Source organism: Dermochelys coriacea, chromosome 19, assembly GCF_009764565.3.
Source record: "Dermochelys coriacea isolate rDerCor1 chromosome 19, rDerCor1.pri.v4, whole genome shotgun sequence".
Lineage (NCBI taxonomy): Eukaryota > Metazoa > Chordata > Testudines > Dermochelyidae > Dermochelys > Dermochelys coriacea.
This window is the reverse complement of record NC_050086.2, coordinates 3,104,270-3,386,599: the sequence shown is the minus strand read 5'-3', so window position 1 is coordinate 3,386,599 and position 282,330 is coordinate 3,104,270. Positions and strand designations below refer to the sequence as shown.

Genomic DNA, 282,330 nt, shown 5'->3' with positions numbered 1-282,330 from the left:
ACAAAGTTTTGGTAGAGGGGAGACCTCCAATTTAAGTATGCAGCCAAGGCACAAATTAGCTGCACTGCATTCTATACTCTAGATTTTTTTTTTTTTTTTTTTATCCCACATCACTGGCTTCAAGATGCATTAACAACTGATTTCAGGCTTCCTTTGGGTTTGTATGTGTAATCTCATTCACTAGATTTGTGCCATTTCATAATATTTAGCACTTTCCATCTTCAGAATTCTTTATGAACTACTTAATGCTGTCTTAGTGCGTGGGGTCTGTGAAAGTAGGTAGTTTATCTCTTAATGAGGTACTTGGCGCTGGTTGTGGTTTGCCCTGTCTATTGACATAACTTTTAAAACTGAATTTAGTGGGTGAGCTGTAATTGTGACTTGAATAACATAAGGCCCTTTCTAAAATAAGGTGTTTGATTGCTAATAACCATAAAGCAATTACTTGCTGTCAAGCCATAGCATAGGGAACAGTTGCTTTACAGTGTATTTTTGAGTGGATGCCTCTGAAGTACTCGTACAAATCTTTGTCCTGCTACTTCCATGTGCTATATCTATTTTACTAAACCATAATCCAAAGTAGGTGTTTACCTTGCAATTTTGAAAGGACAGGGGTGGGTCCTGTTTAGATGAATGGGTCTAAAGTACTGAAAAATAGACTGGATGCATGCCAGTTTCCAAGTGGTAGTTAGCATCTGCTATTTTTAATCCTTGAGACCCTAGTTTGCCTTCTGAACTAACCAGCAGTGAGATTAAAGGCCTGGGCTACATATTAAAAAATTAAATCAGGTTCCAGAAACACACCATGACCTTGAACTGCTGACAGAGAGAAGGGGCACGGGGCCATTGTCTGAAACTTGAGATATTCCAAGATTGAGTGTGGAGTGAATTTTCAGGAGTTGGGAGCTTCTGACTTATGGGTTGATAGTGAAGATGCTGGTAAGCCACCTTGGTGCTAATACACACTGCTCTTAGCAAGCATTTATCAAGTGGGATGTCTGTGGTCAGCTGAATTAAATATATTAGAATGTGAAACTATATTAGGTTTTAATGGAATCCTCAAGCTCAACAGACATGTTTAATTGTTACTTATTACAAAGGGAATCTGTAAAATACTGTTGTTAAATGTAAACAGTTTTTTGACCATTAGTACTTTCCCTTTCATAAAGGAACAAAATGTACTTTAGTCAGGATGATCCTAACTATTAAAATCTCTAGACTCTGTTCTGAATTGGGCATACTTGGTTTACCCTGCTGCAGGAACATTATGTCCGGCTTTGATACTGAGCTGCCTCTGTCAGAAAATGTTTTTGGTTGTTTTTAAGTAGAGGGAGGATTTAGTTCAGATGTTTGAAGTTCCCCCCCTTACTGGTTTCATTTGTGGGCCTATTTGCATGATAATGGAGGTTTAACCACCACCTCTCATCCTATTCATAGCCACAAGGCCTTTATCCATGTTATGCTTTTTTTTTGTGTGTGATCCAGTTCTTTCATCCTAACAGCTTCTGTACAAATATAAAAATTATCAATGTAAAATCAGGGTATTTATTTCCCTGTCAACCTGCTGTTTAATGTACAGGGCCCTGGCTATAGCTTTCAATTTGTTTAGCATGGCAGAAAGCATATTTTCCCCTCTCCCAGATACACACGTCTCCCAGCTTTGGCAGTGCAATAAGCACCAGCTTTACTTCCAAGAACAGCACCTGGCTTTTGTGCATATAAACGAATTTTCAGAAACTTGCCATGTAGCTTTTCCCAGCTCTTGGGAGGAAATCATCCTGTCCTAAATCATTGAAGAAACTGGGCAGCTAGGGCCAAGCACAGCACTATTATCAGCTGGGGCTGGCAGCCAGCATTGGGCATAGTTAATTATAGCAGGAAGAGATAGCAACTCAATGCAGAAACACAGAAGTGGCTACTGCCTTTTTTTCTGCAGCATGCACTGTAACTGAGAGTCTCAGTTGAACCCTCTTCTGCTTCTACCCCTACTTCCTTTCCCAAGAGTTTTATTCCACAAGCATTATTTTTCCACTGTTCAAGTGTGATCCTTAAAAGTAATTCATGCTGGTTGTTTGGGAGGAAGTGGGGGGTTAAGCCATAGCTATGCAAATACTGATGGGTGTATGCATTTTCCATTGTGGATTGGTTTGTTTTTAAAAGAAAAGAGGAAAAAATACTGTTACTCCTGAGGATTTATTGCAGGAACACTCTACACGTTTAGTAAGGGAACAACATGTCTTAGTACATTTCATCCTGCCATCTTCCAACATTAATAATTTGGACAATACACTGCATATAGGCATCACTTCATCCACGCTTAAAAGCCAGATGCATTTTATGTATATTCTGGAAAATTTCAGGTTACTTTCTCTTGTTTTTGCCAGTGATTTAAAAGCACACGGTCCACTTTACGCCAAAATTTAAATACGGTAAAAATAAAGACTGTAGAAAACTTAAGACCAATATAAATGTGTCCACAGTTTATGAGATAAGACAGCTATTTTAAAAACAGAGAAGCACTGCATCTCAAATGGTTCAGCACTGAAAATCTGAGCAGGAGCCCATGCATAAGCAAAAGTGAAACTGACTTTAATTTTCATAGATTAAGCTGAGACAAATGGAAAAAGGTGAAGGTGTTTTTAAAATTCCTTCATTTAAACAGGACCAGCAGTAGAAGGACAAAATAAAGGGGCAGAATAAATTCACTGAGCCTAAAAGTTCTCTCTTGGGGGTTAGTACAGTCCTACTTTCCTTAACCATTTAATTGAGCTCCACATCACTCTTTTCCCCCCTCTATTGTTATTTTCTACTTAAACTCTCTCCTTTCTGGCTGAGTCATCATGTTCTGTTTACAAGCAGTGGCGCAACTGCACTGGTGCTAGCTATCGGATCCTAGCAAGTACCTCTTCCTACTAAGACTGAGGTGAAGAGAGAGAATCTAAGGCTATGGCTACAGTACACAGCTTTTAGTAACACAGCTGTGTTGCTACAGCCATGCCACCACTAAAAGGCACACAGTGTAGCCACTGTTTGTCAGCAGGAGAGAGCGTCAACCCCCAAGAAGCTGCATTTCCTTTGTTGAGGCTCCAGCCCAAAAAGCATGCTCATGCTTTTTTTTGGGGGGGAGGGGGGTTATTGTCAGCATAACTTTTCTTTTGAAGTGTGTGGGTTTTTTTTTTTTAACACCTCTGAAAGACAAAAGCTTTATTGTTCAGTTGCCAGTGTAGACAAAGCCTATGCCTCTGTGCTATGGATCCCCAGGGTGTTTCAAGCTCCTGGAATCTGAATGGAGTCCAGCTGCTACCCCAGTGGCAGGGACCATAGACACACATGCAGGGTGCAGATCTATCTGGCACCCAGCTACCTAGACTCTCTGGGCCCAACCTGACCCTTCTCACTCCCCTGTATTTAAACACAACTCCTCTGCCAAAACTCCATCCAACAGGCGTGAAGCTTCTGGTTACCGTTTAACTTGCTCAGGGGTATGCAATAGTTGTGAATCAGTCACACACTTTGTTCAATCTACTTTATATTTAATCACAAAGCACAGGAGAGTACAGATCATACAAAACAACTGGACAGCCTAAACAATGTTGCTCAGTAGCTTCCCCTTCCCCTGGGAGATCATGTGTTCTGTGGATAGGCAAGATTCTCTGCACCCCCACACAAGTTGCCTCCCTCATCTTAATCTGGGGCAAAACAGCTCATTTCTCCAGCACAGCTCTCCCACCTCCCTCCTCTCAGAGCCTTTACAGCTGGGGTCTCCTGCTTTTGTTCTACCTTTTAGTAATTTGCCATTACTCCCCAACCCCCCCGCTTTCCTTCACACAGCCGGAGGAAGCATTTTTTGAGATGCATCAGGAGAGGCATTTCCAGTAGGGATAAGGAGGTTTTAGTACCGTTATACAAGGCACTGGTGAGACCTCACCTAGAATACTGTGTGCAGTTCTGGTCTCCCATGTTTAAAAAAGGATGAATTCAAACTGGAGCAGGTACAGAGAAGGGCTACTAGGATGATCTGAGGAATGGAAAACTTGTCTTATGAAAGGAGACTTAAGGAGCTTGGCTTGTTTAGCCTAACTAAAAGAAGGTTGAGGGGAGATATGATTGCTCTCTATAAATATATCAGAGGGATAAATACAGGAGAGGGAGAGGAATTATTTCAGCTCAGCACCAATGTGGACACAAGAACAAATGGGTATAAACTGGCCACCAGGAAGTTTAGACTTGAAATTAGACGAAGGTTTCTAACCATCAGAGGAGTGAAGTTTTGGAATAGCCTTCCAAGGGAAGCAGTGGGGGCAAAAGATCTATCTGGTTTTAAGATTCTACTCGATAAGTTTATGGAGGAGATGGTATGAGGGGATAATGGGATTTTGGTAAGTAATTGATCTTTAAATATTCAGGGTAAATAGGCCAAATCCCCTGAGATGGGATATTAGATGGATGGGATCTGAGTTACTATAGAAAATTCTTCCCTGGGTATCTGGCTGGTGAATCTTGCCCATACGCTCAGGGTTTAGCTGATTGCCATATTTGGGGTCGGGAAGGAATTTTCCTCCAGGGCAGATTGGAGAGGCCCTGGAGGTTTTTCGCCTTCCTCTGTAGCATGGGGCATGGTTGACTTGAGGGAGGCTTCTCTGCTCCTTGAAGTCTTTGAACCATGATTTAAGGACTTCAATAGCTCAGACATGGGTGAGGTTTTTCGTAGGAGTGGGTGGGAGAGATTCAGTGGCCTGCGCTGTGCAGGAGGTCAGACTAGATGATCAGAGTGGTCCCTTCTGACCTTGGTATCTATGAATCGTCTTCTCCCACCCAGAGCAAATCTACCATCCTCAAGCATTTTACTGACAGCAGACGCTCACTGAGTGCTGATCATTCAGCACAGTCTCTGGCCTGCCATGACAACTCTGCTAACTCATGGGACACCCTTGCCACGACACGGTCATTTCAAAATCCATGCGGTAAAGTTATCCACGCTTCAGAAACGACCCAGACCGAACCGAAGCCCCCATTTGTCACACTAGCCACCGAGAGCAAGCAAAAGCGGGCTCAGGCCTTTGGACCATCAGGCGAGGCAGGTCTCAGAGCAGCAGCCCTGCTCGTCTGCATTCGCAAAAAGAAAAGGAGGACTTGGGGCACCTTGGAGACCAACACATTTACTCTCAAATAAATGTGGACGTCTCGGAGGTGCCCCAAGTCCTCCTTTGCTTTCCACGCGAAGCAGGTTTTCTTGCCTCAGGGGTAAGGAGCCCCCCCATGGGAGCGGGGACAACAAACGGGTGCCAAACCCCGTCAGCGGAAATGACTCCGGCGGGTGCCCCAAAGCAAACCTGGGACTTTAACTGAGCTGGTTTTAAAACTGCTTAGAAACCTCCCCGCCGCCGCCGCCTTAGTCGTCCCGCTGGTGCCGCTCCGAGCCCCCGGGGCTCCCCGCCCCCCGTTACAGCTCCGCAGGCGGCGTGACTGAGCCACTGCCAAGAGCAGAGCCCAGGCGTCCGACTGGCCAGAGCCGGGGACGCCATGCAGGGAACCCAGGCGTCCGAGGCACCGGGCTCTCCCCCCACCCTGGCCCCCGCCCCGCCGCCTCCTTCTCCGTTCTTACCACTTCCGGCCACACCCTTTGGCCGCGTCACGGATGACGAGCCGGGGGGCGGAGCCGGACGCGGTTCGCCGGAAGTGAGCGCGACCGGCGTGGGTGGGTGGGTGGATGGGGGGGGGGGAGTGGAGCTTCCGGCGCGCGCTCGGCCAGAGACGCACAGCGCGAGCGCGCGCCGGGGCTGCTGGCGGCCACGCCACTTCCGCTCCTGAGCTCCCGCTCCCAGCGCGCGCCGCCCGCGAGCGATCGGCCGGCGCCGGCTGAGGGGAGGGAGGCCGCCCCGCTGCCGTCTGCCTCACAGCCCCGCTCCCCGGGCCGGCCGGCCGGACCCGGCGCCGCGGGGGGAGAGGCGGCAGCGCCCGGCCCTGTGGGGAGAGGCAGGACCCTGAGCCCGCAGCCTGAGAACGGCCGCCCCCAGCTCCATGAATGGAAATCGGCAGCGCAGGTGCGGGCCGGGGCGCCGTGGTGGGAGCAGCCGAGGCAGTAGGGCGGAGGGGAGCCGAGCTACGAGCCCTGGTGGCCGGGGTGCTGCCCAGGGAGGTGGGAGCTTGGGGGCCCGGCTGCGGCGTCCTAGGGGGCGGGGGTGAGTCGGGGTGGAGGAGGCCAGGTCGGAGGCTACGCGCTGCTGGGGTGTCTCGGGGGGGGGTCGGTGTATCGGGGCTATGGGGGGGGGGGCTGGCGTGAATCCAAGGCAGGGACCCAGCCCGAAAAGGGTTGGCTAGGTGCGGGGAGTATTAGGGGTACGCGGGGGCCGGGGTGAGGAAGGGGATGCCTGGCTGGGGCCTTGTGAAATTACCCCGGAGTGTGTCTCACTGAGCTGGGGACCCCTTGAAGCCACCCTGGAGTACAGACCAAAGCGGGGACTGACTCGAGTCGAGCTAAAGCTAGATTGCTCTGCTCTGACCCCCAGGAGCGGCTTCGCCTTGGTAACAAGCCCCATTGTTATGGACAGTTTCCAGAAGTTGTTTCAGGCAGCCACTGAGACAGTAATACCATGAACCTGCCTGTCAAACACTTGCTGAAGTTCTTGCGGGAGTAAGACACCTCTCCTCTGGGATATCAGTGGCCTTTGCTTTTAACCTGTACTGCCTGATAGACCCTTATCCGGTTAAAAAGAAGCTGGTCTTATAGCAGCCCTGCCGAATTTACCAGTCTGGGCTCAGAATTAATTTGCCCTCTATCATGATGATTTTTGGGTTGGGGAAAAGATATTTTACTGAAACAGCTTAATATGCATTCTGGGTGAGAGAAATTTTGCAAAGTTTTGCTTACACAATGTTGTGTATGTTGGTTAAGAAATTGTATGATTTCCCATTTCTTTGCTTATTAATCTTAATATGTGTGAATTTGAATAGGACAAGTTTTGTCTGACATTATTTCTGTTTAGTGATGGCTAGTTTCAAACTAAAATAATTGGGCAGGTACTACTGATAGAACCTTAATCACAGGAAATATAGCAGCATATTATATTTTGTTCTCTAGAGCTGTCGACACATCGTAAAAGAATGGTATATCTCATAACTGAAATTTTCCAGACCAAATAGTGTTTGCTATATTATGCAAACTGGCATATGAGGAGTCCTTTGAGATGTTGTTGCCATGAAAATTGAAGCTGTCCCATGAAATTTATAATCATTGAGGAAGGGCTCTGTGTAGCTTAAAAGCTTGTCTCTTTTACCAACTTCTGTTGATGCAATAAAATATTACCTTGGCTCAGTCATTGATAAAATGAGCACTTGCTAACATCTATTATATAAAACAAATGAGACACATTTTTAACAGTTGTGTAACTGATGGACTTTAGAACCTTTTTTAAAACTTTGTCTAATTGTAGCCTGGTCTGTTCATTGTGTAACCGTGCTCACCATGAAAAGTATTTAATGTTTTCATTTTATTGTGTGATCTTATTACAAATAATAACTAGTATATAGTTCTTCAGCATTTATGCACCATGTATTTCATATAGTCTTTGGCTCCCTCCATGTTGTTAATGTGTATTTTTGATAAGAACAGATTTAAAATTTGTATTAAAGCTTATGTTAAAATTATATAATACACAGGTTGAGAAAAGAGTGTCTGTACATCTGGATGTAGTGCTTGGATTATCCACAAATACAAAATTTGCTTTTAAAAATCATATGGTACATATAATACATAATCAGCAGTAACCCAAGTTTAGGTGAATAAATTTAAAAAATATAGTTTTGATATTAGCATCCAAGTATTCGGGTATATTACCCATGAAAACTTGTACAGAGAGTTGGTTGTGGAAAGCAAAATATATAAATGAGTGAAGATTGTCCCTCGGTAGTTGAGAATTAGGGTAGCTTGTCCATATAGCAATACAATCCATCAGGGAAGTATTTCAGTTACTTTCCTTACTGCACTTCTCATCGGCACTCCAGCTCATTCCTCCTGGTATTGCCAATGTCCGGTGATGTGTTCGATGTAGATGTCCCTCAACCATCTGATGGTGTCCTACATCATGAGTCGCCACATCAGACAAGCTGTTGACGGATTCTGCATACCCCCAACACTTGCTCCTTACTGGGGCCCATTGGCCAGGGCTCCGATGATCAGCGTGTGTGTCTGAACCTAGTAACCCTTAGCTCTCAAGGTATCGGCCAGAGGGGCGTATTTCTCCAGCTTTCGAGCTCAGACATTGCAGAAGGCTGGGGTCCTGTTCTCAAAGGGTGCTGTGACATCCACCATGATGACCTTCTTCTGCTCCTTGTTGATGATGACACTGTCTTGTTGCAGTTGTCTGTCCGTTCTGGGGATGGTGGAGTTCACGGCAACCTTCCCTGCGGGTGTCTCTGACCAGGCAATCTTGGATGGTGTTGTGTCCCAGCTTCCAGCCTCTGGAATGGGGCTTGCAGCTACACAGGACTTTGGGTAGCATCTTGTTGGCATTGCTGCACTTCCTACATCAGTTGTCCTGATTCCCGTGGCAGACGGCTCCATTCAGGGGAATGCATTTGAGCCAGGCCCTGTAGATGAACCTCCAGTCAGCAAATCTGGGGAAGCTGCCCCTGGGAGGAAGTGGTTGCTAGTGTCCCGCTTGCACGTCACCTTGAACACCTTGTCCTAGGCCGGCTTCCGCTTCAGGTTTTCCACATACTGGCAGCGGATGGCATCCTTCAGGGTCCTCTCCAAGAGGGTTCTGGCTCATGGAGTGATGATTGCGTGGTCCATGTTCTTCATCTGAGGCACCAGCACTCCCAGCTTCTGGCGTTCCTCACATCATGTCCAGCGGCAGATGATACACTTCTCCAGTCATCGTGTAGCATTGCGGGCACGAGTCCAGAGCGAAAATACTGTCCATTACTGCAGGGTGGATTTGGGTTAAATTAGCAGTCTGATCAAAAGTCTTTGCTGCCCCACTTAAAAGCTAGCTTTTATGATTTAGTAGTATGTAGATATAGGATATGACACTCACTGCTGTCTGAGACTCTCTTGACAATGGAAATTTAGTTTTCAGTGTATTAAAGGATATTACCTCCAAGTGGTTCCCTGCATGAACACTGGCAGGGAAAGCCAAGAGGAAAGTTTTGTCTTAGGCTGTACTTATTCAGCGCATATCAGGTAGCTGGATAACAAATGGAGCTTCAGGAATTTGTTAGGATTGTAATTCTTTTACTTCTAAAAGACTGGAAAACCCACAACTGAAAAACATGAAAATGGGTTTGAACTCTCCTATGTGAAGAAGCATCTTCATCTCTTTTGCTGTACAGACACTTACATTTGTGACTGATGCAAGGAGTTAAATTCATGGTGGATTTGGTCCTGGAAAAATTAGTCTGGATGATATTAATTGTAGCCCTGTTTAGTAATGGATACGACTGATCCAGAGCCATTTTAGATGGCTGTGGATTGTATTGATCTGGTGGCATATTATTAATCCTGAATTTCAACAATCTGAATATACTTTAAAAAAAAACAAAAAAAACTCCTAACTAGTTTTGCTGACTACCCTTACCCTCCCATGTTGAGTACATTATATCATGAGGATATGGAGAATGGGTCCATCCATGGATAGTAGCCAGGATGGCAAGGGGATGCAACACCATGCTCTGAGTATCCCTAGCCTCTGTTTGCCAGAAGTTGGGAGAGGACGATGATTGCCTCTTCTGTTCATTTCCTCTGAAGAACCTGGCATTGGCCACTGTTGGAAAACAGAATACTGGGCTAGATGGATCATTGGTCTGACCCAGTATGGCCTCTTGTATGTTCTTATGATGTAGTTCCCATTTCTTCATAATAAGATTTAGTTTTGGTAAAAGAGGAAATAAAAAATACCCATTTTGTACAAGAGTTTGAATATAAACTCCTTAAACTGTACCAATATCCAAAATAATTTGAGTCTTGTTTCACATCATGTTGTTTTCAGAAGAGGTTTTGCTATGTAAATGTCTTGGAAATTGATTTATTCATTTACCTTAAGGTCAATACAAACTTCGTAATAACACTTTAATGTAACCTTTGTTTAGCTTCTGCTTTTCAGTCCTATCCCGTTATCTGTTACAAGGCTACAGTATATTTGCTTGTAGCAAAGTGCAACATTACGGTAAATGCTCATAATCTAACTAGAACATCACAGTTATAAAATAACTAAAATAGATGAAAACTTTGAGGTAGGTGTACTGGAATGCATGTGATAGAAGAATCAAGTGAACTGGGGAATGGGAATATGAGATCCAGATTAGAAAAGCTGAAACATGTGGCACCAAGCTGTTGCTTGTGAGTAGTAGATTAATGTTAAATTTAACACGTTTCTGGGTGATGATGGTGAGGCACTTGTGAACTTCTAAGTTAAATATGTTAAAATGCTGTTGTCATGGAGCTTATTGTAGGGACTTGGGTATAAATGAGTCAATCAGCTAACTAATCATTTATGTCAGTGGTTCATATCCAGGGGTCTGGGGTCCCCTAGGGGGCCTCGAGCAGGTTTCAGAGGGGCCTCCAAGAAGGGCCAGCATTAGAGTCGCTGGGGCCCAGGGCAGAAAGCTGAAGCTCAGGTCTCTGAGCCTGGCCACCTGGGGCTGAAACCTGAGTAATGTAGCTTCATGGGGGCCCCTGTGGCATGGGGCCCCGGGCAATTGCCTGCTTGCTACCCACTAATGCCGGCCCTGGCTTTTATATGCAGATATATATATAAATTGGGGATTGGCCCTGCTTTGAACAGGGGTTGAACTAGATGACCTCCTGAGGTCCCTTCCGACCCTGATATTCTATGAAAACCAGTTACTGTGGCATAGGTGGGCCGTGGAGTTTTTATAGCATGTTGGGGGTGGGCTCAGAAAGAAAAAGGTTGTCAACTTCTCATTTATATGATTTCAAAAACAGCGTTTTGCCAATTTAAAAAAAAGTTGTGGACTTAATTTGATTAAAAGGGTCAAAAATTGTTTGGCTCTACTGTGGTGAAAAAACATTAATTATTAGTAATATTGATATTTTAATTAAACAGTAAAAATACGTTTCTAAAATCTTACTGTTTCAGAAAATTTTGTATAGCAGGTTTAAAATGTCATTTAAATTACACAAGAATTTGATTTTTCTCTTCCTCACACTTCCTGTATTAATGACCAGTAATCTGTTAAAACCACAATAAAAAACAAGCTATATGTTGGGGAGAGGGGGAACACAGTGTCTTAAAAGTTAAACTTTATTCAAGGGCACTTTGTTACTATGTGAGTTACAATGGAGCTTTCATCTGTTGGAGTGTTAAAACTGGAGCTGTCTGAATCAGAAGTGATATGATTTTTACAAAAAGAAAAGGCCATATTTAATCTTGATTTAAAAACTCTTCCCTCTAGTTGTGGGGTGGGTGGCAAGTAGGTTATCTCTGGAGTTGATCCCAATTATTTTTATTTATTATTTGGATTGATAAGAGCAAGGACATAACTCTGGGTGCCCTTAATATTTTGTATAAAAACACAAGTAACAGAGAAATCTAGCACAATATACTCACTAATGAATAACAGAGCTGAAAGAATTAGTTCACTCCCTTAGATGGCACCCTAATTCCCAAAAGCTCTAGTATAAAGATTAGCTTTGCAGCCTGTGTGGAATGTCAGGAAACTCTACCTGTTTTCTTGCCAAGGAGAGTAGAAAGAGTGAGTTCCAAAGTTGAGGGGCCTCTGCCAATATTTTTCTCTCTTACCCAATGAAGTTCTAGCAGAGTGGCAGGGGGAGAGATGTGCTATCTCCAGTAGGTAAGTCCATGGCCATGTAGTGTTTTATAGGTCAAAACTAGTATCTTAAACTTTAGCTGAAACCCTGGAGGCAATCAGTGCAGATAGCCAAGAACTGATGTAATATATTTGCAGTGAGAGATGAATTCTCCACCAGCATTAGCTTCTGAGTGAATTTAAGATGATGATTTAAGATCCTTCTGAGAACACTATTCATTGGGTGGGTTGTGCTTTTGCTAATCACTTCTTAAACTCTGCATGACCACCATTTAAGCAACTACCATTTACTGTTCTCTGGGTAATGTTATCTGGGAGCTAGGCTAAACTATGGCTGTCTTCTTCAGGGTAGCCATATTGATATCAAATCGTAGTGGAGACAGCACACAGGTAGTTTTTACTTGGATGTAGTTGGTCAAGGTCAATACTATACCCCCACGTGGAGTTATCTTGACTAGCTACATCCAGTTAAAAACTACAGAGGCCCCCTCGCTCCCCAGACTTTATGAGTTAGCTATCTCGGTATCAACAGACCTTTTTTTGCAATGAAGCTTTAGTCTGTGGGAAAACATTTATCACCTAAGGATCACCTGCATGGTCACCATTAGATGGTTAGTTCCAAGTGTTTCACATATCATGCTGAATGCAACAGTTTTCTGTGAACTGTGCTCACAATTACTTTAAATTCAAATCAGATTTTTTAAAAAAAAATATCAAGTTCTAATAATTCAGTAACACAAAGTTATAGCTTAAGGAATCAATGATAAAATAATATAGCCTAGTGTTAAAATCAAATTAAAATTTAATGCACAGGTTATTGCGCATTTTATGGTGTATAGATTAGATATTACAATTATTTTTAAAATAGCAGTATAATTTGATCACCTTTGAGAAAACTTTGCAATTTAACATGGCAAAGTCCAATAGGGTTCCATATATCCATGATCATAGATCAAATGCTTTTTTTTCTGCTGCAGACTGCCAATTACAAAACTATAACCTAATTTGTCTAGGAAGATTTAGTCCTAGTTAAAAAAAAAATTGTGCTAGAATCTTGTGTAAAAAAATAAAAAGTACTTCAGCGTTATTAATTAATTCTTCTTTAATTTGACCTAATTAACTGATTTGTGTTAATTCTATTTGGACAGCTTTCAGTGTTTTAGCATACGTCATTGGATGGTCTGAGTATTCAAGTAGTAGATCTAAGATTTATCTTGAAATGTGGAGTGAAAAATGCCAGAACACAGTGGTGAATTGTTAGGTCGTCAGGAATGTATCAGTAGTCTATTTTCTCTCAGACTATTTCCATACTCAGCTGGAATAGACTATATGATTGAATTACGATGCAAAGAATTCACCTTTTACTTTAGGAAAGGAAAGGTTATATATTGACTCACACACTTAGTTTTGTTTTTGAGAAATAGTTGAGTGGTAGTTCTTCAGCTCTTACTCTGTGTGCTATGAAGCATTTTTCTGAAACCAGGAGGAACTAGTCATTCATTTGCTGCTTCATTTGTTTCATTCATGTGCAAAGCCTGTTGTGAAGTGTGAGTAAATCAAGACATTTAATATATTTTAAAAAAATAAGACTCCAATGACATTTTTGAAGGTTTGAGTTCAGACCCAGTTTATCAAATGGAATTTTTGGCATAATGTTCAGTTTAACTTTTAAGTGTCTTTATTTGAATTTTTTCTTAGCTAGTGATGGGCTGTCTGATAGTCAGTTATATTGTCACCATGTTACTACATTAAGAGATTATCTAAGTGTCTAGATCACTCTTGCAATACAGGACCTTTAGCCACTAAAGTGGAACAAATTAGGTTTAGTAGCGATAAGGGGCAATTGCAAGCTACTTATACTTGACTCATAAATAGTGGTTAAGTGGGAAAAGTACAATTCAGTTTGAATCCTTGCAATTATCAAAGTTAACTTGAACTGCTTTTATTGGGGAACTTGTCAGTTTTGAAAACAGTGAATTTGAGACTTAGTAAACGCAAGTGAATAAATCGAGAACTAAATATTTTTCTTCAAATTAGCGGGTAGTTAAAGTATATGCAAGTTGTTAGTGAAAATTTCTGTTAAGTGCAAAATGTAATATAATTCACAAAATTAGAAGAGAGATTAGTTCAGTTTACTTTCTTGCAGTTAATGGGTGGAAACGCTTCAAGAACAAATTAGCTGTGTTGTGTTATGTATGGGCTTGCCATATAGACTATTTTCTCATAGTGTAGACAGATACAAAAGGTTTCAGAGTAGCAGTCATGTTAGTCTGTGTACACAAAAAGAACAGGTGTACTTGTGGCACCTTAGAGACTAACAAATTTATTAGAGCATAAGCTTTTGTGGGCTACAGCCCACTTCATCGGATGCATAAAATGGAACATATAGTAAGGTAACAAATGTATTGGAGCATAAGCTTTCGTGGGCTATAGCTTATGGTTTGTATGGTAACTTCCAGCTTATCAGTATGTGTGTGTGTAGGTATATATATAGATATATATATCTACCTTACTATATGTTCCATTCTATGCATCCGATGAAGTGGGCTGTAGCCCACGAAAGCTTATGCTCTAACAAATTTGTTAGTCTCTAAGGTGCCACAAGTACTCCTGTTCTTTTTACAGATACAAAACTTTATCAAGTAAAGGTAAACTGCTTGTCTTTAAGAGTTTCTCATACTTTTTTCTTTTAAAAACGTAGTTTTTACAAGTAACTATTCTATTGTAAATACTGTGGAGAATTTGAAAGATCCTCTTAAATTTAGCTGGTGATAACACAAACTTGTGCACTGCAGTGTTCACTCTAGCTTATAGACTCCTATCCGGCACCAATGAGAATAGCATCAATATGTTTATCTGACCAGAACTTGAACCAACACTGCTTTATCTGGATACTTTTTAAATAAAAGCAAACTTTATTTTGAGGAGTGTTCAGGAAATAGGGATTGTGCTACTTTAGAAATAGTCTAATGTCATCCCAAAGGGTGGCTTTCAGGGAAGGAGGCAAGACACAATTTGTTTTATTGCTTAAGATTTCCAATGTTGGTAAGGAATTAGAAATCTGAAAATAACTTCTAAAACTATATTCCCTGTTTCACTTTCACATTTTATTTTAAATTTTCTGTAACCTAGAATGAAGTCATGTTTTTCAGTAGAGATGGCATTTTCTTTCAGTTCTACAGACTGCGCCTCTGAGCCCAAACAGAGGCCAGGGGCCCTGTGAAAGGGAATCTTTTTCCTTTGGAGAGTTCTCTCCAGTGTGCATGGAACAAGCCCCAGTCTGAGGAGAGTATCGGCTAGACAAATCTGTCTTGTATTATTGAGCTGCAGTTGAATAATATTTTACCTCTTTAAAAACCCTTTGTCTTTAAAGCTGTTTGAATATCTAGTCAGGGATTTAAGGCTGTGCTTTACAGGAAGACTAAAAGAAACCAAACCTCTTCATTATTTTTTTGCTGTACACTTTTTTTATTCTCATTTTATAATTTTGAAACGTGTGGCAAATGGATAGTCTTTTGCTGGAAAACAGCTGTTACACTCCCTTTGTGCATATTCAGGTAAGAAAAGTCCTAGTAGGAACCAATATCTTGCCTCTTGGAAGTGTACAAATTTAATCAAATAAGATTTGGCCTGTAGTTATTTCTGATCTGTGTGCCAAACTCTTCAGTCTTCCCTAGAAGTATTTGTAGTAAGTGCCCTTAGGCTGCTGTTTCTGTACCATTCTCACCCATGCTTTTACTCCTGCCATCTCTTCATTTGGTTACCTGATAGATTTCAGTTTGTTGCTCCAAAGCACAGCAGAAGAGTTTGGTGCAGTTTTAATTATATTTCAGTGCAAAGCAGCTACCTGATGGGGGAAACATAATTTGTTACACAATCATGTTTGTGATTTTTTTCATTGGTGAATCTTTAGGAGAGTATCTGTGGGGATACAGGCCTTATCCCCAAGCTATTATAGCAAACGGGAGTCATTCCATTGACTTCAGTGGGCTTTGGATCAGGTTCTATAAGAACTAAAATTTCTTACCCTCAATAACAAATGTCCATAGTTTGCAAGTTTGGTTAGAGTAATGTTAGTATAGCCATAAATGCCAGTTCAGTTATAGTTGGTTGGAATTTGTTTTTATTATTCAAACCAAAAGCCATGTCTTTAATTCGTTAGTCCAACTTTTTAACTCTTTAAAATCAGAAATCATAGAAATCATAGAATATCAGGGTTGGAAGGGACCTCAGGAGATCATCTAGTCCAACCCCCTGCTCAAAGCAGGACCAATCCCCAATTTTTGCCCCAGATTCCTAAATGGCCCCCTCAAGGATTGAACTCACAACCCTGGGTTTCGCAGGCCAATGCTCAAACCACTGAATTTTGGTATAAGTATTGTCCTGTAACAAAAGAATAATTTTAGAAGGTATTAATATTTAGTATTATCAATTTTAATTCATTTTTGAAGTATTTTGTTTTGTGACTCAAACCTTCTGAAGACCAATTTTATCTGTATCTCTTGGAAATGAGTGACCTCACTTAAATACTTACCAAACTTGGACAAATACAAATTAGCATATTTTTCCATAACTCTGCATTGGATTTACACAGGCAAGTCCTATAAACAGTACTGGGAATTACCAGTATACATCCGTATCAGGTGGAGTGTGGACTCAAGATGCATTATCTACTTATTTCTAAATGTGGCAGTAGTGATTTACAGTAGGTCTTGGACTTTTCACATAAATGTATACTTGACTTGCCAAGAGCTGATTTGATATTTATTTTGAAAGATTATTAGCCAAGATTTGTGTTGCTTGCCATGACTATTTAGTAGTTTTAAGAAAAAATGAATTATTCCAAAATTCTTAATGAGTATTTCAGTAATCATTTACTTTGCCAGAGTGTTGTGAGGCTTAATTTGTTAATATTTGAAATGTACTTTGAGACACTAAAGTAGAGGAAAACAAAACTTTATTTGAAAAGTGATTTATTGTTTATCAAAACATTTAAATCAATGGGAACATAAAAAAGAATGAGTTTATACTTCCTCAACAGTTGCCTCTTACTGGCTACGGGCTCGGAAGCAACAAGTTCTCATATTGCTGGTCTTAAATCTTTTTATGTTTATAGTTTCATTTACTTCCTTTGGAAGTCATTCTGTGCGTGTGCGCAGGTATGTGTGGGGTAGTGGGCAGACGGAACTCCTTCCAGTATTCTGTCAGTCATAACTTTCTCTCAGAATCTTAAATTTTACTATTCTCTGTTCCAGCGGTTCCCAAACTTTTTTTTTCTGAGCCCCTCTGGAGATTCCTGTCCCGTGCCACACCCCTTTTTTCTAAGAATTGAGGTGGGGGGGAGGTGGTGTCTGGTACTCATGGGAGCCAGCAACTGAGACCACACAGACAGACCCTCCTCTTGACCCCAGTCCTTCAGAGGGCCCAGTCAGGTCCTCACACTTCGAAAACCTCTCCTTTGAACCAATTGATTCTCAATGTCTGGTCCTTTGATGTCTTCCTGAATATTTGACAGGTTTCAGAGTAGCAGTGTTAGTCTGTATCCACAAAAAGAAAAGGAGTACTTGTGGCACCTTAGAGACTAACAAATTTAAGGTGCCACAAGTACTCCTTTTCTTTTTTCTAAATATTGTCACCTGTCAAGCACTGTGCACCCCCTGCTCCCTCCTCCAAGCTAGCCACATTGACTTAAGTTTTTAATGGGATTTTCAAGTACATGTTATGTAATGTATAAACATTGCATAAGGCATTTTTTCAGTGTCTGAAAAATGGAATAGTGCTTATACACCAAAGTCTGTTTTTCTTTCATTTCTTTTACAAGATTTTTAACAAGTGACTGCTTTGCCCTTGTGTAGTTTCTTTGGTTTTTTTCCTTGTTATATGACCTTGAGTGAATTCTGCTTTGTACTTGTGGCAGTGCTGAAATATTTTTAGAAAGAGGTTTTTAAAAACTTCAACTTGTTTACGATTTTTGGTGAGGGAGAGTTAACATTAACTAGCCCCGCAAATCATACTCCTAACTTCATAGTAGTAGCAGTAAGTAACTCGTATACTCTAATACTTTTGGTTCTCGTATTTATTTCCACCGGCCTTACAAAATCCTAAGGCATGAGGGTAAGTGACTCATTGATGTGATATAGGAATGTTAGCTGTCATCCAAACACTTTGTTCATTTGTTGTTTTACTGGGATTTGAGTCACAAGTTATAAGTCAGTGACACAGATTTTATAATACACAAACAAGTGTCCAAATATTTTTAAAAGCAAGCCATTCTCAGCAAGTGTAAATTTATTGGGACAGTGGTGAATGGGAATTAACTGACAGCATACACAAGGTTATATTTTTTAAGTGACTTGTCTGATAACCTAGGTCTCAAACACAAAAAGAAGGTAAACACAATTGGAATTTGGCTACAATTGTTAAAAATTGTTACACTAAATTAAGCTTGTAATTGTGCAGACCTGTTTATAATCCGTTATCAGTCATGATTCTTCATTCCTCAGTTTGTGTCAATTCCAAAGAATGTCACATATATGCTGTACTGCTGTTCAGGAAGAATGCATAGTTGGCATGCACAATTTTCTGAAGTGCAATATGGGATGCAACTGAAAGAGTGGATCTAGGGAATGAATTTGGCAAAGTAGTGGTATTTGTTTCTTCTGCTGCTCAATACTGTTTTGTAGGGGAGCTGAGGCTGGAAACCTATTTTTATAACCAGCTCTGGTTTGGGTGTGCCATTTACAGCACTCCAGATTTCAAAGTGCAGGCCAGCAGCTTGCCTAATGAAAAGTAGCTGAATCCTATTAATTTGTTTCTAGTTTTTTGTTGTCTCGTGCAGCTAAGCATTAGGATTTTGCTAACCTGAACAAAATAAGTAAATGGATGGGGTACCATCATTTCCTTCAGCCATGGCCACATATGTTAGGATATAAGTCTTATAATGTATTGCTTGGTGGCAACAGGAGAGGGAGTATTTGGTTTAACAAAACACTTTCCAGAGAGTGTGGTTGCAAGAAAACCCACCATACCGTATTTTCTTGCTCTTTCTGCCTCCTTTCCCTCTCTTTCTCAGTGCTTGACTGTAGTTAAGGAATTGCATCTTCAGGTTGGCCATTTGAGGTGCGCTAACTGTGTTTTGGTAAATGCTCTTACCATTTATATTTAATTTTAATCTTGCAAGATTAGCTAATCATTAAGAAGGTGCTATACTCTGATTCTGACAGCTGCAATAGTACTTCATATGTATGTGAGCCTTTCATAAACTATGGAAAGCATGCTGTTTGTAACCATATTTTTGTAAGATATTGGGTCATTTGTATGGAAGATTTTTTTATAGAATAGTGTGATCTGGATGTTTTCTAATAGGTATCTTTTGCTCTTGTTTATGTCTGTGTTGCTAAAATGAATCTGGAGCAGTTAATTCCAGAGCTGCCCTTTCTTATTGGTAAGGCCCTACCAAATTCATGGTCCACCTTGGTCAATTTCATGGTAATAGGATTTTAAAAATCGTAAATTTTATGATTTCAGTTCTTTAAATCTGAAATTTCACAGTTTTGTAATTGTAGGGATCCTGACCCAAAAAGGAAGTGTGTGTAGTGGGGGGGGGGGAGTCGCAAGGCTATTGTAGGTAGTGTTACGGTACTGGTAACCTTACTTCTGCACTGCTTCTGGAGGCGGTGCTGCCTTCAGAGCAGGGCAGCTGGAAAGTGGTGGCTGCTGGCCTGGAGCCCAGCTCTGAAGGCAGAGCTGCTGCCAGCAGCACCGCAGAAGTAAACCACCCAATCTCTGCATTGGGAGCAGTAATTGCCAAAACATAGTTTGTGTGAACATTTAATGTGGTGCTTGATGTTTCTTGCTTTTTTTCAGTCTTGTGTTGAGATTTCTGATTTTATTGGTTTTGGATATATCTTTCTGTGTAGAACTAGGTACCTTTACAATACAAACTCTGCTTTGTAACTCTTGTTCTCCTCTGTTCCCCAGCACACAATTCCACTCATAGTAAAGGGAAATGACCATTCCTGGAAGTTTATATGAGATAAATCAAAGGCAAATAAGACAGTTTTCCCCAGCACTTGACATTTTAACTCTTGTAAGAAAAGCAAGTGGGCAGGAACTGTACAATCTGCGTCACTGAGTAGGAGTAGAGGGGAGAGTTTTTAACTGACTTAATTGAATGCTGCAAATCATGACATTTGTAGGATATATGATGAGTAATTTTAAAAACTCCAAAGCAACTCAAAATAAGATTGGGTTTATAGTCCATTTCTTGACAGGAAAGAATAATCTGTAAGCAAAGATTTCCTAGAATTTTGTAATTTTTGGAGACTGTCCGTTCTTAATATTAGCTGTGTGCTTGGTTCTGGGCAAGGCATATGTAAGCCAGTTCCTGTGCTGAGCCTCTTATCTGCGTCCATTTTTCAGACTAAGATGCTTCGAGACCCCGAAGAAGCACTAACTTAGAATGCTAAATAAATTAGCCAGAGACATATATTTTTACAGGTTTAGAAAGCAACTTTCTTCTCCTATTTCAGATTTTGTTGGTTTTATAAAATAATACCTACAGCTGCTTAAGTAATTTAATTTGTTTGTTTAGTAACAAAGCACACTGACATTGCTTGAAACTCTTCAGCTACACATCTCTTCTGGGTCACTGAGTTTTGGCAAACACAACTATCTTGCAGCTGGTGCTTTTACTGTTATTCATTCCGCTCTGCTGGCTGAAAATGGATAATCTTTGCCAGGATCATGCCCATCATATCATTGGTGCCTGCATATTTTACTGTGTAAACAAAGAAAGTACATGAGCCTTGACCAGTATAGACCATCCTGTGATTTCTGTTTAACCTCTGTCCATTACCATTAGGATGGTCTGTAAACAAGCTTTTAAAATTTTCCATTTTAATAGTGGCTAAAATGGACTTTCCACAATAATGAATGGTCAAAAGAAAGTGCACACATTTGGTCACAGCAATCATAGAAGGTAATGTTCCTCACTTCATTTTCTTCGTGGGAAGGTTAGAGGAGAGCTAGGTCTGCTTGCTATCACTAGTTTGAGAGCTGATGACTTAAACAGAATGAGAGCTTTTGAGTGCCATCCCATGTTGTATGTTACTTGAGGGTAGACCTATGCTGCTTCCTGAAACCCTTTGGCTTTGTCCAGGAAGCTGATGGGACAGTTGAATGGCCCATTTTTCACTGGTCTGGGTCTTGTGATGCTGTCTTACATTAAACTTTGGCCTTTTCCTGCATTATATTTCTTATCTTTTTATTCTCTTACAATCGCTTTACCTCTTCCCCACTAAGTATGAGATGATATGGTTAAGGTCCTGAGAAGGCTCTTTGTGCTTCGGGTATTATTGCATCACCTTCTTTGTTGTTCTACCCCGTGTATATATACAAATGTAAAGAGCATATGCATTTTAACTGTGCTGTAATAGCACCAAGTAGTAACTTCACCACATAGTTTAACCATTGTGTTCAGTTTCTAAAACTGTATTGTTTCTTTTACAGGACCCGTCGGGGCACAGCCCCTTCTCATGGTGCCCAGACGTCCCGGCTATGGCACCATGGGCAAACCTATTAAATTGCTGGCCAACTGCTTCCAAGTTGAAATCCCAAAGATTGATGTCTACCTCTATGAGGTGGATATTAAACCAGATAAGTGTCCTCGCAGGGTGAACAGGTAAGTCGATCACAGAAGTTGTAATTTAATCTAAACTATATTGAAATCTTTAAGCAACATAAGATCCTAGTGAAGTAATTAAAACTATAAAGTAATTTCACAGTATCTTATTTTAAAAGATGTCAGAGACTTCTAATCAAGACATCTTCCACTGTATGCTCTCTCAAGTTTAGCGAATAGGAATTTGTTCCCAAATGTGTCTGTTTGAGTTATTTATAATATGTCTCCCAGTGGTATTGGGATGGGATGGTATCTTGCAGAATCAAAGTAAATAAAGTAGTTGGAATATATTTAGCTGGCTAATAATATCAAAGGCAAATGGTATTTTTTTTCCAGAAATCATTGAGTTTTAAATGAAATAGGCAAGATTTCTCACACATTTCTCAGTGCATAATTAACCAGGAGTAAAGGATGAAAAATTCGATCCTACATGCATATCTTAAGCCTAATTTATTTTAAATGCAGCATTAGAGATTTACAGTAAAAGATAATGCTATGATGCCATCTCTTTCAATAGTATGAGCAATGGTGCAAATCCAGCTTCTTTTTTCATGTCTAAATTGCTGTTCTTGTTCACCCAATTTAGTGTACCTGAGTTATGTAGAATTCGGTCTGAACTACAGACCAATCAGCTTAACTTCAATACCCGGAAAGATAATGGAGCAAATAATTAAACAATCAGTTTGCACACATCTAGAAGATAAGGTGTTAAGTAATAGTCAGCAGGGATCTGTCAAGAACAAATTGTGTCAAATCAACCTAATAGCTTTTTTTGACAGGGTAACAAGCCTTGTGGATGGGGCGGGGGGAGGGAGAAGCGGTAAATGTGGTATATATTGACTTTTAGTAAGGCTTTTGATACTGTCTCGCATGACCTTATCATAAACAAACTAGGGAAACGCAACCTAGATCAGGGATTCCCACGACAAATTTTTTTGGTGGCCTCAGAGTGCAGTCACCAACTTTTGCTGGTGGCTCCATTCACAATTTTTCCTACAATACTTAATTGCCTTTAGGAAAAGCAAATAAATATGCACATATACATGTCCAAATCATTGTAATGTATTTATGTAGGATATTGCAGACTCAATAATAAAAATGTGTCTATTCTTTACTGGACCTAAACAGAATAGAAACAAATAAAGTACTTTGCATGTTCTTGTCTTTTTTGTTTACTTTTTTTCGACTAGCTAGTCTGTTTCTGTGACAAATGATATTTCTATGTTTGTTAATATCACTTTTCACAGCAGCAGACTAGCTAGCTGGGAGGCAGTGAAAAGTGATATTAACAAACATACAAATATTACTTTTCCCAGAAACAGACTTACTCAGCCCTGGCAAGATGGGGGACAAATTTAAGTCCTGGGTGGGGAGGAAGACAGCTGGGGGCCAAAGAGGATGAGGAACTTGGCAAGGCAGTGGGTGTCTGGGGGGTTGGATGGGGAACTAGGGGAGGCAGGGAGTGCCTGGGGGGATGGGAGTTTGAGCCTGTGGCCAGCACCTGCTGCCACATGGCTGGAGCCCAAAGACCATCAGCAAGAGCATCTGGCAAGGTCACAGAGCATGCGGCTGGCACCCACCACTGTGGGGCTGGATCCTGTGGCCAGAGCCCAAAACCCTGTGGCTCAGGATGGAGCTCATCACCACGTGGCCCACGCCCAGGGCCAGAGGAGGCAGTGGGGGCCAGGGCAATGGGGAAGTGGTGGTGGTGAGTGCGGGGCCAGAGCCAGCGCCCCTGAGAAGGTGGGAAACTCACACTGGCTGCCTGCTCCTCTGGCATTTGTGGCTGTAGAGGGGGCAGGGCACAACCCCTGCTGGTGATCCTGGGAGAGGGGCCCAGGATCATCTTCTTTGCCCTCCTTCCTCAGTCACTGGCCAGGAAGCTATGGTCGCACAAGAATCACCTGGTGGTTGCATTTGAGAAACACTGACCCAGATGGAGCTAATATGAGGTGGGGTGCTGAATTGGTTGGAAGACTGTTTCCAAAGAGTAGTTTTCAGTGGTTCACAGTCAATCTGGAAGGGCATAATGAGTGGGGTCCCTCAGGGATCAGTTCTGGGTCCTGTTCTCTTCAATATCTGCATCAGTGATTTAGATCAGTGGTTCCCAAACTGGGGGTTTGCAGAATGTTACAGGGGGTTTGCCAGAAAAATTTCACTAATAGCGTCCAGAGAACCCTGGGCATTGGAGGCAGCAGGTGGGACCCGGTTGCAGGACAGACAGCCCGAGCCCCAGGGAGAGAGGGGCAGGGCAGTTCAGCCCGAGTCCTTCCCCCATGAGCGGGGGAGCTGGCCTTCTGAACCCCAGCTTTCCGCGCGGGTCTGGCAGCCTAAGCCCAAGGCAGAGCAGGGCCGGGCAGTTGGAGCTGGCAGCCCAAGCCCTGCCCCCATCAGTGGGGGAGCTGGCCACCCGAACCCCAGCCCTCTGCCTGGGACTGGCAGCCTGAGCCCCAGGAAGAGTGGGGCTGGGCAGTTGAGACTGGCATCCCGAGCCCCAGCGGTCAGTGGGCCCTGCAGCCCAAGCTCAGTGGAGCTCAGTTGACTGGGACCAGCAGCAGGAGCCCCATGGAGTGCGGAGAAAATTTAAACTTAAATCCCTGGAAATATTCATTTTTAGGAGGGGGTTCATGAGATTTCACAATTTAGTGAAAGAGTTCGCGGGCTGTTAAAGTTTGGGAACCACTGATTTAACTAATGGCATAGAGCATACGCTTATAAAGTTTGTGAATAATACCAAGCTGGGAGGGATTGCAAGTGCTTTGGAGGATTGGATTAAAATTCAAAATCATCTGGAGAAATCGTCTGAAGTGAATAATCATAATGGATCACAAGCTAAATTTGGGTCAACAGTATAACAGTGTTGCAAAAAAAGCAAACATCATTCTGGGATGTATAAGCAGTAGTGTTGTAAACAAGACACGAAGTAATTCTGCTGCTGTACTCTGCTGATTAGGCCTCAACTAGAGTCTTGTGTCCAGTGGCACCACATTTCAGGGAAAGACGTGGCAAAAGTCCAGAGAAGAGCAACAGAAAATGGTTAAAGGTCTAGAAAACGTGACTTATGAGGGAAGATTGGAAAAAAAAACTGGGTTTGTTTTTCTGGAGAAGAGAAGACCTATGGGAGGAGAGCTGTGGGGGGAATAACATAGAAGTTTTCAAGTAAATAAAAGGTTGTTACAAGGAGGAGGGAGAAACATTTTTCTCATTAACCTCTGAGGATAGGACAAGAAGCAATGGGATTAAATTACAGCAAGGTCAGTTTAGGTTGGACATAAGGAAAAACTTCTTAACTGTCAGGGTAGTTAAGTACTCGAATAAATTGCATAGGGATGTTAGAGATTTTTAAGAGCACTTAGACAAACACCTGTCAGGGATGGTCTAGATAAGTGGTTCTCAAACTGTGGATCAGGACCCCAAAGTGGGTCGTGACTCCATTTTAATGGGGTCGCCGAGGCTGGCTTAGACTTGCTGGGGCCCGGGGCTGAAGCTGAAGCCCGAGTCCCACTGACTGGGGCTGAAGATGAAGCCTAAAGGCTTCAGCCATGGGCATTGGGGCTCAAGGTATAGGCCCCCTGCCTTGCGCTGAAGGCCTGGGGCTTGGGCTTCAAGTGCAGGGGACAGGACTAGAAGATCTATTGAGGTCCCTTTAATAGGCAGCAGGTTTAAAACAAACAAACAAACAAAAGGAAGTATTTCTTCACACAACGCACAGTCAACCTGTGGAACTCCTTGCCAGAGAATGTTGTGAAGTCGAAGACTATAACAGGGTTCAAAAAAGAACTAGATAAATTCATGGAGGATAGGTCCATCAATGGTTATTAGCTAAGATGGGCAGGGATGGTGTCCCTAGCCTCTGTTTGCCAGAAGCTGGGAATGTGTGATGGGATGGATCACTTGATGATTCCCTGTTCTGATCATTCCCTCTGAAGCACCTAATATTAGCCACTGTCAAAAGACAGGATACTGGGCTAGATGGATCTTTGGTCTGACCCAGTATGGCCATTTTTATGTTCTTACATTATGGTCTTCCAGTCCTACAATTCTATTATTCTTCCCTGGTGTGTCTCAGGTCCTTTCTCTTTCTCTCCCCCCTCCCCATCAAAACACCAGTAGCCCTTTGTTTTCCTAATATTTACAGCATGACTGGGTCAATTAAATCCCTTGGTGGTCTGCTTACTTTTCTAGGTTTGTGGTTAAATAGGAAAACTTTCATGTCTGCTGCTATTCTAGAACAAGAATTCATCTGTCAGCTGTGATTTTTGTCTTCGTTTTTGCCAGGGCCATTCTGAACTGAACCCAAGGGTGAACTATAATCAAACTGTACTTGATGTTCAGCATGATCTTGAATCAGCCATAGCTCACTTTTTCTTTATGTAGAAACTGAAAGACCCATAAGCTGGGTATAGTTAGGTTTTGTCTTGGTTCAGAAAGGTCAAACTGTACTGACTCTTGTTACATAAATTTGGTATACATCACAAGCCGAATTTGTTCATCTGATATAATAGGGCTATCCTAAAATACTGAATTATAAATATAAAATTCTATCCCATTCCACAGTTGTAATCTATAGATAAAGATGAGTCTTGTTTCTTGGTCACTGCTGACTTAATTTCAGATTTTACAGAGTCAAATTTGAAACAAGGAATGTGCTATTAAATTATTCCATGTAATCTGCATGTCAAGCATACAGTTTAATATTACACTGCATCCTTCCGAAAACTCATTTGTGTGCTTTGTGCAGGTTGTGTGTGTTACAGGTGAAGCTGGCAGCAACATCTATAGTTAAGATAGTCTAACTCTCCATTTATAAGACCCATTTTCAGTTACTTTTAACTTTGCCAAACTCTAGAGCTGAAAATTTCCATGCCAAATGTCTGCCCCAGCTGAATAATTTTTAAATTTTCAACTCTTCCTAAAATGAGATTTGGCCAAAAAAAATCCTTGTGTTAAATTCTTACCTTTGAGATACTGATACCTACATACTCTTTGAAAAGGGTACTTGATGTTTGACAAGGAGAGTGCTCTGGGCTCAGAGGAGTTGACTTTTGCTGTGCATATAAAAATCTACCCTATTAGGCTGTTACAGGTCTCCCAGAAATTGACACTTGAACATGCTCTGAGGTTTGTTAAAATCTAGCATCTAAATTATCTGAAGAGTCCTTATGCCTTGAACATAGAGTAGGCAAGGATTGCAGAGCCTGAGCAGATCTTCTAGGTGCTGGGGGTCGTTGTGGTGCCAGGGGTAAAAAACGGTGAGAGGCCAGGGCAAGCTGCAGGAGAACATGTTAGGGGATATTGGTAGAAGGGTCTAACCACTCTCCTTTAGAGCCTGGAATTGAATCCAGGATTTCTGAGCATCTGTTCATACTCTGTCGAGCAAATAGCTGTGGACCCATATGGTGGTCAATATGGGTCCACATGATGGAATTTTTTCACTTGTGATTTTGTAAAGTAGGAAACAGATTTTTTTTTTTTTTAAAAAAAAGTTAAATATGTCAAGGCTACGGAGGAAAGCAGGCTGTAGTTCAGTGCCAGAACCAAGGTTGCCTGTACAGCCTAACACATCCCAATTGAGTGCTTGACTCTTGTAGCCTGGAAGTACTTTTAATGTAATTTGTTGTAAGAAATATTTAATTTGTATCTTGTCCTTAATATCATGAGTTTTAGAGCAAAATGCATCTCTATAGTTCAGAAGGAATTAGATTGGTCCAAAATGTGCCGATAGAAAAGATGAATCATTTTATAATAACTTGTAAGGAAGATGAATAACTTCATATTTCTGTCTGCTTCCTCTGAATTGAATAGTTCTGATGGAAAGAGAGTGAGATACTTTTTTCTTGGTGTCTCATGCAGTGCATTTTGCCAGTTGGCAAGATGGGTGGTTTCCACAATAATGAAGTACCAATTTCTGTAGCCATGACATAATTTTAAAAAAAGAAGAGAGAAAAGTTTCTTCCCTCATGACTTCCTTGAGATTCAGTGCTGTTTTTCATGTATCTACTCTAGTTGTTGATTTTGTTTTGTTTGTTAACTTGTTGATTTTGCAGTTCTACCCCTCTTCCTGCTTCTGGTCTGAGGTTCTGATAATCCTGATTATCAGTATGTTTCAGATGAATATTTTTCAGCTTTGCAGTGTTGTTGTAGCCATCTTGGTTCCAGGATCTGAGTGTGACAAGGTGGGTGTGATAATATAGTATATTAATCCAACTTCTGCTTTTAAGAGCGCTCTGTGGAGCACAAAAACTTCTTTCACCAACAGAAGTTGGTCCATTAGACTATGTTATGTCACCCATCTTGTCTCTCCAATATTTTTCAGCTGACAGCTAAGTGCTGCAGTTATGGCACCCTATAAATACAAAAGCTAGTATATCACCAAACGGGTTTATAATGGAAGCACCAACTCTTGGCAATTGGTTTGATGTGTAAGTTTACTCTTGTGATTTGCTGGTTATTAGCATATAGCTTCATCAAATGAACAGTGTGATAAAATGATCATCAAGATGCAGGAGAAATGTAAACTACTCTGGGCTGACTTTCTCTTAGGTTGATTGCAGATGGCTTCATAGGATTCTGTTAGTGTGTTGTAACTGCCACTTTGCTAAAAGCTGTAAATGAGGGCTTCTGCAGTGCAAACGAACAGAGTGCCTTCATCATTTATTGCACTGATCTGATCTGGAGGAAAGTACCCAACAAAACACTAACTGTTGGGAAGCTTTTCTTTCAGTTGCCGCAGTACATGTGCTGAAGACTCTTGAGAGAACCACATCAAAGAGAGTACAACAGCTAACAGTGTGTCTAGTTAATTATCTCACTTAAAAGGTGGGAAATTTTACAAAACTCTGAGTATCACACATGACTTGAAATAAACGATTGGGGAGTAATATCAAAGCAGAGCACTTCCAAAAACCAGGAGCCCACTACCTTTCATATTCCCATTTGATTTTTTATTGTGGTCTCATTAAAGTATGGTTACAATGCTGTAGATAAGGGTTTGTGAGAACTTCAATTAATCTTTCATTGATTATGCACTATAATGAGGTGCTATGAATTTTTAAAGTAGTCTCAGGCTATGATAGTTTGTCAGAATATTTGGTTTGGCTAAGCTGATAGACACTTCCAATAAGAAGACCTTGTTTTCAGTTGCTTGTAACTTTGTCAAACTTTGGCAAATTCAGTCTGAAATCTTCCATGCTGGGTGCCTCCCTTGAGTAAATTTTAGGAAAATTTTGGCCAAAATGTTTTATTCAATTGTGTATGTTAAAAAAAAATGTTGCAGCCTTTTCTTTGAAATGCTCTAGCTTTGGAGCCGGGATTTGAAATTTGCCAAGGGGGGATAGCTTTTGTGTCAGGAATGTGCCTTTTGCTGTCTTCGTAAAAATCCACTCAAATTTGACCTTTGAAAATTGCAGTTCGCACATTCTCAGTAGAGACATCCTAGAGCTTAACAGCTAAAATCTTCAAAGGTTATCCTCTCTGAGCATACTCAAGCCTCTCACAGCTTCTAGTGTTGACAAGACTCCACCTGCCATCCCCACATGGCTACATCAGCACATGGCTATGGGGGCTCAGAAGGACTTCACCTGTAATAGCTACTCCCAGCAGTTTTGGGCCAGGCACCAGAATTGAGAGCATAGAACCGTGTAACAGTCCCCTCTGCTTCCACTGACTCCCCCACTGCTGGCACCAAGGCAGCATGGAGGAGGAAGCCATTAGATTAGAACGCAGAGGGAACAAAAGCTGAGTGGGGGTGAGAGAGAGAGAGAAGTAGATTGGGACAGTGTCTGGAGAACTGGAATTTGGGGGCGGGAGGAGAAACTGAGAATTGGAGGAGGGAGAGTGTGTCCAGTTGGGCAAGGGGCTGTGTGGAAAATATAGTATAGGATCATGTTGTTAAAGACTGCCATGCATATCCACAAGGGGGCTGAATTAAGGTTGCACAGACAATCTTAATTCTGGCATTTTCTAATGTTTGTGTTTGCAACCTTAATGCTCTTTTAATGCCGTTTTTTGTGTATAATAGTAAATCAGAGTTTGGGGGAGGATTATAAATAGTTGATAATATGGACTAATTTTTTGTGTTTATATTTTTGGTCTCTGATATTTATAGACTCTGTTCTTGGTGAAGTTGGAATAATTCAGATGTTTGTCACCCATGATTTCTTAATTATCGCTAAAACTAAGCAGCAACTGGTTAGTCAACATTTTGTAAACTTTTAAGTACCAATATAAGTGTTTGCTACTTTACATATTAAAATACAGTCCCCCTGTTCCAGGCAATTTTCTTGGTACATTTAATGACATCTAGCATTTTATGAAGGTCTCAGTCACTATGTATGGATTGAGCTGTGATAAATTTTAGTGTTTGCAAAATGTTTTGAGGAGCGATTTGAAGACAGAGGCTGCTTGGCTAACAAGAAGGGCATACTTTTCCACGTGTAAAAGTCACTGTAGTAAAAGTTGCAAACACAGGTAGAGAAATAGTAATGCCGTGTATTGAGTTCAGCTCCACAAATCTGTATTTATTTGATATCCACTTTGTTTGATATCCATGTTTTCTTATGGCTTAAATAATAAAATACCAGTTTAATTTTTATTAAGATCTTAATTTACAGTAGCACTGTAAAGTTCATGTCCCTAAAATATTTTTATCTGGTCACATCATTTAAACATTTCCTTGAAATGCTCTTGTACTCTGAAATATTATTTTTAAGTGGGTACTGAATGGATTTCTTTTTTATCTATAAAAAGAAAAGGAGTACTTGTGGCACCTTAGAGACTAATAAATTTATTAGAGCATAAGCTTTCGTGAGCTACAGCTCACTTCATCGGATGAGCTGTAGCTCACGAAAGCTTATGCTCTAATAAATTTGTTAGTCTCTAAGGTGCCACAAGTACTCCTTTTCTTTTTGCGAATACAGACTAACACGGCTGCTACTCTGAAACTTTTTTATCTATGATTTCCATCTATCTGCAAATAGATGCTTTTGGCTGGTCCTTCAAACCCTCCTTGTTATCTGAATATCAAGTTCATCCATTAGCCATAACTTGGCTTAACTAGTGCATTAAAGGTGTAATTAAGGTGTAGTTAGGGGTCCATCTCTGTATATCTGCATGAAGTTTCTCCATTTGGAATCTAGTTAAAAATTCTGCTGGTGTGTGAACCTGTTTTTAAAAAAAATAAAAAAAATCTCACTTTCCTTCAGCTGCATAGGCTCTTTATTACTTTCTGTATGAATACTGCACTGATTTTGTCTCTAAAGTGAGCATATGTGACTCCAGTATATACAAGCAGCAATTCTGACTATAAAGATAGTTTTTATAGTCAAATTAGACTATTTTAAATTGCATGATCAAATTAAATACTAACAGTTACTGTGATTCCTACTGCAAGTGACAGCGTGAAATTTGGTATCTTTGTTGAAATCCTGCATGTGCTTAGTAGATCTGTTTATAATAGGTTACACTAAACTTGCTGTCTGTTTAAAAACGTCACCAGCTGTGTGGGTGTATAAATATAAATATATAAATGTGGCAGGTATTAATTAAAAAACACAATTGTTGAAATCTTTAATATACAGTAAGTGCTACAGATTGCAGTAATGAGCCCAATAAAGGGGGCATTGTGTCTGCAGAACAAATGAGTGGTCAGAGAATGTTCTGGTGACTGGGTAGGCAGACAGGCAGCTATGACTTGCACTACATGAGAGTTAATACAACACCAAAATGCCTTTTCCTTTGAAGAACTGTTTGGAAATAGACTTCCTGGTCTCTTGCAGGCTGTCTCTAGTATTTTGAATGAGAGTATACAAACTGTAGTGTAGTGTTCCTCTTCTGTTTTCCTTCTCACTTCTCTTTGCTGTATTCGTCCATAAATCTTCCCTGTTGAGTTAACCAGTGCTGGTCTTTGAAGACCACAGTACAGATAAGTTCAATGGAGCAAAGCTGCAGTTAGAAACTGTTAGATTAGTCATAGCTCTGTTGGTAAATGGGTATAGAAGCTGTCTCCCTCTTTTCCCGCTCCTTCCCACCTTCTTTATCTTTCTCGTTCAGCTCTTGTCACAGGTTGCAAATTGGAATCTATTGAAACATTGGCATTGCGTAGCTTATAGTCTGTGATGTATGTTGGACATAGTGTAGGGAGAGTGGCTGTGCACCAAAGTGTAGGGAGGGGTTTTCAGACATGAGGGACTTGATTGTGGTCTGCAAGAAGAATCATTAGTAATAGGACACTAAAAAGGTCTTGTTACAGTGCAAGAGTGTGCACATTTCTAGTTTTTTTTGTTTGTTTGTTTAAAATTTGAGTCTGTTACAAAATCCTCAAAATGGAGAGAAAAGTTGCAGATTGGATAACATTTTAATTTTATTTCTTGGCCTTGGAAACAGTATTGTTTTGGGAAATTTAACTGCTGCTGTTTAAAAATGGAAGCAAAATTTTTCAGTCATTTTATGGAAATACTTTGGGTTAACATTATGCATTCAGGAAGGGTCATATAAGTAAACTTCTGTTTGGGAACAAAAAATGCAAATTAAGTATTTTCTCCCACTCTCTATTGTAATTTAAGAATGGGAACGATTAGTATGCTATAGCTAACAAAAATCCTGATTCTTAGCAGAGTAAGAAGCAGCTGCAAGGCCATTGAGAAGATAAGTTGGTTTTTGTTTCTTGCAGTTTTTCTGGGTTTTTTGGTAACATTTGATGCCAGCTCTAGTCAGAGGGATTGCATAAGAGGGAAAGTCCCTGGACTCCTTATGTACCTACCTGAATCTATTACAACTTGTGTGAGGGGTTAAAAGAATGTGGAAATTCCGTGGTGGTGGCTTTCTTATAGTATTCAGTGGCTGTATTAGGTGGTTGTATTTTTTTTATTTATTAATCTTAACCGCTGTTAAGAAAGTCACAATAAACCATAATCCTACTCAATTTTTGTTACTTGTAATCTTGGCTTTGGGTGGGATTAAAATGTAGGGATTTAAAAACATTTAAGAATTTTTAAAAGACCAACATTCTTGGATATTTTTAATACTGAAGCAGCCTGGAGAAGACAGTAACCAACTCCTTTTTTCAGATTGATGTATAGATTAACAAATTTTTTGGATGAACTAAAACATTCAAAATTGTATGGTTTTCAAGAGTGAGCATAACCACCAGTTGTAAGGTTAAGCATGTACATTTTCCATAGTTCCAGTTTGAATGCTTGAAGGTAAGCTGCTTCTAATGTGTTTGTAGCATAGTGGGGCATCAGTCCTGTTTGAGGCTTTGGGGTACTATGGCAATACAAATAAATGATTTGTAAGCAACTATATTGCTGGTGATATTGCATATCCTTCAGCATTTCATTATTCAGTATTTTGTCTGAATTTCTTGAACTACTTTATGGAATATTAGTCAGGTGTGAATCAATTAATTTTCTCTAAATAAGCTTACTGAAAACTGCTTGAAGAAAGTGTGAAAAATACGAAGGCAGTTCGCAGTGATACAATCTTTCATGACTATTTAATTGTAGATATTTCTGTTCTCTTACAACTGTGCCTTTTTTAGGGAGGTGGTGGACTCCATGGTGCAGCATTTTAAAGTGACAATATTTGGGGACCGGAGACCAGTTTATGATGGGAAGAGAAGCCTTTATACAGCCAATCCACTCCCTGTAGCAACCACTGGGGTAAGACATATTGGTACTTTTCCGTTGTTACGCACAGCTTGTCAGAAAAGCAAGAATATCTTTCTAAAAATGTTAGCTTCAGAAATAATTGAAAATACACTAGGGTATCTGAAATGCAATAAGAACCTCCCTAATATACCCCTTGATGATCCATAAACCCCATAATATACAGAAAATAATAGTCTTTACCATCTTCTCAGTAAATATTTAATAGTAGTCGATATATTTCTGCACTGAGATCTCATATTAAATACTCAGTTTTACAACATATACTATATAGTATACTTGTTCTCAAACTTTAGCAACCCAAGGACCCCCATTTGGATTTTAAATTTTTCTTGGCCCCTCAAACCCCCTGTTCAGCCCCAGGCCCTGCCCCCACTCCACCCCTTCCTCCAAGACCCCACCCCCACCGCATCTCTTCTCGCCCTGGTCCATCTCTCCTCCTCCTCTTCCCTGCCAGTATACCCAGATGTACAGACATTCTTTTTCCAACCTATGTATTATATAATTTTTTAACATTAGCTTTAATAAAATTTTTAAGTTTATTAGTAGCAGTATTATTAAACAGTCACAAGTAGGCTTTCAAGCTAAAATTCTCTTAAGATAATGAGTTCACACTTTGTGGCTAGACTGATAATACATGAACATATGGATCACGTATTTAAGGCGACGTATGCAGCTTGTTGCATCCAGTTTCCTGGGTTTATCCTTTCTCAGCCCAATCCAAAACCTTGGCTTGTAATCATTTTTGAATCTGTGTTTAATCAGTGTGTTTCACCAGACATGATCACAAACCATGTTCAGAAATATTGATATAAGCTGCCAGGGGCAAAGAGGAACAAGGGTAATCTACAACATGTTTATAGCTGCAGTAGCCTAAAAGTTTAAAATAAAAACATTTATCTTCTCTTTCCCCTCCCTTCTGCGGGGCAGGGAAATAGTGCTGCAGAGTGTGATAGCTATGCTGGCAGACTGAGAGACCATTCTTTTTGAGCAGTTGCTTACACAACTCAAAACATTAAGTGTTGACAGGATCTTGATCTCTGCTGTAAGTTATTTTATAGGCTAAATCCAAGAGCTGCTGCAAAGTGTCATCATCACTTTAAACTTCCTTCCACCCACTTTATATGATTCTTCCTCCTTATCTCAGATCTCCCCTTCTACTTTCCCATAGCTGCCAAATAAAAGCAAAAATGTTCCTTTCCCCAGTTTTGACTTCAGATTGTGGATAGGTAGGACAAACATGGGCTAACTGTCTGAAAGAGAAAACGGCACCATTTGTAGTCAAGAGCTCTATTTGTATCTCATTTGCCTTTTAAATAGCTCTTGTGTTCTGCTTCCCCATTCCCTTCAACAGGTAGATTTGGATGTAACATTACCAGGAGAAGGTGGAAAAGATCGTCCCTTCAAGGTGTCAATAAAGTTTGTTTCTCGGGTGAGCTGGCACTTGCTGCATGAAGTTTTGACAGGAAGAACCTTGCCTGAGCCTCTGGAACTAGACAAACCAATCAGCACTAACCCTGTTCATGCTGTCGATGTGGTGCTACGACACCTACCCTCCATGAAGTAGGTTCTCTCATCTTCGTTCCCTCTCTCCCGTTAGCTTTTTTTAAACTTTGGGGTGAAGTCCATTCATATTTCTGCACAAACATAGCAGGAGGAAATCAATTAAGCCATTCCCTACACACAATACATCTTACTGATGGGTCTGGGGAGATTGCTGGTCTGAGTCAATTGAAGCTAATATTATCTGAGTGTGAATATTTGTAGGAAGGTCAGACCCAGAACAGGTAATATCAAATACTTTCCACAGTGGATTATTCAAGACAGTATCTTCCCCCAAAAAACTGTTAAGGACCATGAGACACTTATTCTGGATCTTCAAGTCAAGTTTAAGAAATCTGAAACACAGTAATAAGGATTAACAATATACTGTAGCACTGCATCTTTTGTGTACTCCAGCTTAGCAGTGGCTCCACATAACTTGTGATGTGCCTTATCTAAAAGCATGAGCCTTTTTAATTCATTGACATTTCACAAAACTGCAGCTTCATGTTTTGGATAAACAGTTGAGATAAGTTTTCTTTAACAGTATCTGTTTTCCTCGTTTCAGAATTCTGAAATTTTAAAGGAGGCTAGTGTAACTTTGATATACATTGTGCTTTATTCATGTACTGGAGGTTACTTTTATCTTTTAAAGTTTGAGTACTGGCTTGAGGCACAAGGGCAGTTTTCTCTTATAGCGGTTGAAATGAAATACATTGGTGAAATGTATCTGTAACTTGCCAAAATGATCTTGTCTCTTTTTGGAACTAAAATCCTTCAACTGTCCTAAATTGTAAAGAAACATGAAAGCTAACGGCCTTTACACTAATATGATCCATCCAAATGGTTGTATTCTGGGAGGTTGTTGCACAACTATTATTCATCTTAAATGCCAACATAACTTTCCAAATTCTTTGCTTACACCAAGCTTTGGACGATAGAAAGTTAATTAGTGAGCTGGACTAAAAACACATCGGTTTGGTAAAACATACCCACTTTCATGCTAGTGCAAAAGGATATCTGAAAGACTGGAGCCAATATACACCAGACACTATTCTGTAGAAGCACCTTGCCAGTCAGCATTTGTGCTGCAGTCAAAATCATGCTTTACTGAAAGGATGATTTAATTTCAGATCTTTAACATTTAGTTTTTAATTTGCTCTAAATATCATAAATAGCGAAACAGCAACATATAGAATAATGTTAATTTAGTCTCAAAATCATAGCTATATTTTGCAAAATGTGACTTTTTGGTACTGATATACATAAATATCCATACAATAATTTGAGGTGGAATAATAATCCTTGTTATGTAAGGCTTTTAAAATACTCTTATGGAAGGCAGTAGTATATACAGATGGCTACTCTTTTTTTTAAATAGGTATACCCCTGTGGGCCGCTCCTTTTTCTCAGCTCCAGAGGGCTATGATCACCCTTTGGGAGGGGGCAGGGAAGTATGGTTTGGATTCCATCAGTCTGTTCGGCCTGCCATGTGGAAAATGATGCTTAATATTGATGGTAAGTAAATGATTTGTGTATAATAGAGGTATGGAATGGAGAAGGTTACCTTTTAAGAATAAAAATGTCTGTGCTGTTCAACTAGTTGACTTATGAAACTCAGATATGCACTACAGAATAGTACATTTTGTTTGTGGGAATAGTTTTCAGAACTTGTAGAACAAAAGCATTTCCCACAACTAAATCATCAGCTCCCAAATTTAACTTTTTTCTCTCTGCTATAAATTAAGAAATTAAGCTTAAAGTAAATAGCTAATTTCAAGTATTCTTGCATATATGCTAGAAAAATACAAAAATTAATCTCTTGTCTATTTAGTTGCTTTATTTAAATTTAGAGATGCTACAAGATACATAACCAGATTTGTCTGTCACATGAAAAGCTATTTCTAAAAGTAAATGGCTCAGTTTGAAGATTCTGAAACTTTTTATAGTAAAATCGTTACATAGAGTACAAATTATTTACCTGATTGAAGACTATATTTTCAGTATTGTGACTTGGCAATAAGACTTCCTTTATAGTTGTGTATTTATCATTATAAATATAAAAACTTACTACCACGCTTAGTTCCTTTGCATTGGGCTTAATTCAGTCTTCTGGCTTTTTCTTGCAAAGGATTTAGAAGTCCTAGTATTTGTACTTCTGGATTTGCCATCAAAGTGTAAACACTTGGTCAAAAGCTAGTTTGTCCTAATCAAGAAACAAAAAGTGTGTTAATTAAGATGTATGACATGTTTCCTCTGTGTAAAGGAGACTATCACCGGTACACGGGGAATGAGTTTGTGGAAAAGAATTGTCAGTACCTAGACAAAACACTTAAAGTATGTTACCTTACAAACTTCAGTACAAATACATGATTCAATAGTTGCTGTCAGGTTTGATGTATTCTATCTAATTAGATGAAGAGATCACAGTTGTTTGTTTATATTGAACTAGTTGAGATTGGCAGTTCTGCCACACAGACTAAAGACCTAACAGAAGGCTCCTGAGAACAGTGGTGTACTTTTCAGACAGAATATTCTACAGACTACAAGGATATAAGCATTCATCTCAGACACATGAATTTAAAGTGTTCTAATGGAACATGCTCTTTCTTTTTGAAGGATCTGGCTGAAAATGGCTTGTGCTGCTTAATCTGTTTGAAATGGCTCCATGTCTAGTTGGCAGCCGGTGTCAAGTGGAGTGCCCCAGGGGTCGATCCTGGGGCCCGTTTTGTTCAATATCTTCATAAATGATCTGGAGGATGGTGTGGATTGCACTCTCAGCAAATTTGCGGATGATACTAAACTGGGAGGAGTGGTAGATACGCTGGAGGGGAGGGATAGGATACAGAAGGACCTAGACAAATTGGAAGATTGGGCCAAAAGAAATCTAATGAGGTTCAATAAGGATAAGTGCAGGGTCCTGCACTTAGGATGGAAGAATCCAATGCACCGCTACAGACTAGGGACCGAATGGCTCGGCAGCAGTTCTGCGGAAAAGGACCTAGGGGTGACAGTGGACGAGAAGCTGGATATGAGTCAGCAGTGTGCCCTTGTTGCCAAGAAGGCCAATGGCATTTTGGGATGTATAAGTAGGGGCATAGCGAGCAGATCGAGGGACGTGATCGTTCCCCTCTATTCGACACTGGTGAGGCCTCATCTGGAGTACTGTGTCCAGTTTTGGGCCCCACACTACAAGAAGGATGTGGATAAATTGGAAAGAGTACAGCGAAGGGCAACAAAAATGATTAGGGGTCTAGAGCACATGACTTATGAGGAGAGGCTGAGGGAGCTGGGATTGTTTAGTCTGCAGAAGAGAAGAATGAGGGGGGATTTGATAGCTGCTTTCAACTACCTGAAAGGGGGTTTCAAAGAGGATGGCTCTAGACTGTTCTCAATGGTAGCAGATGACAGAACGAGGAGTAATGGTCTCAAGTTGCAATGGGGGAGGTTTAGATTGGATATTAGGAAAAACTTTTTCACTAAGAGGGTGGTGAAACACTGGAATGCGTTACCTAGGGAGGTGGTAGATTCTCCTTCCTTAGAGGTTTTTAAGGTCAGGCTTGACAAAGCCCTGGCTAGGATGATTTAACTGGGACTTGGTCCTGCTTTGAGCAGGGGGTTTGGACTAGATGACCTTCTGGGGTCCCTTCCAACCCTGATATTCTATGATTCTATGAAATATTCTACCAACCTCTTGTGGCCATTGATCAGCATCTCATACAAACATTTTAGTGTAGTCTTCCGTGCTAAATATTTGCCCTGATAATATCCCCCACACACTCTGAATTGCAGGTTTGACTATTGCAACTTAATTTTATATAGGGATGAAGCGACAGGCCTGAAAATGCTCTAAATAGTATAAAATTCATCAGCCCATCTACTAAGCAATGGATGTCTCTGTACTGCAGATTCCCACTAGTTAGTGCAGTTCAGGGTCTGTCTCCTGATATTTAAAGCCTTCTGGGACTCTTACCTCTTAGGACAGCTACATTCAATTGGAACTATAACATTGTGACCAATAGGGAAAGATTCACGAGTGCGGGAGACAAAACTGTAATACGATCTGGACTGAGATTGTGGAACTGTTTGTCTTAGAGAGTACTCTGTACTCCAAGACTAGTGCTCAGAGTAGCAGCCGTGTTAGTCTGTATTCGCAAAAAGAAAAGGAGTACCGGTGGCACCTTAGAGACTAACAAATTTATTAGAGCATAAGCTTTCGTGAGCATCCGATGAAGTGAGCTGTAGCTCACGAAAGCTTATGCTCTAATAAATTTGTTAGTCTCTAAGGTGCCACCGGTACTCCTTTTCTTTTTAAGACTAGTGCTGTTAGTTTTCTAATAGTTTTAAGTTTTTCCCTTCTTAATAGCCACACATAATGTAAACTTTTGTCTCCGTTAGCTAGGTCCCGCAGTAATTTAAAACAGCAGCTTTATTTCTTACACTTTAATTATGATGATATTGCTTTCATGAAAGCAATATTCATATGATAATGATAGTGTTAAGTAGGCTTTATCAAAAGATTGCAACAAAGTTAAATTTAAGTTTCGCAATTATGCAAACACAAATTAAAAATCAGAGAAAAGATACTCTATTATAGCCAGGTGTGGATTGTTGGAGTTGTGAGCTGAGACTGAAGCTGGTACCATTTTTTGGGCAGTCAGGAGTGCCACAGGTGTTCCATTAGGTTGGAGGCCTGGTCACTTTGATCAATGGTGTTTTTCTTTCCGATTAGCAAAGGATGCAATAAATGAATGGGCAGAAACCATATTTAGAGTAGGTAGGGTGCAGTGTTAAAATCCAAGAGATCCTGAGGCTAGGTAGACTTGAAAGCCACTAGATGTGCAATGTAAAGCAGAAAATAGCAAAAGAGGGGCAGACACCAAGAAACAAGTTGACAAAAGCCACATCTTCATGGTGCGCCTTTTGAGTTTTATATATTTTTCAACATATTATGACATTGAAATAGGGGACAGCTTGCTCCATACTTTTGTAACCATTATGTCTTGCTCATGTGCTTCAGAGAGAGAAATGAAATACATAATTGTTGCAGCTGAGGATATATAGATGCACTTTATTTCTGCAGGTTTAGGGAACATGTGACAACTTTCATATCTAGTCATGCTTACTGCACAATTATTTTCTCATGGACAGTAAAAGTAAACAAGACAAACGGATCCATTTCTGTAATTTCCATTTAATTTAGAGAGTTTTGCATTTTGTAAGGAGTGCAGGATCAAAAATCTACCAATCAGCAAATCATACCCAGGTTTTTCAGTTAAATGGCCCACTTGTAACACAAGAATATTTCTGACTGTAAAGGTCATTAATGATTGGTCCAAGCCAGTTGTTTTCAACCTTATTTCATTTGTGGACCCCTAAAAAATTTCAAATGCAACTGCGGACCCCTTTGGAAATCTTAGACACAGTTTGAAACTCCCAGGTGTCCACAGACCACAGGTTGAGAACCACTGATCCAAGCAAAGTTATTGCATTGTTCACGTTAGCTGAGATCTTTCTGAATTTCTAGCTATTGAATAACTAAGACTTACTACCAAAAATGCAAGTATTTCAAAAGAGAAATGCAGTGACTCAATGCTTAGAGTCTAAAGCACATCATAATTCTCTCCTACAGTTATTGACCTATAGGAGCAGCTGATATTCTTTAATACCAAGCCAAGTACTGTTTAAGTCAAGCTATGTGCAATGCCTGCCTTAGTGTAGTAATTAAAATAGGGCAGGGAATTCTGAGGTTTCATAGTAGAAATACTGATGTCTATGCTCTTGCATACTGAACTTCTTGGAAAATGAGCAATAAAAAATTGATCCTTTTCTTTTCTCATGTATACTAGTAGCTACAGAAGTAAAAAGAGGGGTAGTTCTTTGTAAATCCAGTGTACCCAACCAAAACTGTACCTTTTAAAGCAGTTAATTCTGATGTTGCTATTGGTTGAAAAGCAAAGTTAAATTAAAATTATTTGAGTTTTATGCTATTACAAGTAAATCCTCAACAGTATGTATGCTGCATATTGAGGAGAGACTAGTTTTGTTTTTTGTGTTTTGCTGTTAAAAAAAAAAAAAAAAAGTCTTAACCCACACTGACACTGAGTCTTGCCTTTTGTTGCTTTTTGTAAAGTAAGCTTTCCCCATCACTGCCGAATAAGGTCTTGCTAACCAGAAGGTTTGTTGTGTTTACTTCTTGGTAGAAGTTATTCAATTCTAGAGAAGATTTACAGTGGATGTGCAACAGACTATCACATTAAAGTGAAATTCCTAAATAGAAATAATTTTGATGTTTAACAGATTATGGGAAAATGACTTTGCTAATTTGGTTTGAGACAAGATTAAATCTACAATCAAATTATTGGAGTTTGTTTTGATCATTTACTGCATACAAGGTGCTCTGCAAAATATCTGTTCCTATCAGTTTCACAAATTTTGTTACCATGGAGATGAACCACAGATCCCCAGTTGCTGGGGGTGTAAGCTATTTGTGTTCATTCAATAATCGACATCTGTAGGTGTCTGCTAGAGTGCGTCATACAAAGTTGGTGGCTTACTGGAGTGACGCATATCTGAAGAATTTTTATTATTTGTATGGGATATTTTGGTGTCTTAGTATAAGAGACCTAGGAACTTCATAAACTGCTAATTAACTATTTCATTGTCTAATATTTTTTGCTATTTAAAGACTTAAGTGTATTGCTCAGCCTTTTTATATTTGGCCTCAATTGAATGAAGGTATGGACTGAGCTAATAGCACCACCTAAAGTTAAGATTGCCTGATTCTTCCCACTATCAGTCCCTGTTTTCAGTTGTTTATAACTTTGCCAAACTTCAACCATTTTGGGGTGAAATTTTCCACACACTGAATGAGGCAAGGGTACTGGGGAAAAAAATACTACACCAAAATATATAACGTATTTGGTCAGAGAAACATGAGGGCATTATTTAAAATCTAAGTGAAAAATAACTTTCTAGACTGTCTCAGAGGAGAAATAAGCACATCCAGAAACCACAAAGTAATTTTATTGGCAAGTTTGTCAGTGGCTCCTTTAACTTTAAGGAGATTTTGAATTTCCTTTGCATTCGGAGATTTGAGCTAGATGACAGTAGCGAACATATGAAGAAAGTGATGGACATGTAAATAGTTCCAAACTAAGCCATCCAAAAAGAAAAAGGAAAATCTTGAAACAAACACCATTTGCTACTGTCACATAGTTCTCTCTGCTTATGTATTCTACCTCTTCCCCCACCCTGTGTCTTTCTAGTCTGTTTAGGGGCAGAGACCATCTACTATTCAGTGTTTGTACAATGCCTAGTACTATGGGGGCCCATTCTTGGTTGGCCCTTGGGCACTACCACAGTGAACATGATTAATAACTTCAGCTGCATAATGTCACTGTTGGCAGCTAGAACAAGATTTGTCCTTTGGCTTGCTGATCTGTGGGTAACGTTTTTAGTTTTAGTTATATGTCTACTTTAAAAGCAGCTTGCCTTGCCTCTTTAGTAGAGAACCGAGTGTAGCATTAGGACATTGCTAGTCTCCTGTTCCTTTGTAGTACTGAACCAACTTTGCATAAAAAGTCTCTGGACAGATTTTTGTTTGTTTATAGGCCATTTCAGGTTATCTAAGGGCTAGTCTACACTGGCAACGCTAAAGCCTTGTGTGTTTATGGCACAGCTCTTAAAAAAACACCTTCACCAGGGGCATAGCTTCCAGCACTGTGAGTGCAGCTCCCAGCGCTGGTGCACTGTCTACACTGGTGCTTTACAGCTCTGAAACTTGCTGCACTCAGGAGAGTGTTTATTCACACCTCTGAGCCAGAAAGTTGCAGCGCTGTAAATTGCCAGTGTAGACAAGCCCTTACTTAGGCTAGCACGGGTGTCCATTACAGGTCTCCATAGATGGTAATCTTATAGGCTGTCTTAGCAGGGTAGTCAAAGACTGAATGGCTAGTAGAAACTGAACTACTGTCACATACTTAGAGGTGGTCTTGTCAGGTCAGAATTCAGGCACGTTGGTTGGGCAGCATGGGAGAAGCGTTCGTAGCCGCTGCATGTGCAGTGCTCTCATTGGCACTTCACTAATTTGAGGGATAAATATAGAATTTCCGCCTCCAGGTTTTGTCAGTTGAAGACCTTTCACCAGAACTAAAACTTACGTTGGAAAAATACTTGAGAATGTGGAAATACAAATACTCTTATTCCAGAAGGATTGCACATAATCTCTTAATACAGAATTGTAATCACCTATTAAAAGCTCTTGATATTGCCTTTTTTGGTAATTAAAACAATTCATTTGCATTTCTAATCTGCTTCTCTTTAGAAAAGCAGTAAATTTGGAGAGTACATTAATCCTTTGGCTTCTGTACACCTGGCCTTGATTCTCTGCAAAGTCTTAGTATCTCTATTCATACTGTACGTGGTATGTCTTGTGACACTGGGTTGCATTTCTTTGGTGAGAGTGCCTCTTCACAGCAGCAGTTCCCCACCTTTTTGGCAATTCCAATGGACTTGTTTGTGCCAGCAACCTGTTGAAATTCTTTGCAAACACATATGGACAAACACAAGTGCCTGTGGCATCAGAGTTTATTAACTCAGAAATGAGCTATTTATGTAGTGGTAGATGGAGAATGAGGAAAAGTGGGGCAGGGAGGACCTCCATTTCTGAAATTCCACCATCCCAAAACCAAGATATCTGCTAGCTGCTTCTTCTGGCTACTTGGATACTCTATTAGATAAGAACCTAGAGAGAGAGAGAAACATTTACTTGGTTTAAATACAGTTTAGGAGTCTTCTGCCTGGTGGGGAGAGACTACAGTAATGATGTAATTGCCTGGACTGCCATGTGGTCTCATTTTCTAAGCCTTATATCAGATAGACTCATTTTCCTATTGCTTCATGGACTTGAAAAGTACCTCTTGTTATATACACAAGCTGAATACCACAAGTTAGGTCAAGAAATGTAGGAAAAACGTTTACAGTCTAAACAGTGTTTAAGAACATAGAATCCATTTATCCTAACTGCAATTTGACTAGGTCACAACACTCTAACTATCAGAGTGCTTTTGGACCTTTAATGAGCCATTGATTGGTCATGATCTTGCTTTTACATTTTACCAAAAAGACGGCATCTTCAGCAGAGTGGTGTCCTTACACACCATCTTTTGATTTTGGTTTCAAACTGTATCCAAAGGAAGGATGTCATAATCTGAACACAACCACTTACTCAAGCACCCTGTATATATGGGACATCCTTTCAAATCCTGTTGAGACTCAAGATAATCTTCTCAAAAACTAAGCTAGTATACAGCATGGTGATGTATGGTTGCAGATCTTGATTGCTCAATACTGAGCTGTCACAAAACTTTCTAATATGCTTTGAAGAAAACTTGAGTGCTGCAAAACATACACTTGGAGCTCACGTTGAATAAAAATCAGATGATTTGTTTGATTCTTTGGCTTTCCAAGATGGCTGTTTTCTTCCTTCATGTTTTTTTCCTCTCCCCTTAGTTTCTGCCACTGCCTTCTACAAAGCACAACCTGTAATTCAGTTCATGTGTGAAGTTCTCGACATTCATAACATTGATGAACAACCAAGACCTCTGACTGATTCTCATCGGGTAAAATTCACCAAAGAGATAAAGGGTGAGTAGAAAGTTGTCTCTAATCAGTATGGAACAGATTGTGTTTAATGTGCTCAGAAGGTTAGTTATGACAGACATATTAACTGAAAGCTTCAGAATTAATATAACCTGGATCAAAAGTGAGTGTGTCCAAAATAATTGCAATATTTACTATCTTTAGATCTAAAATTAATACATGAGCTTCATGGCTCTTTAAACTGTCTGCAAAACCCAACAAAGATGAAATACTAGATAACCTCTGACACTTTAAAGATCAAATAGTAAGACTGCTTATTATAATGAATGTACCAAAGCAATCTCATTGCTGGATGGCTGACTCTTATTTAGGAGATAATGTCAGTAGTACACACGCTCCTGCTGCTATTTAAATGCTGAGGCAAAGCAAATATATTGGTTTTCAAAGCTGGAGTCATTGATTGTCTGCCAATATTTTATTAATATGACTTTATATCAATTGTGATATAACAGAGATAGCTCAGTGATATTTGCCAACCTTAGGCGGGGGGACAAATTCCATCTTGAAGAATTGATTTAGTTGGTGGAAGTTTGGGTAGTTTCATTACATACACGACTTTGGTGTCTGCTTTCACCCTTCTTTGCACTCCAGTGTACAGAGTAATTTGCAGGGGTAAGACCTTGTTAGGAGGGTTTGAGCAGAGTCCTTCCTGACATTTTTTTTCTGTCACTTGCTGCAAGAGTACATTCCATTTAAGAACCAATCAGGTTTAAAAGGTAAGGTACAGCTAGTCAGACCCCTGTATTTGTAAAATCAAGAATTTTTTTTAAAAACCGTACCTTTAATGGATACATTATTTTGTAACTGGCTCAAACACAAATCTTTCTGTTTTTAAATCAGTCAGAATGCAGCATGTCTAACTGTACAGTGAGCAGCTGTCACTCTACTTCACCAACACATCTCAGTCATTGTAATAGAAATAGCCACTGTAAGAAAACACTGCAAGGTAAATTAACCTTGGTTGTTAATATTTATTTGTATTATAGTAGTACTTAAGGGCCCCAAATAAGATCAGAGCACCATTGTGCTAAGCACTGTGCATATATATAGAGAGAGAGAGTAAGACAGTCCCTGCCCTGAAGAGATTTCAATCTAAATAGACAACAAAAAGTCAGAGGGAAAACAGTCTGAGAGGTGAAGAGATTTTCCCAGTGTCGGAGTACATCACTGTGAATAGAACCCAGGTCTCTTGAATCCTAGTCCAGTATCTTGTCTATTGGATCATATTGCTGCCTCATCCATTTTTCATGTCCCTGAAGGCAGAGAGAGTGCCTATCCTATGACACTGCCATCACGGTATCATTTTAATGTAAATATCAACTTTGCATTGTTATGAGGAATTAATAGAGTAGAGTTAACTTGGATTACCATATACTTACTAGAATTCCAATGGGATTTCTGTGAATTTACCAGCTGGATACCATGGAATAACATGAATTAATTCATGCTAACTGTGCAATCAACTCCTATAGCTATGGTGCAAAAGAAGATAGAAAGCATATAGAGTCAGGATTCTGCTCATGCTTAAAGAGCATGAACTAGATCTTAACTTCAGCTACTCAAGATTGAACAGAAAACTAATGACAAATCTCTAGAATTTAGAAATATTGATTTTGCAATGAAAATAAAGCAAGTTAGTCAAAATGCGGATTAAAGCTAATGGATATAAGTGAGGGAAATCACCTAGTTTAAAAATTACTTTCCTATCTTACTTATCCCCTTGGTACAGATATGATTCCTCAGTCCTAGGGTGCATTGGAATTGGTCACCAGGGACAAAAAGGGCATTGCTGTCCTTTGAGAACCTGAACAGAAAACTATATTTTGAATCTAGACTTCAGTCTCCATGAGGCTAGTTTCACTTATCTTAAAATTAATATAACAGCTTCAACTGGAATTATAAATTACTTTGAATTGCATGTATTGTAGCTAGGATTTATTTTTAAAAGAAACTCATGGTTCTCCACTATTAGAAATATTTAAAAATAACTACCTCTTAAATGAAAGTCAGAAATCAAATAATGCATTAAATGCAGAACATGAGTTTCTAACATTGCCATAAGATCATTGTATCTATTTGTCACTCAGAGTTCTTGACTCTATTATGTGTGTACTCTTATAAGAAACATATGCAAACACTTAACATGTGTATGTTGCATGACATTGGTTTTTCTTGTTGCTTTCATACAGGTCTGAAGGTTGAAGTGACTCACTGTGGAACAATGAGACGGAAATACCGTGTTTGTAATGTAACAAGGAGACCTGCCAGTCATCAAACGTAAGCAGACATTTGTCAGAGTGGAGAACGTGTAGCAGCTTGCTTTCCCTAACACCAAATACTTGGAGGGACTGAGAGTTTATTAAAATCATTTTGGAGAACTCTGGTAGCTGGTAGTTAAACTTTCAATGCTATTTTGACTAAAACTCTTGTGTTGTCTTTCCAGCTTCCCTTTACAGTTAGAAAATGGCCAGACAGTTGAGAGAACAGTAGCACAGTACTTCAGAGAGAAGTATAACCTCCAGCTGAAATATCCTCATCTTCCTTGTCTACAAGTGGGACAGGAGCAGAAACATACCTACCTGCCTCTAGAAGTAATGGTTCTGAGAAATCGGTGTTAGTCCAGTAGCATCTTTTTGCAGAGTGTTATTTCTCATGCAATATAAGCAGTTTAGCATATTTGTAAATTTGTTGTCATTCTTTTATTGTTACTGCTTTGGTTTTACTACAGATGGAGGTAAATTTTAAGCCAGACAAACTTTTCCTTTTATTAGTATGGATACCAATCTAGTCACTACATGAAAAATAGATTTAAGTATTAGCTACATGTATATAGAAGATTTGCCTGTACAGACGCCCCCCAGACTTGCACAATTGTTCATTCCGGAAAGCCTTGCGTAACTTGAACATTTTGCATAAGTCAGAAAAGTAGACCCGTACGTTATGCAAAAATTTCCATAACTCGAAAATTCTCTTTCTGACTTATGGAACTTTTTCCGTAAGTGCGAATTTGCGTAAATCAGGTCTTACATAACCCGGGGAGCATCTGTAGTCACTGCATAATTCCCTGTGTAATATTAGGAGTGCTGCATCTGTAAAGACTGCAATTGTATCTGCCAATTTTTTTTTTTTAATTTTTTTTTAAAGGTATGTAACATTGTGGCAGGCCAGCGATGTATCAAGAAGCTAACAGACAATCAGACATCAACCATGATCAAAGCAACAGCAAGATCTGCCCCAGATAGACAAGAGGAAATTAGCAGATTGGTTAGTTCATAACTTCTGTATCAGAGGATGAACATGTTCATCTTCACTAAAATGCCTTGCGCTTGTGAAGACAATTACATTTCTCTATACACTGACCCTGTCTCTGTCTTTTGCTACTAAAACCTCTTACTTTGTTCTCAGATAAATATCCTAACGGCACCTGCTCCCATGACTCCTCTGATTCCTCCCATTAAATAGAATATCTAGGTCAAGCATTCAGGCCAACCTCCCTGTTCCATAATCTTCACATATCACATGGCCACCAAAACTTGTTTGGTACCTCCCTTCCAGCATTTGGAACCCTCCTTGATTTTATTAACAAAAGTTTTTAAATTAGACATCTCTAATTAAAGGATTAGAGGTATGGTCTGAGCCCAGGACTGAAATGTTAGGGACTCCTTCTAATCATGGACCTTACACTGGCTATTTTGTACCTGATTCAGCAAAGCACTGAATTGTATGTTTAACATTAAGCAGCTGACGTCTCCCATTGGAGTCAATGGAACTTCAGGTGCTTACAGTTAAGCATGTGCTGGTGTTTTGCTGGAACGAGACCTTAAATTTTTGATGTTATCAACAAACTGAGAAATGAACAGAGTTCTTAACTGCTTTACAGGGATGTTCTGACAATTAATGTATGTAAATTGCCTACCTACCTCTGGTGCTTATCTGCCCCCTCCCATTCCCATATTATCTGAACATCTCTCAATCTTTAACCTTTTGATATACTCTGAACACTGCTGTGAGGTAGAGAAGTATTATTATATCCCTATTTTACAGATGGAGGGAGCTAATGTACAGAGACTGAGTAACTTGCCTAAGGTTCTACAGGAAGCCTGTGGCAAACAGGAAGTTGAAACTGTTTCCCATGTCCCAGGCAAGCAGTCTAACCAATGGGCAATATTCGTCCTCAATATATGCTAAATAGCACCACTTGACAGTCCTGTGGTTTTTTTTCCCTCTTCCTGCCTGACAGAACCAGCCTTTCTAAAAGACGTTAATCTTTTCCTGACTTGGAACTGTTAGAAATATCTCGTTTTATTTGACTAACATCACAAAAAATTAAAGGATAACTTCTGTTTGAAAAAGGTGCTTTTGAGCTGACAACTGAGAATTTGTGTTTGATAGGAATAAGTCTCTTCTGAAAGATGCTGAAAAGGCTAATTCATGATACTCTCTTGACTGCTAATATTCAAAGAGAACTGAAAACAGTTGGGTTTTCATAACTTAGTTTGTCCTTTGCTATCCACTGAGGGCAGCAAAAAATTTGCTTTGATGAATGCTGTGAATATGCATGTTGTGGAGTGACTAAACATCAAGTGACCATTTTCACACTGACTTAGTAATATAATAGTAAAACTGAATTTTAGGTAGCTTTTTCAAATAGTAGTAAAATTTCATGTTATACCTGCAAGCAATATACAGAATAGAGATGAAATTTATAATTAATTTATACTTTTATACTTTAGCAAGATAACTAGATTTACCTAAAATATTTGAAGCATCATTGTCATGCATGCTAGATACTTTTCAATACGATACACTTTTTATCCAAGATATTTACAACAGCAAAAATTGAATAAATTGGTGTTTGGGTAACTGAAGGGAACGAGTAAGATCTCATGTAATGGGGCAAGTGGTTTGAATGAAAGTTTTGGTTAATCAATGGCTGGGTGAATGAGGTTGGACAGTTTTATATGACCCTTAGTTTTTGTTGTTAGTGAAAAGGAGGACACTTACCAGAACGCTTATGCAGCTCTGTTATTGGTGATCTTATTTGTAGATGCAGATTAAAAATTGAAGAGTTTTTGTAACATGGAAACTTCTCCTTTCCCCAGGTAAGAAGTGCAAACTATGATGCAGATCCATTTGTTCAGGAGTTTCAGTTTAAAGTTCGGGATGAGATGGCCCATGTGACGGGGCGCGTGCTTCCAGCTCCAATGTTGCAGTATGGAGGACGGGTGAGAATTCTGTTGCTTTTCCTTTTTTTATATCTTGCTATACAACCACAGATGATTCTCCATGTAAAACTGAAAACTTTGGGAGAGCTCAGTTCCCTTGTAATATTGCAGCAGCTCAGAATTTGATTGTGATTGCGAGGGCTGTTTTCCTAAAATAGAAAATAGTGGGTTTTTTCTCTCACTGTTTCAATCAGTTGACTATCAGCATATTTCTTCTATCTCCGTAGAATCGAACAGTGGCAACCCCAAGCCATGGCGTATGGGATATGCGAGGGAAACAGTTTCACACTGGTGTTGAGATCAAAATGTGGGCCATAGCTTGTTTTGCAACGCAGAGACAATGCAGAGAAGAAATACTGAAGTAAGGCATGTCATAGTTCAGGCATTGTACCATTCTTTCAGTGAACCCATCAGCTTCAAAATTCTAAGATGAAAAGGAGGACTTGTGCCACCTTAGAGACTAACAAATTTATTTGAGCATAAGATTTCGTGAGCTACAGCTCACTTCATCGGATGCATTCACGAAAGCTTAAGTTCAAATAAATTTGTTAGTCTCTAAGGTGCCACAAGTCGTCCTTTTCTTTTTGTGAATACAGACTAACACGGCTGCTACTCTGAAAATTCTAAGATGGCACTTGCTACATATCCAGTGCCCATTCTAGCCTAGTGTTCAGGCTGGGGTAGGCATTTGATTTGGAACACAAAACTACTTCTTTACTTCTGTGTTGGAGTTTGGAAAATCTACCATCTTTGCAGCTGAAATGTACTTCGATGTGGTGCATTAAGTGTTTCTCCTTCTGTGGTGTTGCTACAATGGGACATGCTACTTAGTGCTTTTGTCCTAAAGCATACCTTGTGGAGTCCTAAAGCCCTATAAAGTCTCTCTAACCTTTCATAATGGTATTTTAAGACTGTCACCATCCTTCTAATCAGAGTACACTGCTCCCATAAGAGCCCATCAGCACTCTTAGTTTCCCTTGAGCAGCACACATTTTTTCTCTCCCCTTCCACTTTGTCTGCTAGATGTGGATGCTGTTGTTGAAGTTCAGTAAACTCCGTTCTGTTTCACTAGGGGTTTTACAGATCAGCTGCGCAAGATTTCAAAGGATGCAGGGATGCCAATCCAAGGCCAGCCATGTTTTTGCAAATATGCACAGGGTGCGGACAGCGTGGAGCCCATGTTCCGACACCTTAAAAACACCTACTCCGGGCTCCAGCTCATCATTGTCATCCTGCCAGGGAAAACACCTGTGTATGGTAAGGGAATAACATAAGGGGAGAGTATATGTTTTTGCTCAAGTGTGCTAGTTGGTGTACTTGCTCCTCAGCTTTTAAGATGCTAAATTCTAGATGACTGTCCTTTAGTCATCCGAAACCAGATGCTTTATCATAAGCTATAATGAACTGGAAGACAGGTTATGGCATGCATTTGAATTGGAAGTTGATGGGGCAGAATGTAAATTTGACTAATAGTGGCTTTGGCTGCATTCTGTTCTCTGCCTGAATTTCAAACAGGCTTAAAAATCTTAATACATTTTAAAAAATGTAAATTAATGCTTCCTTCTCAGCGGAGGTGAAACGTGTGGGAGATACGCTGTTGGGGATGGCCACGCAGTGCGTTCAAGTCAAGAATGTCATTAAAACATCTCCTCAGACTCTCTCAAACCTGTGCCTAAAGATTAATGTTAAATTAGGAGGAATCAACAACATTCTTGTACCTCATCAACGGTAAGAATCTCTAATGGGGGCCACTTTGCGATTTATTCTTGTGTCTATTTTCAGTTTGGTATTTAACATCCAAAATTAACCTTTGGAAAGGGGGTTAAGTGCAAAATGGTATGTTGTTTGTGAAACCAAAGATGCTGCTTTTGGCATTACAACATTGCATCTCACAGCACATCCTGGTTCAGCAGTGACTTCCAGGATTCATAAAATCCTAGAATATCAGGGTTGGAAGGAACCTCGGGAGGTCATCTAGTCCAACCCCCTGCTCAAAGCAGGACCAATCCCCAACTAAATCATCCCAGCCAGGGCTTTGTCAAGCCTGACCTTAAAAACTTCTAAGGAAGGAGATTCCACTACCTCTTCCTACCTGATCTGGTAAGTGGAGACTTGGGTCATAGTGAAGCTCTCCCCAGTAGGTGTCAAAATGGCTGTTTAGTCTCTGAATCAGTAGGTTGTAAATCAAATCCCTATTTGAGATGTTGGGCCACTACCCAGTACTTGAGGAGAAATCAATGAGAGGAGATCCTGGTGTTCTAGAGGTATTGTTTTTTGAATGGAAGTATTAAGTTAAGATTCCATCTGGAGAGGCTGTCTGGGTAGAAGTGTAGGATACCACAGCATTCTTCAGAGAAGATCACAGTGCTCAGCCAACAGACAAATCCTGCTGTCCTGTGTGCTGTTAACAGTGGCAGAGGGTGTATTATGGGTCTTTCACCTCTGCTGCTGCATAATAAGTCCTCTAGATCATCCTCTTGCTAGTGCCTGATGGTTCGGTATACTGTATTCAAATGCTTTGTCCCAGTCAATTTTAAATATTTCAAGTGACAAGGCTGCTTCTACCTTGCTTATGAGTCCTTTGTTCTAATAGATCTCACTGATTAGAAGCTTCTCCTGATAATGGCTCACTGGCCAGGGTCACTGTACTACTAGTCTAGTCTATATGCATTTCCACTATCTTAGAACAAACAGTCCACTGAGACCAGAGACCTTAGTATCCACTCTGGAGACTGGGCATTTGGCCACCTTAGCTCCCAGTGTCTCAAGAACAGATTTATTCTTGGAAAAAGTGGAGTATGCAGAAGGTAATGTGATAGCCCAGAATAACCTCTTGCAAGTTCTCTCTGGAGACTGTTTCTGAAAGCTCTGTGCCCAGGTATCAATAGCCAAAGTGACACATGAAGCACGTAGTCCATTCTCTAGTCCCATGAGAATGGATTGCAAGCGTTAACATACCTCATTGCTACTCATGCCACATCACCTAGAACAGTGTGTACGCTAGCTGTTTTTTGCCATTGTACAGTGTACATTGTACAGTGCCTTAGCACTATGGAGCTCCATTCTTGGTTGGCCTCTAGGTACTACCCTAATCAACATGATTGATAACAATCATGATATGTCTTTGTAGGGAATTATTTTTAATATTGTGTTGTGGTTTTTAAACTAATTTCTGTAATAGCATTGTATTAGCAGTAAACAGGGATGTATTTTGGAATGACTCTTAGAGTGTTTAGGAAAAGTTCACAACAATATGCCTGACGCTGATTGCATTGTCTAAACATAATCTTCTGAATGTCTGGTAGAAATGTCATCTCCTTCACTTCTCATACTCAAGAAACAAAATTCAGGATTTAGAAGTTTAATTGTAGGTGAATGGTTGGTACTAGGTTGACTTGTTACTTTTTTTTTGTTTTTAAAGACCTTCTGTGTTCCAACAACCAGTGATCTTCTTGGGAGCAGATGTCACTCATCCGCCTGCTGGGGATGGAAAGAAGCCTTCCATTGCTGCTGTAAGTCCTATGAAATTGTCTTAGTTCTCATATGTTATGAAAAGGTGAGAATAGAAAATGCAGCTACATTTATGAGAGGATTGAAACTTCATAAATTAATTAATTGACTTTTGATGTGGCTTTCATTTTCCCCTGTATATTCCAGTTCTCCACATATAGAAATCAGATATCTTCTTGAAGACAAAAGTACTGCTTAAAATTTCCGATTAATGCTTTTTAGTGTTCTAATATACTTAGTGAAGATGACATTATGTCAGTGGTGCTATTAAATAATAGTTCTATGAGAGAACATAACTGAATTGTAAGTGCTCTAAATTCTGAAAAAAAACATGCATCTCTAATAGATAAACAGCAGCATTTTGTTAGTTTAAATTTAAACAAAGATGACTTTATGAGACTGGTGTTGGCAGGAAGTTCTTCAGTAATTTTCTCCTTTTCAGTCTGAGAAGGACAAGTGGGCTGTAAGGTGAGATCTTTAGGCACTTGGGTACCCATGCTGCGCTTTGCTACATTATCTGCTATATTTCCCAGAATGGAAGGGGAACTATTCAGAGTTCCTAATGAAGAGGCAATGAACCAGGAGTAGTTTTTTTTCTTGAATTACTAAAGTGGGGGTAGAAGAGGAAATATTGCACTGCCAACAAAAGAGGAAGAATAATTCCAAGACAGATAGGTTTTTGTGTGGAGGGCTGGTAAAAGGCAAGTTTCAAACATGTTCCTGTAAGAGGTTTAAGATTTCTAAACCCATGTCTTACAATAAATTCTGTGCCATTTGGTTAAACGATCTGACTATTCTCTACTCTCTTCTTAAAACAAACCTTTAAATTTAAAACCTCTTCCCTTTTCCCTGGTAAAATACTTTCTATCAATTCCACATGGATCTTTCATGTTCTCATTTCCCCCTCTCTCCCCCCCCCACACATATAGGTTGTAGGTAGTATGGATGCTCATCCAAGCAGATATTGTGCCACAGTGAGAGTTCAAAGACCTCGGCAGGAGATTATCCAAGATTTGGCCTCCATGGTAAGAGAACTTCTCATCCAGTTCTACAAGTCAACGCGATTCAAACCCACACGTATCATCTTCTACAGGGATGGGGTTTCTGAAGGACAGTTTCGACAGGTTCGTTACACTTGAATTTTTTACTGTGGCAAGATTTGAATTGAGCAATGTTAGTTTCATTTTTCACACTCAGAGTTAAGATGTACCACCACAAAGTATTGGCTACACTTCTTATGGAAATGTGAAATCCCAACTAGGGAATCCCATTAGGTGGAAACTGCTTGGAATTCTTAAGATTGGGGGCTGAGGAAAGTAATGATATATTTTATCAAATGGATGAAAAATGTGTTTCCTGGTTGAGAAGCTGACCATTTAGAGCCATAGATGAGTATAGACTTCCTACAAATTACTAATATTGCATAACAGACATGAGACAAGTGTTAACTACAGAGTGCTATTTACTAGACACACAATGTGCAGAGTACAATGTAAGAGTAAATTAATCTATTGTTTCTGTACTGTAGGTGTTGTATTATGAGCTGCTAGCAATTAGAGAGGCCTGCATCAGTCTGGAGAAAGATTACCAGCCAGGAATAACCTACATCGTAGTACAGAAACGACACCACACGCGGTTGTTCTGTGCAGACAGAACTGAAAGGGTAATCTTTAGCCCATTCCAGTGTATGTGAAAAGGTTAATAAAGAGAAGATTGTGCTAGTATTTTTGCTAACTGTACAAATGTACAAACTGTACAAAATCCACTTAATGTATTCCTCACATTCAAAGGAGATGCTCAAGACTGACAGGTGCAAAAAATGATCCCCAACTTATTTTGTCTTTGAAGATCTTATTTTATTTTATTCTATATTCAGTTGTAAAACTTCAGCTGATGACCCTGGGCAGTTCTTGTAGAATTACAGGCGTTCATGTGTCATTTAGAAGAAAGCTAAATATCTTGAAATACTATTTGATACAGGCTCTACAAAAATGTTAAATACAAGAGATTGTGAAACCATAAAGGACTTTATTTCAGTCAAGTTTACTTGTTTTCTGAGTGATCTAATGCAGACTGGATGGGTACACAAACCACAATATACATAGTTAAATCTTTTGGTACTTCCCCCTTCTGAAGGTAGGTGGAGCTGAAAGTGCTGTGGATGCAGCATGCTTAACTTTAGAGAGGAGTGCTTTGTCCAGAGCAAACATCCCAGATCATTACATTTGATCATTACATTACATTACATTATTTGAAAGGAAGGGGTTAAGGTGGGGGCTCCATTTACTGAATGCTGTATACTCTAAATGGAATGTTGTATGTTAGTTACGATTGGATGACATAAGAACGTCATTTTTTATTGCTTTATTTTCTAAAAAATTGACCAGCTAATATTGTTTTCATCAAAACACCTCTGTAGGTTGGAAGAAGTGGCAACATTCCAGCTGGAACAACTGTAGATACAGATATTACACACCCATACGAGTTTGATTTTTACCTCTGTAGCCATGCTGGAATACAGGTAAGATTCCTTCCTTTATAAATGAATACATATGGCTACAGCAAGTATTCTTTACCTTTTTTGAACACACACACACACCCCTCCCTGTGTGTTAGACAAACATCTTCTCATTCTGTTTCCTTAAGACCCGTGAAACCTGTCTCTGGGACCAGCACTACCAGTGACTTACTTAACTGAGCTGTTAGGTACCTTTTATTTTCATAATCTGTTGGTGTGAGGTTGGTTTATTTGTAGAGAAGTAATGATCCCTCCTCATATACATTAGGAAAATAGAACACTATGTTAAACATCTATTTAGTTGTAATAAAATGAACACTGTTTGCGTTTGAGAACTTGATTCAATTTGAGGATTGAAAACAGCCTTGAAAATTAGTTGACTTAAGCCTAGACTAATGGTAAACTATAGAATAACTAAATTGAATCTAGCAGTTGGGTGTTGCCAGCAGTGCAATGGGGATCCAACTTAATGAGGAAAATTGCATCAAAATACTGAGTTCAGAAGAATGGAAGAAGTTAAACTCTTCAAAGTTTTAAGTTCTGTTCTTTATGAAATCTTTGACCAAACTGCAGGGAATTTTGGTGGAGTGCAGCAAGTATATTCTGAGTTTTTTTTGTTTGAATAACTGATTGCTCTAAACAAAGATAGGTACTATGTTTGCCCTTCTCCCATCCTCTGGGATTTTTACTCATCTTCCATGAGTTCTCAAAAATAACTGCTAATGGTTTCTGAGATTAATTCTACTAGTTCCTTAAGTATCCTCAGATGAACTTCATCAGACCCTGCCTGATGGATTTAGTTTACTCAAAGGAAGGGTAGGAGGGTGAGTTAATCATGGTTTAGAAGTACCAACATGAGGAGGAGATTTCTGGTAGTGGTGGGGGAACTGATAAATTTAGCAGTGACATAATAAGCTCAAATGGCTTGGAGCTGAAGCTAAACAAATTCAGTCTAGAAATAAGGTGCAAATTTTTAAGTGGTAGTAATTAACAATTGGAACAATTTACCTAATGTGGTATGCGTTCTGTCACTTGAAGTATTTGAGATACTGTTGTTCAACCAGAAGTTATGGGCTAGATGTAGGAATTGCTGGGTGAAATTCTCTGGCTTGTGTTGTGCAGGAGGTTAGACTGGATGATCATAATAATTTCTCCTGGCCTTAAAGTCTGACTTGATACATATGAGAGAGCGAGAAAAGTGAACTGATATTCCCTTCTCCATAGGGTACCAGCCGTCCCTCACACTATCATGTTTTGTGGGATGATAACTGTTTTACTGCAGATGAACTTCAGCTGCTGACTTACCAGCTCTGCCACACATATGTGCGTTGCACACGATCTGTTTCTATACCTGCACCAGCATATTATGCTCACCTGGTAGCATTCAGAGCAAGATACCATCTTGTGGACAAAGAACATGACAGGTAAATGAAAACACAAGTGCTTATATTTATATCCTCTTTCAGCCCTCAGCCCAAAACCCTTTCCATATTGTCAGGCTTTAGACTATCTGACTAGATCAGCAGTTCCCAAACATTTTCACTGCATGACCTCATTTTCACAGGTACTGCTTCCTGCAATCCCAGACAGTCTGGAGGATGCTGATTAAAAAAGGCATCCTCCATGCAGTGTGGCCTCCCACACACCATTTGTGCAAGGTCATGCTGCATGGAGGACACCATTTTGCTTTACAAAATAGCATTCTCTGCACAGTCTGACCTTGCACACATATGGTGTAAGATCACACTGCATGGAAAGGGGGAGGGAGAGGGGGACGGGGACTGTTTTTGTAGAGCAAAATAGCATCCTCCATGCAGCATGACATCACATGTACAATGCATGTGAGGTCATGTGTGAAAGATGTCATTTTGCAAAATGGCATTCTCCGCACGCTCAGGATTGCCACAACCCCATCTGCTCACGGTGGAGTGACCCCACTTGGGGTCGCGACCCACAGTTTGGGAACCACTGCTGTAGATGATGCATGCTGAGCAGTAGGTTAATTTATCACCTGTGGGACTGGCCTTCAAACACATTTCCTTACTACTACCACTATACATAAGTGTATAGTGTGGTGTTCAGTTTCTGTTATATAAAGTGTTTAAAGTTTGAGTTTAAAAAAAGGTTTTTGTTTAATGAACATTGTTGCCTGGAGATGGGACAAAAGACTCATGTGCATTAAATTCTAATCCTGAAACCAGAAATACTGCCATGAATGAGGTGAGTGGTAATAATGCTTTGCACTTGTCAAATTCCTTCCATTTTAAGGTTTCAAAGTGCTTTATAAACATTAAGCCTCAAAAGCACCAGGCAGGGTAAGAAGTAGTATACCTATTTTTTGGATGGGCTAGCCAAGCTACAGAGGTGAAGGGACTTGCAGAAGCCATGAAGTCGCTGACAAAGCTGAGTAGAACCCAGGAGTTCTCACTGTACTCTGCTCTAAAAAATTGTCACGTTTCCTCGCTGAGTGTTGAAATAATGCAGTGCTGGTAAATAATGATAGCCATTCAAATTGAAAGGGTTTCTGCTAGTTTTAATATTTCTCACTTTGTTTTGCAGTGCTGAAGGAAGCCATGTTTCAGGACAAAGCAATGGGAGAGACCCACAGGCCCTTGCTAAGGCTGTACAGATTCACCAAGACACCTTACGCACCATGTACTTCGCTTAAATAAATCAATAAAATCGGAGCATACTCACCGAAAGGAAGAACTGAAAAATTAAGCCACATACAATGTATGTTTCCGGTGGGGTCAGTTTATGGGGTGCGCCTCCGATCATGCTGAAGCCGACACTGTGCAGGGGCAAGGGGCTAATCCTTAAATTGACACGAGGAGGATTGTTTACTTCATCGAGGAACACAGCACTATTATGCAATATGAAACCAGCCAACTGCTTTTTTGGGACGGTCTTCTCTAGGAAGTGCCGTTGTCATCAGTTTTTTTTTATTTCTTGTAGTCTAACCCTTTTATGCCTTTACCTCAAGTTGCTCGGCAGCACAACTATCTTTGCAAAAAAAAGTTAATGATGTAGTTTAAAAAAAAAAAACACAAACGACCTATAGAACAATCACAATGATTGTTGAGGGGGGAAGTGTGCAAAAAATAGCCTTTTGTCTTTACCCAAATACATTGAGGAGGCTTTCTCTCATTTTTGCCATCAGCATTTGAATGGGAACATATCCAAGTACATTTCAATGTACAGCACTAACTAGAAAAAATTAGGGGAAGGGTTTTGCACACATTAGGCCATTAATCTGAACATAATTTAGCCAACTGCTGCCTTTGTGTCTTTCTTCACAGTTTGGAGTCCTCAACTCCAATAGCTCCCTTTAAAAAAAAAAAAAAAAAAAAAAAAAAAAAAAAAAAAAAGCTAGTGGTGTCTGTGCAGCAGTAGTGATCCAAACTCTTCTTGCTCCCTGGTGAGTTTACAAAAGCTGCTGTTTTACCTTGTCCAGAAGTTTTAACTAATTCTCTATCTGGCAAGTCGTAAATATATTTTGAGCTTCGTGCAAGATCAGATGTTCCTTGTTTTATGGGTTACACACAGTAAACACCAGAAACAAAACTTTAGAGTTGAGGTCTTTATTTGCTAGTTTACTTGCTGCCTCTTACACCTTAATGTGATTTCATACATATGTGTGGTTTTGAAGTTTAGCTTTTTTCTTTTATATTTATTAGAATAATAATAATGCTTTAATTTAATTATTACAGAACATATGGGCAACATCAATTTTTTATTTTTAGAAATGTAACCATGTTTATTTTAAAAAAACAACTGACAACTTGTTTTTGCTATCTTTTAGTGCAATAAGCCGTTCTAAAGGAAAAATGTGTCCGTTTAGCTGTATTAAAGCGGCATTTGTACCACTAACTGTGGGAGAATGGACACCTCCACAATTTTAAAAGGACAAAGTAAAAGCCTTAATTTCAAAAGGAAAGTTTTATAGTCATCAGGAGTCATGCATGTTCCTTTTCTAAATCAAACCAGCTAAGAACAGCAAAACTTTTGCTTCTAGGATTCTGCAAGCTTTAATATTGGCAATCAATGCAGTATTTTGATTTAACAAAGGAATTGGGTACATTTTTGGGTTTAAGAGACTGCAGTTATTTGAACTCAAGTGAAGACTTTTCATTGAAGATCCAGGTTTTCAGATGCTTTCTTTAATGTAATTGACATTAATCATAAAAAAGTCTTAAGAAGTTAATGAAGTTCTTAAGCAATTTTTGCTTATTTCATATTCAGTGGCTTTCCTTTTAAAATTAAGGTGTTGGTGGCTTCATTTCACTTTACAAATAAATTAAGAGGGCTGGGATAATTTTAACAAGTTAAATCACTGAAGTGTGAAACAAAACATTAATGGGACTTTTGTTCATTCCACTTTAAAGTTAAAACAAGTATTTTAAAGATGATAGAGATGAGCATGTATTCAGTACATCTGGGCATCGGGGAGTTTTGCACTTTGTAACCTCGTGAACTGCATTTTTGACTGTTTTATTTGCACTGGTTCATAGTATATATGCATATATACTGCAGATTGTTTATATGGGCATTGCTGTTATCCCAGCCCTTCTAAACTCCGCCTGCTCTTCACACGAAAACCAATGGGTTTGTTTAAGTATCTCATTTGTCTCTTGTCGTTCTTATGTAATCCACTATATTTGCCAATTTACTGTATTTTGAGCCTAAAATCTGAGCCCATTTTGCTTTAACAGGCATGCATTTCCCCCATTTCTGCCAGAAAACTAAGTACTGTATTTTGTGCATTTGTACATTGTATTGAAATGTATGTAGTGCTGTTCACAACACTGTCTCAAAGCGCTTTACTAAATAGTTGGTGTATATACATATATATTTTTCTCCCATTATCAAGAAACATAATGCAAAGATACTAATTTTTTGCAGAGTTTAAAATTGCACTGGAAATGGTCATGCTGATGGGCAGTGTACCTAGCGGCTTGGCAGAAAAGGGGACTATTATAACAGATCTCTGTGTAGCCAACAAGCTCTTAGGAGTCTCTCTCATTGATAGTGGGATTATATTCATTCATCAGTGGGATTGCAGATTCCTAACTGAAGTGTCCCAGTGTTCTCTGTCTGCTTCATGCACTTATCTTTCAGCTCCTTTGAATAAAACTGCTGCAGGGAGGTCAATATAATGAAATGATTGGAGCAAGATGGTTTCCAAACAAATCTCTCTCTCTTTTTTATTCTGTAACTTGTCAGAAGTAACTCTTAGAAGAGCTCTAGCTAGTAGACCCATTTATAAAAGGCCCAGGTTCGGCTTTTTATACAAGATTAATTTTTTTAAAATTGAAGGGGCTTTTTTAGAAAAACCTGCTTTACAAGGACTTTTTGTGAACTGGCATTTTGATGAAAAGCCCTTTTTTAAAAAATATGGCCTTTAACTCTTCTTTTAAAGACACTATACAGTTTCTAGTCTGTCTACACTCAGTGACTATGATTTGAAAGTTTTACATTACTTTGCTTGCTGCTTTCACCAAAAATTTAAATATTTGTAAAAATCCATTGGGGAAATGTCTTTAAAATGTTTGCTCAGCAGGCCAGTGTAACTGGTTTTCATGTGAAGAGAAGTTGGGAGTTTTAATCTCTATATTCTTAGTTTTGCAAATGTCTACATAAAGTGCCGATACGTATATTTGTATTACAATATCAAGTTACTGGCGTTGTGAGGGCCACACGTTTATGATACTGTAGCTGCTATATTTATTTAAATGGAGACGGACAATTACTGCACTAGGAAATGAGGAGATGAGCAGGAACCAAGGCTTAGAGTTAGATGTGGTATCTCGTTTTTCAAAAGAAAATTAACAGTGTGAAATACCAAGTGTAACAAAGGGTGCTGTCATTTTAATTGAGATTAAATAGCCAGATATTCTTCCTTTGTCTAAAGACTTATATATATTTTGATGTTTGCAGTTTAGGGGGTGGGGGGATAAATGGTACCTCATCTGTGATGGCAGTTTCCAGTATATTTTCATGGGAGTATATGGATTTTTTATTTTTGTACCTGCTCTCCTTTAAAGAAAAGTTTTCTCAAGTTTTATGTGCTTTTTAGAGAAATCTCAAGTGCAACACACATGATCCCTTTATCTTTCCAGGAGCACTCTGTATATAGCCCAAACAGGGATGTGGGCAAAGGCCGACAGTTCCATTTTGCGGAAACATTGGCTTCATTTGTGCATACATCTGTCTAAAACAGTGGTTCCCACTCTTCTCAGACAGTGTACCAGTTTACCAGACTAAGACTTTACCTTGTACTAACAAGTGCCACTAACCTCCCAAACAATGGGGGCATACACTTGGACACCCAGCACAAAATTTGGGGTGGGCAACCAAGGATGCTAGCCACACGCACCTGAAATAATAATACTGGTACATGTACCAATTTGTAGGAACCACCATCCTAGAAATGGCAGTGCTTCTCCTAAGGTTAACAGAAGGGTTTTTGGTAATGGCAGTTACTTTAAATATGTGATCTAGTGATTAGTGGATGCAACTTTGGAAATAATTTTTAGTAGTTTAAATTGTTAAACTCTTGCTACATCTGCTAACAGCACGACTGACAACTCCACTCAAACAAAGCAGCTTTGATTTGTGGGGCACTTCCACTGTGGCCATTTTACTCAGGATTGTTAGAAGGCTGTCAAATGTTAAACCATTTAGTTGAAATTATGCAAAGGTTATTTCCCTAGGATTCATTTGGGATGCTTTTAGACGGTAGTTTAGCCCTTGTAACAGCTTTTAAGTTAAAATGGATTCCTGAAGCTTGTCGGTCAAATTCTTTCAAGATGCCATTGGTCCTAAATTATTTCCATTTCTTCTTTTTGTGCAGATACTTGTTGGATCAATGTTTAGGTACAGGACATTAGATGAATAATCACCCTCTGTACACATCTTAGCTGCTTTTGTTGGTTTTTTTTACTAGTGCTCAAGTGCACAATAGTGTGAAATTTCCAAGCTTCAATTTCAAAAGGATGAGGCCTTTCTGGATTTACATTACATCGTACCTTGAAACTTGTCAGCCTTTGATGTGTTCTCAGTTTTGTGAACTGATGGGATGTAACCTTTCTCAAAGCACTTTTCATAACAGAGAAATCAAAGAGGCGCTGATTATATACATTGAAACTATAACTTTTCATTTCCAAACAGTCGTCTTGAAGTTTCTTTTCATGCCAGACAAATGCTCCGTCAGCTGCAGTGTTGTGGAGTAAATGTGGCTGCCACTGGCCAGTTAATTTTATCAAATAGAAAATCCATGTAGATGTCAAAGGGACAAGTATTCCTGGCTTACTTTCCTACCCAAAGATGGTACTTGAATTTGACATTGTGTATGGGATACCATTTGTGTTTTGGCACATCTTTTAATTATAAAAACTTCACTTAGCCTTTTCACTCAAATGTATATTATTTTTGTAAAAATGAAAAAAATTAGGTTAAGGTTAAGGCGAGTGCAAATCTCAGTGTTTTCTGCTAGTAGAAAATCTTTGTAACTTTACAATAGTTGTGAGGTGTGAATCTGATATGTACAGGACCCTATGTTTTACCTGTCTAGCCGAGTGTCAAGAATACAATCACTAAAACACTGAGGTTTAAAATTAGTTTGTGGCCTGAGAAGCCTATGGGAAGCAGTGGGGGTGGAGGGTGGTGAAGATTTGCAAAGAAGCAAACCAACGAAGCATCACTGTTACAGAAATTAGGGAGTTGGTGAGAAACTCCATACCAATCACCTTTCCAGCCATGTGCCCCTGACTGTGTTAGAATTCTGTCTGAGATTGCCTCATTCTAACATAGGTAAAAAGAAAAGGAGTACTTGTGGCACCTTGGAGACTAACAAATTTATTTGAGCATAAGCTTCCGTGAGCTACAGCATGAAGTGAGCTGTAGCTCATGAAAGCTTTTGCTCAAATAAATTTGTCTCGAAGGTGCCACAAGTACTCCTTTTCTTTTTGCGGATACAGACTAACTCTGAAACCTAACATGGGTCGTTATTGTAGTGTCCTGTTAAAGCAAAGAAGTTCCACTGTTAAAACTTGGAGCAATTTTTAATTTTTTTTTTAAAGTAAGATAGTCCTCAGAAAGTGCCTTTTCAGAAGATGGTGCTGTAGATTTTTATGTTCAAATTGTACATGGCTGAAAATTTGAGAAAAATTGTTGAAAATGCCAAGTGTTTGGTATCATTTTATATATCTTCAAGCAGCAGTTTCTGAGTCAGGACCAAGAATAACCAAGGAAGGGTGTATTCAGAAGGAGGGAAAGGTATTGAGGAGCGATCACCAAATTCAACTTTTAGGCTTGAAATAGTTTGGATTTTATTTAATGTAACTAACCACTTCCTATTTTAGGAGGATGCATTGGAGGAGGAAAGGGGGAGAAATAGCGCAGGACACTTCAGGCAGTGGTGTAGTTAATATTTAAATGGGATCATAGATGATCAAAGGACATGTCCTCATTTTTGGAGATGAAGTAAAATTCTCTGGAGGCTTATAATGAGATAGTAAGTCCTACTTTGAGTAGACTTCACCCAACCTGTATTTTAAGAGAGTAATGTTTACATGCTAATGGAACTTCTAATGACTTAATAGGGACTTTTGATAATATAAGTGGTAAATGTGTTTGGATGATTATTGGTGCCCTGTTTTCACTGTGCTAAAAGATGTTGTGGAACCCCTGATGACTTTGGTGAGCATTCCTCCAGTCAGGAAGAGTTGTAGACTAGACTAATAAACACTGCACCTCAGTAACCTTGTAATGCTGCATAAAGTAGTAATAATGGCAAAGTTCTGCCTTGATTTCACTGTAATGTGCTTGCACATGCCTGCAAAAATACACACACAACTTTCATTTTTGTAATGCCTTAACAGTTAAAAGATTTTTTTTTAAAGATGGTTTGTCCTTTTATTGTGGTGTTTCCTTATATTTATTGGTAATTTGTGTGCAGCTTGTAGTTTCATGCGTTTGTCCTGAATGTTGCTTTTTAACATTTTTTTTTTTAAGGAGGGAGTTGTTTCTAGGTGTCTTTTTCTTTGTGAAATCATAACTTTACTAACGATTGAGAAGAAACTGAATGAAATGATGTGATCAGGACATAAAACAGCTGGATTTGATTTAGAATTCTGATGTGTCCTTTCCTGTGTTCAGTTTATTACTGTAAATGCAGTACTGGTCTTTAACATGTATAAAACAGTTTTAGATCATCTGAGAATACTGGTTTCTCTCTATATTAAGCAAGATGTTTTCAAGAGTCAGAAACATTAATCTGAGACTCCCACTTCTACTGATAAATGGCATATTTGCTGGAATTGGTTTATTCAGTAAATGTATCAATTTTTCTAGTATGATTAAGCAGTGTCAGCACCTTTATTTTACATATTAATTTGGAATTGCTCACTTAAGTTCAAGTAATTAATCTATTCAAATTGTAAAGTGGGCATAGTGATCCTTGCTTGAACTTTTAGATCTTTAGGGAAAAAGAGCACTGTCAAGTTAATCCATAATTTAAAATACTTATTACTTAATCTAGGTTATAAAAATGAATTTTAAAGATCTAATTTATTTTTCTCTGTTTTTGCTGTCTTTTGCTTCTAGTTCAATTTAGACAAAGACAACATTAGTTAGTTTATAGTAACTTTATAGTCAGAGCAATATTGGCATTTAAACCTTCCTCTACAGTGATTTCACCTAAACTGTTTTTTCTTTTAAGTTGTAAATTCCTGAAAGCATTTCTTGTTTAGGTTTTATTACAGTTTATTCCACAAAACCTAAATTCAAGGCCAAAACTACCTTACTTTTGTCCCGTTAGTAACAGCCATACCATTATTTTACAGATTGAAAAGGACCAAAAATTCCTGTTCCATCATTTTTTCATGCAAAGGTAGACCCTGCATCTTTTTTCCATTGCTCATAGCCAATTTCATATGACTTTTAACCAATTCAGAAGTTGCTGAGATCCAGTAAGATTTCAGTTCTTGTTCTCTTTGCTTTCCATTCTTTGTAGATATGGCTACAAAAGTCTAAAGAGACATAATAATTTAAATTTGGTGATATTGTTTTTATTGGGCATAAGCCCTTACTAATCAGTCATACCTGGATTAAGACGTACTGTGGCATATGTATGTAATTACAGTAGATCTGTATTACTCAGCGGCAAGTGTGTGATGTTTTAAAACATCCAGTTTAAGCTTAAACTAAAAAATTGCTGATGGTGCAGACACACTCTCATGAAATATTTTCAGTAGGAAAAATAATCTAGTGCATATGTCTAGATTTAATTCATCCTCCTTGCTGATAGAGACTTGGTGAGTGAACATTTTCTGGAATAAATTGTATTGTTGGTAACAGGTTGTGCTGGGGTGAATGATTAAACCAAACTGAATTATATGTCAGGAGTCTTGTCACTTTTCTTTCCTATATTACTGAAGTAGAGAACAGATGGCAGTGATAACAGTCATATCAAACCAACAATAGAGAGCTGTCAAAAGCAGTGCAAGGGGGAAATTAGTGTTTATATTTAAAACAGCGTAAGCAATGGAAAGCTAAGGTTTCAGCAAGAACCATGTGCGGCTCAGAACCTTGTGAACCTGTATTTTCATGTTTAGTTCACCAAAAGGAAAAGCCTCTTGCATTTGACCACTTTAAAGACAACCACAGGAGGGGAAAAAGCTTTTTTCAGATGAGTGCGTGTGTTCCTTCTACCACATAAGCATGCAGAGAAGCAGCTAGTAATGCCCTTGGGCGCTGTACATTTGAATGTAAAATTATAAAGAACAACATTTTTATTTTGCTTTTACCTAAACGCTGCTACTTTAAATACTTAGTTAAAATCTGATACGTTGGTGCAATTTGAAACACTACGGCCAAAAGATTTCATGGGTAAGACCATAACATTTAATTACTGTTGAAGGTTGTTGGCCACAGTCTTCAGCAGCTGATGCTGCAGTGTACATAGCCATCCAGAGACAGGGCAGTCAGCTGCAGTGTTCTTCTTCCATGGCATTGCAATTGGTGCTACTCATGTTCAGCTTTTAACCTACCTTCCCTTTTCCTCTAAACAAACTCACTCACCATACTGTGCCCACATGGAATATCCACTTCTATCTGCAACAATTTTGTTATACTTTTGAAAACAAGGGTTTAGTTATTGGACTATTGAATGTTAAGGCAATGAGTGACCGTTTGTGGTGAAGCAACTGCTAATAGAGAAACCCAGGAATGATTTAAACAGAATTTTGTAGGGTAAGCTGCATTCTGCTCTGGTTCTTCAGGGAATTGGTAGGAATCTCAAAAGGTGATTTGAGCACTTTTGAAACATTTGTCTTGCAGGAATTATTTGAGCTGATACTGAGAACCCAGCAGGCGTTTTGCCTTTTTCTGATCAAGAACAGAAGCTAGAAGACAATTTAAACTTGCAACATTACCAAATAGATATGCTATGGTTAAGATTTTAATGCGCTAAACTTAAAACTGAGATCCTTCTTTCATTTTCCTTAGCCCACTGTTACAATGGTAATATTTTAAAATGTTCATGTCACTTTTGTTAAGGAATGTGCACTCTGAATGGGATTACACATGAATTTATAGAGTTTGTTACCCTTTCAGGTACTTTTTGAGCTAAAACAACAAGGAGTCCTTGTGGCACCTTAGAGACTAACTAACAAATTTATTTTGGCATAAGTTTTATGTGGGCTAGAACCTACTTCATCAGATGCATGGAGTGGAAAATAGAGTAGCAGGGGTGTGTGTGTGTGTGTGTGTGTGTGTGTGTGTATTACACACACCACCACACACACACACACACACACACACACTTTATATATATATATATATATAAACATGAAAAGATGAGAGTTGCCTTACCAAGTTGGGCGGGGGGGCAGTTTAACGAAACAATTCAATTAACAGCAGAATACCAAGGGAGGAGAAATCACTTTTGTAGTGGTAATGAGGGTGGCCCATTTCAAACAGTTGACAAGGTGTGAGTAACAGTAGGGAGAAATTAGTATGGTAAAATTAGATTTTGTTATGACCCATCCACTCCCAGTCTTTATTCAGGCCTAATTTGATGGTGTCCAGTTTGCAAATTAATTCCAGTTTTGCAGTTTCATATTGGAGTCTGCTTTTGAAGTTTTTTTGTTGAAGAATTGCCACTTTTAAGTCTGTTGTTGAGTGACCAGGGAGGTTCAAGTGTTCTCCTACCGGTTTTTGAATGTTGTAATTCCTGATGTCAGATTTGTGTCAATTAGTTCGTTTGCATAGAGACTGTCCAGACACAAATCTGCATCTGACCATTCACACACTTTGCTTGATTTTTTTGGAGTCTGGCTGTTTTTTTTTCCTGGCAACTATGAGGGACATTTAAGAATGTGGTATAACGAATGTAGGAGAGCAACAAACTGGCCTGATTTAAGTGGAAGCCTTGTGGTGAAAATTTTATGCCACAATTACCTCTGTAAAAATTATTTTGCCAGCAGCTAAAGTGGGGTTGGTCTATATAAAGAATTTTCTAATGTCTTGGGTGTGAAAGGTTTGAGAAGAAAAGTACCTTCTCTTCTATACCAAGGTACTAATATAGAGCAGATCTTTGTATACTACATGCTGTGCAAAAGCACTTACTTGTACCTGTTTCACCATTGAGTTCTGGATGCTAGTTTTTAGAGTTGAAGCTGCTGTGAAGGTGGATTTTCAGAATGTGGAGGGAAAGTTTCAGATGGACCATACTGAAACAATTTTGAGACCAAAAAGAAAGAGAAGTACTTGTGGCATCTTAGAGACTAACAAATTTATTAGGGCATAAGCTTTCGTGGTTGTTAGTCTCTAAGGTGCCACAAGTACTCCTCTTTTTGCTGATATAAACGAACACGGCTACCACTCTGAATTTTGAGACCGTGGCGTGGTCTGTAGCCAGGCACTCCAGAAATCAAATTCTTGCTGTGACATAAACGCCCTCTGTGTCTCTGGGTTAGGCACTCTGCCTCAGTTGCACCATCTGTAAAATGTGGATAATACTGCACACTGTTTTGTAAGGACTAAGTATTACACGTTTTGAAGATGAGTAATGCTATAGAAGTACTAAATTATTAATACCTCTACATTGAGGTATCTTTTGTAAATTTTCATCTCCATTTATCAGTCCTGTATTTTGTTTAATGTTTCTCCCATCTGCTTGCTCTAGGGGTGGTGCCATGGACCCAAGGTGTGGTCTTCGTGCACACATCTTATCTGCTCTGGGAGTTACCTGTTGGGAAAGCCAGCAGTATTGGGTCTATAATACTGACTTCGTACCTATCATTTTACTGACAACAGGATTGTTTTTTTGTTGCAACGTGTTCGGTAAAATGGAGAAGTCTATGTAAACACAGATTTGCAAGAATAGCAATTAAAATATAGAATTATTGGCCAGTAAATTTGCTTTTGTCTAAAGTTGCCCAACTGTGGAAGGCTCTTTTAAAAAATAAAATAATCTGTTCAAACACCCAGTTCTTTACAATAGAAAATACAGGTTGTGCAAGGTTCTGTTCATTTTGGCATATCAGCCTGTCAGTTTTCCATTGGAGGGGTGGATAGTGCCAGATTTGAAGAAGGTTTTTGAAATTCTGTTGTCACGTGGTAAATTAACAACATGGAAAGATTAGTGCTGCTGTGCCAGGCAAATAAAGTGACATATTGCAAGATTTCATTAAGTGATAGGAAGGCTATTAGAAGGAAGATAGTTTAGCCTTTTGATGTCAGGTAACTTCGCTGAATGTTGGCTTCATTGGGCTGTTCTGTTTTGTGGACCCTAATATAACCCTTTCCACCTTGGTTGTAGGTTTTACTGTGTTTTGGACACAGTTTGTGTTAGAGGAAAGTGTACTTATTTCTCCAATTGAAGCTTTGCAGCGTTGATTCTGGCTCTGTTAAATGTTTACCTGAAGATAAGTGCTGCTCCTTAAAATATTACATTTCAGCTCAGTTTTGCAGACGGTAACAATTTTAAATGTATAGCCTCTGGGTACAGTAACTGTACTGATAAAAACCAGTCTTCTGTTGCTGGCATTCACTTAGCAGGGTTCTCCCATATGATTAGCAGTACTGATGTACAGTCATTTGTTTCACATGTCAGGTGATAAAATGAGTATTGGGCTCACAGGGTATAGATTCATTTGACAGAGAGATTCTTATTTCCCTTGGTGTGAACAGTTAGGCGTTCCAGCATGGACTGCTCATGGATAAATAGCATTGGCATTCTGTGTGGGAAAGTGTTGACTGCTCAATACCACAGGGCTGTGGGGTTGGTTGGCATAGCTATGGGTGTTGTCTATCAGGCATTACTTTAAAGGTTTCACTGTAATATGTACTCATTGGCTGTGTCTATACATGGAGCTGGGGGCGTGATTCTCAGTTTGAGGTGACATACTTGTTCTAGCTCTCATCAAGCTAGTGCGCTAAAAATAGTAGTGTAGCATTGATTGTATGAGTAGCAGCATGGGCTAGTTGCCCAGAGTACAAACTTTTTGGGCCCTACGGGTGCGTACTATTTTTCACATGCTAGCTCAATGACCATGAGCATGAGTGTGCCTACTTGAGCTGGGAATCCACCTCTCCCCCTCTCCCTTGCCTCCCATCTCCATGTGTAGAGATGGTCTTAATGTGTCTCTCTTCAGTTATGGGCCAATATGGCTGTTAACATGTCTTCAGATAATGGTAAATCATGTGGCATAGTGTGCACCTTGAAGATGATTACTAATCAACACATGTTTAGGTATAAGGCTACTGGAAGCAGTGGTGTGTATATATAAATGTTACATGTGTATAATATTGTGTACTTAAATAAAGAGAATATTTGTGCTACTTGGAATTCCTTTTTGGAATAAAGGGTTGTTGTTTTTTAACAGACCATTCCAATGGTTTGGAATTCTCTTATACATTTATGTCTCGCACACACACTCTTCCTCTTTGATATGCTGTTAACTGTTCCCTTCTGTTTTGGTGCTACCATTGCTTTATGCAAGAAATAGAATGTGTTCTAACTATGAAGACAATACCTGTTTTTAAAAGAAAAGGGGGGTTTATCTCAAGAATGAAACAGAGTTGCGATTTGAAACATTGCACAAAATGGATTGTTGGCGGATGACAAATGCGTTGGTAAAAGCTTTTTTATTTTTACTTTTTAACCATCTTGACCGTGTGTGCCTATTTGTATTGCGGATGTGGGCTGCAACTGTTTGGGGTGAGAGGGAGTTGATATGTGTTAGTATGGTTTGAAATGTAATGCTAACCAGAAGCAGTGTCCCCTCCCCCTCTCCTTTTTCCAAACAAACTGTTCTTGCCAAAATTTTCTACCTATCACAACTTTTGCTTTTTTTCCAGCACAGTAAAATATCATGACATAACTTCTGTCCCACAGTTACTTCCCTCTGCTAGCCACCTGTAATCTCTCTAGAATGGTATAGAATATACATAAAATCATCAGATCTTTCCTTTGGCTTTAAAAAATAAATAAGATCAAGTTGGGTATATTGTAAACCTACCTTAATTATTTGAAGACTAAATTTTGTTTTGAAATGCATGTAATGTACTATTTAATCTTTTTTTAAATACTTGCATTATTTTAGTTTTTTTCCAAAACGTCTGTGAAAATGAATGGAGGTTGCAGTGCAGGTCTGAATCTGAAAGGACATAGGACCAGATGATATCTTGATGGAATACTAAACATGACTGCCAAACCTTTGTCAGAGAGAATGTGATTTTACTTTCAGACTTCTCTAACTTTTTATTTAGTGCTATTCAATGACAAATAGCTGGAATTATAAGACAGTTCATATAAAATTGAAATGTGCATAAATTGGCAATTTAAATCATTTCTCCACAGACTAATAAAATGTTATGGGGGTATGGTGATGGTATCAGAGGTTTTTGGCACTATTTATGCACGTGCTGAGTACCCAGTTATGTATTAGGGTGTCAGCTGAAGGCTCAGAATAAGAAGAGGTGAACAGAAAGCAAACAAGGTTCTGAAAGTAAAATGCTTGTGTGCAGATTTTCAGTGGTGAATGTTGTACCTTCAGTTAAATCATTTTCTTTTGCAAAAATGTATTACGTCTGTGGTTGAGATTAAAAGGACAAGTTTTTGATTTTGTTTAAAATTCTGTCGCTCACAATACTTGCGTTGTGAAATTCAGTCATGGAACTCTTTCTGAGCCAAAACTGTCACCAGTTTTCTGTGACAGATTCCACTCCTCTCTTTCTGCCATTCTCTATACTGGAAGGACTCTATGTTGTGTTTGTTTTTACCTTTTTAAAAAAATTTTATTGGTTTTAGTGTCGCTTTGCTTCAGTTTGAAGTGTAACTTTCACTAATAACTGCAATAAAAAAAAAAGCTTTGCTCCAAACTTCATTGTTGTATCCATAACTCAGTTTATTTTGTCAAATCTTCCAACATGTTCGGAAGTATGTAGAATGAATACAGAATGAGAGAGCAGATTTTACACAACCAGTATCATGGCGGGGGGAGGGAAGGGAAGGAGTAGTAGAAGTAGGGGCAGAAGGTTGGGAGGAATCCTAGTATTGAATAAATGACCCATGTTATCATTTTTAAGAGTACTCAAAATCGTAATAGATAAAGAATTGGAATATGTCTTCAGTTTTTCAGGGCTGTCACTTTTTTTAAATCAGATTAGCACTTTTTATTGCAAGGAGGTCCTTGCAACAAGGACCATGTCTTTTGTACAGTATCTAGTACAATGGATCCCTGATCCTGATTTCTAGTCTTATCCCCACACACTATACAAAATCCCTTCTGTGTAGAACCTAAAGGCATGAAATGACTGTTAGTGTTATCATTGGTACCTTTTAGGACAGGTCTTTCTAGAAAGGTTCAGGAAGGGGACAGGGTGTGGTGGTATGGAAGGTGGCGCAGTGTCTGAAGTGGGTGCAGGCAAAGGGAGTGAAGTGAGAAGAGAAATGGGGGGAGCATCTAGAGTTGGAGGGAGGTTTAGTTGTTTGTGAGGGAAGAGGTTGGCAGGAGCAGAGCTGGGAAGAACTTTGAAGGGGAGGGGACTCTGGGTGCAGAGATTCAGGGAAGGAATGTGGTCAGAACAAGGGGAGGGGAAGATGCTATCAGTAGCACCCTGGATAGGCTGAACACAGAAAGATGAAGTAGATGCTGCTTTTCTTTTTCATCTTACACCAGCTACACGTCAGCTTTCTGATGTGCAGTGACTTAGGCAGATCATGCAGCAATGGCCTTCCTCATAGCTCTCCAGCGACACCATGAAAACATTCGTGCTGCAGGAGGGCTTGAGGAGAGGAGTTGTTCATTTGTATTGCTGTAGCACCTAGGAGCCCCGGTAATGGAGCAGGACCCCATTGTGCTAGGTGCTGTACAAATACAGAACAAAAAGATGGTTCCTGCCTCAAAGAACCTGGTTGCTCCACCATTCACTGATGCTCAGAACCCAGCAGACTTACGTCTACACAGAGAAGAGATGAAGGCCTAGCCTACACCTAAGACTTCAGTATAGGCAGCCGCAGTGTCGGCTACACCCACACACAAGTACGGTGTAGGGACAGTTTTCAAAAGTAAGACCTTGAGGTTCTTAAACTTCTTTTAAGGCAAAGTTACAATAAAATGTTAACATACTACATTACTACGTATCCTACATTACTTATTCAGGATCTGGTGAATATTCAAAGAGCTAGGCTAAAGATTTTGGCTTGCTGCCTGGGGAGCCGTCATTCTTCTGAGTACACTAAAAAGGGTCACCAAATTTCTAAATACCTAGCCTCATTTGGCGCAACTCTTGTGTACATTCTTGTTATGAAAGTTTTTTCCATTAGAAGGACTGTACATATTTTACTATACCGTAGTTCCATAGGAGAAGTCACATTTTTCCAGTAATGTGCAATACAATAAAGAAATTAACATGTCATTCTGTTTTAAAATGTAAATCCTTCACTGGAACATTAAGTAAACAGGTCAGGGGATTGCTAGGAAGCTGGCATTTTGTCATGAAATTAATGTTCTTTAATAGCTTCCTCTCCAAAGCATCTAATTCCTGGACAGAACTACCACATGTGTAAGTACGTTCCCCTTTCTCTGCAACCCCTCCAGCATAGCACCTCTTCAGTAGCAAAAATATGATGAATATTAACTGGAGTCAGATGCCATCTGTACAGTAATATATAATTTTGTTTTGAGCTACACAACTTGAAGATGTATATCCCCTTTCTGATACAGAGATCCACTCATCCAGATCAGTTTTTGTCCAAATCCCTATCCCAGCTTTTCATCTGAGATGTTAAGAAAACAACCTTTTCAATCAAAATTGTATATATCTTAGAAATTAAACCTTTTTGTTCCAGCTTGCTCCTGGGTCAACTCCTCAATGTGGTTAAAGGTCTAGATGTCTTGTATCCAGATTTCATAAAACGTTGGATAAAGGTTGAAAATATGGGATCTTTATATTATTACATATCTCGTGGGATTTAAAATCAGGACCCAGGAACAGCTGTCCACACTGAGTAATCTCCGTTCTTCCCCACAACAAATAGTCACTCTGGAATTTCCTAAGGCTTTTCTGTAAGTGAGCTTTTCCTGGTGCACCTGCGTGTCTGAGTTCTCTACCTTCTCAGATGATGCTCCCTTCCCCAGACTCCTCAGTATCCTCTCTCCAACCCCACCCAGAACCTCTGAATTGCACCAGATCCTACCTCCCCCTTTCTCCTGCAATCCCAGATCCCAAATAGCATTGGGCCTCAAGCACTGAGGCCCTTCTCTCCTTCCATCCCCTTGTTGCTATGGCTCTCATTCCCTGTAAACAAAGAGAAAAAGCCTCTGATTGGCTCCTGGTGAGGATGGTTGCCTGGCAACCCTCCAGAGCATACTTAGTAACCACTAATACAAAAAAAAAAAAAACACCCCACACAGCCAACCACTTGGCAGTGGGAGGCAGAAATTCCAGAAGGAAGGTGGTAAGTTGCTCTGACTTGATGCAGTGCAAGGAGCCAAGTGCCGTGGCCTTGCTGGGGACTGGGATTCAGGAGTTGGGCTTTGTGCAGTGTGTCTGAGACTTCTCGGGCCTTGTACTTTCACTATACAGGTTTGTGCCGTGGTTAACAACCCGGGGGGGGTGGGTGTGTGAGAAAGAGTGTCTCCCTCCCTTCTGTGTTCCTTGGCTGTAGCACTAACCTCTCAGCCCAGAAAGTGTGAAGCTTCCTCCTGCCTTTCTCTGGGGTTTTCACTGTAATATGCTTCATATAATTTGACCCCCTCCAACCTGTCCTGCAGCTTCGAGGCCTCTGTGTGGCTTCTTCCTTCCCTTGCTAAAGAGTAGCACAAATCCCCTGCCCCCAGTGTGCTTGCTTTTCATACTTGCGCAATCAGCCCCACTGGTTTTAGATGAGCAAGCTGTTTGGCATAGACCAGGTTTCGGCTGTGGTCTCTAAACCATGTGGTCAATGGCAGAGAGCAGAGCCAAAGCCGGCCCTCAGTGGCACATGTCCCCATAATCTTTAATGAGTTACTGCCTCCAGAGACTACAGTCCTCAGCCTGTAATGCTCCATTAACAATTGGAGTGGGTGCCCTCTGTGCTTTGGGACCTAGAGTCTCTGCAGGCAAGCACTGCTTCCATCCAGGCTGAACATCCTGTGCGAAGAGCTGTCGTTTTTGCAGGGCTGCACGTCTGCATTGACTACAATCCTGCTCTGCTTTTGCAAAGTAGGTGTAGCCTGAGGTATCCCGGCCGTGCAGCCCTTGGCTTGGTGAAGCGTGAGTGGAACAGACTTTATTAAACCGCCTTCTGAGGGAGAATCACAGACACATCCTGTCACCCGAAGCATATTAAATATCACCGGGAAGGTCACTGCTGGGGCTGACCATGTCCCAAGATCAGCTGCTGGGGGAGGTTGGCTGATGAGCCAAGGACAGATTGATCCCAAGAAGGCACGTTGTCAAGAGGGGATGGTTGTGGTCAGAAAGCTTGTACTGTCCTTTTCTATGCTTTCCAACCTGTAGGAGCATTCGGATGCCTGCAGTGGACAGGGCAGCCAGTCTGCTGTTTGTTTCTCCATATCTCCGCTTTAGCAAGCCGCTGACCTTGCTGATATGGCCACACTGAGTGTGAAGCCAGGACAGAGATTTACAGTCCCAGACTGGCACATCAATGCTAACCTCATCTCTACGAATGCTGAGCGTCAGTGTTCTGCTTCCCATCAGATCAGGCAGGAAGCCAGGACTCTCCGTAATGAAACTAACAACCAGGTGGGCTTCCCAGCTGCTTCACTGCCCTTTTTGTTTGTTAAAACAGGTTTTGGGCAGGGGGAGGTAGGTAGGGGGTAAAGATTTGGCTGGCTGAATGGATTGAGATGGGAAAGTTTGTCCCTTTTCAACCTTCAGATCACTGATGCGGGCCTACGCCAGTAGTGATGGAGGGTTGTTGGGAAGTGCTTATTTAGTGAGAAATTAGCAAAGCCGGGTGAAAATTAATCTTCCAATAAAATTAGTTGTAACTTATAAACTAATTTGATTTGGTCATGTTCTCACCCATTTTGTGTTCACCTTCTGCAAACGTATTGTCAGATCGAGATTTACCAGCAAAACTGGATTGAATATCCTGGAAAGTTCTTAAATTCACTTCTGTGAACTTTCATACCAGAAATCTGATTAGAACAGCTACTTTCATCCAGTCATGGGATAGAAGCAGTGCCATCTGACCTGTGACTAATCACAGCTGAGCAACAGAGCTTAAGTTTTGGCATCTGAATAGCAAGGCACAGGGTGAACAAAACTTGTGTGAAATTGTCAAACTTTGAATGAATAAATCTGAGAAAATCCCAGTCTTGCTTTGTTGAGTAAGGCCACATCTACACTAGCACTTATGTTGGCAAAATATATGTCGCTCAGGAATGTGGAAAAAAAAACACCCCTGAGTGACCTAAGTTTTGCCGGTATAAGTGGTAGTGTGCACTGCACCATGTTGGCAGGAGAGCTTCTCCTGCTGAGAGAGCTACTGCCGCTCATGGAGGTTTTATGATGTCGTCGGAAGAGCTCTCTTCTATCGACATAGAGTGGCTACACAAGTCCAGCTGTGCTACTGTAAGCTCGTTAGTGTAGACATGGCCTAAGTTATTTGCTGTGATTTATCTGCTCATATCTCTTACCTCATTTATTCAGTTTTTAAAGCCAAAAGGGACCATCCCAATCATTTAGTCTGAGCTCCTTCACTAGTGACTGGAACAATTTACCTAGGGAGCTGGGGGATTCTCCATCACTTTGAGTCTTTAAATTTGTTCCTGGGCAACAAATATTTGCCAATGGACTCTTCAGACTGGAAGGATCCAACAGCTGGAAGTTGAAGCTAGACAAATCCAGACCTGAAATAAGGTGCACGTTTTGAACAGTGAGCGTAATTAACCCCTAGAAGGATTAACCAAGGGATGTGGTTGATTCTCCATCACTGTCAATTTTTAAATCAAGTGGATTTTTAAAAAATATATGATCTAGTTCAAAAGAAATTATTTTGGGGACTTTCTCTGGCCTGTGTTGTATAGGATATCAAACTGGATGATCACAGTGGTCCCTTCTGGCCTTGGAATCTGACTCTAAGTCTGGGTGTCTTTCTAAAAGATCTCCTATGGATCAAACAGAAGTTATAGGCTTGATGCAGAAGTGGTTGGGGGAAGTTCTTTGCTTTGTGTGGGGCAGGAGATCGGACTGAATGATCACAATGGGACCTTCAGGCCTTATTCTGTGAATCTTCGCATTGCTGGTGGGTCTTCCATGGCATTTGGACTGGAGACCCACTGGCATCATAGGTAAGAATCATATTGCTAGGCCAGGTTTCAGAGAAGCAGCAATGTTAGTCTGTATCCACAAAAAGAAAAGGAGTACTTGTGGCACCTTAGAGATTAACAAATTTATTTGAGCATAAGCTTTCGTGAGCTACAGCTCACTTCATCGGATGCATTCACCTCCCCACTGTAAGTGAGCTGTAGCTCACGAAAGCTTATGCTCAAATAAATTTGTTAGTCTCTAAGGTGCCACAAGTCCTCCTTTTCTTATTGTTAGGCCAGTGACCCATGTTATGGCTTAGTCCCCTTCCCAGTTGGGTAGGAACCTACATAATGCAAACCACCAAACTAATTGACAATGATTGGCACACCGGTTAGAAGGTGGAAGCTCACAGCCTGAATTTAAGGCACAATAGGTTAAGGCAAAGTAACTGACATTGGGGGTTATTTATAGAGAGTAGTAAATGTGTAAAAGGCAAGAGGAGTTCTGTGATAATATGATAACTGATACTCTCCTTTTCCTGCTCCTCTCTCTGCTGAAGCACAAGTCACAGTTCCTCTCCCCCGCTCCCCATAAAGGTATTAACACTTGGTTAAACCTCAGAGCTATAATATACATATCCCTGAATGCAGGTGTTAACAGTTCCCAGTCAGCTGCAAAGAGACCATTTCTTAGTAAACAAACATTTAATACACACACAACCCCGCATTTAAATAGCGTGTGTGGAATAATTTAGAAATAACTTTTAGACAAACGCCCTTCACCAGTAAACCTGTAGAGGTTCTTTGTACAGATTTCTCCATTTTGCTGCTGTTACATATATTTCAGAGTGAGGTTTGATGTGCTCTTTTATAGGAGAGCTGGAGACAGCTCTGTGGACTCAGCAGCAATTACAGTTCCCAAGCCAGTGGTCAGCTGTCTCCTCAGTTTCCAGCTGGATTGCGAATCTGCAGCCTGTATCCCAAGTGATACAGTTACTGGGATGCAGCCTTCACAACAGATACATCTCTTTATTTAGGTTAACCATTAGGAAAAACTTCCTAACTGTCAGGGTAGTTAAGCACTGGAATAAATTGCCTAGGATGGTTGTAGAATCTCTGTCATTGGAGATTAAGAACAGGTTGGACAAACACCTGTCAGGGATGGTCAAGATCAGTGCTACTCAAAGTAGTGGTCCACGGACCAGTGCTGGTCCACGAGCCATCGGCTGCCGGTCTGCGTGCATATTGGGGAAAAAAAATTGCCAGTCCCCCACATCAGATAGCTTGAGAAGCACTGTTCTAGGTAATACTTAGTCCTGCCTTTAGTGCAGGGGACTGGACTAGATGACCTCACAAGGTCCCTTCCAGATCTATAGTTCTATGATTGGTCCTGCACTGATCAGCTGCTGAGTACACAGATCTATCTCCAACTCCCGTATTTGTAACCTTTTCCCTCTGCGCTCTGATTAGCCGAGCTGGGTGAATATGTGGAACCTGCAAGATTGCTTGCTCTCAGTGGAAACCCTTGCTCTGCAATGCTTCAGAAGCAGCTACTGTGCATGTCTAATAATGGCCACACCCTGTTCTCTTCTAAGTTGCCCTGCTTTCTGTATGCTTGTGTCCTCTCCACTGCCCCCTCCCTATCTTTGGATTTATTTAAAAAAAAAAACAGGAAAAAAAAAAACCCACACAGGCTGCAGTATAAACATGTGGGTTATAAGTGCGAATGGCAGTTGATTTGCAATGTCCCCTGACATGCCATTTACCTTCATCTAATGCTTCAAGGTCTTTGTGTGAGGTTTTTGCAACACCCTAGGAACTCTGTGAATACATCTATCTTGGATCCCCCGTTGGAATTGTTGCTTCTGGAAGACCAGCATAGTCTTGCTTCCAGAGAAGTCCTTGGTGCAATTAATAAACCACAGCTTACAGGAGGTGAAATCATACATATGCACTGATTTTTAGGTGTGCAAATATAATAATGGGGACGCCGGGTTTGATGATCTTGTGTAATTATTTACATTAGTGCATTAGGTGTAATATACTGTGCTACCAAAACAAATGGTAGTACTTTGCCCTGGTAAAAAATGCAGACTCTTGTCAGCATGGTGAAATGCACTTCACAATTTCAACTAAAAAAAATTGAAATGGTGTTTCTCCTAATTCCAGACACAATGGGACGAACATGACAACAGAACACGGCTCGCTGAACGTATCGACAGTGTGAACAGATGGAAGGAGACGTTGGACAAATGCCTCACAGACACAGACACTGAAATTGATGCCTTAGCCAAAGTAAGTTGGGAAGACAGATGGCTTAAACTCAATATATGCTCTTAACATGTGACTTTAAACAACTAAGGCCCTGATTCTACAATGAGCTGTGCATGGACCGATTCCAATGTGGGGCTTAGCACCAGCGTTCTGAGCTCAGTGCAGGATCAGGGCCTTAAATTGCTTTCAGGAAAACAAACCCACTAGCTTCAGTTCCCATCTGAATTGAGGCAGTGCATAGTGCTGTGTGTTTCAGATAGTCTGTCCTCTCTTTTTCTAAAGATCTGGAGGGGTGGGAGGACATAGCAATATTTGAAACACTAAAATAAAAAAAAATAGGGAATAATAAGTGGTTTTAAATCATATTTATGTAGGAGTTCAACAATTTTAGGCAAGAATAATTAAAGTTGTCTTTATTTGAGACCTCTTTTAAATTAAGAAGCTTGCATCTTTTTTACAGTTAGAATCAGGAGTTTATGCCTCTATATTAAGCACAGTTTTAATAAAGGCTACATCTATTTTGTGTGTTTTTCCTGTGCATTGCCAGTGGCTCGCTGCGGAACCACAGGGAAGCCGCACATTCTCTTGTTGCCTGTGTTTTCCCATTTGTAAAATGGGGATCGAGCTCTCACAGCGGGGGGCCAGACTATTTGCAAAGTGCTCGGAGGTCCTTAATGAAAGGCTTAATGCCAGGGGTGTGATTAACTGGAAATGGAAAAGCATTTCTGGTCCCATAGGACTTGGTGGTCGCCAATGGGAAGAAGCCTCTCTGATCCTTTTGCTCCAAAAATCATGTGAGATACTTGAGTGTGACGTTAGCTGCTAGCTGCATTGAGCTTAGCCTCTGAACTGTGGGCCCTATAGACAAAGGCAGTCAGCTGGAGCACCTTGCACCCAGTAGACTTCAGCAGTGAGCCACTCACTACGAGGTTTAAAAGCAGCTTCCAGAGGCGGCTAGAAGGAGGCCACCATGACGGGAACAGCCGCAAGCATTCCCCCCAAAGGCGGGACTGCATCCCTAACCTGAGCTGGCTTTTCTCCCACCAGATGAAGGAGGCAGTGGAACGTGTGCTGCAGGCCAAGAACTTGCCCTTGGATGTGGCGATTGAGTGCTTGACGCTTCGGGAGAGCCGCCGAGCCATTGACATGGTGAAGGACCCCGTGGAGGACGAGCTGCACAAGGAGGTGGAGGTGATCGATGGAGCCAAGAGAGATCTGCAGCAGAAAGTGAGCGAGGCCTTTGAGCAGCTCTGGTGAGTCAAGCAGCAGAGCTCGGGGAGGTTCTCCCCCACACCGGTGACTCCAAATCATCTCTCTCTGTAGGGGGCTTTGGGCTAGCAGGGTGCACCCCTGCCTCTGGGCTGGCCAGCATCCGAGCAGAGAGCATGCTCTGTGGCCATGTGGTGACGTAGGCAGTGTTACACATTGTGTCAGCATCTCATGGCGATGCCCGATAATGTCCCTTGCCAGGATGAACCCATTAAGAGTGAATGTTGGAAGTGCTGCTGGAATCATGACATTTTTTAAACCAGGGGAAGGGAGGGAGGGAGTAAGTGTGGCAGATAAAAGGTAGGCCTGAGCTTTTGCTTAGTGGTTTTGGGGTCCCAACTTGAGACACGTGGCAGGTATCTGTTCTCAAAAGGAGGGGGCTCTGCGCTTCCTGAAGATCCAGGCATCTCATGCCCCAAAGCACAAGCCTCTTTCAAAACATTACCCTACAGTGCCCAGCCTGCTGGGCGCTGCGTCCTTCTGGGTCACTGCCTTACAAGTCACTACACTTCAGTCACACGCAGACAGTTGGTTCAAGGAGCAGCTATCGAAGTAAGGGTGGTTCCCACGGAGGGTCCAACGGGCCAGACTGGTGCTATAGAATCTCATTATTTATTTATTTATTTATTTATTTACTTTGTTTTTAAAAAGCCAAATCAAGTCTTTAGCCCCCCTGGTTACCAAGAAAGCTCTGAAAAAGTGTACTGGTTTTAGGCCAGTTGGACGACTGGTCTGACTCACTGTCTCTGTACCTTCGGATGGACAAGGAGCTGTGTCCTCTCTGAGTGAATCTGTCTGCAGCCCATATCTGAGTCAAGTTTACGCTATCTGCTCAGTCTGCCAAGGAGAGAGATTTTCACTGGCTGTTCCACTAACACCTTTTTCAGCCTGCTGACAGTGACAAATGTAGCTTATCCTGCCCCTTCTTTGGCAGCCTCTTGCAGGAAGCACGCCAGCAGCTCAACTTTGATCACCGGGGGAAAATGGAAGCACTGGAGATAGATCGGGTCTGTTCCTCTCTCAATGTCAACTCTCCCAACATCTCGTTCAAGGTCAATCCAACCCGGGTCCCAATTGGGTAAGGGAAAAAACAGCCTCCCTGTGGCCAAACCCAGGCTGTTTTTAACCTTTGTGCTGATGCTGGAAAGACTTGGGACTCTTGCCACCTTTAGTCGAGTTTCTGGTGCCTCGTGGAAATGACTGTCTCAGTTAGCAGACAGCCTGGCCCACAGTTTAAAACACCGAGAGCTGGATTCAGGGCTGTCTTACTGGCTCTGCTGCTAGTCGTGAGTGATATCAGATACAGTAGTCAGGGAAGCAAGCCCTCCCTTTCTCCATACTCCCAGTGATTGTTGTTACCAATAACCTTTGGTCTTTCCCGAGTACCCTCCCTCCGCCTGAGTGTTTCAAAGCTCTTTGTGGGCACACACGAGCCTCATGACATCCTTGTGATGTAACTTGATAGCATCCCCATTTTATAGAAGTGGAAACTGAGGCACAGAGGGGGAAGTGAATTGCCCAGCAAGTCAATGGCAGACTTGTGGTGAGAACCCAGGAGACCTGCCTCCCTGTCCCCTGTTTAACCACTAGACTATGCTGGTTTCACAGTGAAGGTAACGATCAGATTACCCAAGGGATCGGGTAAATTCTCCATCTCTTGGATCAATGTTTGGATATCTCAAAAGATGTTGGGCTCAATGCAGGAATCCCCAGGTGGGATTCCTTGGTCTGTGTTATGCAGCAGGTCAGATGTGGTGATCACAGTGGTCCCATCTGGCCTTGTAATCTGAGTCTCTTTGCAATTGTAGAAGACTTTTCCACCTTGGCATGGAGAGGTTTCTTCCAAGCTCTCTCTTGCAGTCACTCCGCTTATTGCCCAAGGCATGAGTTTAAACAGTCTGTCCTTTGGGCGCACTTACCATTCTAGATCAACAACACCTCAGCAGTGGGACCAGTACAGCCAGTACAACACAGACCGAGCGGAAGCAGAAATGAAAGCCTCCACTGAGCTGCGGGAAGCAATAGCGCTCACCATTGCCCAGGTAAATAAATCACTCATCACCAATGCAGAAGCCATTGGTGCAGTTAATAGACGTTAAGCCTGGTGATGTTAAGTCATGTGGTCCCCAGCGGGGATAGCTGGGTGAAAGCAGCCAGCTTCGCGGGGGTTACACTGTACCTTTTGGGGAAGGAAGGCCTGAAAAATCCAAATCAAAATTAACCCTACAGCACCCATCTGAACAGTTCAGCCAAACTAGGCTTGGACCTGCCATGTGGTGCTACTGGTTCGTGGGAAGGGAAGTTTCCTTTGCCTGTCAGATGACTGCTCTTTTCCTGAAGAGTGATTTTTAAACAGGCAAACGTGCCTCACTATTATTCCTTGGCATCATGAGGGTTTCGCAGCTCTCTACTGATCTCACAAGGCATGTGCCTTGCCCCAAAGAGCAGAACACGCACTCAAAACACATCTGGCATGGAGAGTGCTGTAGGAAGGATATGGGCAGAAGTGATTTCGGAAGAGAAGAGTGAGATCTGTTGACATATTGGGGGATGTGCCAGGAGGCTGTTCCAGGTATTGGGCCCTTCTCAATTGCACCCCATCACTGAGTTATTGTTTCCTTACACTCCCCCGTCTGCCTGTCTGTGCATCCGTCTCTTGTCTTTATATTTACGCTACAAGTTCTCTGGGGGCAACTGGGACTGTCTGTTGGTTCTGTGTCTGTACAGCGCCTAGCGCAGTGGGGTCCTGGCCCTGACTGGGCTCCTGGGTGTTCTGACCAGACAAATAATAACAAGTGTTGGGGTGATGAAGGGCACAGGGAGACTGTGGAGGAGCATGGGAATGGGCAAACGAAAGGTGAGGTCATGCAGGGCCCTGAAAGCGAGGGTTGTGTGTTATGGAGGGAGCAGGGTAATTGCTTTAACAGTGCAGGGGAGACACTTCCTAGAGGCACACACATGACCTTTAACCTGTTTTCCCTCTAGACAAACAACGAGCTGGAAGCTCAGCGGGTGGCCACAGAGTTCGCCTTGCGGAAGAGGATCTGGGAGTTTGAAAAAGCCTACGATGAGCTGAAATGGCAAGAGAAGAATGTAAATTTCTGGCTTGTTTCCTTCACTGTCAAGTGCCCTTGAGTGAGATTCTATCTTCAGAGCGTATCTCTTGCATGCGACACTGATGGCATGAAATGCTTCCTTGCTGCCGTTCAGCACACCCAGTGCAAGAGGCATTTCTGATGGAAACCTCTTGGTACATCCACACCCTGGCACATACCAACCTCCCATGGTTCTCCCAGTGCAATGTGAGACTGTTATGGCATCTATCCCACAGTGTCCAGAATTGTTACCAGGTGCAGCTTTTGGATGACTTCCAATTGAGAGAAGACTGCACTTTGGGGGGGTGTCAGCATGACTAGCTGATCTGGTACGGCTGCATCACATGTGGCCACCTGTTCATCCTGGGGAGAAATCGTAGCCCACATGAGGTCAGTGGGACCCAAGCTAAAGCCCTTGTCTCAGATGTTGATTGCCTGTACAACCAACACTTATCAGGCAGCTGTTGTATGTGGATGCGAAGCATCAGCTGTGTGAGCTCAAGGCATCCCAGCCACAGCTGCTGGGGCCACATTGTTGACGAGAAACAGCTAGTATGACACTGCAGACAAATCTAAGCCACTTAGCCCTCTTCTTGGGTTTTATCCTTGCTATTGAAATGCAAAGGAAAATTTCCCTTTTCCCGACCTATCCTGTGAAGGCAGAGAAATGGAATTAGAGGGATCACAGATGACGCTCTGCAAACTGCTTCAAATCCAACCCTGCTCAACACTGACTGAAAAATGTTCCTATCTGAAGCACATTCAGTAGTGTGAGTGAAATAATTCAGTGGCTCTTGGTTCACAACACAATTGATGGTCGGTGGCATCACCCAGGCTGAGAAGCCAGTTTGGGACCTTATATCTCACCCTGTTAACCCATCCACAGCAGCCCTGAGACAGCCACAGCATGCCTTGCCTGATTGGGTGGAAATTGGATTTTTAAGCAGTGATGACTGGTCCACACAAACTGATCAAGCTGCATTTAACCTTATTTGAGCAGAAGCCCTTTAGTCCTTGTTTAAAAACCATTTCCAGCCTGGTAAAACCGCAGAAAGGCTGGTTCCTATCTAGAACTCATGGGGATTTCTGGAGTACCCACAAGCCAGTCTTTGAGTGCACCCTTACTAAACTGGACAGCTGCAAGTGCATGATGATAACAATCCCTTGTGCTGTGTGTGTTAATCCTCAGACCTTGGAGGAAATTGCTGAGCTGGAAGAAGACATCCGACACCTCGAGGAAGATCTCAGGAAGAAAATGTGGGATCTGAAACTCGCGCACACTCGCCTGGAGACCCGGACTTACCGCCCCAACATGGAGCTATGTCGGGATCAGGTACAGATGAGCCTGTAGGCTGGGGGTGGGGTGGGATGGATACTAACCTGGCATTCCCGTTGTCCATAAGGGATTTGAGGTTGAGGGTGGAACCCTAGATAGAGATTCTGTGGCTCCGAAATAATCAGACACGTTTAGATGCGGACTGAATGGAGACTAAAAGATGAATAAAAAGGAATCCATCATACTGTGTGAGTTAAAGCATAGAAAGAAAGGGGGGAGGTGGGCTAAGGGAAGGGGAACTTAGGGGAACCAGAGCAACTAACAAAAACCAGTACCAGCTCTACTAACCCTTATGGCCTGTCCCTGACTTGTAGGTGCAGTATGGGTTAACTGATGAGGTCCATCAGCTGGAAGGCACCATCGCCACCCTGAAGCAGAAGCTTGCACAGTCACAGTATGTTCCTATGTGGTTTGGGAGTTATGCACCCAAGGAAGAATAATGACATTAACAGGCACCAGAAGGCTTTGTAATGTTCCTAGCAGGGGGCGCTGCAGGTCAGAAATAGGGTGCCTCGTCAGAGATGTGTGGGGAGCTCCAGTCCGGACAGCAGGGGGCACTGCAGGTCAGGATTGGCAGAGCTGGTATGGGGTGGTGTGACTACACCTAGAAAATTATCGAAGGGTGGGGGGAAATTGGAGAAATAGAAATGCTGCCTTGGGTTTGTGTTGGATTCCCATCACCACGTCTCTTGGATGCTGCATTCCAGCAGCAGCATGTGGGCTTGCTATTAAAGAGACCTGAGCAATAAAGTACAATGTGTCAGGAACTTCCCCTGTATCTCTGGTGTGTGTTAAGCTTGAAGGCAAAGGCAAAAGCTGTGCTGGTTTTTGTTATGGTGAGAGAGCAGAGACTGATTATTTGTCATCAATGCCAGGAGGCAAGTTCAGTGGCACAGATGCACCCCTGACTCCATAACTTTTTTGCTTTTCCCAGGGATGCCCTAGACACTCTCTATAAACACCTGTATCGCATCCAAACTGATATGGGCTACAAAGCTAACTCCCTGATGCTGGACAACAAGTGCATGGACAGCAGGAGAAAACTCACAGTCCCCGCTGAGAAATTTGTGCCAGAGGTTGACACCTTCAATAGAACCACTAACCGTACCCTCTCACCTCTGAAGAGCAGACAGCTGGAGCTGGCTTAATCCACTGGGAACAGCATTGGGCAATGGAGCCACTCTGAAGATAAAACTCCTAGCTACTCGGTTCCATGCCAAGGAAAGCTGACATCTGTGTCGTGTTAGAACAATGTTATTCTCCTGCCCCCAAAGTTGTTTTATAACTGTCTGTCCCCTGCATGATTTGTATAGCTTCTTGCACTCCAAGGAGCATTATAAAGAATAAAGTCTGTCCCCAAGAGCACTTGTCATCTGACAGCATTGGAAGCATTTTACGATGATTGAATCCATGTGGGCTGTTTTAAATCCTTTAAAGTGCAGGGCTGTGCTCTGAAAAGAAACTGTGTAACAGTGGCACCTCTCCAGATCTTCTTCCTGTGCTGATAGATTCAGGTCTGCCCGCCTTAATGTTTAAAATAACATTGTGGGGTTTTTGTCTCCTTCTTTTAGCCCTGCAGAGCCAACACTGCTACGAACGAGGGAGTTGGAGTCCACTCTGGCTCTTGTGGCAACAAACTTGTTAACCTAAGAGCGAGTTGCTATGGGCCCTCAGCTGTTGTGTGCGTCCCAGTAGTGCTCACTCACCATGTGCTAGGGCCTGTCTACACACCCCAAAATACAAAGTTGCTGTGCCAGAGAGCTTGCAATCTAAACTTGTTATGCATGTGAAATTGGGATCAGCATTTGGCCTGCTGCCTTTTCTGTCTCTGGCTGACTCTTTATCACCAGTATTAAATGTGTTTATGGTGCGCAGATGTTACAGCTGTGGGCCCTGTAGAAAGGAACCCAGCTTGATTTCCAGATGTCAAGGTGAGTTTGCAGGTCTGGAATTCAGGGGAAATCCAACATCTTCATACCTGTCAACTAGGGATCAAGTTGAGCAGGTTCATGGCATGTCTACCAGCCTGGGCTTTTTCATAGTGGCTGCTGTCTTCCGCTCTAGAATCTAAGCATTCACTTTATTAAAAAGTCCTGTCTACTCTGGGGTTTCTAGCCACAGTCAGGGGGTTATTCAAATCCCTCGTGTAACAGTGTAGGTATAGGTTTCAGAGTAGCAGCCGTGTTAGTCTGTATCCACAAAAAGAAAAGGAGGACTTGTGGCACCTTAGAGACTAACAAATTTATTTGAGCATAAGCTTTCGTGAGCTACAGCTCACGTCATCGGATGCATTCAGGTATAGTATTGTAACAGGCACTTGTACTATGCCTTGGTTAGGCATTTGCACTACAGTAGCTATACTGGTGGCTAAAAACCCGGGCTGGACACAGCCTCAGTCGAGTCCTTGGGATAGCATAGGAAACCTTCTATCAGGGACTCAGCTATAAACTAATGTAATGTTTCGGAGTGGTAGCCGTGTTAGTCTGTATCAGCAAAAATAACTAGGAGTCCTTGTTGTGCCTTAGGGACTAACACATTTATTTGGGCATAAGCTTTCAGAGGTTAGAACCCACTTAGTCAGATGCATGGAATGAAAATACAAGAGCAGGTATAAATATGTGAAAGGATGGGGGTCAAGTGGAAATGGAGAAAGTGAGGTCAGTCTAACAAGATAAATCAATTAACAGCAGGATACCAAGGGAGGAAAAATAACTTTTGAAGTAACAGTAGGGAAAAATTAGTTTTGGGGAACTTAGGTTTTGTAATAACTTTTGAAGTGGTTGGGTCATTACAAAACCTAAACTTAACTTCCCCAAAACTAATTTTTCCCTATTGTTACTTCAAAAGTTATTTTTCCTCCCTTGGTATCCTGCTGTTAATTGATTTATCTCAGTAGACTGATCTCACACTTGGTAAAGAAACCCCCATTCTTTTGTGTATTTATACCTGCTCCTGTATTTTCACTCCATGTATCTCATGAAGTGGGTTCTACCCTATGAAAGTTTATGCCTAAATAAATTTGTTAGGCTCTAAGGTGAGAGAAAGATTCCTCATTTTTAATGTAAAGTTGGTGGTGGTAGGCTGTAGCCAGCCTGAAACAACTGCTCTGAGGGGTATGAACTGCTCCAGTTGGCAGCGGGTGTTACCTCAAGCCTAATGAGATTAGGGGGACCAGCTGTCCTGATTTTATAGGGACAGTCCCCATATTTGCAGCTTTTTCTTAGATGGGTGCCTATTACCCTCTAATCCCTGTCCTGATTTATCACACTTGGTGTCTGGTCACCCTAAATGAGATTTAAATATCACTAGTGCTAACTCCTGCACTGGGGATCCAAGTATGGAGGAAAAAGGAAGGGCAGTAATTTAGGAGCAATCCGGGATCAGTGCTGCTTGGCCACCTCCTCTCCCCCCAGCCCCCTGCACATGGCACAGACCCCAACCTCCCTTGGGGGCCAGCCTGAGGTTCCTCTACTCCCGCCCTGCCCTGGCCTCCACCTTCAGGCTGCCCTTGGGGCCCAGCCCCCCAGATCCTAGCCCCACCTGACCCCAAGGTGCCACGCCCAGCCCCTGCTCTAGCCCCGCCTTCCCGTGGGGCTCCGCCCCCTTCCTCCCAGATCACCACCCCCGGGTCTTGGCCCCGCCCCCTGCTCTAGCCCCGCCCACCCCGGTTCCTCCCGGGTCGTCGCTCCATGCCTGAGCCCCGCCCCCTCCCCTAGTTCCGCCCTCCCCTGGGACCACGCCCCCTTCCTCCCAGATCACTGCCCCTTGCTCTAGCCCCGCCCTCCCCTGGGGCTCCGCCCCCTTCCTTCCAGTTCACCACTCCTGGGCCTTAGCCCCGCCCCCTCGTCCCCGCCCCCTACTCTAGCCCCGCCCACCCCGGTTCCTCCCAGGTCGTCGCTCCACTCCTGAGCCCCTCCCCCGGCCCTAGTCCCGCCCTCCCCTGGGGTTCCGCCCCCTTCCTCCCAGATCGCCACTCCCGGGCCTTGGCCCCGCCCCCTGCTCTAGCCCCGCCCACCCCGGTTCCTCCCGGGTCGTCGCTCCACGCCTGAGCCCCGCCCCCGCCCCTAGTCCCGCCCTCCCCTGGGACCACGCCCCCTTCCTCTCAGGTTGCCGCTCCCGGGCCCTAGCCCCGCCCCCGGCGCTCGGCCGGAGGAAGATGGCGGCGGCGGCGGCGGCGCTGGCGGGCGGGTCGCCGGCCCGGGGCCGGTTCCGGGGCTGCCTGGCCGGGGCGCTGCTCGGGGACTGCCTGGGCGCCGCCTTCGAGGGCAGGGACGTGGTGGTGCTGCCCGAGCTGCTGCGCTACCTCCGCGGCCTGGAGCCGCCGGGCCGGGCCGGGGGCGGCGCCCAGGAGGCGGAGAGCAGAGGTGGGGGCCGGGCCGGGGTGGGGCTCAGGCCGCCGGGGCCCCGCAATCTCCGTCCCGTTCCCCCCCCCGGGGCCTGAATTCCCCCTGTCCCCCATGTGTCCGCCCCCCTCCCCCGCGGGGCCTGAATCCCCCCTCCCCCCCGTGTGTCCCTCCCGTGTCCCCCCCCCGCGTGTCCGTTCCCCCTCCCCCGCGTGTCCGTCCCGTCCCCTCCCCCGTGGGGCCTGAATCCCCCCTCCCCCCCTGTGTCCGTCCCGTGTCCCCCCCGCGCATGTCTGTCTCTCCCCCCCCCGCGGGGCCTGAATCCCCCCGGCCCCCCTGTGTGTCCGTCCTCCCCCCGCGGGGCCTGAATCTGTCCGTCCCCCTGCAGGGCCCAAATCCCCCCGCACACTCTGTGCCCCCCCCGCACACCCTGTGGTCCCCCCCCGCACATCCTTCTCTCTCCCTTCCCCCCCGGCACACTCTGTGCCCCCTCCGCACACCCTGTGGTCCCCCCCCCCGCACATCCTTCTCTCTCCCTTCCCCCCCGGCACACTCTGTGCCCCCCCCGCACACCCTGTGGTCCCCCCCCGCACATCCTTCTCTCTCCCTTCCCCCCCGGCACACTCTGTGCCCCCCCCGCACACCCTGTGGTCCCCCCCCCGCACATCCTTCTCTCTCCCTTCCCCCCCGGCACACTCTGTGCCCCCTCCGCACACCCTGTGGTCCCCCCCCCGCACATCCTTCTCTCTCCCTTCCCCCCCGGCACACTCTGTGCCCCCTCCGCACACCCTGTGGTCCCCCCCCCCGCACATCCTTCTCTCTCCCTTCCCCCCCGGCACACTCTGTTCTACACCGGGGGTGTGACTCACCCAGCCCAAACTGCCTAAGGCTAGTGGCTTTCATGCAGGAGTAGTGGGGGGACGGGGACCTTTTTTTAGAAAAAGAATCTGGCTTGAAAACTGCCCCCCAGTTGGTGCTGGCAGGGAGGGGGGCCTCAGGTGCAGGGGTGGTACCTGGAGCCACTTTGAATTCATTCTTTTGAAATAATTAGATTCCACATTGACTCTGTTTCTTTCATATTAATCCCAGATCACGGGTGGTGTTGCTCTTACTAACAACACCACCTAAGGCAGGGGTGGGCAAATGTTTTGGCCCGAAGGCCACATCGGGGTTTCCAAACTGTATGGAGGGCTGGGTAGGGAAGGCTGTGACCCCCCCAACAGCCTGACCCCCGTCCCCTATCCGCCTCCTCCCACTTCTCTCAGAACCCCCGACCCATCCAACCCCCATTCTCCTTGTCCCCTAACCGCCCCCTGGGACCCCAGCCCCATCCAACCCCCTGTCTCCTGACTGCCCCGAACCTCCACCCCATCCAACCCCCCTGCTCCCCGCCCCCTTACCATGCTGCTCTGAGCAGCAGGAGCTCGCAGCCCCACCGCTTGCCTGGAGCCAGCTGCGCCGCTCGACAGGAGCAGCAGGCCAGAGCGTTGGCAGTGCAGCGCGCTGAGACTGTGGAGGAGGGGGCACAGCGGGGGAGGGGCCGGGGGCTGGCTGGCCTCCGTAGCCGGGAGCTCAGGGGCTGGGCAGGATGGTTCCAGAGGCCGGATGTGGCCTGCAGGCCGTAGTTTGCCCACCTCTGACCTAATGTATTACTGCTGAAAGCGTGTTTCTCCACTGCTGTAGTTCATGAAGTTGCTCCTCTGCAGTCAGTGATGACTTTTAACCCCCCACAAGGCCTGTTAAGAGATCTGAGTGTCTGGAAATATAGCCAAGTCTTTTACACTCCAGATTCAGAGAGAATTCCCCTGGCAGTGGAGAAATGGGATTGGGATTCTAGAGGGGCAATGGGACCTCTTGGTGTTTGGATGATCTGGTATTTTTGCCTTCTTTTTCAGAAACGCTCTGCTACACGGATGACACAGCCATGGCCAGGTGTGTGGTGCGGTCTCTGTTAGCCAAGGGAGAGTTTGATGAAGTTGATATGGCCAGGAGGTAAGGAGCTGCAGTCAGCACAACAGGGAGATCTGTGTTGCTTTTGCAAGTGATAGAGAGTGAAAGCTAAGCAGCCACTTTGAGCTGTTCCCATTCAGTCCAGGAAAGTGCAGAGGAATTCAGTCTGAAGTGGCCGCCTAGTTGTGTGGGGAGACTAATGCCCCAATGCTGCAATTTGGCTTGTGCCTGCTGGGTTTGTACCATCCTAGATTCTCATTGACTTCAGTGTCATTAAAATGGCATCTCATATTTGATGTTGAAACTAAACAGGGTGGAAACTGTCAACGTAACACTTGTTTGTAAGCAAACAAGTTTGTATACTTTTGTTATTAAAAGCAGTTCAGTTTTTCAAAATTATTTCCTTTCTAGTGTACTTATTGGTTTGTATACTGTTTCCTTTTTGCACTTCCCTGAGCTTTGAAGTCAATGAAAATCCATGAAGTCAGTTTGTTTTATAGTCTGTTTCCCTTTCAGATATTTGGTGCTGAAGTGTTTGGGTTTCAAATGCTGAAAGTCAAAGGTTTAATTGTTTAAAAACTGTCTCCCTTTGACGTGAACAAACAATATTTCTGCCTACATGTGACTAGTAAAAATGTTTCCAATTATTTTTAAAGTATATCTTAAAACAATCAAAAAGTCAAGAGCTGAAACCAGTGATTTCCACAAATAGATGTAGTTAGTACAACCACAGGGTCCAACCTCTGTTGTTCTCATCCACCCAGGTCTTTGGGGCAGGGATTTTTCTTTCTACAGTACATATTTGTGCAGCACCTAGTCAGTGGGGCCATGATACTTGCTGAGATCTCTGGATGTTACTCTGATGCAAATAATATAAAAGCTTCTTTCAAAAAAAGATTTTAGTAGCAGACCAAATGTAAGTTGACACTGTCCTTTTCCAGTGTGGTTTTTCTAATTCCTATGTAATTGCTGCTGTTTTACTTTTGGCAGATTTGCTGAGGAGCATAAGAAGGAGCCGGATCGGGGCTATGGAATGGCAGTCGTCAAAGTGTTCAAGAAACTTCTGAGCCCCAAGTGCAGTGATGTGTTTGAACCAGCCCGAGTGCAGTTTAATGGGAAAGGCTCCTACGGGAACGGTGGTGCTATGAGGGTAGCAGGCATTTCGCTGATTTACCCTGATGTTCAGGATGTGAAGAAGGTGCATTGCAGGGGGTTGTTCAGGCACTGGGGCTCCCGGATCTCTGCTGATGGGATGGGGTTTGGTGATTATCTTTCACTCTGGTTTCCTAATGATTTTTTTTAATCCACAGTTTGCGAAGCTCAGTGCTGAGTTGACCCATGCCAACTCACTTGGCTATAATGGAGCCATCCTGCAGGCTCTGGCAGTGCACTTGGCCTTGCAGGGAGAGCTCAGTTGGGAGAGCTTCCTGGAGCAGCTGATCGGTCACATGGAGGATGTGGAGGCAGATGATAAATCTTTGGCTGATGCGCGAGCGTAAGTAGGGCTGAGTAAGCCCCTCTACTAGTTGCAATTTGTCCCCCATATGGAATTTGATCTAGTTCACAGCAGTGTCTTTCTCTTGACTCTGTACAGATATCTACGTAATGCCTCATAGATTGCATTCTGTCCTGTCTCGATGATATTCTGTGTATGGGAAGTGAGATTTTCCTTCATATCATTAGGCTGTGTTTTGATTTTAGCTGCATGGCTTTTCCTGTGAAACTCATACGTTTGAAAAATACAGACTCATTGCCTCTCTCTAGAAGCAGCTTGCAGAGCCTTTCTTGCCACACACTCAGCTGCCATGAGCACATCTCCCAGTCTGTCCCAGTGAGAATGTCCTTGGAGGGAGGAATGAGAAATTCCTCCAGGTTCCATTTCCCTCTGCCTCTCCCACTCAGTCCAAACCAGTCCCTTTATGGAGTGGAAGAGTGTGGCTGTGATTCATAAAAGCCATCCAGTCAGCTGGGCTATTGCTCTGATGGCTGCATGCTGCTAGGTCTAGCTTCTCCTCCCTGTTCCGTAAGCAATTTGTGAGACTTCAGTTCGTCCTCTTCCCATATCTGGCCTTTCCAAGAGAGTTGACTTGCTGCAGATTGGTAAGATGGGTCCTTTTTCTCTCCTCCTCTGAAGCCCTCATTCATTCGTTTCAGTTTGACATGCTCTCAGAACAGCTTTGCTTTGAGGTTCTTGCTCGTTCTCCGCATTTGTACAAGAGGTCTCAATAGACAAGGCCATGGTTCAAACACCTGGAAATGAGGGAAGATTCACTCTTACAGCCACATATATATAGCCGCTAACATTTCTTTTTCTGGAAAGTCTGCCTCCTGGGAGCCCTCTGGACACCTCTTCACATGCTGGATTGTATTAGATCAAATCATGCAGATTGCTCCCTGGTGGCAGGAAGGGAGAAGTCACTGGAGCAGAGCATTTGTTACATTCCTGTCTCTTGTCTCCAGGATGGGCTTTGGGGAATTACCATTTTCAAGGCGGCTTAAGAAGATCAAGGAATTTTTGGAGCTTAGCACTGTTCCTAAGTCAGATGTATTGCTTGAGTTAGGTAAGCACTTTTCTTCCTACAGGGATTCAGGAAAAGCCATGGGGCAGGGCCAGCTTAGGGAGCCTGTGCTTAGTGTTTTCCTGGATTTCTGCCTCTTGCTCGCCAGACCAGCGGGGGTTGAATGTGTTGCAAAGACTGCTTTCAGAGTAGCAGCCGTGTTAGTCTGTATTCGCAAAAAGAAAAGGAGTACCGGTGGCACCTTAGAGACTAACAAATTTATTAGAGCATAAGCTTTCGTGAGCTACAGCTCACTTCATCGGATAAATCTCTAAGGTGCCACGGGTACTCCTTTTCTTTTTGCGAAAGACTGCTTGTTCATTTCATGTGGAAAGAGTAAGTGTGTGACTCACTCTGCAATGACTCCCTCCCCGAGGGCAGCCTTGGTGGATGAAAGGCTATCTTTCCAAGAGAATAATAATGCCTTATTTTCCAAGATCTCCTCTTAATGACAGTCCATCAGTCAGATCTTTCTTCTGGACACCTGGCAACCCAGGGATGTTACAGGTTAGGGCTGTGCATGGCCTAGTTGGGTGCATGTTCCCTGACTGGAATAGTAGTGGTGTGCTGATCAGGAATGAGACCAGCGGAGAGCATGGGATGGAAAGAAACTTGCATAGCATCTACTCACACTTCAGCTAGCTTGAACCAGTCATATTAAAGTTTGAATTTGGCAATAAGACATGCTCATGAACTAAAGGGAAGGGATTCTGTTGTGGAAGGTTAGAGATGTAACTGTCCTGCTTTGTTGCTGAATGTGGTTGGTTTCATTAACAGGCAATGGCATTGCTGCTCTGGAGTCTGTCCCCACTGCGATTTATTCCTTCTTGCGCTCCATGAAATCCGACCCAGATATTCCTCATCACTACAACAACCTACAGAGGGTCATCATCTACTGTATCTCGCTGGGTGGAGACACAGATACCATAGCTACCATGGCTGGAGCCATTGCAGGAGCTTATTATGGGGAGGAGCAGGTACCCCCGTGCTGGGAGCAGAGCTGCGAAGCTTTTCAAGAGACAGAGATGCTGGCAAATAGCTTGCACAAACTCTACAGCCAACGACTTTGAGCCACAGAAGTGGTGTCCTGTGCCAAGGTTAAAGCAAGTGGCTACCTCTGCCTCACTGATCAGATCCATAGCAAATGGGTCCACCTTGTCTTTAATGATCTGTATCCTGGCAAACTCCAGAATGGCACTTGTTGTCATGTGTCGTATGGTAGAAGTGAGACTTGGACCTTGTTTGTGTTACAAGTGATCTGGAGGGTGCTTGCACAGAGAGCTTTGGACGATGGAATTTATTGTCCCACCAAAGCACAGAGGCAATATCTGGTTTCTGATGAGATTTCTGCTTCTTACTAAGGCCGGCTCTCCTGTCAGTGTCTCATTCTGTTATATGACTTGTCCAAGCTTCAAGTGGGGTCTAAATCCAGGAACCAGCTTCCTGTCATCTGTTTCCAGATTCCACAGACTTCTATTCAGATGTTCACAGTCTAACCTTCAGGAAGCACTTGGGTTGCACTGTACCCATCTTGCAATTCTTTTGTTGTCTTTACTCTCTGCATTACACCTGTGCCTGACTCCCTAAAATTTGGATTGCTTTATGCACCAGATTGCAACCTTCCAGAATGCTCCTCTTGCTCTGCTCTCCTCCCAGTGCCTAATCAGTAGTGTGCTATGCTTGCATCCCATTCTGCACATCTGGTGTCAGTTTCAGTTGAGAATTCACTTCTGTTAAGAAAGGGCTCATGTACTAGGTGACCCTACAAATGGTAGAGGATGTATTAGAAAACAGTGTTCTGCAGCAGGGTGTTTAAAAATGTGCCCAGTCAAGCAGACAGAGAGGAAATAATCTGACTCTGTATACAAGCTGAATTGTGTAAATAATGTGTTTTGAAATGTCTATAGTAATTACAGAAAATAAAGAAATAAAAACCCATCCTGTTTGCAGGCAGCTATCATATGGAAATGGGTATAAATCCAAATGTTCCAAAGTAATTTTACATATATATATTTTACTAAAACTGGGAAGTGAACACATTACTAATAGGGGGCTTATTTCTTGCGGATGTCAGCAGAAAGTTACTGTGTGTACATATGAACAATCTGGTTGTAATTGGGTTATTCCTCACCTTTCCTGTACTTTGCTTCCTAGAGTACCAGTCTATTGCATGAAGCTTTAATGGATTTTCCGTGTACACACATGAGTATTTGTCCTATAAATGTGGAATTATGGGCCCACTATATTTATAGACTATGCTGCAGATCTGAGAAGTAAAACATGTCTTCAAGAGATTCTGCAAGAGACTACAGATTTTTCAAGGAAGACATTTAAAAACAAATTTTCTGTTTAAACTGATCTTGTTTTTCTTTTGAATGGAAAGAAATTGTGGCGCTTGCACAAGTTAGCTGTTTATAAAGTCTAGCTTTTCCTAAGTTAGGATTGAAATGTGCACTATAAAACATGCAGGGGCTGTTTTTCTTAAAAGTAATCAAATCACTTAGGATCATTGAAGGAAAATACAGGAATGGTGGCGAATTATCAAAGTAAAGGAGTTGTATTGCATAAGTCAGTCATTAGCCTGGAGACTTACCTGACCTCAGCCTCTTTAGATAGCAAACTAAAGTTTGGACGACTTGGACAAAGAGATGTTCTTTATACATACTTTGCCTGTGGAGCCTTTCCTAGCTGGGGTAGAAATTCCTGGCCATTCAACTGTAGCTGAACTTGGAACCCAGTAGGGAAAATCTGTATGCACATTTGCGCAGACTGATTGGACTGGAGCCTGTTCTCCAGCGGTGGTGTGTAGAGATGGGATTTTCCTGTGTGGAAACCTTGTGAGTCAGTGGCAGGCTCTTGAAGTGTTGCAGTGAAAGTGACAGCTCAGCTGCAGAAGGCCTTGGTCATCTTCTGTGTCCTCTTTCAGAGCTCTGCCAACCAGGTCCTGGTCTTTTCCTGGGTCCTTTGACATTCATGCAGAGCACAATTCATCTACTGGTAAAAAGCTCAGTGCACTTCAGCCAGAGCAGTTGTTAGTCCTCTGCAGCATTTCCCATATGTCCAAACATCAGTAACCAGACAGGCTCCCAGCAAAGAAATTGCACTCAGACTTGTGTAGTGCATGTGACAATGAGTCATTAACATCACTGGAGCTATAGTTGATGGGCTGAGTAAGGGACTTGGAGCCAGATTTATAAATGATGCCTTAACACAACAGGAAAACCATTATTTTCCCATCACCTTCCTGTCTGGGCTCCCCACATTCTTACTGTAGCTTTCTAGGCTTCCTCAGTATCAAATTTCCTCGGCAGTCACCTCCTGTAAGCTGCGGTATAATTGGCTGGAAAGTGCCCTGTGGGTGTCACCTGTAGTTGTAATTTGCCATGCCCTACTCCACCTGTGAAGCTGGGACACTGCATGTGACAATTGGGTGTGTTGGCAGGAGCAGAGAGATCTGTCCCCTTTCCTTGGGTTTCTTTGTTATAATATTGCAGACAGCTTTGAATTTTAGCGTGACTAGTTATTCCAGTGCAGAGGGCATTTAGCCTTTACCCTGTGTTAAGTGCAAAGGTGTTTGTGCTGATGCCATCACAGTGTGGGATTTTGGAATAATCCTGTTTGTGTTTTCCCAGATTTTGCCTCGCCGATTATAACAGTTCTGAAATTAGCACTGCTCCCATCTCCCTTAACATGACTGATTTTGGCCTTTACTGAGCAGCATTGGTGGGGGAGGCTGCACTGGGTCCAAAAATAGTCCTAAGTGCACTATTGTGATAAGTTTACAGTAATTTTACTAGATCATAACTGCACTTTAAATGCCACTTTTGGGCTTTATTGTACGTCGTTCTATTTATAGTTTTACCCTCTGCCTATATATTTCCATGTATGGGGGCAGCCAGCCCCTTGCAAGGCTAAATTACAAGGAGAATCATAGGAAAAGCTTTAGGCTATCCCCCTGCCCCCCCCCCCCCCCCCATACATACACACACACACTTCTCTTCTTTCAACACTCAGCCTGAAACTGCTTTGTTATGGTTTCTTAAAAATGTTTCTCCGGAAAGCAGGCTGAAGGCATTTCCAGGCCAATTAGTGGCATCTTGTGAGGAGCCAGGCCTCCTGCTTCATTTGTAGTAAGTTTCATTCCTGAAATCTTCTGTAAAAACTGTTCTCACAATGGCTGCTTTTGTTTACAAGCAGTGAATGGTGTGAGTGTCATGGTAAAAGTGCAGAATGCCTGTTAACGATAGAGGCAGTTTAGTGCATCAGTCATACCGTGCCCTGAGTGGCAATTGCATGCCCCCAAAGTATTTCAATGCTGGAGTTTTCGCTCCAGAGTCTTGTTTGTAGAAAATATTTGCAATAAGGAGCAGTGGGTGGAAAGGAATCAACTGCTGGAGCCTGGCTGCTAGAATTAGTTCAGATTAGTTATTGTGTATAGCGCACCAAAAGTGTCTTAGATCCCTAAATGTAACAGGGTTGAAAGGGACATGTCAACTTTAAAATTCACATTTCTGCCTGGAAGTGTTTCACTGGTTATAGTTAACAACATTCCCAATTAGGAGACCTGAAAGAGATCACTTAATAAATATTTTCCCCCTCTTTGTTTCCTTTGTGCCTCTGGCAGCACTTCATGTAATAGTCAGTTTCAACATTTCCCCTGCATAGTTAGCCAGTCTCTTTTGTCTGTGGGGGGAGAGAGAGTTTTTAAAATAAGGGAATGTGATTATAAAAGCACAAGAAAAGACCAGTGAGGGGACTCGGAGGCAGGTTGGGATCTAAAATTACTTTGTGATTTTTTTAAAATTTACTAGCTTTTAAAATATTGCTTAAAACAAAACTTCTTCTCTCGCCCCTGCCCCCCCCCCCCAAAAAAAAAAGAGAGAAGAAAACAAATTGATGGAATCAATGATGCTTGAAGCTCAAAGAACTGAGCTGCATTCTCACTGGCTTCTTTTAATGGGGAAGAAGGTAAATGGGTAGCATGGTCCATATACATAGTGGAATTTGTTATGGTGGCAAGGGTGGTCATAACCAATTAGCACAATTTGGTACTCTTCATAGTTTTTGGAAGCTTGAATAGAAACTCTGCATTGTTATTTCGAATTCCTGCCTCCTTCCCCAGTGTAGAAGGCACATGCTGCTCTTTCCTTGAGAAGTAGCTTGGGAGTGATGGGTGAGCTCCTGGCATTGGGTTCATTTTTAATTTCTAGCAAAACCCCATTTTTCCAGGAAAGAGAACTCCAGCACTGACTCCTGTGCCTTAAATTCCTCAACCTAATAACTGCCAGGTAGAAGAGGAAAAAATCTTTCTTTAAGGAACTTCTGGACTGTGGCAGTGCTGTAGTGGCAACGTGGAATAAGTTTTTCCTATGTTGATCAGGGAGCAGGATAGATGCCATCTCCTATTATCATTCTCTCAAGCTAATTCTGAATTGAGTGGGCAGCCTGGAGGTGACAGGCTTTGAATGAAAGCTGATACCCTGAGCCTATGCCAGTTCTGCGATCTCATTCCAGTTCCTAGGGGGTCAGTTACGTTACCAGAATCAACCCTCACCTTTGTCACCAATTGGTGCACGCAGTGGCAGTCTTAGCAGATAAACCATGGACTGAATGGGCTATGAAGGCTTAAGTACCCCTTCCTTTGGGTGCACATTGGGGGGTGTTGCGGGGAAACGTGTTTCACTGCCAGTGACCGGGATGTGTTCCTGTTGTATGAAGAGAAGAGAGGACTTCCGTATCTGAGGCTGTGCATATTACAAAGGAGAGCTCATAGGGCAGGCAGGATACTATGAGCTGAGACCTTCGATTATGGCCAGACTTATACAAGGGTATTTCGGAAGTAGTACTTTGAATACAGAAGCTTTGTCTTGTGGTTTGGGTGCTGGCCGGTGCTAAAGAAGGTGTGGGTTCAAATCTGAGCTCTGACATAGGCTCCCTGGGTGAGGGGAGGACTATCCCTATGCCTCATGTCCCCAGGACAATGGATATATTAATCTTTCCTTCACCTGTTCAGACTGTAAGCAGGAGCAGGGGTTGTCTCTTACTATGTGTAGGTGCTCCTGCAATACAAATAAATCATAATAGGACTAAGGCACAGCTGAGATGATCTTTTATACAATAAGTTTTATTGATGTTGTATCAATACAATCAAGTACTGTAGTTTTAGTTCTGAAGAGGCCAGTTTCCGATCACAATCAAAGAGAAGGCATTTTAAACCAATTTTACTATGACAGACAGTGCATGTAATAGGTATTTTTACAAAACTAAAATCCTCTATATACTAGGTTAGAAAAGATATTCGAGGCAAACTTTAAAAAAAAGTAAGAACTTGTATATAAAAAATGCACACTGTAATGTAGTTTTCATAGTTAAAAACTGACAAACTTCATCCATCTCAACCGTTTTTTGTGTGTGAGACTGCTACCAAAATCCCAAATGCTCACACCCATGACAGAAAATAAACCTTCCTGCTGGCAAATATTACATACTAAATACTTCAAAAGAAATCTTCCTGACAATATCTGGTTTATTGAACACCTTCCCTCCTTCACCCTGTGCATCGTTTCCTAGCCTCCCTGTGTGTGTAATATCATTGTCATTCAATTACTGTGTAAACGTAACAGGTTATAGAGCTGCAGAAGATTGATTATGGTTTCTGCTCTGCACATGAAGGGAAAGTGAAATTGCAAAATATTTTCTACAAAACTGAATGAGTTAATATTTGCATTTGGTTATAATGTGCATTTCTTTCACTGTTTTTGCCAGCCAGAACCAGAGGATTGAATTAATAACAAAACCAAACCAGGACTGAACACAGTATAAATAAGTTGCTTTGTCGAGTAACAGGCTTAAACTTCCACCCTTGAATGAATTTTCAACTGTGTGGAAGTTCCTTATCCTACTGCAGGTAGCATATGTAAGTTACCATCTCTGCCTCTGGCAGTGTTACGTGGTACAAGGAGTGAGACCTCTTTGCTCTGAAATGAAGGGGTCTGCTCTATTATCAGCTTGAGTTCATTGTGGTTCTCTGCAGGAAAATGCATTTAAACCAAGGAGACGGAAGCCCCACGATGGCACTGTCCTTTCAAGTGTAGATTTGAAGAGAGGAATTGAGCTCCTCCTCTTCAAATATTAGGTCTTTACTTTATGGTTTCTATTTCGAATGGGAAATCAAAGAACTGATTACCAACAGAATCTGGGCTGTGAATGGCTCTGACATTCTTCTGCCTTCAGGAATTAAAAACATCTGACAGAATTCAAAATACCAGGCTGTATTTGTCTTTGTTAGAAGTTCTATCGCTTCACAACCTGCTCTTGTAAATCAGAATAAAAACTAAAAGGGGAGGGGAGACCCAATTCTAGAAAGATTCTATCTGAAATGTTAGGCTATGGTATTTTTTCTTTAGCTTCCTTCTGGTTGTTTCCTATTTTGTAATTCAGGGAGGGTGTGTTTTTATAAATGGAAGCCCTGGATGGCAAGACACACAAACACAGTGTAGTTTAAGAAAAAAAAATCTATGTTTAAATAGTTATCTACAATAAATCTGGAGAATAATATTAAGTCACATTCTTACTCTTTTTCTCTCCTTTGGCCATAGTACAGGCATCATTGACATTTGAGAGTAATGAACACTGAGCTATTGACTGAATTTCAGCTGTTTTCTTAGGAACACATCTTTGTAGGAAGGAATTCATTATATTATATGTGGCTTAACTTCAACAGCATTCTATCTACCCAGGATGAGAAGAATCTCTTTAGTAACTTTTAAATGCAATGGTCTGTAGCCATTTTACCTTACCACAAGCTGCAAAGCAACAGGGTTCAATTGTTCCAGTTAGCAAAGGCCAGAGCAGCCATGTGATCAATAGCTGTGCATACCAAAAGCTGTAATAAACCTTGTAACCCATATTAATATCAATGACATTTCAGGCATTATTGAGGCAAAGTGGTGGTAACAGGACAAATGTGAAATGATTTTTTTTCCCAAGTCACAGAAACCTGCACTCAGAATAGTGCACCTTTCAAAAAGACTTATTGCACTATACTTGTAAATAACATTAAGTACATAATAGCACCGTTGTAAAATGAATGCATGAAAAGTTAGAATGAATGCTTTTTTTTAATAGGTTCCCAAAGGGGAAGGGAAAAAAGTGTATACATCCTGAAAGGTAGACATTAAAAGTAAGATGTCCATAAATGGCACCTTAAAGAAAGCATAGCTAAACCTTCCATGAAATCAGCTAGTAGCAATGTAAGCCAGGCTTGCAGTGCCATCCTTGGATTCTCAGATAATAAAATGTTCATAAGTCCAAACAAGTCTGTGGGCTACAGAAATATACGTGATAGAACTGGCCCTTTGACTTGCCAATGCAGGAATTAATACAAGGCCAAGGAACATTGTTCATCACAGGGGTCCCAAATTCCTGGAATGGCTTTGGAGTCTATTTGGCACCCATCCTATTGTCAGTTGCTACTGATGACATTTTTTGTTCCTAAAGATTTTTTTTCTTAAATATTTACTTATAAAAAGGTGCTTCTGGAAAGTGTTCCCCTTTTGATGACTAAATCCACCCACCCTGATTGAATCTGAGAGACTGACTTCAAGTGTCAATGAGATTGAAATGTGGGGAAATGATGGATTGGGAAGGTGATAGTCAGTCCACTAGGAATTTCCACTGCTCTAGAGATTTGACATTGCTTAGGACCCCTGGATTGGCTAACAAATTCGCAAAATGGCTTTATTTATTTAACTAGTACTCAACAGCGAGAACAAGGACACTTGATTATAAACCAAGAAGGGTCTAGATTCTTCAGCTTTCCTCCTCTTACAATTTAGTTGCATAGCTAGATCCTAGCCAGCCTGAGCTGGTTTCTGTGTTTGATGTGCAGTCACAGAGGTAAAATTTATTCCAAATACACCTCCCCCACTTGCCCCTCTCCCAAAGAAACAACAAAGGCTCCTTTCCCCTTATCCTCTCGACTCCTTGAGTGAACAGTGTGAAGCGAGATCCTGCACCAATGACTTGTGCATTCTTCCCAGTGATTTTTCTTTTTTTGTATTTCTTTTATTTTTTAAAAAAAATTATTAAAAAAACAAGACAGTTTATGGCTAAAGTGGGTAAAAAGGAAACGCACCCAACAGCTGTTATGTGGGGCAAAGCAGGAAGCCGGAGAAGGAGGAGTGGATGTATTCTGTGGAGTACAGCCCATTGGCTTGGTCCGAGGGCATTTGGACCCAGACTTGGTCATTCTCTTTGAGTTCGAGCACTGCACTGCCTGCGGCTTGATCCAGGAAGCCTTTTTTGTACTCGTCGTAGGTGTATGTGGCGGGCACATTGTTCTTATAAAGCGCCACCCAGACATTAGTCCCTTTGATGTGCACGTGGTAGGCAAAGTAATAGATGCCGGAGATGGGGCAGGTGAATATCCCAGTGGCTGGATTGTAGCCGTTGTGCCCGTTGTACAAAGTCCTATCAAATCTGACTGGCATGCCAGAGGCTGGGAATGGGGAGGTCAGGATGGCTGTGAAAGCGGGTGCTATCCGGGCAGAGAGCTCCCCTCTGCCATACTGTGGCTTCCCAGGCTTGCCATTCCCCAACACCGCTCCTTCCACGCCTCCGTCTGGCAAATGCAGCCCAGCAATGCCTGTCTCGTCGAACACCCCTGGTGCCCCGGGGGGACCAGGCGGCCCTGGTGGTCCTGGGGGGCCGTTTAATCCACGTGTCCCTGGTATTCCGGGTGGGCCAATGGGTCCTGTAATGCCAGGCTCCCCTACCTTCCCCACACCTGGAGGGCCTGGGAGGCCAGGTTCCCCTTTCAGCCCTGGTAAGCCCTGTGGCCCCATGGGACCAGAATGGCCTTGTAGGCCTGGAATACCAGATGGGCCCCTCAGGCCTGGCTGGCCTGGAATTCCTGCATCCCCCTTTGGTCCCAGGCTACCTGTTAATCCTGGCACTCCAGGAATCCCTGTGAACCCTGGTTCTCCTTTTGGGCCCGTGGGGCCAGGTGGTCCCTGTGACCCAGGCAAACCTCTCTCTCCAGGCACCCCTGGTTTCCCTGCAAAACCGTTTGGTCCTTGGTCTCCACGCATCCCTGGTATTCCTGGGGGCCCAGGCAGCCCAACCTCACCTTTGAGGCCTGGCAGCCCGTGTTTGCCTGGCAAGCCCATGGAGCCTGGCACCCCTGGGGCTCCAATGACACCCTGTGGGCCCTGCTCACCTGCTTCCCCATCTATGCCTGGTTCCCCTTTGTCACCAATGGCTCCTGCGACCCCAGGTTGCCCACGATCTCCTTTTAAGCCTGGCAAACCTGGTTTCCCATAGCCTGCATGCCCAGGTAAACCGGGAAGGCCACGGATACCGGGTTCTCCCTTTGGCCCCACAGGGCCTTGCATACCTGGAACCCCTCCGACCCCTGGGATGCCTATTCCATCAATGCCTGGTGGACCCCGTGGACCCATCGGCCCAGGTTCCCCATTGATCCCAGGGGCTCCAAATGGACCCATCTCACCTTTCACCCCTGGAGCACCTGGTAAGCCATCAAACCCTGGTTTCCCAAGGCCGTTTGGCCCTGGAGGCCCAGCGGGGCCGGGTGGCCCTCCATTTCCTCTGGGACCCGGAAACCCTGGCTTCCCAACACCATTTTCACCCTTTAAGCCTCGCTCCCCCCGAGGCCCTGGCTCCCCTTTTGGCCCAGGCTCACCCCTAAATCCTGGTAGGCCTGGAGTGCCCTGCATGCCTGGTTTCCCATTGATTGAGATGCCTGCTGGCCCAGGCAATCCTGGCGGGCCAGGTAATCCTCTCTGGCCTTGCTCACCTCTTATGCCGGGTTCACCTTTGAGGCCGGGCATCCCTTTCATTCCTGCCTTTCCTGGAAGCCCTGGGATACCTGGTTTGCCAACACCAGAAAATCCAGGGGGCCCAGCAGGGCCTGGCTGGCCATGAAGTCCGGGTTTCCCAGTGCCTGGTTTTCCTGGATAGCCTTGGGGGCCTGGAGGTCCTCTTGGTCCTGGCTTTCCTGGGGGGCCTGGCTCCCCTTTGAAATCCATCGGCAGGAGCGGTGGCATGTCTGTTAAGAGCAAGAGATACCAAACCCTTAGTGGATAAGTGAGGAAAGGCCACCCACTACCAGGAGAAGCAGCACCTCAGCGTCATGAGAGGAGAAGCCATTGTGGCTAGTGCTGATTGTTAGTGAAGTCACAGCCCAGAGCCTCAAAAGGATTTAGGAGGCTAACTCCCACTGATTTCAATAGGATTTAGCTCCTAAATACCTTTTGAGGCTCTGAGCCGTACCGCCTTGTTAAGTGGAGATTATTGCTATAAACCCTCCCGTGATGACGGAAACTAATATTTGTAAAGCACTTTGAGAGTCTGAGATGAAAGGTGCTTTGAAAGCCTGGGGATGGGGTCTCATTAACCAGAAATAAGTTACACACCCATGGGCTCCTTTTGCTTTAATGGTGGGTTGTAGGAATGTAAGTTAGCACTAGATGAAAAGAACCCTGTTCAGACACATGATCATTTATGGCTGATTTAGAAGTAGCTAAAACAAGTCCCACCAGGTACTTGAACATTCAATGGAGAGTCAGACCAATTTGCTCAACCAACTATGTGAAAAAAAAACTGAATAGAGATGAACAATTCAGACTCCCTGTGCTCAAGGTAAATGCAAAAGAAAAAGAGTGAACCTGTAGCTTTTACCGAGACTAAAGATGGTGGCTTCGCAGATGCCCTGCTGTCTGTGTAAAAGGCAGATATCAGTGTGGTGGCAAGGCTAATAGTATCAGCCATGATATTTTTTGGACTGCGGGCTAACTCTTAGACATTTTTGATCGTTTCAGAGGCCCCTGTGCTTCCCCACTGATGCTTCTAACAGCATCTAGAGTTATCATTCTGGCATCTTCAATGAGCATTATAGTCATTTACAAATAATAACAATGCTCACCAAATTCACAGATAATCAGTGTTTGGGTTGGAAAAAAAAAATCTATGACATAGAGTCATTATTACGGTTGATACTATAGTAGCACCTAGAATCCCCAACAAGACTGGGCCCCTCACTGTGCTCGACACCATCCAAACAGCTAGTAAGCGAGTCCGTGCTCAAAAACAGCTTACCTTTTAAAAATGTAAAATAGTCAAAAAGGGAGGAGTGTAATTAGCAGGGTGCATTTGATTTAAATGATTGATTTAAATCACTAGTCAGGAAGACTCAATTTAATCATGGTTTTCTACATAAAAGTGCATTCTTGTTGGTTGTTATAACCTTAATACATATTCTTCAGAACTCAGAGATAGATGTAGGTTTCATTTTTAGAAGGTACACACTATAGGTTTTTAAACAGTGATTTCTTTTGAAAACTTTTCAGATTAGTTTTACAGCTATATCAGAAAATGAATGATTGTTGGTTATTTCATTTACCGAAGGTAATTGAAGCAGATATTTATGAAGTCATTGGGAGGTGAACTATCTCCAGCTCAACAGGTTAATCATTAATATTTGGAGGATTTTCTTGCCATGCTGTATTAGGAGGAGAACATCACCACACAGACATTTAAATTGTTTTATTTAACTAAGACAACAATGTTAAGTATTTTTTAAGGATTTTCTTCTTCAACAGCAAATATATAATATTTTAACAAAAAAGCATATGTCCCTTGCTTCTCACATTTAGTTCCAGACTTCTTCTTTTCCAGATCTATTCCGCCCCCAACAGTCTTCCATTCATTGAACTTTTTGAAACTTTGCACTTTTAGAGAGAGGTAAAAGATTGACTCTGTGTACACAAATTTGCAGAGGGACAATAGAGTTGAGGTCTGTTATTTATCACCTCTATATATTATTTATTTATTTAAAAACATTTTTGCTGTTAACAAGCATGTTACCTCTGGAGACACAAATCCACAGTTTGAGAACTGCAAAACTAAGCATCTGATGGTATCTTCTAGACTGAGCACTGAGTCTCATTGGGTAGATAGAAAGATTAACCTAAATAATCTGTACAGAAGCCCCTGGAACCCCATCAGATTGGGTCCCTAATCCATGAACTATAAGAACTCATTTACAAAACTTTTCTTAAACATTATGTGACTATATTGTCTCATACTATAGAATTAGAATTTATAATCCCTATTCCATGATGAGATATCTTTGAGCTATAATGTATCTTAATTAAAATTATCTTAAGATAGGTTTTTTTCCCTCAAAAAGCATTTTATCAAAAAGATCTGATTTTTTTTAAAATCATTGATTTTTATCCACCTTGGTAATTAGGCCCATCAACAAATGAGCAACTGAGGCATAAAGAGCTTAAGGCCCAGCGCCTTAAAGGTATTCAGGCTCGTAAGGCCCATTGAAATCAATGGGCATTAGGTCTGAGGACTCCTATATATCCTAAATAGCTCTGAGGATCAGGACCGAAGTGACTTGGTTACACAGGAGGTTTTGGCAAATGTGGGGACTGAATCCACATCTCTTTAGTCCCAGCACCTTATTCACAAGCCTGACGTTTCTCTAGAAATGTGATAGAGGAGGCGTCACACACTGCCCCACCAATGAGCTTAAGGCCTGTTGTTGCAGAACTATCACTAGAAACAAGCATTGACTAGCCTCCAGGATCCCTGCCAACCCTTAATTTCTCCACTGCCGGTATTACCAAGCATGCCAATTAGCCTCAGCTGTGAGGGTGATTTTTAGGGGGCTGTTTTTACATGTTCCCTAGGACCTGAGGACTGCCCCCCACCCCCCATCATTCATACTGGCTACAAGAGAGCCATCAGAGGGTAATGGCTTTCAGTCACTACTACTCTGGGCTGGACTCAAAAGAGTGTTGGCGTTGAAAGGCACAGCCAAGATTAAAGGTACCCTGTCACCAATCCACTGAATGATTGAGCTGCCCTTAAAATCTTGGGCTTCTCTAGTCCTATAATGGTTTTCTCTTACTAAGCTGACTACTATACTTTAGGACATTTTCTTGGGAGAGCAGCTAGTTAATTGGTTTGTCATTTGTGCATTCATGTAAGATGGGTCTGTGATCCTTGGCAGAGTCCCGCTTGCCTTTGGAGGGTCGCATCGGGGAGGAAACTTGAAACACACTGAGAATGTAGGCAAAGCCAGTTGCTGCAAAGGAAATGCAACAGCAGAACCGTCCTTGACTGAGTCAGCACCGCTGGGAGTAGGTCCTGAGCACTTGCCGTTAAGAAAATTATAGCGGTTTTGCAAAGGGCCATAAGAAAGAAAGAAAAAGGCAAATGCATCCGAAACGGATGCAGAGATGGAAGTGTAGGCGATCCAGAATGTGTCATAATTGCTGCTCGCTACAGCGCAGTACTGTTGGTGCAGGCGCACCATGAGTCCCCGGACCGACTAGCCTAGGCATGGCATCACTTCCCATCTGAGAAGTGGGTGAAACATTTGACTGGCTCTTGTCCCAGGTGGGTTTGAAAGACAAGAGGCATTTGATGGTTACTTATACACGTTTCTAAAAATGAGGACTCTGGCTGGCAAAGACTTCTCATTGCTCTGTCTATGACTTTATAGCCAAATGTGATCAAAATGTAGCAAACTGGCTACATCAGCCAACCTTTATAAAAATGACCACAGAAGCATCAGGTGCCAGGGCAGCATCTGGCCCTTTGTGTCTCAGTTTATGTAACAAGGTATTCTTAGCGGCTAGATGGACCTCAAATGGATCTCAAACCGTTGGATGCCGTTTACATGGGAGGTTTGTTTCCTACTCCAATTCTGGTATCTGTATACAGCATGTGTCTCTATGATCACTGTTCACAAATGGAAGAGGCTGCACCTGGAGGCATTTGGATCACATTTGCCTTTAGCAAGAGAGGTTTCTGTCCATTCAGTTGTCCTTCTAACTCTGTGCAGTCAAAGGTTTTACTCTTTGATTGCATTGATTTACCCACTTATTAGGAGTTAAGATTACTTTATTGGGCCATTTCTAGCTTGCCTCACAAACTACGGGCTCTAATGTGAGAGGGCCAAATTTATAATGCACTTCACGCAGCATGCCATATTTGCCTGGTAGCAGAATAGATCCCAAACTCATTTCACAAGGAAGAACCATCTAATGAGTTATATGACAATAACACCTAGTAGCTCCAGCTGAGATCAGGGGCCTATTGTGCTGAGCATTGTTTGTACACACAGCAGGAAACAATGCTAACATGAAGAGCTTGCAGTCTAGATGGAGAAAGGGTGGGAGTGGAGAACTGACTTGCCCAAAGTCACACAGCAGAGCTGGGAAAAGAACCAAGGACTTCTGTCCCTATCCAGGGCACTGTCCTCTGAATCACGCTGTCCCTCAGCCAAGGTTGGCTTTGGGTCATGGCTCCTGCCATGAGCCAGGTTTAAACCAATGACTTGCATTTGCAGAGTACAGCCCAGCACAAAATTCTCCCATGGTCAATCGTATAAACCACCCAACTGTTTGCTCCTAGTTTATGGAATTGTACATAGGCTACAACCCCGGGATGACACTATGGGGAGGAAGGAGAAGCGTGCAAACTGTGTTTGGTGATCGTAAGCTGCTGGATGGGAAAGTTGATGCAGCGGCACACTACTGAGTCACACGGCACTGAGGACAGACACGGCACAAACAGAAAATGAAAGAAAGAGGCTGTCATCTGGCTGCTTTTCATACTCCACAAGGGGAGAGTTTTAACAAAAAATTCTAGCTGATCATGGATTTTCTAGGCCTGCAGCCCCACAAGCAAACATAGGGAGAGGAGGAAGCTGTCTATCTACATTCCACCCATCCATCCACCATCTGAGAGAAAAGCTTCAAGCTACACCCGCTGCCTTGCTAGAGCCCACTAGCCATGGACAGACAGATGCTCTGAATGCCAGACGCTGGACACACAGGCCTAGCTGTTGGTTCTGGCTTTAGAAGGAGTTGTGAATGGTAAAAGCTAAGGGAAGGTCTGGGGCTGCTTGGTTCAATGCTCTGGGCAAAGGACGTTCAAAAGTTCCAGGAGGGGAGGGTAAAAAAGAAGTGGGTGCTGGAGAGAAACAGAATCTGTGTTGGGAATAGAGCCAGGTCCATCCCCTGGAGACTGGGGAGTCACTGTGCTGAGCTGAGGACATAAAAGCAAGGAAACTGTGGGGCTGGATGGATCTGCCAAAACTAGAAGATTTTGCTCAGTCAATGGGGAAAGATTACATGAGATTTAAGGCACAGGTGGTAAAAATAATAAAGGCAGCAGACAAGGCCCAAGTAGCAAAGGGGGCTTTTCCTTTAAGCACAAAAACTAGCACTGGTCATTTCAACCAAGTCTGGAAATGTGGTTATTTTTCTTTCGTTAATGGAAACCTTTTCAGGGCTTAGGCTTTCCTGAGCTTATCTGCATATCAAAGATTTGCCCACATCCTCTGCTCTAATAGAGGTCACATGGTTATCTTGATTAAGGAAATACTTGTCTATCAAGACATCACCACTGGATTTCTGCAGCCGAGAAAAAAGAAAGATTTAAACTGTGTGCTGAAGCAGATTTCTGGAAAATATCTTCCCAGGAAAATTATTTCAATATGTGGGTTTTTTTTTTCTTCTTGTGCTGGATGCTATGGTTTGTAAAGAATTAGTTTTCTAGTTCATTTTGCATGGAATCAGAACATGGAGATACAGCTGAGCCCATGCAGGAGGGGGGCAGGGAAAAAAAAACCTCACCAAAAGAAAAAGCCAGATGTGAGTTACCAGCTTGCAGGCAGCCAAGAAAGCAGACAGGAAAACCAAACCGGGGACGTTAGCACAGAGAAATTGGGACATTACAGCCCCAACGGTATCCAATTTCAAGAGACTGTGTCTTACCACAGACGCATGTCTCGGAGAGCCTGCGTTTCTCAGCAATAGCAAGGGGTTATGCGCTCCCCTCTGTGTATGAGCAAAACTACCATGAAGGCTAATGGAAACAGCCACCTGGGTTGTCTAGGAGTAAAAACAATAGACATAGCCTGCACAGAAGGTCTCACCTCAGGTCCAGAGGGAAGATTTCAACCTGATTCCAGAACAAAGGACTTTTCAGCTCAGTGGTCCACCTAGCTTGGTCTCTGACAGTGGCCAACATCAGCTGCTTCAGAGGAAGGTGCAAGAAATTTCATAATGGCCTGTGATGGAATAATGTGCCAATGAAAAGAAGTTTCTTCCTCACCTCAAGCAGCCAGTGGTTGGTCTATGCCCTGAACCATGAGGGTTGATACATCCCTGATGAATTATCATCCTAGTTACTATGCTTGTGGGAGGTTTTGTTAATCATAACAATGACTAATCCTTTTTTTTTCACGTTGCTGAGCTGTTGGCCTCAGTAATGCCGTGTGACAGTGAATTCCACAGGCTAATTATATACATGGTGAAGATTGGGCCAATGGTTATCTAGTCCACCATCCTGTCTGCAGCTGTGGTCAGCACCTGATAAGGTGTGTGTGTGTGGGGGGGAAGACACCTTTAATGCTCACTGCCTTTCCTCTCCAGTGGAAATACAGTTAACTCTTATGGCCAAACAACGGCTGTCATTTCTGGAGACCTTTTACAAGACAGCAACTATCTTCCCACCCTGAACACACCATCACCTGTTCTCTCTGAACTCACTCTTCTCTGTCTTCACACCATGGAACTACTCAACCCTTCCTCATTCTTTGGGGGCAGCCCAAAGAGTTTACCCTACAAAGCAGCTCCTTTCCCTTGTCCTACCAGCCCCCACATAGGGCAGTTTACAATGAAGACACTCAGCTTCAGCTGGGGTTGCCAGGGAATATGAACAGGAAACCACACCACAAATCCCAGTGGCTACCGTAGAGGTTGGCAACATTACATTCTAAATCGATAGCACCCATCCAAACATTCAGTGTGTTGAGTAACCCAGAAAATGGGGATCAATCCAGAGAAGATTCCAAGACATATGAAACAGGTTTCTTACATTTAGATCACCTCGTCTTCAAAATCCTTAATGAGCTCTACCATGTGTCATACATTAGGACTTTGGTCTTGTACATGTGGTGGTTCTAAGACCTTCTCTTGGGTATGTGGCTTGTGGAGACTCTTCTTGGCAGTTTATTGTGGAGATTTTCTTGCTTGGCCAGGTTTTTTTTTTTGCCTATGGCTGGATAAACATCTACCTGGTTCCCTTTCATTTCTGCTGACCTTGAAGTTCTCTCCAGGCTTTTCATTTTCTTCCAGAGGCCAGAGCTCAGCAGATCACAGGGAGGAATAGAGTGGCACGAGGATCCTTGCAGGCTTAGGAGGGGAAGAACGAATGGACGGAGCTTAATGGGATTAAAGTTGGAAGGGAATGTATTGTAAAAAGAATCATTGTCTTGGCAAGGGAAGTTGCACATTTAGCAGGACATGAGGGAGCTGCTGAGATGTTAACTGGAGGCCTTTTGGCTTCATAGGAGCAGCCACTCTACAAGGTGTGCGGGGCTTAGTTATTCACTTTATTTTCTGTAAACATTTTAATATAGGTGAAAGTTGCTGGATTGGCAGCTTCTGAAGACCTCATGGTAGGTCCTGCTCCATGCAGCAGTAGCCTGCGTGTCCCCTCCCCACTGCCCTACTGTTAATATGTCTCTGGAGGAGCCACCTTTAAAGGAAATGGGGGAGCTCAGTCTCTTTGGACCATTCCCACACCTTGGCCTCTTTGCCCAGCCTCAGATGGGAAAAAAATTATAGGGGTTGTTTCTGTGGTTTAGACACCTGCCCTCGGACCTGGGCAAAGAACCTACAAACTCATTTCATAGAAAGGCCACTGAACAACTGCCAGATGGTAGCAATTGTTTGGTCGCTGCTGTGGGAGGGGTGATGACTGAACACTCCCAGTGGCAAAGGCAGGACCATGGTCAGTAGCTGAACGAAGGAGCTCACTGGCTCTCTGACTCCGTGAGGGGCTAGGGGAAGATGTGGGGGTGCTCCAAGAAGGCAGAGCTCCCTAAGGGGGATCAAAGACACATCCCTCCTTTCTCCCCACCACAGGTACTGCCTCAGTGACTCCATGAAGGCAGCAGCCTCGAGTTCAGTTTCTGCCTCTGCCATTAACTTTGGGCAAGTCACCAGCCCCTTCTCTGCTCTCCTCTCTCCAGCTTTGCCTCTCTCGTCTGGCTAGGCAATAAGCCATGTGGGAACATGTCTGTCCACAACTGTGGACAGCGCCTGGTGTGCTGGGGCATCGAGGTGCTACTCCAGGGTAACCATCTTCCATGGTGGTAGGCCCATGCTTGTTTGACTGTCCCCATGTCATTGGCCTGGAGCTTCGCCGGACAATGCTTCTCACTTGCTGCTGCTGTAAAGGGAGGAGCTCTGCTGTCCAGCCTCCATGCCAAATGTCCGAGTCTGCATGAAGCCCAGGAAACATTTCTGGTTTAGTTCTTCAGGGACAGGTGGGCTGGGGTGGGCTGGCTGCTGGTGAGCAGCTGAGCCGTGGCTGCTCACGGAGACACTGGGAGCTTTTAGCAATTTTCTGTTTCAATTCCAGCCATCTGCTGCAAGCTCCACTGAGAAGGTTCCACAGCCACAGACACTGACTTTGTGGGTGCTCAGGGGCTCAAACACCCACAGAGGAAAAAACAGGGGGTGCTCGGCACCCCTGGGGCTGGCCAGGGATGCTGCTCTGTGGGTCCCAGGGCTGGCCACCAATCAGCTGTTCAGCCGCTGGCCCTGTGCCCGCATCAGCTGTGCCGCTGATCAACTGTTGAGCTAGGCTGTGCCACCGATGAGCCATTGAGTGGGGCTGCCCCTCCACTCGCTCCTCTTTGTCTCCTCTCCCCCTCACTGCCCTTAAGGCAGGAGGCACTCAGGGGAGAGGGTCTCGGGAATGTGGGCACCCACCCGCAAAAGCAAAAGTCAGCACCTATGCCCACAGAACTGCTGCCTTTCTGTACAGCGTGGAGGAGGTGTTAGTGAGGGCCCCAGATGGAGCTTAGCACCAGCTCCTGGGACGGGGGGTTCCCATCCCAGGATGGGAAACAGGCGCTCCTGGCTTAGTCTGATAAATACATTTGTAAGCCAGGAGGCTGCGGTGTGTAATCTGCCATGGTGAGCCAGCAAAAGGCTCTGACTTAACTAATGCCTTATTCCATGTACATCAAGGATCTCTGCTCCACAGTGCAAGGCGTTGCACATGCACACACACACCTAGTGAAACAATAGTGCCCTGCCCCAAAGCCCTTACACTCCCGTGCCTCCACCTCTGCTTAGAGACGAAGTTCAGTCGTAGTTTTGGCTCCTGCCCGCGAAACTGCACATAAATCCAGGAACAGGACCCTATCACTCAGCTCTGTTACCTCTGGGCTGAAGTGGGACTAAGTGATGCCTAAGCCACCCTCTGCCCAGGCAGTAATTGTACCTTAAACACTTTTCTAGGTCATGGCATCCCAAAAACACAGGCCCTTCCTGAACACTGTGTTCCTGCGTGTGGGACAGACAGCGACACGGAGCCCAAATTGACGCCAGTGTGCAGGTGCAAACTGTTCCAATTTGTGTGACCCTTGTAGGCAGAGATGCTGCGGAGAAAGCAGTTTCCTCTGCTTCTTGAAAAGACCAGGCAGGGTCTGGGGAGCAGCTGCCCTCGGCGGGTAGGACAGAGTGTCGCTCACACACCTGCTAAGCTGCCCAGCACGTGAGAGGCGGTAATAACTACCCCCTTCTGCAGCCTTGGCCAAGGTCACGCACCAGGTCAGAGGCAGATGCAGGAGTAGAACCCTTAATGGCTGTGCTGTAACCACTAGACCCCATGCCCCCACATTTGGCTAGGGGGAATCGAGCCCCCAGCACACTCAGAGCAAAGTACAGCACATAAGTGCTTTGTGGGCTCAAAAATGGGTAGAATTAATTGTTCTTACGCATCCACAAGAAAGGACCCTGGTTCACTGATTAATCATTCATTAATCATTCATGTTCATCACCTGTGTTTATGGATTAGTTTTAAACACTGAAAACACACTTGGCTAGGTCTGTGTGTTAAGATGGGAAAGGTCCTTTGACCCACCCCAACACAATAACTCTTCCCCCTTGGTTTGCACATATTCACAGAGTGCACTGGCATCACTTAGCCAAACACTGCCCAGGGAGGACCAGCTTTTTAAAGGTATTTAGAGGCCTAACTCCTAGTGACTCCAATGGGAGTTAGGTGCATAGGTGCTTTTGAAAATACTACTAGCTACAGCTACTTTTAAAGATCGGGCTGCTAGCTCTGTTAAAGTCCATTCCTCAGACAGCAGCCCCTTCAACCCCTGCTAATCATGTCTGAATGCTGACCTCCACCTTCCAAGGACCATGAGTTGCTTAGCAAATGCTGATTTAGCTAAGTCTCGTAACCCTCTGTGTCACGTGGGTAAGTATCACTACCCCATTTGACAGATGGGGAAACTGAGGCAGAGACAGATTTAAGTACCCAAAGATGTGCATGTGCCCAGGATCATAAAGTGAGTTGGAGTCAGAGCCTGGAATGAAAACAAGGCAGGCAGTTCCCCTACTCTAACCACTGGACTGGTGCATGGTTTGTCAACCATTGCCAACAGGTTGCAAGGGGTCATGATCATCCTCCCCGTATTTATGGCTCTTTGGGGAGCAGGGAGCAACACTTGTCTGTTGTAACATGCGGCCAAGACACAGGAGAGGTGGAGAAATCACTGCACCAGCTAACGTGTAATTCTTGTCCCCCGTCACGCATGTGATGATCTCTCTTTCCCAAGCACAGTGTGCTGCCTGATGCAGTATACACTGAGCTCAGCATCTCTTCTAGATGCCATCTGGCTTAAGGCACAGATTTCTATGGTAAACATGATCCCCAAAGAAAATAAAAAGGAAGGTGATACGCTCCTAGCCAAGCTTGGGGCGGCCTTTTCCTGATGTGAAAGGATGGTGAGTCTTTTTGGGGGTTAAGCAGTTTGGTTTTAAAACTGCTCACTTCCCATTGGTGCAAGAGCACCAAAGAGAGTCTGGGCATTTAGGGACCCTGCAGCAGCTGGGGAACTTAACTGTATGGGGAAGAACCAGCCCAAAATGAAAACGATAGGTCTGACTGGTATTTTGTCATTTGCACAACAAAAATGATATGAAGAAATCCTGCAGGGATAGCTGGGTTCCAGATAACCCTGCTTACGAGCTATACACAAATGTGCACCGTCTAGCTGAATAATACATCCTGCTGCTCTGGCCAATGGCTTTTAAAACACAGCCCACAGTGAGCACCACTAGAGGTCTCACAAACTATTTAAATAGGTACTACCCTATTCTGCTACAATACAAGGTCCCAGGGAAATTCTCTTTTCTCCTGCACTCTAGGTAACCTCCAAATGCACAGCTACCTACAATACCAGGCTGTGAAGCCATTAATACTGGGCCCTTGTGTGTATTTAATACCCATGGCTGTTGCTCACTCCTGCCCTATAATAACAGGAAGGGTTTGGAGCAGACCCAAAGGAACAGAAGGCAAAGTCCAGACTGGAGCCTCATAAGTAAATCCTGCACCTCAATAAAGAGACCACCGCAATCTGTCCTGACACATAGCTGTGTTTTTAAAGTTCCCCTTTTCTGTTTTTAAAATAATTATTTTTAAAAATCGCACCAGTAGTTAACATTTGAGTGTTTTAAAGGTTTTTAGTGCTACCCACCCTGCTCAGAACAATGTAAGGTCTTGCAGACAACACCGCATCTCTGAAGAGCGAATCTGATACTAGTGCAGGATGGCACAGTGCTAAGCAGGTTATAAAAAACCTCGCTAGAGCTACATCTGGGGATAGACAGACAGACAGGCCCAGATCCTCACAAGGCTTTAGGTGCCCAAATACCTTTGAGGATCTGGCCTTAGTTGTGAGAACTACGTCCTCCAGTGCTATGGCTCGCTGTGCTTGCATGGTAACATGCTCCTCGGGATGGCTCGAACTAGGAGGAAGCTGAACAACCTGAACAGAATCAAGTTTCCTGTGCCGGGGGAAGGTGCTGGGCAATAGCTAGAATCACCATAAAGACTCCTAAAGTATAATGATCCATTCAGCTAGATTTTAGGGGGCGGGGGTGAACATTCAAGCCTCATCCTTGGGGAGCCAGGCTTTCACTTCCACCATCTCCCCAGGAAAGAGGCCTCACTTCCCCTCGGGATATTAACTAACATTCAGGGAGTGAATTTTCAGGTTTTTTTCCCCTTTGCAATTTAGAAAAGCAACTTGGCTTTTTAGAAAGGTGACTCCTGACATTTACACTAGGTGGCACCAGCAAGCTAGGAATCCGGCCTGCAACAGCTCAGTCTCCCAGTTTCAGGGCTAAGCAAAGACCTGTGAGCTTCATTTTTAACCTCTCTCTCCTGAAAGCCCTTCAGGGTCAATTGCGTACAAGGATGGTCTGGAGCTGCCGCAGGATCCTCCCCTGGCTACGCCTCAAGAGCTTTAATTGGGGGGGCGTTCCAGCCCCTGCCACCGCATTGCTTTTCTACAGGTGGGGGAAACTGAGGCTCTGAGTGGGACAGTGACTTGCCCATGGCACAGCCAGCGATAGGACTCAGGAATCCTGACTCCTTCTTTATCCCAAACCATCCTTCCTCCCCAACACAGCCTCCCATGCAGCAGTGCAACTGCAGGGAGAGGGGACGATGAACCTTGGGAGAAGGGGTGCCAATGCGACACACCCAGCCGGGACATCGCCGCCAGTCAAACCAGGCAGATGCAACAGTCCGAAGGGGCCAGAAGCACAGTGCTGGAACCAGCCGGCTCTCCCTAATGACTAGTGCCAGAGTTGGAGCTCTGCGCGGCATGGTTCCCTGCCACACCCTTTGGGTGCCCCCAGAGGGGAAAGTGACTCATGAAACCGGAAAAAAAGTCATTTTTGCTTTCAATTTGTAAAATGCTGGAAATGAAATAAAACGCTTCATTTGACCCAAACCCATTTTTTCCCTTTTGTTTGGAGCTGCGAGAGAACCAAAACCTCCATCATTCTCTCAGCCTCAGCTCTATGGAGGAGCCAGAGGGCCTGGCCTATCGGCATGACTAACACTGTGTTCAAAGAGAACGCATAGCCACATCCCAGCTGACAATGACTAATTAGTCTGGCAGAGCCAAGACTACCCAAGCTCAGGGCCCCATTGGGCTAGGTGCCTTACGGACACATGGTCAGAGACAGTGTCTGCCTTGGAGAGCTTACAATCTAAGCAGAGGAAATGGTGGTCCCTTGGCAGGCGTCACCAGTGGGCAGGTGGCACCCATAGGTAGGGTCATTTCAGGCCCTTTCTGAGCCACTGGTTGGAGGCTTGAAGTGCCCATTGCACCGACTTCCCTCAGCATCCGCGTGCGTCGCCAAGGCCAGTCAGCACGTATGGCTCCTAGAGCAAGTGCCGTCTCCTGCTGTAATACACCGGGGTGCTGGAGCTGGGAGGACAGGGGGAGTAGCCTCCCTTTTGAGCCCTGGTCTGGATCCCGCTGTCTGTACCTGCCTGCAGAGGCCAGTGTGCTCCAGGTGTGTACTTGCGCTCTAGTGGAGCGGGCACTGGACTAAGACTCAGGCAACCTGGCTTCTGGCCCCATTTGTGGCAAGTCACTTCCCCTCTGGTTCCTTTCTTGACTGTGCCTGTCAGCTCTCCAACGGAGGACTTGTCTCCTGCTATGTGACCACGCAGCTGAACCAAGTCCTCCAGGTGCGCCCATAATGCACATACTAATACAACTTCCTTCAAAGCAAAACGGGGGCAGCATCCCCCAGGCATGACAAGGTAAAACCACAGGATGCATTTTGCCATGTCCCAAAGCCTCAAGCCAAGCACGAGCCCTGTGGCAGGCGCCGCAGACCCAGGGGCAAGCTGCCAGTTCAATGTGTGGGTTTGGCACACACTTGGCTGACTCGGCAGCCTTTGAACCAGGAGGCTGCACTGGCATGTGATTTATGCTGCAGCTCTGACAGTCAGTTTCCAGCAGGAAAGTAGCTGCCATGCAGAAGCCTCAAAAGCTACCAGCACCCACCGGGGATAAAAGGTGGGGCAAGAGGAGATGATGGGGACTAGCCAGCCTCTTCTGGCTCCTTCTGCCAGCTCCCTCCACAAGCAGTTAGAGTTGCCATCAGATCCCAGTGGGAAAGGTCCCTGCCGGCAGCTTTCCCGAGGACAGAAAAGGATGGAAGCGCCTTCCCTTTTTACACTGGTGTCATAAAAAGAGGGACTTCATTGGTCCAGGGCTGTGCAAACTCCTACTCCGACCCCGCCCAGCTATGCAAACTCCTCCCCTTTCATAAGAACGGCCAAACTGGGTCAGACCAATGGTCCAGCTAGCCCAGTGTCCTGTCTTGGACAGTGGCCAGTGCCAGGTGCCCCAGAGGGAACGAACAGGCAATTACTGAGTGATCCATTCCCTGCCGTCCAGTCCCAGCATCTGTCAGTCAGAGATTTAGGGACACCCAGAGCATGCGGTTGCATCCCTGACCACCTTGGCTAATAGCCATTGATGGGCCTATCCTCTGTGAATGTATCTAATTTTTTTTTAAACCCAGTTATACTTTTGGCCTTCACATCACCCTCCGGCAATTAGTTCCACAGGTTAACTGTGTGTTGTGTGAAGAAATATTTCTTTTTGTTTGTTTTAAACCTGCTCCTTGTTAATTTCATTGGGTGACCCCTGGTTCTTGTGTTATGTGATGGGGTAGGCAACTTTCCCCTACCCCCTCCCAACTATGCAAATTCCTGACCTCTCTCAGCTCTGCGAGCTCTTCCCCCAGCTGTCCAACGCATCCCCCCCCCCGCAGCCAGCTCCCCTCTCCGGTGTTGGGGATTTATCAAAGCAATCCCCGAGTTTTTAATAAATATTCTCAAATGTGGCCTGGCTGAAAGAAGTGATGCTTCTTTGTGCCCGTTTCCTGCCCCATCCTGGGTGGAAATAGCCACACAAAGCTTGGACCACTTTGAAAACAGCTGTTGTGAGAGTTTCGTAAAGCTACAGGCAGCAGTGAAGTGGATAACTGCCAGGGCGTGTACTGGGGAGACAGGGGTCATGAGATCTCCTGCTCCCTGGCTTGGCTGGGTCCTCTGGGGCTAGCCACCCCCCCCCCCCATTCTCACCGCAAGGCTGCTGCCACTACAACACTCTGTGGATAACAGGGACGTGTGGTCTGCAATGCCAAGCAGAGCAAAATGGCCTCCTCAGACCCCGGAGTCCGGTGACACCAGAGAAGGCGAGGCAGAGGCCAGGGCAGGCATGCCCAGTCTGACAAACCCAGACGCAGCTTTCGCTGCCACCACCGGATTAATGAGGAAGGCAGCCAGGTCCCGCCTTTCACTCCTCCTGCCGTTCTGCTTCGGGGCTAGGAGGTACTTCATCGCCTTTTAGTTAGTCTTTGCGTTGCCATAGCCGCCAGCAGCCCCAGCCACGGCCCGCTGTGCAAGCAGAACAGACAGTCCCCGCCTGAAGAGCTCTCAGGTCTGCGGAGTCTCTCGCAGCCTCGTTTTCTGGTCCCTCGCACACTGCCCCCTTGTCTTGTTCTCACAAGTCCCATGTACTGCCCCTGCACCCACCCACCGCAGAGCCCGGCTATGATCTCCAAGCACTGGATTACTGAAAGCCCAGAACCCTCCCCCTGTGAGGTACCACTGTGTTATTGTCCCCCTTTTTAAGAAATGGGGAAATCGGGGCATGGTGCGGCCGAGTGACTTGTTCTCAGCAACACACAGGGGCAGTGTCAGGAATGGGAACAGGACCCAGGCATCCTGACTCCCAGTGCCAAGCTCTGACCGCTAGATTGTCATCTTGGTTTTATTAAATAAGTGGACTATTGGCTGGATTTGGGGCAGTGGTGTCTATAAATAATCCTCTGCCAGGAGCCGGAGGAGTATTTTTCCTCTTTGGGGGTGTAATATAATGCAGGAATTACCAGAGCACCAACAAATCCTGTATGTGTTACTTATGCTGTTGGGTAAGACAGACAGATGTAGGGGAACGTGCCCATTACCGGGGCATCTGCCTTCATTACAGTGACCCTGCAGCCATACACCGCACTCCTTGACAGAGTCAGACGTTCTCTCCACAGCCACTAGGACTGAGGCCAGCTCTGGCCTCTCCTGGATGGCTCAGATTGGCCTTCACTGCAGTTCTTGCTTGCCCTAAGCAGCTCTCTCTCTCTTACGACGCTCACGCTAGGATGGCCAGTTAGGTGAGCTCAGAGGACTGTCTGGCACCTGATCCCTCAGAGCAGCAGTGTCATCCAGTGGATAGCGCCTTGGGCTGAGTTGCAGGAGATGTAGGTTCTATCCTCTTCTCTGCTACTGGCTTGATCTGTGACCTTGGGCAAGTCATTTACTGTCCGTGCCTCAGTTTCCCCAGCCACCCTTGGTCTACCTACATTCATGCAGCACCTAGCACTGTAGGTACTACTACTAATGACAATTCTGTCTCCTAGGTGGCTAGAGTATGTAGGAAAAAAACCAGCAAAGAGATATTTGACTCCAGGCCCATCGGCAGCTAAAACGTTCCTTTTTGGTGAGGCTGCATGTGGAGTTTCTGTCTCTGGCTGGGATTCAGAGAACAGACTCCCAGCAGCTGGCAGGGCGGAGATCTTCACTCACTTCAACTCCAGCTTTTGCTGGGTTTTTTCCCCTGCTGCATGTGCTGATCTAAGGTCTTGTTAGCCATTCAGATTCCTCGTAAATCAGGCACTAGCAAGCTGGCCTTCTGCAGCCGCCTGCAAACACCCCTCTCCCCCCCCAAAGAAGTTATTCCTTCTGGAGCCAACACTCCCGCCAGGCTGGAGGGTCCAGCCCTGAGCTAACTGAGTGGAGCAGGCTCCAGAGGTTTTCCCCAGCTGGAATGAGCTTGCAATCCAGCTTTCATCAGGTAGCTAATGTTTCAGCACTGGGCCGCTGCACTGTGTTGTCTGCGGCCATATTTATGAGCTCAGGTACTTCTGTTATCCTCTGCCGACACTGCGCAGATAAAGAGTTCCTGGCAAGGGCCCTGCACCAAGGATGGCTTGAATCATGATTTGTACTTAGGGCTGCCCATCCGATCACACCCACTTCAGCAGTGTCCAGCAGTCCGCCCCCGCCAAAGCCTGCGGCACGCTTCAGTTTCCTGGGCCACTCCATTGCATGTTTATTTCCAGCACATGGGTCAGGACTCTGCTCCCAGTTACACAGGCGTCAAATCTGGAGTCACTTCACCGACGTCAGTGAAATCATTCCGGATTTATATGGCTGCAAATGAGAACAGAGGCAGTCCCCCAGCATGCGCTGGTCAATGGAGGAGTCTGCTCCAGCCAGGATACCTTAGAGAAGCCAATCCAGCCCCAGGTCAAGGCAACTATCATGACAAACCCAACAACTCACCATGAAGAGCAGCCGCTCCAAATCCAGATCAGGTTAGAAAAATGACTCTGTGTAAACGGCCCCTTCTTAGTCACTGCGTCTGCTCCATGCGAGGGTCAGTGAACATGGCTGGGGTGCAGGGACCAGTAGAGATTCGTTCTTTTCTCATGCTCCCCCATCTGTTTGCTGCTTCTGGTTGTGGTCTCTTGTTCGAGATTTAGACCAAAGGCTCTTGGTGTGGGGACCATCTCTGTTACGTGTCTGTACAGTGCCCAGCACCCTGCAGCTGCTACCACCAATGTTCCCTCTAATTTTTGACACGCAAGGTGTGCAAAAAAATCCTTCTGTGCAAATCGTTATGAGTGCAGTGTTTCGGATCTGTGTGTGCGCGCACATGCGCACAGCTTAGAGGGAACAGTGGCTACCACAATACTAATTAACGAGCAGGAATCAAACCATGCAGTGCAGGCGGGGGAGCTGTCACTGCTCTGCCTCTCCCATCCCCAGGAGGAAGCTCCACTCTCTGCCCACTTCTTGCCCAGCCAGGAGGGACGAGGTGCAAAGGGCTGAGCTGGACTCTTCGATCCCAGGGCCGGGTGGTGGCGCCAGCAGACAGAGCACAGCTGGATTTGGAAATTGCACATGTTTGGCCTCCAGCCCTGCAAGGGAAAGGAAGGTCTCTGCTGCCATTAGCTCCAAGAAGAGGCTTTTGGTGTCCTGGCCCGTCCTGAGCAGTCACTGCTCGACGTGACTCCGGACTGTCCTGCTGCTGCCTGGACTTGGGAAGACTTGTTAGAGAGTCTGCCCCCACTGCTCCCCTGGCACCCCAGTTCCTCTCATAAACTGGCCCCCGCTACTCTCCTCCAGCAGGGCTCCCTGGCTATCCTGGAATCAAGGAGCCAGTGGAGCTGGGAGGGGCAGTTCGTTTCCGGGGGGATCCAAGTAACAGCCAGGAAGGGCAATGGCCTTTGCCTCTTTGCTTGAAGGAAACTGCCCCATCTCCCATGCGTGTCAGATGCTGCCTTTTTGCCACCGTGGCTCATCGGTCCCATGCATCGCGGAGGGGTTGGGCATGGAGATGGGTGACGGTCACAATGTGCACAGCGAGGACTGGCTACAGGACAGAGTGCAGCGCGCCAGCTCACGGTGCGTGGCCCCAGCAGCGCTGTGTGTAAAGAACCTGCACCCCTGCTGTCACAGCGGGGACCTTGGGAACAGGCTGTTTGAAACCACAGTGTTTGGGGGTAGGAAGAGAAGAGGGGAGCAATTATTTGGCTGCTCTTGGAGCCTCAGTGCTGGGCCTGTTCCTCCCGACCCACCAAGGCATTTCATGGGAGGTGCTCTGACGACCGACACCTCCCTGGGTGCAAGAGTCTCTAGGGCAGTTGCTTATGGTTGGAATATTGGGAGCAAGGTTTGAAGGCTGCCTGGACCAAATCTAGAGACTGTGGCCAGATCTCCAGCAGATGGAGTGCGGGATCGGGGCCTAGATTGGTAATGCTCCACATGGCACTGCTACGTACTGCAGCGCTGTGTGTTTCCGTCATCCATGGCTAACAAACCAGGCACTGCATTATAAGGCAGCAACTCGGGCTGTCCCCCGTGCCCTCCAGAGGAGACATGCTCCAGGAGTCTGAGCCAAACCAGGGTTATTGCTAAAACTCAACCCTCCTGCACAACGGCAGGCTCCAGGCCACGGCACCTGTGCCAGGAGAGAGACCAGCGTCGTTCCTCAGGAACTTTGCAATGAAGGGCATGGGGTTGCCACAATGTGGTAATATAAACCGGGGTAGATCCTCAGGTGGTGTAAATCAGCACTGAAGTAAATGAAGACAATTTACACCACTTGAGGATCTGGTCCAAGGATTCCTGCCACCCAAGTGCTCTGGTTAGTCACCTGTGATCTCCTCTAGTGGCTGGTGTGCCCAGGTGAGGGATTTACCAGGAACTTCCACCCTTTAGAGAGAGGATAGTTACCCTGGGACTGGGGAGTGGTGAGCCCAATGCCCAGCTCTGCCACAGACTGATTCTGCGACCTTGGGCGAGCCACTTAGTCTCTTTGTGCCTCAGCTCCCCATTTGTACCATGGTGGTCACAGCCCTGCCCTGCCTCCCAGAGGCTGGGGGCGGCAAGGATGAACCCAGGAAAGCTGCCAAGGTGCTCAGATGCTGTGGAAAGGGCAGCCAGAGAAGTACCTAACATGATAGGCAGACTGAGGAAACTAAGCTGGAGAACGTTCATAGGCCGCGTTCCCGCAACCTAATTCCAAGGAGACCCGGCCCAGAGAGCACCGGCCTGTTGGGCATTCTCCGGATCGCTGTGCTCTCTGCCAGTCGGGTTACACAGCACCACTGGCGACGTCTCTCGTGGCGCAGGCAAGTCATTGCGTGAGCTCAGCGAGGCTTCCTTGCCCCTTCCTCTCCAGCTGCTGGAGAGTGTCTGCTGTTAACTGACAGCACAGCCTGGAAATCCCTGCTCTCCCCTGGGATTGGTGCTGCTGTGGCATTTCACCAGTGGTGAGTTCAGGGTGGTAGAAGCAATTCTTAGTCACCCACCTCAAGACCACTAAATCATCTGAACTTTCTCTCACTGGTTGGTGAGAGAAATTGGTGTTTGTAACAAGCAGCTGCATTTGTCAAAGGCTGTAATTTTAATCTACTGCAGCAACTGGGCTGGTAAAATAATAATAACAACAATTAATTTCCACTTCGCTAGTAACTTTCATTGAATGATCTCACAATGGGCCAAATCTGGAGGTCCTAATCAGTAATAATAATGCTACGTATTTAACACTTTTCATCAGTAAATCTCACAGCACTTTACAATGGAGACAGTATCATCATTACCATTTTACGATGACAGGCAGCTGGATGTAATTAAGCTTGTGAATGTTCCCGCACCATGTTCCCCCCACCTGACACATTACAACTTAGTCCCCTCTGAGCAAGGCAGAGGTAGTGGAAAGTAGGGATTTCTCCCATGAGACTTGATGCGCAGTGTAAAGGAAACACACTAGCAAAGCGTGGCATGTCCCTCCTGATGGCTGGTCCACAAGAGGACAACAGCCCTAATACTGCTGCCAGCTAATGGAATTACTCTTTGGCTCAAGTGGTAGAGGACAGCTTTGTAGCAAAGTTTATTACATCAGTGGCGCAGCGAGCCAAGTAACGCGTTCGTCCTTGTTTGGTATCCAACACGGAGTGTAGAAAAACTGCCTTTTACCAAAAACAATCACTGTTTATAGAGACAAAAATCCGGGCAAAGCCATTCCTCTAAGGACATTTAATTAGCACACCCCAAACACACTGACAGTCAGGTTTCTGTCCCCTAGTGCTTCTGGTTTAAGAATCCCATGCACCTGTGTTTGGGATCGAGCAGACGGGAGGGTGGCTAGAAATGGAGGTGAGCTAGAGGAAGGGGAATACTTGGAGCAGATCAGACAGGTATGAAAAAGCGGCAGGTTGGCGGGTAGTTTTCCGAACGGCCGATCACACTGCAATGAGCTCAGCTCTGCCCGCATCCCCGCCCCACTGATCGGCACATGTCACTTTGCAGAGACGGATTTAACGTGTGTGGGGCTTCTCGCCTCCTGCTCTTGGGGGGAGGAGAAAGCTTCTCCTGCTTGCCGCGTTTTGGTTAGCTAGACCTCGCAGGGCTAGCACCGGTCGGCTTCTTCCCTCCCGGCTGGTGGGAAATGCAGCTGGGGAAACCGAAATAGGCGAAGGATCGGAAACCTGGCCGGGGATGTTTAGCTTGAACAGCTGAGCATGAAAGCGCATCCTGGGGATGGAGAGCTTGGGGTGGGGTGGGGGAAAGGATTCTGATCTGTTTCTCTGGTATGAACCCAGATTGTCTCAGGCTTACTCTGGGTCTGAACCAGCTCCTGAGATCAGAGCCTGGCCAGGGTGCGGCTGGGCTGCTTTCTGGCCACACTGGCCCAGGCAGGTGTCAGATTCCATCTCCAAAGCCCCTGATGAGTACAGTGTCGGGAGGGATCCAAAGGAGAAGGAAAGACCAGCAGCTGGGAGCTGTCGAGCTTAGCACCATCCACATGGCGCTTCCATTCAGCAACAAGCTGCCAGCTTGGGGACTAGTGGGAGACCAGCAGACAATACGTATTAATATTCTTTATAGCCCCCAATAATGCCTCACCTGAGGCCGGGGCCCCATCATGCTAGGTGCTGGACGTACATTCAGTGCGCGAGAGTCCCTGGCCTGAACAGCTTACAGCAAATACACCAGAGAGGGGGAAACATGAGGCAAAGTAACTTGTTCCAGGCCACCCAGCAGGACAGTGGCAGAGCTGGGACTGGAACTTATGTCTCCTGAGTCCCGGTCCTACCCCTTGGCCCACCCTGCCTCTGTGGTATGGTTCCCTCTCCCCATTCCTACCGACACGGGTAGTTTTCTCAAGAACATTCCCACAATTCCAGCAGCCCTTGCTGCTGAGAAAGCCGCTGTGCCCCCCCCACTGCCCAGTCAAGCCATTTACTGTTTACCCACGTCGCCTCCATCTATGTGAATTGACTCCCACAGGAACATGGGCAGGAGAGGGTTAATGCGCTGGGCAGTGGTACTGCATAACCCATGCTGGGACACCACCTGCCCCTTCCCGCCAAAGGCCATCTGGGTGTCTGTGTTGATCTTGGCGTGTCTCCTGGCTTCTTCCTTCTCCAGACCCACACTGGAAAGAGACAGCGCAGCTGGGAAAGGGGCTGCAGACAGCTACAGGCATCCACAGGCTGCGGGGAGGGAATTCAGAAAGGCCCTTGTAAAGGTCAGGTGGGGGGGACACACAAAGAAACAGGTAACTGGGGAATCCTTCCCCAGTTCAGCTATATGCAACTCCCCAGCCCCAGCCGCAGGGGCACTGCACATGAGCAGAGCAGGTGAGAGAAGCGAGAGACGAGTGTGACCTGTGTGTGAAGATGTTCTGTATCCATCACAAATCCCGCTCCAGGCTGCAGCATCTGCTAGAGATTTGGACTTGGTTTATGGGCACTGAGACGCTTCGAGAACAGGAACATCTTCACGTAAACAACCACATGCGAAAAGGGGGAGAATGGAAAGGTGGAATAGGACATTGGGTGGGAGGGATGACAGGTCTGGGGGACCTACTCCGTACTGGGGGATGCGGTTAGCACTGCAGAGACTACGAGCTCTGTGTAAATGGCCCAAAAGCCAGGAAAAAGCTGGGAAAAGGAACCAAACTCACCTTCTTTGGGCATGAGTCAAATTCTAATCAATGGAGGCCAGGAGGAAACGTCCCCTGGGGGCAAGTTAACCCATATCTGCAGGGTTTCAGTTTCTTGCACTTCCCTCTGAAGTAGCAGGTGCTGACCATGCTTGGAGATGGGAGAGTGGGCTAGATAGACCACGGAGCCTGGTCCATTCTGGCAGCTCGTATGTGCCTGTGGAAATGCTCTGTTCTGACACCATCACTGAATGGGGGACAAACCAAAAGGGGAATTCGCAGGAAGCTGGGAAGCTGCTGGCAAGAGTAAATACCCACTGGTGAAGATCATGGTGAAAAATGGGTCCCATGCAGCTCTGCTCCTGGGGGAGATTCCCCAGGCTCCGGCAGCCAGTGGAACGCCTGGCTGCGAGCCACAGAACTCGCTGCTGGCGGATGCACTCTGGTTATGGGGGCAGAAGGGCAGATGTGGAAACAGAGACAGAAAGGGAAGGGGCAAGGGAGCACAGAATGAGCTGGGGTGATCTTCGATGGACCGAGCCCCAAGAAAGTGCTTCACAGCACTTAATGCAAAGCAGAGGCCGAGTGCTGTGGATCCAATCACACAAAGAACCTGCAGCTCTCCGCAGCGATGTCATTTGGCATCATAGTGTGGACGGGTGCAGAGCTAAACCGATCTAATGCTGCTACATACGACCTAAACTTGTAGTGTAGACCAGGGCTAAAAGTCAAGATGGGCTGTCTCTCTAACGGAGCTCCCAGGCTCCACCATGAGAGATGGGCCGGAGGCAGGAATCCCAGTGGAGGGGGTCTGATCTGTGTTACACAGGAGCTCAGAGTGGATGAGCAGCAAAGTCCCTTCTGGCCACAACATCTATGAAAGTCTTCTCTCCTAGCCGAGCTTCGCACCCCAGTGCCCGTGTCTGCCCCATATGCAATGCTGTTACTGCCCATGCATGCAGCAGCCCCCTCCAGGCAAACAGCGAATCAGGGTCTGTCATGGAGCTGGCATTTCAGGTGGCTCTGCCAGCTCAGTGGGGATGGGGAGTAGAGCAAGACTGAAGGGTCTTTGGGGCGGGGACTGTCTATTACTCTGTGTTTGTACTGCACCTTGCACAGTGGAGCCCTGATCTCGGTCAGTCCCAGGCACTACCATCATATAAATAAATATAATCTTAAGGGAGAAGTGATGGCTGTGTAAGGGGTAATGACTCAGGGAGCAAAGCATCCACTCTAAAGATGCTTTATGCTCAAATAAATTTGTTAGTCTCTAAGGTGCCACAAGTATTCCTTTTCTTTTTGCGAATATAGATTAACACGGCTGTTACTCTGAAACCACTCAAAAGATGATTGACAGAAGATCCTAGGGATCCGGTCTTAACATTGTGGATGGGCAGGGTAGGGGATGGGTTAGACTGTGGCTGAAGAGCCAGTTTTTGCAGGGTGGACTGGACTGGCTGCGTGGGGGTCTGGTTTATACTGAGTGAAGAGGCTGAAACCTATGCAGGGGTACTCCACCTTAATGGGGCACAGATGGATTTGGTCCACATGTTACCTTAATCCACCCCCGGCACCTCTTTAGTCCATGTTATTTGCCAGACACCTTGGTCTCCCCAGGCTGGTGGGTATGCCCATGTCCCCCATGTTACTATTAAGTCTCCCTGGTTATGGCACGTCCCTTCCTTCCCAAAAGGCCACTAAGCCTGTTCTTACCACCGGGCCCCATTCTGCCACGTCACTACAATTCTGCATCATGCAGAATCACGTAACTGTGATTTCCAAATGCAACTGCTCTGACAGTGCAGTGGCTTGGCTAGATTTTGAGCCCAGGCCCAGAGATTAGCAGAGGGCAAAGCTCTCCCACGGCTCCTGAGCCTAAGGACCAGATAGAACAGATGCCAAAGAGCAGGGAAGAGGCTGGTGGGCTGAGGGGGGCATTTGCCTTATTTCGGTAACAAAACAAAGTTACAAACCATTGCCCCTGAGAAGCCTGGTCTGGTCCCTGCTCCTGCCCGACTCCATCCCTGCTCACAAGATGGACTGAACTGAAATGCATAAAGCTAGTGAGTCCTTCCTGGCCCCACCACCCAGCCCCCCAGCAGGTACTGCCCACTCTGCCTTCCGGAGGGCCTCCCCAGATTCATTCCATGAAGAAGGCCCCCTATAAAGCCGGCCCTACTTTGAGTGATGTCATGGCGGCAGTGACGTCATCAGCACTGGCTGATGCTGTCATGTCGCCTCCTGGGAACAGGGCTACACTCTTGGGCGTGACATTAATGCTCTGTCGGGCTGCCACTTAGGTCAGAAGGCAGCTGGGGAGTCAGACTAGCTGTGAGCCTGCCAACAAAAATGCCTCTTTGCGGGGAGACACCCAGACTGGGTCAGACCCCTTTCCAGGTATGTTCTGTCAGCTCCTGGTAGGCATGAATCACATGAGAAACTCTCTCCTGGCTTCGACTAGACAGCGGCTGCCTTAGTCCAGCCATCGGAACCATGGCCATTTATGGCCCAAGTCGGCAAAGCATCTAAGCACATGCTTAACTTTAAGCACATGCTTAAGTCTCATTGACGACCATTGGGACTTAAGTGCTTGCTTAAATGCTTTGCTGAATTGGGCCCCATTCTTTGGCCTGCATGTGTTTATGCAGAGAGGGGCATGGTGAGAGACCCACTGGCACATCCATGGGTGCAGCAGATGCTATAAAATGCTGAATTGCTGAATTACTGACACGTTGCACTTCCATCTGCAGGTCTTCACGGACCAACAACAAACCTTAAACGAGCAATAACTGGGAGCATTACACAGGGAATGAGTTTTCACCCCATTCGAGCAGCTGCAAAGGTCTCCAGATCCTCCAGGCTTCCAGGACCATGTTACCATTTCTGCCATTCGTCACAGCCCCAAATCAAGCCCTCCATCCCAGGCTCCCTTTAAAAAAGGCCAAGCACCTTGTGCATAAAAGAGCCCCTTACCGAGATATTGCCCTTTGCCTTCCCGGAATGGGGGTCCCAGGGGCCCTTTCACCATGGGCTGCATGTATTTCACTTGAGCGTATCCTCCGCCTCCAGCACCTCCTCCGGACACCAAGCGGATGCCAGCCACAAGCAGCAGCAATGAGACAGCTTCGGAAAGCATCCTGGCTTCACTGTGAGACTTTCTGGGGAGAAAAGGGAAAAGGGTTAGGGAGACAAGGAAGCCATGGGTTTTGCCGCCGAGTCCCTTACAGGCCACAAACAAAAGGGACTCAAGCTGTTGTGGCAAGTACTCCATTTGGAGTAGGTAGGTCTGAAGGTTCCCAGTTTGCCAGGATATAAACCGTTCCCGCACTCAGGGTCCATGGGGATTGGCACGCGCTAAGAGCCTGGACAGAAGACACTGCTCACCTGTGCAAACTCGGGGCTGGACCTATGCTGTGTGCAGTGACTTACATCAGTGCAGGATGGGTGGATTCTGCTCTGCTAGCAACTTACACCCACTTTGCACTGGTGCACTCAGAGGACGTGACCTTGGTATTTGCAGCATCCCAGGTGTTCCTGATCGCCTGTGTAGCGTCACTTCAGCTTCCTGACACAGGTTAAGGCAACTTTATCTACGTATCCATGGGAAGATTTTAAGGCTGAGCATGTCCTTAAAATGACTGTTGTCACGTGACAGCACATTACAGCACCCTCTCCCCTCCGCTGCATCTCCCTCATGCAAGTCAGAACCAGACTGAGAGCCAAAGTCATTTCACACTCGGGTCTTCAAACTGCTCTTAGAGCATCACAGCCGAAGGGACCTGGGCCAGTTTGGAGCCAGGGTACCAGAGCAGAGACGCCACGTGTCAGATCCTACAATACCAATAGCTAACTACACATTTGATGGTGAAGGAGCCATTACCATCTGTGGGTTAAGTTACAAAACAATTGACTCCATCTAGCACTAGATTGGGATGTTCTGGAAAATGCCTGTTAAAAATGCAGTAATACAGATTTAACTGGAAAAGCTAATGAGTATCGAGAGGAAGGCTGTTCTTGTGGGGAGCACACTTGACTGGGTCTCAGATGATCTAGATTAAATTCCTGGGTCTGCCACAGAGCCACTGTGTGACCTTGAATAAATCCTTCAATTATTGTGGGCCTCAGTTCTGCAGCCTGTCAAATGGGTATACTAATTTTAAGCCCTTTGTGACTTTTGCTCAGGGAATGTGACCACATGAAAATTAATCTGGATTAAGGTAAAGGGTGGATTTAAAATGGACTAACTATTCCTAGTTATCTCCATGGGTGAATGGTCTTATTCCAGAATAAAAGTGCCTTATTCTGAATTAGTGTATTCTAATTCTCACTTCCATAATGGAACAAGAGCATCCACACATGGAATTAATCGGTAATAGTTACTGTGGTTGCAGAATAACTCCTCATTGTAGATAAACCCTGAAATGCTCACTGCCTTGGACAATGGGGCCTTGAGCTTGGCTGGGACATCTGGCTGTTATGGTAATGTAACTAATAAATACTAATAAAGTACCTAATATATAGTTTCAAAAGTTACCCAAGTGAATGTTCATTCCAGGTTAAATTATACCCATGCTATGAACTACCACGAAGGAGGGTTTTTTTTAAATTAAAAAAAAATCCCTCTGAGCTGAGAGTTGTTGTCACATCTCTTTGCTGAACAGGATTTCCTCTAACAAAAAACGTGTGTGCTTAGGATTTGGCTCTCAAAAAGATTTCAGGTTCCAAGTCCGGGCCTCACTCTGTGATTGAAACCTTAGAGGCCCAGAGCTCTGGTTGCTCTCAGACTGGGCAGTGGGTTCACAAACGCCTGTAGCTTTTGGCGGCCAGCGGCCTGAAAAATTAAATGTCAGAAACAAATTCCCATTCCAAGGTCTGCCAGCACTAGTAGCTTTCCGCTGTGGTGCTTTTTAAACAACAGGAGTTTGTTTGGTCAAGTACTTATGAGAACGTTGGATTGTAAAAGCATCGAGGGTTACGATGCTCTGGAACATCAGACTCCAACTTGAGTGCCTGTTTATATAAAATAAATACCCTCCATGAATATATCTTTCCTTTAGCAACACTTTCCATGCCAGCTCCAAGCAGAGAGCTGCAAACAGACTGATGTGCACGAATGAACATTTATTTTCAGAAGCTTAAATAACACACTACGCCAAAGAGCTGGGTATTTTTGATCCTCATAATAACTGAACCAAGGTTGCTATTAATAAGAATTAAGTGCTTGGCCTTTCTGTTCCTAAGAAAAAATGAGCAGAACAGCTCCTTAGCTGGATTTGATCGGCATTTCCTGAATCATTTCCAATGAAACGGCAGCAGAAAGCTGCGGCATGAAAAAACAAAACCAAATAAAACAAAATTAAAAGAAAGAAAAAAGAGAAAAGAAAAGGACAAAACTCCAGGACAGGGCAGTTTCTGATGCTGCAAACTCTAGGCAAAGCCATCAAAGGTCTTTAATGAAGACCCCGAGCCTTGCCCCAGGGAATGTTTGTGAAGTCTCGTTTTATTAGCTTGACCTGGAGAACAGTGCTCCTGCGATTCCACATGATTGGCGGCTAGGTGGTGAGCTGAGCCCGGCGTGCCGATGGGCTGAGGTAAAGCTCTGGCTGCCATCTTCATGCTTCCATGTTTCCACACAGCCTTCTCCTGTCCCGAGGGGAGGAAATGGCTCCTCGCAAAACGAGGGCGAGACCCGAGTGAGACTTTTTGGGGCTGTGAAGCTCACAAGTGCAGCAGGTGGTTCAACTTACCGGGGACCACAAGGGAGAGGATTTGCTCTTCCTTACTCTACAGACAATGAGCAAGGTGAAAATTTGAGTCCTGGCTCATTCTGCATGGGGCTAATGCCGAAGTCCGATGGGCTGCTTTGTTTGCAGCTAGTGGGGTCTAGTGCTTAACGGACAAACTTTGCAGGCAGGAGACCTGGGTTTTATTTCTGATCCTGCTGCTAACTCCCTGTGTGACTTGGGGTAAGTCACTTCCCTTCTCCGTGCCTCTGTTTCCCCTGGGCCAGTGAGGCTGACCTACTTCGCTGGGGGGCTGTGAGGGTTAATTAACTCACACACCTGGGGATCTTACTATGAAAGAGCCTCGCGATGCAGACAGCATTGTTCCCAGGCAGCAGAAAGAGCTAAGCTCAGAGGCCATGCTGCTAATCGGACATGAAAAGCATCACTGGACCCAAGTCCCCATGGGAATCTGTGCCCAAACTTTGCAATTCAGGTTTTTTTAAGAATAGCCCAGGACTATGGCCCTCAGAACTGTGGGTAGATCTGAGCAGCTCAGAACCTGGCAGGCACACCCCGGCTGAGGTGTCTCCTTGGAGTCAGGTCATGAAAATAAGCATCAGTGTACGTAGACCTGGGCAGTTTAACAGAGTCTCTTTCTTAAGGCCTGATCCGTGTCCTGTATGTCCTGGGGGTGGGGCATTTCTGGCACTCCAGGAGGGGGTGGAGTGAGGAATTTGTCACCCCAGAATAGCGCCGGGGTGGAGCATGCTGAGCAAAGGGAATTGCATAGGCATTGTCTCTTGCTCCCACCTCACCCAGACTGGCCTCCTCTGGGTTGCTAAGCCCAGCAGTGGTGCTAACTGGTCCCTATTGCTTGCCCTTATGAGTGCACCCAGCCAAGCTATGGATCTTTCCTTCCCAGCACCTTCTCTCCCATCTAGGGCGCCTCTGCTCAGGGTGCTGCCTGAATCATTTGAAGCCTGACCCTGTGAGAACACCAAATGCTTCCTGCCAATCAGTGGGAGTGGAGCGAGCTCAGCATGTGACCTTGGTTAAAAGAGAAACGGAGAGGCAGACAGAACAGACACATCAGCTGAGCACTGGGACTGGCTGCTCACTCCCACAAGCCGATTTGGGAAGAGGAGTTTGCAAAGCAAGTTCAAAGATTTCCTCCCAGGAAAGCAAATGAAAAATGGAGGCTGTGTCTACACTACAAAATGAAGTCGACCTGACTTATGTCTGCATACAGCTGCTGCAGTAATTACATCACTTGTGCATGGTTACCCTTGGCTCCTTGTGTGGGCTCGTGCACGTCCCGACCAGGAGCGCTCGCACCGATTGTACTGTCAGTGCGGGACATTGTGGGATGGCTTCTGAAGGCAGCAACAATCGATGTAAGCAACACCGTGTCTACACTGACACTGCGTCGACCTAACTACATCGACGTTGACTCTACGCCTCTTATGGAGGTGAAGTTATTAAGTCAGCGTAGTGGGCAAGTTATGTTGGCAGGAGCAAAATTTTAGTGTAGACATGTCCATGGTTAGATCAATGTAAGCTGCCCTGCATCGACCTAACTCTGTAGTATAGACCAGGCCAAAGATAAGTCATGAATGTTAGAGACTAGAGCTGGGAAATCAGACTTCTGTCTGCAGGCCGGTAACAAGCATCCCACACGCTTAACAAAAGGTTTCCAGAGAACGTGAGCTAGGCGTCTCCACCCTCAACCATCCAAGGACAGAGCCATGAAAGGGAAACCTAGCCAGGATCTAAATGTCCCTTCTGAGTGGAGAACTAGGGAGAAAGGCAGATCTCCAGGGTTATTTCAGTCTCTTGAGCTCTTATGGAAGTGCCTAAGTGCAAATAAGAGGCAGCATGAACAAGGTGACCTATGTCATGAGGCTGTCATCTAGGAAACTATTAAACAACACTGGAGAGAGATTTCCTGGAAAAGCACCAAGGCTGGGCTCAAAAGGAGAAAATAATTTTGTGGCCTCTAACCCTGAGGTTAGAAGTTTCAAAGGAGAGCTCAGAAGCTGGCCAATCCTCAAAGAGCTGCTCATGTCCCATGGGAAACATTTGTTTAGGAAATCCTCTGCTTGCAGGTCATAGATTTTCAGCATCTTTCACTCCCTCCTTTTTTATTATCAATGCTACTGCTGTGAAAATAGGATCTTTCTCACAGAGTTGTTCAATGAAGGGAAGAAATGAGGAACAGTGGCCAGGGTAAAAGGTCTGGGAATCTCTTTGTGAGACTGTAGGTGAGTCATTTCCTCGTTCTCAGAGTAGCAGCCGTGTTAGTCTGTATTCGCAAAAAGAAAAGGAGGACTTGTGGCACCTTAGAGACTAACAAATTTATTTGAGCATAAGCTTTCGTGAGCTACAGCTCCGATGAAGTGAGCTGTAGTTCACGAAAGCTTATGCTCAAATAAATTTGTTAGTCTCTAAGGTGCCACAAGTACTCCTTTTCTATTTCCTCATTCTGTGCCTCAGTTTCCCCATCTGTAAAACGAGGGAAACTATTGAAGCTGGACAAACATTTTGTCAAAATTTTGGATTTCATAAGATTTTCAGCCGCTCTAGAAGCTGGTAAAAAAAACAACGCTAAATTGTTCTGCAAGAAATTTTCACAACACTTTTTGGCTGAAATTTGAACAATTATTGACCAACTCTAATAATGACACTTCGCTTCCTACGCAAAGCCTTTTGTGAGCTAGAGATGAAACATGATTAAAGGATGATGCATTATTATTTTCTGCTTTTTTCTCAAATGATCTCATAACTGTCACTTCGTGATGTCATAACTATCGCCAGAACCAGCTGATATAGCTGCAAAAGAAAACGCATCCTGCAAATCCAACGTTACCACCATGATAATATTCCCCCTTGCTTGGATGAACTCCAGACCCAGTGCAACAAATGAAAAGGCACCAAAAACCAGGGGTAATTGTGGACAGCAAACTGGATGTGAGCTTACAAAACAACTTAGCAGCAGAAGAGATCTGGCTGCGTGTGTGAGTGTCACATCCCGGGGCCACTCTCTGTCTACAGTACTGTAGTGACCACACCTGGAATATGGGGCCAGATCCTCACGTGGTGTAAATTAGCATAATTCCATTGAGGCCAATGAAGCTATGCAGGGGAACCTGGGCCATTGCATTCAGTTTGGGGCACCTTTATTACTAAAAAGATGTCGACAAACTACAGAGACCTCAGAGAAGGGCAAGAAAAATGGCAAGAGGATCCAGGAAGAGAGAATGAAAGAGCTACACATGTGTAGCTAAGTGGGCTGGACCATGATAACTCCTCTACATATAATTAGCAGGCATACACACCAGGGTGGGAGGGAGAGGGAATATTTAACAGACAAATGAGAGTGACGGGATGAACTCAAACATCTGGAGAACTTCTTACATGCATGATCTCTAAGAGAGTGGAGGAATCTCTCAAGGGAAGGGGCTGAAGCCCAGTTGTTGGGACATTTAAAACTAGACAGGAGTAGCCACTAGAAAATACGTTGAAGGAAAGATGCTTGCTGTGGCCTCTGGGAGACAGCTTGGACAGGACCTAGCACTAGCCGCTCTAATTCCATCTCTGTCTTCCTGACTCTCTGGGGGTGACCATATGGGTGATGACTTAGGATGGGGAGAAAAACCAGGCGTGCTAGAGAGTAGAGCAGGCATGTTTCCTCAGGGCCAGCTGAGTCTAGCTGCTCCCTATCGGCTTTGGGAAGAGGTTGGAAATCCCTTTGGTTTTGCTGTTCATGACGCCGGGGCCGGATTCAGGACTAAGCTTAGGGGAAGCTGTGTGATTGGGTGCATGGGGCACAGGCCATGCAGTCCGGAGACCTGGGATCTATTCAAGTTGCTGCCCATTCGCCCTCCCACTGCCTGTCTATTTAGACTGTGAACACTCCAGGGCAGGGACTGTCTCTCCCAGCGTGCCTGTACAGCACCTAGCCCACGCTCATTTGGGGGGTTACCATAACACATAGAACAAACCATACTGAAGAGTCACTCTGCCACGCTCAGTGGAGTTGTATCAGCAGGAAGCTGGTGTGAGTCAAGTCTTTGGGCCTTGTAGCCTCCTCTCCAGCCTTCTACAGCCCTTTGCCCACTCCCACAGGGCACAAGCAAGCCAGATTGCAAGCCTCACAGCCTGTTTCTGGGGCCCCTGTGTACTGCCTTGGGGAGCAAAGGCTGCTTCTCATCTCCCCACGCACCACAGCCTTGCCTGGCTTTAGACTCCGCATTCTTCCCAAAGCTCCCAATCTTTTGCTTAAACCAGAACAGCGACACAGTAATGAGCTCCCAGCTACAAAGAGTTCTGGGGTTTGGCCGGTGTCATGTGCATTTTTCCCCTGCAGTCCTTGAGCTGAACCCCGGGCACAAACCCAAAGTAAAAGCATCCACGCCAGAGACAAACGCAAGGCTCTGCCTGAAGTTGCTACTATGATTATTGCATTTCAGTGGGTCAGTACCAAATAGAGCAGGGAATTAAAAATGCAGAAGGCTCAGACCTGCTGCTTTATTTTAAGTCAAACACAGATCTCTGCTACCAGCTTCCTAGACTGGCCCACAATGCAGCTCTGCACAGAGAAGCTAGCTGAATGGGGCGGGTGCCTACGTCACCCCCAGCCTGGAAGCCAAGAGACTGAGAAGTCGAGAAACACTCTTAAGCTGACAGCTCTCATTATTGCACTTACAAAACAGGCAAGAAGAATGAGCTTTCTGGGTCAGGCTCCAACACTCCCATATGCTCTGCTCCCTTCCGGACACTCAGGCTGGGCCTGGCTTTCGGAGCTGGGAATCTGCCCCATGTAAGCTGCCAAGCATCCAAACCGGACACAAACTGTACAGAGCTGACGTGGGATTTGCTTTCTGGGTGGATGATGAGTCACTTGCTCGCTGAGTTCGCATCACCCATTTGGACCTGGCCTTTCAGCGATGGGGAGAGGGGAGCAGGGAGCTGCATTCAGGATGCCGCAGGCCGAGTCCAGTCACGCCTGCCATACGCCCACATCTAAAATCCCCTGTTGAGTCCCCACTTTGCTCACCTACCCCGAAGCAGAAAAAGTCTCCTAGCCGTTACACAGAAGGGAATTTGTGCTGTGCAGTTCTCGTCTCAGCCAGCTCTGCCACCTACCTTCAGTTCATGGGGAAGTCACTTCTCTCTGTTCCTCAATTTGCCCTGTCTGTGAAATACCACTAATGATCCGGACCCTCCCTGGACAAGGACACGGAGGTCTGTGTCTGGAGAGCTCTGTATAGGTGCCAGGGAATCACTCACTGTTCTTTGCAGAGTCCATTGTTGCAGATTTAATACCAATATCCTGAACTGCAGATGCTTTTCTGGTCAGTCCAGAGTCTAATATCTAGCTCCTGGCAAACACCCATTCTCTGGATGTCAGCACATAAGCAGCCTTGGAGTAACCTGTCAGGGAACATTGCTTTGGTAATAACAAGAGGCTAAATAGTCACAGGCTCAGGGTTTAATACAATTGGTGGCATCATTCATGCAGGAGGAGACAAGCTCAGAGATTGTTGCAAATGTTCCTAGTCTGTGTCATCCTTGCATGTGACTTTGGGCACTGCACAAAGGCAAGAAAAGGCAAAGTTTTGAGAGCCCTTTCCGGGGAGAACAGCCACACCTCTGTGTCTCTGGATCAACTGGCTTGCAAGAGGTTTTTACTGATTATTTCAAGGTGTTGTGCAGAGAGGATGAGCGAGGTCCCTGCCCTGGGAAATTGACAATCTTACACCTTTACCTCCCCCACTGCCCTTTCTAGCAAAGCAGCTAGTGACTGCGTTGACCTCGGTCACACACATTCCCCAGGGGGTGTATAGGTGTGACCCAACCTAGGTTTGTTGGAGGGGGAGCCCTCATTGGTATCTTATATACACTGCGAGGCTGGGGGGCCCTCTGCTCCCAGGGAAGTCAATGACAAAACCCAGGCTGATTTCAGGGGAGCCGGATTTAGCGGCCAGAGGTTAAAGGCTGGTCTTTAGCCAGTTTGTGGCTCTTTTCTCCAAGATGAGCTGAGAGGAGCTTGGATGAATGCTCCGACCCATCTCCTCCCCTAGTCAGCCGGGTCACAATCCTCCCCCACTTCGCTGGGGCAGGCAGGGTCACGATGGGGAACACGCCCGCACTTCTCAACCGGGAGAGGCTTGGGAGGATCCCCAGGAGGGCTTCTCTGTTGGGTGGGTGAACAGCCCCCAGCCTTGTGGGGAAATAAACCTTTTCCAGGTTGCTCTCCAATCAGAGATCCTCTCTTCCTAGCACTGGCTCTGCAGCCCAGGTGAAATCCAGTCCAGGGCGGGACGGCGCACTGAGCTTCGCAGAGGAAGGAGCATCATGTTCATAGGATATTTCCCAGCCTGACAATGCCACACCAGTTATTCCCACACTGGGGTGAACCAGGAACCCTGTCCCTTTGGCAGCACCTTCTCATGGCAACGAAGCAACAAGAGCCCACGGAGGCAGCATGGCCCAGGGGGTAGCACACGGAGTGGGACTGCAGAAATCTGGGGTCTATTCCCAGCTGCGTCAGTGATGTTCTGGGTGACCCTGGACAAGTCACTTAAGCTCTCTATACCTCAGTTCCCCAGCTGTAAAATGGGAATAACCTTTGCTTTGTTAGTTTAAGATTGTAAAATCTTCAGGCAGGGACTGTCTTTCACTATACGTCTGTATAGCGTCTAGCACAATGGGGCCTTGATCTTGGCTGGGGGTTGCAGATGCTACTGTAATATACTTAATAGCAACTGCTTGATATTTTCATAGCTTGGGCTGAGAGGATTGTCCGTGCTCTCTGCAGTTCTCTCCCTTGGCCACACAGAGACCACAGCTACACCAATTCCTTTCTTGCTGACCAGCACAGTCTGCCCTTTGCTGAACAAGGGGCAGATGTCCATTTTTAGACATGCACAGATCCACCTCTTGTACTTCCCATGATCACTGCAGAGCTCCTCTAATGTTAACACAGGCACCATGTGCAACCATAACCCACTGGCAGTGTGCACCATGCCATGGCAGCTTGGCATTCCCTAGGATTCACCTTTCCCACGGTTCAGATTCACATGCCTCTATGATCTGCTCACTATCACCTCATGGTCTTTCTTGGTCAGAATCTAACCTCTTGGTAGATGCCAAGGGGCAGCCTGGAAGCTAGTGTCTGGACCTTTTAAATCTCAGTTTCCTCTCCAGGCTTCTTTAACCCCCCGTTCTCCTCTGTGCATTAAAACACCATGGGAAAGCTCCAACTCAGTGTTTTCCAAAAAGGGCTCCATTTGCCTTTACAGCTGCCTGGCCTTTCACTTGCTGCTGCACTGGGGAGGCATGGGAGGGGGCATGGTGCCAAAGGCAAATGGGTACAAGTGAATTTGCCAGGACCATGTGTTTCACATGCTGCAGTGTGAGAGCTCTCTAACAAAAGGCAGAGAGCATCATTAATGCCACTTCGGTGCGTGCTGGGGAGAGTTTAGCTCCTCTCTTCCAGGAGACCCCCTTGCAGAAGCCAGGAGGATAAAGCAGACAGTGGGCTTTGCCAAACCTGCATCAAAAGCAAAACAAAATAGCCGCTTGAAAATAGATCTCTTTGGCTGGATTGTGGTGAAGAGCTGTCAGCTCAGAGGCTCGAAGGACGTTGCATGTTTTCAATGAATGCATGTTTCCATGTTTCAGCCGTGTCTGAAAACAAGCTCGCAGCTCCGAGATTCCTTTCTTGGGGACGTTTTGTTTTGGTTTGGTTTGGTTTTTGCACTGAGTATTGGAAACAGATGCATTTTAAATAGATCCTGTAAACCCTCCCGCCATGCGTTTTTATTCCCTTAAGTAGGAGGGGTAAGTGGGCTTGAAAGGGAAAGATGGGAGCCTTCTAGACTTGCCCCATCTTCCCTGCAGGCAAAATTTCCACCACTAAGAGCTCTGACTGCCACAATGGGGCCAAAACATACCCTGAAGCTAGAGTTATGAGTCTATTACAGGCATGATTGACAGGGCAGAAATCACTGGCTAGTTCTGAGTTCTGAAAGACAATAGCTGAAATGGGGATGCTTCTGCAGTTTACTGTGTATAATCTCACCCGTGTGCTGTAAGATCCTGCAGAGCTCATCCTGATGAGAAAGGGGATGTTTTCTATCAGAGGCTGATTGAAATGTTGCTGTAGGTTATTAGGCAGTGAGCCTAGTATTTAGAGCAAGACCCTGGGCACCAGGACTCCTGGGTTCTAGTCCCAGCTTTGCGACAAAACTTGCTGACTTGGTCTTCATCTGCATGAGAAATTCACACCTGTTTATTCTTAAATCAGTTTTAAACCAAGTTAGTCAAACAGATACAAGCCCCCGTATAGACACACGTAGTTCAGTTTAAGAGTGTGTTGTTTCGGGTGAGGTTAAACCGATTCCCAATAGAATGACAGGAAACCACATGGGCCTGGTTTAAACCGAAATAAGAGTGTCCACACAGCCTTTTGCATTAATTTGGATTCAAATTACACCTTTAGTCAAAATGTGCAACTCTGCCTGGAGGCCATCCCTTACTATATGTGTGAGCAGCACCTACCACATTGGGACCCAAGCTTGGAGGGGGACTTTAGCCACGACTGCAATGTAAACATTACTGCAAAGCAGTTCACTGTCTTCGTAGCTCTGAGATGTAGATTTTTACGCGGCCTCTTCCAATGCCTGAAAACGCTTTAATTTGTTCATCTTTCACTGTATTTTAACACATGGCCAAGAGCACCGAGTGCACTGGATGGGTGAGCTAACATCCTGGCAGCCGGTATAGAGCTAAAATTGGCTCTCAATTGTGAATAAACAGCCCTCAGATACAGGTGGACCTGACAACTCTGTCCAGACACACCTTTACTCTCCGTCAAGCTGGGGTGTTTTCTAAATGAAGCACAATGAGCCAACATGGCTGCCCATTGGCTGCACAGTTCTTTGTGCATCACAGTACAGGCAGTTGGTCAATTGCCCAGCCTCAGCTGGCTGCAGGGCTGAATCAGCTGTGCAGCATCTAGCCAGCTAATTACAAAAAACTAACAACTTATCATCACTAGTGGACAAATAAGAAGCAGAGAAGAATTCTGGGTGGCAGGAGCTTCTGTTCAGACATATTTGTGCAGCTTCCAGCGGAGTAGAGCCTCCATCCTGGCTGGCTTCTAGGTGCTATTACAGTATAAAAGTGAATGGCTAGGGGTGATGATGACGACAATACAGGGCCAGTTTCTCAGCTCTGCTGAAGTCAATGGAGCAACCCTGGTTTACACCGGCAGAGAGCTCCACACACAGTATTTAGTGCTTCTAGGGCATCTGTTGTCAGATAAAGGCATTTTAAAGCCCGTCTGACCTAATGGCTAACATCATGACAGGGTCAATTTAGGGGTGTTTTAGGGAATGGGGGGGAGACTGTTTTTTTCAAAGGGCAACATTACATTAATTGAAGTGATTTATACATAGAATCATAGAATCATAGAATATCAGGATTGGAAGGGACCCCAGAAGGTCATCTAGTCCAACCCCCTGCTCAAAGCAGGACCAAGTCCCAGTTAAATCATCCTAGCCAGGGCTTTGTCAAGCCTGACCTTAAAAACCTCCAAGGAAGGAGATTCTACCACCTCCCTAGGCAACGCATTCCAGTGTTTCACCACCCTCTTAGTGAAAAAGTTTTTCCTAATATCCAATCTAAACCTCCCCCATTGCAACTTGAGACCATTACTCCTCGTTCTGTCATCTGCTACCATTGAGAACAGTCTAGAGCCATCCTCTTTGAAACCCCCTTTCAGGTAGTTGAAAGCAGCTATCAAATCCCCCCTCATTCTTCTCTTCTGCAGACTAAACAATCCCAGCTCCCTCAGCCTCTCCTCGTAAGTCATGTGCTCTAGACCCTAATCATTTTGTTGCCCTTCGCTGTACTCTTTCCAATTTATCCACATCCTTCCTGTAGTGTGGGGCCCAAAACTGGACACAGTACTCCAGATGAGGCCTCACCAGTGTCGAATAGAGGGGAACGATCACGTCCCTCGATCTGCTCGCTATGCCCCTACTTATACATCCCAAAATGCCATTGGCCTTCTTGGCAACAAGGGCACACTGCTGACTCATATCCAGCTTCTCGTCAACTGTCACCCCTAGGGCCTTTTCCGCAGAACTGCTGCCGAGCCATTCGGCCCCTAGTCTGTACGGCATTGGATTCTTCCATCCTAAGTGCAGGACCCTGCACTTATCCTTATTGAACCTCATTAGATTTCTTTTGGCCCAATCTTCCAATTTGTCTAGGTCCTTCTGTATCCTATCCCTCCCCTCCAGCGTATCTACCACTCCTCCCAGTTTAGTATCATCCGCAAATTTGCTGAGAGTGCAATCCACACCATCCTCCAGATCATTTATGAAGATATTGAACAAAACGGCCCCAGGACCGACCCCTGGGGCACTCCACTTGACACCGGCTGCCAACTAGACATGGAGCCATTGATCACTACCCGTTGAGCCCGACAATCTAGCCAGCTTTCTACCCACCTTATAGTGCATTCATCCAGCCCATACTTCCTTAACTTGCTGACAAGAATGCTGTGGGAGACCGTGTCAAAAGCTTTGCTAAAGTCAAGAAACAATACATCCGCTGCTTTCCCTTCATCCACAGAACCAGTAATCTCATCATAAAAGGCGATTAGATTAGTCAGGCATGACCTTCCCTTGGTGAATCCATGCTGACTGTTCCTGATCACTTTCCTCTCCTCTAAGTGCTTCAGGATTGATTCTTTGAGGACCTGCTCCATGATTTTTCCAGGGACTGAGGTGAGGCTGACCGGCCTGTAGTTCCCAGGATCCTCCTTCTTCCCTTTTTTAAAGATGGGCACTACATTAGCCTTTTTCCAGTCATCCGGGACTTCCCCCGTTCGCCACAGTTTTCAAAGATAATGGCCAAGGGCTCTGCAATCACAGCCGCCAATTCCCTCAGCACTCTCGGATGCAATTCGTCCGGCCCCATGGACTTGTGCACGTCCAGCTTTTCTAAATAGTCCCTAACCACCTCTATCTCTACAGAGGGCTGGCCATCTCTTCCCCATTTTGTGATGCCCAGCACAGCAGTCTGGGAGCTGACCTTGTTAGTGAAAACAGAGGCAAAAAAGCATTGAGTACATTAGCTTTTTCCACATCCTCTGTCACTAGCTTGCCTCCCTCATTCAGTAAGGGGCCCACACTTTCCTTGGCTTTCTTCTTGTTGCCAACATACCTGAAGAAACCCTTCTTGTTACTCTTGACATCTCTTGCTAGCTGCAGCTCCAGGTGCGATTTGGCCCTCCTGATATCTTTCCTACATGCCCGAGCAATATTTTTATACTCTTCCCTGGTCATATGTCCAACCTTCCACTTCTTGTAAGCTTCTTTTTTATGTTTAAGATCCGCTAAGATTTCACCATTAAGCCAAGCTGGTCGCCTGCCATATTTACTATTCTTTCGACTCATCGGGATGGTTTGTCCCTGTAACCTCAACAGGGATTCCTTGAAATACAGCCAGCTCTCCTGGACTCCCTTCCCTTTCATGTTAGTCCCCCAGGGGATCCTGGCCATCTGTTCCCTGAGGAGTCAAAGTCTGCTTTCCTGAAGTCCAGGGTCCGTATCCTGCTGCTTACCTTTCTTCCCTGCGTCAGGATCCTGAACTCAACCAACTCATGGTCACTGCCTCCCAGATTCCCATCCACTTTTGCTTCCCCCACTAATTCTACCCGGTTTGTGAGCAGCAGGTCAAGAAAAGCGCTCCCCCTAGTTGGCTCCCCTAGCACTTGCACCAGGAAATTGTCCCCTACGCTTTCCAAAAACTTCCTGGATTGTCTATGCAAAGATCTATTAGCCCCCATCCCCTGATTTTTTAGTTCCATCCTGCTCCACCCCCCATCAAAACACACAGCGAGCTTGGTTCCTGCTACTGGAAAAGTGAACAAGTCAGATGTCATCCAAACCCACATTGCTGGGCAGCCAAGTGATTCCTCTCCCAGAGCCCCACGGCCTGACATCAGTCCCTACTCCCAGGGATTCATTTGCGATAAATAACCCACATGTGTTTCAACTCAGGAGGATGACAAGGGGGAAGTAGGCAGTGGCAGCAGGCTGCCGAGTTATTTTATTTATGGCATTCTATCACTGACTGCATGTGCCATAACACGTTCCTCTCCAATACCAGGCTCCTCGCTGCTGGAAGCTGCCTCGCTCAAAGGCCATAACGTACAGGTGACACAGGTAGCGTTCCAGTGGTTATCCCAGAAAGGGGGACAGGGAGAGCTGTTCTCCATACGACCACACAGCTGCAACGCTGTTCTGAGGCACTTCCCCTTGCTCCCTCTGCGCGATGGAAGCTGATCAGTGAGCTGCATAACGTGCTACACCAATGAGATGCTGCAGCCTTTCATTCGTTCTGGTTTCCTTTAATGAGACTGGGTCGCCACTAAATACACTGTATGATGAATACCTTGCCCCTGCAGTAATGTACATACGAGATGTTGCTCAAGCCAGATTGTGTAACGCATGCATTCATTTTTATACACATACACGTGAATCCTCCATTGCATGCCTGCCGCTCCAGGTGTGCCTGCTCATATAGGTGCCTGTGTAACCCACGTTTACACAGTGTGGTGCTCTCCTGTCTCCCTCAAGTGGCTGGGCTATATTGAGGTTTATGAGTTTGCTACTGGCTTTAGCTCAGGCAATAGCTGGTTTTAGATACAAAGGTCCCAGATACAATCCCTGCTACTGTCGACCCTTGTAGGGCATCACATTATACATGCATCACCTCTGTCAGCCCAGACCTTGAGATGCACATATCAAGAACATGCAGAAATACTCACAGGCTATTGAACATCTGGCCCTTATTGTCTTCAGCTAGTAACAGAGATGGCCTTTGAGTGCTATGTGCAAAGGATAATGGTTGTACACCTACTACCACATTAATCCTGCATAAATCAACTGCACAAGAACTGTTTAGGAAACACTGCTGCTCACTTAATGAGTTGAATCTGGCTCCTGCTGCTGGAACAGCTGCCTTTTTAACCCCATAGGATCAGAACCCATTAATACTTACCCCATGGCACATGGGCATCTCCCTCTGACCTGAGTTCTGTCCCCACATGGACTCCAGGGCACGTTTCTAAGCCAGGGGTCAGCTATTACTTTTGGAAAATGTCCTGGTACATCCTAGCAACCCAGGCCTTGTCCTCAGCAGGATTACAGCCACTTGCCCTCTACTGGTGCAGCAACACGAATCGTGCTGCAAAGTGTCTGCACGAGAGGCATGCACAGGTACAATTTCACCAGTGTCGGTGTAGATAAACCTCCCTTTTGGATGGTTTCACATGCACATTATCAAAGTCCAGTGACCCTTTCTCTGTGTTATGGCCCAGCGCAGAGGGTTCCGCTTGCATTCACAAGGGACTGGGACACATCACGAGGAAAAGCACCCAGGTAACACCACTTAACAGTGAGATAACCAGCTGCGTTATTCTCACCAGTCAGCAAGGCCACCACTAATTAGGCTCAAGTGACTGCTCATAAACCACCGCACCAGGTACACTAGGCTCAATTTACAACTAATCAGCAGAGAGTGTAACAATTAACCTTTGAAGCCGTGCATGCAGTCAGTGTTTAATTCTCTTTGGTCTAATTCTATTGCTTAGCTACTTCACTGTAAGGACACAGTCACGTACTAAGTGGTTACAGAGCAATTTTAATTCGGTGTCTGCGCAGCTTCAGGGACCATGCCATTGCCTGATTGCTGCTGCGTGTCTATGCTCTGCATTGCACATAAATCAAAGTGCACTGGGGGTTTCTGCGCCTCTGGAGATCTGGGCTGACATTAATAATGGGTCCCTCAGGAGAACGTCCCCTAGCCATTCAGAAGGGCGGGAGGGCTGGAATTTGAACCAAATTCCAAATTTAGCACTCGAATGAGACAAACTGAAATTCCATCTCCCAAACCACCTGACGAGGAGAGTCCAAATTGAGGTCTCTCTTCTGTGGCTTGGGCACATCTGCTAGTGTAAATGCAACTGTGTTCAGAGCTCCCCACTGCACCAATGAACATTCTGGACACCTTAGAGAGCGCTAGGTCTGGATTAGAGCAGCGGGTTGCAAGTCAGGCTTGAAGGGTGTTGGTATAGCTGGCTGTAGGGATCCCACAACTGGAACAACAGGGAGACTGCAAGCTGGGACCCAAGGCAGAGCTGGGCTGGGCCAGGACTGCAGATAAACATTGAGCTTCACGGGCAGAGCTGTGGGTGGGGAAGTTTGCACAGCACTTGTCCACAACATGCCTTGTTCTAGCCAGTGCTATGAATGTGTCATCTCTGTGATTTGATCCCAAAATCAAACAAAAACACAGCCACCGTGCTTGGGAAAGGTAGCTGTGCCCTGCTCAGGTGGCTTTATCCACAGCAGGGAGCCCAGCCATGGTGGAGCTGCCCTATGCTGACCCTAGTGTGGGCCAAGGGAACTGCTATAAATCCCAATTAGCTCCAGTACAGCTGACCCGGTGTCACGAAGGTGCGAGAGCTCTGTTACCTGGGCAAATGGCAGCTGTGGAGTTTGCACCAGCGAGGCTGTTGCTGGAGAGAGAGCGCTTTGGGCCAGGAACAGCCTCTTTGCTCTGAGTTTATACAGTGCCTAGTACAGTGGAGTTCTGGGGCCCATGGCTGGGGCTTGTAGCTGCTACAGCAATACAAATAATAATCGCAGTCATGAAAAATCACCAGTACACACCAGACATTTGTACACCAACACACTGGTGAAAAATCACCGGTACAGACCCCGGTGTTCTGGGCACTTAGCTCTATGCCCAAAAGACTGTCAGTGCATAGAATCATAGAATATCAGGGTTGGAAGGGACCCCAGAAGGTCATCTAGTCCAACCCCCTGCTCAAAGCAGGACCAAGTCCCAGTTAAATCATCCCAGCCAGGGCTTTGTCAAGCCTGACCTTAAAAACCTCTAAGGAAGGAGATTCTACCACCTCCCTAGGTAACGCATTCCAGTGTTTCACCACCCTCTTAGTGAAAAAGTTTTCCTAATATCCAATCTAAACCTCCCCCATTGCAACTTGAGACCATTACTCCTCGTTCTGTCATCTGCTACCATTGAGAACAGTCTAGAGCCACCTCTTTGAAACCCCCTTTCAGGTAGTTGAAAGCAGCTATCAAATCCCCCCTCATTCTCTCTTCTGCAGACTAAACAATCCCAGCTCCCTCAGCCTCTCCTCATAAGTCATGTGCTCTAGACCCCTAATCATTTTTGTTGCCCTTCGTTGTACTCTTTCCAATTTATCCACATCCTTCCTGTAGTGTGGGGCCCAAAACTGGACACAGTACTCCAGATGAGGCCTCACCAGTGTCGAATAGAGGCAACGATCACGTCCCTCGATCTGCTCGCTATGCCCCTACTTATACATCCCAAAATGCCATTGGCCTCTTGGCAACAAGGGCACACTGCTGACTCATATCCAGCTTCTCGTCCACTGTCACCCCTAGGTCCTTTTCCGCAGAACTGCTGCCGAGCCATTCGGTCCCTAGTCTGTAGCGGTGCATTGGATTCTTCCATCCTAAGTGCAGGACCCTGCACTTATCCTTATTGAACCTCATTAGATTTCTTTTGGCCCAATCCTCCAATTTGTCTAGGTCCTTCTGTATCCTATCCCTCCCCTCCAGCGTATCTACCACTCCTCCCAGTTTAGTATCATCCGCAAATTTGCTGAGAGTGCAATCCACACCATCCTCCAGATCATTTATGAAGATATTGAACAAAACGGGCCCCAGGACCGACCCCTGGTCACTCCACTTGACACCGGCTGCCAACTAGACATGGAGCCATTGATCACTACCCGTTGAGCCCGACAATCTAGCCAGCTTTCTACCCCCCTTATAGTGCATTCATCCAGCCCATACTTCCTTAACTTGCTGACAAGAATGCTGTGGGAGACCGTGTCAAAAGCTTTGCTAAAGTCAAGAAACAACATCCACTGCTTTCCCTTCATCCACAGAACCAGTAATCTCATCATAAAGGCGATTAGATTAGTCAGGCATGACCTTCCCTTGGTGAATCCATGCTGACTGTTCCTGATCACTTTCCTCTCCTCTAAGTGCTTCAGGATTGATTCTTTGAGGACCTGCTCCATGATTTTTCCAGGGACTGAGGTGAGGCTGACCGGCCTGGTTCCCAGGATCCTCCTTCTTCCCTTTTTAAAGATGGGCACTACATTAGCCTTTTTCCAGTCATCGGGACTTCCCCCGTTCGCCACGAGTTTTCAAAGATAATGGGCCAAGGGCTCTGCAATCACAGCCGCCAATTCCTTCAGCACTCTCGGATGCAATTCGTCCGGCCCCATGGACTTGTGCACGTCCAGCTTTTCTAAATAGTCCCTAACCACCTCTATCTCTACAGATACAGATACAGTGCAGGAACGTATCTCGACCCACGCTCGACTGGGTGGCTAAAAGCTGTGGTGGAACCATGTGGCATGGTCAGCTCCGGACACAGTCTGTGTGCCCATCCCATGACAAACACTCATTAACCATGGCATCTAATAGGGGCGCCCCAGGACAAAGCCTTAGTCTGGCACAGGGTTATTTCTCTGCAACCAGTTCATCAAAGGACACTCCCCCAACTCTGCCTGTGTTAGGCTTGCTCCCAGGACTCTGTGTGGCAGGAGATCCCAAAATGCATTGCTCCATATACTAATAGTGCTTCTCTGAGCATGCGTCCTCCAGGTGCATTTCTTACTAGGCGCTGTGAGATAGCTACCCAGCATGCACCTGTGCTAATGCAGCGCGGTAGCTGCAGATGCACAATTGCGGCTGTGACTGCAGAAAAGAGGCAGTGTGGAGGCAAAATGGACAGTGTTCTTATAAGGAACCAAATGGCTGCGCTTCTAACTAGTTACAAAATCACAGCTGTAAGAGATGAGGACAGAGCCTTGGAGACTGAGAAGGGAAAGGGAAGCCCTGCAATAGATGGTGGTGCTCAAGGGAATAAGAAAATTAAGCTATGTCTGGAATTTCCAGATGGGCCCCACTTCTATTTCGGCATCAAAATAAGTGGTTGGATTGTCAGACGAGCTCAGAACACTGGTTGGTGGGAAAATCCGGCTCTTACTTTGGTGCCTAAATGGGAGATGAGCTCTTAAATGTAGCCCTAGACTGTTGTGAAAATGTGGCCCCTATGTCTCCCTGCAATTTACAAGGCCTGAAAAAATAATCTCAGTCCCCAGATTTTAGAGTGGCTGGTCACAAACTCAGAAGTGTCCCAACAAATAAACACCCAAAGAAATGCATATGAATAAAGCAGACTGTGAAAAAACACAAATGGAGAGGAAGGGGGAAGAGAGAGGAGAGAAATGGACGAGGCAGAGGTGCATGGGTCGTACCAGGTAAGGAAAATAAATAACTCGCTGACTCAGGGTTTTGTTCTCTTTTATAGAGCAGAAACTGTATTTTTACAGCTGCAGTCCCTTAAAATGGGATTCCCCCCCCCCCCTTTTAAACAAATTCCCGTAACATAATGTATCATAAAAACAAGCGTTCCTCTTCTAAACCCCGAAGACAAAGAAGTAATAAAATCAACAGGGCCCTCTCTGCCCCAATGACAGAGGCTTGTTTAAACAAACAGAAAGAAGAGTCTGCCTCTTTAAACCACTCTGTAAGATGTGACATAATCTGCACTCGCAAGACAGCATGGACTGTAAGACACAGGAAGTGACTCACCGGCTGCAGGGGTGAGTCCATACCAACCTGGGTGCAATGCATGGTGATTCGGACACTAGCCTAGTACAGACAGGTCATGCTTAGCCCTCAGCTTGGATTTGCTTTTACATTAATTCACAGCAATGGGTGTAAGGGATGGAAAACACACACGGAACAGGCCAGGAGATGTAATGTACACCCATAGGTTAAATTTAGATAGAGGCCCCTTTTGGAATAAAAACAGAGAGCATTTCTCAGAATCTGTTCTAGGGAAGGGGAAGTCTTCTTGGATGTCTGGTAACGTGAAAACCAGCGATGGTGCAATCTTTCTATTTCAGCTACTTATTAACTGCCCCCAAAACTTTGTGAATGCAGAGCTAAGGTTGGCTAGAGGTGCCACAAATGTTGAGTTCAGCTACATTCAATCTCCTGAAAACGAATTATGGTACATGACTCCCCTGCAAACACAACCTTTACTCTGCCCCCTGGAGCTGGGAACAGCCACTGGGAATGGTTTACAAATAGTACCACCACAATACACTGTACTAGATGGGTACGGGACACAGAAACAGCAATGTTCCTTTGAGGACATGTCAGAGATCACACTTGCAATGTACCCCCGGGGGCAGGGCAGTGCTCTCAGCCCCATATTGCAGATGGGGGACTGAGGCACAAGAGTCTAAGTGACCAGTCCAAGGTCACTCAAAGTCTGTGGCAGAGCTGGGACATGAACCCAGGTCTGCAGCTAGCCCCCAAACCACTGCACCTGCCTTCCGGTCTCCTACCTATAGCCACATTCCCTCACACTCTTGGAATCAGCAATCCTGAGAGTAGGAGGAAGGGTGGGTTTCCTTTCCCCCTTAGCCTTCAGACACAGCACATTCAGCAGCAGACGACATACCATAAGCTAGCTCTGAGCAATACCATTACAGTCCAGTTTCCATTCCTATGTGCCACCAGGCCGTGCCGGGCAAGTGCCGGCTTTCTGGGTCATGTCTTTCCATCTCTAGGAGGTCTTTTGGGGAAGCATTGCCAGCAGAGTATGTGCATCAAAGCAACTTTTACAAATGTAGCTGGCTCACGATCAGATGTCAGGCTGGCTAAGTGCTTAACCCCTGAGACACCCACACTCAGACCCATTGATGTTTATAAAACCTCAGGGAGGGAGAAAGCTCTACAAACTGCTTCTCAGACCATGAACCTTGGCAACTGCGGATCACGTCCCAGGTCTAAAATAAATCTGCTTAAATGGGGTGTGAGAATCAAGCCATCGCTCACACGTGACAAAGGCCCCTGCTGCGTTTTCCAGCCCCTTCAACTTCTTGGGGCCAAATCCAGCCCTGGTGTATGCCTGCAGAAGTCGAAGTCTAGACCCATTCTCTCCGTTCTTTTTGCCTGAGGAAAGGCACAGGGAATAGGGACTTTTTATTAGGTCCAGATAGAAAAAAAATAAGGATGATTATGGGCCTTATCTTGCAACCCTTACTCACGTGAAGTAAGCAATACATAATCGGGGCCAGGGGCATAGGCAGCAGTCCCTTCTGTGGGATCTTACAGACTCAAGTCTGTATTTGTATTTGTAGCCACTACCCATTGCTATCTGAGTCTGGGATTTTTGAAGGAGTTATATGCCTAAATTCAATGGGAGTTAGTTGGATGCATAATTCTCAGTCTCCTTTGAGCCTCTGCCCACTATAGAGAGAGACATGACCCGGGCCTGTGAGAGCCCCCTGATGTTTGGGACAAAACCCCTAGAATTGTTTATTAAGTGTCAGGTTTTGCAAAAGAAGTTTGAGTTTTGTAAAACAATACCCTCCCCCCCGTATGTTAAAGGAAATTCACTCGTCATGTCAACTTGCACACTTGCGTATTTCTAACTAAATGGCAGTGGAAACAAAGATCCCTGTTTGCAAGTTGTTCTGGCCCTGCTTTCTGGAACCGCCAGGGGACTAGAAACCCAAAAGAGTCACGTTTCACCCATCAGACCTGAAATCCAACAGTTCCGAGTTCTATCCAGACACTGCTGAGGTTTTTGGTTCTGAACTAGGCCAAGCAAGTTCTCACTCGCTAATTTATTTCTGGTTAAAATGAATTAGTTCCCATCTCTTTTCCTCCCCTCCCCTCCCCGTCCCAAATTGCCTTTCTGTCCCAGTAAATAGTCTGTGAAGAGTATAAAACCAGAAACTTGTTGGCTGCTCAGAATTTCACAGATTCCCAGCTGTATAACAAAGCAATGAGCTAAAATGCCAGCTACGAGTGAGGAAGATTGCTGAGAACTAAGACTTAGAAAAATAACTAAGGTCAAAGTTCCTGGCTTCCTAGGTAGCCCCCAGTCCCAGGGACAATGATCCTGTAAGTGGAGATTTAAGAGAGCAGGAGATTCAAGCCAATATCAATTTACAAGGTTGTAACACAAGCTTCCTTGTCCAAGAGTTGTAAAGTATCACAGCCCAGACCTTGAAGAAAAACAACGCAGGTCCCCAGGCAGGGATAAATAACACAGGATGCCGAATGGAACTCTAAACTTGTCAGGAGTCCCTGCCACAACCCATTCAGGCTGGGCGAGTTTGACTGCGCTGATGGATTTGTTTAAAATTGAGATAATGCGTTTCATCCGCACACAATAAAAAGCAGGACAGTAAAGAGGAGCAGGGTTTTACTGTTGATCCTACCTGGCCTTGGCAAAACAGGGGGAAAATATACGTGGTCAAGCCACATTTCTCATTAATAGCTGGACACCCAACCCATATTTATATGGGAGAAGAAACCCAGAAGAGGTAGCAGTCAAGGCAGGGAGTGACAGACAATGAAAGCCCAGCAGTGCAGAAAGGCAAAGCTTTTATTCAGAAAAAGGGAGCTAGCTCCTTTCCCTCTCTATGCTACCGGGTGCCTCTTATGTGCTGATTTTTATCCTCCTTTCAAAATTAAAACCACCACTGACTGTGAATTAAGAAATCATACCCAGGCTAACTTCAGATAACCCCCTGAATGCCGAGCCTGCTGCACATTTGGGAAACTCAATGAAAGGTTAGACAGCACGTCCTGTTATTTATTCTAGGAAGCCTCTCACATGACTGGCTTGAGATCTCATAGCCACCTTAACCGCTCCATTGAAATGCCATTGCCTGACAATATCCTTTTTAGCAAACTAGGTTCCTACCAATAAAAGCAAACGTTCCTCTCCCCCGGCTCAGTAGCCCGAAGGACAGTGCATCACGACACAATACGAGCCATTCAAAGTTTTTGCACAACCCTGCCCTTAGCCTGCTACCCATAATAGGGGTTAAATATACGCTCACTCACTGAGCTTCAAGAGAGTCTAAGCTTGCAGCTGAGTCGATTTTCCTGAACACTAGATGGGGGACAGAGGGAAAAAAACCTGCCTGGAATGGAGCTGTTGTTGGAAACGAAGATGCAAGCCTTTCCTCTCTCGCCCTGCGTTGGAATGAGAAGTACCGAGAAGCTGGGTTTGTCTTTCACTCACCGATGGTATCCCGGAGCTGCCGTCTGTTGAGTCCAGCCTTTCCCCCCTACTTGCCGTAGCAGGACTTCATCGCAGACTGAATACTTTTATTGTCCTTTGCCAAGCAGTGACGTCGACCCACTTGCATGTTTTCTCTAAACACTGGCATGCTCTGCTCCAGGACAAAGTGCTCGGTTTTAGCAGTTTGGAAGGGTTCTGGTTGGGGCTGGGGAAGGGTGGGGGAGTTGCCTGAACTTAGATTTAGTCTTAGAAAAGCCTTTTCCTCCAGAGTGGTGCCTTCATGCAGGATCGTGCTGCTGAAGGCAACTTGAGCTTCACACCTGTCTGGAGTGGGAACACAGCAGGTACAGCTCATGCAAGGGGATTTTCTCCTCCTTGGAAAGCCTTGCTTGGCAGTATAGCCCAGTGGCTAGAACACTGGACAGGGACACAGGAAACCTGGCTTCTATTCCTGGCTCAGCCACTTGCCTGCTGGGTGACCTTGGGCAAGTCACTGCCCCACTCTGTGCCTCAGTTTCCCCTAAAATGGGGATAACGACGCTGATTTCTGTGAAACACTGAGCTCTACTGATGAAAAGTGCTAGATGACAGCTAGGTATTATTATTTCCCCACGGCTGTTGCTGTGTACCCATTGCCTTGGCTCGGTCAATTGTTCTGTCTGGTGGGACGTTTGCTGCTCGGGTGCATGCTGTGGAGTTGGTTCATTTTTTTAGATACAGGTCATACTTGTAAAAACGACTCCAAAGATGTCTTCTGGCCAGGATCCCCTTTTTGATTATAAATCGAAATAAAATGTCAAAGGGCTGGATTGCAAGCTCTCCTGAGCAGCTCCTTGCCCCAGCGTAAAGAACTGCTCACTAGGGTGAATAAGGGATTCACAAGCCTTTGGACAAACTTCAGGTTCTTCCAGCCCATTGCTCTTTCTTGCAGTGATTGCTCTTGATTCTAATGCCCTCTCAAGGTGAACATATCTAGGTGGTGGAAAAAACCAACAGGAATGCTTCCTAATCAGGCTCATTCTCTGCTCCAGGCCCCCAAGGACCACGCCATGGCCCCAGCAGAGTGCAATGATTCAGCAAACCTCACCATCTCTTTGGTTAGACTCCAGGTCTTGGCCCGCCGCCCATAGCCAAGCACTCAGGTCGTGCTGTGTGAATGACAAGTGCTGGATCTCAACTGTGCTGCTATTTACCATTGGTGGGAGAATAAATAAATAAATCAGGAGAAATCCCAGTCCATAAAGTTCCCCTTAAACTCAAAAGCAGAAACAGCTGCCGAAGTTGCGAGTGGCTTTTCTAGCCGAGTTCAACAGCTGGGGAGGCAGCAGAGGACAAGCCCGAGTGACTTTGCCGGGGAGATGTGCATGCCATGGGGCAGAGGAGGGCTGGCTCTGCAAGCGCTAGGCAGGATTACTTACCCTGCGCTAGCCAAGGTGGAACAGAAAAGATCTCTCCTCTCCCACCTGCCCTCCAGACTGCAAAGGAGACACGAGAAAGGATCGAAGCATGCATTCCTCTGTGGAGAAAGGCCCCTCTGCCACTGGATGGTTTCCCATCCTTGCTCAAGTCCCCTCTGCCAACAAAGAATTGGCGTCTGCTTGCCCCAAGAGGCGTCTTTGCAATGCACTGGTGTCCTCTGTACAAATAGCCCATCACATCCCTTCCCTGACTCCTCCTCCTTTATTAATTAGATAAATAATTAAGTGCCCTCAGAGCAAAAGAGCCTGAGACTTGCCCAGGGAAGCTAATTAGTGCTTTGGTCCGAGGATGCCCAGGGAACAGTCAGGTGGCACTGGGTACCAAACTCTGTGCCAAGAGGAGAGGGCTTCTTCACAAAGCAGGCTCCAAGGTCTGAACCCTTCATGTCCCTTGATGCAAGAGCCCTATAGAATTTAATAGGCAAACACTTTTCTATAGGGCTTTTGTGTTTTGGGGACCCTCCTACAGAATTTCATAGAGAATCCCACCCCTGCTATAGAAGTCTGATGAGGTTCAACAAGGACAAGTGCAGAGTCCTGCACTTAGGATGGAAGAATCCCATGCACCGCTACAGACTAGGGACCGAATGGCTCGGCAGCAGTTCTGCAGAAAAGGACCTAGGGGTTACAATGGACGAGAAGCTGGATATGAGTCAACAGTGTGCCCTTGTTGCCAAGAAGGCCAATGGCATTTTGGGCTGTATAAGTAGGAGCATTGCCAGCAGATCGAGGGATGTGATCGTTCCCCTCTATTCGACATTGGTGAGGCCTCATCTGGAGTACTGTGTCCAGTTTTGGGCCCCACACTACAAGAAGGATGTGGAAAAATTGGAAAGAGTCCAGCGGAGGGCAACAAAAATGATTAGGGGACTGGAACACATGACTTATGAGGAGAGGCTGAGGGAACTGGGATTGTTTAGTCTGCGGAAGAGAAGAATGAGGGGGGATTTGATAGCTGCTTTCAACTACCTGAAAGGGGGTTCCAAAGAGGATGGATCTAGACTGTTCTCAGTGGTACCGGATGACAGAATGAGGAGTAATGGTCTCAAGTTGCAGTGGGGGAGGTTTAGGTTGGATATTAGGAAAAACTTTTTCACTAGGAGAGTGGTGAAGCACTGGAATGGGTTACCTAGGGAGGTGATGGTCAGGCTTGACAAAGCCCTGGCAGGGATGATTTAGTTGGGGACTGGTCCTGCTTTGAGCAGGGGGTTGGACTAGATGACCTCCTGAGGTCCCTTCCAACCCTGATATTCTAGGATTCTAGGATTCTAAGCCTACAGGATGCTTAAAAAACCAGACATTACACAAAACCTCGGTTTATGTTTGTGGCTTTCTACAGTCCCCCCCCCGGAATTTCTATAGGACCTTGTGCCCTATTGTGACCCATAAGGCTCTTCTCCCAGAGTGTGTAGCCTGCTCTTCACAAACTGGAGAGTTTGCCTTTTACATGGGCAGGTCGAAGCAGGCATAAAGGAGCGTGTGTGTATGGAGAGAGAGAATGTAGATGACCTCATTGGGACCCCGAAGGCTATTTAGCAGCGAGTTTGTTAATGGGCCCGTAATAAGTCAAATACAATCTTTCAGGAGAGTGAAAGAAGCTGTCCCTGTGAAATGCTGTGACAGCGCTAAGTACCCCGTTCAGCAAAGCATTCCAAAAGTGAAGCAGTTTAATGAACACCCCCCACCACTACCCCACCCCATTAGACTTTCAGCTTCCCTTTTCCAATCCACTGGGCTGGCTTGCTCTGCCTGAACAGATACACATCTTTGTATTACATGGTTTCCATGCAGATGAATGAGTGGCCAGCACAGTGCCCACATAATGACGACTGGGTCAACAGCTTTTCATGGTAACAACTTCATGAATAAAGAATCCGCGTGTTATGCGCCATTATCCCAAACAGTGTGTGCTGCATTTTAACGCGATAACCGCTTAAACTGCCGCATTCCTGCTCTTTCTGAGGGGCCGATTCAGAGTCAGTCAAGCAGGGGGGCTTTGAATTACATGAATCCCCCCCATGGCTACCTTTCCCTTGCTACTGTTGTGATAAAACAGTTTTTAACGGTGCTGGTTTCCTCCTCTCTTTCACCCGGGAAGCTCTGATCAGTCCAGGGGATCAGGATGGTTTGAAATGATTTTCTACACTCTCAAAGGAAGCGGCTTTGGGACCTGCTAAAGTGATGCTACAGACTCTGAGTCAGTCTGGGAGCAGACAAGCTCTCCCTTTGTAACCTGAGGTGGCTAGCCCACTCTGGGAGATGTGTGGGGCTTCCCTCCCAGACACTTAGACCTTGAAATGCTGCCTTTGGCATCAGGATGAAAGCACAAGTCATCAGGTCTCAACCCATTGGGACCGGAAGTTAAGTAACAAAGATGGGAAATTGTTGGGCAGCTCAGCAGATGGTGGAGGAGACTGTAAATGACATGGGATCCATTCGTTAATTCTCTGTCCTGTGCCTGAGGTTTGCTCTGTTGGCCTTCACACAATCCAGCAATCCACTGTCGTATAAAAGGGAACTGATGGCCATGTTACAGTGTGCTGTGAAACAGTTTGCTGTTGTGTTTCTCCCCAGAGGTGGCTGCCCTTCAGCATCCCATCCTCCCTGCTGAGAGGCGAAGGTCAGAACTTCATGACCACCAGGTTCTGCCAGCTACTTCAAAAGACCCACCACCCTGTCTAAGAGGGTGGAAAGGCTGCCCCTAACACGTTTCTATTATCCATCCTAGGGAGGCATTTTAAGTGCCCCTTTGTTATTCCAGGGCCTTTTAGCCCCAGGCCTGATGCTGCTAGAACGGGTTTTTCATGGGGCCATTCCTAGAGGCTCTTAGTTAGCCTTGAGGCCACTGATCCATTGACTGCTCATCTGGTCTCAGATCTGAGTCTGGTCTCACATGGGGCAAGAGGTGATCATGGGGCAAGTGAAGCTGCTTCTACTTTCCCACTGTCCCTTTCTCGACCAGCACCTGGGTCAGTTTATGGGTAAACCAGAACTAGCCATGCTGAGATTTTGAGTTATCCCAAACCTTCCCCAGGCCAGCTGTGCTCGTTAGGGTGCCTGGAGACAGGCTCTGATGCTGACAGAAGCCCCATTGTGCTAGGTGCTGTACAAACAAAGTGAGAGACAGTTCCTGCCCCAAAGAGCTTCCGATCTAACAAGACAAAACAGAGGAGGCCAGAGCTGGGAATAGAGTCCAGGTCTCCTGAGTCCCATGCCAGGACCCTACCCTCCAGTTTAGGCCACACTGCTTGTCTCTCAGCTACTCAACACCCTGTTCAGATACTTTCAACTCAGCTTCATTCAGTTCCACAGAACTCCCAGTGATGGAACTGGAGAGCACATCACTGGCACAACCTGCTCCTTCAGCACACCCAGCTCCGGGTGTAATAGGGCATAACAGCCGCACACCACCCATTTCTATTCTTCATCCTAGGGAGGCAATGCAAAGTGGACCCTCTCTTCTTCCACCAGACTCTAGGCAGGCCAAGAAACAAAATTCCAGAAACTAGAACAGGGGCTGACGTTAAATCACCATTTCATGGAACAGAGCCGCTGGGATACAGGGAAAAGCAGCCAGCAGAGCTCTGGGACCAGTTCCCCTCGAGTTAAATGGAAATGAGGGTAAACTCAGCACCTGGCAGATGGGACCGAGTGGAAGGTGCCAGCATTCCCAAGCTTTTCAAAGCTCCTGGCATCTATTCCCCTTTCGTTCCTATGCAGCAGGACACAAACACTTTGAATGAGGGAGCCTTCCTGCTACCCCGGCTTTGTTTGCAGAAATGCAGCGAAGCCTGTGTATTAGCCACTGGCACAATTTTCACCTACTTTGGTTTGCAAAACTGCACGCGACCATTTATTAAACCCAGAGCTGCGGGAAGGGGGCGGGCGAGGACAGGGGGGAGGAGAAGAAGAGTCAAAAATAACCCATCTGTTTTGGCTCAGCTGTGGTTTCACTGTATTCTGGATGCTAGATCAAGTCAACCTGTGTTATGTGGAGGGCCAGCCCTGGCCTAGACAGTTTGTAATTCAAGGTAGCCAGACACAGGCGTATTTCAGCCTAATTCATTTACAGGAACAATCTCCTCTGTAGTGCCCACCTACGTCAAAGGGAGGGTGCTGGGAGGCTACACAATAGCAAGTGATTCTGTAGTATATTAGTGATGTATGGTCAGAGCAGCAGCAAGGCCAGACATGGAAAAGGAAGAGAGAAAGAATTAAAAGTGACCTGCAAAGAGGTGAGGGGGAAGAGCTTCTAGGGTTGTTGGTTTGGTTTTTTTTTTTTTTTGCTCGTTTATGATGGATAAAGACGACCTGACAGTAGTGCCATAGCACAGCATGAAAACTACCCTCCAGCAGGCCCCTGGCTGGACTAATCTGCCCGAGGAGTTTCAGGGCATCGCCAGAGGTTCACTTGTGTATCATTTGCTGCCCTGAGCTGTCATTTACAGTGATTTGGCAGCAGGTCGTCTAGCTGGCAAACAAAATACACCACAGGAGCTTGAGAGCATCACTAATGACAGCATGGCCCTGGACTGAGAGTGCTCAGACCTGGTGCTAAGACCTCAGAATCTATTCCTGATTCTGCCACTGACTTACGGTGAGAGCTTGGGCTAGTCACTTTACCTCCCTGTGCCTCGGTTTCCCCCTTCCACTCTTTGTCGGTCTTGTTTTTAGTTCGTAAGTTGTTTAGGGCAGGGCCTCTCTCATTGTGTGTCGGTCCAGCCCCTAGCACAGTGAGTAGCTGATCTCAGTCACGGGCTCTCCATACTAACAATGAACAGACACTATTTAGGCAGAAGTGTAACTGCAACCATGTAGAACCCAAGGAAAGTTGCACTTTGCATCAGTGGACCTTGCCCCTGCTTGAAACCAACGTGAACTGCAGTTTCCTTGTATGCAGTTGGGGTTCACACCATTTGCTGGTCAGGGATGGCTGAAGCCCCGGTATGTAGATGAGGTCTGAGACGAGTGCTTAACTTGCAAGGAAAGAGGTGCCAGGGCTCAAGCAATCTGTTTACATTCATCACAGATGCAGCAAGCCCAGAGGTGCTGGGGCTATGAACTGCCAAGCCTAGAGGAGCCAGGGCTTAGCCCTGGCACAAATGAAGCCCTGCCTGGGTCTCCCTGGCAGGTTCCTCCCTGCCCCAACAGCAGGACTTCCAAGATCTCGCACATTTCTGAAACTCAGGATCAATGTCATAAGGAGCTACCATCCCAGCTCCCACCTGCCTCAAATTACCACCCATAGCGAATGAGTTTCACATGTGGACGGTGACACTAATGGCTGGATTTTCCCAGTTTCCAGACAGCGCTGACGTTCCAAGCCATGCAAACTGGGCGAGGAACATCTGTGCACTCCTAGCTCCTTTACGGTGGGAAAGATCTGTCTCCTATGAAAACGGGCCTCTTGCTGTGACTGCTGGCACTGGGCACGGCCCCAGAAACAGACCCCCCCCCCCCGCCGGCCTTTTGTGCACAGGCTCCAGGGCTCCTGTTCAAAGCAGACAAGGGCACTGAGGTCTCAGTCTCTAACTGGGACTCACCTTACTGTGTATTGTAAGGAGAGCTGGGTTTCCAGCTTCCACCCGAGCCATTTCTCAATTGATTTGACTCTCATCGCAGAAAGAATCTAAATGATTGTTTAAAGATCACACAGCCTACGCTAGGCTGGATTATTGGGGGCAGGGTGGAAGGGGAGAGAGGGGTATCTGTGCTTCTTGCACATAGCTCTGCCAGTACATCTCTGTCCGGACTCGCAGTACCCTCGCTATTCCAGCTGGGGGGGCTCCCCAGCAACAGCTCTTCCAAGCCCCCTCAATCCTGAGCAGTAGCCCCCCAGCTCTTCCAAGTCTGTCCTCCCCTCCCCCACAGCTCAGCTAACGCCTCTCAATCCCCACTCGCAGACCCCTGCTATCCCAGTCCTGGGCTCCCTTCCCACACTGCTCTGCCCGTGCACTTCAGTCCCCCGGCAACCCCAGTGCTGATCTGCTTTTGAGGAAGACTCCCAACGATTCGGTGTTTGTGTGGAGAAATGGTAGGGAGAACAGGATCGGCACAGGGGGTCGTAGAGGTGAAGAGACCAGTTCTGCCACCTGGTGTGTCTACACTGCAGCTGGGAAGGAGCTTCCCAGCACAGGTAGACAGACATAGGCTAATGCTGGAAATAGCAATGTGGCCACAGTGGTGGTGTGGATCAGTCAGCCAACACGGATCCAGGAGGGACGGCACGCGGGTGGCTATCCCGAGCCACTGCCCGTACTGCTGCAGCCACACTGCTCTTTAAGGGAGCAAGCGTGAGTGGAGCGAACAAGTGTCTGTCGACCCATGCGGGGAAGTATGCTCTCAGCTGCTGCATAAGCAACACTAAGGCAGAGGAAGTGGGGGTAACACATTAGCAGGTTGAAAGAGACGTGTTTATGTGGTCGTCTGGGAACTCAGCTGCACATCTGAAAACAGCTGGTACAACGGGGTGGCATCTTGGGGACTCCCTGCTTTCCAGGATCCCTTTGAAAGCAGCACATTATAAAGAGCGTGCAGTCCTGCTATTGCATGGAAAACAGAATCCAGAAAGTTGGCAATGAGAGAATTCTTGCAGAGAATGAATGGGCTGTAGGTCACGAATGCTCGTTACATACCTGAGTAATTAGCCAGGTCTTTGCCCTTCCTCCCACAGGGTCCTTAGTGGAGCCAGAGTTAGCTTTCCTCTTCCATAAGTAGGGCCCTACCAAATTCATTGTCCATTTTGGCCAATTTCATGGTCATAGGATTTTAAAAATTTATAAATTTCACGATTTCAGCTGTTTAAATCTGAAATTTCATGGTGTTGTAGTTGTAGGGGTCCTGACCCAAAAAGGAGCTGTGTGGGGGTCGCAAGGTTATCGGGTGTGGGGGGGGGGTTGCGGTACTGCTACCCTTACTTCTGCTCTGCTGCAAGTGGTGGCGATGCCTTCAGAGCTGGGTGACGGCCAGCAGCCTCTGCTCTCCAGTTTACCAGCTCTGAAGGCAGCGCAGAAATAAGGGTGGCAACACTCTGACCCCCCCCAATAACCTTGCAACCCCCCTGCAACTCCCTTTTGGGTCAGGACTCCCAATTTGAGAAATGTTGGTCTCCCCCATGAAATCTGTATAGTATAGGGTAAAAGCACACAAAAGACCAGATTTCACAGGAGACGACCAGATTTCACGGTCTGTGATGCATTTTTCATAGCCGTGAATTTGGTAGGGCCCTATCTATAAGGATGGTCTTGTGGCTAACGCACTAGGAATCTGGAGATAGGGGGTTAAATTCTTCACTCTGCCACAGATCCTGCGTGTGACCTTGGGTAAGTCATATAAGCCACATGCCTCAGTTCGCCCTCTGTAAAACAATACTTCCTTTCTCCCACCCTTTATTTGGCTCAGCTGTTTGACATAAGAGTTCTCTGAGGCAGGGACTGTCTCTTACTATGTGTATGTACAGAACCCACCCATCACAATGGTGGTGAGCATCCTGATCTTTGCCAGTATCCCAAGGTGTTATTTTGATACACAATAATGAAACAGCTGGAATGGAACCGGATTTTACATACTGTTGGTGGAGAAAGCGTACAAAGCACATCTAAGGAGCTGCCTGAAATCTTCTGCCTTACATAATGATAGTTAATCATAATTAGCAATCATGTACCATTTTCATTTCTGAAAGCCCTTTGCAAATATTAACTAGTAAACAATGCTCTATAGGCCATTGGGTCTAATAAAAGTTATGGCATGAGGTCATCTATCCCTCCAATTTTCCTGCAGGGTCAATACATCTACAGGCATTTTGGGGCCTGGCCATGAAAAATTCCTGGAGAAATCATTGTTTAAGTCCGTGAGCGAGGTCGCTTGGAAGGTTCTCTCCCCATCCCACTTGGTGCCCTAGTATCACTACCACTGTCCTTTCCCCTCAGCTCTATTTAAAACTCTGCCAAAAGGGAAGTATCTGCACTGGCTCGGGCCAGGGCTGTGAACTCGAGTCCGGCAGTGAAGAGAGGGATGAGGTGCCAAACTCCAGCTGTGCTGGAGGGAATAGAGATGGGAGCACGTCCCAGGGAAGCGGCTGTGCATCACATCAGACCTGCAGCCTGGTTGGGTAGGAGAGTAGATACTAAACTCCACCGCCAGTGCTGCACCTCTATACAGTTCCCACCACAAGTGCCTCCTCTAACAGTCCCTGCCACAGTGTTAGGAGCCCAATCCTCCACCGGGGTAATGGGAGTAATTCCATGGGGCTTCGGTGGAGCTATGCCAATTTACACCAGTTGAGAGTTTGGTCCTAGGGGCTGCATCCTTCTGCCCTCCATAGAGCAAAACAGTGAGTGTTTTGCTCCATTAAGGAGCGCAGAATCTGGCCTCCTATTAATTGGTTCCATGGCTGCAGTAACGTTCAGAGACCCTTGGCACCTAATCAGTCCAGGTTATTAAATATGCAAGTGTCTATTCCCCAGCCACTCAATAAGCAGTCGCATTAAAACCTCCTGGCATCAAATAAAAGCGTAAAATAAATAAATACATAAATCTCACACTTGAAAAAGAAAGAGGCAAGAAATTCACCTTCTTCTCCAAGGAGAACCAAGAGTCGGAGGCTTTGCAGTAGTTCTGTTACCGTCTCTCATAACAGTCCATTTCTCGGCTCATTCAACCACAAAACTCATAGCATGTGGGGCTTGGACTATTTCAGTCCGAAATCTTGTCATCTCTGCTTCTTCCCCCCTTTTGCTTCCCAGACATGTCGAAGCCCTGGGCATGGCCCTGATTCGGAAGAGGCGTGACTGTACTCTGAGCTGCACAATCATATACCCTTCCTCTCTCTCGGCACAGCCCTGGGCTTGTTCAAAAAGCTGCTGTTGATTTAGGAGCCCTGTTATTTAAATATTAATCGCAGGTCTGGCGGGCTCCCACTCACTTCAACACTAATTATTTATTAAGTCAATACGTTTGATCCGCGGGGGCTCTGTGACTGTGCTTTAAGGTCAGTCAAATGGAAAACTTGTTTAAACAAATCAGTAAAAGTTCATTCCGGGAGGGGTGTGGAGCTATCTGCCTGTGCTTAGATAGGGCTCAGCAAGCTGGCTGCAGCCTCGCCAGTCAGACAGCATTTGAAACAGCAGGTTAAGGGTTTCCCAGTCCAAAGGATCCAAATAGCCTTTGTCACTGGACAGAGCCAGGACCCTTGGATCAGGACACAGCAGCAACACAGATTGCTGGTGGGCTGCCCAGTGTAGAGGGAGGTAAGATTCCATCCAGAGCTGGGGATTTATGCCGGAAAGAAGAACCTGGCTATGAGGTGTGCAAAATCTGGGGGGAGGGGGGAGCCCAGAGCCATAATGCCCCCTGCACCCCTGCTGCTGGGCTGGGATTAAACAGATGCTCAGTGAGCAAATAAGGATCAGGCATAAAAATTAACTGAAAACCAAACTGCATCCTTGTCTGGGCTTTTGGGCTGGCTTCAGTGTCTCCTAGGAAGCAGCTCTGGAGTCACATCCAATGACCCAGTGTGGATGAATTAACAGCGCTCCGTTGTTTTAAGGAGAAGCCAGGCTACCCCAGCCCTGAAACAGAGATCAGCAAAGGGCTGGGGAGAGCAAGTGGGTCTTTCAACTGCAGCTTGCTCCCCCCTCTCCCCCAACAGGTTTGGAAAGGGAGCAGACAGACCTTTTGTTTGATGACAATAAGCCATGTCCTTTTCAGACTATTATTTAGAGGCATGAAAGAAACTTCATTCCACGGCAGGGGGCAAAGCAGCAACCCCCAACCAAGGATCATTAACTATTCTCAAACTCCCCCCACAACCCAACTTTCTTTGCAACTCTCTAACCTATCAAAGGCAGAGAACTCTGATCCCCCGCCCCAGTCCCAGTGCAAACTAAAGAGGAGGTATCTGGCCCTTTTGCAAAACGGGCGGCCCAATACGAAGGCGCTGAGACTGGTAAGAGAATCTCTAGAGAACAGAGCGGAGTGGACGCCCCAACAGAATTACAGCAGCTGCTGGGGCATCAGCTCTGCGTTATCCAACTGTTAACTCCAGCATCGGTTCCCCTGATCACATTCCTGCCTTACCAATGGTAGGGTTTGCAAAAGCACCTACGCGAGCTAGGTACCCAAGTCCCCCACTGACTTTCAGTGGGGCTTGTGCTCCTAAGTCACCTAGGTAGAAGTCTGCTCAGGCCTAACTTTTGAAGTCCAACCTGGACCAAGGCACAAGAGGGTTGAGTCTGTTTCCGACCTGATCTGACCTGACCCCGACCCTTCATCAGTGCCACCATGGCTGCATCCCCCCCGTGGGGTGGGGACGCCCCGCTCTTGCCAGCTGCTGCCCCCCACTGCATTGGCCGTGGGCTGCAGGGAATGGCTCTGCGACTCGTCAGAACACTCAGTCTGGAGCTGCCACCACCTTGACCCCACGGGCAGGAGAAGAGCAGCAGACCTGACCCAGCCCGGCCAGACACCGAGAGGGGCAGTAAGTTTTCAGACTCCAACACTTGTAGTCAGGTCGCAGAACTCTGCACCTGGGCGCTTTGAAAATCCCACCCAGGAATGTTAAAATGTTAGCGATCAACACCAATAATTTAAAAAATAACATCATACAAGAGCGAAGAGGAAAGTGCAGCAAACCTCAGGTGCTGTCCCGCACCAGCTGCATCCTCTGGCCCCCGGCCTCACTCCTGCATTATCTGGGGCAAGAATTGTGGCATGAGAATTGAACATTGCAGCTGCTCGTGATGCTGCAGCATGACCGGCGGTAACTGAACTGCCTGGGCACTCACCTTTCCAGAACGACAGCTGCCAGGAATGAGAATCAACCCAACCCGAAGCCGTGTAGCCCTCCCGAGAGGAGTGATGCTGCAGCCATGTACATCATGTGCTGTGGCGAGGATAGGAGAATATGGGGCAACTGTAGCCAGATGGAGGGGGACATCGGCCTTGTCCCCGCACTGTGCCAGGCCCTCTGGCTCTGATTCAGCAAAGGACTCAGGCACGTGCTAACCATCTAAGCGTGCGCCTTGCTGGACCCAGGCCAGAGCATTCAGCACTTTGCAGGATCAAACCCACAAACAGGATGTTAAAAAGCGGGGGTGGGGGGAGGAGGCAGTGGTGGTACTTATTGAGGAAAGAAGAAACGAAGCTGAGTAGGCAAGTGACGTAACCTGTCACTTTCGCCACGTGCTGCAGTCGGGACTCGGAGGTGTTGGAGACGTGCTCCTTGGAGCACTCAACGGCTGGGCGTGCTCACAGCAGATCGGATGGCTCTCTGTGCTTCCTTGTTTAAAGTCTCCCCAGCTGCTCTCTCTCTCTCTCTCTCTCTCTCTCTCTGTCAGTTTCTGTCCAACAGAAAACTTTCCAACAAAATGCCACTTGGATCAAATCTGGAGCCTACAAAACTCACTTCGGTCCACTGCAGACTCAGACTCTTATCCCAGTTTCATCCAGACCCAGGTTACGATTAGGGAAGTTCAATGACCAAAATCCCTGCTCTGAAATTTGATGCAATTCAGTTGCAGATCTGGACTTCCTAGCTTCCCTCAGCTCAATGGCAGAGCGGAACTAAACCCCACTACTAACGTGTGGGAAAACGCAAGGCTGCAGGGCTCTGACTTGGCCTGTCTCTCGCATTGAGCGGCCCTGGGTGGATACATCAGAGTTGCGAGAGAGTAAAACTGGAACAAACCATTTCAAACCAAACATCACTTTGAATTTTTTTTAAGAGGCCATTTGGATCTGAAACTCAAAGCAAGACTTGGGCGTAAAGAAATTGCCTCCTGCCTAATCTGTTTCATGAGGTCGCTGGCTAGAGTGTGTGACATCACATTTATCTCCAGTATGATAAAACACAAACATGGAACTGTAATGAATCACATAGGGATGCATCCAGAGCCAACTCCCTTCTCCATTCTCCACCCCAGTCTGAACAGTCTCAGACTTTCAGAAGGAGTCGGGACTCTGCACCTGAAATCTGCAGCTTGGTTGCAGGCTCATCCCTACGGGCTGGACCGATCTCTGGAATGATAGAGGCAGCTGGCTGTAAAAGAGAAAGGACAGCTGGCAAATGCCCAGCAAGCTCCCACACACAATCTGAAGGTGGCTTGAGTCTGTCAGTTTAAGGCAGTGGATTGATACTTTAACTAAGTAACCAAACCAAAAAAGTCCTGACCAATGTGGGTGGGCTGGAAACCAGCATGGTTTTTGGAGATTTCCTTGTCCAATCAAACCACTCAATCCTCCTGCTCATTTTTAAAGATAAAACAGAGAAATAGTCCAAGCCTAATGCTCGGCTGAATACGCTCCAGGAGCAGATAAAAGATTGGGGCTTTGGTGTGTGTTACACATGAGAAAGAAAAGAAAGAAAAAGAACGAACGGTACATTTTTACAAGTCAGACTGCAATAGCCAGAGATCTTGATTGTTAGCTCCCCTCTCATAGCAAAGTGATATTCTGGGAGATTTTTGGCACTGGCAGAGTTTTAAATGCACAACACCTGATGCTGACAAAAGCTGCTGGCTGTGCTGCACGGGATCCAAAATATTCCCTGTGCTTAATCAGAAGGAACAAGAAAACATTTTCCTTGAAGAAAGAAAAACACCCCACCCTGTATGCACTCAGCTTCCTGCCACCCCCGGAGTTTTTGAGTTTTAAGTTAGTCCCATGAAACAGCCTCTGTAGCTGCGGGCTCTGTTCCTTGGCATGAGATCATTTGCCTATTACAGACCCTGGTACAAAACATGCAAATCAAGGAGACCTAAAAGAGCTAAAACCACATTGGAAAAAAATACAGATTGTTGCTAAGATTTCTACCACAATTAATAGCTGTATTTCTGTCCCTCTTAACTTTCCTGCTGCAGTATCTGAGCCATGTACACTGCATTCGCTTACAGGAGAGAGACTAAAAATTAACCTGATGGCAGAAGAGGTGCAGGACATCTGACACTAAGTGCAGGACTCACACGTACAAGATGTATTCTGAGCAACTGGTAAAGATCCTGCTGCTTCTGATTCAAAGGCAAGGATTCCTCCTGCCTGCTCTATGAAGCATGCGCCCGCCAAAGTATTGTGGTTAAATAACAGTCCTTATATAACCCCAAACACAGGCACTGGTTTAACTTCTCAGCACTGCCTCACACACAGAAGGAAGTTTTGCACATGGAACTTTGCACATCTTTGTAGCTTGCACGCTGGTAGTTAACAAGAGTGTAGCGGCTGGAGAAACCTTTGCTCTTCCAGCAAAGGCGGCGATGGGGAACTGACTGCTCTTTCAGCCAGCACTGGTTGCCAAGGAAAATGAAGCACCTTCATCCACCTCAGGAGATTCTAGAGGCAGGCCGGAGAGCAGCGCAGATGGATTAGTGACTTTCTGTACATGGTGTGTTACGAGTCCACAGACAGCAAGAGACTTTTGCAGCTCACTGCTACCAGGCTTAATCCCTTCCTCAAGCTGTCAAGGCTCACACTCTTAATGCCAGAGATCCTGGTTTGAGCCCCGTGACGACCAAGAGACTAGTTGTTTCGGGGGGGATGAGTCGCAAGTCTAAAATATTCCTTCTCCAGGAAAGTTTAACTGAAGGGGAAAAGTTGTGAGCTGGGGCGCAAGGGAACAGATCATCCCAGTCTCAGACACAACAGGGATGGGGAGTAAGCCATACAAATACCTAGAGAGATTCCAGTAAACAGAAAAAGAGGGAGTGAGGGGATGGGTGGGGGCAGGGGAAACACACCTCTTCCAAGAGCAGGCCGATTTCCAGGACTGGCTCCATGGAAACCATTGAAGTTGCACCTGCTGAAAACCAAGATCCTGTCCTGGGGCTTTGTGTGTCTGGGGAGTGCAATGCTTTCCCCCACATCAACCTCCCAGCCTGCCTCCCCAGGCAAGGAGGATTGGCTGGAGAAGATACTCCACTGCAAGCCTGGGTGTTTCTCTTTGCTCTAGGAGCAAGCTGCTCATGCCCCTGCGGTGCTGGCTGTGTCTGCCAACGCCAGTCACTTCTCAAGAAAGAAAACATATACCACTACTCGGAACTGTCATCTAAACCCTCTGCTCTAGGGGTAGCTGCTAACTGTCTAATTTCGTGGTAAGCACCACATAATTAGGAAGCAAACATGTAGTTATTCCTGTCATCTAAACCAGAGCACGGGTTACATGGCAATTACTGGCTGCACACTACAACATGTGGCTTACCACTAGGACTTCCTCCGATATTCCTTCGAAGAACATTACACCTACTGGATCATCTAGGTATGGTCACTCAGACCCAAGACACGGCAATTCCTCTGGGATTGGTAAAAGTGTGAACCTAATGACAGTGGGGCCTGCTAATTGTAAAAAAGTCTGAGGAAGTTTGGTTCTGAATCAGATCAGGTAGGAACATGGAATTACTGTTCTGTTACAAGTGATAGAATAAACAGTCCCTGTGTAATTCCCGTGCAATCTAGGTGAACAAAAGAGGGATATATATCCAAATGGACCGCAGCATGGCCTCTCATTAAATGCTTGTCTGCCCCCGTGATTCAGATGGCAAAGATCCACATTATACCACTTGCACCACAGATTTTTTTTTGACCCACAATCCAGTAGTTAGGCACGTAGGGCCAAATTTCCAAAGGACTCTGGGCCCAATTTTCAGGTACGCAGCACCCACAGTCAGGGCTAGATGGTTAAACAGAGCTCAGCTCTCATTTAGGGACAGAAATAAGGGCTGGATTTGCACATGCACTCAGCACCCAGCATTTCTGGCCACATTTGAATGAGTGCTTGATACCCAACATGCTAAGCTCTTCAGAAGATCTGTCCCAGAGACCCTTACTCTCCCCACACTGATACCAATTTTGCAATAAATGTAATTCTAGCAATTTCAGTAGATTAGTCTCAATTTTCATGAGAGTTCATGGCCTGTGAATTCGGTCTCTGGTGCCCACAGTTGATCACGGGTGTAAAATTAAGAGTCTAATTCCTGAAAATATATTACTGGAGGCTCTTACCAGCCAAGACTGAAATTCAGATTTTCTAGCTTTGATCAATGACATAAAAAAGAAAAGGCAGCTGAATTCCTTCCCTGGCTTTCAAAGCTAGCAATTGGCCTCAGTTGTAGCAGGCAAAACACGGAACCTGGGGCCTGGGCAGGCTTGATTTTTGGCAGTCTCGGTTTGCACGCTTTGACCGGTACATAATTTTATGTGAGCGATTTGGGATCTTGAACAGCCTAATTAACTCCCTATGCAGGCTCATTTTGAGCTGTCAGTTAAAGCATCAGCAAAACAGACTGATGTTTTAGTTACTACAGCAAACCTTGGTACCAGAGACACACGAGGTTTGGGGTGGGGACCCAGCCCCAAGATGTGATGGCTGCAAATATGAAGCATTGTATCAGACATTAACTCACCTATGACAACAGCCACCACAGGTCAACAGCTAAACTGCACAGTGCGTTAGAACGCGGCACATTCTACTCCGAACACACGAGCCTCCAAACACCTGGTCCAGAGGAAAATGTCAGGGTGGGCTGTAGTTTTAGAGCTCATGACCTCTGTGGGCTTCTGTCCCAAGAGGGGAATGCCACGCTAAGGACTTGTACTGCAGCAGGCTCTACATTCCAGCCAGCAGAGCGCAGCAGTGACACGTAACTGCACCAGAAACAGGGCGAAATTTTTTTTTTATTTGAAACATTTAAATGAAAGGTTTTGCAAGAAAATTTCTGTTTTACAAAACCATTTTATTTTGTTTTTGAAAAAGGACTTGTCTGTCTGTCCCCTTCCTTTGTCCCCCTCCCCTCGTCTTCCATGTTGCCACTGGCAGGGGTGGAATGGTGAGAATGAGGAAAGGGAGGGGAGGAAGGGTCTGATTTCCCCCACCCCACACAAAACATTTTCTGGGTTTGGAGGTGGGTTTTTCTGTTGAAAAACGAAACATTTCCCTTAAAAATTCAAAAGAAACTAAAAAACTTCTTTTCATTTGAAATTTCTCACAGAAAATAATTACTGTTGACTACCTCTATTATGCAGTACCCCCCCCCCCCCACACACACACACGGGGCTTGGGATTTTGCTATCAGATAGGTTTAGATTCAGCTTTTGACTACTTCAGAATATCATTAAAACCTGTTTTGCTCTGGAGCTTATCCGGATTCCCCAAGCCCTGCCTGCCCAACCAGTGCCTAAACTTAAACTATTGCCTAACTTAAAGAGTGCTTTCAGACCTAGGGGTCTGGATCCACCTTTCCTTCCTTCCTATGAATCTCAGGGGGAGTGGAGAGTCAAACATCCTAAGGGCCCTGTGCTGAGACTCTCGGGTGTGTGTGTCATGCTCACACGTACCAGGACTGCTTCCTTCCTGGAAGTTCTTCATTTACTTATAACCTGTCCATGCCCAGCTACATTCTCTGGCTGGGCGCACAGCTCCTCATGCGCCAACCAGCAGAGTCAGCCTGTGCACATGCAGAGAGAACATCTCCAAGCAGACTGGGGCAGGGTCTGCTCCTCAGCGGCACCATTTCGGAGCTTCGTGCCTAGCAGCCTTTTCCTTTAGGCTGGAAGGTTCGCTAGAACTGCAGAGACACATGGCCGTCCATGTCCAGCCAGATCCTCACCGAGCCCCTGCACCTTGAGCACGTGAGGATGGCTGCCCCTGGAGTTGGGGTTTATTGCTCACTCGACTAAGGAACCAATATATTTTATTGGCCCTTCCTGCTCTGTTTCTCCACCTTGATTCCTCAAGTCAGCCAGTGTGAAGAGGAAGATTGGGGAATATCGAGCACAGGCCCCCGGGTGCTGCGTGTCCAAGAAAAAAGGCAGCAACAGAGGTTTGAACGTCTGCCTGCTGCTACAGATAGTTGCTCCACCACAGCTGGCTGCTGCCTAGCAATCCACTCTCTTTGCTGCACCTGGACCCCACGGGGTGCATCAGTGTCTGTCACCCCAGGGATCACTGCAGCAACCTGGATACCAAGATTGATCGGGTCCCCCTATTCCCTCCACTGACCCCACAGCAGGACGTCCGAGTTTTTGGCTGCTGTCACCCATCATCTCTTCAGGGAACACCCTGCTGACGGGTGGCATTAGCATCAAATTGATTCATCTGTTTCTCCGTGCGCATGCACACTGTAGCCCGAACCGTGAAAGCGCCCGAAACCGACAGCAACTGATCAAATGGGCCCAAGGGAGCTAATCTCAGAGCTCGTCACCAGCAAAGCTCGCTCAAGCGAACAAAGCATAAGGACATACTGGACTTCCGCGGCTCAGAACTTGAGTATATAGTTGCAAAAGTCCTTGGCTTTGCTCCTGCTGAACTCACAGCTCCCGTCCCTTGAATTGCCCCCTTTCCCTACCTTCTGTTCACCTGCCACTAGCCGCCTGTCTGCTCCTCCGCAGAATCTCTCCAGCACTGGCAAGCCCCTGCCATCTCTACTAATTTTCAAAGATCATTTGAAAAATATTTGTCTTAACTGTCTCCTGACCTCTGCTGACAACTACCTCTGTGCAGCTGGTTTGAAACACCTTTTATGTGAGAAACAGCTCCACAGGCTGTCCGCCCGCAGGACTTACAGACTCTGCATGGGAAAGCCTCTGGGTAAAACGTCCCTATTGTGGATAACCAAGACTGTTAGTTAATCGGGGCTCAGATCATTGAGATCATGCTGCATAGAAAGCTGCAGGGTGTGCGGGGAGTGGTTAGAGCAGGGGACATGGAGTCAGGACTGCTGGGTCCTAGTCTCAGCTCTCAAACTGACTGGCTAAGTATCACCTGGGCAAAGTCACATCCCCTCTCTGTACCTCAGTTTCCCCCCTCTGAATAGGGCTAATGATACTTACCCACCTTTGTGTGAGATCCTCTGGTGCATAAGAAGAGGGACGTTGACCCAGATACAGGAAGCAGTATGAGAGAAGGGATGGGCTTCTGGTTAAGGCCCAGTTCTGGGACTTAGCAGATCTGTTTTCCCCGATTCTCCCACAGGGACTCTGTATGCCCTTGGGCAAGTCACTTACTCTCTCTGCACCTTGGATCACCAGCTGGCAAATGGGGATAGCGCTCCTCCCTTTGTCTGTCCTGTCTCTTTAGACTGTAAACCCTTCGGAGCAGGGACCGCTTCTCCACCACCCAGCACAAGGGGCCTTGTGCTTCTGCGGCGCCTCTAGATGCTATCGTACAGATGTCTGCAGTGTATGAATTACACCCCAAGAGCTCTGGCTCTTTGGTAAAGCTGGACTCTCCAGGGACTGTGTGTTTGCTTTTCCCAGCCAGGGGTTTAACCACAGTGTCCTGACAGTGACTACACAAGAAAAACACAGAGGAAGGGAAGCTTAATGTTGATTTAGGGCTTCCTGACCCTTTATCATTAGGTAGCCACGTGGTACTGCACGGGAAAGCTGATCAGAATCAAACCACCTCCCTTCGGCTCCCTCGTCCACCAATGAAACTTCAGTTACAGCACCATGGAGGGCACTTTGAGGGCTGAATATACCAGGTTGGATCCTAAGGAGCGATGCTGATTTACGGCAGCTGAGGATCTGTCCCCTCCACCCTCCTGCATCTTCCAGGGATAATACAAATATGAAACTCAATTGCTGAATATTGCGCCACTCTCATTATTGTGTCATTTCTGGACATGGTCCTCTGAGAACAGCAGCAACATGGGGTTTGATAGCGTATTCAGTAGGACAGCCAGTATCCACAGAGTGAGGGGTTTCCAATCCAGACCACCCTGTTTCTTGCCTTTAATAGCCTCTCCATTCAGCGGCTTGCTTTCTTTGCTTATCTCTGCAATTACCCGCGACGGGCTGGCTTCCAAGCACCACAGCTATGCTGTTAATTCATGGAACAAGCTCCCTTAACGACAAGCAGCCTGTATGCAGAGTACGGTGACTGTTTTTTGGAAGTAACTTGGTGTACAGATCTTTTATTAGCTCCAGCAAATCCCAGATTGCCGAAACGTTTTAATTGAGCATCTCTTAAAACCAGCATGATAAGATTTTGCTGAAACCATATGTTAAACCAGGAACCCTTGATTGACTGCAGGCCCTCCCTATACAACGTGAAGAGACTCCATCCATGAATCCTTCTTCCATCTCATTCACACCCAGTGGGATTTTAACACTCTGGCCACCATCCTATAAACTAATGAAATTTGTAATCTCAAAGTTAGACTTGGCAAGTATCCCATGTGCATACCTTGCAATTCTCCAAGACTTATCTTGGGAGACTTCTGCATCCACGCAGATGATGCCCTGACCTAACGGCACGAGACCTTGCAGACAGTTTCCCTGGCCTGGCTTTCTGGCTGGCAAATGCTGGACATAGGCGCACACAGCTGGCTGGGCCTTGGACTGGAGCCTGAGAGAGGATCTTGACATAAGGCAGGTCTTGGAGAAGGCCTCCCCTGTTTGGGTTGTAACCTAGGTAAAGTCCCCACTCTCCCACATGCAGACACTGGTTTCTCACACACCTCGAGCTTTAAGATTTGCTGAACTGCCTTGTCAACTCCAGCAGCTCACGCTGGGCTTGTGTGACCCTCGCCCAGAGGCCTCAGCCCCTTTGCCCCTGTCCAGGCCTGTCTGAACACAAGCCTCCCGGGGTGCACGCGGGCAAGGGCTTCCTCCGCAGCGGAGAACTGAACTCTAAAGAAAAGCCACCGAGCCGCACATCGCTGAATTCTGCAATGCTCCATGGCTGTGCGAAGTGGCGTAGGCACCTCTGCAGCTGCTCCTGCCCAATGGCACTGCCAGGGCAGGTGTGTAGTCACAGCGCCCCCAGCAGGACATTGTCGCGCACAGGGGAGATTGATTTGTGAGCACATCTACACGCTGGGCTTTAAAAAACCCCCAGTCACTTTAGCTTCTCAAACCTGGACAGCTCCCTGGAGCCGGCACCTTCCTGCACATTGTCACAGGGGAGCCCCCAGCCGAGTCCACTCAGCCGAGATTCAGAAGCTCCATTTAGTGGTTCATGAGAGAACAGAGACCGGGGTAAACTAGTCCGAGGTGAGGGGGGAACTGTACCATGCAAGGATCCTGCGTCTCCCAATGTGATTTCAATTCGCTGCCTCAGCCGCTGTTTCGACCCCTTTTCCTTTCTCGCTCTGTAAATGAATTCAGGGTTTGTGTGGGAGTCAGGCACAGGGCTACATGCTGTGAAATCTTCTGCTATAGAGCTGGAAGATTGCCCCTCACTCCTGACCTGCAGCACAGCCCCCGTCCCCACCCTCTGCTCCTGGGTTCCCACAGTTCTGTACCCCACAGATCTTATCTGCAGCACCCCCGTCCCCTCCTGCTCCATCAGTGCGCTGCTCTCCTGGCCCGCAGGGCCCCTTCCCTCCCACCAACCTCTGCTCTGTTGACAGGCCTCATCCCTCAGCTGCAGCACCCCTGATGCGTGAGCGGCTGCAGGATTTGGCCCTGCTCTGACAGCACACCTCTTGTCAAATACCCACACAAGAGGGATTGTGGCCAGAAACAGAGGCAATCCTGGGCTTCCCGAGAGAGGAGCTGGAGCTCAGGCCATCACTGCCGATTAATTCTGACGCAAGAGGCCATGTTTTCCCTCACTCCTTGGAGTTCTCTCGCTCTCAAATCTTGGCTCCTGGCCGCCGCTCACTGTACGTTACCCATTGACCTTGGGAGGCCTGCTTTACGTGAGTGACAAATTACAAGAATTAGCAGTGGCTCAGCCAAGCCAGCTCCATTTAAGCAGCCGAGAGAGGACAGGGGCTGACAAAGCGATAACGGCACCCACAACGCTCCTGACAAACATGCCATTAGAGCAACCAGCCTACTTGACCAGGCTACTGTTCTGCAGATATGTCGCTAACTACCAGTGCCCATTTTCAGTGGCACATTCCTAGGGCTGGCTAGGAGTGTGCCCTTGTTGCCAAGAAGGCCAATGGCATTTTGGGCTGTATAAGTAGGAGCATTGCCAGCAGATCGAGGGACGTGATCATTCCCCTCTATTTGGCATTGGTGAGGCCTCATCTGGAGTACTGTGTCCAGTTCTGGACCCCACACTACAAGAAGGATGTGGAAAAATTGGAAAGAGTCCAGTGGAGGCAACAAAAATGATTAGAAAGCTGGAGCACATGATTTATGAGGAGAGGCTGAGGGAACTGGGATTATTTAGTCTGCAGAAGAGAAGAATGAGGGGGGATTTGATAGCTGCTTTCAACTACCTGAAAGGGAGTTCCAAAGAGGATGGATCTAGACTGTTCTCAGTGGTACCAGATGACAGAATGAGGAGTAATGGTCTCAAGTTGCAGTGGGGGAGGTTTAGGTTGGATATTAGGAAAAACTTTTTCACTAGGAGAGTGGTGAAGCACTGGAATGGGTTACCTAGGGAGGTGGTGGAATCTCCTTCCTTAGAAGTTTTTAAGGTCAGGCTTGACCAAGCCCTGGCTGGGAAGATTTAGTTGGGGATTAGTCCTGCTTTGAGCAGGGGGTTGGACTAGATGACCTCCTGAGGTCTCTTCCAACCCTGATATTCTAGGATCTATGATACAGATAAGCACTAGGCACGTGCCCAGGGTACTGGTTTCCCGTTTTCACCCGCAGGGCATTGGATATGCATTTCCATAGGGTTTGAGTAGGAGGCATCTGTGGAATGCCAAACAAAGAGCTGCCTTGGGGGGGTTGGGCGTAGGAGATGGAGCCCCTTGCCTCCAGATCATGGGTTCAGATCCTGCCCAGGCTAATAGCAACTGAAGGCCCCATTCAGAAGCGAGGCCGAGTAGGTGTAACATGCCCTGGGGGGCAGGGGGCACAGATGGAGGTATAAATTACATTTCTCCAAGTGAACGAAAGCCAGAGCATAGCTGTGTGCGAGTCAATCTAAGGATGGCTAAGCCATTCCCATAGCTTGGCTTGGCTGGATTGAGTTTGGGATTCCCTGGCTGGGTCCTTTGCACTGGGTACCCACTTTGTAAAAAACAAAAAAAAACCCAAAAACCCACCACCACAACTTTTGCACATCAACCCTTTGGAGCTGCCTGGGATCAAATGGGCCATGGAGACAGGTTACTCCTGTTACTCTTAGCACATGTGTCCTAGACCCCCAGAGCCTATTGCCTTATTTCAACTGGAGTTAGTGATAGCCGGTTAACTAGTGTTCCCAATACAGCTGTAAATGCCAATCCAGGACACTCCCCACAGGGTTGCTGTGTACCCAGGGCTTTTCCTTTTCTCTGGCACATCCAACATTTGCCACAGCTGGAGGCAGGAGACAAGATCCCAGGCTATTCTGGTCCCTGTGTTCCTAGGGAAAGCGTGACAAGGAGGGTTTTCCTTGGGCCATTTCAGCCCTGCCTCTCCTGGAAACACCTCAACTGGAAGGGAGAGGTCTTCCCTGCTATCCTGCCATGACCATTAACAGCAGCAAGGTCTGAGCGGGGCGATGCAGGGGAGAGCAGGGCCAATACGGGAAGAGGTTTAAAATTTTAACAAACTCCAGGACAGCGGCAGATCCTTCCTTCCCCCCACAATGTTCAGAAGTTCAAAGAGAAATAACCCAGTTCATCCCAGCGCCCCCCTTCAGCAGGGCGAGAAACTGCCTGTTGCTGACGGACGAGATGAAAACATCTCAAACATTCTGAGAAACAGTTTGTCAAACGTCTATTTTTTCCCCCTCTCTACCTTGAGCTGCCAGCATTTCTGCTTTCAGAGAGTCACAACCCTTTCTCTTCCCCCCGCCCCTGCCTCGAGCTCCATTGAAATACCAGACTGAGCACAGCATTAATAGTAGGGTAACTTGCCAGGTGCATATTTTGACCAAGCGAATTATATATGCCAAACCACAGGTATTTTATGAGACGTTTCCTGTTATGAAGAAATTTTTGTGAGAACTCTTCGCCCCTGGCCCCTCCCCGTCCTCTTTCCCCCCCTCCTTCTCTCTCTCTCTCCTCCCCCCCACCCCCAAGATGGACACTTTTGTCAGCAATTATGCATCTCTAGCTCTTGCCGAGCTCTGGCATGAAAAGGAACGGCTACGTTTGCTCCATGCAATGTTTGGCTTAGCAGGGCCCCTCTCTGCCTTTTGCTTTTAGAAGAGCAGAGAGATGCCTTTAATTAAAAGCCCAAAGGATGGAAAAAAGCAACAGCCACGTGGTCCTGATTGACAAGACCCCTCCATGGGCGGAGAAGAGGATCTTGCCAAAAGGGACGGCTGAAGGGTCTAAACGTTCACTTTAAAACGCTTGAGAGTCATGGGATCCTCAGAGCAATCACCTCAGCCCATGGTCCTTGAAGTTCCAAGGCAGCCAAACCAAGCACCATGCAATGCAGTCCCCTAAAGACCAAGGGACAGATCCCCATTGACATCTATGGAGCTATGCCAAAACACCCCAGCAGGGGAGCTGGCCCCAAGATCCAATCTGCCCCACATGGATGCTAAAGCTCTATACCACGGCTCCTTTCCCCCACAGCAGGGGCTGCCCCAGTTTCCTGGACTCACCCTTCTGGCTCACTGCTGCGTGGCTCCCTATGGGCTGCTTTGCTTGATAGCAATGCCCGTCGGTGCCACTGCCCCGATTGTCTGTAAGGGGCTTTAGGGTGAAAAGCGGCTGAGCTCACAGGGTTCTCACAGTGACCCTGCACCATCCCATGGTGCCCTCCATTAAGGGTCTCCACACGCTAATGCAGCATCCCCAGGTAGGTCACTTGTGGAGACACTGAGGCACAAGGAGGGGAATTCACTCGCCCCAGTTCAGACAGCGAGTCTGTGGCAGGATCCAGACTAGAACCCACCTCTCTGGTGCTGTCACCACAAGCCTGCCCTTCCCCTCTTCCTGGTCAATGCTGGTCCTGCATCAGCCACCCTGACACAGACCTCACAACCCCTCGTTCTCTGCTCCAGGGGTCACACAAGGCAGCCACCCGGAGCGGTTTTGCTAGTTTCAAATGCCAGCCCTAGGCGAGAGGGAGGGGACATCCCCAGATGGCGCCTCCTGCATTACAAAGGGCACCGTGCACCTCCTGGTCTAGACAGGCTCCTAAGCTGCGCCTGTCACCGTGACGTCTGGGCATCTTGGCTCGGGCAGTGTCCCAAGACATAAACAAAAAGGTGTGCGAGCCACGAGCGAGGGGGAAAGCTGAACTTCTCCAGGAGCCAGAGCTGTCGGAGTGGCTGAGAGGTGAACTTCTGGGAGGTGCCCCAGGAGAGCGAGGGCTGGAGTGCCAACAGTCCGGGGGAGGAAAGAAGCAGGGTTTCTAGCTGAATGGAAGAGCGAGCGGTGTGGCTGGCTACAGCGGGTCCCACTACCACAGCGGCAACAAGACCAGCCAAGGCAGAGCCAGGCACTTGCTGCCCCCTCTGCTGTGCCCCGTGTCCCCGAGGAATCCTCCAGCAGAACCGATGATAGTTACAGAGGCACAGCTGTGATGTCAGGGCGACCGCCCCAAGGCTGCAATGAGCTGTGCATGGGCTGGATCCCTGTGCCCACGCGGGGCCCTATTACAGTTAGCATTGCAAGCTGTCTGGGGCAGGGACTGTCCCGTCGTTGTGTCTTTGTACAGCGCCTGGCAGAGTGGCGGCCTGGCCCGTGACTGGGGCTCCTTGGTGCTACCCCAATACAAACAAACAAGAGTAAGTCTGTTCAGGCACAGATGATTTCAGGCTACAATTCCATTAGATCCCTGGCAAGACCCTCCCTCCTCCTCCTCCTCAACTCTTTTTAAAATTCCTGCCTACTAGACAAACACAGACTGGAAATAAGGCACAATTTTTTTTTATTTTATTTTATTTTTTTTTTAAAACAGCGAGAGAGTAATTACCCAGTGGAACAACTCACCAGGATCACAGTGGATTTTCCATCACTAACCATTTTTAAATGAAGATGGGTTGTTTTTCTAAAAGCTCTGCGCTAGAAATTATTGTAGGAAGGTCTCTGGCCTGTGCCATATAAGGGGTCAGACTAGATGATCACTGCAGTCCTTTCTGGCCTTGGGCTCTATGAACACAAACACCCCTCCTTTCCAAAGAATGGTTTGGGTTTCAAGGTGGGGTTAATCCCACAGGCTAGTATAGACAAAAGGGAGTTTGGGACGTGAAGAATTTCCCCCACTTTTTGGAAAAAGTCATTTATCCTGAAACATCAGGTCTCTAAAGTTGATGGGTCTGGAATCTCCCAGTGGTTCTCACTGAGTCATCCGCAAGGACAACTAGTACTGGGGAGTGACTTTTTTGGTTTTGGTTTTAAATTTCTCTTTTCTTTTGTCTAAAGCAAGCCGGATGGTTTTTGGGGGGCACTGTTTGGACTTTTGAGAGGTCTGGTCCCAATGGAGTTTATAAACACCTTGACAGGGCTTGCAGAATTGATAAGACCCTGCTTATTATTAATCTGTGATACAGTAGTGGTCAGAGGCCCAGATCCGGAGGCCCAGTTGTGCTAGGTATGTTGTATAAACACATAGCAAGAGACCGTCCCTGCCCTGAGGAGTTTACAATTGAAATAGAAAAAGACAAAGGAAGCATTACACACATTTTACAAGCGAAAGACAAAGATTAGCCCAAGGTATTTCAGAAGCCTGTGAACCCAGGTCTCCTTAGCCCCAGTCTAATAGCCAACAGACCTCCGCTGAGGCTGTTGTCAGGCTACCTACGCTCTCTAATTATATAGTCGTTCTGATTCATGGTGCTTAGAATCTCTATAAACACTCAGCTGGAGCGTGCAAATTCCACCAGCCAAATCATTCCCAGCAAGCGCTTCTCACCCAGAGATGCTTAGTAAGCCAAAACCGTTTGGTCCAAGGAACATATGAGCATTAGTGCTGAAGCTTGTAGTGTTTATATAGGTTCTGTGGTTGAAACAGCTGGTTTTGCATCACAGAGCCTGGAAAGAATTTATATTTTTAATGCAATGGAAATTTTGCAAAAATTTCCCAAAACCTCCCAAAACCTACAGAGAGGTGCTCATGTGTCAGAGAATCTGCAGACAAATGGACATGAGCCTTGGACAGAGTCTGGGTTTGGGATCACTAGTTAATTATAATGTGAACTGGGTCAGATGTACTGTCCTCCATGGGGGTGGGCAAGAAGGCAGGATTTAGTCCACCTTATTTATTTTTGGGGTATCCTCGAGCATGCTACCACCCCCCTCCGCACGCAAACTGTCTCTTCAGGACACAGCCTCACTCCTAAATTTGCACACATCTGTTCGAGCCAGGGTAGGAACCCCAAGCCAGGCGAGACAGTAAGTCGCCAAAGGTTGCTTATTACACCACATTTGGCAAGTCTCTGGCATGGAAGAGATCTGCATCTTCCCCGTCCCTCAGCAAAGCCTGAAGGGACATTGCCTGAATCGCTTGCAAGGCATTGGTTTTGCATGCACCAGTTTCCAGGTTGGAAGCTCCTGTGGCTTGTTGCCAAAGCAGATGGCAAAAAGCCCAGCACGGAAGGCTTGGTAGTCTCACCAGGGCGGAGTCAAGATTGCCAGCAGGAGACTGTGATGGGCCCTTGTGTTATTTATGCCAGGCTGTGCTTTGTCTGTGGCCAGTGCTATCTTTCCCAAACACAAATATTCTTCACCGGAAAATAAATAAAACCTGACTGTACCTAAAAATGCCTTTCAAATTCTCCTTCAATGTTAATGACAGGTTTCAGAATAGCAGCCGTGTTAGTCTGTATTCGCAAAAAGAAAAGGAGGACTTGTGGCACCTTAGAGACTAACAAATTTATTTGTTAATGTTACAATGTTAATGTTACAGGGCAATGTTTAACTTATTTCTCAGTTGCTTTCTATAAGGCAGCCAGCATGGACTAGTGGGTAGTGCACTGGACTGGGACCCAGGAGACCTGGGTTTTAATTCCAGCTCTGCTTCTACCTTGCAGTGTAACCTTAGGCAAATCACTTCCTGAGCCAGTGCCTCAGTTTCCCCTCCCACCTTTTGTCCATAGTGTCTGTTGCTGATAAGCTCATTGGGGGACAAGGACTGTCTTTCACTATGCATGTGTGTAGCACCCAGCAGTGGGGGCTTCAAGGCATGACTGTAATAGAAATATCTGCATCATGTGGACAGTACCATAGGACATTGCTAGGTCACACTTGGCTAAGGCACATGACTTAGAACTGTTCCCGGCTCTCAGGGAAGATCTCAACACACAACGTTGTGGTGGAGGCTCACGTAGCTCAGGCTCCGTTGGTCCTATGGGATATGCCGTAACCGCTCCATTAAGCAACATGGTCAAAAGGATAGAAACAAAAGCTGTTAGAGCAACCAAGGAAAGCCTGGGCTGGGATGCCCGATCCTGCGCTTTTCTGCTGTGCTTGTTCACATGAGCTGACATTCACTCTGGGCAGAGGTCCATCGCGAGGCCTCGTTACCACTCAAGTCCCACTTCAGCCTTCTGGAACTGGCCCCTCTGCCCAGGGATGAATTTTACCCACATCTTGCTAATTCTATACCACATAGGAACTTGCCATAGGTCTCCCACTCATTAGCAAGGTCTTATTGTACTGATGCGAAGAGAAGCAAAGTGCTGACGGGGAGGCAGTGGAAAGGAACCCTTCAAATTACCATGCCACTATGTGGCAGCCTGGAACATTTTGCTGGCTCAGGTTACGTGGTCTGGAGAAGGTGCTGTGGTCGGGGGGGAAGGCAATTTCCTACTTCCCTGTTAACACACCCAATACTGAAATCCAAAATGGCACCTTATAAGAATTATAGTTCAGGTGCCTGATGCTCCCGTTTTCCCGTGCGGTCCAGCCTACTTCTCCCATGAAGCATCACTTTCTCCCTTCTCAGTGAGCAAAGGGGAAAGTGCAGTAGGAGCCCCTGACCTGTTGCCTCATGGGAGACGTAGTCCAGCCAGGAAGCCTGGCCTATAGAGGAGAATGGGAACATAAGCCCCTCTGTCTGCAACTCCCATGAGGCACCTTGGTACCATTGGGAATAAAAATATTTGTTTTCAGGTTAAAAAAACAAAAAACACACGTTTTGGGGTTTGGGGTTTTTTGACTAAATATCAAAATTTTCCCCAGAAAGCAGACACTTTACAAAAAATGTTTAGCTGAAAACCCAAAATTTCCATCAAAAAACAGGTTTGATGGAAAATTTTCAGCCAGCCCTAATGCAGAGTCATTCATGGGTGTGTGGCAATGCCCAGAGTACACAGGACGCATGTGACACACATCGCCATAGGGATGTGTTGCAATCCCCAGTGAGGGATACAGGGAGATTCATGGCGGAGCATGAGCTGTAATGGTGCGCATAGTTGTGGGTTCACAGTGACATGGTTGTGTGGCATCCATTCGCGAGAGTGCCACACAGCTGTGCAGTCCCACTGGATGGCATTACCTCAAAACACACAGCTGAGCAGTGATTCACAATGCACAGAGAGGAGATGTCTACATTGGTTCAAAACCCCAACCACACTGTGAAATGCTGAGATGCAAGAACTCATGCTGCTTCCTGCAATTAGCTCTTCCCTCTACTGCAGACAGCTGACTGCTTAAAAGTGCCCTTAGGCCATCCTCCCCCACCGCCCCTTGCACTGGAGATGGCACTGCAGAATCAGCTATTGATAGTGGTGTAGGAGGCCTGCTGAGAGCCAATCTATTTGCTGGTTTCAGAGTAGCAGCCATGTTAGTCTGTATCCACAAAAAGAAAAGGAGGACTTGTGGTACCTTAGAGACTAACAAATTTATTTGAGCATAAGCTTTCATGAGCATGCATCGGATGAAGTGAGCTGTAACTCACGAAAGCTTATGCTCAAATAAATTTGTTAGTCTCTAAGGTGCCACAAGTACTCCTTTTCTTTTTGCAATCTATTTGCTAACCACAACAATTCAATGCATCTGCCTTGGCCGGCTCCTTGTCTCACCATTTGACAGAGACAGAGGCTGCCAGCAGCTGGGCCTGGCAGTAACTGACATGCTGGAGCCAGGAAACTGTTTGGCCATTTGGATCCTGTCACTTTGGACCCGTTGTTTTAAAAGAGTTATTTCAAATGACCAGCATCGTTCCTTCTAGTGGGAGCAATGGGGGCTGCAGAGAGGAGAAACCTCACCTGCTCCACGGAAGCTGCAGAGGGAAGCCTCAGTAATTCAGCAGCCACAACCGTGTCAGCAACTTCACGCTACACAGCCTGGCTGTTAGGCTGAGACAAAGAATGTGGGACGCAAACCCGCGTCAAGGTATCTTTTCTTGGAAGGGCATCTGTCAGTGCATCATACCTGTGTTTCCTGACAAGCGTCCAGTTAGGATTGGTTACGCTTTCTCTGGCCTCTGTGTGCCTGTGTGCACATGTACCATCCCCACTTTAATATTTTGGAAATGATGTGATTTCAGACTGGAATTCTGATAATATTTAGCATTTACATCTGACATTCCTACATACATAATGTGTATGTGTAGATGTGTGTGTGTGCGCGTGCACATGCACGCACACACATTCAACCCCTTTAACAAAACATTTCATTCATTCTCACAAAACTCACGCAAGGTAGCCTTTTCTCCAGCTCTCCCCTATGCCAGTGCCTCGCTGACCCAGTCTGCTGTGCAACCTCCCTCTCCTTCAAATCCGTTGTCGAGACACTCATTTTGGCCATGCTTCCAATGCCGACCTGAAACACTCAGTGATGAGAAAACTGACTGAGAAAAGGAACTAACAAAAAGTGGATGCACTAGGAGTGCGAGTCACCCGTGTGCAGACAGGACAGCTTGAGGTCAAGGTACCACTCTAACCCCAGTTACACCCTATTTTGGAGACTTACATGGTGCTTAGGCTTTGTGCTGGCCCACTGTCCATGGGGGAATTTCACAAGATCTTTCACCATGTCCTCCTGGTTTCCACAAGAGCTAAGTATTATCCTTATCGCTGTATCCTCCACACAGACTAGCTGGAACATTGTCCTCCATGCTTTGTCTGTGAATTGGGACCTGATCCTGCAAACACTCATGCATGCACTTAACATGAAGCCAATGGATAGGGCTATAGCCTTAGACTGTAAAGCTCCCTGGGAAAGGGACTCATTTCTTTCACTTGCCTATACTGCACTGTGCATACTTATGGCTCTATAGAAATTATAACAGGTAGGCAAGTGCTGTGATTCCCACTGTGTGGATGGGGAAACGGAGCCAAGAAGAGGTGATGCACCTCACTCTGATCTCACCAGCACCAGGGTCTGCTCACTAGCAGTGCTGGGACTCCACTGAAGTCTATGAATGGGGTTCCACCAGTATAAAGCTAGATGGGGTTAAGGACAAAGTGACTGGCCCAAGGGCACATAGCAAGTCAGTGGCACAAGATAAAGCCCCACAATATTAAAGCTGCTCCAGCGATCACTTTCCCATGGCATGCACTCCCATTATTCCCTCCGCCCTGCTGCAGCGCAAGGGTAAACAAGAAATGGGACACCTGAGAGAATGCGCTAAGGGGTAATCTGTTAAAAGTGTTCCCAGCACAGGGACCAGGATATGAAACATTTCACGTAGGAGTCACTGGCTCCAATGAAGCCCACATCAACAATGCCAGCATGACACGGCCAGGCGTGACATGTCTATTCTGCAGTCAGAGGTGTGACTGCTGCATGCATAGGCAGACCTGATCTAGCTATCTTGAATAACAATAGCAGTGAAGCCCTGGCAGCTTGGGCTGGACAAGCCCTCATGGGACCTGGATATGTATGTAAGCGGCTAGTCTGTGCTGCCTCAGCTTTGTGGCTATTCTAATTGGAGTGAGCTAGGTCCAAGCTAGCTCAGGTCACACCTCTGACTGCCGGGTAGACATACCCACAGACCTGCTCCTCCTCATGAAGAGAGGTGTCCCCACCACAAAACCCACTAGGAGGACACAGAAAGGATGGACTTTTGGCTAAAGGCACCGGTACAATTCCTACTTCTGCCACTGACTTCCCGTGTGACGCTGGGGAATTGCTCTAGCCTCAATTCTGTCTGTAAAATGCAGGTGGTAATATTTCCTTCCTCCCACCTCTTGTCTTTGGAATATCTCCAGGGTAGGCGCTGTCTCTTTCAGTCTATGTGGAAAGCACCTAGATGTTACCAGAAGAACACAAATGGGTCCACCCTTAAAGGCTATCATAAAGAGAGAAAAGGGTGACCGGCCCATGGAGAATTAACATCCCATTCACTCCAAGATGTGGTGGCTGCAGAATGGAGCAGGGCTGAATAAAGGAAATGTGTCCATGCTGTACCTGCTCTCTAGGTAAAGAGAGGACTTTGTCTTGTGCCTAGCCCCTTCCGCCCGTGCTACATTCACTTGACACAAAGGCTGAGAGAGCCACAAGTGTGGTAGTTTTCTCACAGTTTAGAAACCGCTCTTGGTCCCCTGTTCATCTCAGAACACACAGAGAGAGGTACAGCTGAGAGGCAGGGCTCAACAGTAAGCAGTGGTGGTAATGTTGACTCAGGGCTGTAATGCCAGGGCTAAGTGCAGGTAAACTGCAGTCTGTTTTCCTGAGCCTATTCCAAAGCCACAACTCCCAGCGACCGCGGCTGATTTGAGAAAATGGACAGCGGCTGGGCAGGACTGCTTGGCGTTCTTCCCTTTCCCTTGAAGGGCCTTCTTTTCTTTTTGACACAGTATATTTTATAAATAAACAGAATTGCACTGGCCTGGTCTCATTGAGATGCACTGGTGTGTTTCTGGGACAGGGCAATGTTTTTGGAGTAGGTGTTAAGGATATGTTCTTTAAAACATAATTCTTGGGCCATGCAGTCAGGACGTTCGCAGCTTCCAAGAAAGGGAACAAACCCCAGACTGGGCTTTGCAGGACCTTGGCCCACAAGGAAGCTGCTTAACTTGGAGCTAGAAATAGCCTGAAGGGTCAGCTTGGTTTCAGCACCACTCAGGAAGAGAAAATGTGTGTCAGTGAATTAGAACGATCTATAACTTGCACTCAGGGCTCCTACCCAGGCAGAACCCATTCGTGGAAAGGACCCCTGCACGGGTTCTGCCTGACTCACCCCCTCTCCAGTGGATCAGCCCAATGAGCAGCTTGTGACCCCAGCCCTAAGTGAAATAGGGTTTAGCCATTCCCCAAATACTGGGATTCCTCACCTTAAAAAATAAATAAAATAAAATCACCCAGAAAGTTGGCCTCAAATTTATGCGTGGTTGATTTCCAACCTCATGCCAGCCGGCACAAAACTGCCATGAAGTAGAAACCACTTGGAATTGGCGTTGCTCATTCTCTCAAATCACACAGGGCATGCTGCATAGACTTCCAAGGCAACTACAACAAGCTGCCAAATAGAAACACCTAAAGAAGGCTGATCTGGAACAACATCCAGTGGAGAGACTCTGCAGAACACCCAGCCACTTGAAAACTTTCCAAGTCCCAGACTAAGGGCCCCACGACCCCACGCCTTCTCCAGAGAGCTTATCCTGGGGATCCAAACATCACAGAATTGAAGCAACCCCAGATCCTCTCCTGCAATAGATTCCAAATTTGCATGGGCCACCAAGCACAATACTTGAGAAGCCATGACTGAACTTTCTAGACTTTCTAAATATAATGAAGGTTAATCTGTGGCTCTTCCCTAAGGCCACTGCACTAGTCATGTAGAGATTGAATAGGAACAGGGCATAGAGAAGAAGGTGTCATGTGGGAACTGAAAGAACGGCAAGAACAAGCAGCTTCATAACAAAAACATTAAGGTCCAATAGTACAACTCTCTCCTGGTGTAAACTCCACTAACTTCACTCAAGTTACACCAGGGATGCATTTGGATCCCTGAGCGTCCCTCTTTGGTGTCATCTGAATTACAGTAGTACCTAGCTAGCCCCAGCCAAGAGCACAGCCCCGTTTTACCAGATGCTGGGCACCCACAGGGAGCGACTGACCCTGCCTTGAAGAACTTACGATCTAAATAACTAAATGGTGGGAGAGGAAATAGAGATGGAGAAAGGAGAAAGGACTAGGTCACCCAGCAGGTCAGTTTACTAATTACTAGTTTCATGCATTGTCACTCACAGTCCATTGGATCACTGTGGTCCATTGGGGTTCTGGTCTTTGGTACATCCAGAAAGAGATTCCCTCCCTCCCTCCCCCCAATCCCCATCACAACTAAAATGAACCAAAACAGTAACTATTGACTTTGCAAACACTTCCATTTTTTGTCCAAGACACTAAAAAATCCTCAGTTAAAATTTTGCTACACTATACACACACACACACACACACACACACACACACACTGCTGGAGGGAGGATAGATGTCATGGTGAAAAATGCTACTGATAAGAGCAGTAAAACCATAACTGTCAATTTTAATGTGCAACTTGCAGAGGTATGCTCTGGATGTTCACGGTCTTGGTAATTTCTTCAACAGTTATTCTTTTAGTTGTCTTCAGGTATGGCCGTATGTTATGAGAAACAAATCACAGGACTAATATTTCTACCGTGTTCATTACTGTAGTATCTGAGCAACATATCTGGAAGAAGGGGCTGACAAGTTAAGGATAAATATTGGCTCTTTGATGGGACTTGTAGAAAGGAGAATATTCACTGTCTTTTGTAGCTTTGGCATTTCTTTCATTCTTTTGAGATTCATCCACAGTCAGTAAAGCAATTCCAGTGATTAGTGATTGCTAATCATACCTCTGGGGTGGGGAAATGGTAAAATAGATCCACTGAACAATACAAGTGCAAAACAGATGTGATCACATTTCCAAGACTCCCTTTGTCAAGAGATCCAGACTGACCAATCTGCTGGTTTGTTATGGCTCATGAGCGCTTGTGTCCTATGAAACCAAAACCAAATGAACTGGAAAAGGCCATGAAATCCAAAGGGTAACTTTCATTTCTTGTTGGATCATATATTTTAAATAGCCAGTGGTTGCTGGATGAGAGCTCTCCATATTAGTTACTCCAGTATCTTGTCTGTCACAAGATTTAACACACATCCATCACTATCAAGTAATATCTGGGCACAAACCAGAGTTCTCCCTTCGCTGTTTGTAAGAATTCTCATGGTGGTTCTGATTAATAATATAAAGTCAGTAATGCCATCTGTAACCTATCTGTGTTCTCAAAAGACACTCCATATTAATCCAAAGGATGGAAAACTTTCTGTACACTAACAGCCTCAGGTGATTGTGGGGAGTTGTCAATATATGTGCCACAAAGACTTCAACTGCTTTATTAGTTTTGGAGTTATTAGTGCACAGTTTCAAAACCAGGATCTTCCAGCTCTTTACAGTGGTCATTAGCTTTGGAAACTCCTCCTTCACATGCTTCCAGCACAAAGCGTTACCAGAAGCGGCCTCTTGCATCTCCAGGAAATTTGGAGCAACATTTATCGGCAGCTTTTTCTTCCCGACATTGCATTATTTTTGGAGTGCCACATTTAAAATTTGCTGTATCCTGTGTACCACACCGGCTTTCTTGTCATTTGGGTTTCACTGTTGCTCTTCTGGACACGAGAGATGGCAAATTTGAGAACTGCTGCAAGAACTTTTTCTGACGTAGAAAAAGCCAAGGTACATAATCTTTGTTTCCCAGTCCTTTGACAGTGAAGATGTCTGCCTGGGATGGGAAACTTCTCAATGTTTATTCTGCCGGTCATTTTATTTTAATGTCATAGGTTGAAAACCCTGTCTTTTTGGTTTTGGTACGTCTTTTGATTCCATTCCTCACCCCCCACCCCCACCCCACTTCACCCCATTCAGTTCCAACATTTAAATAATATCACTGCCAGGTGATTGAAAGTAATTGGGACAGTTAATTTTACAGCTGTCAAGAGAGCCTTACTGGCATGTTCTTCCTTTTAACTGACAATTTCCTGTTCTTTTGAGCTTTCTTTAGGCGCTGCCTTCAAGTCAAACATCTATAACAAGCCTGGCTGGGTCTTCCAACTGATCTCTTCTCCACTGTGCAAGTCATTTTATAACTCCACTTATGGCTTTCCAGACACATTGGCTGTTAATCGGCTTGTAGATATGTAAATTCCCAGGGAGTCCATAAATCATTTTTCAGCTATTTGGATAAAGTTACAAGTTTCAGACTGAACTCCCAAGTAATTTAAGCGGAGCAGCATGTGCCTGGAACTGTCTCATGTGCAAACGACCACCCTCTTCTGATTCAAATCCTGCCTTTAAAATACATTTCTTCCATGAAGACTTTCAACAATAATCCACTAAAGAAATGGATCTTTACTTTTTTTTTTTTTTTTTTAAAAGTCATGATTTTTGAGCTTGGTCTTATAGCTGGGCTAATGCTGGGTCTATACACGATTGTCCATCTCTCTGGGACTACTCACATGCACAAGTACTACTCAGTGCGAGTAAGGGTAGCAGAATCAAGCCTTTAGACTTAACTCCTTGGAGGAGAGATGATGGGAGAAATCAAGGCCCTGCTGAAGTCAATGAGAGTTTTTCCACAGACTCCAGTGGTATGAAATTCACCCCAGTGAGGGCCAGCACAAGGGTGAAGCAGGACTTCAGAGGTACAGAAGACTTAAGTGGTGTCTAGACCTCATGTGGGCAATCTCGCATTGGATGTTGCCTCAGAGGGATTACACAGGGTATAAAGCAGAGCAGAATTTGGCCCATTCAATTTAGCATGTGATATAGAAACCAGGAATTTCTGCTGGCTCAGGTGGAAATATATGTACAGCTGAAGTAACAGATGAGGCAGTTACTGTGGGGCTCAGCACTTTGTTCTGTGTCGGCCAGGCTCCATACAAGGCTGCCTGGCAGCTAGCACAGGTCTCATACATACAAAAGACAGTGCCCGGGGAGGGGGAAATGAGCTATGACATTGGTCATGTAGGTTAACAGAGGACCCTTTGAGATTATCTGCTGCCCCTAACAGGAGCGGCCTAGAACTGAATGTGCTTATTCCCCTCACTACACAACCATGTGATTGCTGTGATACTATTGTGACTGCAATTAGTAATAATTTTGCTGTCACTGGGCCAAATCCTGCTCTAATTTACATGAATGCAGATCTGGAGTAAGATCACTGGCTTCAAAGAGAGTCACCATGGAGTGACACTTGCATGACTGAGTGCAGAGTTTGGGCCAGTTTGTATAGTTTAATGCATTAGATTGTGTGTGTATACACACACACACACACACACACACACACACACACACACACACACACACTATAACTTTATTGTACAGGGTGTGTGTAACTTACCTATCCTGTAAATTCACTATATCAATGTCCTCCATCAAACTCGGTCCAGTTTGTTTCGAACTCCCAGTGTCTAAAGTAAATAATAGAGTTGTTTCCACTTGCTTGTTGAGTGGCCTAATTCACACACATACAGCCTGTGGGCAAGTCTCTCTCTCGGGAGTTCTCAACCCGGTTGTTCCGGCCCCAAGGGATCACTCATAGGTGTCAGAGGGTCATCATGACCACCTTTGCTCTTCCCATAGAACAACCTCATAGGGGGTGTCCCAGTATAGAAAAGGTTAAGAGCCATTATTCTATCATGTCTTACCATCACACTAGGCTAAGAGAGATTGTATTGAATCCAGGAGCAAGACAAGCTGGAATGATTGCTTTTGAGGTCAAATATTCTATCACCAGTGCTCTGACCATAAAACTCCATGTCTTATCCCTGCCAGGTATTAGCCAGCTTTTGATGACAGGTTGCCCCCTGGCCAGGTTTTCCCAGGATTGTCCATTCTTGAAGTAGCTGTCCCAGGAAGTTTGAAAAGGTGCGCCGCACATACTGTCAGCTGGCCAGTTTTATGGCTCGGGGTCATCCAAGATGTTCTGGTTTTTTTGTACCACAGAGGTGGCGCCTAAGGACTTTGCTCAGGAGGTTCAGAGTGCCGCCAGCCTTGGAAAGAAGTTTCACTGATGTCAAAGCCAGAAGGGACCATTGTGATCATCTCGTTTGACCTGTTGCATCGCACAGGCCAGGGAATCTCCTCTGGTTAAGGGAATGCCTCGTGGAATCCACACTGCATTTTCTCTGGGTCTTTCAGAAAGACGGTTACGCATGCACGACTGACCGTCAATTCAACGGGCTACTGGGCTAGAGGAGAGAAGGTGCCTTTCCAATGTTTCTGCGGGGTCTCAAGGAGTCTGTTCTGAGAGGAGATTTAAGCCCTTCTGGGAGCCAGTTTCCTGTGATTTTAGATGCCTAGCCTGAGATACCATAATGGGGCCTGGTTTTCAGGCAGTGCTGAGCACCCATCCTCTGAGATCAAGCCCCTCAAGGTGTGTTGTAGCACTTGGCATGAGACACACTTAATGGGATGGCCCTGCCTTTAAACCACTCCGCAGTTCATGCTGATTAATGGATCTTCCCAGGTAAGGTCAGCATCATCCCTGTTTGACCTCCATCCAGCCCAACGTCCTCTCTCAGACAGTAGCTAGGGAAAGGTGCAAAGAACTCCCACCCCTCCATCCCCACCCTGCCCAAACACACAATGGACTATTATGGAATAACCAGCCCAAAAGGTGAATTTCTTCCTGACCGCCATTAGCTAGAAGCTGGTTTATACCCAGAAGCAGAAGGTTTTATACCCCTTATACCTTTTATTTAATCCTATCTAATATGACTGGGTGTTCCCATTAACCACAGCCATGACAAATCCTTTCTGAATCCTACTTGGCTCTTGGCCTGAACAGTGTCTAGTTCTTTCTATCATTCACATGGGCACCAGTAATAAAGATTCTATGGGAAGTTAACCAACAATTCTATTGGTGCAAAGGACTATAGCTCACTCTCCCATCACGACATGACAATGACCAGAGTATAAACCAGGACACATTTGGGGGCCAGCATAGTCAGCAGCTCTGGCTCACAGACACTGAGAAGAGACCTGTGGAGTTAGGGAGAACATTTCCCTCCCCCTCCAACATAATCACATGCTAGACCAGCTGGTGTAAATCAACCTGGCTCCATCAGAGTTAATGAAGCCAGTTCAGACCTGCTGAGGAACTGGCCTTTATCTTTAGTGCATTACTCAGGTGGAGAGTCAGGATTATGGGCTTGCCTAGCTCATTTCTGGAAATAGCCAGCGTAAGGGGATCAAGCATCAATATCTACCCTATCAGTTCCTTAGGGACAGCAGTGGGAAAACAAGGGCCATGAAGTCACCAAACCCTGCTGCTGGCTTTGGATAAATGCTCGATAATCGGTGCCCTCTAACACTCTCCTCTCCTGCTGGCATCTGCCTTGGCCCTAATAAAAAAAAAGAGCCTTTAAAATGAAAACAAGGCCTCTGGAAATCCAGCCTCATGATCTTCACCTGCCCAACCTGCAGCCAACTACTCATGTTGTAATCTCACCTTTTCTACAATATTTGATTCACACACACACACACACACACACACACACACACGTACGTCAGTCACAAGGAATCATGCAACATACAAAAAGGTTATGGCCTGATCAGAATTCAATTACAAATCTATACAACACGCCTCCTCTAGGATGGCAACTCTCTGTATTTCCTTATATGCACACAGAAACCCACCATCGCCTCCTGAGTAGATTTTTAGATTCTTTACATCTCTTAGAATTAGACATTCTAATTGCTCCCAGATTGTAAGTTACAAGGGAAACAAGCATTGCTTGCCTATGTAATCTTATTTGACAGTTGTGTGCACAGTGCCGTAACAATGTGCCTAATGCAGACAAAGAAAATGTTTCAAAGCTGGAGGAGGGTTTTTTTTATTCTTATTCTTATTCTTTAAGTCTAAATCACTCTCTCTTTCAAAGACTGCCAGTGCTAAGCACATAAATATATTCATGAGCTCCGTCTCATGCTCTGGAAAGGTACAATAGTTATGAAAATAAATTCCATATGAAGTTTGTGGTGGTACAGTGGGCTTGGCATCTGAAACCCATACATTCCCCCCTCTCCAGCAGATGCCTCGTTCCAGCTGTTGGCAGGAGAAGCTGGCTACCTCAAACACTAGCCAGCAGAAAGGGCTCTTCATCAGTAGGCACCTGATGAAAGTCAGCAGAATACATGAAACGGGAGAAGTAACTTGCAGCCGGTTCCCCCAGAGGAAACTTTAAATCTGTACAACGTAATCAGGTTTCAGGAGCGGACGCTGCAAAGTACTGGGGCCTTCGGGAACGGGCTATTAGAACTTCTCCTTCTGCGGCTTCCTCTTACTCCATTCCTGACCTCTGAACCTGACTGACTCTTCACCAATCAGTTCCTTGATTTTCTGCCCTTTCCGGGACAAAAGTCTGCTGCTCCCATTCCTGGGGTTAGCAAGGGGAAAAAATCTTGCCATGTTTCTCTAAGATCTGCCTTCTGTTTTGCATTTGCAGTTTCTTCAAAGATACGGCACAACGCCTGCCAAGATTCCAGAGAAGATAGCCTTAGACACGTGGACCGGTTTTTCCCAACCAAATTCAAAGAAAACAAATGTCAGGCCAAGGGTTGATATGAAATAGTTTAAAAATGAGAAAAAGCTGCCTTTCTGCGCTGAGGACTTGACTGGATTTCTCTCTGAGAAGGACAGGCGGGGGTGGGGTGGGGAGGGAAAGGCAGGAAAGGATACAGTTACCTGCCAATTAGGTGCGGCGTTCCTGGGCAGGCAGGGTATGGTGAGATAGGCCCTGAAGGAAGGGGCTTTGCACAAAAAATTAGCGAGGTTTTTTGGTGAGCAGGCAGCTGCGGACAAGGTGCTATCTGGTGCGCGTCTATCTAATTGCTTATGTATCTCTCGTCACCCTAGCAGTGAACACCTGGCAACCATTGCAGAATCGGTCTTTGCAACACCCCTGGGAAGGGGCAAAGCGTTACAGCCACTATTTTACAAAGGGCAATGGAAGCACAGCAAGATTAAGTGATCTCTCAAAAGTTACAGAGGGAACCTGTGGCAGCTTAGCCTTCCTCATCTTCTTTGGGGTTCCTATGACAGTCGCTTCCCAGAACAGTCCTTTCCAGGCCCATTGTCATTCAGGGCTGGAGGTTCAACATGGGTGGAACTCGCTACCTCCCACAGTTCGATAAGGCCCAGCTTTGGTGGCCTCCGGGACCACTTGTTTAGCATTAGCAGAGCAGTGGGAAGGGCTTGGCATCCAAAAGCCGCCAGGGCCCAGGGCCATGAGGAACAGGTGCTGAACCCCCTCAGCTCCCACTCTGTTCAGTGGAGGCTCAAGAGCATGGACTGCCTTGCAGGGCCCTTGCAGGGCTATGGCAGCACATGGCCTTTTGCTAGATAGATACCTGGGCCAGGTAACGTACACCTGTGATGAAGGGCACTGCCAAGGAGGGAGGTGCTGAAGGACGCAGTTCCGCAGCCCATCCTCATGTGAATAGTCCCACTGCCATCCAGGGAATCTCTCGCTGGAGTAGTCAAGTACATGACTCAGCATAGGTCAGGCCATGAGTTAACAGATACATTTAAGCTGTCTCTCCCTTACTCCAGTCTGAATCCATTCAGTCCCATTTGACTCCTGATTTCAACCAGGTCAAGTGGCTAGTCATACACAAAGAAAGGAACTAGATACTTTACCAGCTCAGTGATCGTGGGTGGGGTGCAGTGGGGGCAGGGGGATTGTCAGAAATCTTGGCACCCTGAGCATACCAGGCATGGCTCAGAGCACCCCCAGAGATTTCTAGGGCTATAGATCAACAAGGTGCTCATCTAGGATATGTGGCGTCTGGTAACAGCCACACTACCAGCTATATTAAAATGTACCCCATAGCTTCAGTATAAAAGAAAGATCTTCTGCTAAAGTCCCAGCGACAAAAGGTGCAGAATGAATTAATGTAACCAGCAGGTTCTGTTCTACTGCTGTCATGTACTAAGACATGGTCAAGGTCACCCACTAGGGTAAATTCATGTTTATCACAGAGTTACACTGAGTTTGGCCCAGGCTCTGCTCTCCATGTCACCCATGTAAATGCAGATTAACTTCAATGCATGGATTTATGGCACCACACTGGATGCTTCTCTCCTTTACCAGGTTCATACCACTCTGACTTCAACGGAGCTCCTTCTGAATTACACCTTTGCAAGAGATCAGAATCAGACCCATTGCTGCTACATAACCATAGATACCACCAACTCAGTTTGAACTCTGTCCTCAATTCTCTACAGACCAAACAGCTCCCAGCTTTCTGTTCAGATGGATATCAGACTCACTGCTCCCTGAAAATGGTAATTGTAGACAGTGAAGGCTGGGAGACATGGAATAAATATTTCCAGTTGAGTTTGCTGAAATCTTTACAGCTCCAAGGCTTTGGAACACCAATGCATCCTTCTGACGCACTATCACAGAGCTAGAGGCACCTTAGAGACTAGCAAATTTATTTAAGCATAAGCTTTCGTGAGTTACAGCTCACTTCATCGGATACATTCAGTGGAAAGGACAGTGGGGAGATTTATATACATAGAGAACATGAAACAATGGGGGTTATCATACACACTGTAACCAGAGTGATCACTTAAGGTGAGCTATTACCAGCAGGAGAACGGGGGGGCGGGAGACACGGAACCTTTCGTAGTGATAATCAAGGTGGGCCATTTCCAGCAGTTGACAAGAATGTCTGAGGAACAGTGGCGGGAATGGGGGGATAAACATGGGGAAATAGTTTTACTTTGTGTAATGACCCATCCACTCCCAGTCTCTATTCAAGCCTAAGTTAATTGTATTCAGTTTGGAAATTAATTCCAATTGAGCAGTCTCTCGGAGTCTGTTTTTGAAGTTTTTTTTGTTGAAGTATTGCCACTTTTAGGTCTGTAATCGAGTGACGAGAGAGATTGAAGTGTTCTCCAACTGTGTTTTTGAATGTTATAATTCTTGATGTCTGATTTGTGTCCATTTATTCTTTTACGCAGAGACTGTCCAGTTTGACCAATGTACATGGCAGAAGTGCATTGCTGGCACATGATGGCATATATCACATTGGTAGATGCGCAGGTGAACGAGCCTGATAGTGTGGCTGATGTGATTAGGCCCTATGATGGTATCCCCTGAATAGATATGTGGACACAGTTAGGAACCTATCCTTGCAACAAAGCCTGTTGCCAGGATAGGTTCCTGGATTAGTGGTTCTGTTGCGTGGCGTGTGGTTGCTGGTGAGTATTTGCTTCAGGTTGGGGAGCTGTCTGTAAGCAAGGACTGGCCTGTCTCCCAAGATCTGTGAGAGTGATGGGTCGTCCTTCAGGATGGGTTGTAGATCCTTGATGCATTGGAGAGAGGTTTTAGTTGGGGGCTGAAGATGATGGCTAGTGGCGTTCTGTTATTTTCTTTGTTGCGCCTGTCCTGTAGTAGGTGACTTCTGGGTACTCTTCTGGCTCTGTCAATCTGTTTTTCACTTCAGCAGGTGGGTATTGTAGTTGTAGGAATGCATGATAGAGATCTTGTAGGTGTTTGTCTCTGTCTGAGGGGTTGGAGCAAATGCGGTTGTATCGTAGAACTTGGCTGTAGACAATGAATCGTGTGGTATGATCTGGGTGAAAGCTGGAGGAATGTAGGTAGGAATAGCGGTCAGTAGGTTTCCGATATAGGGTGGTGTTTATGTGACCATCGCTTATTAGCACTGTAATGTCCAGGAAGTGGATCTCTTGTGTGGACTGGTCCAGGCTGAGGTTGATGGTGGGATGGAAATTGTTGATTTCAACAAATAAATCTCCCCACTGTATTTTCCACTGAATGCATCCGATGAAGTGAGCTGTAGCTCACGAAAGCTTATACTCAAATAAATTTGTTAGTCTCTAAGGTGCCACAAGTACTCATTTTCTTTTTGCGAATACAGAGTAACATGGCTGCTACTCTGAAACATATCACAGAGCTGTGGTCCCTTCAGATGCAATACATGGAAACCAATTCTAGAGTCAGTAAAAGGCTCACTTTATAAAAATTGCAATGTGTGAATGTGTCCCTTTTTGGGGGAGGTCACATGTTTAATAATTCTTTCCCCCCCCATGTCCTACATTCAATAATTCTTCCTCCCCATCTGACATTTACTAATCATATGTGCATTAATCCACTCTGTGCATCATGCAGGCAGAACCTCTCGTCTTCTTACTGTGCATGTTACAGGCTCTCATTTCATGGACAGGTTGCAGTGGATTTACATGTTCAGAGAGCTTACAGCCCTCTGCAGAAGGTGTGCTTCATTCCCCCAGATAACTGACTCTCACGAGCTAGATATTAACTCCCAAACACCAACGCTGGCCCCGAGGCTACAGTGCTAATCTCCAAATTCTGCTCTCGTTTCCAAACAGCAGCACATTCAGGCCAATGTTTTCACCAGTGGTCACTGATCCCAGATGCCTCAATATCTGGATGCTCAACTACAGACCCATTGGGCCAGATTTCCCAGACATACTGAGCACTAGCCATCCCAAAGGAAGTCAGGGGGAGCTGTGGGAGCTTACTTCTCTCTGAAAACCAGGTTCTGTGAAGGCATTTCAAGTTGGGACCCATGCACTTCTTGGCCGCCTTTGACAATGCTGACCTCAGTGTCAGAGAGCAACCCCACCAAGATGAGTTGCTTGCAAAAGGGCACCTAAACTTTGCAGTGCTGAGGGCTGCAATGGCATCTTTCCTAGGGTCCCCTGTCCCCCATTAGAACTGCACGTGGATTTATGGAAAAGTAAGTGTGGTAGATTGGGAAGGTGCCTTCAAATTCAGTACAGAATCTGCTTGCATCAAGGTGGAGCTGGGATCTATATGTGCTCCAGGATGCACCTGGAAGGTGGCCTTGTAGAACCACATGGAAAGAGCTGGAGGGGCGGGTGGGCTGAGGATGCCAGAGATCTGCTGCCATCTTGAGAGGGGGATGTGAACAGCAAAGTAAAACCTTGTGGGTGGAGAGAGGTAATTTCACCCAGCTTTGCACGTAGCGCCACCCAGCGGCTATGCCTATGTGGCACTGTACGGCGGCACACACTGGCTACCAGTGGGATGTATCGTGCTGGGAGACCCTTTGGGGGTGGACTTGGTAGATAAAGATCCAGAGCCCAGATGAAGGAAAGCAGAAACAGGCACAGTTTTTAACTGGAAATGCACAAGGACTAATTAACAACTGTTGATGGTTTCCAAACTCTGACGCCAGTGAGTGGAGAGGGCTTCACAGATCCTGAACCCTACTCTGCCTTGCAACCCTCGGACCCAGCCATAAGGCATCGACAAATTGAAGATGTGAACAAACTGGAGAAAGTCCAGAGAAGAGTAACAAAAATGATCAAAGGCCTAGAAAACATGACCTGTGAGGGAACACGGCTACTGCTCTATGACCTATGAGGGAAGAATGAAAAAACTGGGTTTGTATAGTCAGGAAAAGAGAAGACTGAGAGGGGATATGACAACAGTTTTCAAGTACATAAAAGGCTGTTACAAGGAAGCAGGAGAAAATTGTTGTTCTTAACCTCTAAGGAGAGGACAAAAAGCAATGGGCTTAAATTGCAGCAAGGTCAGTTGAGGTTGGACATTAGGAAAAACTTCCTAACCGTCAGGGTGGTGAAGCACTGGAATAAATTGTCTAGGGAGGTTGTGGAATCTCCATCATTGGAGATTTTTAAGAGCAGGCTGGACAAGCACCTGTCAGGGATAGTCTAGATAATACTTAGTCCTGCCATGAGTACAGGGGACTGGACTAGAAGACCTCTCGAGGTCCCTTCCAGTGCTATGATTCTGTAAGGAAGGGACATGACTGGGTGGCAACCGGGCCACAATTGTGAAGCCTTTACTCATTCCAACTCTCATTGGCTGGACTGGGCGCCTCGCCCACGTAAGGATCCAGGACAAACCCAGACAGCCTGTTTCTCAAACCCATATGCTCTGTTGCTTCCAGTGGCTGTGCCCAGAAAAACAAAACCGCCCCCATCTCTTTTTCCACCCTGCAATCCTAGCGGCTTCCAGCTATTTCAGACAGGGTCAAGACTCCCAAAACTTTGCCCAGCCAAGGAACTAGTGCCAGCAGGTTTCTTGAGCCCACCTAACCGGTGTAACTCAGACCAGTTTGCACCATAGTTTTCAGTACAGAGACCGCGAGGTACAGAGATCAAGGGCTGCACCAGAGAACCCTTTCCCCACCCCCCAGAAAAAGCACAGCTTAATTTAGCCACCACTAATCGGAAGGAAGGGTCAGGAGAGAAGTAAGGCAAGGTGACAAAGGGAAACATACCCAGATACCGGTGCAAGATCTGATGGCAGTCTGTCCTCCAGGCAACAAGATGGCACTGGGGGAAGAAAGTGCAAGGAGTCAGTGGCAGCAGTGAAGCCTGCTTGACGTGCTCCAAACAGAGAGAAGAAACGGGCACTTGGCCCCTACATGTGGCTGAGCCTCTCACCTTTTCCTGCCCTCCCTTTGCCTTGTAAGAATGACTGACAGCCCAGCCTTTCCTTAGGGATTTAAAGCATGTGACTTTTGTGGGTTTTATCAATTAACCCTTTTTTTTTTTTAATGCCTCTCAAGGTCTCTATATTGCACTTTTCTTGACGGATTTTCCCTTCCAGTGGGGGCCAGGATCCCAGCTGATTTTCCACATCCCATCCCCAGCCCCACCTCAGGCCTCCAAACTTCGTTCACCCTCCACCTGCCAGGCAAGCTGGCTTCCCTTTACCTGTTTGCCACAGCCCCTGCTTGCTGCGCCACGTCGCTCATTCAGCCATCGCTTTCACAGAACAGTTCATTGATCTGCTCTGCGCTCAGCCGCTAGAGAGCCTCTAGAACCGGGTGTAGCCAACACGAAGTTTTGATCAAACAGTTGGTTGTCAGTTCTTAAAGGCCCAGTACCAAGATTACCTAGAACATCACAGCCTGTCCAGGTCACCTCTTGATCTTCCTCTCTCAGTATGGCACTTCTGCACAGACCCCTATCTCTAGGAGGAAGGGGCTAGATCTGGTGTATTTGGTGTAGTGGCTACCATTAGGAAGCTGGACCCAAACCATACCTGCTTTCAGGTTATGTTTTTTTAATCACATTTAATTACGTTTTTTCTTACTTCTCTCCAAATCAAAGTCCTTACGTTGCACACAGTTTCGCATGCACATCTTAGACAGACACATCTTAGCCACAGGCGAGAGGAGCATAGAAAGAATCTATGTATTTCATCTATAGCTTGGCTTAGCCCCAATCAGATTTATCCCAGCGGCTTTGTGTCTGTTTTACAGTGGGCATACTACACATTTCACACAGTGCAGTACGTAGGAACTTTGCCAGGTTAGCGTGACTCACTGGAAACCATTATAACCCACCAGTTGGATGAGGTGCACAGCTTGGAAAACTTCTTCTGTTACACAACAACCTTTCAAAGGAGCAAGAGTGATGTTGGCTTTGAATTTTAAAGATGGCCAAAAAAAGGGCATTTCTTGAAATGAAAAACTTTTAAGCTTCTCCCCCTCCCTTTCACACTCAGCTTTATGGCAGCTCAGAAGAATTTGTGCCAATTTTAATTAAGCATCTGTATTCACTAGCAAGGCAGAGGGGACACCTATTTAGCCAAATTCCAAACACAAGTTTATTTATTTTACAGATGAGTTTACACACACACACACACACACACACACACACACACACACACACACACACCCTCTTCCCCTCCTGCCGCTGAGTAAGGAGCATTTCAGCACAGACGGGAGGTCATCCAGATCAAACATTTACAGTGTGGTGTAAATGAAAGTTCATTAGCCTTTTTAGCAAACCGGGCCCCAATGTCCCACAAAACTGGAACAAGGGGCGAGGTGATTTGTCCAGAGAACCAGTGGCAGAGCTGGTACAATAATCCACCTCTCCTTCTTCCCAGTTTGCAGCCCTCTCCACTGGACCACCAGATCCTATAGCACCAGCGTCCGAACTGCCATACCTCTCCAATGTCCCTCATTTCAAGCGACATTATTTATTTTAGGCTCAAGGTTATCTATGGTCCATGCAAATCTGATGTCCTTTCATGTTTCACGGCTGAAAGCTATTTAGATCAGTAATAAAGAATCACAATGCTGAAGTTAGAGAGAGTTATTTACATTAAAGGGAGGAATCCTGGAGCATTTTAAGTTTCTGGTGTGAATAATTTGTGTCCCCCCTTTTCTCTCTCTCCTTCTGTGAAGACCCAAATATGGGGGGCACATTGAAAGGTCTACAAGCCAATCAACCTGCAGCAGTCCATAATGGTAAGGTGAACAATGGTGAGGCTATTGCAGTGACATGCCAAAAGATAGGATTCACTCTAGATCTGATTCTCAGCTTACCAGACCTACAGCCATTGCAAGAGAACAAGGATCAACCTTGCACCTTGGAAAACAAATACCATGCCATGCCAAGCCAATGCATTTATATATCAGCAAGAGCTTGTGGACCAGGTCAGGTCCCAGTGCCATTGTTCATTCATTTCCACTCCCTTGCGGGACACTCTCCCTTGGAAGTAACAGAATTCTTTAAGCACGTTAAGATGGAGCACTAACCAGGAGAAAGCTGCCAAGCCTGTTTTTTGCCTTGATATTATTTGCATAGAGACACAGACTTTGAACTATTTAGACAGGAGAGAATACTGGGGCATTTCCATTCACAGGTGTGTTACTGCTAACAAGTTATTAAAAGAGCAGCGATCCTAAATTCCAAGAGATTTCCAGCCTCCCAGCCAATTTCCCACAGGATCCTCCATGGGATTTCTGAGTTTAAGCTCAGAGAAGCCCATAAAACTAAACCATTAATAAAAGCAGCATTCCCTATCAAAGCTCATTGGCTTGCTGCTGTCCTAGTGCCCAGGACAAGGACATAGTGCTACCAGCAGCAAAGAAAACGCTTTCAATAGAAAGTGGAACAACTGGATTCCATAAAAATGTTCCCCTCGCGTTACCAGTGCATTTGATCTGTTAGCTTCACGCAGGAGACCTCTGCCCCCAAGCCAGGATGCAGGGAGTAGGAATTTTGGTTGATGTCTAGCAGATTTCCCAATAATAAAGGTAGGGACAGTGGGGAAATGTGCTTAATCCACACAAAATACTGAATTCAAAGTGTGATTGAAATTACTGTATTAAGGACCAGCTGAGCAGGAAGGTCTATCAAGATACAATTAACGAAATCTCAATTATTCTTTATAGGATAGTAATTAATAATACCACCTAGCTCTAATTTCCATCCATAGAGCTCAAAGCCATTTACAATGGTGGTTGTTACCCTGTTTGATGGGCAGGCAAAGGGAGGTAGTATACCTACATGGTAATTTGCTTGCAATAACCCAGTTGGAGCCAGTCGTGCACCAAATGACTCATTACAGAGTCAAAAAGAAAAGGAGTACTTGTGGCACCTTAGAGACTAACAAATTTATTAGAGCATAAGCTTTCGTGAGCTACAGCTCACTTCAGAGTCAGTTTCCCTAATGCTGCAGATCATTGTTTCCCTGCAATGCTAGTCAAAATACAGCCAAGGCTAGCACCAGACTTTGCAGTCAGACAGCAGGCTCAGGTCAGCAATGTATAAAATTAGTTACTACATTTCCAAGTATTTGGGCCTGACTGTCCTATTTCCACCAGCACGGCTCCATGGACTCCTGATTTGTACTGGGGTGAGTGAGTGGGGAATCAGACTCATCCTCTCTGTTTCTAAAGGAAAAGAAAGCCTTGCCAAGCAATGAAAGCTGGGAATGCAGGTTAACATCACGCACGCTCCTCCCTGCCCAATACCACTTGGTAGGAGTAAAGCTGCTAATAAATCTGCTCACAGAAAAACCCTCGGTTATAAACAGATAAACAAAAACTTTCTATCTAAACCCAAAGGACACATTTGTTTTTGCCAGGATGTCACCTGCATTCATTTCCTGTGCCGGTGACTCACCCCGATGCACGCCCTGCTCATTTCCTGGGCTCCAGCGAGAAGCCTGCGCAGCATCGCTGCCCAACCTCTTCCCCGCTCAAGAGCTGTCCGCTGGGGGGGGGGGGAACTAAGAGCTCAAGTGGTAGCTGTAGGTATCATCCAATTTCCTCTGGGAAAGCGCTGTTCTAGCGAGCTGGGTCCCGCTGCCATCAAGCTCAATGGGAGATGTCGATGGGAGCAGAATCAAGCCCGATGAAACAGTTTCAGCGGAGCCGGGCAACGGAGCATCCTGCAGAGGAGCATGTGGAGCTACCCAACGTGGCCCGAGGCTGGCCTCAGCCTGACAGCGGACGTCCAGCACAGCCAGACCGCTTGGGTCAACGTGGGGACCTGCAGGCTACGCGGGGTCCCTGGGGGCAAATGTACACGTTACACACAGGACAAGAGCCCTTACAGGTGGGGAAGTGTGGCAGAAAGACATTAAATGAGTTAAATACTTCTGGGCGTGGTTAAGGGCTGCAGACCTGGGCTCTTGGTCTGCCCCATGAGCTGTGGTTCCCAGCTTTGCCACCACACGAGTTGCTGTGTGCATGGCTGATGTCATGCACAGTGCAAACACACACCCCTCCCCAACCCCAACACATGTATCTTGTGCGTTTGTCATGAGCAAACAGCTTAACCCCCCACCCAGTAATGCTAATCTCTAGCTATTCAAAGCCGCAATCTTATTATCTTGCTCCTCTTTTCCCCTACAATCAAATATCTAGTTTAATCTTTCTTAAAGGGTTCCAGATTCCCAAAGCCCTCGCTTTTCCCATGACTAGCTGGATCACAGCACTGAAATGCAAGAGTTGAACCAAAACCATAACATCTCTTGGTTGCTTTTCTTCCCCCCGTTGAGATCCTATCTCACGGAAACCTAGCCTCCATGACAGGCATAGTAAGAATTCCTTACTGAGTGGATCAGCGCTCTGTGCCCCGAGAGACCACATTACATGGCTGCTCACGTGCTGCCTGAGGGGGCTTCTGCCAGAGGAGTCTGCACAGCAGCAAAATAGAACCGGTTTCATGCTAGGGGGAACAACAAACCTGGAACGTGTGTAGCTTATGGGGATGAAAGGAATGTGGCTTTTGACGTGCGCTGGATCTTTACAGGACCAGAGATTTTCAGGAGCTGCATGGTTTTCTGTGGATGTCAGAGCCCAGGGCTAGCTCTTCATTGACAAGGCTGAGACCGGTTTCTTCTCGTTTTGTTGGATTGTCCTCACTATGGTTCCCCTCTGCCAAGCAGCATTTGCAGCCCTGCACGTTGGCTTCCCACTGGCGGAGGAATCAGTGATGCGGAGCCAGGGTATTTTCTTAGCGGAGCTTGTTTGTGCCACATACACCAGTCTTGGGACAGAGGTGGTCACGACTGGCTCAGACAATCCTGGCGTTCAGAAATGTCAGGCCTAAACCCTGTGCTGGGCCCCCAGCAAGCAACTCTGCTCTCCAGCTTGAATAGTTTGCGAGCCACAGCAAAGAGAACCTCGCCAGTTGGTGCTTGCTGCAGCTCTGCCTTCACAGACTGCCTTGCCAAACGCACAGCACCCCGGCATTTCTTCAAAGCCACCGCTCCCCAGAACGCTGAGAGAAAGATCTGTAAGACTAACAGCCCCATGTGGTGACTCCCACCATAAGTCTCTACAGTACAGGAGCACTTTCGTACAAGCATGCCACTGCAATGGCTCAAAGTACGCTGAGTAGGCCAGGTTCACCCCTGGTTCCAACTCCACCGCTGTCACCATTTACTCCAGAGATGAGTCCAGCCTAGGGTGTCTTCGGCTAGCAAGATGCCTCAGCACACACTTGCTATGTCACCCTCATTTGGCTTAGGTATAAGGTACATGGACCCTTTAAAGTCTGTCCTATTTGGGTCTGAAATTACATCGTCTCCCTGCTGGGGCTAAGCCTAACACAAGCAGCGTAGAAGTGACCACAGCCTTCGGGAGCAGCCACCTACATGGCAAGAGACACCTGCCAGGGACAGATACATATTGTTTTTTGGTAAATGGAAATGGGGTCTTTATGCCAAGGCCAGCAATTCTGTCATCTCTGAAGCTGGCCCTTCCTGCTCAGAGCGTCTGAACTCAGCCTCTGCTCCCAGCCATCTCACTGAGTTAGCCAGGGACGGGTGATTTTGCGGAGAATAATGCCACAGGCAGAAGCAGCCTGCCACACTGGGGAAAGAAAGGCCTGGCTCAAACCAGGCTTTTCCCAGGGACCGACAGCAGATCAGAGTTTCCAACGCACTGGACTTCAATTCAAACAAATAGCAGATCCAAAAGCCTCCCAGCTCCTCGCCTGCTGCACCGAGCCCAGAAATCTAAATAATCCAGCAACAGTAAACAGGTGTGGATTTCTTTCTGTGACTCTGTTCACCATCTGAAAAACCAGTGTTGTCCCCAAACAGGAGCTGTACATCTACGCTGCACTAAAACACGTGGCTTGGGCTTGCAGGGCTATACAATTCCAGTGTAGACATTCAGGCTCCAGCTGGAGCCTGGACTCTGAGCCCTCAAAAAGGGGGTGGTCTTCAAACCCGGGCTCCCGCCCGAGCACCTACACTGCTAGTTTTAGCCCCGCAGCTCGAGCCCCAGAATCCCCAGTCAATTGACCCAGGCTCTGAGTCTCAATGCCACGGGATTTTTATGCCATGTAGACGTACCCGTGTAGTTCTTATGAAAGACTAGAAACAGCGTCTTGCACATGCACGGGAGAGCTGGGATATTGTTCCAGTGACAGCAGTGGCTGGAACAGGAATAGATTTGGGAGCCTCTGGTTTTATGCAGCCGTTTTGCCTTCAGTCCTATTTATCACAAAGCCTTTTGAGAAAGGAGAGAAAGAAAAGGCACGTCACTACCATGCACTGCTCGGGCATGGCTCCACTCCTTAAGCTGGAAGTCAAAGCCTGGCCTATCTGATCCACCTGCCAAATTCACAGGGATGCCTCCAGCCAGGACTCAGTCTTCCTGCACTTTCTAATGCCAGTGTGGACATGGTGCTTTGTCCCTTGATCCATCCTTTCACGTCATTACAGGGGTGCTCTCTTCCTGTTTATATGTAAAGAGGGTAGCTTATGTATAAGCTAGAGGTAGATCCATTGCAGAGTTCCTGAACGTTTATAGGAGCAATGCAACCTCTTGTGCACTACAAATGGCTTCCTCTCTGCAGCTCTTGCCATCTGCTGTTAACGCCGCCTTCCTGTTTGCAATCTTGAGGTCAAATTCACCCCAGTGCAACCCCGGAGAAGCCGGGGGAAGTTACAGCTGAAAGTGCAGTTGCACCAAAGCTAGCAACAGAGCCAGGCATCTACCTGTGAGGATTTTCCAACATGATATCCATGCGCTGTCTTTTCTAATATCCCTACCGCTGCAGCTGCTGAAATGACAAAGCCTGAAGAATCTCCTTCCAAATTCCAGCAAGGACCGGACTGCTCTGTTCAAAGTCAGATGGTCTGGGCTAGGTATCTGCCTAGCCTGCCCCATTTCAGCCACCAAATAAGAGCTCTGTTTTGTCCTTAGCATGTACTGCAAGAGGCAATCTTTGCATGCTATCCCCAACACGGGGAGCCTACTTTTCATACTGTGGGGCACTCAGCCCCCAAACTCATTCTTTCCTATTAAGTCTCTGGCGAGACACAAGAGAGGCAATTAAAGTCTCACTTGGATCCCTTGCCAACTGTGTTCCCTGCTCCCACCCTCAACAATTAGTAACAATCCAGAGGAATTAAGGGTTTTAAGAGGTCCCATTTGGGGATAGTTTTGTGTGGATGAACTTTAACTCAAAACTTGCTTCTGCGCTTTAAAGGCAGAGCTGAAAAGCCACCTGGCTTGGCACAGCCCTGCTCTCCTCATTCACCCGTTGCTGACCCTGCCATTGCGAGCTGGTGGGGCAGCCATTGCAGAGAGGAAGGGGGGTGGAGACACCCAGCAGGCCTTAGTAGTAGTACACGAACCTGCAAAGAGGAACAAACATCTAAAGTGGGGAGGGGAGACATTGCAGGGACGCTGATGTGCCTTGGGAAAGGTGGGTCAGGTAGAAGCACCTAGAAAGGGGCCAGATAGCAGGACCTAGCTTCTCTGGTTAACTCATGTTGGACTTTTGGTTTCACCAAGTACTGAAAGAAGGGGCTGAAATTCTGTGGCTGCTCTGAGCTTTATTTGATGCCATCGGATTACAAGTTGGCCCACAAGGCGTATGATGATGTAGAGGGCAATAATCGCACCCAAGGGAGTGGGTTTCGAGCTCTGCCATTCTGTGCATGGCATGGCCACAGTGCCATGCCCCTTTTCGGGGAGGACAGACTGACATATATGTGCAGATGGGTATACTTCTAATAAGATAGGCTGCATCCAGGCAAGGGAAGGGGAGCACACACTGGTCAGCGCATTACAAGTTGATCAACATCATCACAGGCTGTGCCCACTAGGAGAGACCATGGCATTGGTCTCCCTCTAGGGACGAGCCCACATGGGAAGTTAACTGGTCAGCGGGATGCCGAGCCAGCATGCAGCTATGGCTTGTTACCATGTAGCCCTCATTGCAGCTTGCAACATTATCTACCAGTGTGGAACCGGGGGTGCTTTCCTCACTTTTCCGAATGGCGCCCCCCACCCGCGATCCGACCGGAACGAAGGAACAATCGGACAAATGGCAGATGCTTAGATCATTTCAAAAGTGGAATCTTAAAAACAAGATAAACCAAGATGCTGAACAATCTACTGTAGGAGCAATCTGGCATTGGCGGGGGAGGGGCAGCTGGGGCATCTCCACTATTATTAATCCTTTGATAATAAAGCAACAGGGAAACTAATCTAGAAAACAAAAGGCTGCTTGAACTCTCATCCTGGCCATGGGGACATCTACTGCTCTCCATGGCGGTGAGCTGGTGCCCCCTGTGCTAAGCCCCTGGAGCTGGTCAAAGCAAAGACTGTGGTTTGTAAAATGTTTCATTTTTTCCTGCACATTTGAAAAAGCAACTTTTTTTTGGTTTATTTGTAATTTTAAAAACAACTTTTACCAGATTTTCACTGGTTTCAGAGTAGCAGCCGTGTTAGTCTGTATTCACAAAAAGAAAAGGAGGACTTGTGGCACCTTAGAGACTAACAGATTTTCACTGTTGACCCTTTTTGTTTTCCCTTTGGCTCCTTCCCCCACTCCCCTTTTTCCTTCACCCCTTTGTCACGGTTCAGTTTGAAGAACACAGACGCACGAAACCACAGACACACACCTACACCGACCCACACCACAACCCAGAACATTTGTTTAAAAAAAACCAACCAAACAAAAAACCAAACAAACAAACTTTCACCAAACAAATTGATTTCTCAAAATGAAAGTAGCGTGAAGAACATGGAGTGGTTCCCCGGTATAGGGGTGGGAGAGAGAGGAGCCGTCCTTGGGGCAGTGAAGCTGGAACGGTTTGAAGTGATGACAACGCACCTGTTAATAGGGGTTAATATGTCTAGAGGGACTAGGAAGTCTTCAAGCATCTCCTGTTAGCAAAGCCCAGAAGTTTCTGCCACCTTGACTGGCTGAACTGCTGTTGTCTGGGAATTACAGAGCTGAAGACAAATAGATTCATTTATTACAAACCCTTTTGGTTTTGGCGTCAAGCTGGAAAACTATTCTGCCCCAGTTTTTCATAGACAGCGTTCTTCTCCAGGCTGGGCCAGGTGCAAGAAGGGAGAAGCACTCCCTTCTGTGAGAACTCACAAATAGTACAGAAATCAATCATGCTTCCCCACTCTCGCCATGGGGGCTGGTGGCTCGGACCCATGAGACCCAGGTTCTGTCCCGACACTCTGCCCAGAAGGCTGCATGACCTGGCTAAGTCATTTCATCTCCTTGTGTTTAGTTATGCTGGTAAGCTCCTTGGAGCAGAGAGGCCCTGATCTCAGCTAGGGGGCTCTCGTGACTGTAATACAAAGCTCAGCACTGCAGGGTTCACAATCCTGTCTATGCAGGCACTCTCACACCCTCCCGGTATCTGAGCCTCACAAATCCCTCTTTGCATTGCATCTGTGGAGGCACAGCAAGGGGAGGGGAGTTGTCCAAGGTCACACAGGGAGTCAGTGGCAGAGCTGAAATTTGAACTGAGATATCCTGTCTCGCAGCCCAATGCCATAAGCTGAAGAGCTATAGAAAGCATTGTCCTCAGTCATAGACCGGGGGTTGGGTGTGTGAAGGGTAAATAGCTTTCTCAGTTTGAAGGGTGTATGCGTGGGATCCCCCACTTCAGCCAGAGAAAAGCAGTTAATTATTTAATTTATTCAATTTGTAAAGATCGAAGCCCATTGCTTAAGCCCTTGGAGTCAGGGTTAATGAAACAAAAGGCGAAGATCATTTCTAAAACAGGGTGTCTGAAACAAATGCTAAGGGGGAAAGGACACAGGACTGGATAAGCAGGGTAAGAGGCTGCTAGGTCAGGATCGGAGGGCAGATGAACCACGCTGCACCTTGCCCCACATCAACGGAGCCTGCAATTCATTGAAAACTTGGAACCAAACCCCTGTACTGGCGCTTGCGGCATGAGCCAGTGCTCAACGTCCTGTTGGCCTGAGCCAAAATCCAGGTAAGAGGAGCCTTTCCATTGACTGCAAGGGGCTGCAGGGCCCAATGTGGCCAGGTATTCTGCTCTCTCTGATTTCAAAGGGATTGCCTTGGTGGAGGAATTCAGTGCCCATCCCGCTCAGATCCTGACCCAGAACCAGGAGCAGAGTGGGCTCAGTGCTTTCCCCACTACTGGCTGTAAAACAATCTCCTCTCAGGGCTCAGAAGTCATATGGGGCAAGGCGCCTGCACTCACTTATGGCAGGTTTCAGAGTAGCAGCCGTGTTAGTCTGTATTCGCAAAAAGAAAAGGAGGACGTGTGGCACCTTAGAGACTAACAAATTTATTTGAGCATAAGCTTTCGTGAGCTACAGCTCACTTCATCGGATGCATTCAGTGAGCTGTAGCTCACGAAAGCTTATGCTCAAATAAATTTGTTAGTCTCTAAGGTGCCACACGTACTCCTTTTCTTTTCACTTATGGCAGGCTCCGAGCTGTTTGGAATCTCTGCCCAGGGAGCAAAGGGCTTGTGCATCTATCACTCCGTGTGGAATTAGGCAACCTATTGGAATGCTGGCCAGGGAGCAGAATGATATAACCTCTTGTGAGCAGCCCAGAAAACTCAACAAACAAATATATTTCAAGAGCTGATGGGAACTGGCAAAGTTGCAAAACCAAAATATCTTTAAAACTTGAGAAAAATCACGCAGGTGGGAGGAAGCAATAATTCACTGGGAAGTATGAAAATGACTTATTTGTTATTGGGAATGCTGCCCCACGAGCATTATGAGGACTTATGTAAGAAGCAGCAGTATCCGGATCCTACTCATGCTGTTTTTTCACCAGGGGGACCCCACCATTACTCCTGATTTACACCAGTGTAATTGAAAGCAGAATTAGCCAGGGAGACAGACAGACAGACACACACTCACTCTTCTGTGTTCTAGGAAACAGCAAATATTTGGAGCCACTGGCTCTTGCCTCACTTGGTTGAAACCACATTACTATGGCTGCAGATGCTGCATTGTTGTCGTTGACTGAAATTTATGAGGCTTAATATGTGGCAGTGAAGGACGAGGGAAAAAATTCAATCAATTCATCCTATTTTTCTAGAGGAATATACATTAAAAAGATACTACCAAAAAAAAAGTATTGTCGAGTGCAGTTTTAGTAATGAATGTGACAAAGAAGGATGTTTTATTAATATACTGCTTTTAATCCTGAATAAACTATATTTTATATGTATATATATATATATATATATATATATATATATATATATATATATATATATATGGTATCACTGAAATGCAACCACCTCTGGGGTAGAACACAGCAGACAACTTGTACACATGACAGAGGAAAAGGAAAACTGACCAATGATAGTGGGCAAACTTTCCATGATGCCCTTTCATTGTGCATGTCCAGTTCTGTGCCAGCAAATGTTTAATATTTGGATGCCTATCTGCTTTGCAGTTGCAAAGGTCTCTTATGCTTGCAGATCAGAGAGGCAGACATTCCAACAATTTTCCCACCCTTGATTCCAGGCACTGGCATAAAAGTGAGGGACAGATTTTCAAAGCCACCTGTAGTGTCTGTACAAGGCAGACAGGACCCTGCTTTAAAGCAGGTGATCTTGTGTTTAAGGCACTGACCTGGAATGGAAAAGATCAAGGATCTATCCCCAGCTCTCCCACAGCCTCCTTGTGTGAACTTTCATCTCGCCATCTGTAAAATGGGGATAACAATACTTCCTATTTAGACTGAGCTCTCTGGGGCAGGGACTGTCTCTCGTGTGTGTGTGTGTGTGTGTGTGTGTGTGTGTGTGTGTGTGTGTGTGTGTGTGTGTGTGTGTGTGTGTACAAGGTTTCGCACACTGAGCCCTGATCCCAGTATTGTAACACAAATGAATAATAGAGTCCTGCCCGATAATTTCAGCAAACTGCAGGGAACTCACCAAGACAGCTGGATTGGGCAAGTCAGGGATAGATCCCAGCAGGTCTTGGCCTTCCAAACCTGAAGACTAATCCATTAATCCATCCCTTTGATGGATCAGAAAGGATGAGCAATTAAAGCAAGGGAGGGAGATTGCTTTGCATTAAAAGCCCTTGTGTGGCAAGCACATTAACCACATCATCCTTTGAGCCCCAGAGCCTATTGTGGAGAGCTCTCTTTGCAGACCACACGCTTCTCCCACCTCCTTTACAGCAAGCACATGAAATGCTATGATCCAGAAGGCCAGGCACAGGAAAATGCCACCCCTCAATGGAATTTAGCTGGGTTTGTTTTTGGCATGGTTAAGAACAAAGTCAGATGAGCCCATGCAGCTATTGCGCCCACTCCCCACCCCAAAAAAGTCCCATTAACATATTTCAAGTGGCATCCAAGCTGGCAAGCTAGAGACAGCACAAAAGTCTGGCAGACAGAAGGGAAGGTCCAGGATCCAACCCCACATTTATCATTCGTCAGCAGAGGGGCATCTTCAGTCTCCTGGGAATAAGCACCCTGCAGCCTCTCAAGCCATCCCCTCCACAGGATGCCTGGCTCGAATGCAGCAATATGGACCCTCTGAGGCCAAGATCAGGGCTCCATCATGCTTGGCACTGCACAGTCCCATAGCAAAAGACTATCCATCATCCATAGTGACATGGGCAGCAGATCAAAGGGGAGAGTTGCTAGATTTGGGTGAATACCTCCTAACCGTGTCCCTCCACTGCTGCTCCATTGAAACCGTGAATTCCCATCGGCTGCTCCTGACAATATTCATAGACAGTCAACAAAAGCTCACTGATGTGAAAGTTCATGCAGCGCAGGTGTTAAACTCCGTGAATACAGTTCTGTCAATGCCCTCAATACTGACCCGCAGTCCGCCTGCTAATCCAATGCTGGGTTCCTCACATCCACTGCTCTGGTGACACCCCTCAATCCCAACCAGTCTCCTTAGATCCAACAACAGGCTTAAATTTCTGACCGGCCTCACTCCCTTTCCTCTTTAAAGGACAGGTTTTGAATCGGTTCCAAGAACAAAAACACAACGAATGGCAAGAGCACAACTGACTCCTCCAAACCTCTCCCACACAGACACAAAATGCTCCGAGGTGGAGACTCGGCAGGTCGGATTTCAGGCCTGAGGAGAATTTCATGAGTGGAGTCTAAACGCCCGAGAACCAAGGCATCTGCTGGAAGGTGTGAGGCCACATCAACTCATCACCACTGGCATTCACTGAGCAGCTTGGATGATGCCCTCTTGGGATTTCCAAGTCCATAATGAACTGTCCAAGCATTGCAGTCTGAGTGGGACTGGAGGATGGGGTCAGGTTAGAGGAGGGACCTAGACTGCGTGACACCAGGGGCTCAGGCCTGCAAGCTCGTGACTAAGCTGCTACCCGCCTCTCTCCCCAGGCCTCTCAGCACATAGCACTGGGCTTTGTGCACGTTCAGTACCAATCTCTTTCCTTCCACTCTGCCCTTTGCCGCCCCTCCTGCTAAGGAAACGCGAGGTGTGCCGTTTCTTAGCATGAAGCTCTTGCCCACAAAACAGCACCAAGTGCAGCGTCATTCGTTCCCACAATTTATGAGCCTGGTTATTAGAGCAAATTTGTCAAACAGTTAACGTCAAGCCCTTAAGCTGAAGGGTCTGGATACAGCGAGATTCTGGAATGACTTATTATCCCCCTGCGCTCACCGCTCTTGGCTCCAGCGTGGTCTTTCTTATTAGTGAGCTTCTTTTGTTGGCATGACATGCAACCGGTCCCTCCCGCTGTCTGCGCCTTTCCATTCCCAATGGCAGTTTTTCAAGGCCCGTCTCCTCAGGGGATGCCCCCAGCCCAGCTCCGCTCACTGACAATCTATACCCACATCCAGGCTCTTTGCCCTGCAGATGATGGCAGGAGATGGGGCCAGGTCTGTTGTGATTTCTCCCCTGCTCCATGGAGAAGATTTTGGCGCTACAGCCTACAGGACAGCCCAGCTACTGCACACAGGCAAATGGGAGGGATTCTGCACCTGAGCTGCTCAGTCCATTCTCAACTGCCTAGTTGTCATCAGCTAGGATGAAGCGCACCCTGTCGCCCGTGCCAGCAGCTCAAGGCAGGCCTCTACCCTGTTCCTAGCAGGGCAGTAGCACTGCAGGATCCCTGGGCTTTTGACCAGATGGCTCAGGCCAAACCCCTCCAAATCCTGTACCCCTTGCTTTTTCCAAGCCTTCAGTTACAGGATGCTGAAGGAGGCAGGGTCTTGGCCATTGAACGCTGAAGAGATGTGGGGTTTTAGCTAGGGATTCCTTCACCTCTAGGTTCCTGGTTCAAATCCCACCTAAGTCTGCTGGGAGACTGGCTGCCATCTCACACAAGGAGCTCAGAGGCCTCAGTCCACTGCTTGTGCTGTAGCCAGAGTAAAAAGAGGATTATGAAGGAATTCCCTATTGAATCAGGGCAGGGTCCATCTAGCCCAGTCTTCCTGTCTTCAATAGAGGCCAGCACCAGCTGCTTCAGAGCAAGGTGCAAGAACCCTGCAGTTTCAGGAGAACCTGCCCCTCAGGGAAGTTTCCTCCTGACCCCAGTTCGGTAGCTGTTAGCTTGTGCCCTGAAACTTGAGGATTTAGCTCCCTTCTAAAAGTTATTTACGAATAGTTTTGCTATAACAAATGGGAACTTTGTTCACCACCAAGATGTCCCAACCTTTGTTCGGAGTCCTGCCCTTGGTGCCATTTGGTGGCAATGAGTTCCACAGCCCAACTGTACCTTTGTGATGCACTCTCCAGTGCGGTCAACCTAGCACAACCTTGACCTTCACAATCTAGATGTAAAGCTCCTAGATTCTGGATGCTCCTTACAGGAACAAACTAGTTTGGAACCATCTTTTTTCTGAAGGGGAAGGGATATTTTTAAAATCCTCCCACTTTAATTCTTCTCTGAGCTCACTTCTTATTGCCCCCCCCAATCCCTAGCCCCCTTTGTACCGACTCTCCTTTTAGCAACAAGGGTGAACCATTGACTTCACCCCACTTTTGTTTCTTGGCCTCCGCCGGGAGATTGTGAGCCTATGAGGAAAGCTAATGGCTCCTCCGGGGATTGAACCCGTGGCTTCCTGGCAGCTGCTTGGCTGAAAAGAAGCTGAACATTGAGCAATGGTACTAGCCCATCCCCCTTTAATGAGCTGGGCCAGAGCTGCGGTGAAAATAAGATGTCCTGCCAGTGAGCTCTGGGAGCATGGGGAGGTGGTTTATAAAGATAAAAAATGGAATTCTTTCCTCCAAGCACCGCTCTCTGGCTAGGGCCTTTGCTTTGCACTTTCCTCTGCAGCAGATAGTTCAACTCCTGGCACTGCTGCAGAGGCACTGGGTTTCATTCACACACACTGGAGATTAGAAGGTCTCTCTCCCCTCTAGGCAGGATCCAATGTTCATTTTTTTTTCTGGAGTGCCAGAGCTGGCTTTGTTTTCGGCCCCTCAACGTGCATTGCAGCTGGGGTGGGACACTGCTCTGGGAAGCTGGAGGATTTCAAAGGGCAGAGCATGGAGCTCTTTTACTGAAACTGAGAGGAACTTGGGTAACTACTTTGACAAGTGCCTTTGAAAAATCTTGGCCCCGGGCCCGATGTCCACCTCCCTTTTCTCCTGCAGGCATCGTTCCCCATGGCGTTCCTTTCTCCTGTCTGTTGAGAACGTGGCCTTGAGGTAGATAGCCCCTTTTCGTAGCCCACGCAGAGGATGGCTTCCCAGAATGAGCCATCATCCTAGCTGGATGTGTTATTGCTGCACGTGGTGGGATTTTGGCATAAACTGTATTCTGGCTGGACAGCTCTTGGGATGAGTTCCTGGTGCATGGGTGTCTTCTAGTTCCAGGGCTTCCCCTGCAATGGATCTGCTCCCAAAGTCATGGTGTTGTTCCTTGGAAGGGGGTGCCCTTAGACACCCACAACTCATCCAGTGCCTCAAGCAGCTCTCACACTCTCTTCTCCAGCTCTTGGAAGAGGAGAAGAGTTTCAAGGCCCCCTTCCCTCTACCCCTACACCTCCCTGGTGGCAGCATTATGCACACAGCTCTTTCTGCAGAGGCCCCCATGGCTGGTCATGTGCACAGACCAATCAATGCCTTTGCTCCTAACTCCCCAGCACTGGATGCACATGCTGGGTAGCAGCAACGGGGGAGAGATTTGAAACAGTAGCGCCACCCCTCCTTCCACACCCAGCACTGAGGTGGCTGCTACGAACATTTTGGTGATAGGAGCATTGGCTGGGAGACGAGGCTATTCCTGGAACATTTAGCACCACCGGGAGAAATGTCCAATGCTTTTCTTGACCTCCCAGCACAGCCGCTAGCTTTTATTTTTAAACTCACTGGCTCTTGCCCAGCTACGGCAGGCAGGAAAAACCCCAAGCAAGCCAATAAAAGCAGAGTAAGGCAGCATCCCTGCAAGGGGGGAGGTAACGCAGAGCAGGGCTAAGGTGTGCCAGTAGACCCTGAAGCCCTGGGCTCAAACCCAGCTAAGGCCTGTCTATGCAACAGAGACAGCTACGCTTCTGCAAACAGGTTCTGAGAGCCAGTTGCAAGGAACATGACCAAGCTGTGTCCATGCACAAAAAGGAGCAGCTGTGTTTGTGCACCCATGCGGTGTTGGTACCGGTGCATTGTGGAAAAACCTGGGTTACTATCCCGTAATCCTCAGGAAGGAACCGAGCACCCAAAAATCATGCTCACAGAGCAGGATCAGGAGCAGCGCTCCAGGGATGCCTGCCCCAGCCTACATGATGTTAATGGAAGTCTTCTAGCTGATTTCCGCAGTCCAGGGGAAAGCAGTGCAGCCTCTGAGCCCTCCGCAGAGCAGCTCTTGAGGCAGATGGGGGTGAAGCTTTTCTTGTCTAAACTCTCTGTTAGGATGGCAAGCTTTTTGGGGGCAGGAGCAGGATCCTGGCAGCGTCCCACCCAGAGCACAATAGCGCTCCAACAACAAAGCCAATATATTCAGATATTGCACCCAGGCACGAGGCAGCGAAGTTATGTTGGCAGCGCTCTGCCTGGGACAATTACAGACATGATACAGACGGAACAAGCTACACTCGCTCTACGGTATGTCAGTCAGTCAGTCTCTCACTCACACTCACCCCCCCCCCACCCTAAGCTGGTTTGTACTTGGCCTGGCTCAGCTGTATCTCTGCTGCCCCTACCCAGGCTACCGTGGCTGCACGGCTATTTTATACTCATGCTAGCTCTAGGAGACTGAGCAGGTGTCCATGAGCAGGGGAATCATGCCCCTAGTTCATTGTGTAGATGTAGCTGCCCACCCACTAACGAGGCAGTGGGATCCAGTGTCCAGGACAGGGACTCAGGAGACCTGGTTTCTATTCACCAACCTGCTGGTTGACCGTGGGCAAGTCATTTTTCTTCTCCGTGCCACAGTTTCCCCATCTGTAAAGCAGAGATGATGATACTAACCTGCTTTGCAAAGAGGGATGAAGAGTGATACCTCCACCTAGTTCTTCTCTTCCTTGGGCCACCCAGTCTCTGTGCCTCCTCATCTGTAAGGGGGATGATGGCAAGCCCTAGAGTGCTTGCCACCAGGAGATCTCAGAACGCTTTACAGAGGTGAGCCTCAGTATTGTTATTAACAGCACTTCCCTGCTTCAGTGGGGGCTGGGAGGACAAATACACAGAAGACTATGGGGCTTGGACTATGGAAGCAGAGCTTGAGGAGAGGATCATCTGCCACTTCCTTCTTCAGCGCCTAGACTGAGCCTGCTGCAGAACTGAGCTCCAGATCAAGGCCTCCTATCACCCTGCAGTTCAGACCAGGGTTTTGGTCCCGCTCATGAGGACTGTCATAAATATAAAGGGAAGGGTAAACACCTTTAAAATCCCTCCTGGCCAGAGGAAAAACCTTTTCACCTGTAATAGGTTAAGAAGCTAGGATAACCTTGCTGGCACCTGATCACAATGATCAATAAGGAGACAAGATACTTTCAAAAGCTGGGGGGAGGAAGAAACAAAGCCTCTCTCTCTGTCTGTGTGATGCTTTTGCCGGGGACAGAACAAGAATGGAGTCTTAGAATTTAGTAAGTAATCTAGCTAGATATGTGTTAGATTCTGGTTTCTTTAAATGGCTGAGAAAATAAGCTGTGCTGAATAGAATGGATATTCCTGTTTTTATGTCTTTGTAACTTAAGGTTTTGCCTAGAGAGATTCTTTATGTTTTGAATCTAATTAGCCCGTAAGGTATTTACCATCCTGATTTTACAGGGGTGATTCTTTTTACTTTTTCTTCTATTAACATTCAGTTTCTTACAAGAAGAATTTTTTTTCATTGTTCTTAAGATCCAAGGCTTTGGGTCTGTGGTCACCTATGCAAATTGGTGAGGATTTTTATCAAACCTTCCCCAGGAAGGAGGGTGCAAGGTTTTGGTGAGGATTTTGGGGGGGAAAGATGTTTCCAAATGACTCTTTCCCAATAATAAACCCGGTTAGACATTTGGTGGTGGCAGTGAAAGTCCAAGGGCAAAAGAAAATAGTTTGTACCTTGGGGAAGTTTTAACCTAAGCTGGTAAAAGTAAGTTTAGGAGGTTTTCATGCAGGTCCCCACATCTGTACCCTAGAGTTCAGAGTGGGGAAGGAACCTTGACAGGGACCATAGAGGCCATTTCAAAACCCAAATCCAGCCTCAGAGTCTGACACACCCTGCAAAGTTCAGGGTGGTGTTGGGATGCAGGAGTTGTTCCAGGGCCGGGCCAATCTCCAGAGCGGACCTGCAGCTGCAGGAAAGGGCTCTCCCTCTCTGCTCCAGGCAGGATACGCTGGGAGGATTCTCCTTGCTCCAACTTGTGCTGCAGCCATTGGGCTATTTTCAGCATCTTGCCTGGGATGGGGTGTGCCTGAGAATTAATCAAACCCTGCACTTTCTCCCCGTTATGCTGCCTTTCCCAACTCAGACTAAACCCAGGCGATGCCCTGTCAGTGCAGACACTAGTCAGTTGCCCCTGCAGTGGATGGGTGAGTTGTTGAGGGGAGCCAGTGTTGTGCCCCCCCCCAGCTCAATTACAATGCTAATCTAGGGGCCGAGGTGATTGGCTCCAATGAGCGCACAAAGGCACAGTGAGCTCCAGCCCCAGTAACCTTCAGGGATTTGTTTAACCAGGTCCGTTTGCTGGGTAGTTCTTACAAATTGTATCATCCAAAAAAAACCCAAGCCACAAAAGGGAACTGGCATGCAGCCTGCTCACAAAGGCTGCTTGTCTGGAGGCCCCCAGCACCCCCGATCTCCCTCAGCAAATTCAATTTAACAAAAGCAAACAGCACACTCAGCCCTGCTCTCTCACCAGCCGCAGACCGAAGGCTGGCCAGGGCTTCACATGATACCTTGGGCTGGTAAATCGTTTCTTGAGCCAGGGCATCCCTGTTAGACAAAGCACACACGGCTGCCGGGACCGTCGCTGCTGGGTCAGCACCATGTCTGGAACGGACTGAAGGATGGTGTTAAGTTCAGGAGCTGGCTGTACTTGTCCAGCAGCAGACTGCTGTGTGGAGAGGATGATCTACATGGTACTTATTTGCAGCCTGTTGGTTTAAAATGAAATTACTGGGCCAGGGTCAATGGGGCTGTGCTGATCTACGCCAGCTGGCCCACTGGGTCAGACCCCTTGATTTACCTGTCATTGCTGATTCTTGTTATGTTCACAGCATACACCCAGAGAAGTTAGATCAAAACCAGCAAATACTCTTGCTGGAAGGGTGCAGTGTAACAATACTTCCAGTCAGACTCCACAACAATCACACATAGTGACCAAAACCAGAGAGAGACAAAGCAGGCTGCTCCCCAGGGGCTGTCCACCTCAAACCTCCAGTTTTCACCAATTGTGTGCAAAAAGTAGCCCCAAAATCACTATGGTTGGCAAAACCACTCCTACACACTCTCCCTCCCGCCTGCCCACAGAATACTCTCCCCAGCAGAAGAAACCCCCTTGAGGTTAGGCAAGTGGGGACACACACAGAGGCTGCTGTCCCCTTCTCCCCACATGTCCATGGCTACAGCATCCCTGTTCCCCTCCCCACCACCACACACTAACTAAAAGCAAGCTAGGATCATGGCAGGGACTGCAGGCAGGCCCCCCCCCGCCAGCTCTGCCCAGTGAGGCTGCCCATCCTTATCATTGGCTGTGCAAAACAGGCCTCGGGACGCAGGCTTGCTCACCATTCTGGTGCCAGCTAATGCTGAGCTACCTTTGTACACAGTCCCGAGCATGGCCATGCACCAGTGCAAAGCATGGCCCTGCTGGCTTTCCTTCAGGGCCTTATGGGAGTGCGTGAAGCCCCTTGTTTCACTAGTCACGGGGTCCCTGCATTGTTATTTAGTCACCCCATGGTAAACACTAGAGAGCCCAGTTAGAAATGGGGCGCCCCGTTGCACTGGGCCCACAGGCGCTTATGGCTTAGGATCCGCTCCTTCGGTTCAGACAGTCACTACCTTCCCTGGGAGGGGGACCAGGGCTGCTGCTGCCTTCCTGGTGCACGGGCCAGACTGAGGCAGGCACAGAGAACCAGCACGCCCTGGAGAAAGCACCCCCGGTAGAGTGAGAGGAGCAGCAAACGGAAAAGGACAGTAACGCAGTCACCTGGCTAGCAGTCAGCACTGTGCAGGCAGCTTCCTGTGTTCTCCCTGCCCCTGCCCCGCCGAGAGCACCGTCACCCAGCCAAACCAAACACGTGCAGCTGCCAACTATCTTGCTGCTTAACCTATTAAAGATTTTGGCACCAGTCTGGGCGTGTGCGGAGCAGGCAATGTGCAGCCCAAGCCCAGCAGAGCACCAGGGCCATTTGCTCACTGCCCGGTAGGCAGCAGGGCAGAGGCACTGCTTGGAGCGTGTCTGTGCCCAGCCCAGCAGCAGCCGGCTTCCGTCGCTCACGCAGGGAGGGGGGTTATAGAACTTCCCCCCACGCTCCCTCAAGAAACCACACTTTTAAAACATGGGCCCAGAGATGAGATGCCGGGAAAGCTTAGGTTGGCTTGCCCCTGTAGCCCCTCTAAAGGGCAATGGGAGCCTCTATGCTGTACTGGGATTGCAACCATCAGTGCAAACCCCTTTGCTCTACTGCAGCACAATCAGCATGGGTGAAGCACCAGTGCAAATCATGTCTGGATGTGGCATTCACATGGACACAGCTGAACCCCCCCAGTGCACACACGGGACTACAGCCCGTGTTAGTGCTCACACATGAACATTTGTTATGGGACGGATCCTGCTGCCACAGATCACTGGGTGCGGGATCGGGCTCAATCAGTAACTCCTCAGAGCTCAAGTAAAGGCACCAGGAGAGTGGAAGGGCTGGGAGGCTGACAAAAGCTCATTCTTTGTTCCCAGGGCACACAATGGACTAACAAAATCTTGTCTTTTGAAATCTAAATACCCGAGTTGAGAAACACCTTCCTGTCTGCTGAGATTCGGAGCCAGGCCTAGCTCACAAACAATGGCCTGTTCGGGCAGAAGGGGGACATGGCTGGAGGGAGGAGCCCTAGATGCTCAAGGATAACCACCACATACACATGGAGGTTCCCCATGTGGACGCTAAGGCCAACGCGGTCAGACGGGGCAGCTACACTTCAGCACACAAGGCGCCAAGGAACCCACGTGAGAGCCACACTCCTCTGGCCACATCCCAGCCTTCCAGCCCTGTGGAGGCATGCAAAGAACTGAGCTGTTTGTACAGGGTGCTGCTGTGGACCTGACAGCTGCCAGTGGGCAGTCAGTGGGACATCGGGCACTTCTGGGAGTCAGCCCATTCCTTTAGGGTGCTGTAGGCCCCCCATGTTTGGAAGCTTTGTTTCACAGGGCCTGGCCCCAGCTGCCCCCTGCAGTCAATGGGAAGTGTCCACTGACTTCAGATTAGCTCCCTTCTAGACACCAAGTCAGACTTTTGGAAACTGGTTCCTACCAGAATAAATGAGGACATGTCCCAGGCTGCTTGAGTATGTACCCAAGGTCCTGGGCAGGTGGGGTTAGCCTGTCCAGCGGCCACAGTGTCGCTGTTATTGTTACGTGAGCTAGCTTTCCACTCCCTTGCTCAGGTACATCTCCCGGTGCTGCAGCCATGCCTCCCCATTGCAGCGTAGCCACACTCTAGCATCATGGAGAGGAACGGCCAAGAAAAGCACCTACATCCCGAACCCACAACTCCCTGGGAGTCACTATGCTCCTAAAGCACTGAACTGGCCTATTTGAGAAAATCCAACAGTAATGGCTGTGGACATGGCAGCAGGATGCAGGTAAAATGCAGCAGGGCTCCAAAGCGGTGCTTCTGTATGTCTCTCCATAAGACAAGCCTTTTGGCTGGTTTTAAATTGGGAATAAATGACTGAGTTATAAATGTATTTCAGAAAGCCCCTTTTCCATCTGGAGTGCAATTAGGGAACAATGCAGGATTATGGCTACCCCCACTATCTCCTTCCTAAACAAAGCCTTTTGCAACCATCAGCCAAGACCAGCCGCCCGTGTTTCAATTGGGGCTGTGCAAAAAGCTGCTGCTCTTTCATTTTCAAATGCTTGATCTTCCCAGTAAAATTTATTACCCAAAGCTTCCAGGAAGCTGGAAGGTACAGAGGCTAAGTAAGCACTAAATGCCTGAAACTTAGGACTGCAGCAGAAAGTTTTCGGCTATTACTACTTCAGAGCTGTCAAAAATAGTCATTTTCTTCTAACTTTTTAAAATCCATTTTGTCCCTGTGCTAGTTACCGCTGGTTTCAGATTAGCGGGAGAATGTCTGATGAGAAGGCTATTTCATTTGTCTGGAAAATATCTGGATACTTAAAGGAAGAGATGGGGGCAGGGGTGGGGGGAAACCTTTACAACAAATCAAGTGCGCTTTTAAACTTCCTGGGACCTGAGCAGGGAAAGGCACCATTGCTTCCCTCCTCCCACAACTGATGTTTGGATGGGGCCCTAGCTAGCTGAGCTGTAGCCTTACACTGTGTTTGCTGTATCTGGGGTTGGGGCTGAAGCGGGTGGCTTTGTGGTCAAGGTGCTGGATTGACCCTGAGGACGTCGACTCCATGACCAGCTGTGCCACAGACCTTTGACAAGTCACCACCTGTTCCTGAGTTCCCTGTCGTTGCATGGGAGCAATGCTCCCCTGCCTCACACAGGTGTTGGAGGATAAACTGAGGATCATGAGACTCTGGGCGTGTCTCCAACCTCAAGCTGGGGGTGTGAATCCCAGCTCCAGGAGATGTACCCAAGCAAGCTTTCATTGAGCTAGCGTGTAGCCTCAGTGGTGGAATGAGCTAGCTGCCCCGAACATGGACCTCGTGTATCAGACAGGGATGTACCCATCTGTGCCAGGGAATGTGCACATCTACCCAATTAAGAGCAACACCACTCCCCTCAAATCCATGGAGAAGCTTTGCTCTCTAGGGAACAGCTATTACACAATGCCTCAATTGATAGTGTAGCCAAGGCCAGCTCTTCATTTGGAATGCCGTCACATTGCCTGGGGAATGATAGGGGTGTCAAAATAAGCACTAAGCTAAGTGCCTGGCGTGCTCACAGTGCTTCTATCTGGTTGGGAGACATGGACAACTTATCACCGCCAAGTTAGGAAACTTGATCAGTTCCGCAGGCATGGTCATTGCTCCCTTTGCAGAGTCAAATGGTGGGATGAGATTCCCAAAGTCAAAAATGTTAATCCCTGTCCGATGTCTGGCATTCAAAGCATGCTCATAAAAGCTCAGTTGTGTTGGTCTGGGCATCTCGTTCATGAGTCCCTGAGAACACCCGAGGCCATATTTTATGGTCAGCTAAAGCCAGGCACCTTTTTTGTGGTGGCCACAAAAGATATAAAGACGCACTGAAGTCATGCTCGAAAGCACTTCAGGCTGGCCCCAGCAGCCGCAATGCACTAGAGCAAGGTGGCGGCAGACTTGTCACATTGCTGTTAACCGCTTTAAAACAAGGCATAATGCCGCCGAATGTGAAAAACGTGAAGAGCACAAGGCAAGGAAGTAGCAGCCCGCAATGGTCACGGACAATCCTGTCTGACCTGCATGTAACTGTCTGTGGTTCTTGCATTGGTCCGACCTCGCATAAACATGGTCACCTATAGTTGGCATTGACGTAAGAAGCCATCATTTTTCCCCTCAAGCTAGCATGGGAACGTCTCCCTCTGCGGGGAATTCCACCCACTGTTCAAAGTGTAGCTGGACCTTCAGATGATGGTGGCAGGGGCCATGTAAGTACTTTGATAGCCAGATCTTCTCCAGGGGCTTGGGGGCTGAAGTCAGGCAGGACCCTGCAGCTGGCCTTTGACACAGGCTCATCCGCAAGGGGCTCGGAGACAAAATCCGCAGTTGTGCCAGGGCAGAGTTCCTCGCTGCGCTTCAGCTCCCAGCCAAGGGAGGGGAGAAACAGAAGAGCAGCTTTGAAACGTTGGTTGGAGCGTGTGGTGGCAAGACGCAGAGCGGGGCAGGGAGGGGGAGCAGGCACCTTCCCAAGGAGGCTACGAGGGCCACAGCACATGGCAGAAGTGTTAGAAATAAGCATCTTATTTCTGCTTCTTCACCCCCTACAATAATATTGTGACACACACACCCCATCCCAGCACTTCCCATTCCTGGCACTGCCCACTGGCCCCCACTCGCCTTGGCGCTGCCCCCCCTCATTCTCCCAGCATAGGAAGTGCCCCTGCAGCTCTCTCCCCTTTGGGCTCTGCCAATGCCCTAACAGGCAGCTGCACACAGAGGATGAATGCCCTTGGATGCATCAAGCTGGTTCAACCTGCTGCTCTACAGTGAGTGGTTCATGCCACTGAAAGGCCCCCCAGACTGCCTGCCTGGGGGGATGAGCAGGGACTGAATGGGCATTAAGAAAGCAAAGGGGACTCTGGGCTCGAGGCAGACACTTGGGCTCAAACCGGAGTCAGAGACCAGGAGCAGTATAGACATACCCCAAGTCCCCCTTCTGTCCACACACAAATCAGTCTGACTCAGGTCAGCAAGCTCTCAAGACCTGGGTCTTAGGATGCTTCTTGGGGAGTGGGTCCCATTCCAGAGCCTGAGTCCTGCTACAACTCAGGTCCAAACCTGGTCAGGGTGGATGCAACTAAGCTGCAGACCCAAGTCAGAAAGTCTGCATAGTGCAGTATGGATGGGTTCGCATGGCTGAGAGATCCGAGTCCAGCAATCGTAAACTCAGTGTAGAAATATCCTAATAGAGCAACACAACCCACTAGGAAACAAACAGATCTGGATACACGCACATATACAGACAATGTTCACTCCTCTCTCTCTGCTTGTGCCCTAGCACCTCGCACATCAGCTACACTACAGGCCTGTCAGGAGCAGCTGCGATAGTGTTCATGGGCCTCCTGGTTTTTGCCATTTTTCTCCACGTTCCTTGAAACCCAGTTTCAGTCCTTTTTGCTTTGCAATGAATGGGACCTCCAAGGGAACAACAAATCTTTTGTGACTAGTGGAAGAGCAGCTGCTGGCCTGACTTCTGAGTGGGATCTGTGCAAGTGCAGCTGAGAGCACCACCCGTGCATCCCTACCTCAGAATAAAAGACGTTCTCTTAATAAGTCTTAAACCCTGTAATCCTTCTCAGTCATCATCACTTTCAGATAGGTCCGGAGGAGATACGCCAGGTATAAGGGAAAATTTATGACAGAGAGTGTCTCTCTTTGGGAACCCCTGGTAAATGTAAGATAGGGAGTAATCCTGCCTGGCAGGGCAATTAATTGGCTGGGACCTACGGAGCCTTTTCAGTTTTTAACTTCCAGACGCTCGTTCCTGTGTTCTTCATTCCGTTTTGACTCCCACCTCAAGATCTGGCCCTCGGGTTTTGGCCACCTGAGTGGAACATACTCCCAAACATAATCAAGTGGAATTGAATTATAAGAGGCAAAAACATCAGGCACAGCATAAAGCTGCCAATTTAGATACTTCACTTCTGTTTGCTCATAGGCAGAGACAGGGAGGAAAGGCTTAAGGGAGAGGAATTAAAAGCTTCCCGTCTGGACTGCTCCCCAGTTGAGCAGAGCTTTGATTAGCACTTTCAGAGAGACCTACCTTCTCACTGGGCCTGGCTTCTCAAGTGACCCAGTGGATTTGAGCAAGCAGAGTGAACTGGTGGGAGGGGTGAAGTAGTTGAAAGGAGAAAAGCTGAATGGAACGGAAAGGTGGAGTCACCCCACGAGCCACGTGATGAACCTTAACATGCAACCAGGATGCAAACGTGGAACCGTTTTTTGTTTTTGTTTTTTTTGCAATTGTTGAAAGTGGTCACAGCCTGTTTCTACGGAAATAGATCCATCACCACCTCCTGGCAAAGCTGCTGGGAAACTGCCTGCACCTCCTTCTGCCTGCACCTCCTTCTCTCTCCACCCTGGTTTCCGCCAGTCTGTTGGTGAGATGGGTTTACAAGGCTGGGATCTCTTTCAGGTACTCGGCACGCGGCGTACAGTGGGGCGCGAGTCCTCTACAGGCAATTTTCCACACACGCACACACCTAGTAAAATTATTGATGGGCGCGTAAGATGCTTTCAGACGGAAAGGCCCATCCCCATGACTCCAGTAAGAACTCGTAAGCAGCAACCACCATCTCTAACTGCAGAATTAAGGGGGGAGGAGAGGTTTCCTTTCTGCCCGCAGAGAACAACTCAGTGTGGTCAGAGGTGGATCAGAGGCAGGATAAAGGGGTTTGGAATGGTGGGATCAGGCCCCTCGACTTGCTGCTGATGCGATAGGATGTGGTTAACGCTCCCAGAGGCCATCCCAGCTTCAGCTGCTACAGCTCTGGGAAGCCAGCAAACTGCAGCAGAAGCAGGATGGATTGAGAGGGACATGAAAGCTGCAGAACCCAGGAGAACATCCAGCAAGGAGCTGAGCTAGGGTGAGAGCTGAGCTAATGATATTCCACCAGTCGTCAAGTCACCAGACCGGCTCACCAGCCCCAGTCCTGTACCTCAGTGTCTCACTCCCTTCACTTGCTCCCGGCACCCACACTCTGGGCCTTATCCTTGGCCGGGGCTGAGGGCCCTCTGAGAGACTGCCCCGTCTAGATCTCTCACAGGCAGGTGGGCAGATACTGCAGTGGAGGCCAAAAATTATGGATGCTCTTCCCATAAAGGGAAGGACTTGGCAGATGAGGACCAGAGAGTTCAAGTGACAGAGTATAGCCCCTGAGCTTACGTTAAGATCCAAGGCCCAGCAGCCTGAGCAGGAGTAAGTAACAGTGAGCTGAAGTCACGAGCTGGCATAAGACTTGATTTTGTAATAATCACAAGTGCTGAAATTAAGAATAAAACTGCTGACAGGTAAGTGCTCAAGAAGACTGTTTGTACCAGTTTAGAGTATTTTTGGAGGAAAACAGCAGCAGATGTCTAATCACAGGTACCCATGGAGACAAGTTGACATATATGCGAATAAGATTAAACTAGTTAATATACTAACCTATAGGATAAGGCGCCCCAATATTACGAGGGAGAGGTAGTTAAGACACAGTAAAGGAGGGAGGAGTCATTCATGCGTGTGTGTGATGGACATCAAGGCCTACAAAACTTTCAGCCTTGAGTCAAGCCATTGAGTTCTCCACTGGCATGCCAGAGTCAGAGTAGGATCTGTGCCTCGAATCCTCCCCAGGGATAGAGTGAGTATACACATGGAATGGTGCGGGCCATTATTACAGGACTGTCTTACTTCTCCCTACTGGTTTGGATTTTACTTCTAGGACTAACCGCAGTAATATTAAACATATTTTATATATAAAAGGTCTTCCCGGAGCATGAGCGTTGTCGTCACTGCTGTGCTCATTGGGGCTCCCAACTGAACAGTGATCCTGAGAATCCCAGGCCTGATATTGGGACCAGGACCTACCAAATTTCAGAGTGTTAATTGGGAATTCTTGAGAATATAATATAATTGACACACAATCAACAGATCAGCCAACAGGAGCAAATCCTGATCTCCTGGGTACCAGTCATAGGCCTTATCACAAAGCCTTTGCCCAAAGTTAGGCCAGCAGGTGCAGAGTGCTCAGCACCTCCAGGATCAGGCCTTATTACTAAATTCACATCTGCCTCCAGTTTTTTCTTCTGCATCTTAGCTAGAAACAGGAGGGTTGTGAAATTTGGACCTGAAGGGGCTGGAAAGGGGGTAGGATGTTGGATTTGGAAGGTAGGCCCCAGATCCTCAAAGGTATTTAGGTACTGCGTGTTTCCATTACTTGACAACCATGACAGGATGTGAAGGGCTGTTGTACAAGGACAGCCTAGAGTAGCTACAACTGGCTGTAACACAACATTGCCCTCACCTCATGCAATCCTGCAGTGTAACCACACAACTTCCTGATACATGCTGCCATGCAGCAACACAATGCAACGCAGTACAGAGCACGGTATTTGAAACTGCATAATGACCCCTCTCAATATTAACTTCATCAGAGCCAAAGGAGTAATGCAACAATATGTGGCACCAAACTCTCATTGTGTACCAGGCTGCACAAAATAATGCAGTACAGCACAATGCAATGACACATGCATTGCTATGTGTCAACAACATACAAAGCAATACTAACAGTGCCGTACACACAGTATCATGGTACACCACCCCAACAGTGTTATTTTGTAAAATGGTGCATGAAGGAAACCCAGCACAGCAGACATCACTCAGTGCTTCCCTGCCATAACACATGGCAACAAAACAGTGAGATGCATGCACACAACTTTGAAAAAAGTGAGTCAATGCAACAAAACAGTTGCAAAAATAGTGCAACGCAGCACAATACTGACAACAGCATGGAGGGTTGCATGGCAGCACACGCAATTGTAGCCATCAGCATTCACAAGGCTGTGGTGCACAAGCAGATACATCATATCAGAGAGGTCATCACATTTGTTTGTAGGTCATCAGTGTCATGGTGCCATCCTTATACATGACGGTATCACCACAAGGCAGCGTGAGGAGCAAGGCTGGCTCCCTGGACATTGGCTCGATCCAACGGCGTTATTTCAGAAAATATTCAGGGGGTGGGGGAGTATGGTTGCACCTGCATATGGAACATTATCTGTGATTATATCATATCCTGCAAAGTTGCAGGGGGAGAGGGGGAGAAAAGGGGAGCATTTAGACCTATAAAAAGTTTGGAGGGGCAAACCATGGTCAAGGGGGGCAGCTGCATAGCAACCAACACCCCAGACTAGCACGGCCCTTGGTTAGTAGACCTCTCATGTCCCGCAGTCAATGTTATGTCCTGGTCTCTCTTCAGTTCACAGGCTAGCAGCCAGTTTCACTATGGAGGACTCCGACCATGGACACGAATCGTGCAGATGTTGCTTTGCTCTTAAGGTCGCTGCCAGGCAGTGGGAGGAGTGCATCACTTCTCTGGCCTCTGCCAGGCTAAGCGGTCGATTTTCTGGTTTGAATTAGGAGAACAGCATCAAAAAAAAAAAAGGGGGGGGGGGAGGAACCTTTATGAAACTCATACAAGAGTGGCAGGGTTGCAGCCAAGAACAGCACTAGTTGCTCTTTAAAAATCAACACATTAAATAAAGTTATTTTTGTGTCCTAAAGATACACAATCGCTTTAGGAACCCGAACACAGGCCCTTTAATGAGGAGCAACAACATACAAACCTCCCACTATATAAATAAAGCTTTGCATCTATAATTCAGTTTGAATCTGGAGTCCACCACATTGCTTTATTTCCAAATGGTAGAGCAGCCACCATTTGGACAGAATAAGAAGCACAATCCTCCGTATTCTGCTCAGCAGATCAATTGATTTAAAGCGTAAGAGCAGATTCTATTTTTTTAACCCGTACCCAAGGTGCAGATGCACCAACCTGCCTGCCAACCAGCGATGAAGTCTCTGGGTTTCTGAGATTTCATTATGCACCCGTGTTGCTATCACGTAACAAAATGAACGTGCAGAACTAACACGCTGTGGGGAAGATTGAATTTTTGGAGTCTGGCTTGCACAGAAGCTCGGCAGTTTTTACCCAGAATAAATCCCCTGGCACATTTTCTGGGGTTAGGGGAAGTGGAGTTTGAGGTCTAGGATGCAGACACAAGTCGTCAAACAGGGAGCCCTGCCAGGAGTTAGTATGTGTCTGAGTAACACAGCCAGGCAAATTGTTACCGATTGCCAGGGCTGATGAGGTTGAGGGGAGGAGGAAGGGAGGACAATTGTACCTGGGCCCCAAGCTCCAGAGCCCCCCCCAAAATATCTGTAACTGGGGTGAAATGGTAGAGGGTGGGGTCCCAGCAAACACTATGTACAGGGCCCCAAATTTCTCATGGCTGGAGAGGGGTCTTCCTGGGAACAATTTTGCCAGGTGTTGAGCTTCCTGGAAGCCCTGGAGAGTTGTGGGTTGTTCAACATCTCACAGGATCAGACCTTTAGGATGAGTCAAAGGGATGGTGGGTATTAATTTCCCTGTCACCCACCTACATACCCTGCCTTTAGCATGTCTACTAGGAAGGGCCTCTTACCACAGATCTGAAAACATCCCCCACGCAATGGGCCAAATGCAGCATCGATAAGCACAGCGATGTAAGCCACACATTAGCTGTAACTGGGCTGGAGACCGAGGTTCAGGGCCAATGCATTGAAAATCTGCACCTGCTGGCAGTCAGTGGGTGAATATCTTACACTGCTACGGCAGGGCAGGGATTGAAAACTGCAAAATGAAGCCATCCCCATTGCCGATTTCACCTTACCCATCCCTATGCTTTGCCCTCCCACACTCGTTTCTCATCCACTCCTAGGAACGCAGGAAATGCCAGACTGGATCAGAACTGCAGTCCAGCGTCTAATCTCAGCCAGCACCAGCTGCTTCAGAGAAAGGTGTAAAACATGGCAGTTACAGGACAGAAGGCCCCAGGGACTATGTTCACCTAACGAGGAACTTATATTTGGCCCCGATACTTGAATGCAATGTGAAGCCACACTACCAATAGGACCGACTTTGGCCCTAGATGTTCGTGATGGGTGATAGGGAGCTGTGTGTGGGCAAGTTTCCCCTTCTTCCCTAAATTTTGCAGCAGTGGAGAGCAGATCAAAGCAGACAGAGCACCCACGATACCAGCCACTATATGCAGGGCGCAGAAGAGTGACTCCAACCAGCCCCTGCTTGTGAGTCACGCTGCTCTGTGGTGTGAATCAGTTTTAAATTGTTTTTTTTAAATCATTAATTCAGATGAGCCCTTGGAAATGTCACAGATCACCTGAATAAGACAGCTCCTATTTCAAATCAGTTTTCACTTCCCAGTGAATTGGACTATTACCAGTCAAAACCAAACAAACGTATTTATTACATCTCTTCTCAGCTTTGCAGGATGCTGCAACCTGCTGAGCATTCAGCAACAAACAACTAGCTGTGATCTGTATCACGGCCGCACCTTTGAAATATCATCTCCAGTATTTCCAGTATCCTCTCCAGTATTTCACAGACATTCCCTCCAGTCATTCTGCAGCCTGCAAAGATTGCAATGGAAGAGCTCTTAAGAATCTTGCACTTAGCTGCTAACAAACAAGGCCACACATCCCACTCCTAAATGGCACAGAAAGTTGGCCCCCAGGATCACCAAAAAAAGCAAAGTGCTTCCAAGCGCTGAGTCTTGACTGATCGTTTTGGGCAGTTTCAGAGCAACTGTAAATATAGAGATTAAATAATCATAAAATGTGCAAAAAATGGCACAGATATCACTCCAAATTTCAGAGGTCAGCAGAATTGAGCATTCAGGTTTCTAGCAGCCCTTGGGTTGAGTCAACATTTTCCATACCCAAGTTGCAAAGGGGGAAGGGAGACAGGGGGAGAAGTGACCACTGGAATTCACAATGTTACTTTCTCTGCATAAGGAGAAACCAGCAACATTCCAGCCTCCTGCCATGTAATGCAATTGGTGATAAGATGCTGCTTAAATACAAAAATCAGTGCTAGCTGATACAAACAAGTCTGACAGGAAAAAAAAAAAAGACAGGTTTCAGAGTAGCAGCCGTGTTAGTCTGGCAGGAAAAAAAGAAATGCAGATGTTTAGTTGGTTTTCAGCCACTAGAGGGACCTGAGCTAGCATCCTCCTGGATGTACGAGATGTGAGAGTCGAACAACAAACAAGTAGCGCTCCAGGAACACCTACTTTTCACTTCCCAGCAATATTTAATGGGATCAACTTTTTTCTTTGATTGCTCACAGCTTAATTATTAGCATCTGAGCTGCTTTGATGATCTGTTGGTGGGCTGGGAAAAGGAAGATTTTCTATTTGTTTTTCTGTTTCCAAGCATGTCAGGGTCATGCAAATTAAAATCTGACCGCAAGATTTTGAGTTACTGTAAAGATGACTTCAGGGGCTGCTTTACGGTTGACATGGCAGAATTTCCTGGAGAAATGATGGATTATATACGTTTTTATAGATTCTTGTTTGACTCTGTTTCTGTGGTAATAGTTTCTACAACGCCCTTCATCCTGTAATCCTTCTGCAAAGGATAGGCCAATTTTGCCCTCAGTGACATCTCTATCACTGAAGGTATGGGTCATCAAGCCCGCCTCCCACAGAAATCATCTTGCCCACCACTGAAATGCAGCCACCTCTAGGGTATTAGAGAGTGGCGGTTTCAGAGCACCCAGCAGGGTAGGACAGAAGTGCAAGGAATCCTGTATCCTGTTACAACTGCAGTGAGGATTTTGGCTGAGGAAATAAGCCTTGGTAGAGTCTCTTGGGAAACAGTGCCCTGAGTTCTCCTAACTGCCTTGGGTGGTCAGGACCTTGGATTTACTCTTCCTTCTTTAGACAGAGCCGGCAGGAACACAGCGCTCCCTGGTACCACACTGGCTCATTGGTTCAATACTAAATCAAAATGAAATACAGCACCAGGGTTTCTCTTGGCATCTCCTATCCAAGTCCCTGACCAGGGACAACTCTGCATAATTTATTGGAGCTGATGCACTCCCAGCAGGGCAGTCATAAGGCTATTAACACAGCTGCTAAAGGAACATCCCAGCCTGGACTTCCTCCTATGGTACTAAAGAGAATTTGGACTCTCCTTACTGCAGGCTGCTACTCCCTCCATGCCATGTTGGGGCCTGATCTAACTCTCACCAGGGTCAGTGGGAGTTTTCACGTTGACTTTAGTGGGATTTGGACAGGGCCCTGGTGAGCATCTTGCAGCAGCTGAGAAAATGGTTCTACTAGCAGCACAGAGGAGCGCTGCAGAACAGCGAGACAGGTAACTTCATTGCTGCATGCAGAGCCTTGCAAAAACAGGGCTGTGTCCTGCTCCTGTTGAAGTCAGACGTAAAACTCCTGACACCAGCAAGCACGGGGTCCAGACTTGATGGAAGCAGCCAGTGACTCACTGGCATGGTAAGGCACTTGTCTTGAGTTTGGTGAGACTTCGCATAACCTGCCATTTCCTCCAAGCTCCCAAAGCTTGCTCAACAAAAAGGAAGTACCCCACCACCACTGGTGCTAGGTGAAGGAGTGTGAAATGATCAGAAAAGTACGTGGTAAGGAGCCATAGCCTCAAAAGTCAAGTTGTTCATATAAAAATAGAAAAGCCAAGACTATTAAACTTGTAATCCATATGCTGTTTGGTGGGTGCTGCAGAGCGGGAGGAAGGACTCATGCCATGGAATAGTCCCCTGGCTGCCAGAACATGGGGTGGAGGGACAGGGAAGGGAGGATGGCAGCTGCCCAAGCAATGAGATATAACTAACGAAATCAAGGGTGTTGGAAAGGAATTCTATGCTCGTTTCCTCAATGGGGAAAAGACACGATGGGCCCACAGTCCCCACATCATGGGCCACATGGAGTCTTGACATTCCTGTGCCATCCCCAAAAGTATAATTACTATTGTGTTATTAGTACCACCTGGTGCCCAAACCAAGATCAAGGCCCTGTTTGCTCAGTACTGTGCAAACACAGTAAGACATTCCCTGCTCCCTGCAGCTTATGGTTTACATGAACAAAACAGCATGGAAAGTGAGTTAGTGCTCAGCAACAGAGCCAGGAATAGAACGCAGCTCACCTGCCTCCCAGGCCAGCTCCCTCGCCAGTGGGCAATATGGGCGCCGCTGAAGTCAGTTACACACCATCTCCTGGCTCTCTCTTTCTGCTCATCCCAAAGACTAAAAGAGCACTGAGTATGTAAAGCAGCATGCAGTGAAAAGGTCACTCACAGACTGGAATTTGCGTACTTTGAAGGTTTTTTATTTGCCTGTTTTCATGGGAAAGTGAGGTCAGAATCCAAGGGCCTAGCATTTTGTTCTGAGAACCCCAAGGTCTATGGCCAGCTTGGTGTCTCCCAAGCGTTGTAGGTTTGTTGGCCGGTCATTGAAAAAGCTCCATCAGCTGCACATGCGAGTTTTCACTCGAGGCAGAAGTCCCAGCGGAACACAGCTTGATTAAGAGCCGAACTAGCTAGCTCAAGTACAGCTCCCATTGACTTTGTGGCTTCAGAACTGGGCCATTGCTAGAGGTCTATGAGATTAACAACCTGTGAAGCCATTAAAGGGTTCTCCAGAGATGCCAATCCCTGAATCTTGGGTGAGAAATTTCCTGCCTTTTAAGTGTCACCACATGCAATTCCATAAGCCATTCACTCTTTTGGAAATCCCTTGATTGTCAGTATGAAGGAACCGGAGAAGATGCTCCAGAAACTTGCCTTACCAGGCTTCTACTTTCCTTGGAAGAATCTAAGGTAGTTAGATCTGGTATCAGGGCAGTACTAGGTTACCTGCCACAAATCCCCCTCCCCCCACCATCCTTTTTCATATATTGTCGCTAATACGCTGTCTGCCCAACAGCATTCTTGGTGCATTCCTACAGTAAGTACCACGGATTTGCTGTGCTTTATGAAAAATGAAAAGAATGTTTTAAATGAAATTAATTCTTATGAACCCAACATTTCATAAAAAGCACTACCTTCGTACGGTCCGGCATAGGGCAGCTCCATGCTCTATGTTAGACTTGCACAAGGAGGTGGGAAAACAAAGGCCATGGCATAAGATATGTTGGACAATGAACATTTTGTAAGTGTTTGCAGGGTCTCAAAGGGTTCCATCCTAGCACTTCATTTATGCTCAGCAAAAACACAAAAGATGATCTTTAAAGAGCAAAGAAGAGAACTCCTCATGGAGAAAGCACTCAGAGGAGGGCCAAGCAACAATGTCTAGTAAGAAGAAAAGGAGCTGTGTTGGCCATGCAGAGGTTGAGGGCTCTAATTCCTCGAGGAAGGCCGTGCCACAGGAGCTTGCAGTTTCCCACCCAGTTGGCCCAGGAGTTACTTTGGCATGGACCTGGGCAGGTTTTGTGAAACTGGGTGGGAAGGAATGAAGAGATTATGGAACCAGGCAGCGAGATCGTGATGCCACTTTCCCTTCCCTCCACCCCACTCCTCATCTCCCATTCAAAGACATTAAAGAAAGAAATCTGCCTTTCACCACAGGAGGAGCTGATGCAAAACTGTCTGGTTCTCTCTTTTCATCTTCACTTTAAAAAGCAACTAAATTAAACTAAATTAAAAAAAAATATCCAAACCCCCCAGCAACTTTCTGCTGTCCTGTCTTCCTCTGCTCTGGTGAAAGCTCTAGTATTTTAGGACAAAATGGCTTATGCTTCATGGCTAGAACTGAGGAAATAATTCACAGCCCTAGTTATGGGGTGGATTTCATTCATGTGTGTATTCAGGAATGGTCAACAAACCAGTGGCCAAGATTTTCAAAGTTATTTAAAACAGTTCAGGAACTTTTCCCATGAAGACTTGTTGGTCTTCAGAACCTTCATGCTTTGTATGTTTGCAGCTGGATAGTCAAAATAGGTTGGGTCGGTTACATAAGTCCTGTCTTTTGAGACCAAGCTCTTCAGAGCAGAACAGTCTTACTCTGTGCCTGTAAAGTGCCTAGAACAATAGGGCGCTGATCACAGTAGGGGCCCAGCAATGCTACAACAGTGTTAACAACCCTTGCAGTAGTGTGTGTTTTTCTTAATCTTCCAGCTGCTTGAATCAAGAAGTTGCCCAAATAGCTCAGCTTTCATTACAAACAACAAAGACGTTTCTAAGCCCTCGTGGTCGTGGAGAAGAAACTGAAAATGGGATCTGACTGCACCAGACGGCTCAGGAACTGGACAGCAAAGAACTCAAAACTTAATATTTAAAGAAAAATCTCATGATATTTAAGCCAATCTCATGATCTTTGGGGTCCTGACTCATGAGCTTTGAATGCTGGGGGGGTGGCAATACCAATAAAAAAAATCAAAATCATAAATGTAGCATTGTCCATTTCCTCTGAACGGATGATTTACGTCACTCCCCAAGAGAGCACGGATTTCAGTGGAATATACCTTCAAAATTCTCATACAAATTTTTTTTTGCTAAAAACGGGCTTTTCTGGGAAAAATTCACTCCTGCGTCCCTGGCTGGCATGGTGCTGGTGCACTGTGTCCCACCTAAGTTCTCAAAATAGGGTGTAAGTGGGGCGAGCGGTGCCTGGTGCTGGCTCTCTGCACCGCATTTGTGCGGTGTTTTGCTCTGGGTGTATCTGTGCTGTTAAAGTCCAATGGGTCGAATGTTTGCAGGAGACGAACACAAAAGGGTTGCAAACACATTGGAATTTAAATCTGCTTTTGAATTCCAAGGAATTTTTGCAGAATTTCTCCCCTCCCTCCCCTGAATTGTTTGCTCAGCTGTTAGCCTTTGCATTAGTGGCATCTTGTCCCCAAAGGGGTTATTGCTTCAGCCCAGAACTAGAACATTCCTTCCCATTACAGCCACGCAAACCTCCTCAGTTTCCCTGTGCAAAGGGGGTTGCAAGCTCCAATGCACATTGGATTCACACACTCTGCCCCCTTCTGGAGTTTTATTCTGAGTTTGGGGATGGAGCAAAGCCAACATCTCAAATCAAAAGCAGTCAGAGCTGCCAAGTTTCACAGCAAAACCACAGGATTTTGATAGGAAGCCATAAAATCAGTCCCAGGCTTGATCAACCTCAGGTAACTTTTTAAAAACAAAACTGGGCTGAGCTTTCGCACTTGTACCAAAACCTGAAAGCAGGTGCATTTGCCCTCGGCTTTAAATACCATTACAACTATTTTGCAGAGAACGGATTCATAGATGCTACAGGTAGGTCCTGACCCTGAGCTATGTCGCATGATGGCACCTCCAGTGCGCCTTTAAAACGGAATCTGGACAAAAAGTTAAACAACTTCGGACATCTGCGATGACGACACCATGGCCTCTCTCCTAAAGTGACCCTGGCAGACTTTACTGACTTCAGCTATACACAGGGGTCACCCTTCCTCACCACTGAAGTGCAGCCACTTCAGGAGCAAAACACAAACTGCTCAAAGGCACACAGGAACACTACACAGGAGTTTAAAACAGGAAGCAGAGAAGCATACATTCTCCAAGTGAAAAGCACAGGAATTACAGCAGGGAGAATACATCTCCCGCTCCCCCATGCTGGAATTTGGCTAGGACCCCAGAGATTTTGTAAAGAATGCTATGAATTGTTACCTGTCCACCAGGGTCAAGACCTTGGGTTTATGTTTCATGCAAAAGATGGCACCTCTCAAAAACACAGTACCCTCTTAGCACAACACTGTCCACCCAGCTTCTTATATTGGCAATCCACGCTTTGAGATCTGAGCACCACTGGACCTGACAGAGATGAGCGCCACCCTACTGGATCATCAACACCACTTCCTGCAGCAATATGGAGGGAAATATGAGAGGTTTGCAGCAGCACAAGGTGGCCAGGCTTCAGAGTCTTGGTTTTCTGTCCAAGACAAAGAAAAAGCTTTTATTTGACTAATGCACCTCAGAAGAAAGTCCATTTCTGTGTGCTCCCACTGGCATATTGTCTGTGGATAAAGACAGAGGTTAGATTGCCACTCGACAGCTGGCAATATCATCTCATTCATCTGGATGAAGTTCTGTGCAAGACCCCCTTCTTTAGGCTTTAGATCCCTCTCAACTTGGAAAGCAGCAACAAAATAAAACCCTCTGGAAGGACAATAGAGAAAGTGCACAGTTATTTCCTGTGTGATCTGCAAGGAAAAAGGACAGAGCATAGATAGATCTGGGAGAGCTGTGATTTCGAGGTTGATCAGTCTTTGAGGAGACTGGCAGATCTCTGTAGGTTTTTAGAGATTCCGGGGGCCAAATTTTGCTGTCCGTTACCTAGGGTTTACACTGGGTTAACTCCAGTGAAGCCAACAGGAGCTGGGTATGATCTGGACCTTTGAATAGTTTTTACATGCTTCACATTGGCCTTGCTTCTGTGCATCTCCATGGTACAGAGCAGGGTGATGGGGGGTGGAAAATGGGGATAGACGCTAACCTTCCTCCCCTCAAGCAGATGCCAGGAAGACCAGTTAACAAAGGCTTGTACATAGGGTTGCCAGTGTTCATTGGACATATTCCTGGAGGTTCATCAAATGACCCACTCTTTAAATAAAGATTAATCTTTAATTCCTGGAGACTCCAGGACAATCCTTGAAGGTTGGCAACCCTACTCACACAGCACTTTGTAAAGTGCTACATGTTATTAAACACTTCGACTGGAAGATGCATGGATGCCAAAGCAACCACGAGTTTCTTGCCACATTCTTACCACAAGGGAGAGAGCCATCCAGACAAGGTTCTTTTAAGCTAAGGGAGATAGTTTCCAAATGGGCTGAAGGGTGAGAGGTGTTCAACTATGGGCAAAGGAAGCACCTAGAGCTAAGGTTTCAGTCCAGGGAGAAGACTCTTACTGACAAAGCTTTGAGCTTTGGGTTTAGTTTTCTCCCTGTGATTTACTGACATCAGAAACATAGAAGATCAGGATTGGACGAGACCTCAGGAGATCATCTAGTCCAACCCCCTGCTCAAAGCAGGACCAATCCCAACTAAATCACCTTCCGGGGCTGTAAGCCACTAGAGATTTCCTTGAGTTAAGTGGTTTGACAATACAAGGCACCCCAATCCAAACCATTGGCTTCCTCTCTTACTGCACTTCTCTGACGGCCATGGCAGTCCTACAAGGTGCTCATGTACTACGCTTATGAGGGCCATATAAGTACTTGGGTTAAAAAAGAATCTGACCTTCCCTTATATCTTTACTCTTGCTTCCACCTATTCCTCTTCACATTCATAGAATCCTAGAATATCAGGGTTAGAAGAGACTTCAGGAGGTCATCTAGTTCAACCCCCGGCTCAAAGCAGGACCAATCCCCAACTAAATCATCCCAGCCAGGGCTTTGTCAAGCCGGGCCTTAAAAACCCCTAAGGATGGAGATTCCACCACCTCCCTAGGTAACACATTCCAGTGCTTTACCACCCTCCTAGTGAAATAGTGTTTCCTAATATCCAACCTAAACCGCCCCCACTGCAACTTGAGACCATTGCTCCTCGTTCTGTCATCTGTTACCTCTGAGAACAGCCAAGCTCCATCCTGTTTGAAACCCCCCCTTCAGGTAGTTGCAGGCTGCTATCAAATCCCCCCTCACTCTTCTCTTCCTTCCCCTCTTCACTCTTCCTCCCAGTCTCACCTCACTGCTCCCTTTCATGCCTTTACCAAGCTGCTGGATCTGCACTGAGAGCTCTCCCTTTACTCTCCAAGGGCCTTACTGAACTCCACCTCCTCCAGTACCTTTCTCATCAATAACTCCAGCAGAGGACGAAGCTGAAGTATTGTTCTGGATCTTGTGCTCAGTGGCTGTGTGCACACTCTGGGGTAGGGAGCAGGTCTGTCTGCATCACTGTTTGTGTGTTGATTTGTGGTGCTATGGACAATCAGCGATACAAGGGATTCTATCAATACAACGATAGAAGCAGAATACAACCTGTGGAGGGCAGTCAGTGTCCACTGAGCAGCTTGGAAGCACTGATCTGAATCCTGTCGTCTTGTGTTTTGAAAAGGAGGAACCTAATGGTTGAAGCCTCCTTGATGGTAACAATTATCAAGAGAACAAGACGCGCAGTAGAGTGAGATGTGCAGATGCAAGGAGAGCTCATTCTTTTACGTTTGCCATGCCATCTATTCTCTGCTTGTGGCCTAGACCAGATGTTTGACTGGTACACTAAAATCCAGCAAATCTAAAGGGCTTTTCTCAGTCTGATTGGATCGTCTCACTTCCAAGTTCACATAGTGTGCTTTGGATCAGCTGGAGAGGCCCGACATCCCTGGGTAGAAGCGATGCATCTGGGAAAATGATGAAAAACCAACTGGAGAGAAGAGAAAGGAAAGTCAGATACTCGGCACCTGCCACGTACCATTGGGAAACAATTTGAGATTTAACCCTAAGAGGGGGAAAAAAGAAAGCAAGGAAGGTCATTATTCAGGGGGGCAGATTCTCTTTTGCTTTAAATCCATGCAGCTCCCTCCAAGTCAATAGTGCTGCATGATTGAATGTGAAAGGATGATTCAGTGGTGAGACTCTTGCTCATACATCCCTGCACTGCACTGAAGCAGTTAGATTCTCCCAGGAGCTCAGATCCAGATTTTCCAGGGTGTAGCATTCACAACCAGGACTGGGATTTCACAAGAGCTCAGCTTCCGCTTAGGCACCATAGTAACAGACAGATTCCCCAAAGTACTCAGCCCCCCGACACACAAAAGCTCTTCTGAAAGCGTAGCATCTACACAGGAGCTGGGGCTTACCGAAGTCCAGCCCCCAATACTGCACCATTGGCAGGAAGGAGCATTTCTGAACCCTGCACTCACTGTTCATGAGGACAATCACTTGAAGATAGTTTCCCACATCATGTGGACTTTATTACAGGCTGTATCATTTCAAGGGGGGCACTTTTCCTGAGGCAGAGAGAGAAGAGGCCGAGCCAGCACTGGCTACAAACTGAATCAAGGAAATTCACACATGTAGGAAAATCCTTTGCTTTTAATTAGTTTGTTAAAATGTATACGTTCCGTGGAAAACACGTGTGTGTGTGTGTGTGTGTGCGCGCGTGTGTCCCCTCCCCCCCACACCACTCTTGACTGGATACTTCAAAGTCTCCGACATTTCACGGGGAATTTTGGTTTCTTCTGCAATCTTCCCTTTTCTTTCCCTCACTAGCATCCCTGCGTAAAAAACATCCAAGCACAACACAGGCAGAGAAGGGGAAAAAGGCACAAAGTTCCCCAGGCCTTTGAGCCAGTGTTGGGTGTACGTGCGGATCTGTGCCTCTAAATGGGACCAGGATGCTGTTCACCAACCGAATGCCCTCTGCCTTGCCAATCACTCAATTTGCCATCCCGTCAGCTGACAAGTGCTCACTAATGGTTCCCCTCCTCGCCTGTAAAGCACAGGATCGAAAGTGAAGTTTGGCCAAGGCCAGGGAAGGGTTATACAGAAAGACACGGCTCTGCTTTCTTTGCCTTTCTGCAAGGGCAGATATTTTTGAAGCAGTCTAAAGACAGACAAGGAGGTGGGGGTGGGAGGAAACTGGTGTTCAGGACAACAAGTGAAATTCAGTATCGTTTTATGGCCCCACCCTGCAGAACTATGAGATTGTGTTGTTACAGACACTGTCTGCAGCACAGGAGAATGGAAACTCTGCGGCTTTTCTAGCTGTGGACAAGCTGAAATATGAGCGAGAAAGACAGACCATGTGTGTGAGAAAGGGAAAGAGAACAGCCCTTCGCGCCCTTTCGACCAGGGCTAATGTATTTTGCAGGTGACATTCCCTGACATACTCTTGATACAATGTTCCTCTCGCTCCAGGGCCCTGGAGAGAGTCACTTTTCATGGAATTGGGAGGGATGGCAGGAGGTAATGTATTGGAACCTTCGTGGCAACAGGTCCATTAGTAACTTTGCACACAGACCTTTATAATGGGAGCATTTGAAACGGGTATCTTTCCTCCCACCATTTTCCTTCCAGTCAAAGAAAATTTTCGATATGAAAATAAACAAACCGCAAAAAACCCACGCTAGAAAAGCGCCTGCAAATAGTCAGTCACATAATGATCCCCTTATATATCAGTTTAAACTCCCAGCCACCCCACTAATAGCTCTTCTTATTGAGCTGTAAAAACCTGTCTCCTAAGTTCCTTTGGAATGGATTTATAACAAAGCAGAAATCCCATAAACCCTCTACAGAGCAGTGTGGTGGAATATCGGTGCATTCCTACCCGCTTGGTACCCCAACCAGCCTCTCTGCTACAGTCTTGGCAAACTCAGAACAAAAGAAGGGTCCCAAAAGCAGAAATCTGCCATCCAGGAGAACCAGGTGGGGAGAGGCCTCTTATCCTGGAGGTCAGAACCCCTGTATTTTATTTCATCCTAAGATGATGCGCCACACTAGACAGATTCATGCTACAACAAAGATGCTCAGCACTTTGAGTGCACCCATCGAAGATACTTAAGTGCCCCCCCATTGTTGTGGTATCCAAGCTCCTCAGTCTTGAGCATAACTATGCTTCTCATATCATGTTACAGTGGATCGGTATTAGGCCCATTTTACAGATGGAGAAATGGAGGCAGAGAGGGGAAGCGACTTGCCTAGAGTCATTAATAGAACCCAAAAGTCTTAGCCTGGTCACTAAAGTTGCAGCCATCTCCCCACCACCACCGCTGCCCCCCAACAGGGGCACCATAGAAGTGAGGACTTCCGCATGCCAAAAACTGACTGTCGTCCTGCTCAGAGCACAAGTATTGTCCAAGTTCCCCAGGAGTCAGCACAATGCATTGATTGTGTGCAGACAGATGGTCTCCCTGGTGAAGTCCCATGTTAAATAATTTTCAGCCTCCTCTGTAGCATCAGACATTGGCCGCTGCCAGAGGCAGTGTTTGGGCTACTCCAGCATGGCAAATCCTGGTATTTTAGGGAGCTCCGAAAGTTGTGCCCTGCCCTTCAGTCCCCAACCATGAAAGATCTGGTGGAAATTCCAGTAGATTCCTTCTCTTGGTCTTTTAGTGTCTCTGATATGAGCTGGAGGACCAGTAGCCCCAGGATCCTCTGACCCATTTCTCTGTTCCAGAATCTAATTCTTAAATGGAGCCCCACTAGGAACCAATGGGCAATTTTCATCTCATCACTAGGAAGATGTTCTTCCACCCAGTTACTGTGACCTAGTCACACCAAAGGAACAACAAAGCCTAATTCAATCCTTTAAGGGCTACCATCTGTTTATGTTTATCCCCATGGGACCCACTGATTTCAGTAGGACTTATGGGCATAAATGAGGGCAGAATTTAGCCCTAAATTTTTTAAAGTAACCTCTTGGTCTTTCCAAAAAACCTCACTGCACCAAAGTCATCCTCAGAGTCATTCAGTTGAGGTCACTGGAGTTTATGTTCTCATGTGTTTGGCTCATTGCCACTGTATTTTTGAAAGATGAAAGGTGAAAGATATAGGTATAGATCCAAGGTATATTCCTACACCAGGTAATGGGGTGTGTGGGGGTAGGGGAGAGCCTGAACCCAAGAGCCTGGGTCCTAAGCCTGAACCTTTCCATGCAGAGTGAGAGGGATGAGCTTGACTGCATCTAAAGAGGAGGATGCCTTGGAGACCCATCTCACTTGGATTGGATCTCCAAGTTGTTCCTCCGACTCCTGTAAGTCAATGACTTTCTTTGCAGTCTATCCATTGTCCATTCTTCACTGGCTGTGCTCACGTACACATGCCCCACGTGGTGAAGTGCAAATAGGACAGCGCTCTGCTCTCAGTGGGAAAAGTCTGGTTGTATTTTTGGTTGCAGTCCTGGTAGCCTTGGTTACTCTTTCATGAGTAGTAAAACATTGGAGGTAGTGTTTAACCAAGCCACAAAACTATTGAAATACTGCTGCTGCTAATGGCTGCTTTTCAAATGCTGCATCTTACCCAGAGACTCTTGTCTCTCTCACCAGCAGAAGCTAGGCCAATAAAAGATATTACCTCCCCGACCTCATCTCTCTAGTATCTCACTGAGCACATTGCAGACAGAGGCAGCCAGCCCTGCACTTGGGGAAACCCACAGGTAAAATTCACAATAGGAAGAGAGAACAGGAGCTAGCTCCAAGCCCCTGAATTCAGATTGCATGTGGTTCTGCGCTCTCCCTGCATGCTGTTCCTCAGGGTGGCAGGTCAAGATAGTGACAAAAGACCTAGAAACACTTGGAAGTCAGAGAGAAACAGCTGCTGTGGCCGTCTGCCTGCAACAGTATGAAAGGATATCAAAAGGGAAAACAAAAAACCCTGCCATGGAGAACTATGCTGAGCCACTGCCAAAAGCCAGACAGAAAAATCCTAGATTTCACCCAGGTGTGAATAACTTTTGACACTTCTAGGGCTTATTGCTTTAAACAAAACAAAAAAACAAAACAAAACACGCAGTCCCCATTCACCCTTAGCAATACTGTATTTCATATGAATGGAATATATGAATCACTGCAAAGAACTTCAGTGCAACCCAGTACAAAGAAACTGAATTCTCCACCCCACTTACTGCAATCTGGTTTTCTGTAGCCTAGAACAAAGGCAACAGGAAACAAATACATCTAGACAGTCAAACTCTTTTTTAAAAGGGTAACTCAGCTGTTACACTTATATGGAGGAGATCAGACATTCATTTCCAGTCAGGGCTATTATGACCCACAACTGGGTTACTTCTTCCACCTACTTATGATTGTAAATGAATTCCACAGTGAGAGCATCACACATTTTCCAAAAACATGATGAGATCCTGACAGCTCTTGGATTCAAGCATGAATGTGGCTTCTAAAGTTACAGCTAAGCCCACTAACCCCAATTCTTGGGCAAACATTGCTGCAGATTGGAACAGGTGACTAAAAAGAAGACTCTCGCTGGTGGAGTTCTGTTATACAAATAGGGATCTGGTCTTTCCTGACCCAAGTGGACAAGGAAAGAAAAATAAAACAAAAATAAACGTTTCAGTGAAACTAATCTTGGAAGTTGTGCTGAATAAGTGAAAACTGATGGTTCTTTATTATAGAATTGAAACAATTTTCTAGCAGATTTTTTTCTTCTTATGCCCGACAGCAATAGATTGAGAGGAATGGGATGAAAAACTAGCCCACAATCGAACCAAATTTCTCGCATTTCCTGTGTCCATGGAGATTTTTACTCTTTTAGCTTTGGGCATGCCAAAAAGGGGGAAGGGGTGTGTGTTACCTGTCCTACAATGTAGCAAAATGGCAGAAACCCGGGATAGTTAGATTCCCAAATAGTCTTTAATATTCAGCTTCTTAGGGGTTTGAGGATCTAAAACCACAATAGTTAGATAGATTCAGTTAAAGGAGAAGTTGGCCTATGATTGCCCCTACTACAAGATTTGATGTGGTATGATAGATGCAGCATCTGAGAGAGAGAGAATTCTCTTATACTACACAGAGCGTTACCACCACAGCCCAAGAAGGTAAAACTTACTAATGCAGACATTGCTATCATTTTAGCATCCAGTATGCACGGGACACGGCAGCTGAAAAGAATAGTTTCCCAGTGTCCCTTGCTGATGGATCAAAACCGGATTTTTATAGAAGCATAAAAACCCCAGGAATTTGCTGGCCTTATGATTTATTAAAAATGTTCCTTATAGCAAAGCTGCCTGTAGATGAGGAAATATCTCCAAGTAGGTCAGCCTGGGGCAAACGTATAAGGGTGACTCTCTTGGTTTATTAAGAATGTCCAAAGTTTAGGAACTGGTGGATGAGAGCTCAATGAACAGAAATGTCCTTAAAAACAATAAAATAAGAACCTTCTACTTCCCATCCCAGGATGTATGTGAAGTTAGCTGAGGTGACATACTTTTCTTCAGTGCCGATCAGAATCGGGGTATGAGAACAGATATCTAAAACTGGAAGAGGACAGCCTCCTGGGCAGATTATGGAATTGAACTAAAAGCCTATTTGCTAGGGATCAGGGTCCCCGGGTGCACAGAACTTTTCCCATACATTTTTCTTACAAACGTTTGAGACAGGAAAGTAGGGTTTGGACCTTAGAGCCATCTCTGCCCCAACCTGGATCCAGTTTCTCATTAACCTTGTTTGAACATCACATACTCTTGGTACAATTTATTAAAAAGGAACAGAATTAAAAATGGGTTGGGGAAAAATAAAGGGATGAAAAAGGGACAGAAGAAATCAAGAAAAACACACAGACTAAAGTTCTCCTGATGAGAGAATATTCCTTTGCAATATTCCTCTCTGCTTGGGGAAAAACTAATCAGAATTAGAGGGTCTCATGACTGAAAAATTAAAGAGATTTTCTCTAGTCTGAGCTTAATGCAACATGTGATAGGTATCTAGGTGAACGATAAGGAAAAGGAGGAATGGGAGAATATGTCAAGAAAGAGAAATAAAGTCCTTACCTTGTTAGCTGAAACAGTCTCCTCAGGCTTGCAGAGGGGAATTTGGTTTTGGGGTTATGGGGGGGGGGAGGTTCTTGGCATAAACTAACTTTTATTGCTGTTAGAATAGTCTATTCCATGGGAAGTGCAGCAGTCGCTGATGGTACCTTTGCAGAGAGGGAAGAATGAGAGAGAGAGAGAGAGAGAGAGAGAGAGAGAGCGCGAGAGCGCTGTGCTGGGCAGCACTGCAAATGAGTGCATGAGGGAGGGAGGAAAGGTTTTTCACAGACTCTTTGATGGGCTAACAGCTCAGGACTGGGTTGGTTGGTTACTTTTTTTTTTTTTGAGTGGGTTCCAGCTCTGGATTGTTTCTCCGTTTCACAGACACAGAAGGAAGTATATGTTTGTAAAACAAAACCACACATACACCCTACACCAACCCTAGATGTGCAGGAAAGTCTCTCCTCAAAGACTCAGGCTACAAACAATTTCAGCACCATATTCAGCTGAGCAAACTGCACCCCTTTTCAGCACCGAAGTGGCAAAAGTGTAACTGAGAAGCCAGACTGGCTAGGGAGGGGTGTAGGAATTCAAGTGGGATTCCAGGGTGGTAGAACTGGACTCAGGGCCATGGCAACTGGGGGGAGTTTGCCTGGTATTTCCAGGACTCCAGGAAGCATTTTGCCTCCTGGCTCAGTCCAGTCACATAAAGCCTGGCTTGGTGGAGAGGTGGTGGCTCTGGGTACTAGCACTGAAGTCCAGGGATGGGGATTGTCGCGGGGAAATGTAGGGCTTCCTTCCTCAGGGAATGAACCCCCCAATTCCAAGAATACTAAAAGACAAGGAACCTGGAAACAAAACCACCCTAAGGTGCCACAAAAGCCAGCATCAAACCAAAGCCACTGAGCAACCCCAAACTCTGAACTCTGGATCTGAACCTTCCCAGATTTCTAGACCTCCCCAAGCAATGGGGAATTTCAGACCCATAGGTTAGGCTCACCTCTGCTTCTCATCTATTGTAGCTACCCTGCCTGGCTCCTAGCTTAAAGAAAAGCTTCAGTTAGAGAATTACATCTGTGGTCACTGTAGGAGGGTGCCCATCAAAAAGAGTAACTCATCCCATTAGTCCCGCTAGGGACTGACATGTCACTGAACTTCCCCAAGAGCAGGTCCATGGTAGATGGCAGCTTCCTGGTTTGATCATATTTCAACTCCTCCCAAGAAGGATTGCCATTGTCCCTTAACATAAAACCACATTCAGAGCAATACTTCTATAGTCAAGAAATACTTCCATGGACCTCATCAGGAGTTTGGCTAGAGTAGAGATGTCAGGATTTAACCCTTCAGTGACTCGCACAGGAGTCATGTTGGCCCCAAGGTGGATAAAGGAAGGTCTGCACACTTGACTGTGTGGGGGTTGTTTAGATTAAGACCTTAAAAACATCACTGCCCTGCATGGAGATTTAAGCTATCACACCATTTGGTTTTGGAAGAGTAGAGGGATTTACCCCAGAACCCTTAATCAAAATTTCCCTCCCACCTGTAATGGTACATGATTAGAGGCAAATTACATCATTTAATGCACTACTGAAAAATGCACAGACACCACTGTGATGGGTGTGGGTATAAGAACCTGATAGAACTGCAGTTTATTGTTCATTCTCTAGATAGCCTTGTGTACTTTAGTTTGTACTTGTGTACTGGTAAACAAAAGAGAAAACTGGAACTTAAGCTATGTGGAAGGCTGTTTGTGACAATAGCTGTTTTCCTTAAACGCCTCCTAGGGCTATGATTCCATGTATTGTGACGGTCCACATGGCATACATCACTTTGCACAATGTTTGATTGCTGCTCTCTGCCCCAGAAGTGGCTGAATTTCAGTGGCGCTATATCTAGCGGGTTATAGCTGGGGGATGGTTCAGGCAGACAGGCACTATGGAGACTTAAGATGTGATTGACTTGTATTGCTTGAGCCACACATTGAAATTGCCAACAAGCCAGCTGCTGTTTCTGTAGCTGATTGCTGGTAAGGTAACGTACAAACACGTAGACAGAACTAGAGATAGACATGGACTCAGGCTGCAGTTCTACAAGCTGATCCAGGCAGCTGCACCCCACTGACTCCAGCGAGACTCTGTAGGTGTGAAAGTCTCTCAGCAGAGACCAGCTTGTGGGATCAGGGCCTAGGTTCAAAAATATTCACCCCCAAACAAGTTAACACCAATTTCTGCTAAGGCTGCTCGTAGTGGGAGGGCATCCCAGGCAGCCTGCAGTATAACATCCCCTTCCCTTTCCAGACTTCAGTATTTATCAGAGCAAAGTGTTAAATACATCAAGGACCCTCTCCGCTTAGCGACACGGGCATTAAACTACAGGAAGGAGGAAGAAGCCAACAGTCAATTCATAGATCAGTCCCTCTTATGAGGCCAGTCTTCTCACTGCTGGCTCGCCTCTGGTCTCCCAGGCAGGTTACATGCTTCCTGTGGGTCTAGATAGCAGTGGTCATCTACCAAAGAACCCCAATGGTTTAATCCCCAGCCTCTGACTCTAGATCCGCAGACCAGGGGCTGTGGATTCCTCATTCTTGGAAGCCATTGCGGGCAGGATGCTCTCTGGCCTGGAAAGTGTGAAGCACACCGAGAGATGGTCCCTGATGTAAATAATGCTGGGAAAGCTCCAGGCAGCTAGGTCAACACAGATTATTTTTGGTGAAACCCAACATGATTCTTCCTCTTCCCTCCTCCCAGGCCCTGCACTAGCCTCTCAAACAAGGCGGACTGGAGTGGGTCACCCCCTGTGGGTCACCTGCCTGGGGGAGGTGCTCACAACCACCTTGTGCTGTTCTCCCTGCAGGGACTGAGCCCGTGTGACAGGGGAAGGAAAATAACTTTTCCTCTTTCTGTAGCTGTGGCAGGACCCCTGCTCTCAGAAAATGCTGAAGCACAAGGCCCCAGCTGTTCCCGACTCCACAGCACTGGCTCTAAGGAGGCAACAGGTAGGAAGAAGCCAACTCCATGTGTTGCTTTGCTCGGGAGCTTTCCAAACTGCTGGAGCCATGAGAAAAGGTCGGTACCTGGGGCTGTGCAGCCACGCACTGGCTTTCCTCAGGCTGAGTGCATTGTTTGGATCCCAGGCCAGAACAAAAGTTCAGTCTTTTCAGAGGTGGCCGCACTGCTCAGCCAGAGCACGTCATCGCATAAGAACGGCCACAGTGGGTCAGGCCAAAGGTCCACCTACCCAGTATCCTGTCCTCTGACAGTAGCCAGTGCCAGGTGCCCCAGAGGGAATGAACAGAACAGGGAATCATCAAGTGATCCATCGCCTGTTGCCCATTCCCAGCTTCTGGCAAACAGAGGCTAGGGACACCATCCCTGCCCATCCTGGCTAATAGCCATTGATGGACCTATCCTCCATGAACTGATCCACTTCTTTTTTGAACCCTGTTGTAGTTTTGGCCTTCACAACAGCCTCTGGCAAGGAGTTCCAGAGGTTGACTGTGCGTTGGGTGAAAAAAACACTTTCTTTTGTTTGTTTTAAACCTGCTGCCTATTCATTTCATTTGGTGGCCCCTAGTTCTTGTGTTAAGAGAAGGAGTTATTTACCGCCTTCTTGGGGCTTGGCTCATTTCTCTTCAGCAACTCAGTGCCCAAAGAGGCCCAGCCCTTTGTTTTTGTTGGCCATTGTTTTATCCCTTTTTTGAGGCAAATTAGTTACAACTTCTTATTGACAGGTGTTGCTGGCTGAGTGGCATGGCGCGGCTGTCTCTCCAGGGCCCTCTTGCTGTTGGATAGAGCTACTGCTCGCCTTCTCCTGAGGACAAGCAAGCAGCAGTGCCATGAACGAGCTCTGGGAAGCCACACGCTGAACATATTTGAATGGAAGACAGTGCCAGATATCCCACTGGCGGGTTGCCGCAGAGCTCTCCTCCTGCCAGATGCACCACATGCTCATCCAGCGATTCACGCACATGCCCTTCAGCTTGTCTCCGTCCTCCCTTCCCCGTGCGTAACCCTCCATCCAGCCATCTCCACGCAAAGCCACTCAGCTTCTCCAGGCATAGACCTCTTCCAAATCCTAATCTCTTTGCATGCTTCTCTGCCTATGTCTCTCCCCCCATGCATACTGATCTGCCCCATACGTACCCCTCCATTCATTTCTCCCTGCCTCCATGCTTTCACCTTGTCGACTTGGATTCTTAACCCTTTATATGGCAGAAGTGCCTAGAGCCACAGAAACAGACATTGCCTGCCTCAAGGAGCTTCCAGGAGCTGAACGAGGTGAGTGCCTTTTGAATCCTACTCGCTTCGTTGCCTGCATGACATGCTCAGGGACATGCCAGGAGGTCCAACCCATTGCGCCCTCTCCTCCCAGTCATGTCTTCCTTCTTTCCAGCAGCAGATCCTTCCTTTCAACATGCCTCTTTGTATCCCACAGCAACAGGCCCTGTGGGGCTGGACTCTCAGCTGGTGTAAATCTGTGTAGCCCCCTGCGACATCAGTGGAGTGATGCCAGTTTACACCAAATGAGAATGTGGCCAGTGGACCCAAACCAAGGCTGCCTGGTACCCAGCTCAGAGAGGAAACATCTTCCACAAACAAATGGGAACATCTGGCCCTTTGGGATGCCCTCATGTCCCCCCACCTTCAAACAGAGCCGGTCACCGGCCTGAGAAGCTGCCCGACTGTTTTGTTTTCCCAAGGCATCTGGACAGAGGCACCTTGGTGGGCTGAAAGGGGCGCAGCTTTCAGGTTTTCTAAAGCATTTTATTGCTACTTGTTTCCCAAGAAATTGCAAAAAGCAACACCAGCAAATTCCTGGGGTCTCATCCTCAGGGCCCCCACTCAGGCTTTAAAAAAAATCTTTTCCTCAGGCTAAATTCCCACAAATAAGTGAGGGGAGAATGCGTAGGGAGCAAGGCCCCCAAAGGATCCAGCCCCTGGGGAGGAGCAAATCAATGGGGGTGAAGGAGGATTTTACAGTTTTGGCACTGGATTGGGAGGGAACTCTGGAAAGCTGGGCTCACTTCCCAGCTCTTGCAGACTCTGTGTGTGACCCTGGGCATATTCCTCTAAGGCCCAGATCCTCATAGGTATTTAGGCACCTAACTCCCATGGGATCTGGGCCTTAATCACTCTGTGCCTCGCCCCCACCTCACAGGTGAGACCATTCCATTTTCCGGTCTTTGTCCATTTAGACTGACAAAATGGTCAGGGCAGGTCCCATCACCTCTGCTGAGCCTGAGCCTGGAAACCAGCAATAAAACTGGAAGGGCTGCTTATCTGCTGCGTGAGTCATTGTGCACAGCCTTGCACGAGGGTGGCGCCATCATGCCTGGCATATCACAAAGCTTGTTTTCCTGGGCAGCGCTTCCAGTTCCGCAATAGCTCCTAGTTTCCTTGGAACAGGGAAGAGATCTCTGGCCAGCGTTAAGGTGCATTGCCAAGGCCCGCTGTCAGGCACATGGCTCAGCATGGCAGGTGTAGGACATCAGCGGGTGCAGGACAGGACTAGAGCTCTTCGGAGCGAGCAGGGGACTGGCAAGATGTGGCTGTGTTGTTTGGACCGGAGACATTTGGATGCAAGTGTGAATGCAGGCAGGCTGGAGCCTCACATCTGAATTGCAGGGAGTCCAGCAAGGACTCAGGATTTCAGATGTCTAGGGCATTTCAGAACTAGGCAGAACGTAGCTGACCACAGCATTTTGGTTTGTGAAATAAGTTTGAGGAGTCTCAGCCCAGCTCCTCTGAGACAGGTGCCCATGTCACAAAAACCACCCCGCAGCTGACCTTTGCCGTCTGCCCCTTCCTTGGGTGTTGGCAATCTCTGCATGGCACCCACAGTCTGAATGAATGGGTCATGGAGAATTAATTTCCATTTCACTTCTACATACAGTCCCTCAAGTTTAGGCCTCTGTCAGAGAAATTTTTACAATCCAACCCATCCTCTGCCAGAATATTTTAGTCTATCAGTCTACCAAGCCCCAGACATCTACTTACCTACCATAAGCTTTTTCACCAAGTTTGCCACGACAGTCTCTGAACCTTTGGAGTTCTTTATCTGGAAACTTATCTGCTCTGAATGAGCACGGAAAAACTAAGCCAAGCACTGTTTTCTTAGATCAGCTGAGAAATGACACAAGGCAATAGAGAGATCAAGCGTCCTTTGGAGGTGCTGGCTTGCCTCCCGGCTTCCAACAGGCAAAACAAAGCCATGAAAAGTATCTGGTTAGGGAAATTATAGGGAATGGACTATGGGGCATTTCAATCTCAAGTTCATCAGTTCAAATCCAGCCCAGGGCAACGATAGTTGGAAGGGGTCACACATTTGTCTCTTTCTGGCATAACTAGCAATCCAATGTCGGTTCAGGGATAGAAACATTAGGGGGTGCTGTAGGACAGGATTCAAGTTTACTGGCAGAATTGTGGGGGGCAGGGGGATTCGGAGCTGGGATAGCAGGGGGCTGTCAGTCAAGATTGAGGGGCATCAGCAGAGCTGCGTGGGGAAAGCTAGTGCAGCATCTGCCCAGGCTGATCCCAAAGCAGAAAGTGGAGGGGAAAAGGACAATTCTATTTAGAAATTGCAGATGATGCTGACTTGTTACGTGTATTAAGATAATGCCTAGAACCCCAAACCAAGATCTGGGACCCACTACACGAGGTGCTCTATGAAGGTTAGTAAGACTGTCACTGCCTCAAAGAGCTTAATGGTGTCCCTTCCAGAGCCTCAGACAATCCCCACTATCCCCTTTAAATGCAGCCCTCTTAGCTACTTCACCTTGAGTGGCTCTCTCAGGATGGGCAGCCTGCCCCATGTGGCATTATTGCAGCATCCTGGCTGATGAAGTCCCAAATGAAGGCTTAAGAATCTGGCCTAGCAAACACTCAGGCAACCATGGCCCAGCACCCAAACTCCTAGCGGCAGCTCTGTGCAGACAGTTTTGTTTAGTTTTACAATTGGAAGCAGCGGGAAGAAGATTAAGGCGAGAGCCCAGGCAACCGGTGCAGAGAGAATGAACGTCTAGCTTGAGGTCTTAACAGTGGCACACCCTGGGGTTTGGTTTTAGTATTAAGCGCATTGATGGAAGGTGCATCAGACAATTAATCCCCCAGTCAATGCCTCTCAAGACAGTGCCATCCCGGGGATGAACCCATCCTCCCTGGAATGCTGATGTGCATCTACCTCCTGCTCAGACCTGGAGAACCTCCAAGGATACCGCTTGCATCCTGATCACCCTGGGCTGGATTTGTTCCGGTTACGTCAGTGCAACTCCAGAGCAACCCCAGTGACAACAGTGTAAGTAGGTGTAGGGCGTGGCCCACGGTTAGCAGGGAAACAAACAGTTGGAATGGGGAACTCTCCAAGTCTGGCACAAGAGGGGAAGGGTAGTCCTGTGGTTAAGGTGTTAGCCTCACACCCAGGAGACTGGAGTTTGATTACTGGCAGTGCCAAGAACTCACCATGTGACCTTAGGCAAGGGATAAAGGGCTGAAAAGTATTTAGCTGCCTCGTTATTTCAACGGGATTTGGGCATCTAAAAATCTGCCCTTACTTTCTTCCTCAGTTTCACCTCCCTAAAAGGCAGACATGATAACGTTTCCTTTCTTTCTTCAACCCATGTAAACTGCAAGCTCGGTGGGGCAGGGACCGTCTGTTGCTCGTGTATGTACAGCAGCTGCCACAGCCAGGCTTTGAACTCAGCTGGGGGCTCTGGAATAAATACTTGGGGATATGCATGTTGAGCCATGCGCACCTTTGTCAGATTTACGGGCAGGCATGCAGGTGGGCTTGTGCATGGAAGGAAGGCTGCAAATTTGCCATTGTGCAGGGTCTGAGCTGAAGCAGCCACATGCAGCCAAGAGTCGATGCTCCTGCTTGGGCAAAGAACAAAGGAGCAACACCTCCTGCCCATCCACCACCATCCAGCAAGCTGCGCAGGAACCAAATAGGGCAACAGGAGCTTGTGTATTCAGAGTTTGCTCCTCCCCTCCCAGCCTCAGGAGCTCCAGGAACAAGAACGTAGCTGTCTTTCCCCTTCACACATTGCAGCTGGGGAGGAAATCAAAGAGGAAGATGAATGTGCGGGCTCAGCGAGAGCCCTGATGGGAGCACTTAGCAGGGGAAGTGGGCTTAGCCTGGGTTTAGAAGGTCAGCCACAACATGCTCAGAGACCTTTACCTCCTCTTGCCAATGGGCAACTGAAGCAGATCCAGCAGCACCAACTTGGGGCTAGCCAAGAAACGGAATGAGAGATTCCACATTCGGCTAGGAGGAGCCGAGCTGCTCCGCCTGCCTCCCCCCAGACAGGGGCTGTGTTATCCAACAAAACGGACCTGCAGAAGGGCCGTGGCAATAGCACAAGCTTCCCGGAGCGACAGGGGCTCTGCCAGCCCCGCCTTAGCATTGCAGCATTAGTGTTTGGACTTTGGGGCCTTGATTCCCAATCATATGCCGCCCAGGCCATACAAAGGGGACAGAAACAGCCCCCCGGGGACTTTTCTGTGCTGGAAGCACCCCGATCAGTGCAGGGCTGGGGTGAGGGCTTGGCCCCCAGACTTATTTCCTAACACAGGGACCAATCAGGGGCATGGCCAGTCTGTTTTCCTTGTGGGGCTCCCTCGGCAAGCAGCAACTCGTGCCAAGGAGAAGTCTCCCCGATGACCGTGCCCTATACGGTTCCATCCACCTGCCAATCCTGTCCACAAGTCAGATCCATCGAAGGACTTCACAGAATCTGGCCGCTCCTTCTGAAGCGGATCAGCCCTTATTTAAGCTAAGCTCTCACTGGCAAAGCATTTCCTCTCCAAACAGACCTATTAGCGAGCACAGACATTCCTCAGTCCCACAGATCTTACCACCGGCTGCAGCCTGGTGGTGGCTTCCTTTGGCTCCTGTCCCTGCTCTTCTGTCATCCCGTCTCACTCCAGTGCAGGGGGCTGGGGGTGCAGCAGCACCCCCGGCTTGAAATAGTAACATCACCCAAATCCATGGCTTTCAGCACCCCCCAGCCAAATGGCTCCAGCGCCCCTGCTTCAGTGTCTCCCTCTTTCACTCCATGGCCTGAGCTGTAGCCTTTGGCAAATCCTTGAGACCTTTCCCAGCACCCCCCTCCCTCGTTAGCATCCTAGCTGCGCCCTGCTTCTGTGTCTTTTCCATCACACCTGGCTGTCTCCTTCCCTTTGCTTTTGGCTCATGCCCTGGCTCTGGGCGCCCCGTGGGCTGATGCCAGCCCCCAGCTTGGAAGAAATGGCTAGTGATTGTTGGCACCAGTCTCCAGCCATCTGAACGGAGCTGGATTTCCAGAGGGCGGGTGGTCAGCACTTGCTGCAAACCAGTGTGGGTGTTTATTTTAATCTCCAGCTCGGGCCCAGACAGCTTAGTGTCTAATACACATGCCCCAGGCTGGGACCTAGGGCAAACACTCTGCTTGGAAGCTGTTTGGGCAGGGACTGCCTTGCTGTTCTGTGTATGTACCGTGCCTGGCACCTGGGGGTCCTGACCCAGGGCTGGGTTCCTGGGTGCTAGCACAATGCACATGACCAGCAATAGTAAGAACATTGGAGCTGTGGGATGGGGGTTAGATCGGCATTTGGGGGTGGTAGCGGGGCAGTGGGATGGGGGTTCTGTTCTGCTGGGTGTCATTGGGCGGATGAGCTGTGTGTTGTTTTGACAAGCCCTCAGAGATACTTTCCATTCACTCAGCAACACAATTTTCCACTTTGCACAAGCGCAGCTGATTAAATGGAGCCTTTGACTTCCGCCCCCCACTGAACGAAGGTGCCTTCAGCTGTGTTTCCTCCGCAGGCCCAGGAGCTGGTGTGTGGAAAGCTAGCTTGGCATGCAGCAGAGTGAAGCCAGCATGTCTTTAATCAGAAGCACAATTCTCCAAACTCTTCTCCTGAAGGCCTGGCAGATTGTGTGACTGACTTTCCTTTAAATCAAAAATCCTAAACAGCAAACAAATCCCTTTCCCTTCTTCTGCTGGTGCACATTGGCTCTTTGGAGCCCAGAGCCAAGCATGCACGCTGGAGCCACGTGCCACGAGTGGCGTGTGGCCCACTTGAGAGAGCTGTTGCCTGTGGACTATGGAGTTGTGGTCCCATCTCTCTTCTGCTGCACCGTCACTGGAGAGAAGGGCGATTTCTTAACCCACTGGCTGGTGAATTGAGCCAATTCAGCTAGTCACTACTGTAACTGGTACGAGGTGTCCACACACATGCACAGAGTGAGTTAATAGATAAGCCACTAGTTGGTGGCACTCAAGAATCTGCAGCACTGTTCCTGGGTTTTCTAGGAGCTGTAAAAACCTCTTGCTGTGGACTGTAAATGGCATCTGCAGCATAGCTCCTTACGGCTGCCACGTAGCAGCTGCCCGCGCCATTCTTCATTGTGGCCGAGCATCATGATATTTGCTGTGTTTCTTAGCAGCTCAGCTCCTGGAGGCAGGAGGCTCTGGGAGAGTCTGAGCTTGCATTTCAAAAGAGGCAGTAAGCAGTAAGCCTTGCGGTTATAGAAAGTGGCTGGTAAAGGTGATGCCCAATGGCTCGGAAACCAAGAGGCAAACAAAGGGAACCAGCCTGGCTTCAAACTCATGAGATTTCTTTAACATGAGGCAATCTCATGATGGGGGGGGAGGTGAGTGATGCTGACCACAAGTGTGCGAAATTAATACAGACTGCCTCTTACAGGAAAGGTCATGCAAGTGAAGAGCACTGGGATGTGTGATGCCAGGCCAGCTAGCACAGGGTGTGCTCTACCCTGGGCCTTCTGGGTTTTAAAAGCAGTGGCACTCCAGGCCTCAGGCTCCCCATAGATGGCGTAACTTAGCCCAGTGGGATACGTGCTCGCAGGCACTGCGCTTTCCAAAGTCCCTCGCATTAGCTGCACAAACAGGTGCCTGCCAGGAGAGGCAAATGACTTCCAGTCCCGTCCATGGCACCTTGTCAGGCTCTCCCGGAGAGAACACTCTCCAGGCACCTTTTGGGCAGGTGAGGGTTTTGCAAAACCCAGCCTTGAAATTCAGGCCCCTTCCCAAAGGACTTAGTGCTGGGTTAACGGGCAGCGGGAGAGGGATCGGCCCGTGCAGCCAGGGGGATACACAGCCTGACTCCATTACTCAGCACCTTGTGCAGCCATTGATGCTGGGGTGAAGTGGCCGTGAACCACTGCCAGAGCAGGATGGTGGCGCTTTACACTCAGGGCTGTATCTTTGTTCCAAGACCTGAGCCCCCAAGATTGGGTAGGGGGGAGCCAAAACTAAAATACTCCTAAGCAAACCTTCCCAAAGGGGCACAGAGAAAGCGCCCTGTGCTGTCCGCACTCTACAGCATTGCCATTAACCCCGATACGAGGGATCTCAAACTGTCCCCACTGCAAACCATGCAATGCTTGGCCTAGCAGCATTGTTTGCTCCCTTTGTTTCTCAGGTAAACGAGGGCCATGCCTCCACTGCCCCTGTTGCCTGTCTCTGAAAGCTGGAGCTTGATGCAGGGTTCAGAGCTAGGTGCTAGATGTTTGTGAGCACGTATGGCTCGTATGGCATGCACAAAGGTGTGCAGCATAGATGTGTCGTGTGTGCGTGCACAGCTGCGGGAGCATAGGTGGTGGGAGGGTGATATGCAATGGAGTTCTGTGTGCACTTAGCAATGTGAGTGCATGCTCAGCGTGCGTGAGCATGCACACAGGGTGCACATGATCAGGAGTGGTGCAAGTCCATGTAAGTGCACAGTGGCCCCTTGCAGAATGGCACACTCATCTGCACCTCCCACAACACTTTCCACACAGGTCCTAGCCTGCAGCCTCCGGCTCTCCCTAGATGCACAGAGCATCTCAGAGCGGGATCTGCCTGTCAGGGCTGCATATTTCTCCCAGGGTGGCCGAGCTCGGGACTTGCCAGCAACCTGGTGGGTGGCAGAAGAGTGTGAAATGCTCCCGTCCTCTGCAGGGAAATGGAAACCGAGCTTAACCCAGGATTTTTACTGGCCCCTGGCCTCTAACCTTTAGCAGTTTACACATCGCATGGTGCTGAGGCTGTGCCAGGCATAGAGGCGCTGGGTTCCCCACAGTTTACAGTCCCTCCTTGGGAAGAGGGTGAGCGGCCAGAGTCCTATATTACTTGTAACAGACCAGACATTAAATATCCTGCTCGCTGCCCTGGATTACCGGGTGCCAAAGGGCATGTGCAGGACCATGAGGAAAGAGCCCTCTGCATCACTGATCCTGTGGGATGCTGGAGAACTCCAGGCTGCTGCCCAGCTGGCAGGCAGGGGACATCTGGCAGCAGGAGGGGACACAGTCCAGCACACACTGCTAAGGACAGCCCCTCCCGGCCCCCCCACACTCCAGGGATTTGCTCTGAAGAACCCCTTTGGGTCCCTGTGTCTCCCAGCCAGCTGGGAAAAGGCCCAGCTGCACGGGGAAGCGGAGAACCTCATCCCAGACCAGTCTGCTGTGATGGTGCAGTTCCTGGAGCTGGTCTGAGCCTTCCCTGGAGGAACCTGCCGCTCAGCGTGGATGGGCTGGGATTAGTTTAACAATCTTCATAAACGTCTGGGAAGTGAATTTGTTGAGAGACAGAGTGCGGACTAGACCCACAAATACGAAAGCACAGCACGCTCTCCCCACAAACAGCTCTGCCAGTGCCCCAGCCCCCTGGTATTTCAGTGTGGTGTTCCCCAAATAAGCCATCCTCAGGGTTCCCTAGATGTTCCCCACACCCCTAACTACCAAGCTCAGTTGTGCTTAGCTAGGAGATCAGATTTTGCTTTAGTTTTTCTAGGCTCTTATGCACCAGCCATCATCTTCTCTGCAAAGCTGCCCCCCGTGTCCCAGGCCCTCCGCTCTGCCCCTGCATCCTCCTGCTGTCTTTAGCCTTCTCCCCCACTGCTGAGAGCTACCGTCAGACACCAGACCCCACTGCACTCCTGACGCCTCCCAGGTCTTTACTGCCGTGGTTCCTCCCCCTTAGTGGTACATCCCGCCACTCGGCACTGGCTGTGGGTAGGGGAGCAATGAACAGCTTCCCCTGGGCCCCACCATGTACAAGGCTGAAGCCAGTCTCCAGTTATTAGAGACAAGGAGGAGACTGAATTTGCAGGGTACATTATCCCACATCATCTATGGCAGGGTTCTTGGATCTCCCTTAAGCATCCGGGGGCTGGACGCTGTCAATACAGGGCTAGATGGACCCCGGGTCTGATCTAGGCTGGCAGTGCCTATGCCTCACTCAGTCATACAGGACAACCATGGAAAGCAGAACTGGCCCCGCAAAGGTTGCATTGAAGTTTTCAGGGGACACTCTGTCCTGGACTGGTGTGCTGCCCCCTCAGACCCATGTTCCAGCCATTTCTGCCACTCACAAAAGAAATCAAATAATAAATCTAGCGGTGAAAAAACATTCACTTAATTTCCATGGGTCACAGATGTAGTAGAACCTATGCACTCAGAACATTGGCTCCATGTTTCTATAAGGGGGATAATTGTGCTCGGAAAACAAGCCCGTTAGTGCTCAGTAGGGAAAACTTAAGGCCGAGGGGACTGTGTGTTTTGGCCGGGCGGCCGAGAGCCAGAAATCTTTCTGCTCATTCTGAATTCTCGGCCTTGTCAGCAAGCACAAAGTGCTCAATTCAGCGTCCCCCCTTGCCTGCCCACACGCCCATACCCACCTGGGGTGGGGAGTGCTTCTTGAGCAGCAGGGGAGCGGGCTGGGTCCCTCCCCAGGAGTACAGGGGAGGTCTGGCCTGACCGGATGAGTCCGGATCAGAGCACAAGTGTTTTTGCTCGGTTAACACACGAGATCCTGAGGTCTGAAAAAGAAGCTGTGGAATAAAATCAGACTCCACAGCCAGAGCGGGGCCTGCCACCGGGCAGGGACCTTTGATGGCTGGGATGGATGTTCCTAACCCACTACTGCATCTTGTTCTGCACCCTTAACACCTCCCCCTCTCTACCCCCCAACAGCCCACACCCATTCCTTTTAGGGGACCTCCCCAGGAGCCCTGCAAGAATGAAGTGTGAGCTCCTGGGAGCAGTCAGGAGGGAGAACAGAGCCACAGGACCCCCCCCCACACACACACACACAATTTAAGGCCAGCTGGGATTGCAGACCTGGCACTAGAAGGAGCTCCGTGGCAGTGGTGTGGGGTTACCTGCTGCACCCCTTGCAGGGTGGGAGCCTAGTGCTGTTCCCCATGCAGTGCAAGCTCTGGAAGGCACATGGCATCTAAGGCGAAATCCCAGTGCAGGGCTGAGCCCCCCAGCCTGAAGCAGTCAGTTATAAGAAGACTTACATGTTTGCATCTTCAAAGCACCTTACAGACACTACAGCAATTGCCCCCCAGCCTCGCTGGCTGGCTGGCAGGCAGGCATCACCGCAACCATATTCCCAATGGGGAAACTGAGGCACGGAGCACTTCTCCCATGACCTGTCCAAGGCCACATCGCAACATTAGGATGAAAACACAAGAGTTCCTGGCTCCCAGGTCAGTGCTCAGACCACTCACTGGCAGCCACTTTCTACCTCTCTCTCTATGGCTCTGACCAGCTCCTCACCATGCCAAAGATTATTCCCACTTCACAGACAAGGAACTGAGGCAGGGGCTGGTCACAAAACAGGTCAGTGGCCGAACCAGGGCTTAAGTTCAGGCCACCCCAATCCCAGGCCAGCTTAATGCTTAACCCATGAGACCAGCCTTCCTTCTCACACTGCCTTTTGTGGCTGCTTTCTGTAGCCCTGCCTTGCTGACCCCACCCAGCACAGCATGGAAGCATAGGTGCAGCCCCACCCCACACCCAGAGGAGGATGCTGAGCTACATCCCAGTCGAGCCTAAAGTAAGGCACTGCCCAGTGTGAACAATCCAGTCCATGGTAACTTTCCATGGCTGACTAAACAGAATCAAGCAACTGCTTTGTCCAAGGGTCATGGAGCTGAAGGCCAGAAGGGACCAGACCATCTAGGTTGACCGCTGGGTAACGCAGGCCAGCGGCCACCCACCGAACCCAACAACTCAAATGAGACCACAGGATCCCAGCCCAAGGAAGCCCAGACAATCGCCCACCACTGGCAGGGAACAGGCAGGGATGGTGGGGCAGCAGCCGGACATATGAAGCGATTATCTCTGCACACATTGCACGCACCTCGGAAAGTTCTGAGAGAGAAACATTTTTAAAAGCCTTTCACAGATTCAGGAGCCAAAGTCCCCTTGCTCAGCTAGCAAACAACGTCCTACTTCATGACTGGAAATGGCTCCCCAGTACAAATGGCAACCACACATCACTTGTATTGTCACCAAACAAGAGGGAACTTTTGGAGCGGCGAGGGGCTGGAAGAACTTACCAGGGGCTGTGGTGGATTCTCCTTCGCCTGGAGCTGCTGACTTGAGCCTGGAGTACCTTCTTAAAATATTCACTCTAGTTCAGCCACAAGTTAGTTGGCTTAGTCGTGTCCCTCACACAGCAGGGAAGAGTAATTCTCTTCCTAGCAGGAACTGTGGGGAGTTCCCTAGCTTGAGCCAGGAAGGAGGTCAGACTAGATGGGAGTTATGGTTCCTTCTGGCTTTAAAAGCTCAGCCCTGGCTCCACAGCTGTTGGGAATTGGTGGGGCTCTCTTTGTTGATTGTAGTGGTGCTATGCCAATTTAGACCAGCTGAGCATCTGGACCAAGACATGAAATTCTTCTCTGGCTGCAATACGAAGTGGCTAGCAGAAGCTGTAGCAATGGCGGGAGTATGGGGTGTATTTACACCAGAGTGCCTTGAAACCTGTCATTCCTGAGAGCAAGAGTGATATTTTTTCTCTGCATTTATTAAGGGAAATAAATCAAGAGCATCACGTCACTATAGGGAGAGGGTGAAATAACATGTGCTAGGGAACGTGTGAGATCCAGAGGGGATTCTGCCTGTCAGCCAGAGAGCTTGGTTTGTCCATACAGGGGACGCTTGTAGAACTGCCAGGCTAGTGAAGTTCCTTTCTCTGTAAGCACTCACCTGCCCTTCATCGCTGCAGCATCCAAGTGTCTCACCATCATTAGTGGGTTTTATCCTGCCAACCCCACTGAAGCTGGGAAGGATCATCCCCCAGTTTCCAGAGGGGAACTGAGGCAAAGAATAAACAACTTGCTTAAGGACAGGCAGCAGGTCTCCTGAATTCTAGTTCAGTGCCTTAGCAACTAGAACATCTTGGAGCTGGGAACAGAACCCAGGAGTCCTGTCTCCCACTCCACCCCACCCCACCAGACCCCACTCCTCCCAGAGCTGCCAATACCACCCAGGGGTCTGGACTCCCAGCCCTTCTGCTGTAGTCACTAGACTACACCTCCTCTTACAAGGAGACGAAAGGCCCCCTTCCGTCCAGCTCTGGAGAGCCATGTGTCTCTAACAGAACTCAGGACTGCTGCCTGGACACAGGGCGCCCTCCTTTACCCCTCAGATGCTGCAGCCCTCCTGAAAGGAGCTTGGTTTCCCAGTGTCCCATCCTAACAGAGCACTGGGGCAGCAGAGGCTCTAACCACAGCGACTTGCACCCCCCAAGAGAGCAGAGCAACTGTAGGTCGGCTGGGGGGGGACGCAGGGGACAGTTCATGTTACTCCCTGGCTAGAAAGCACTTTGCTGTGATTGCTTTTCTGTGGCGGGTCCACACAAGGAGAGCTCAGGCTCCCAGCTCCTTCAGCGCTTGTCATAAAACCACTTTCAGAAGGCGTGCTTCCCTCGGACCTGGGGGTACCCGGGTTTGTTTGCATCCCACCACCACTCCCCCGCCAAAAAAGTGTACAGGATCTTGGCTGGAGTTCTCTCCCCAGCATCCTTTACAATCCCTGGAGGACATTTGTGGAAAGGGAAGGGTTGGGTTTATTTTGGCAGCTGTCTCGCCTTCCATAGACATACGAAGGGAAAAACTGCCATCAGCTAACGTTTCCAAGGCCTTCTTTCCAGCACGGAGCCAGGTGGGAGCTGCCTACAGAGAGGCAGCTGTTCGTAAATATCTTAATTCACGGTGACAAATAAACTCAGCACCGACTCTCTCCCCATGGCTCCCTTTGGAGTGGGTCGCGTGATAGGAACAATGGGGATGAAGGATGAACCTGTTGCCGCTCACGCCATCTGCTACGTTGCACCCCCCAAAGTGTACCGACACTGCCAGCCGTTAAACAAACAGGTCGCCTCATTGCACTGACAGTGGCCTGTCTCTTTCAGAGCTGACTGATCCCAACGAGCGGTGCTGTGTTCGGAGGCCTGGTTTGACGAGGTCTCGTCAGCATCCAATTTTCAAACCCCAGGGGCTCAGCTGGACGGTCACATTTGGAAGCTCAGATTGGGGTGCAGGCACGGAAGTGCCCAGTTTACCTGCCAAGTGCAGCAGGAATGGGAAGTTCTGTGAAGGTCCCAGCTGGGAAAGTTGGTGCCTGGAGTTTGTTATTGCCTCGGATGTATTTCTGTTTCATTTCATATTGCCTGGTGCAGGTTTGTTGCACCTTTCTCAGCTCCTCCCTTGACAGATCTTCATTTTTGCCTAGTGTTGCTGATAAACAGCTTCCTAGTCCCACCCAAGAGGTGGCTGCATGTCATTGGTGGGTGACATGATCTCTGAACGTGCGAGCAATTTCACACATACCCAGGGTGGGATGGCAAAGCAATGCTGTGCCCAACCAGTGCTCCTCAGTCTAGGGTTCCCCTGGGATTGTCCCATTTGCTTAGGCCACCTGTGCAGCACCAGGGCTCCCCCACCCGGGGAGTAGCAGGGCACACTGCTGTCAGCTGGGCCCCTTGCTACTCATATGGCAGGCCTCTTTGTGCATCACACGGTCTTGGTCGTATTTACCCTCGCAGCCCCTCGTGAGGGAGGACAGGGCTCTTTTAGTCCCATTCTATGGGCAGGGAACTGAGGCCCAGGGACCCCAAGGTCCTGGGGGAGTCTTTGGCGGAGCTAGGAATTGAACCCACGTCTCCTAAGTACTAGGCTAATGTCTAAGCACTGGTCCATCCTGCCTCTCTCAGCACCACACCAGGGACCCCTTGAGGGAAGCAGAGATCTCATAGCCTTTCAGAAGGCCCAGGGGGGAGAAAGCCCTGCTCCTCCAAGGCCAGTGCAGTGGCAGCACCAATCCTGCCACTGAGGGGTCCCCGTGAAGTCCTGCCCATTGAGGGGACCTGGCCCCTTGGCATGAGCGTCAGGTGTGGAGGGGGCACCTGCTTGTTCTCCTGGTCAGTGGTGGACACTGGGTAACCTGGGACAGGCCAGGCTCGTCCGTGTTGACATCCCCATTCACAAATGCACTGTGGGCATTTACCTGCCTCTGATCCCCAGCTCCACGCCGCAGTGGAATTTGGCAGTGAAATAATGATCCCTAATCCTCTTTTTCCAGGACAGGATATTAATTTTCAGCTTCTTTCTGGAGGGAGATGTATCGGAGAGATCCCGCTGCAGAGCCGAGCGGTGCTCCTTGCACGCAGGCCGGGCAATCAGAGCAGGCTGGCGGCTCAGCAGCTGGGCTCCAGCACACCAACCAGCCCCAGAGAAGACCAATGCAAAAGGAGAAGTGCTGAAAATGGAAAGGGAATAAGGTGAGTGAGATAAAGGAGGTGCAGAGAGAGAGAGAGAAATATAACGGTAAGTACAACAAGAAAATGAGGGAAAGAGAAAATGAAGGTGTGAAAGTCCAGAGGAAAGTAAATGACCCACTAGGGGCCACTGCACTGCAAAGAGCAGGGTGGGGCTTGGGGTGGCGGGGAACTGTCCCCTCAGTCCACAGTATCACCAAGGCCACAGTGCGGAGCTAAGGGGTGCTGACCCCAGTGCCACAGCGCAAGGCTAGGGGCTGCGGTGCTCCAAGGAAAGTGGTGACAGGGCTCCTAAGGGGACACTCTCCCCTTGGAGGCAGTCCTGACCTTCATGCCCCAGCGCAGTCCCGGGGGGTGCTGCGACATAAAGTGCCAAGCTGGACATAAAGCCAAGTGCTGGAGGAAGTGCCATTCAGCTGCGACATAAAGCCAAGATCCTGGCCATTCGGCGATGCCCTGGTCAGAGCAGGGACCCATCTCTGGGGCTGGGGATGCCAGGAAGAAAGGAAGGGGAATGATGTCAATACATACACATATAGTGGGGAGCCTCTGCAGCCACACTGCGTCCAGGCTGTAGATGTTAAAGCACCATAGAAATGCAAAGGGATTACTGTGATATTACTGAGCCTGCCATCCCTGGGATTTCATTTCCAGCTCAGTCCCCTCGCCATCTTGAGCATATCCCCCCTTGCCCTGCACACCAAGCCCGGGAGCAGCCAGTCTGGATTCAGGAGGGAGATTAAAAAGATTACGGGGTATAAATCTAGGCCAGTGGTCCACAAAGTTTTATGTCACGTCCCCCTTTACCTGTAATGGAATCTGTCTGCATCCTCACCTGGAGGGCCACGGCCAGGACTGGGAGCTGGGGGCAGAGCAGGGCTGGGTGGCATTCCCTTTCCCCCCCACCCACTGGGGAGTAGCCCAGGTCCCGCCACACACCCCTGAACTTTCCTCCACACAGTGGAGTGCCACACAGTTTGAGGACCACTGGTCTAGGCCAGTGGCTCTCAACATTCCCAGACTCCTGTACCCCTTTCAGGAGTCTGATTTGTCTTGTGTACCCCCAAGTTTCACCTCTCTTAAAAACTACTTGCTTCCAGAATCAGACATAAAAATACAAAAGTGTCCCAGCAAACTAAAAGTGAAAAATTGCTTATTTTCTTATTTTGACCATATCATTATAAAATAAATCATTTGGAATATAAATATTGTCCTTACATGTCAGTGTATCGTACACAGAGCAGTATAAACAAGTCATTGTCTGTATGAAATTTTACTTTATACTGACTTCACTAGTGCTTTTTATGCAGCCTGTTGTAAAACTAGGCAAATATCTAGCTGAGTTGATGTACCCCCTGGAAGACCTCTGCGTACCCCCTGGGGTACCCGTACCGCTGGTTGAGAACCACTGGTCTAGGCTGAGACCTGCAGAGAGGAGTCCTGAGAAGCTCACGTTTGCCTCAGCATCGGGAAGCCAGCTGCACATTCACTCCGGCCTGACTGTGCTGTTCATGCCCAATACACGGCACGTGATCTCTGCTCAGCTTGGAAGAGCGGTGAGAGAGGCTGCCTGCCCCCAGCTCCTCCTCGTCCCTGGGACACTTGGGGCAGGGTCCATTCCACGAAGCCTGAGAGCAGAGGTGCTGGGCTTTACTGCAGGAGGGTGCTGTCTAGAGGGAGCACAAATCCAACCCTGCCAGCCTCATTAAAGGGATAATTGCAGGAGCAGCCCTCTCAAGGGTGCAGTGTTACAGAGCAAACATTATCCCCTGTATTCCTACACAGGCCTGATGCAGCTTACCCAGCTCTCCCACAAGGCATATCACAGCACACAGTCATCAGTTCTCACTGCTGGTCTGACTTATGCCTCAGTTTCACCTTAAGACAATGAAGTTTGGTGACAGTCCCTCCTCTAAGAACCTGATTCGAGTCTTTCCATTGACTTCAATGGGCTGTGGATTGGGCCTTACATACAGATTGATAGTTGCATTTTCTTTGCTTGATATTCCTTATGTCCCATAGACAGATGGATTTTCTAGCTAAAGAACCAGTTCTGTTTTGAGTGGTACCCATTCTCCTCCCCACAAGCAGGCAGGCCTCTGCAGTGAGGAAATAACCCAAAAAAAGCAAAAAGGAAAACATGATTTGCGTGATTTCTAATTAGGCCGAAGATCTCCATCTGGGTGGGGAGGGTCTGCAGGGGGAGGGGGAAATCCCAGGTCCTTGTAAAAGGGAATGTTAGTGAATATGAAGTAAGCTGGAAAAACATGTTCTTCGCCCTGCTTCGCTAATTTCACCTAATTCAAACCAGCTCCCAGAAATGCCAGCTCCAAAAGCCCTTTCGAGGGGAAGGGGTTGGACTGAAATCCTTGCATTACTTAAAACCACACTGCTTGGGCCCTCCTGGGAACGGCAGAGACAGCATTAAAGCAGGATTTTTGCAATGTCCTTTTTAAGCTAACTTGCCTCCAGCTGGCTCTGACAACCCCCCACACATGTGCCTCAAAAACCCACTTCCAAGGGCTGCAGACGTCTCTTTGCATGTCTTGATGAATTCATTGACAGAGGGGCTGGAAATAAAGTCACTTGTTGGCACACTGTAAATTCATCACATGCTTGGAGTGCACATTCCTCCCAACCATAAACACCCCTGGCCAGTAGCTAGTAAATCTGACTCCAATCAGTGGCCTGTGAACAGAGGCACTGTGTCCACACAAGCATGCTCCTGCTATAAATGAATCCACAGCACTGGAGACACTTCTTGAGGGGTACAAGCCGGGAGTTGGTGACAGACAGGTGCTGGGTGCCTGATTCACCAAATGCACCCGATGAAGTAAGCTGTAGCTCACGAAAGCTTATGCTCAAATAAATTTGTTAGTCTCTAAGGTGCCACAAGTCCTCCTTTTCTTTTTGCAAATACAGACTAACACGGCTGCTACTCTGAAAACTGTGGAAAGGGCTCTGTGGAGCAGATAGAAGCACGAGCTTCCCATGGGTCTTGGCTGCAGCCCTATTTCTTTCTCCATTTGTTTCATTTTTATAGGCGCCAGCCAGTGCTCCAGGTGAGTGTCCCATCCATCAAACATAACACACTGCCCATAAATATATTCATCCCAGCCCACGGCCTCCTCAGGGGACATGTCCGCATGAGGCAGAGAGGTGTGTTCTGAACACATTTGCTGGGGGAGATAACCCCTAAACTCTCCCAACCTGCTAACCCCTGGTACAAGTTCCCCTGTCCACACAAGGGTTCGCACACGTTAAACACACCCTCCTTTCAGAGTAGCAGCTGTGTTAGTCTGTATTCGCAAAAAGAAAAGGAGTACGTGTGGCAACTTAGAGACTAACAAATTTATTAGAGCATAAGCTTTCATGAGCTACAGCTCACTTCATCGGATGCATTCGGTGGAAAATACAGTGGGGAGATTTATATACATACACAGAGAACATGAAACAATGGGTTTATCATACACACTGTACGGAGAGTGATCACTTAAGATGAGCCATCACCAGCTGCGGGGGGGGAAGGAGGAAAACCTTTCCTGGTGACAAGCAAGGTAGGCTATTTCCAGCAGTTAACAAGAACATCTGAGGAACAGTGGGGGGTGGGGTGGAGTGGGGGGGAGAAATAACATGGGGAAATAGTTTTACTTTGTGTAATGACTCATCCATTCCCAGTCTCTATTCAAGTCTAAATTAATTGTATCCAGTTTGCAAATTAATTCCAATTCAGCAGTTTCTCGTTGGAGTCTGTTTTTGAAGTTTTTTTGTTGAAGGATAGCCACTCTCAGGTCTGTAATTGTGTGACCGGAGAGATTGAAGTGTTCTCTGACTGGTTTTTGAATGTTATAATTCTTGACGTCTGATTTGTGTCCATTTATTCTTTTACGTAGAGACTGTCCAGTTTGACCAATGTACATGGCAAAGGGGCATTGCTGGCACATGATGGCATATATCACATTGGTAGATGCGCAGGTGAACGAGCCTCTGATAGCGTGGCTGACGTGATTAGGCCCTATGATGGTGTCCCCTGAATAGATATGTGGACACAGTTGGCAACGGGCTTTGTTGCAAGGATAGGTTCCTGGATTAGTGGTTCTGTTGCGTGGCGTGTAGTTGCTGGTGAGTATTTGCTTCAGATTGGGGGGCTGTCTGTAAGCAAGGACTGGCCTGTCTCCCAAGATCTGTGAGAGTGATGGGTTGTCCTTCAGGATAGGTTGTAGATCCTTGATGATGCGTTGGAGAGGTTTTAGTTGGGGGCTGAAGGTGATGGCTAGTGGCGTTCTGTTATTTTCTTTGTTGGGCCTGTCCTGGAGTAGGTGACTTCTGGGTAGTCTTCTGGCTCTGTCAATCTGTTTCTTCACTTCAGCAGGTGGGTATTGTAGTTGTAAGAATGCTTCATAGAGATCTTTGTCTCTGAGGGGTTGGAGCAAATGCGGTTATATCGTAGAGCTTGGCTGTAGACAATGAATCGTGTGGTGTGATCTGGGTGAAAGCTGGAGGCATGTAGGTAGGAATAGCGGTCAGTAGGTTTCCGATATAGGGTGGTGTTTATGTGACCATCGCTTATTAGCACCGTAGTGTCCAGGAAGTGGATCTCTTGTGTGTACTGGTCCAGGCTGAGGTTGATGGTGGGATAGAAATTGTTGAAATCCTGGTGGAATTCCTCAAGGGCTTCTTTTCCATGGGTCCAGATGATGAAGATGTCATCAATGTAGCGCAAGTAGAGTAGGGCATTAGGAGTCGAGAGCTGAGGAAGCGTTGTTCTAAGTCAGCCATAAAAATGTTGGCATACTGTGGGGCCATGCGGGTACCCATCGCAGTGCCGCTGATTTGAAGGTATACATTGTCCCCAAATGTGAAATAGTTATGGGTGAGGACAAAGTCACAAAGTTCAGCCACCAGGTTAGCCGTGACATTATCGGGGATACTGTTCCTGATGGTTTGTAGTCCATCTTTGTGTGTAATGTTGGTGTAGAGGCTTCTACATCCATAGTGGCCAGGATGGTGTTTTTAGGAAGATCACCGATGGATTGTAGTTTCCTCAGGAAGTCAGTGGTGTCTCGAAGATAGCTGGGAGTGCTGGTAGCATAGGGCCTGAGGAGGGAGTCTACATAGCCAGACAATCCTGCTGTCAGGGTGCTAATGCCTGAGATGATGCGGCGTCCAGGCTTTCCAGGTTTATGGATCTTGGGTAGCAGATAGAATACCCCAGGTCGGGGTTCCAGGGGTGTGTCTGTGCGGATTTGTTCTTGTGCTTTTTCAGGGAGTTTCTTGAGTAAATGCTGTAGTTTCTTTTGGTAACTCTCAGTGGGATCAGAGGGTAATGGCTTGTAGAAAGTGGTGTTGGAGAGCTGCCTAGTAGCCTCTTGTTCATATTCCGACCTATTCATGATGACGACAGCACCTCCTTTGTCAGCCTTTATGATTATGATGTCAGAGTTGTTTCTGAGGCTGTGGATGGCATTGTGTTCTGCATGGCTGAGGTTATGGGGCAAGTGATGCTGCTTTTCCACAATTTCATCCCGTGCACATCGGCGGAAGCACTCTATGTAGAAGTCCAGTCTGTCATTTCGACCTTCAGGAGGAGTCCACCCAGAATCCTTCTTTTTGTAGTGTTGGTAGGAAGGTCCCTGTGGGTTAATACGTTGGTTAGAGGTGTGTTGGAAATATTCCTTGAGTCGGAAACATCGAAAATAGGATTCTAGGTCACCACAGAACTGTATCATGTTCGTGGGGGTGGAGGGGGACCAGGCCAAAGAGGGAAGGAAGATGGGGTCTACAGCATGCCTCGCTGGCTAAGAGCTTCGGGCTCTGGCAGACCGAGAGGCCAGTGAATTCTAGAATTGAGGAGCCACCTGGAGAATGCCCTGCCAGCAGGTCCCTTGTGTTTACATTGAGTGCCTCTGCTGACTCCAGTGTATCATAGAGAGAGAGGCAATCTTTGGAGAACACACAGTGTGTAAAACAGCCATCCTTTCTGCACAGTCATCAATGAGAAGCAAAGTTCAGAGATCCTCTCCTCTTGTGGATCCTGTAGCACTTTTCACAAGTGTCATCCGGCTCCTTGTAGTGCTGTCCTGGCCCATTTCCAGCTCAGGTAATTACATTCCACCAGCTTCAGTCGGACACAGTGTTCTTTATCGCTGGTTGTCTTCATGCAGTCACTGCATGCTGCTAAAAGGCTGCCACACTGCACCCCAGAAGTGGCTGCATTTCAGTGATTACTGAAACTACTATTGCTCAGAGAGGAGGGCACTAAAGGAATATAAAAGGCTATTGCATTTTGAGGTTCAAACTCAATACAGATGTTAATTAATACTCACAGCACCCTGGAAGCAGGAAGCTAAGTATTAATGTCCCCATTTTAAATACAGGGAAAATGACCATACCATGTATCTCTAGCAGATCCCAGGCCCTCCTGACCCCGGTGCTGTGCTCAGCCCTCCAGACCACACTACCTTATTAGGCCAGTGACTGCCATGGAAGGGGCAGTGGCTCAGGAACTGCCCCTTCCTCCGCTGCAATGCCGGGATCACAAACACATGCCCTTTTATGGCTGTATCCCAGCCAGGCCCCGTCAGTTTGGGTTCTGTCCATTATCAGCAGCCATCTCCTGCAGTCTGAATAATGCTCTGATTATCGCCCGGGCCACTGATAACATTTGGAAAGTCAACTTTTCTCCACCCTCTCATCCAAAGCTGGCCACAGCCCAGCTTCCTGTGACAAAGTGGGGGATTTTCTTGTGTTTTCTTGGTTTTTTCAAGGGTTGCATGCCGATGGGGTGGGTCTCAGTTTCGCTGGGTGTTACTGATTTAACGGGGTGCTGGGAGAGGAAGTTTGTTTTTACAGAGGACCAGTGATGGAAGTTGGGACCCCAGCCAATGGCCTGGAGAATGGAGACCCCAGCAACTGGTGACCTGGTGACTGGGAGGCCCAGCTCGGGAGTCACAGCCGGTTCTGGCTAGTGGGAGGACAATGGGCTGCGGAGAGAGGACCCCGGTGACCTGCCCAGCCGGTTCCAGCCAGTGGGGAACAAAGGATGAAAGAGAGAAGTTGAGGGGAGAGGTAGCCCAGGTGACCCTGTTTACCTGGATAGAAGACAATGGACAGAGGCAGGACTTGGAGGAGGTGATATCAGATGCCCAGCTGGGAAGCAGAGGGGGCTCAGGGCTGGAGGGATGGAGCAGACAGAGCCCACCTGGATGCAGGGGAGACTTAGACGTATTGGACTGAGGGAGGCAGTTTCCTGTGCTGGGTTCAGACGTTCAATAAACTCCCATGTGTGATGCTGGCGGAGAGTCGCTCCGGGCTAGAGAGCAGGGTGGCATTATTCCCTCTGGGAGTGGAGGCTCTGGGGGTCCAGAGCGAGGGCACTCCCTGAGGGGGCCCGCGGCGAGAGACAGGCGTGCTGAAGGCTCCAAGAGGTGCGGTTCCAGAAGGTGGAGGGGCTTAACCCCGAGAGAGAGTGGACCCCCGAGAAGTGCTGTCACATTGAAGGGGGTTCTCCCCAGGGACCGCACAGGGCCAAGCATGGGCACGACCTGTGAGTCCGTGACACTTCCCAGCACAGCATCTGCTCCACCGATGACAGACAGATCCAGCGTGGAGCCCATTCTCTCCACTGGGTTGGCAGCTGGAAGCAGAAATCTGTCTCTGGCTGTGGCCCCGGAGCCAGAGGGACCCCCAAACTCTTTCCCTTTTGATTCCAGCTGATAGATATTTCCTGTCGGGTTAGTATTGAGTGAGATCATTCTGGCCTTGTCTGCAGGACGGGCAGATGGATGCAAAATACCAATAACAAAACCGTCAACTCCTTGGAAGTGGTGTTTGGGGGGGCCCCTCCAAAATAGGCCAAAAACATCACAAAAGCAAGCACATTTCGGGGGCTGAAACAGGTCTGTTTTCTGACTAATTCTGACTGTTAATTGTTGTTATTTAGTATTATGACTGCACTATTGCCCAGCCAGAAGTGAAACACCACTAGGTGTTATACAAAATCTGTGTCTCGCCCACCCTCGCAGTTGAGGGTAAGGGTCCAGGCAGGGGCATGCTTGTCCTGCAGGAGAATGTGTGGTGGTGCAGATGGTGGCAACAGGAGAGTTTTGGCTTTCTTGACCATGGGGAGTGCTGTTCTGGGGAGGAGGACTGCCAGGAAGGGATGGGTCCACCTGAAAATGATGAGGGAGAGAGAGCATCTTCACACACCTACTTGGGGAGGGTGGCTTTAAGATAGGTTCAAAGGGACAAGTGACAAAAGTCCACAGGAAATCAAGGAAAGGGTTCCCTTAACAGAGGAGTAGATGTTGGTGGGGACATAGACAATTACAACAGGGTCATAGGAGCAACAAAAGGGAAATCAGGGACTCCACTCAGCATCTTAGATGTCTACACAAATACAAGGAGTATGGGGAATAAATAGGAGGAACTGGGAGCACTAGCACTTAAGCTAAATTATAACTAAACTGGCATCAGAGATGACCTGGGGGGATAAAACTCATGATGGGAATATTGATACAGAGGGGGATAGCTTGTTCAGGAAGGAGAGGCAGGAAAAAAGGGAGGAAGTGTTGCACTATACAGTAGAACCTCAGAGTTATGAATACCAGAGTTACGAGCTGACCAGTCCACCACACACTTCATTTGGAATCAGAAGGACGCAATCAAGCTGCAGCCGAGACAAAAAAATAAAAATAAAAGCAAATCCAGTACAGTGCTGTGTAAACGTCACCTACTCACAAAATAAAGGGAAAGCCGCATTTTTCTTCTGCATAGTAAAGTTTCAAAGCTGTGTTACGTCACTGCTCAGTTGACCTAACACTCAAAACGTTTAGTTCAGAGCTGCGAACATTTCAAAGCTATGAACAACCTCCATTCCTGAGGTGTTCGTAACTCTGAGGTTCTACTGTACATCAGAAACGGAGACACTTGTTCCAAGGTCCAGAAGGAGGCAGAAGGCAGTCCAGTGGGAAATCTCTGGGTAAATATGAAAGAGGAAAAAATAGGAGCGATGTCGTGGTAGAGGGTCTGCTACAGGCCACCAAACCAGGAAGAGGAAGTGGATGAGGCATTTGTAGAACAAATAACAGAAATATCTAGAACACAAGACCTGGCAGTAAGGGGGAAGTTTAACTCCCCAGACAGCTGTGAGAGATGTCATACGGCAAAACACCAAATTGCCATTAAGTTCTTGGAATGTATTGGGACAACCTTTTGCCTCCGAAAGTGAACGAAATCACCAGATTTGGGTCTGAAATCTGGCTGTGTAGCCTCATGTCCAAAGCCTGGCTGCTATGTGCCCTTTCAGATGCTGGGCTGGTTCTTATAGCTCATGGCCTCTAGCCCAGGGCTGAGCACAGCTCTCCAGTGCACAGCCAGACTCCGGGGTAGTTCCACTGAAGTGGTGCTGATTCACTCCGGCTGAGCTCTGGCCTGTGGTTGGCTGGTCCTGTTGCAAAGAGGCCAGGGAACTGTGAAGATTGAATCGCCCTGCCCAGAGGCTCCTCTGGGTGCTGCCCCATGCTGCACTCCCAGATGGCAAAGGATGCTTCCTAGAGAGCAAAGAAAACCAGCCGCATCTTTGGATGCAGTGGGACGTCAGGAGCCAGAGTGTCAATGGCTGTTCATAAGAGATGCCCTTTTACAGGGCACAAGCGTCACCCTCATGCACAGGGACCTGTTGGTGCCTGAAGGCAGGGGAGTGAACGTCAGTGGACAATGCAAGGCCTCATTTCCTGGACAAAGGATTCCTAACCCATCCACACTCCAAGTGCTCCTTATTGGCCATCACTAACCGCAGCTGTGTTTCCACCCGGCTCGCCAAGGGAAGGCGGCACAAAGGCAGACGCGGTGCAGGGGCGGTCTGCCCCCGGCTGCTGGAGGGATGGCTGGCGAGAGTCACGCGCTCCATTCACTGGAAATGCGCCCAGTTTGGGGTGGGGGTGGGAGAAGCTACAGCTGGGAATGGACTGAGATGGGCTATGGGATCCTGTTGCCTTGAGGCTGGCTGCGCTGCTTGGTGGCTTCAGTGAGATGTGCACTGTGGTTTGGGGATTGTTTGCACATGAAACTACAATAAAATTCCCCATGAGCCCCTGTGGGGTGAGTCTGAGGTGCCCTTGCTGACAGCCTAGGCCGCTCCATAGCCTGTGTTCTCTTCTGGCAGGCTACGAGGCAGGGTCACCTGTCAAGTAGCATCACCACTTGTCCTTGGAAAGGGGCAGCGTCCCCAGGGTTTTCTCCTAGCTCTTGTAAACCCCTCAGGCTGGATGCCCAGAGGAGCCACTGCCGAGTCAGACTGGCTGAGAGCACATGGGCCGCAAGCAGGCCTGTTGCCTCTCGCTGCCTTGCCCTTCCTCACCTCTTCCTCAAAAAAGCCTCCCCCAACAGCTTCTTGGGAGCCCCTCCCTGCATCTACACCCAGATGGTTCCTCCGCAGCCCTCTTCCCCCATTAGCGCTCGCCCAGGTGTGCGTTCACCCAGGAAACGTTTGACATCAAACATGCCCAGCCTCAAGGAAAGGGCTTTCAAAATACACCCGCCCCACTGACCCCTCAGCCAGCCACACAGCCTGAGCCAGGCACCAAGATTCCCAAATGGAACAGGAGAGCTGTTCCCGCAGCCGGGAGAGGAGAGAAGGACACTGTCATTTCTCTGCCAGGCTGCCTTGCTGTGCTATACGGAGCGCGATGCAGCACACAGCAACTCCATCTGGGACAGGGCAGGGCATCCCGAGAAAAAAGAACCATGAAACAGCTCAGTCAAAGCCACACTCCCTGCTCAGACTTCAGGGCTCTGCTGCGGCCAGAAAAGTGCTCACGGCAGCTTTCCTTCACTATGAAATAATTTGTTATTTTAGTTATAAAACAGTAAGTGGCCCCTTTCCAGACAGACCCTCCGTGCAAGGGAAAAGCACAAGGACCCCCATTCCTTTTAATGACTGAACCATTCAGTCATTGTTGGCAAGGCCTGGCAAAGGAAAGTATTCCTCTCTTCCTCCCCTCCTTCCCGGCATCCACCAAGGGGGAGGTATCAAAGCTGACATTTTAATAAGGAACACAGTAATTCTTAATTACCAGGACCATCAGAAGGCTTTGCTTTCTGAATGGCTCAAGTGCATGGAGTCAATAGAAACCTGAAAAATCTTGCAGGGTTGGAGATGGCATTGTGTGTCTGTGGGTGCTCACAGGTCTCTGTGGTCACAGCTGAGAGTGCACCTAGGGGTGTATCTGCGAGCGTGTCCATGTCTCTGTGCATGTGCGTGCCTATTCTCTGTGCCTCTCAGTATCTGTGTATGCATAGCTGAGGGTAATATTTTTATCTGCTTTTTTCAAAGTAAATATAAAAGCACATTGGGAGACAGTAGGGATTAAATATTCATAGCCAGGTATACACACACACACACACACATGCACACACATACTTCCTGACCTGTGTTACTAGTTCCACAGCTGATATACATTGGTGCTGCTCCATTGACTCTAGAGGAGGTATGCTGATTTACACCACCTGAGAATCTGGCCCTACCTTTTTTCTAAAGGGAAGGATTTTAAAAATCCAGCTCTTGAGGTGCGCTGGCTCCTGCTGTGCTCATTGGAGACCAGGAGAATTGCAGTAGATAAGCACCTCTCAGGATTTTAAAGCCCCCGCTTTTCATGGTTTCATTTCACTCTGAGTCTGGGTGAATGGGGAAGAGAGTTTCACTGCTGGTTCTTGTCATTTGTTCTCTCTGGCTCCTGCAAGCTAGTACCAGAAGCAAAGTTGGTGCTGCAAATGGTGAGGGGTGGGGGCGTTTTAATCTAACCAAACAAGCCAAAAAAACCCTTGTTTCCATTAAAGTTAGAATAAAAATCATGAAAATTCCAATATTAGCTTTTGTGAGATGTTTTTATTTACCCACAAAACTTAAATATTGACCCTAAACTAGTTGGCAGTACAATATCTGCACTAAAGAGTGAAGTTCACCTGGACAGAAGGGCCAGTACAAGACCTATGCAATGGATGAGTCCCACTCCAGCCCCCCAAGCTGCAGCAAGATTTATTTGGTGTATAGTCCTTGTAGGGCTGCAATGGAGTTTACATGTTGCCCAGGTTTAAATGTTGCCCGGGGTGAGTTTCTGCTGCTGTGTCAAGAGCATTTTCTCCTGGAGTTCTAATCATAGTGCTACTTGGTACAGGAAATGCATGTGGAAATGAATGACGAGCATCAGAATCGCATACAGTGGACTCAGGACTGTAATGTCCCCCCACAAAAATGTAGGGACTCATGCCGATTGGTAGAAGCTGCCACCTCTTTGCAAAGTGTCCACCAAGAGAGGAAATTGCCATGGTGGTCACAAAAATGATTCACAACAAATTGTTCATCCAGCTGTAGCTTACTGTGATTTTAGCAGCCTGGCGGTGCCTGTGCTGTGCATGTTAGTTAGCAGCCCTCTAAATCAGCTGCTAACCCACTGCAAACACCCTGTCCTAAGTCACTTCCAGCCCATGCATCATGCACATGCACTGGCTGCCAGGAGGCCTCTGAAGCCAGAATAAGGCAGTTCATCTTCCGAACTCTCTGAGCCAGGCCCTCAGGCAAAGTACGGACCATCTCCAAGCCCTCTCTCACCATGAGCCCAGGCATGAGCCCTTCCATCAGTGTGCTTGTCAGGGCAACACGCCTGCTCTCCCAGGGAGCACACAGCTGTGCCAATAAATCAGGTGAGCTGGTGGGATGTTTGAAAAGAGAAGATGTTAACATCAACACCCATAAAGTTACATGTGTCTCAGCATGTTCCTCCCCGACCTCCGGACAGAAGCCAGTTGTGTAACCGAAGTGGGAATGTTAGCAAGGAGTTTCTCCATGCACACACTTAGTTCTATTAACCCCCATCCCCAGTTTCACTGATGCTTATTGGCACAAGGGCTTCAGCCTCTTCCAGGCCCCCGTCCATGTAAACTCTTCCAATGGGCCAAATGCATGGGGTGTATTTGCTCAATCTAGGGGGGTGAAGTGCAGAAGCTGGTTCAGGGCATAATGGAGAACATCTCATATGTGCTTCCATCCTATTTCATGTTTGTGCACAGTCCAAGCCCTATCACACATCAGTTCACACTCTCAGCTGCAGTTTCTGCACAAGAGAAAGTAAGGGCTCTATCTATCTCTGGATATAGGTATAAAGCCCCACTGCAATACGTATTTGAGCACCTCAGAATCACATATCCTGCCACATACCTGGGAGGCAGAGCAGTGCTATCACCCCCATTGTACAGACTGGGAATCGAGAGGCTAAGTGACTTGCCCAAGATCCCACAGGTAGTCTGTGGCAGAGCATGGACTTGAACTCAGGTCTCCTAGGTTAGTACTCCAACTACAGTCCTTCTTCTCTGGCTGGGACTGGAGTGCTTTATGAAGTGGTGCTTAGCGAGGTTCTCCACAGAGAAGTGGCATCCTCCTGAAAAGCTCAGATTGCTGCAGAATAGTAAACCTGCCCTGATTACAGCAACGCTCCCACAGGTTATTACAGACTTGCTTAGCCCCAACTAAGCCTTAGCCTGAGAGGAAAATTGGTTTTGTAATTAAGGCGCTAGGTTGGGATACACAAGATCGAGGTTTCATTCCCAGATCTGCCACAGATTCCCTGCAGGAACGTGGCTAAGTCACTTCATCACAAGGTTCCTCCACTCACCATCTGTAAAATGGGGGATGCTTATAATCCTTCCTTTGTCTATTGAGATTGTGAACTGTCCGGGGCTCCCACACTGCATGTGCAGCACATGGGGGCCCAATTTCAGTGGGCACCTTTAGACACTACCGTAATACTCAGTGACGTCTGCTGGAAAGGTGAGTAAACAACAGGCCTCAGATAGCAGCCCCCTAGGCATGAAGCCTCGGGAGGGGGGCAGACCCAGTCAGTTCCCAGGCACACATCTCCTGCTGATAATAGCTCATCTTAATTAATTAGCCTCTTACAGTTCGTATGGCAACTTCCATCTTCTCTGTATGTATATATATATATATATATATATATATATATATATCTTCTTACCATCTGTTCCATTCTGTGCATCTGATGAAGTGGGCTGTAGCCATGAAAGCTTATGCTCTAATAAATTTGTTAGTCGCTAAGATGCCACAAGTACTCCTGTTCTTTTTTCTTTATGCCAAGGGAGATAAGGCTTGCTGTTGCTCTGATTTCTACAGATAAGGATGGATCACACCATCTAGTGGAGGTGAGAAATTCAGCCAAGATTTACTGGTCTAGAATTAAATCTCTGCAAGCAATCGGGGAAAGAGACCCACTGCATTCCTCCAGCGAGCCAGGCATGAGGGCCTGTGTTAAAGCACCCAAAGTGGATCATCATTCATGCCCTAGAGACTTGCCCTCTCCAACTCAATCTGCAAAGGGATAGCTCACTCCCAGACAGAGGGGGGCACATTGTGGGTGTCTGGGGGCTGGAAGGCGGCATTGTGGCTCTCTTGCAGGATGTCTAGATCCTATTGCCAAAATTTGGCTTTGGAGCCTTAATTTCCTTGGGTGATAAAAATATAATTTACTGGCCCCAGCCAAAACCATTTACATCCTAATTCACCCATTTCTTAAAGCCAATATAGGTCTGCAGTGAACTGGCTACCGTGCATGTGACTGGGATTAAACAGCCCAACTGAGCATCATAGGCTCTATACTGCTAGCAGAGATTCCCCGTTCGTCCACTGTGTGCTTTTGCAGGAGGTAGCTCTAAGCTCTATCCCCACTGCTGCTGTGACATCCAGGTAGACATGGCCCTCAGCCGAGGGGAAATCCCTTCACTGGGACGTTGGGCACAGCACGGACTCAGAGGCAGAACACCCCAGACTGAGTTACCCACCCTGCACCCTGCCACGCCATGCCCCCTAGCACTGGGGTGTCAGCGACATGAGAGGAGAGCCCCTGTGACCGAGATACCTACACTGCTCCCTGCTGCATAGCAGCCACGGGAGGTGAGTCCGGGCACTGGGCTCAGTGCTGACGTGGAGAGCACAGCGCCTCCTACTGAATCACCAGCCATTCTGGAAACACCCTGAGTGTCCCAGGGGCTCTTTATTTCCACAGTGCAGTGCCCAAGAGGTGGGACCCGTTAAGCTCCTGCTCCGTATCAAATTCTGCATCTCAAACACAGGACTGCTTTAGCCTGAGCCCCTGGGACGGGAGTGACTACAAGGTGGGCATCTGATGGTGGAGCAGCTTGGGCCACACAAACTGCGGCGCTCCCTGAGGTTTCATCTCAGTGAGCCCGGACTAGAGCAGCATCCATCTTAATCTCCCACTCCCCTGTCCATCCCTCCTCCTGCCTGAAGCCACCCGGCTTTGGAAAAGGGAGACAAACACAGCAAACAGGTGACCCCAGGGCACACGGTTAGGAATGGGGGCAGTGGGAGTCAGGAGACCTGCATTCTATTCCCAGCTCTGCAACTGGCCTGCTGCATGACCTTTGGCAAATCACAGCATCGCTCTGTGCCTCAGTTTCCCCTCCTACTGCTTGTCTGCCAAGACAACTTAGTTTCTAAGCACTTTGGGACAAGGACTGTCTGTTACTATGTGTTTGCACGATGCCCAGCACCCTGGGGCACTGATCTCAGATAAAGTTTCTAGATGCTCCTGGCATAGAGCTCGTGTGATAAGAAGAACACGGTGTCTCCACCTACGGCTCTGTATTGGGATTCCAATGAGCAATGGGATTTTTGGGGAGCAGGGTGAGGTATCACTGAGCACATTCCACTTCCCCTCCATCTCTCTCCTCCACTCCATACAGCAATGCACAAAAGGCCCATCCGAATCCACTCCCCACCCTTGCACTGTGGAGAATGCCAGTTGCTAGGAGGCTGGGCACTAAGAATGTGCCGAGAAGGGAAATCCCATACAGGACTGAGCCATTTTGCCAGGTCAACCAGGTCCCTAACAAAGACTCTAGTGATTCTCCCACACGTCTCCCACATTCCAGGCCTCTTTAGATTTCGCCTTCCCCATATTACCATACTGGGAGGCACTGGGTTTCTGTTGTGGATTTTTAACCATGTCTGTGCCAGGAGACAAAAGGTCCCACTTTCTGCCCCAGCTCTTGAAGAGTCAATAGATTGTATGGCGGGTTAAACTGGGTTTCTTCTCAGAGGAGAAGGTCATTTGTGCAGCGATAGTTGCTAGGCAACACTCGCCAAATTTCTCCCTGGGGGGGCTTGAAACTTACCTCTGGGCAGAGGGGCTAGCAT

General features: G+C 46.5%; 4 protein-coding genes across 13 annotated transcripts; 3 read left to right on the top strand and 1 right to left on the bottom strand.

The window, feature by feature from the left end:
- The first annotated feature begins 5,757 nt into the window (after nt 1-5,757).
- Nucleotides 5,758-65,988, top strand: LOC119845474 (protein argonaute-3). 2 transcript variants are annotated; one of them, XM_038377766.2, is made up of 20 exons: nt 5,758-6,044; nt 21,301-21,472; nt 33,012-33,132; nt 34,493-34,701; nt 36,062-36,198; nt 44,194-44,328; nt 45,188-45,289; nt 46,533-46,620; nt 46,787-46,934; nt 47,488-47,607; nt 49,446-49,568; nt 49,796-49,929; nt 50,641-50,825; nt 51,137-51,296; nt 52,990-53,080; nt 54,008-54,202; nt 54,607-54,741; nt 55,498-55,599; nt 56,821-57,020; nt 58,156-65,988. In XM_038377766.2, the coding sequence occupies exons 1-20, from the start codon at nt 6,026-6,028 to the stop codon at nt 58,262-58,264; spliced, it is 2,685 nt and encodes an 894-aa protein (XP_038233694.1). In that variant the 5' UTR covers nt 5,758-6,025; the 3' UTR covers nt 58,265-65,988. The 2 variants fall into 2 exon arrangements, with proteins under 2 accessions (XP_038233694.1, XP_038233695.1); XM_038377767.2 differs by lacking the exon at nt 45,188-45,289.
- A 1,631-nt stretch (nt 65,989-67,619) lies between these two features.
- TEKT2 (tektin 2) lies at nt 67,620-86,899 on the top strand. 5 transcript variants are annotated; one of them, XM_038377737.2, is made up of 10 exons: nt 67,620-74,566; nt 75,610-75,855; nt 79,536-79,661; nt 80,688-80,893; nt 81,844-81,987; nt 82,837-82,951; nt 83,895-84,002; nt 85,194-85,337; nt 85,655-85,734; nt 86,275-86,729. In XM_038377737.2, exons 2-10 carry the CDS (start codon nt 75,700-75,702, stop codon nt 86,486-86,488), a joined length of 1,293 nt encoding a protein of 430 aa, XP_038233665.1. In that variant the 5' UTR covers nt 67,620-74,566; nt 75,610-75,699; the 3' UTR covers nt 86,489-86,729. The 5 variants fall into 5 exon arrangements, with proteins under 5 accessions (XP_038233665.1, XP_043361842.1, XP_043361841.1 ...); XM_043505906.1 differs by having other exon boundaries at nt 74,503-74,566; nt 75,679-75,855; nt 86,275-86,869; XM_038377736.2 differs by lacking the exon at nt 67,620-74,566 and adding an exon at nt 74,584-74,694 and having other exon boundaries at nt 86,275-86,866.
- A 2,573-nt stretch (nt 86,900-89,472) lies between these two features.
- On the top strand, nt 89,473-96,144 carry ADPRS (ADP-ribosylserine hydrolase). Of its 3 annotated transcripts, none has more exons than XM_038377619.2 (6): nt 89,474-89,704; nt 91,579-91,615; nt 92,624-92,831; nt 92,944-93,128; nt 94,094-94,194; nt 94,969-96,144. In XM_038377619.2, exons 1-6 carry the CDS (start codon nt 89,497-89,499, stop codon nt 95,259-95,261), a joined length of 1,032 nt encoding a protein of 343 aa, XP_038233547.1. In that variant the 5' UTR covers nt 89,474-89,496; the 3' UTR covers nt 95,262-96,144. The 3 variants fall into 3 exon arrangements, with proteins under 3 accessions (XP_038233548.1, XP_038233547.1, XP_038233545.1); XM_038377617.2 differs by having other exon boundaries at nt 89,476-89,704; nt 91,579-91,675; XM_038377620.2 differs by lacking the exon at nt 94,094-94,194 and having other exon boundaries at nt 89,473-89,704; nt 91,579-91,675.
- A 4,152-nt stretch (nt 96,145-100,296) lies between these two features.
- On the bottom strand, nt 100,297-247,796 carry COL8A2 (collagen type VIII alpha 2 chain). Of its 3 annotated transcripts, none has more exons than XM_038377616.2 (3): nt 247,571-247,796; nt 130,634-130,818; nt 100,297-105,259 (listed from the first exon to the last, which is right to left on the bottom strand). In XM_038377616.2, the coding sequence occupies exons 2-3, from the start codon at nt 130,794-130,796 to the stop codon at nt 103,338-103,340; spliced, it is 2,085 nt and encodes a 694-aa protein (XP_038233544.1). In that variant the 5' UTR covers nt 130,797-130,818; nt 247,571-247,796; the 3' UTR covers nt 100,297-103,337. The 3 variants fall into 3 exon arrangements, with proteins under 3 accessions (XP_038233544.1, XP_038233543.1, XP_038233541.1); XM_038377615.2 differs by lacking the exon at nt 247,571-247,796 and adding an exon at nt 154,597-154,694; XM_038377613.2 differs by lacking the exon at nt 247,571-247,796 and adding an exon at nt 154,496-154,674.
- Nucleotides 247,797-282,330: the final 34,534 nt, after the last annotated feature.

Bases quoted from the DNA above. Each gene is read 5' to 3' on its own strand.
- LOC119845474 (XM_038377766.2), top strand. The intron at 49,569-49,795 runs GTGAGAATTCTG...CTATCTCCGTAG, and splicing joins TGTTGCAGTATGGAGGACGG to AATCGAACAGTGGCAACCCC. The intron at 49,930-50,640 runs GTAAGGCATGTC...CTGTTTCACTAG, and splicing joins TGCAGAGAAGAAATACTGAA to GGGTTTTACAGATCAGCTGC.
- TEKT2 (XM_043505907.1), top strand. From the start codon at position 74,393: ATGGCTCTCATTCCCTGTAAACAAAGAGAAAAAGCCTCTGATTGGCTC. The intron at 82,952-83,894 runs GTAAATAAATCA...TTTTCCCTCTAG, and splicing joins TAGCGCTCACCATTGCCCAG to ACAAACAACGAGCTGGAAGC. The intron at 85,338-85,654 runs GTACAGATGAGC...CCTGACTTGTAG, and splicing joins TGGAGCTATGTCGGGATCAG to GTGCAGTATGGGTTAACTGA.
- ADPRS (XM_038377617.2), top strand. From the start codon at position 89,497: ATGGCGGCGGCGGCGGCGGCGCTGGCGGGCGGGTCGCCGGCCCGGGGC. The intron at 89,705-91,578 runs GTGGGGGCCGGG...CTTCTTTTTCAG, and splicing joins CCAGGAGGCGGAGAGCAGAG to AAACGCTCTGCTACACGGAT. The intron at 91,676-92,623 runs GTAAGGAGCTGC...TACTTTTGGCAG, and splicing joins GAAGTTGATATGGCCAGGAG to ATTTGCTGAGGAGCATAAGA.
- COL8A2 (XM_038377616.2), bottom strand. From the start codon at position 130,796: ATGCTTTCCGAAGCTGTCTCATTGCTGCTGCTTGTGGCTGGCATCCGC. The intron at 105,260-130,633 runs GTAAGGGGCTCT...TGCTCTTAACAG, and splicing joins AGGCAAAGGGCAATATCTCG to ACATGCCACCGCTCCTGCCG.